This window comes from Aotus nancymaae, unplaced genomic scaffold, assembly GCF_030222135.1.
Source record: "Aotus nancymaae isolate 86718 unplaced genomic scaffold, 86718_ANA_hifiasm-v0.15.2.pri h1tg000001l, whole genome shotgun sequence".
NCBI classification, from domain to species: Eukaryota; Metazoa; Chordata; class Mammalia; order Primates; family Aotidae; genus Aotus; species Aotus nancymaae.
In genome coordinates, this window is record NW_026988412.1 from 977,494 (window position 1) to 1,261,829 (window position 284,336).

Consider the following 284,336-nt stretch of genomic DNA (forward strand, 5'->3'; position numbering starts at 1 on the left):
TTTTTTGAGACACTCTTGCTGTGTCACCCAGGCTGGAGTGCAATGGCGCAATCTTGGCTCACTGCACCCTCTGCCTCCTGGGTTTAAGCAATTCTCTGCCTCAGCCTCCTGAGTAGCTGGGATTGCAGGTGCCTGCCACCACACCCAGCTAATTTTGTGTTTTTAGTAGAGACTGGGTTTCACCATCTTGGCCAGACTGGTCTTGAACTCCTGACCTCATGATCCACCTGCCTCAGCCTCCCAGAGTGCTGGGATTACAGGTGTGAGCCACTGCGCCCAGCCGGCTCCTTTCTTTCCTGTTGAGCACTCAGGTCATGGTGGATGACATGCTCCCAGCCAGTCTTCCTTGGACCAGGCCTTGAACATGGGCACAGGACTGGGGATAGAACTCCAGATCTAATGTGGAGTGAATGGGGAAGAGCTAAGATTCTTCCAGGAGACGCTGTCAGGCAACAGGCAAACGGTTCAGACTTCTCTATCTTAGGGCCTGTTCCCCTTTGCAGACCTTCACCAAACACTGGCTCTGCACCAGGAGTGTGTGGGGCCCTGGCACGCAGCAGCCCCAGCCCTGTTCTGGAGCTTATAAGCAGTCTAGGTTTGCGTTCTCCACAGCAGACTCTGAGACAGGGATTTGAGTGAAGTAAGTAATGTGGGAAGAACCCAGGGAGTCCTGGTAGGGGAGTGGGCAAGGACACAGAACAGCTGTGACAGTGCTGGGATTTCCCGAGGCTGAATCGCACCAGGACCGCGGGCGTCTATTCAGGGTGATTTCTCCTTGGGATTTTCTCAATTGCACCAGGACCGTGGGTGACTGTTCAGGGCGATTTCTCTTTGGGATTTTCCTATCACAGGATCACTGCACTACTTGGCAAGGATGCCAGGTATCCATCAATGCCTGTCATCTGTCAAGAGTGGCTGCTGGAAGCATTGCCCTCTGCCCGCAGGACTTCAGCCCTAAATGGTGCATTCCTGGGTTTGGGGCATCCTCTGGTTGAGTGATAGACGCTAGAGGAAGGAAGCTGTGGTGTGTGTGGGAACTGTCTAGAGAGGCCACAGGTGACCCGGCGAGCAGCCGGCCAGCACTGTCAGGTACAGCATCTGGGAAGGTGGACAGGTAAAGCAGTAAACCAGCAGGTGAGTGAACGGTTGCAATTGTGACAGGTGCCTTGGAAGGAGCTGAGCACAGAGGGAGGAGCAAAAGACTTCCTGCCAATAGGGTCATGGCTGGTGCCTGCGTCCTCAGAGTAGGTAGGCCCCCAGCAAGCAGAGGCAGGAACCCACAGTCATGCTGCCCTGGGAGAGTGGTTCTGACCTTTGCCTAGAGCCTCGGTGCTACCTGTGAGCTGGGATGGTGATCACATTCACTTCTAATTGAGCTGGTTAAAAACACATTATCATTGGCCAGGTAGGTTTCTCAATTGCCAAGAGATGACCTCGTGCTTGTTTAACTGGAAATGAAGCTCAGCAGCAGCTCCTGGGCTGCCCTTCAGTGGTCCCTTGCATGCCCAGGTGTGCCCTTCCAGTTGGCGTGGCCTGTGTCACCTCCTTACCCTCTTGAGATCCACACCTGCTTTTGTCTGCCATAGGGGAGAGGAGGAGAGGCAGATCCTTCTGCGCCCTCTGCTCATGACCTTTTCTGCTGTGGGTTTGGGGGATGGTCTTAGCTCGGGGGCTAGACGCTGTGTCCTCTCCTGAGCTTAACTTGGCCCTGGGTTCCTTTGTCTTACAGATGGAACTTAATAAGGAGAAGCTAAGGAAGAGAATGGAATAGAGGAGAGAAAGTGAAGAGGCTGGAAAAGGAGGAAGAGAAAGTGTTCTTTGTAATTAAAATACTACCTGGGTTCTTACCCAGGATTTCCCTATTATCTTAGGACCTAAAGGGAAAAGACCGGCCGTGGGGCATGTGAGCCTCTGGGAAATCTGCCTCAAGGTCATAACACCATCCACCAACAGCAGCTGGAGCAGCACAAGAGTCAGACCTCTCCAGGCCCCAAGCGCTACAACATGAAGAACAGACCAAGGTTAAGCCACAGACCAGGCTGTGACGGATGGCTGAGCACTGCTTGGCCCTGGCCCTGCAGGTGCGATGCCGTGGGTCCTGTGTCCCACCTTGAATCTATGTACTGCCCTGGAATCTGGTGGCTTGTGGCTGCTTAGACTGGTCAGCAGGGCCAGTGCACACTAGCGCCCAGGGTACACTGCCCAGGGCCTATGCTTCTAATGCCCTTAAATATATTTTAAAGTCAGAAGAAAACATGAATACAGTAAAAAAGAACATACAATAATGAATCTAGACTGGATTATATTCACCTTTCTACCAACATAGGCACAAAATATCACTTTTTTCTTTCTTTCTTTTTTTTTTTTTAAAGGGGCTTTCCAGCAAAACCCGGAAAGCCTGCTAGACAAATTCTAAAAGAGCTGTAACACTAAAATATCACTTTTAATACTTCTATGGAAGAAGGGGCCCATGAAAGAAAAGTGCCGAGGTTTCCCCAAAGTCATGCTATGGCTCTGCTGATTGAGCGTGATGGAAGCAATGCTCTGACTTCTGTGGCAGGCCCACAAAGGCCATGCAGCCTCCGTCTGGTTCTTGTGGGATGCTCTCAACTCCCCTGAGAGCCCACGATACCTGTCAGCCTGGGCCATGTGAATGAGCCTCCTTGAGCGCCCAGCCCGGTTGAGCCCTCAGACAACTGCAGCCCCAGACAGCAACTGTGGGAGGGCTCTAAGTGAGAACGGCTAGCTGAGCTCTCCCCACATTTCTGAGCCACAAAACTGTGACCAAAATAAAATGGTTTATTTTAAGTAGCTAAGTTTTGGAATAATGTGTTAATTTAAAATAGTAACCAGAACCTCCAGCCAAGAAAGGGAACTCGGGGGCTGGTGTTCTCATGGGAGTGATGAGAGGATGGACAGCCCTGATCCCAGCACCCTGGGTCGGTTTTATAGCATATACTGGATTGCTGACTCTCAAGAGCCCACTTGTTCACTGACGAACCGGGCATGTGATACCGTAGCTTCTTCAGTCACTAGCAGGAAGGAGTTAGGAATTAGCATTGCCAGCATGGCCAGGGGAAGCCACTGAGGAATTTGCAGCAGGGAGCAATAGGCTGTGCTCAGGTAAGGATCACCGTGGCTGTGACAAAGATGGCAGTGGTGGGGAATGGGGAGGGGCATGAAGGAGGCAGGAAGAGACTCCAGAGCCCTGGCCGTACCACCCTAGACAGGATTCTTGGATGCAAACCACAGAAATGTCATCCAGTCAATTTACACAGAAAATAACCTTGCTGAATAGCTTCGTTTCTCCCCCATATGCCCCCTCCCCAGACTGATAGACGGCTGGAGAGGAAGGGCAGGGATGTGCAACCCAGGCCCCTGAGAACAAGACCAAATCACAACACAGCACAGCGGTGAGCGTGCCACAGCATGCAGGGCAGCCACGGGACACCCACCATTGCTGCTGCAGAAAACCCTGCCTCTCCCTTTGTCCCTGGGTCAAGGTCACAGAACGGCCAAGGAATGGGACAAGGAAGCCTTTACCGGTTGTTTTTTGTAGAAGCCACTTCTTTAGGGTGCTCCAAAACTCATTTGTATACTTAGTAGCCCTAGACTAAAAACTAAGTTCCACTCTAGCAAGTGAGCAATTTGTCTGAGTCGCACTGTGGCAATGGGTAATGTCATGGTCTGTTTGGGCTGCTGTAACGGAATACCACGGACTGCGTAATTCATAAACAGTAGACGTTTATTTAGCTGGTGGGAAGTTCAAGGTCAAGGGACCACATCAGGTGAGGGCCTTGCTGCCGCATCACATGGTGGAAGGTGCCACATGGTGAGAGAGGAAGAGAGAGCAGAAGAGGGTGCGGGAAGGGGCCGAACTCATGCACCCACTCCCATGGTCACTAACCCACTCTCAAGATCATTAACCCATTCCCACAGTCACTAACCCACTCCCACAACAACAGTATTGATCCACTCCTCAGGGCAGAGCCCTCCTGGCCTAATCACATCCTAAAGCCTCTACCTCTCAACTCTGTAGGATTCGAGATTAAGTTGCAATGCATGAACTTCTGGGCACGCAGTCAAATCAGAGCAGGTAAAGGACAGAAGACCCCTCTTGAGAGGATTTGAAGGGGGATGCAAGGCAGCAAGTGGCCCAGAATCAGAGTTAGGCCGTGAGCTCGCACCGCTTGTATTCAAATCCTGTTTTTGCCACTGGACAGTGAGTGACCTTGGGCAATTTCTGCAATTATTTGATCAGTTGAAATCTTCATTTCCTCATCTGGGTAGAGGATGATAATCTCTATGGGTAGATATTATCTACCCATAGAGCTGTGGTCAGGATGAAATGTGGCCATTGTGATAAGGTGTTTATAATAATAGTTGCCCACAATAAGAAGCCAAGAGAGGTCGGCCATTGTCATCACTTTCAGTCGTGGGAGGTGAGCCTGTGAGGACAGTGAGGGACTGAGGATGGCACTCAGGATTCTGTGTGGGCCCCGAGGTGGAGGAAGAGGAGAACTGGGGAGGTGCAGGCTGCAGGAGAGGCTGCTGAGTTCAGCTCTGGGTGTGCTGCATTTCAGCGCCCTAGGAGACTGGGACAGATGAGCAGGAGTCCATTGAGATAGCAGCCTGGGCTTCGGGAGTGGGACACAGACTGGAGAAGGTTCCAAAAGCCTAGGCAGGGAGATGGAGATTGCCACCTGAGGAGAAAGAAGGGCTCTGTAGCCTCAAAGCCGAGTATTCCAGGAGCACCTGGAGGAAAGTGAGATGGAGACAGGAAGTGTCTGAGCGCAGGTCCCTAGAAGCAGAGCCAGGGACAGGGTCTGGGCGCCTGAGAGATAGTGAGACAAGATCTCAGGAATGAGAAGCTGAGAGGGGAGGGGAACAAGCTGAGCAAGGAGCTGACTTGGTCTGATCCATGAGGGGAGAGGGGCTTGGAGCAGAAATGCCTCTGCAGAGCTGTCCTTCGAAACAAGAGGCGAGGCCTCCTATCATTCCTCTGTCAGTGGATGGCACAGTGTGTGTGTCTGGAGGGCGGGGGCTCTGGATTAAGGGGCCCTTGTCAGCCCAGGGCACTTCTTCCTATTCGAGGTTCCTATACTCACAGCAGCTGGGAGAAGGTGCGACAGTTCCGGAGAGGGGGTCTGGGTAGGCACAACAGCATTTAGATAGGAGGCAATATGGAATGCAATTATCAGCAAGTGACTAAAACTCCACCTGCTCGGATCTCTGGGAAGCAGAGTAGAAGGTGCCTGTAAGAGTCACTGCGCAGAAGTGTGTGTGGAGAGGAGGGGGGAGGGTGCTTACACTGCAACTCCCCTCAGTGTTTGACCTATTTTTCCACATGTTAATTCTTGGCACCTTTGGCTAGTGGGCAGAGTGAGCTCTGAAGGTCAGTAAAAGTCCCCAGGTAAAGATGTGCGGGGGCGGGCACCGGAGGCTGGGCAGGTGTGCAGGCGGAGGGGTCAGGCCGGAGGTGGGCAGGAAGAAACAGCTTCTGCTACAACTTTTAACTGAAGACACAAAAGCATCGGAGATGGAGCCGCCAGAGGTGGGAAGAAAATCAGAGGAACGGAGCCGTGGGACTCATTTTCGCAGACGCACTGGGAGATCCCTTTCACCCTCTCCGGGCATCCCAGCCCATTGTATCTGAGCACTTGATCCCGCCAGCCTGGGCAGCTGCGGCTCTGAGAAGCCCAGAAGGGGTGTTTGCTGAGCCTCCCCCAGCCGGTCCAACCTCCTCAGCTTGGCGCGATCAAGGCACATTCGCGGTCGGCGACAGAGGGGCTGGAGACCTTCCCTAGAAAATAATGAGCGGAGAAACCTTTACTGATTAGTTAAATCCCGCGTAATCCTGGCTGATGAAGACAGATTCGGAACCCTTAACGGATTTAGGGACCCAAAACTATTCCTGGGGACGGCCCGGGGCGGGGCTGCGCCTCTGGCCATAGATTTATGGGTGATATCTGGGAGGGGAAAGCTAGAAGGAGCCCATTCTCCCCGCCGCCAGGGCGCGGAGGCGTCCCTTAAACGCGACGCGTAGATTTGGCAACTGCGAGGGCACCCCAGGGACAGGCGGAGTGTGGGTGGATCAGGGGCCAGTTCTTTGTTTCTTGCAGACCTCTCCTAAACTGCAAGAAGTGCTTCTCTGGTCTTGGCCGACGCTGAGCGATTCCCGCAACGTAGGGCGCGCAAGTGGATCTCAGAGCCCCGACAGCAGCGCGGAGTGGAGGCGGGGACACAGATTAGCGCTGCGTCGGATTGGGGCATTTCTCTTCTCAGGAGGGTGAAATGAAAGCGTCCTTCTGCGCTGCGCTCCCGCCACCGCCGCGCTGCTAAACACAAGGTGCCCCAGGACCCAACTCATCCACTGCTGGGATCTTGCAGGCCCCTCCCTGGCATTGGGGTCCAGAGATGCGTTAGGAACGTCTCAGTCCAGGAATTGCAAGACCCCTTAGAAGTTCGCCTCTTCTCCATCTCTGAGTCCCCTTGGAGCCCCAACACGGGCTCCTTTGATTGGGTCTCTTGCTCGGTTTCGCTCTCCCCAAGTCTTTCTCTGTGTCCGATGTGACTGGGTTAATAAGTCTCAGTTGCTCTCACCTGCAAAATAAGTTTAAGACGATCCTTCCCGAGGGTTTGGAAATGGGGATGTTCTTGGCACTGCGCCGCGGTCACCGTAGGGAGTGGTCGAGGCTGGGTTCCTGCCGCCTGGCCTTTTGGTGTCTTTGGATAGCTGGCTACCTACTCGGGTTCTGTCACTCCGGTGATCGCGAACCTTCCAGACAGACCTAGGGGAGGGAGACCCCAAGCCCTGGCCCAGGTGAGGCCACTCGGTCTCCACCTGGTGCTGCAGGCGCGGCACCCGAGTCCGCCCGTGACTCTTAGGCTTTCCACTCGCGGGCAACCCTGGTCGGGCCACCTTAGAATCTACTGCCTTGCCTTCCTGACCTGTCGCGAGCTACAAACTGTGTGAAATCGTAGGTATCTCCCTTAATTGCGACCCCAAATTCGGATTTACAAACGACTACGCAGCCGCACTAAGAGCCAGAGCACTTCTTTCGGACCCCGTACACCCAACGCCTTCTTTAAACCCAGAGATAGGGGGAATAGTGCTCGGGGAGCCGAAAACAATTCTGGCATCTAAAGAGTCCCCCGCTTCCCGCCCCCGAGCTGGAGCAATTCAAAAGACAATTGTCGCAAAGGAAAGTTATTGTTTTGCTAATCCCGGGAACAGCTTGCAAGGAAAGATTTGGATCTTCCTTTAGTAATGGAAAGTTAATGCGTAGCCTCCTGTAATTATCCTTATCGGAAGCCCTTTGTTTAATCTGCATGTTTAGCGGAGGCCCCACTCGAACGCGCAGAGAGCGGGAGACCCACTTTTCAGGGCCCGGACTCGGGCTCCAGCCCGGCAGGAGCGTAGGCAGCCACGCCGGGTTCCCCTGGGGCTCAGGAATTCGTTCCTCCGTCGCTGAGGGACCTCGGACTGTAGGGCCCTCAGAGAGTGGGATTTAAGAGATATGCTTCCGGGGCTCTGGGATTGGGAAGGGTTCACTCAGCCATCCCAGCGATGAGGGTTGGTTGGGTTCAAAGAGCGAACCAGGAGTGGCTTACCCACGTGCTTTTTGGTCAACTTTAGCGAATACGAAAATTTCACTGATTATTCAAAGAATCAGGGTTTCTTTGAATAATCGGGAAACCGCCCAATAATTTGTAAGCCCCGATGAAAAGATGTGCTTCCCAGTAGACTTCCCAGTAAATTATTCCAATTTACCTCCCTCCACTCCTCCTCGATTTAGGATTGCTGAATAAAATACTGATACTCCTATCAAAAAAAAAAAAAGCCTTCTTGTTTATCCGAAATTCACATTTCGTCGAGCCTATTGTGTTTTGTTCGTTAAACCTGGTACCCTGCCCGTCTCGGCCCTGGGCAGTTCACTCCGCCCGGGGCAGTTCACTCCTGCCCCTTCTCTCTCTTTCCCCAGCTCGTGTCAGTCTGCGACCCCCTGCAGCTCAACCCGTGGAGTGCTGGGAACGAGCCTGGGGGTGGATTTGGATGGAGGAAGAATGACAGAAGATTAAATACATGATTTTCATTCCTTTCCCTTTGGGGATTTTCGGAGAAGACCGTCTTGCAGGAAGGCCTTCGTGGCACCGGCGGCGGAAGTGGAGGGTGGTAGCCATGGGGGTGTGGTTGGGAATGGGGTGCTAGGTCTTAATGGGCAGTTGGGTCGCATCAAAGAAGCTTCAGGGCACCTGGGAGTGGGACCTCCACCCAGAGTTTGGAAGAAAGGAGAAGGCCACGGCAGGACGTAGAACTTGAGGCTTTTCCAGGGACAGGGAGACAGCGGAGTCACTGTCCCTTCCCTTTTTCCCTCCCCTCCTTCCTAGAATTGGGGGTGGGGTGGGCTGGAGAGAAGAGAGGAGAAGGAGGTGACTGAGAGGACTGCAGCTGGGAGGGCGGTAACCGAGGGGAGGAGAACTGGTGGCGTCCCCAACTCGCGGGGTCCGGAACGCCCTCGCCCAGCTGATTGGAGCCCTTCAGGCCTCCCGCGCCCCACCGGCAGCCGAATCGTATAAAGCTTCCTCTAAGCTGAGCCCTCCGCAAACGGGATCCAGAGAGGCTCGCGCCTTTTTGCTAAGGAACCATGACTGGCCGGGATGCGCTTTCCGACGGCCGCACCAGGAGCAGAGCGTTGGTACCTGGCGGTTCTCCCCGGGGCTCGCGACCCCGGGGCTTCGCCATCACGGACCTGCTGGGCTTGGAGGCCGATCTGCCGGCGCCCGCCGGCCCGGGGCAGGGATCTGGCTGCGTGGGTCCGGCGGCCGCGCCGTGCCCTGGCCCAGGGCTCGACAGCTCCAGCCTGGCGCGTGGGGCCCTCCCGCTGGGGCTCGGCCTCCTCTGTGGCTTCGGCGCGCAGCCTCCGGCGGCTGCTCGAGCGCCCTGCCTGCTCCTAACTGACGTGCCGTTCCTGCCGCCCAGGGGCCCCGAGCCCGTTGCCCCGCAGGCCCCCAGTCGTCCGCCTGCGCTTGGGCGCCAGAAGCGCAGCGAGAGCGTCTCGACGTCCGGTAATCAGGCCCGCGATTCCCGCTCCTGCCCCGGCCCCCTAGGCTCCGAGCCCCACGGGGGTCACACACCATCGCCCCACTACGCCTCCGGCCCCAGCGGCCCAGATCTAAGGGAAACGGGGAGCCCAGAGCGAGGCCCGGTCGGGGGAGGAGCATTCGCGGAGCTGCGCCCCCTGCCCCTTGCTGCATCCCAAATCCCTGCCTCTCATCCGGGATCCTGTTCCCTCAACAATGCCGGACCGCCACCACCTGGTGCCAGGTGGAACCCTTTTATAAGACCCTGAGGTCTTGGCACCCCACAACCATCTCCAGAAGGCCTTTTTTACCCTCGGCGCCAGGCGCCAGTCTCGGCCTCTGGCAGCGGCGTGGGTCGGGAAGGCCTGGGGCCTGTGTTGTTCACCGCAGCACCGAACCTGGTACCAGGTGGAAACGCGGGCGGAACTGATCGAATGATTGACGGCTCCTTGAAGAGCACCGGGCCTCGAGCCCAGGAACTGTCCGTCCCTCAGGGTGCTGAAAAGAGAGTCTCGGTTACCTTGCTCCTCTGCCGGCACCGCGGGCAGGCGAAAGAAGCAACCTTGGGGATTCATTACGCCTAGAGTTATGTAGTTAGCCTACAGATGTGTTCTCTGCCTACCAATTTCCTCAAAGAAATCCAGGCGGGTGGGGGAAAGAGAAGGAAGCAATGAAATTCTGTAAAGGACAAGGGCTAAGAAATCGAGTGGGTTGGGGTGTGGGAGAGAAAAGAAAGAATTACGAAAGAAAGGGTGGACTAGCGAAGGTACGTGGTAGAACCTAGAGCTGAGCATCCAGGCAGCCAAGGAAAAAAGAGTACATTGGGTCTTCTGATATTAAAAGGAAGCATATCAGATAAAAAGGCAGGCTGCACTCTAAAAGGACTTAATTTCATGAGCCTCTACGTAAGACAAAATGAAACTTCCTATCAGTGTCACTAAAAATGCAAAAACTGTCTTCATGGGATGAGTTCATTCTTCTATGATCACTGACAAAATGAAAGGCAGCTAAATCCTATTCTGTGGGCACTTATGAAGATCTAGAGCAGAGCTGTCCAAGCGAAATGTGATGTGATTACATGTTTGATGAAAATTTCTCACAGTCACATTAAAAGTGAAATGAATCTAAATACTGCATTTTAACCCAACAATATTCGTAAATATTATCATTTTACACATAATCAACACAAAAAATTGTACCTTTTAGGAGCACTAAGTCTTCTAACTCCATTGACTGATTTATGTCTACAGCAGGTCTTGATCTGATTGGCCACATTTCGTGTGCTCAATAACCTTATGTGTCTCATGACTATCAGGTTGGACAGCCCAATACAGAATGTTTTAATCTAAGTCAGGTTTCTGGTGGACTAATTGATGTAGGATGTAATTGATGTAATAAAACTATTATTATTTAGTTATTTTTGCCTTTACTCATTTAAAAAATCTTTTGAGGAAATTATGCTTTCTTGCAATGAATCTCACAATAGTTTGGTCCTCTAACTTTCTTTTCCATCTAGACTTTTTGATATAATGAGTATAAAAAGGTAAAACAGAGCAGAGTGGTCCTCAAATTTTCAAGGGCAACTACAAATCATCTGAGCACACTTGTCAAGAAGGAGCCTCCTAGACCCCATCTCCAGAGATTCTGATTTGGTGCATCAGGGCAGGGGTGCAGTTCTGACAAGGGTTCTGATGTCACAAGCCCTGGACTTCCTTTGGGAAATGTTGGTGTAGAGGTTAAGATGACAAGGCTGCGTTTGGACGCAGTGTGGGCATAGAAAGTGTAATCAGTGGCCGAGTAGCTTTGGCTTCAGATGATCTGGGATTTGAATCCCAGCTTCACCATTTACTACCTGTGTGCTCTTGGGCAAATTACTTAACCATTCTGTGCCTCAGTTTTCTCATCTGTAAAAATAGAATGGTAATAATAGCAGCAATTTTTGTGTTTTAGTATTTTATTAAGAATACTTGAGATAATGCATGGACTATGTTAAGCACAGAGCGTGGGATCTAGTAGGTGCTAAAAATGCTAGCTCCTATTGTTAACTACTCAAATACCTGACAGGTTCATAACTTCAGTCCTTACATTAAAATCCAGGAAATAAAGGGGAGAATATGATCACCTTTAAACTCCTCTTTTCCTTTTTGTGCTAGCAGATGAGGACAGCACATCTGAAGACAGGAATGACCTAAAGGCGTCCCCCACCCTGGGCAAGAGGAAGAAGCGGAGGCACAGGTACAGGGCCAGACAGTCCTCTCTGCCTGCCTTTCCTTGGGACACAGCCCAAAGTTTCTGGCACCTGCATCTGAGAATTTATGGCCCTGCATGATGGCAGGCCCAATGGCCTCCTGGTTGGCAGTGGGAAGGGCACGGAAGCCATTTGGGAAGATAATTCTGCAGTCTCAGGAGACTGGGAAAATGCTACAGTCTTGGTAGTATTTTTTTCGGTAGCATTTTAAAGACAATTTTGTGGGTCTGTCAAATAGATTTTGTCAGAATGAATGGATGGAATTCATTAAGAAAGAGCTAAAGGACTGTTTTTGTTTGAATCAAACTTCTGGACTACATCAGCTAATCATTCAGAGGTGGGGTGTCCTGTTATCATGAGGTGGCTTCTGAGGTGTGGACAGCGGGGGAGGCAGGCACGGTGGTCCTTAAGGCCAGGGAGGCTGCTTTCCCCAGGGGACTCCTGCCTACGTGTGTGTTTTGGGGTCCTTGCAGGACAGTTTTCACTGCTCACCAGCTGGAAGAGCTGGAGAAGGCATTCAGCGAGGCCCACTACCCTGATGTGTATGCCCGAGAAATGCTGGCTGTGAAAACCGAGCTCCCTGAAGACCGGATACAGGTGTCGGGGTCCCTTTTCTCCTTTTCAAAGACACATAGAGAATGTGTCATTCCCACACTCAGCCAGCCAATCAGTAGTCCCTTATCTACAGCTTCCTTTGCACAGAAACTGAGGGTCCCTTAGCTGAAGGCACCACAAGAGCATGTCCCTGTGACCCTCATGTCTTTTTTCCTTTTATTATTATTAATGTCAAATTATTCTTTAAAATCACGCAATAATGTGTGTTGCAACTAGAAACTATATAAAGATATGCCAATGGGTGGGGGGTGGGGGGAAGACTACCTCTCTATCTCAAACCCTGAAAGAAATCAACATAAATGCCTGAGGATACCTTTCCGCACTTCCGCGCTTTGTGGAGTATATTATCTGCCCCTGCATATGTACGCGCATACACATGTCTACGTGCATATATACACGCTCACATGCATAGGTAGAAGTTTGCTTTTGTTTTTGTCAGAAGATATGTCACTAACTCTTTTTTTAACAGCCACACCGTATTTCATAATAGTCTTTTACTAACATAGTGTTTTTAATGAGAAATATCACCAGCATTCCAATAGCCTAAGCTTGGAAGGAGCCATTGCCCTGGTGAACTCTTTCCAATCAGTGAGAAAAAGCAGAAACACTATAGTTGACCTCTTCACACTCCCTGGGAAAAGGGAGTTTGATTCTTTCGTTTTTTCATTCCTGACTCTATGGAAACTTCAGTGGATGTGGTCACGCGTGTCCCTACCGCGCTGAATGTCAGTGAGTCGGGATCGCACGTGGGCGCCGCTGGGGGCTCCCGGGTGCGCTCCCTGGGGGCGGCTGGTTGGCCCTCAGGAGCTATTTCCTTCAGAATTAGCATGGGATCGTGCTCGAGAGAGGAGCTCCGAGCCCAGGGACGCCGCCTGCGCTCCTCCAGGCGCCCCTCTTCACTGTCTCTTCTGTGTGCCCTCTGCTTTTCCTCCTGCCTCCAACCAGGTCTGGTTTCAAAACCGCAGGGCCAAATGGCGCAAGCGGGAGAAGCGCTGGGGCGGCAGCAGTGTGATGGCCGAGTACGGGCTGTACGGGGCCATGGTACGCCACTGCATCCCGCTGCCCGACTCCGTGCTCAACTCTGCCGAGGGTGGCCTGCTGGGCTCCTGCGCACCCTGGCTCTTGGGTAAGAAAGGGCCCCCCGGGAGCGTGTGGTTCCGGGTGTGGGGGGAGGTAGGGTGATCCCCGGGGGTTCCCACCGAGGCAACCATTTCCAAAGCAAGGCAAGTCAATTTACTGAGATTCAGGCCCAGAACCTTACTTTTTATTTTTAATTAATAACAAAGCTTGCAGTATCTGGACGGTTGCCTCATTTTTCACAGAGACTGTCTAGGCTCTGTGAAAAAGTCTCACCGGGCTACGTATGCTAAATATGTATTTGGGATTTAAGGGTGAAATGACATCATTGCATTATGTGAAATATGTTTCCAAAGTCTTGAATGCTGTTAGACTTTTTAGACCATACAATTTAGGGCACTTGGTAATAGGAAATAGGGCGGTGCCGAGCAGCGACCCGGGAGACAGTGAGCCCCTCCATCTGAGTCAGGAGGGCTGGCTGTGGGCTTGGTTCTGCCATGAACAACCTGCTGTGTGGCTTTTATGTCCCTTAGAGGTTTGGTGCTTAAACAGTCTCGCTGCTGAGGTCCAGACTTCGGGGTTGGGCACTCTCAGGAGGCTCCACCCTTGTTGCTCTGTTTGCTGTTGCCAGAAACTAACAGGCAGGGATGACAGATTGTGGGAATAAGTCACAGATGAATACCTCCGTGAGGATTAGTTAAGAGGATCGTGGTGGCGTTTTAGGTTTGGATAGAGGAAGGTTTTTGCTCAGCGAACAGTTTTTGAATAGCTACCAAGCAGCCCTATCCTGGGCACTGGAGATCCCAGTCATAAATATATCTTGACTTTGCTCTCAAGGATTGAAACACTAGAGGGGGCACTGTGGGCAGCTACCCAAGCCGGCTCATCTGAAATCGCACAAGCAGGTTGGGGAGGGCACATACTGGCATCCGCAGGACTGCAGGCTTGGAGGAAGTGGACCCAATGCCAATCACCATGTCATCCAAAGCACCTTTGCTGGATGTGACCCGGGGGGGGGACATCTGCTTTCAACCCCTACGGTGGGAGTTGCCTACCTGCCTCTCCTGTAGGCCCCAGAGACAGGCACTGGCAAGGATAATTCTAATGGGATTTAGAGAAGAACAACAATAAGAAAATTTACGTCATTGGTGAATTTAAATTTTTATTTTTTCCTTTTTTGTTGAAAGGGATGCATAAAAAATCCATGGGGATGATAAGGAAGCCAGGAAGTGAAGATAAATTGGCAGGACTCTGGGGCTCTGACCATCTCAAAGAAGGTTCTAGCCAGAGTCAGGCAGGACCACAGAGAGGCTCGGATAAAGTGAGCCCTGAGAATGCCTTGGAAGATGTGGCGATGGACCTCTCCAGCTCTGCCCGGCAGGAGACCAAGAAAGTGCACCCAGGGGCTGGTGCTCAAGGAGAATCCAACTCCACGGAGCCAGAGGGGTCCCAGCCAGGGAAGGTGGGAGCCATATGAGACCAACAGGTTTCACCGTCAAAGGCTGAAAATGTGCATATTCCTCACTGGCATTTTCCAAAAGACAAAAACGGTCCAAGATATATACTCTCAATTTGATTTACTTCTTATAATGTCAAGATAAAATGCAATGCCGCTTGCTTTAAGAGGACAGATGAGTGACCTAAGGAAAATTCTATTTCATTCTAGAATGGAAAGTTTCTTAATGGCACTTGAACCGGTTAACTTGGTACAGAACTTTTGATTCTCTTTTGTAACTTGAGCAGGGAGGAACTGAAGTTTAAAAAGCATTTCACTGCCGGGCGTCATTTGAGATGTGTGTTTCAATGTACTGTGTAGATGAATAGGTTAGGTCTTATCTCCTCATTCTCAATTAGGAAATATAAAATTCTTTAACCTCCAGAAAAATCTGATATTATTGTAGTGAAGACTCTATGCAGACACATGAATGAATTATATTGTCTTTACCTTGAACTTGGCCTTGGGCATTTCAATTTTCATGTTAGGCAGCAATTTTGTGTTTTCTTGAGTGTCACTTGATAGGCTATGCATCTTGGGACTCAAAGAAAGTCATACTCTAGGCGTTTCTGCATTTCCTTCAGAAATAGCATGAGATCATGTTTAAACAATTGTTGGATATCTGGAAACAGTGTTTTAAGTCAGACCAGGCTTTTGGTCTTTTAAAATTTATGATTGAAAGCACTTTAGTGACTTGGGTTTTGTGAATGTTTCCTTTCCTACACTTCCTTTGCCATTTATTTATTATTTAAAAATAAACGTTTCGTGGTGTGTTTGCTTCTCAAGGCACTCCCTCTATTACGCATGTGCACATCTCCACTATTTCTGATTTCAGCTGGGCTCTCCCCTCGCCCCTTCCCAATCTGGGGGTGTGTGGCCTCTATTATCCACGTGCACATCTACACTATCTCTGATCCTGGCCAGGCTCTCCCCTCGCCCCTTCCCAATCTGGGGGTGTGTGGCCTCTATTATCCACGTGCACATCTACACTATCTCTGATCCTGGCCAGGCTCTCCCCTCGCCCCTTCCCAATCTGGGGGTGTGTGGCCTCTATTATCCACGTGCACATCTACACTATCTCTGATCCTGGCCAGGCTCTCCCCTCGCCCCTTCCCAATCTGGGGGTGTGTGGCCTCTATTATACACGTGCACATCTACACTATCTCTGATCCTGGCCAGGCTCTCCCCTCACCCCTTCCCAATCTGGGCGCATGTGGTGCATTTTATTCATTCTTCAGGCTGCAGCTCTTATCATGTGTTGCTTTGTCAACTCCTCTAGGGCAGCAGCTGTGTCTGATTCACTCTTTGGAGTTCAGAATCCAGAGAGATACCTTTTAGTTGACGGGAAAATATGGCGCTTCATGAAGAAGACAGGGCAGTGCAAGGAAAGTGTGGAACTGCTACTTGTGAGGGCTTTCTCTGGAAACTGGCACGGTGATCTGTCAGGCTAGGCTTGATGCTCCCATCTCTGCTGGTGAGAAAACAGAAGCTGTCTCCCTTTGGCCTATGCTAGCACCATACTCTTGTGAAAATTAAACATCACCAATTCCTTCCTGTAGCAACAGAAAATGATGAGCCCTATGCCCTCGTATTCATTCTGGCTAATAGAGATCATAACAGGCCCGAGACTGCACCAATAATGAAGAGGTGGTATGCACTCTAGAAGCCCTGTCTTTCCTGTGTAGAGACAGCAGCCCTGGCTCTGGGCTCTGTGGCCACACTGGTTCTGCCTCCCAGAGGTTCTCAATACATTTCCTCATGTTCACTCCTCAGTTGTTGCATCCATCCCGCTTCCTTAGCTTATCCAGGATTGAGCTTGGCAGAGAGAACCAGTAAGCTCTGCAACTTATAAACAGCACATCCCTAAGGGCAATACAAGCAGCCACTAAAACTGCAACAGTAAGGAGTATTTATTAATGTGGAATCATGCTCACAAAATGCTGCCGAGTAAAAAAATCCCTAAATAAAAGAAAAAAGATAGAATTAGAAATAAACACACTTGTAAAGCAGAATGAAAATGAAATAATAACCTTAACAACTGGTTTTGCATATAAAATATAGAAGTAGTGGACAAATCTCTGTGTAATATTACAAAGAGAAAGGAGAAATAGGAAGTGGCACAAGAGAAAGGGGCTAGAAGCACTGAAGTAAAAATGGAAGGATGCTTTCTTAACACAAGGAACTCTCTTCAATGCAGCAGATTAATATTTTATAATGTGTACATACATATGTGGGTATATGTACATATGTGATATGAGAGCATCATCTTTGAGGTGGCATTGCCACCTCTAGCCACCTGACCTTAGATGAATGACACCACCTCTCTGATCTCTCAGTTTTTCAACTGTAAAATGGGGATAACAGCAGAATACTCATTTTTCTGAGATTGAATGAGATGACATGAGTAATGTATTTGGCTCAGTTTCTGGTGTAACCGAGGAAGGAGCAAATTAAATATTAGCTATTATTACTGTAATTATTCGCATTTCTATTAATATCAAAAACCAAATGAGAAAGTTTGACAATATGGGACGAACAAAGTAAATCACGGAATAATAGCTTGCTGGAATGGTCTGCACCAATAACTCGAGAAGAACTCTAGGAACACAGCAAGCCCGGTGTATCATTGGGCTGCTCTCTCCCTGGCCGTGCAAGGACCGGGAGCTCAACTGGCCACACCCCACAGAGGACAACCACTGTCCTGTGTGACTGGAGGCTGGAGATGAGAACTCTGAGCTGCTGCAGACCATCATCAGGAACCCAGGTGATTTCTGTCCTTCTGCCTGCCATCCTTAGACTTTTCTTCTCAAGCTTGTCCCTGCAAGGTCACTGGAGGCTCCCGAAGTCCAGACATTGCAGTGGAGACGACTTATGGCCACACTTCATCGAGGAGTAAAGCCCCACCTGCAAGCAGCCTCCCTCTCACTCCTCGTTGGCCAGCACTGCATGTCACGCTCAGGCCTAAGCCAATCATCACCAACCAGGTGGGCAGAATTCCTTGTTTGGTTTAGTCCAATCAAAATTCACCCTGGTGCTGAGGATGTGGCCAGCCTCCCCTACACTCTTTTTTCCCGTTAACTCATGTAATTGGGCCCCTTTCAGCAAAAAAGAAAGGGGTGTGACTGCTGACCAGCCAACAACAGGTCATCCCTGCGGAGGAGGTAAAGTAGCGTGTGTGATACTGAAAGAGAAAACAACAAACGTGCATAAAGAAGACAAAAGACAAAAATTCTTTAAAATAGTCATGATATTTTTCAGATAATGGACAAATGGATACTTTCAATTTCTAAAATATGTTCTAAGTTTTGTAAAATTAGTATGTAAAAATAAAATATTAATATTATTAAAATATTAACACTGCTTTCCCAATATAGGGTTAAATTCACATGAAACAAAATGCTTTAAAAAATATCATGTGGGCTGGGCGCGGTGGCTAACGCCTATAATCCCAGCACTTTGGGGGTGCTGAGGTGGGCTGATCACTTGAGGTTGGGAGTTTGAGACCAGCCTGACCAACACAGAGAACCCCGTTCCAGTTAAGGAAAGCAAATCGGCCTCGAGGCAAAGAATTTTAAACCTACGCAACATTGAGTTTGAAGAAAAAAAAAATCCTTTGGTGTGACAAAGCACATTCCCTCCACGTATGTGACTTCTGCTCCACTCACACCAGAATCTATCAAAGGCAGCTGGAGGCCAGTTCTTGTCTCTCCAGTAAGATTGCTAGGTTTCAATTCCTCAAAATATCAAGCCAACAAGGGTTTATTACATCAAATGTTTGTATCGTTTCAATTTTTTACACCTATTTGTTATTAAGGGCTCATCTGTGAGATGTCACAGAAAAACAAAGACGTGAATGATATAAACCACTGCTCCAAAATGAACCCTATCCATTCTCAATCCCCACCGTGAACCTTTGTGAAAAGGGATAACTGCCAACAAGTTTAACCTTGAAGCTGATTACTCAAACACAGTCAAAACCTGTACTGAGTTCAGATCAGGCAAGGCGTTCACAAGCAAGTTATTGACTTGTGTGTGTTCAGATCTAAAGCCCTGCATGGGCTCTGTCAGGTCCTTGTCACCTGCACCAGACTTCTTGGGCGCCTGGTTATATTCAATGTGAAGTAAAAAATATCCCAAGTCTTACACCAAAACAGGGGCTCTGATTTAGAAGTATACTTTTGGGCTGGGCGCGGTGGCTCACGCCTGTAATCCCAGCACTTTGGGAGGCCGAGGAGGGTGGATCATGAGGTCAAGAGATCGAGACCATCCTGGTCAACATGGTGAAACCCTGTCTCTACTAAAAATACAAAAATTAGCTGGGCATGGTGGCGCATGCCTGTAGTCCCAGCTACTCAGGAGGCTGAGGCAGGAGAATTGCTTGAACGCAGGAGGCGGAGGTTGCGGTGAGCCAAGATCGCACCATTGCATTCCAGCCTGGGTAACAAGAGCGAAACTCCGTCTCAAAAAAATAAAAAAATAAAATAATAATAATAATAATAAGGTTGTTGTTAGCATAAGTGCACAGTGCCTGGCATATAACACTTTCAGCTTTCTTTTTACATAAGACATTCTGGAAAAAAAAGAAAAAGAAAAAGTAAGAAAATCAAGTTTGAAACACAGTAACACTTATATTTGGCAAGAAAGTAACCAAAATCTAAAAAGCATAAACTATGTGTCCAAATGTAAAAGGCATTAAAAACAAAGGATAAGGTGGGAAAAGCCATACTGAACAAGAAGATACAGTATGTCTAACATTTTGGAATTGTAATTTAAACCCTAAGGGCAAAAGCTGAAAATTATGCTCGGGTTGCTAGTAAGTGCACCCTTCCCTGTGTCTCCCAAATAAAATCAGTTCATTGTTTAATTGCACCCCAAGCAAGTTCTTTCAGCACAAAGTAACTACTACACACACACAAAACGCTTGTTAATGTAATAATTTCCCTGGCTCATCCAACGTGCAATGCATATGACTTTAAAGACTATGCCGTGAGGCAAGTGTACATGAAATGAGGAAACAACTCTCCGAGTTTCAGAACGTGCTCTTAATTTATAGGACACTCAGGTCATATTTACTTCTTGGTAAGATGTTTCATTGTCATTTGATTATCAGTCTACCTCACAATGCACATTATCAGATGCCAATTTGAGGGACTAGACATAAAACTTTAGTGGGACTAGAGATAAGTCATTAGAGTGAATCGGTAACCAACAGAATGGGAAAAAATTTTTGCAGTTTACCCTTCTGACAAAGGGCTGATATCCAGAATTTACCACGAACTAAAGCAGATTTACAAGAAAAACAAACAAGCCCATGGGTCGGCGAAGGATATGAACGGACATTTCACAAAAGAAGACATACATGAGGCCAACAAACATATGAAAAAATGCTCATCATCACTGGTCATTAGAGAAATGCAAATCAAAACTACATTGAGATACCATCTCACGCCAGTTAGAATGGCGATCATTAAAAAATCTGGAGACAACAGATGCTGGAGAGGATGTGGAGAAATAGGAACACTTTTACACTGTTGGTGGGAGTGTAAATTAGTTCAACCATTGTGGAAGACAGTGTGGCGATTCCTCAAGGACCTAGAAATAGCAATTCCATTTGACCCAGCAATCCCATTACTGGGTATATATCCAAAGGATTATAAATCGTTCTACTATAAGGACACATGCACACGAATGTTCATAGCAGCACAGTTTACAATAGCAAAGACCTGGAACCAACCCAAATGCCCATCAATGATAGACTGGACAGGAAAAATGTGGCACATATACACCGTGGAATATTATGCAGCCATCAAAAACGATGAGTTCGCGTCCTTTGTAGGGACATGAATGAACCTGGAAACCATCATTCTCAGCAAACTGACACAAGAACAGAAAATCAAACACCACATGTTCTCACTCATAGGCGGGTGTTGAACAATGAGAACACATGGACACGGGGAGGGGAGCATCACACACTGGGGTCTGTTGGGGGGAAATAGGGGAGGGACGGGGGGGTGGGGAGTTGGGGAGAGATATCAAGGGGAGAAAGGCCAGATATAGGTGAAGGGGAGGAAGACAGCAAATCACACTGCCACGTGTGCACCTATGCCACAATCTTGCATGTTCTTCATATGTACCCCAAAACCTAAAATGCAATAAAAAAATAGATTAATGGCAACAACAACAACAATAAAAACTTTAGTACTGTATTTCTTAATGTGTGAATAAGGTAATTACAAGTAAGTCTGCTTTACATTCTGTTGAAGACCTCTTTACAGCCTAGCACCTAACAGTAGCCAGCAGGCTCCAAGAATGCTCATCAGGAGAAATGATGGCACAACATTTAAAAACGGAGCCAGTTGCTTCAGCTTAAGTCATTCAGAGCCAAACCTCTGTAGAATGACCAATATCAAATCTTTATTTGATATTGGTAACCGTATAAATGTGATCCAAATGTGTCCACCACTAGTTCTTCAAAAAGCAACATGCTATAAATAAGCAAACTACATCTGCTCACTGATGTGTATGGACTCCCTAGATGTCTCATTGGGCTTAGAGACCACTCATAGTAATAATTTTTAGTGTAAACTGTAGCAGGATATGAAGCTATTTTAGCTTTTGCACATACACGTTGCACTTCTGGCTGATAATGGAAAAAAGTTTGCAGCATTACACGGTTAAGCTAGGTTGCATCCATCCCCTTAAATGGCATCAATATGCGTGTTGTCATCCTTGCTGTCGGACGTTACGGTTTCAACTTTCGGCACACTTGCAGTCTTCGAATACACCACCTCCATGTTCTCATCTTCATCTTCTCCACCACCAGAGGATTCTTCCTCTGCCTCCTTTAACCATTTCATAAATGGTTCTGCTTTGACATGAGTCTCTTTGGAGACATATTTCTTAGAGGTCTTTTCCAACCAGCTGATCCAACCTCTTCTTCTTCTTCTTCTTTTTTTGAGACGGAGTTTTGCTCTTGTTACCCAGGCTGGAGTGCAATGGCGCGATCTCGGCTCACCGCAACCTCCGCGTCCTGGGTTCAAGCAATTCTCCTGCCTCAGCCTCCTGAGTAGCTGGGATTACAGGCACGCGCCACCGTGCCCAGCTAATTTTTTGTATTTTTAGTAGAGATGGGGTTTCACCATGTTGACCAGGATGGTCTCGATCTCTTGACCTCGTGATCCACCCACCTCGGCCTCCCAAAGTGCTGGGATTACAGGCGTGAGCCACCACGCCTGGCTCTGACCTCTTCTTCTAAAAGGTCTGCATCGTACATCTCTCTCAAGATACATGGAATCTTGGAGATATGCTGAGCTTGATGCGTTGCTACTGCACACCCCAAACCATGAAGAAGGTACCGTTGAGCTTTTTTGTTGTGACAAAATCGTAGGAAATGGCGCCTGTATTTCTTAATCTGTTCTCTAATCTTCTCATTAAAAAGAACTTCAGTCAGAACAAGAGGGCCCGTGGCTTTCACATCCAGTCTTTCTGCTTCAGCAACAATTTCTTTGTCAGATGAATCAATAATACCCTCTTCTTTCTTCTTCTTAGCAAATCAAAGATGATATTGACTCGGCCTCAGCTGTTCTCGCCAAAGCATCACTGAGAGTCAGAGCTTCTGCATGGTCACTGATTTCATCCATTGGATGCCTTTGAGCTTTCTCAGTTGTATCTTCTCCCTGGGCATCATCCTCCTCTGCTTCCACCGTATGTGGAAGAGGACTAATTCCATTTGGTGGTGCTGGTGGTGGCGTCTCCTTGCTGGATATGGAGCCATTTTCCTTGTCTTTGCCCTTACTTTTTTTCTTCTCCTTTTCTTTCTTTCCTGCACGACTGTCACTATTCTCGGGCGGGGTTTTGAGAATGAATGTGCAGAGTTGATGATGTGTGTCAAGCATGCCTGGATAGGAACAGGCTTTACAAGAATTACCCATTGTTTCCTTCTTTGGATTGACACGCATATCTGTTTCAGGATTCTCACATTCAGGACAGGGAACAAATTTTTTAATGAATCCATCCAACACGTCTTATTCGCCTCATGAGATCAATTGACAATGTAACGGTCATTCTTGGCATCAAACTGGGTCTGTGCTCCCAGATCACAACCAAAATATTTGGTGGGATATGTTGGAGGCCGCTTAAGCACCTTTGCTGCATCAACCATGTTAACTATAACTGTCTTGATTCCATTTCCTTTGCGCTCAACCTTGGCAATCAGACGGGGCATCTTGTAGCGATAGAACTGGTCTGACACGCTGCGGTTGACATTGACAGATATTTTGGCTTATTAGTGGCTTTATCAATAAGGTGAAGAGATCTTTGATTGCAACTTTTTGGTATCTTCTGTCTGGAGAAGAAGGGATAAGATAAAGACTGCAAGAGGGCCGGGCGCCGTGGCTCAAGCCTGTAATCCCAGCACTTTGGGAGGCCGAGGCGGGTGGATCACGAGGTCAAGAGATCGAAACCATCCTGGTCAATATGGTGAAACCCCGTCTCTACTAAAAATACAAAAAATTAGCTGGGCATGGTGGCGCGCGCCTGTAATCCCAGCTACTCAGGAGGCTGAGGCAGGAGAATTGCCTGAACCCAGGAGGTGGAGGTTGCGGTGAGCCGAGATCGCACCATTGCACTCCAGCCTGGGTAACAAGAGCAAAACTCAGTCTCAAAAAAAAAAAAAAAAAAAAAAAAGACTGCAAGAGTTCTCGGTCTCTGACATGAAAAAAATGTTCACCACTGAGGCTGTAAGCTTCTTGCTTGTATGCTATGTTTCCCCAATACAGGTACCAATAGCTCGTTTTTGTCAAATAAAGACATAAACCCAATGCTGCTCGCCCGGGACTGGGATAAAGTGAGGCGGATACAAACCTGAGTCAGTTCGAGGAGATGGAGGTGGAGCGCAGTGAGGAGCGGCAGGGCCAGGTGTCACCTCCAAGTAGCTGGGAGGGGCTGTCCCAGTGACATCTGCGGTCCACACCTGGTGACCTCTGGAATGTTCTCCCCTGACTCAGGTTTTTCTTTTAACATTGCCCTGGGGCTTCTGTTACTTAGTGTTGTGGACGCCTTAGGTACCCTTGCCTGGTACTCCCACCTGTGGACCCTGAAGGACTTCCTGGAAGAAGTCCATAGCAGGCAAGGCAGCCTGGGACCAGTCAGGGGAGTCCTTGTGATAAATGCTCCTCTTCTGCCTCTGTGATGGAGACCTCTGAAGTCATTCTATGCAGCAACGTGAAGATCCCAGTGGCACCCAGCCTGGTTGCCCTTGGCATGACAGACTGGAGAAGGGACGCTTGCTGGGCATTCTGTCCATCCTCTCTCCCATCCTCAGTCCTGCATCCTCTCCCATGTTGAGCCACCTGCCCACGAGCCCACAAGACTAGGAGGGAGCGGGAAGGATGCCAGGGACAAACCCCAGCCATGACTGAATGCATCATAGAATCTTAAAGAACTAATATGACCTACAATTCCGTCTGCACCCACAAACTGGTTTTACTGAGTTCAATTTTGTAAACAAAGTTTGAATCCAGTGAAATAGCCACTTTTGTGAATCTAGATGATATACACTCACTGCTCCAATTAAAAAAATGATTTTGGGCTTTTGTATACATGGCCTGAAAATACTATGAGGGTCAAATTTTCAGTTTCCCCTTGTATTTCCATCAACTTTTGCACATATTTTTGGAGTTGTATTATTAGGTGTCTGCAAGTTAAGAACTTCTAGATCTTCCTGGTGAACATTTATCATACATAGTTTCCCCTTTTAACTCTTCTTTTGCATTTTGTCTTACTGTGCATTTTGTCTGATATTCATTTGATATTTATTTGGTAAATATTTTCTATACTTGTACTACCAATATTTTTAAATATGTTTTAGGTTTGGATTTGTCTCTTGAGGAGTATATAGTTGAGATTTTGAAAATCCGTTCCAAAAATCTTTGTTTTTAACTGGAGGATTTACTCCATTTACATCAATTATAATTGTTGACATTTAATTTTTATTTTAATGAATTTATTTTTTGTGTGCATTTGCAAATGTTTTTGTTATATGTAAATGTTTTGTACTGCAAAAGAAGTAGCACTTGAATATAAATTTTCTCAGCAAGGCAATTTTACTTTCTGCAGAAAGGGTGTTACTTGTCAGCAATCTTGCCAGGGGAGCGCACTGAACAAAAGAAAGGCATGATTATTTATTCCTTATGCACTGGGTCCTTACTGCTGTGTCCTATCTCCATTGCTTGGATCTGGACCTCACAGTCTAAGCTAAACCTGATTGGCCAACAGCTTAAAACTTTCTTAAATAGGTAAAAGCAATGAAGAACAATGGAAAAGAGGAAGTTGCTTGCTAAAGGACTTAGAAAAGTAATAACATTTTCAAATAAGGAAGAGGCATGGGCTGTGACCTGGGATATGCCTGAGAATGTCCAGAGCAAATATCTCGGTTAAAGTACAAGGACACAGAATGTACTCATTCCTTTATGGCTAACAACTACATAGGATAGGGCTTATCAAAGAGTTATTAGCAAGAAGCAAGAAGGCTTTGGAAGAAGTTAGTCTTTAAAAGAAACTATTATTTGTAACATTTATTGTTTATTTTTTAACAAGAAGGGAAACTTTGAAGAGGAACTTTCTACGTTCCACAGTTTTCTACCCTTTCTTTTAAATCTATTTCTCCTTTTTTCATCTTTCAAACTGCTCAGTGTTCTTACCCCATTTCTCCCTCTACTAGATTAGAAGGTTTATATTCTGCTTCTATGTGTGGTTAATCTAGAAAATTTGACATACATATTGATGTAAACATAAAACGATCCTGAACATTCAAGGAATTTTTTTTTTTTTTGAGATGGAGTTTCGCTCGTTACCCAGGCTGGAGTGCAATGGCGCGATCTCGGCTCACCACAACCTCTGCCTCCTGGGTTCAGGCAATTCTCCTGCCTCAGCCTCCTGAGTAGCTGGGATTACAGGCACATGCCACCATGCCCAGCTAATTTTTGTATTTTTAGTAGAGGCGGGGCTTCACCATATTGACCAGGATGGTCTCGATCTCTTGACCTCGTGATCCACCCACCTCGGTCTCCCAAAGTGCTGGGATTACAGGCGTGAGCCACCGCGCCCAGCCATTTAAGGAATTATAGGATGCTACTTTTGATTTCTTAATCACTTTCTACACTCTTGTTCAGGATTTTTCTTTTATCTTGTATCTTTTTCCCATGATGCAGGTGTTATTGCTACACTTTCATATCACCAATGCTTCTTAGATTTACCCACAAGCGAAACACTTTCCTTTCTCACTGTCCTTCCATTGCAGGCACACCACCCTTATTACCCTCATTTGGGGCATAATTTTTCTTCTTCTGGAAGTAATCCTGAAGTAACAGGGTGAAAAGCCTATTAGTTTTTGTTTGTCTGAAAATGTATTTTGTACTTGTTCTTAAAAGATGATATCTTGAAAGATAACTACATTATTCAAAGTTGACAATTACTTTCCTGAAATACTTTAAAGATTTTACTCAACTGCCAGTTGTCAGTCTAAACACCATTCCTGTGTAGGTAATCTGTCTTCACTCTCTGACTTTTTAAAGACTTGCTGCTTATCTTTGGTTTGTGACAGTTTCACAATCATGTGTACGGGTGCTGCTTTCATTTTTATTTAGCTTGATTGGAATTTGTGTACTTCCTGAGCCCAAGTATTGTGTTTCATTAATTATAGAAGTGTTGCAGCTTTTAATTTATTGAATATTTCCTCTACCTATTCTCTCCTTCTAAAACTCTAAATGTGTGTGTCTGTGTGTGTGCATGCATGTATGTATGTGGTGTGTGTGGTGTGTGTGTGCACATGTGTGTGGTGTGTGTGGACACATATGGTGTGTATGTGAGCAGGTGGGTGTATGTGCACACGTGTCTGCACATGTGTGTGCTTATGAGTGTGCAAGTGTGTGTGGTGTATGTGCATGTGTGTGATGTGTGTCAGCATGCACGTGTGTGGTGTATTTGGTGTGTGTGTGTGCATGCATGTGTGGTGTGTGCACATGAGTATGTGTGACTGTGAGTGTGGTATGTGTGGGGGCCTGTGTATGGGTGTGTGCATATGTGGTGTGTGTGGCATGTGCATGTGCTCTGTGTGGTGTGTGTGCCATTGATGTGCTTGTGTGGGATCTGTGGTGTGCGTATATGCATGTGTGGTATATGTGTGGGCACATGTGCATATATGCAATACCTGTGGTGGGTGTGAAGTGTGTGTGGTATGTGTAATGTGTTTGTGGTGTGTGTGTGCAGATGCGTGTGTCATATTTGTGCACATGTGTGTGTTGTGTAGTGTATGTGGTGTGTGGTGTGTGCATGGGTGTGTGGTGTGTGGTGTGGGTGTGTGGTGTGTGCATGTGTGTGGTGTCTATGTGTGTGCAAGTGTGTGTGTGATGTGCGTGTGGTGTGTGTGTGGTATGTGTGTGGTGTGTGTTTGGTGTGTGTGTGTGTGGTGCATGTTTTTGTGGTGTGTGTCTGTATGGTGTGTATGCATCTGTGGTCTGTGGTGTATGTGTGGTGCGTGTGTCTGTGTGTGATGTGTGTGTGGTGTGTGTGTGATGTGTGTTTGGTGTGTGCGTGTGTGGTGTGTGTTTTTGTGGTGTGTGTCTGTATGGTGTGTATGCATCTGTGGTCTGTGGTGTATGTGTGGTACGTGTGTCTGTGTGTGTTGTGTGTGTGTTGTGTGTGTGTGTCTGTGTCTGTGTGTGTGTGGTGTGTGTCTCTGTGTGTGTGTGTTTGTGTGTGTGTGTGGTGTGTCCATGTGTGTGTGGTGTGTGTATGTGTGTCTTTCCCATGCCCCATGTCTTGCATCAAACTTTCTAAATTTTCTTTCTTTTTTACTCTATGCTGTAATTTCTGTTTAATGGGAAAATTTAATTAATTCAGTTATTACTGATATGATGTATGGACATATCTCTTGACCTTATTTTACATTTCCCAACTTGGCATCCTTGCTTATTCCTTCCCCACTCCACACTTTCCTGTTTTGTTTTTTAAAAATTGACCAACTTTTGTTCCATTTCTTTCACCAATGGTTTGGAAATCACATACTCTTTTTACTTTTCTAAGAATCACACATAAAATGTAAGCATACCTAAGAAACATGTTTCTATCACTATCTAGAGTTAGCCGGATTTATATCATTTCTCCATCCAGACAAAAACTTTTGCATGGCTTTACTTCACTTCTACTGCTCCCTGGTCCGCAGCCAAAAAACCTGACTGTTTCCCCAGAGCACCTTCCCAATGCTCCCAGCTGCCCTCTAAGCCACTGTCCCAGTCTGGCTGCCATTCTCAGAAGCTATGGACTGGAAATCTACCAAAATGTCAATGCCTGCTTGCATGTAAGTTCAGGATAAAGTTAATTCTAGTTGAACTAATATGAAAAGAAAACCACAGAGGGTGTTCCTCACTATATCCCTCAGCTACAGTTTCTGCCTTGAATTCCAACCCATGGCTGGCTACCTGCCAGAGCCACCTCCTCAGAATTTCTATTTCACCAAGGGATTCATGTTTTCCCAATTTATTATTATTATTTTTGAGACGGAGTCTTGCTCTGTTGCCAGGCTGGAGTGCGGTGGCACAATCTCGGCTCACTGCAACCTCTGCCTCTGGGGTTCAAGCGATTCTCCTGCCTCAGCCTCCTGAGTAGCTGGGACTACAGGCCATGCCCAGCTAATTTTTGTATTTTAAGTAGAGATGGAGTTTCACCATGTTAGCCAGGATGGTCTTGATCTCTTGACCTCATGATCCACCTGCCTTGGCCTCCCAAAGTGCTGGGATTACAGGCGTGAACCACCAGGCCCGGCCTATCTATTTATCAGTATACTTACCGCACCCAGCCTGCCATCTTGACGGAGTATGAATAGATTTCTCATGTCCTCACTCAGAGTTCCCTGAGTTCAGGACTATCACACTGCCCTGGCCATAGTTAGTCTGTGTTGATTGATTTACTAAGGAGACAAAGGCCTCATTATTAGGGAAATGCTCCTGGGCTTCCTTTGATGGGGATATGATCTTAAGGAATGCGTTGAATTCTTCTGGTTGGCTTCTCTTATAGAAGACTTGACTAATTGCTTAGACGGGCTGAAAAGCAGCATCAGTTGCAGCACCAGGGGGCAGTGTTGGCCAGCTCTACGATTTCTCAGTATTCAGCCCCGTAAGAAATTTGACTAATGCTGTTAGTTCCTCATCGATAGATACCCATCCTCTTGGGTTCCCCGCTGGTGTTTTCAAGGATGAGTCCATGTTTAATCTCTCTTCAGGACCCACAGAAACTGGTCTCAGAGAAAGCCATGTCCAGCCCTGGTGATCAGCACCTTTGCAGACTAATTCCTCTCCTGTCTGTGGCTGCCTGTGGTCTCTGCTCAAACCTGTGCCTGGATCATAAACCCTCACACTTGAGTTTGAGCTGAGAGGCTGGGAAGCCCAAGAAGTTCCTGAGGCCACAGGCAGAGACGCGATGGCAGTTTCGGCGGCTTTTGCCTTCTCAGGACAGAGCAAAGGGGCCCACAGCTCAGATTTACTCAAAGGCTGTTCCCTGGCTTCCCTCTCTCTCTTGTAGCCTCTTGTCATGCAGGAGCCAAGAGACCAGGTGATTGTTGCAAAACAAGCACCTGAACAACATCTGCGGTGCGTTGGGCTCCAAGACCCTCAGGGGACTGGGTGGGCCACCAGTGGGCACTGGGACCCCTGGCCCTGCGTGTGCGGGGGGACTGATTCAGGCTTCTGCTGGATGATGAAACCACAGGGCAAAGCCATAAGGGCAGGTGGCCCCTGGTCTTTCAGGTGCAGTGGGAACCCTGCTGCTGCCGATGTCTCTGCCTGGGTGTGGGAGTCTGTTTCTCCGAGCACAGTGTTGAACTTGGGCACTCCATCCTTTTTGTCCCCTCCTCCTCTGAGCTCCATACTCTAGTTGTCACTCAAATTCAAACTGAAGCAAACATCGAGTTCTAGCTGAGGGTACCTTTCCTAGTTTCACCTCTAAATTTTTAGTTTTATGCAAGTCAAAGTCCAAACCTTCCCAGCCAGAGCTCAGAAGCTACTGGACTGCCATTCTCAGAAGGTACTGGACTGGAAATCTACCAAAATGTCAATGCCTGCTTGCACTTAAGTCCAGGATAAAGTTAATTCTAGCTGAGCTCACACGAAAAGGAAATCACAAAGGGTGTTCCTGACTATATCCCCCAGACATGAGCTTGGGTGGCTCTGTCTCTGCTCCAGCCCTAAAGTAGTATGAGAAACAGCGGCTGTCCCTTGCCCAGAGTGACAGCTCCCCTTGATGGGGTGAGGAGGTTGTGAGCGAAAGAAGGCACTGAGCCGAAGGAAGGAGGGCAGGAGATCTCCAGAGAGTCCAGTGGTCCTTAGGTAAATCTGTGGAGGGCCCCACACTGGCAGAGGCTGTCATTCTGGGAAGGGAGAAGAACCTCTGGCTACTGAGTTTGGCATGTCCTTACTGGGACTCATACACCTCTTGGAATTTTAGAGCTCAAGGATTCAGACTTTGGATCACATTGGTTCATTTTCCAGATGGGAAAACTGAGGCCTAGAGACGTGAGGGCCTTGCCACATGGCAGGTGGGAGGCAGAACTGAGGGGTCTGGCCTCAGAAGCCAGGAGGGGTTCTAGGCCTCTCTCCTGGCTCCCTGTCCAGTGCTGTCTGTACACTCGGGGGCTCCACGAAGGAGGAAGCCACTTTTGATCCACACAGGAGGCAAGATGGTGGCCACAGCTCAGAGTTCTCAGAGCTTCACCCTGGGAGTGACCCCAAGGTGTCCCTGTGATCTCAGAGACTTACAGCTCTTAAGTACCTCCAGGCAACTGCAGCAGCTGGAAGTGTGATTCTACACCACCTAGTTGGTTCCGAAATGTTTGGTTCTGAAATGATCACTTCTTACCTAACCAGAAGGAACTGGGTAGTATTTATTTTAAAATGGATTACTTCTATGAACTTTTTTCATTGCAATAGTAGATCTTAGAAATGAAGGTAGTGGGAAGAAGGAGCCATCACCGTGCACTCTCCGCAGGGGGGCTGCCGGTGCCAGGCCCAGCCTGTCACAAGTATCAGTGAAAAGAAGTGTGTGTGTGGGGTCACAGAGACGAATGAAGAGAACAGGAAGAGGGAGTGATGGAGGAAAGAAGTGGAAGGGAGGACTTTACCGGCTCTTTGGAGACCACTGAGTGCACAGAGAATGGTGGGGATCCGTTATCAGCCAAGACTGTTTCTTGAGCCTCTGAGCACTGCAACTTTGGCGTAACGGGTGTGGCAGGAGCTATGAAGGCAAGTGGCGAAGGCAGTGTGGGTGGGCTCCATCCCTAAAGCTGTCACAAGCAGCGTAGCTGCCGTCTCTTCTGTCACACAGCTCCCTCCTTCCCCTGACAGGGAAGATAGACACAGAGTTAATAAGTAAGAGACATGGGAAAAATAAAGTCAGGGGTTGGGACTAGGGAATGAGGGTGGAGGTATGACTTTATGTAGGTGACAGGGAAGGCCTCTTGGGTGAAGGGATGTTTGAAGACACCTGAGGGAGGCGACGGGGAGTCTCTGTGGACATCTGAGAGGAGCATTCCAGCCAGAAGGGACAGCATGTGTTGGTTCCGAGGTGGGAGCGCATCTTGTGGTGGGAAGGACAGGAGCAGGCCCGTGTGCTGGAGCCCCAGTGAGTGAGGGAGAGTAGAGAAAGAGGGGTCGCTGGATCAGGGAGGGCAGTGCTTCTCTAACTCGGATGTGCACCCAGCTCACCTCGGGCTTAAGATGCAGATTCTGAGGCAGCAGGTCTGAGACGGAGCCTGGAATTCTGCATTTCTGCAAAGTCCCCAAGTGATGCTCCTGGCCCATGGACCACAGGTTGAGTAGTGAGGCTGTGGCCTGTGGGCCAGGGAAGGATGCCGCCTTTGCTTTGAGGAGTCAGGAGCCTTTGGATTGTTCTAAGTTGCAGAGCAAGTTCCTCTCACTTCTGTTTTGAAGGAATTGCACTGGCTGCTGGTTAGGCTGTCAGGGACAAGGGTGAAAGCAACTTGGAGCCTACTGAATAATCCTAAAAAGAGATGGGTGTGGTTGGGATGGTGGCGGGAGGGGATGGTGATGGGGGAAGAGGTCAGTGCTGCAGGTGTTCTGAAGGTGAGCCGCAGGATTTGCTGACAGGCTGTATGCGGAGTGTGAGGGTGAGGAATCTAGATGACGAGGCTATAAGCCCACACAACAGGAAAATGCCATTTCCATTCACTGACATGGAAGATCCATGTTGGGGGAAGAATCCCAGGACCTGGTGTATTTCAGATGTGAATAAGACATTTGAATACAGGACTGAGATTAGGAGGAAAGGTCCAGCGGGGAGGTGCCAACGTGAAAGTCAGAGACTAGAGAGTTGTCTGTGTTTCCTAGTGGGCAGGGGAGAAAGGCAGATTTGAGGGCTGAGCTCCTGGGAACTTCAACACTTGGAGGGCAGAGAGAGGAAAGGCACCCAGTACAGGCACCGAGAGGCAGAGGTCAGTGAGTGGAAGAACCATGCGTTTTCCAGCCTCAGTTGTTGTATCAGTTACCTACTGCTGAGTTACAAACATTCACAACTCAGTGGCTTAAAACAGCAGTGTTTTCCTTCTCACAAGTCTGCGAGTGGACTGGGAGGTTCCTTTGCATCCGGGAGTTATCTGGGGTCACTCATGAGGCTGCCTTGGCTAGGGCGGAAGCCTCCGCAGTGGCCTCATTCCTGTCTGGGAGTTGGTCCTGGCTGTGTGTGGGGTGGCTTCGTCCTCTCCCTGGGTCCTTTCCTCTGGAGTTGGTCCTGGCTGTGCGTGGGGCGGCTTCGCCCTCTCCCTGGGTCCTTTCCTCTGCAGTTGGTCCTGGCTGTGCGTGGGGCGGCTTCGCCCTCTCCCTGGGTCCTTTCCTCTGGAGTTGGTCCTGGCTGTGCATGGGGCGGCTTCGCCCTCTCCCTGGGTCCTTTCCTCTGCAGTTGGTCCTGGCTGCGCGTGGGGCGGCTTCGCCCTCTCCCTGGGTCCTTTCCTCTGGAAGGCCAGCCCCGCTTCCTCACAGCTTGCAGCCAGGTTCTATGAGAGGACAAACTGGGGCTGCAGGGACTCTCAGGGCCTCAACATGAAGCTGTCAGAGCATCCCTCCCACCAGGTCGTGCTGGCCAAAGCAATACGGCTGGCAAGTGTCCTCCTCTGGACAGAGCAGTACGCCATCACGTGCACGCGTGGGAAGGAAGAGTTGGTGCCCGTCTTGGGGACTCCCTGCCAGAATTAGGAGCCTTCTCAATTTACAATTTTATTGACCCGTGCCTCTCAGTGCCCTGTACTGGGTGATTTTAATATTCTATCAAAATGGGAACTTAGGCCAATGAGCTCCCCACTGGGGGTACTGGGTGCCAGTCTTGCTCTTCCCTTAGCCAACCGCATGCTCTTTAGTAAGTCCTTGTTTGGGCTCAGTTTCCTCATTTGTTCCACCTGGAGTTTGACAGTCAGTGGGAGTGGACAGCGTTAGATAACTTTTAAATTAAGTAGACTAGCCGGGTGCCGTGGCACACGCCTGTAGTCCCAGCTACTCTGGAGGCTGGGTCAGGAGGACTGCTTGCGTCCAGGAGTTCCAGGCTGTAGTGAGCTGTGTTGGGAACCGCTGCACTCCAGCCTGGGCTACAGACCCGATCTCTAAAAAAGTATCATAAATAAACAAAGGAGAAAATGCAGGTCAAGTGCTAGCACTGTGCAGGGCGTGTGTTACGCTAGTACGTGTCACCGATTCTCCAGCCCTTGATACACTCCTGTCTTCCCTGGCAGACAAGCAGCATTCTGCCGGCAGGGGCTGGTGGCTGGCCCACGCAGAGGCTCCTCCGACCGACCGCAGGCTCCTCCTCTCTGCAAGCCCTGCAGCTCAAGGAAAAGAACCTCTCCCAACACAAAGAGCTCAACGAACCAGTTTTCCAAAACCTCTCTTTCGCTGTGTTTACCCCTTTGTTATGTATTTACTCCTTGGGTGTCGACATATTTAAGAACTGCTGCATTTCCTTCAGTCCTTCCTGGCTCCACAGCTGCAAAAACATCACCCCACTGCTGAGTTTGCTCTGGGGCCACGCAAGGGCAGACTTTTGACAGACATTGTCTAATGAGTTCCTTACTGCAGCTCCCCCCATGCCGTCCCCGCACCCCAGGGAGGCATTACTTCCGTTGTACCCAAAAGGAAAATGAGGCACCGAGAAGTTAGGGAACTTGTTCAAGGTCACAGAGGTAGAAATGCCAGAGTCTGAACTCAGGCCACGGATGCTGGAGCAACTGGAGAAAGGCCTCGTCGCACCTTATCACCAGCCCATGGGACCCCAGACCACGGACTCAGGCCTGCGCATCCTCCTGGCTTCTGGGCTTCCCGCCAGCCCCCTTCTTGTGCCGCTGAGAGGCCGGGGAGGGGTTCACTCTCAGGGGCGCACAAAGGCATGAAAACCTTGGCTTCAGCCTCTGAGATGCGGAACTGACCGACCCATTGTCTTGGGACCCACCAGTGCGCTTGGCTGCGCCAGCCCCTTTACGTCGGCGCCAGCCCCTTTACGTCGGTGCCGGCTCCCTCCCGGCTCCTTCCGCTCCCAGAGGGTCCCCGCGCCCCTCTGCACCTGCGCCCAGAGCCTGCGTCCTGGTCCGCACGTGCCTCTGGCAGCTTCGCGAAGCTGTCGGGGCTTGCGGGAGAGCGCGCAAACTGAAACCAAAACAGGCCGACGCTAGGAGCGTCCGGGTGGGATCGCAGACCCGCGGGAGCGCGGCGGCTGGGCCAGGGCCTGGGACCCCGCCCCGCCCTGCCCCGCGCTTCCCTGCACTCCTTCCCCACGTTGCTCCCCTCCTCCTTAGCGGCCCCCCTTCTCCTGGGCCGGAGAAGAAGGGGTGGGACCGGGGTTGGCTCCGGGAAGGGGCCCGGGAGGAGTGGGTGGTGGCCGAAGGGCGGAGCAGGGGCGGGGCCGGCAGAGACTCCAAGGGGCGCCCCAGGCTTGAGGCACCCACTCTGGGCGCACAGAGAACTCGGGAAGTCGGGCTAGATGGCGGTGCATAGCTTGGGCCGCGGCGTCGGTCGGCTGCTGGGTAGCCTGCGAGGGCGCTTGGGGCAGCCAGTGCGGCCTCCGTGCGGGGTGAGCCTGCCGCGCAGGGCGGCCTCGGGACCCCCGGGCAGCGCCCCCGCCGCCGCCGCCGCAGCGCAGCCAGGCTCGTACCAGGCGCTGAGCGCGCTGGCAGCTCAGGAGCCGGCCGCCTTCTGGGGGCCGCTGGCGAGGGACACGCTCGTGTGGGACACCCCCTACCACACCGTCTGGGACTGCGACTTCAGGAGTGGCAAGATCGGCTGGTTCCTGGGAGGCCAGTTAAATGTGTCTGGTGAGTGGGCTTCGGGGGACCCAGGACGCCCCCAACTCTTACGTCCCGAGGGGACTCGGAGCCTCTCGCCAGCGGCAGCTGTCCCCCGGCGGCGACGATCGAAGCCCTTCAGGGGCCCCTCCTCCGGTATTCAGCCCGCTCTAAGCCGTGCCTCCACGTCACCCCGTCCCTCATCCCATCGGGCCCCGATCCACGTGCCCAGCTCAAGCCGGCGCCCGCGGGAACCCGGTGTCCGCATGGGACTCCCGGGCTGCTGGCCTTGCCCCGGGCGGCTCCTTGCTCTGCCGTCTCCAGAGTTGCGTTACCGAGTGCACAGCGCCGTGGAGCAAGAGCCGGCGGGGAGCCGCGGGCTACACTCCAGCGCCCCGGAGTCGGGACTTTCCCGTTCCTGTACGAGGTGGAGGGAAAAACTAAGCCGCGGCGGTTGTCACTGCGAGCTGCGGTGCCCGGGGATCCGTCTGGGGACAAGCCCTGCCCACGTAAACAAACGGAACTGTGGCGGGCGACCTGGGGAGGAGGAAACCCTGCGTAGCAGCTGGAACCAATTATGTCCTCGCTGCGGGTCTGGGGCCTGTGGGCGGGGAGGAAGTAACAGCGGCCTCCCGGTTCTCGTTCTTGGCCTCAGAGAACCGCACCCCAGCGACCCAGGGCTTGCTTTGGACCCGTGGGGCCTGCGGTCCTGGGAAAATGGCCCCAGCAGCCGCTGGTGGTGGGTTGTCTGGAACTTGCAGAGCAGAGGCCACTACTGCTCTGCTAAGATTTGGGGCTGGAAGGAGTACACTGCACCCTCTCCCCCACCTAAGGCGCTGACTGAGCAGCCAGGGGAAGGCCCGGAACTGCAGGCAGGGCTGGCTATGCAGGGTGGGTGCCAAGTGCAGGGCGGCCCCAGGTGCAGGGCAAGCCTGGGTGTGGGGCCTGCGGGGAGGGGCTGGCAGCCACATTTGATCAAAGGCCTGAAGGGTGGGGGTAACCAGCTTGCTGGATTTGGAAGTGTTTAAGAAAGGACCTGAGGGTCTTTACGGCAGGGCCACCTCCCACCCAGGGCCGCGTTTTCCAGGTGGCGGCTCTCCAACCTTTCCTTCAGTTGTCTGTGTTGCTCTGCTCCACTAGGCCTCGGTCTCCGCATTGTGAGCATGGGGGCAGTGATGCTCAGAGGCTAGGCTGAGTGCTGCAAGGGATTAACTTCAGAACGAGCCATACGATTATAGTAGTGCCTTGCAGTTATTTTTCAAAGAAATTGAAAGGAACTTTGGACCCCCCCCCATACTGTATATTACTTTGCTGGTTAAATTAAAATGAGTCACTTACCAGATAAGTGTTTTCTTTAATACTGAGTCAGCAGCAAGTGCTCTTGAACCTAGTGGGGAAAAAAAACACCAAACCCTTTGGTTTGCAGAGTTGCTGCAGTGTGCCCTTGAAGGGGACCCGAGCAGCTGGCCCAAGGACACAAGTGGAAAGTGACCCGCTCTGGACTTGTGAGGCCAAGGTCATGGGGAGCAACCACAGTAGGCTTGTGCACAGTTGCAGGCTCACTCAGATAAGACAGTGGGGCAGACCTCCTGGGGCCAACAGCAAGGACCTTCTGAAGCTCGCTCGGTCAGGATCAGGGTGTGGTCAGCAAGCATTCTTCTGCCTCCTTTCCTTCACTTATTTCTTCTGATAATATGGCATTTATGGCTACCTTCGCCAGATATTGAGCTTCAGAAAACTTGAAAAACGGCTTTTCAGCAGCTATCTCCCCGGAATGTACGTGCCCACCTGTTCATGGGTCAGCGATATCTCTTTCCTTTGCCGGTGTCTGCAAACCATAGAGGGGACAGTATGAGAAAGGGCTAGGTCAGGCCACGACTCCCCTGGGAGCCCCCGGAGAGTTGGGTGGGTGAGAACGCTTTGGCCTGGTCTGTCTGCTGTGTGTGATAAAGTCAGATGGCTTCTTCCAAAGGAATGCCACTCTTGAAGTCTTCTTCACCCCTTCAAAAATACCGGTGGTTCTCATCACATGGTCCTCAGACCAGCAGCATCAGCAATACCTGAGAACTTTTGAGAAACACAAATTCTGGGGCCCATCCTGGACATCTGGAATCAGAAACCCTGGAGTGGCACCCGATACCTGTGTTTAACAAGCCCTCCAGTGCTCCAGAGGACATCCGGGCTTGGGAACCACTGGCTTCCAGGCACTCGCTCCAGAGGACACTCAGGCTTGAGAACCACTGGCCTGTACGCCTCAAACCAGGACAGATGATGGCGCTTCTAAAACAGAATTGGGATTAGTGTCCTGGCCATGGCCTTATTAAACAAACAACGGGCTATGGATGGCACAACACAGTTTCGTGTCTTCAGGTGTCTTTAGAATCACGACTCGGGTTGATTTCTTGCTTTCCCTCTACTGCACTTTGCGTGTTTCGTCATCTGTAAAACAATGGCAGTGTGTAACGGAATTCTGTCTGGTTTTCAGATGTCCAGGACGGGCCCCAGAATTTGTGTTTCTCAAAAGTTCTCAGGTAATGGTGATGCTGCCAGTCTGAGGGCCACGCGTTGAGAACCACAGGTATTCTTGAAGCCAACCGTGGCTGCTCCCCATGACCTTGGCCTCACAAGTCCAGAGCAGGTCACTTTATACCTGTGTCCTTGGGCCAGCTGCTCGAGTCCCCTTCAAGGGCACACTGCAGCAACTCTGCAGACCAAAGGGTTTGGTGTTTTTTTTCCCCTCTAGGTTCAAGAGCACTTGCTGCTGACTCAATATTACAGAGAACACTTACCTAGTAAGTGACTTGTTTTAGTTAAACCAGCAAAGTAATATACAGTATGGGGACTGGGGGAGTCCAAAGTTCCTTTCAATTTCTTTGAAAAATAACTGCAAGACACTACCTATAATTGTGTGGCTATTTCTGAAGTTAATAAACTTGGGGTTACTACTGATGTACATCAAACCACCCCCAGGCTTAGTGGCACAAGATAACAACCATTTTATTCCTTGATGAGTCTGTGGGTCAGGACTTTGGACAGGGCCTGATGGGGCTGTCTTGTGTCAAAGGACAAAATTATGACAAATTTAGTTTAAAGATCTTAATTGACTTTATTTGTGATTATAGAATTGGGCAACACCCTATTCCATAAAACGGAACGAGCATTTGATGAGCTGAGCAGAGGAGGATGGTTTTATAGACAGAAAGGGCTGAAGAATGCAGACATGGAGAACGAAAAGTAGAATGGTCATTTCAAAGCTACTTTCGCTGTAAAGCTAAAAGCGGAAGGAGCTCCCTTAACATGCTAGCTTATTTGGAGATTTAGCTACCTCTTACTCTCCTTATTTCTTAGAAGGCCAGATACACAAGTTAGTTTCCATTTGGTGACATGGCACTTTAACAAGAGTGACTCCATTTTTGTGTGATCTATTGGGCCTGGTGCAGCTCAGTCCAAATCAGTGGCCTTCTACACATTTTATTTAACAGTTGCCTCTGCTCCCCAATGTCTGAGGTTGGAGTCATCTGCCTGTTTCTCACTCCTAAGTCTGGGGCCTGGTTTGTGACAATTTGCAGGCTGGCTTCAGCCAGAATTGTGGCCCAAAGCACCTCCTGGAGCTTCTCACAGTGTGGTGGCTGGGCCCAGGCAATGTCCTGCAACCACAGGTCCAAGAGATCAGCACAGATGTTATCAGGCGTCTTCTGACCTGGGGAAGGGGACCTGACTGTTTGCACCTGTTTCGTTATCCATGGGAGTATCAGCACACCCATCCCAGGGCTGTTAGAATGAAATGAGAAAAAGCTTGTAAGGCACTCAGCACTCTCTTAACACATTATACATCCCCCATCACTGGGCATTTGTTATTTATTAATGAAGCATGTGGGGAGGCTGTGACCTTGTTCTTGGCCTTCAGCAATGCTGCTGGGAGAGCTGAGCTTGCATCTAATTGGCCTGGGATAGATGGGGAATAGACTTCAGAGGGCATGCAGGTGGCTGAGGTGGCTTTCAAAACACCGCAGTATCCTGCTCATCCCACAGGTCTGATAGCCAGGCCGGTTTATGGTATCTGAGGCCCACCAGGCAGGGTAGGCAGAGTCTCTGCACCCTTCAGTGACTTGCTTCTGTTGTGTAAAACTGCCTTGCAGAAGGTTCTTTGGAGAACCAGGTTCCAAAAGGGATTCTTTCCCAACTGTGAATTTGGCTCTGTCCTTTGTAGGGCTCAACAGCTGTTTTTGCCCTGTGGCATATCAACTCAAGATGTCAGGAAGTTTTAAATGCAGAACCAGAGGGTAATGACATGTGTTGCTTTCAAAACGCACAATTAAGCTCTATTTTTTAAACCCTCAATTTTAAGTGATGTTTTTCAGTGTGTGTACTCTTAAGCAAGAGTGCAGAAAAGCCTCTTTGTAACCAAGCATTGAGCACTGGGAGATTTTTTGGATGCTTTTTGGAGCTAAATTGCAGGATTAGAAGCCCCTTTGCTGTAGTCCTGTCCTCTTGGTAGCATGCCTCCAGTAGTTCAGAAGGCGGGACCCTGACGTTGGCAAGACGCCACACGCCTGTGCTTCATTTCCCTCCCAGTGATTCCAGTGATTAAAGTAACTTTCCTGAGGTTTTTCAGGGAACTCTACATGAAAATGGAACCCCTAATCTTAGGAGGAGGATCCTCCCCAGGAACCCAAGTCCTTCCTAGCTGTCAGGGGCATGACTTACTTTAAATAACAGATGCTTTGGGAAAATTGTCCAAAACAATTTTTGTGACTGACGTAATATCTCAAAGCATGCCAGGGAAGATTGCTATTAAAAGAAAGTCCATTGTGTGCCAGGCGCTGTGGCTCACGCCTGTAATTCCAGTACTTTAGGAGGCTGAGGTGGGCGGATTGCTTAAGCCCAGGAGTTTGAGACCAGCCTGGGCAACACAGTGAGACCCGCATCTCTTAAAAACAAAAACAAAAATTAGCTGGGCGTGGTGGTGCACACCTGTAGTCCTAGTTACTTGGAAGGCTGAGGTGGGAGGAGTTCTTGAGCCCAGGAGGTGGAGGTTGCAGTGAGCTGAGATCACGCCACTGCACTCCAGCCTGGGCAATGTAGTGAGACCCTGTCCAAAAAAAAAAAAAAAAGGAAAAAAGAGAAAACCCATCGTGAATCCTTTTGTGAATAGTAACATAGTAACTCCCTATTCAAATTGAATTTCCATATGCTGGGTTCACTTTCAGTTGGGGGGTGTGCACGTAAGGGATGTATTTAAACAACTAACAAGAGTTCTTGAAAATTCCTACGTGTGTGTCAGGTTTATAATGCCAACACTCTTATAGTGCCATTTACAACGAAACACCAAACCCCTGCCCCGGCCACAGGCATTGGCTGACTGCCTGCAATTGTGTTAGGCCCTGGGACGGGGCCCTGGGCGTCTGTGAGTGGGATGGAGCGCCCTGGCTGGCTGGCCCTCTGCTCTGCACAGCGTCTCATCCTCACGGCACCAACGTGAAGTGGTCCCATTGTACAGATGTGGAAATAAAGGCTCCAATTCATGTATCACAATGAATAATCCAGAAAATGCTCAATACCACGGAGCCCACATTCTAACGAGGACATGAACCGTAAGTCAGTAAATGAATAAGTCCACACTGGGGTGGGAAGGGAGTTGTGATGTAATTCCCAAGTCCGATCCCCATGATAAAGGAATCTTAGGGACACAGTCCCTGCCCTTGGGGAGTGGCATTGTGTACTGTAATGGGGACCGCTGGGCAACGTGGGGCAGTGTGAGATGGTGTGGGTCACTGAGAGGGCAAGGACAGGTCATCATGTGCTGGGAAACTTGGGAACGGCTGAAAATAGGAGGTGGAGTTTCAGCTACACCTTAAATTGCCATAGATCCTTGCCCAACTCTTCTTGGAAACGCTGAGAAATGGAATTTTCTTGTCCCACTGCCCAGTTTTTTCATTTCTTCCTCCCTCCTTTTCCCTCTTCCTTCCTATTTTCTGTCCTTCCTCACCTTCCTGCCCCGTCCTCCCCCTCCCCTCCTCCTTTTCATTCCCAAAACTGAAGCACTAACAGGAAGCATAACTATATGCTAAGAATCATGTGCACAGGGGGTGTTAGGGCCACTGTCCCCCCGGGCCCCACGCAGAGCTTTCCAGGTGCTCGTGCAATCTGAGCACCAGCTGTGGTGGCCAGAACAAAGTCTGGTGGGGGGAGCGTTGTTCTGTTTGCCTTACTGGGGGACACCGTGACTCTATCTGACCCACAACCAGAAACAATCACATGGCTCCTAATCTTTCCAGCCCCACCCAGACCAGGGATCATTGTACCCACTCCATGGATTAGGAAATGGGCTTGCATTAAATGATATGTGCATTGTCTGTGGTTGGTAAGTGGTTGGACCGGGGCTGGACTTTAGACCCTCAGTTTTAGTGGTGACTCCAGGCTGCCAGCCAGTGGCTTATGAGGCTGGCAAATGTATATAATCGCCCCAGTCCCAAAAGGAAAAAGAAAACCCTTGGAAATCTGGCATCTGCATAGAAAGTGGATGTGCATGTAAGTCCATGTGCACGCATGGTCAGAGTCGGCTCCCAGGACCAGCAGCGGCTGCAACACAAGGATCTTATTAGAAACACAGATGCCCAGAGCAGGGGCGGGGCACACCGGCTGCAGCTAACACATGCTCTGGGGACTTCTGATGCCACTCAAGGTTGAGAAGCGCTGATTTGGGCCGAAAAAAGAATGTCTTCTACTTGAGGGATGTAGTCACAAAGACAAGAAGAGGGGTCTGCTTCCTCCCTTGGGCATGGGGGTCCACCTGGTGCCAGTTATACCCCAGTATGCCCCTCTAGCTCGAGGCTGCAAGTGATCCATTCCTCAACTCTGTGCTCTGGACTAGGCTACCCAAACCCAGACCTGAGCAGGACACTTGGCCCTCGCCCAAGGGAGCGCAGCAGGCAGCAAGCCTCTGGCAGGGTTGGGGGATGTGCAGGTTCCGGGGCAGCAAGGTGCTCGGGAGAGTTAGTGCCTTGGGCTGTGACCCGCAGCGTGGCTGTGAGGAGAGCACAGCGCCCCAGGCAGGGAGGAGCCAGAGCAAAGGCCCCAGGGCAGGGGAGCTCACCAGATGTGGCCTGGCCAGCAGGGAGAGGCAGGTCACTGGGACCTTGGAGGCCACTTTTTGAGCACCTTCTGCCTGTGGGGAGGGCACCTGGGGGACACTGTACTTGGGGTTCCATTCTGATCTGCTGGGCTCAGGCCACTTGTCAGCCCTGGGAAGACAGGGACACGAGGCTGATCTCATGGGCCACCTAGCCGCACCTGGGTGCTGTCTATCTGGGGCTGACCTGCCCCTCTCCACCTTCTTCAGCTCTGCCTTCCTGCTTGGTATAAAACAGTGCAGGATGTCCTGCTGGGCTGGGAGGCTCTGCAGGCCTGTTTAAAGTTGGGCAGTCACTCTCTCTGAGAAGAGTGTCCTTGTGCCCTGGTTGCTGTGGGAGCAGGTGAGGCGATGAGATGAATGCCAGGGTGAAGTGTCCAGCGTGGTTCTATCTCTTCCTGCTTCATCCTGGCTGGGGCCTTGGGCAGGTCACTTGGCCACGGGGAAACATTTGCTCATCTACACCTGGGCAGGCCACTCTTCCGGGGGCGTTGAGGATCAAATTCGGAGTGGATCAAGCGTATCGGGCAGAGCCTCCCAGGTGTGAGCTTGGGTTCACATCTCCTGGGGCTTCTTATGAGGCTGGTTGGGACTCAGCAGGTCTGGGTAGGGCTGAAGGTTTGCATTTGTGACCAGCTCCCAGGGGGATTGCAGCCAGTGTTGCTCCTTAGCTAGGCATTCCTAGGCTTGTCATTGCTGTCCAGAGTTGCTGGAGGTGACAGGCAGGCAGCGGGGCATAGGACCCTCTGTGGAGGGACAGGCTTCTGCCGATTGTTCAGAAGCCAGAAGTTCATGGCTTTCATGTGACAGCTCTTGACTTTTAAATATTGGACTGGATTTGCACACACACACACACACCCCTGCACACACACACCCGCACACCCTAGTCAGGGTGGGCAGCACATCTGTACGCTGGACTCAGCTTAGGGGCCAAGTTGGCTAATATCTGCTGCACCCGCGATGAATTTTCTCCCCGGCAGCTGCGTTGTTTTTCCATCTCCTTTAGGGTTTACCTGTTCTCTCGTCTGCCTGAACTGGCCTCACCAGTCTCAAGTGTTCTGACTCCCCCGTCTGTAAGACCAAGCCTGGATCGTACCCCTCTTCCCCCACTACTGGCAAAGCTCGCCTTCTTCCCACTTGTGGCATAGAGCAGTTCTTCACTGCCTGGTGTAGACCTGGACTGTTATTATTGGGTGACTTTGGAGGGTAGGGTGATGGGACAGACTGTGGAGCCAACCCGCCTGCGTTGAATCCAGCTCTGTCCCGTGTGACCTTGAGCAGGCAGCTTAACTTCTCGGCCCTTGGTGTTCCCATCCGCAGTGGGAGATACCGGTGGTGGGGGCATGGTCCTAGTGGAAACCCTTGCAGTAATTACTGTTTCAGTCCCAGGCTGTTCTTAACTTCCTAGGGTTTGCCTTCCCGGGGTGAATTCAGCTCCATTGCTCTGTTTGGGCGAGTGTTATGAGCCTGCCACCGCCGACCTTGTGTGCTTGGTCACTTTTGCATGTTTCTTAGGTTTTCATCTGTCTCCTGCACCCACAGGAGGGGCTGCGAATCTGCCCTGGCGTTTCCCTTGGTGCTCAGCGTGGTGCCTTGATCAGAACTGGCGCCCCGGACTGGTTGAGTGAAACCATCTCAGGGTTATATGCCCCTTCTCTTTGCTCCTAAGACAGTTCCCAACACCCAGAAAAACATTATGGGGTTAATGCTGCACCTGCATGACTACAGTGAACAGAGGTTAGCGTGGCCACACACACACACACACACACACACACACACACACACACACACAGATGTCAGGTTCCTTGTGTAAATTTGGGTCTGCCACTGAGCCTCTTATTTCTTCTCGTTTTTATTTTCTTCTATTTTTTGGGCTTTTCTTCTCTACTATTTCTCTATTAATAGTAGTTCAAAGAACTTTCCTGTGTCTGCTACCAGTATTAGTAATTTTTTCCAGACATCTGTCTTCATTTATTACATTTTCTGAGGCACAATTTACAAACAAGATACAGGGGTGACCCTGAGAGATCAGGGGGGCAGGTGCAGCTGCCCCCAGAGCCACTCATGGGGCTCGAGTCTCTGCATACCTGGGGACCCACTGATGGGCCAGTGAGTGAGGAGAGCTGGCTTGAGGGTTGCTGGAGGGACTCACCTCTGGAATCAAATGAGTAGTGACCAGCCTGCCAGCAGAGGAGGCCCCTGCTGCTAATCCTCAGGCTCAGGGTATGGCGCAGAGCTGACCTGTTTCTGCCTGCGGGTCATGTGATGGAACCTTGAGTAATGGAGAGGGAGGGGAGCAGAGCCTTCTGGAAAACCAGGAGGACATTTCCCCATCATGAGCCACTTCTTGGAACAGAGCTGGTTTACTGGGTGAACACGTGGGGGAGTTGGGTCCTTGTCCCTTCTTATGCCTCTAACCCTGGGGGCAGGTCAGCACTGGGCACTTGGGAGCTGCAGGAGCCATGCCCTGAAACAGAAACAACCTGTTTGCACTGAGTGTTCTCTGCAGCAGCTCAGACTGCAGTGCCTGGCCCTGGCTGCACTTCAGAACCAACCAGGGAGCTTTGTAAGCCCAAGGCCCATTGGGTAGGGTCTCTGGGGATGATACAGGAGATGCCAATAATGCAGCCAGGGTTGGGTCCACTGGTGCGAAGCGACCACTTCAGAATATTTGCAGGACCTTGTACCTCTGAGATCATGTTTGTTTACCCTTCTCCTTGCAAAGAGGTAGAAACGTCATCACTGATGAGGACAGTCCTTGTCAGTGTGAGCAGAGACAGCCATAGCAAACTAGACCCCTTCCAACCCCCGACCCTGGCCGAATTCTCACTCCAAAAGCACCACGTGTAACATCTGCAAACCCTCTTTTTGTACAGTCAACTGCTTGGATCAGCATGTTCAGAAGTCCCCCGAGAGCGTTGCTTTGATCTGGGAGCGCGACGAGCCTGGGACTGAAGTGAGGATCACCTACAGGTACTGTGAGCCCTCGTGGCCTCCACGCCTGGTGGCAACCTGGGCCTTCCCCTCTGTTTGGGGACAACTTACCAAACGCCCATGCTGGGCCCATTGACAGAGCAGGGTTACTCGGCTTGGATGGAGGCCTGGCCTTTTTGTTCACTTTGGCAGATTAGGGTCTTTAGATTCTCACTGAAGGAATGGGGTCTTCTGAAACCAGCATCACGAATGTTCAAGGCGCGAGGGAGGTGCCCGGCCTGGGCCTGCGTGCTGAGTCTGGCTGCCGGAGAGGGGCTGTCTGAGTCTCAGGGAGTGCATTTTGGCTTTGGAAATGCTCTCTTATCCAGGAAAAGTAAACGTGAACACAAGCAGGATGAAACACAGTAAAAGCCGGTCCAGCCTGCCTGGCCACACTCTCAGCGCCTTCGGAGGGTGGGACAACAAATAAAATCGTCTTTGGAAGAGCTTTTTGTTTTAAGCTGATCTTCTTAGTCTTTGATTCCTTAAGCAGCTTCTAGGTGCCAAGCGTGCGTCTGAAGATGCTGTGTGCATTGGGGCGTTTGTACCGGCCTTCCCCAGTCCGCTTCCTGTCGGGGCTGCTGTGTCGGTTAGCACCTTGATTGTCCATGCAAGCCCCCTTTGCCTGAGGCTCACCTTACCCTTATAGAGATGCCTCAGGCCCACTGTGCCCCTAAACTCTGAGTTCCTAGGTCCCCATTGCACACAATCATCGAGCGTGATTACTCTCCTGGAGGCGGCTCCAGGCTCCTCATGTCCAATCACTCAGCAAGTCTTCACTGGGTGCCTTCATGTCAGTATGGGCTGGGGTATGTTGCAGTAACAAACAATCCCCAAGCACACGGCAGAGCATGGCTGGGTGGCCACTGTGAGCTGAATAGTCAGGAAGGCCTCTTGGAGGAGGTGACGTTTCAGCTGAGGCCCTGAGGACCAAGATGAACAGCCCTGAGGAGACAGGGGCAGATCTGGGGCAGGGGTCCCGAAGCAGTGAGGAGGTTCATGTGGCTGGGAAACAGGAGTGAGGGGACGTGGAGGAGGAACATTCCGACAGGCAGGTCTGCGCTGGGCGGCCTGAGAGCAGTGGTCACTGCCCTGCCACTCGGGTGACTTGGGGGCATTCCTGTTTGTTCATTGAACTCCAATTTTATCACAGACCAAATTCACCAAACTTGCTAAAACTGTGCTCACGTTGACTTTTGGATGCAGATGAGTGACGCCAGTGGATCTGCTGCAGCTCCTGGTGGGCCTGTCCTGCTTGTCCCTCCCCCAGACCCCCAGGAGCCCTCAGGCCCATCACAGCCTCCACCAGCCTTGGCCACGGCTCCTTTGCCGACCCGACTCCCCCACTGGCCAGACTCACAGCCTATACAGCATCCATTTCTTATGTCTAGTCCCTGGTTGCAGACGTGGTGTGGCCCACAGACCAGCAGTATTCGGCTGCCTGGGAGCCTCAGGCCCCGCTGGACAACTGAGCGGGCCCCCAGGTGGCCCCTTGGCACTGGAGTGCAGGGGGCTCTGAAAACCCAGGCTGCTGCAGCCGCTCCTCACCACGGTGGGCCCGGCTCCATTCACCTGCGAACAAACCTCCTTCTGAGAAGGAACTTGAGGCTGCTGCTCGGGGAGTTGCTCTTCAGTAAAAGATGAAAACCCTCTCTTAGCGGGTGGGGTGGAAGGAGCCAACTGGACACCAAGAGGTCCAGCAGGGAGGGCCCAGCCATAGCACTCCCCCAAGCGCCAGTCATCCCCCAAGCGCCAAGGCACTCCCCAAGCGTCTCCATCAGTCTCTCAGGGGTGCCTGGACCCTGGGGCAGGTGGGCTGTGCACGACGCCCCCTTGGCTGGACGCTGCCTGTGGGCATGCTGAGTGCCTGCTAAACAGCGGTTCAGTCCGTGAGCAGGGCTGGAGGCCTGTGGAGATGTGTGGTTAAACATAAACCATGTGAGAATTCTCAGGACTGCAGCCAGCCTGTGGAAGTAAGAGCAGCGTCAGGTTCATGGCACTGAAATGGCCCTGGCAAAATACTTATTATTCCGTCTATAAAAATAAACAGGGCCAGTCGTGGTGGCTCACGCCTTAATCCCAGCACTTTGGGACACCGTGACGGGCGGATCACTTGAGGTCAGGAGTTCAAGACCAACCTGGCCCACATGGTGAAACCCCATCTCTACTAAAAATACAAAAATTAGCCGAGTGTGCTGATGTGTGCCTGTAGTCCCAGCTACTTGGGAAGCTGAGGCAGGAGAATCACCTTAACCTGGAGGTGGAGATTGCAGTGAGCCGGGATTGCGCCACTGCACTCCATCCTGGGCGAAAGAGGCAGACTCCATCTCAAAAATAAAAATAAAAATAAACAGATGTCATCCAAAATGTTTTTGCAGACCTCAGCCAGGTTTAGTACCAGGTGACTGTTTCTATTTACTGTTTGAGTGAAAAGTGTTACCTGTAATTGCAGCTTGAGGGATGTGAGTTCCTTGTCCTGGTCATATAAGGTTTCTGATGTGAGGTTTTCTTCTTCCCTTCTCTGAGGAAAGTTCCCAGACATTGGTGTTGGTTGTCCTGCTGGCAGACACGTCACTGCCACTGAACACAATGCTTTCCTGCCCACGGGCCTCATGCGGTGGCCTCCAAGGTGTCCAGGACGGTCGCAGTCCTCCTTGGCTGGAAGCTCAATGTTCAGACTTGCAGTCTGTGACCTTTAAAGAAACCCTGTGGGACTGGTAGAGGTTGGGACGCTGGTAGCAATGCAGGAAGCTTGCAGGTGGCCGGGAAGTCTGTGTGTTACAATCCCAGCTGACCTGGCGAGGGAAACCTCGCAACTCTCACCCCCACTATGACCTTAGGCACAGGTGACGCTGGGTCAGCACAGGCGGATGCAGCGCTGGGAAACCTCCCGACTCTCACCCCCACCATTACCTTACGCACAGGTGACGCTGGGTCAGCACAGGCAGAGGCAGCCCTGGGAAACCTCCCGACTCTCACCCCACCGTTACCTAACGCACAGGTGACGCTGGGTCAGCACAGGCGGATGCAGCCCTGGGACGGGTGCCCATGGCCTTTGCCCTGCAAGTGGAGCATTTGCAGTCCCAGCTTCCCCAGGTCCTCGGGGATACAGGGTCAGCAGAAAGAGGCATGTTCTAGTTCTAGTTCAGTACCCTCCTGCTGCTGGCCGGTGACGCTGTGCAGCTCCAGAGTCTCCCAGGGTGCTGCTTTCCCATCTGTACACCCCGGGTAATTATCGCAACGTAGATGACTGCAATGTCAGCCCAGGGAGATGACAGCCTGGACGCAGTAGCAAGTAAGAATAGCCGTGATGATGACGTAGCTGCTATTTGAGTACTCACTAGGTTCCAGAGCTGTTTTCAGCGTCATAACTGGGCAGTGAGGTTGGGCCTCGTGCTGCCGGCCGGCTGCAGGGCTCGGGAAGGAGGAGCCCCTCTCCTGCCAAGGTTTTGCCACGCTTGCTGATAAGTGAGGTGCTCACTTCCCACCGGGAGGCGAAGGGCTCAGCCTGGGACGTGTGCTCCCATCTCCCAGGGCAGTCTGCCACCCGGGGCCAGAGTCCCAGCTCCATTCCCAGCCTTCCTCTGCCTGGAACCAGCTGAGGCAGTCCTTCTCCCATGGAGAAGCGGCAGGCCGCAAGCCCAGAGCAGAACAGTGCCTGCCAGAGGCTGTGGGGCTAGTGGCCCTGAGGCTGCGGGGCCAGACAGCACTCTGGGCAGGCAGTGGCTCCTTCTGGCTATCTACCTGTGCTTCTCCAGCAGGTGCCCATTTTATTTTATTTTAATTTGTTTGTTTTTGAGACAGGGCCTTAAAAACATCACCCAGGCTGGAGTGTCGTGGTGCTGTCACAACTCACTGTAGCTTCAACCTCCTGGGCTCAAGTGATTCTCCTGCCTCAGTCTCCCCAGTAACTGGGACTATAGGTGTGTGCCACCAAGCCTGGCTACATTTTTTATTTTTTGTAGAGATGGGGTCTCGCTATGCTGCCCAGGTTGGTCTGGAACTCCTGGGCTGGAGTGATCTGCCCACCTTGGCCTCCCAAGTGCTGGGATTGCAGGTGTGAGCCACTGCGCCCGGCCAGTGAAGATTGTCCTTCACACTGTAGTTCACGTGGGCAGGTTCTAGAAACCGTGGGGGGTGGCCCTGTGGAGAAATGTAAGTTCCTCTCTTTTGGAGAGGCGGTGGTGGCCCAGGTTGGTGAATGAGGCTTTGAGACTGCCTAGCTGGTGTGCTTCTCCCTGCCTGGAGCCTGGGGCAGGAATTTCCAGGCTGGGGTTGGACCCTAGGTGCAGGAAGCAGCCTGAGGCCCTGTGCAGGTCCAGATCTTCTCAGCCAGTAGGTGTGCCCACACACAGGAGAGACCAGGCTGTGGGTGCCAGGCTGTGGGTGCTTGGGGAGGCTCTGAATGAGTGAACCTCTTCCCTGAGGGTCTCTGCAGCGGGGGTAGGGGGCTGGGGGCGGGGGACTTGAACTAGAGCTTAAATGAGAGCATCTTAAGCCAGAGGACCAGGTTTTAGCTCTGGCTTATTCTATGGCCTTAGACCTATCCTTCTGGGCCTTCGCGTCCTCATTTGTAAAAGGAGGGATTTGACAACCCCAGGGTTCCAGCGCTGGTAGGCGTGCATGAAACACAGAGGAGCAGAGCTGGGGCCCGAGTATGTGTGGAAGCACAGGCATCACTCACTGGTCCGGGAGCTGTTCCCCTGTGGAAACTCTCGCTGGTGGGGGTGATTTCTGCGGCTGTTCCATCCTCGACTTTTCATTGGGTGGGGTTGTGTACTGTGAGAAACCCTGATCAGAGGAGCAGAGGGGATGTCAATGTCAGGCCTCCTCCACCCCACCTGCCTCAGAGTCCCTGGGGCTGAGAGAAGCCTTTCTCCCTGGGATGGGAATGGGGCTTTACTGCGAATCTGTGTAGCCTGGCACCTGATGCAGAGGCTCGCACGGCTGTGCAGGACCAGGCCTGGTTGTTCCCCCTAGGGAGAGGGAGCGGCCACACACTTCAGCTGTGATGGGGCGGGGACTGAGCCTGGGGCCACCTCTCTGAGAGGCTTGTTTCTGTCCTTGCCCTGGATGTCTTTGAACACAGCCATTAGGGAGGTCACAGAAGTAGCTGGTCCCTGGGGGAACCAGGCAGCAGGAAGTTCTGTCACAACCCTCCTCACAGCTGGAGAAAGCTTTGGGGAGGGTTGAGTTTTGAGAGGCAGAGGAAGGGGAAGTGTGAGAACGTGGCAGGGGAGGGGCCAGGGGCCGGGACCGGTGGTGGTGGGAGGCTGTGCCCTGCCCACTCTGACCCTGGCTGTGGACCTAGAGACCGTCACTCCACCTCTCTCACCCTTGGTTTTCTCATTTGCAAAATGCGGTCACGCTTTTCCTCCACTGGTCTGCTGGGCGTTGGGAGGGACATGTGATGAAAGCCAGAGGCGTGTCCGGAGGATGAGGGTCCGTTTCAGCTGCAGGTCAGGGCCACGAGAAGGAAGGCCAGGTTTCAGATTTGACGGAGGCAGGACATGGGTGGCCCCGTGGCTGCTGGGGCTGGGAGCGGGTGGGTGGTGATTTCAGGGGCGCGATGGTACTCAGGGGAACTTTGCCTGGGAGGACGTGTGCATCCGCTGAAATGTGTCCCCTCCTAGTATCCCTAGTGGGTGACCCTTGCCCTTTGCTCTTCTGCTCACCCCCAAGTTAATTACCCTAGTGAGCATATTCCCTTATCAATACATCAGGGCAGCTGGGGGAGGATCCTAACTCATGGAAGGCTGTGGGGGAACAGCCCTGCTGACCCAGGCGTGACACACTGATTGTCTCGGAGGGCAAGGTTGGTGTGGCCTGTGGGGCTTCCAGGGTGGGGTGAGCCACGTAGTCCTGACCTAGCTGCCCCACCTGAGAGGAGGGCGCCTGGGCAGCCTCTAAGTCACACAGGCTGGGACGCTTGATCTGGAATCTGCATGCTAGAGCCAGAATCTGATACGAACCCGTGTTACTTAGGAAGGGCTGGTTTTAAAGCAGCATCCACCTTTCCTCCAGCCCCAGGCTGCGGCTGCTGCTGCTGGAGTGTTTGGGATCTTCTCATATAGGTTGCCTGCTCTCCGTCGAATTCTCCTGGGCGCTGAGGTCCTGGCACTTCTTCAGATTGCAGCACAGTGACCCACACTAAGGGAGCTTATCTTTATGTCCACAGAGACCTCTTTGATGGGGACAGGACCTTTCTGAGAATGATCTGGGACACAGTACACCGAGGTTTAACTCAAGGGGCACACACTTGAGCAAACGCCTGCCATGGGGCTGCATCCCAGCTTTTGTGACCCCCTGCTGCCATGCAGGGGTTTGGGGATGGCCCAGTTCCGGGAGGGGAGGAACAGCTGGCTAAGGGGAGGGGTGGGAGCTAGCGGGTGATGGTGAGGAGGTGTGAGGGGCGTGGGCTGGTGGGGGCACCACCTCCCTAGGGGGAGGGCCACGCCTGGAGATGGGTCTTTAAGGACCAGGACATGGCTTTGTGGCTCCTGTTTTTCATTTTCCCTCCTGCTTCTGCAGGCACTAGGTGGGGGGGGGGGGGGGCGCGGGTAGGTAAGTGACTCAGACCTTTGCTGTGGGCTGCACTGTGGGGTCCCTCCGCCCTGCCATGTCCAGTCCCCACCAGCACAGTGTGGGCGGCACGGAGGCCAGTGGGTGAAACCTTCTCACCTGCCCAGAACTGCAGCTCAGCTCAGCTCACCCCATTCCTTCTCCATGGGGGAGCTGCATCTTCATTCCCAAGTTCCTACCCTTGACACATCCCCTCTGCCTCCTCCCCCGCTAGGCAGACACAGAGTGAAGGTTTCACCATGGATTAGATGTGGGGTCCAGTGCATGGAATGGAAACCAAAGCCCATTCAGTAGTGAGTGTGCCCCTGCGGCAGGGTGCCCAGTGCAGCCCCGGGTGGGGGATGGCAGTGGGGTGAGGATGGATCAGACCGTGTAGCTGGCCCAGGAACCCCCGATTCCTGGTAACAGGCCTGCATGCAATGCCTGGGATGGATGGGTAGCAGCCCTCCATCCTCCTCAAGTCACTTGGTGTCTCCTCGGTGTCCGGTCTGGCCTTGCTGCCCTTACCCTGCCTCCGTGGGTCTGCCCTTGGTCAGAAGCTGACACCAAAGATCTCAGTTCATATTGATATTTGCCTGGGACCCTGACTTTTAAAGCTGAGGACTCTGCTACCCCCAGAGCTTTAGGAATTTGGGAGTTCACACAGCTGGAAAAGTCCCGCAGCTCTGGCTCTGGTGGATGTATTGAGGAGTCTCTGGTCCCATCAGAAGTGAGGTTCAGGTGTGAATGGGACCCCTGGGCTCTGCAGTTGAGGCTTCTGGCCCTCCACAAACTTCTAAATAAACATCATCCTGGTGTGCCCAGGCTCAACTCTACTGCGTGCAGACAGGATGCCCTGTTGCTGGCCAGGGCCATGTCTTGCAGACATCTGGGGCCCCAGAGGACCAGCAGACACTCATCGGGCACTGATACCAGTTGGGGAGGAAGGAGCTCATGGTGCCAGAGGACTCCAGGACCCTTTGTTCATGGTTCAGGGGCCGAGAGTCAGCTGCCCAAGGCTGTGGAGTTACCGGTGGCAGACAGGGGGTGATGGCACGGTGCTGGTGGCCTCTCAAAATTTGGGCCTTCCCATCGTTCTTTCTCCTGCCCCTCCCCATGGCTGTCTTTACTTCATCTGAATGTGGTGACAGTAGGGGGTTGGGATGGGTGGGGTCTTGATAATTTCCCATCAACAAATCCAGTCCAGTTCCCCTAAGAAGCCTGGAGAGAGGTTTCAGGACCACAGGCAGATATGGCAGATGTGTCTATGCCCTGTTGGGGCCAGCACAGTTCCACTCTCCTTGCTGGTTCTGCACGGACAAAGCCTTTAAGGGAACAGCCTCGACCAAGGGAGGGAGGCCACGTGGACGGGGAATTCAGAAGTGGTCACGCAGGATATTCTTAGACATGAACATCTTCAGGAATTCCTCGTGTCTCCAAACACGCCGGGGAAATCGCCAGTCAGCTTTAGTGGCTTCGTCACTCTGCTTGGAGTATAAAGCAGTGATCTCCAGCTGCAGGCCATACCTCAGACTCCCCTGGGAAGGGTTGCTAGTGAAACAGCACTCAGGCCCTGCTTGGTCTGTTCCGAGTTTCTGGGAAGGCCCTGGGAATCTGTATTTGAAAATGCATCCCCGGGAATGCCCTGTAATGACTTGTCAGAAATCTGTCAGGATTCAGTTGCAGAAAAGGGAAGTCACCGCTGTTCTTTTAAGCGGAAAGGGAGTTTAGGCAGGGTGCTCCCAAATCCCTGGGAGGTGGGAGGAGCAGCCTCTGGGTGGACCCTCAGCCCTGACCTCTGGCACAATCAGAAGGGCCTCCAGAGACCTCACTGGCACTGCCGAGTTTCCAAATACACAGCTGCAGCTTCGGTCCAGGGCTCAGGATACCACCATTGCTGCTGGTTCACAGTGAGTGGGACTGCCCCAGGAAATCCAGCATCCTCCAGACGCTCTGCACAGCAGCAGAGCAGCAGCACGCCTCCCATGCGCAGCTGTCTGATGCAAGCTGATTCATAGGCAGAATCTCGGGGGCAAGGGTGTTTCCTGTGGAGGATGCCAGGCTGGCATGGATGCGGAGGGAGAAGACACTGTGGTGAGTACAGGCAGTGCCTGGCCAGCGGGTGGGTTGTGGAGCCTGACTGGGCTGATGCCTAGACTCTACCACCCACCGTTAGGGCAGAGGACCCTACCTGAGCCTTCTCAGATCCCAGGCTGCTCGAATGGAGCCTGGCACTCCTTCATCTTCATACAGGTGACCAAACCCTCAAAGTCATTCCAGTGTGCAAAGGCCACCATAGCTGTTCAAGGTCTGCTGTAACTAACAGGCTCTGGTCTTCACCCTGGTGTATTCATTTCACCCACGGTGGCTTGTATCATGTGGATTCCCTGTGGGCCAGCCTGTTTTCAACAAGAATAGTCTTCTGTCTTCACATTAGAAACCCATTAGCTTTTTGGACTTGACAACTACATTGTGGGACAGTTTTCCAGGCTCACATTTAGTATAGTTTCTGGCATGTTTTCCCCAGTGAATAGGGCCACTTTTGTGGAAGGGCACCCCTCCCGAAGGGGTGTGCAGCCTGGTGTGGATTCCAGTGTCCCTGGGGTAGTGCCTTTGACCAGGGATGAGCTGCAAGGCCATGTGCGGTGTCCCAGGGACAAGGATGCCATGGGAGTGTGTGGGTGTGCTCTCAGGATTGGCACTGTACCCGGCTTGCAGTGCCATCTGTGGAAGCCCAGCCCCAAGCTTATGCAGACCCTCCATGCCATCTCAAACCCAGGGTCAGCGGAAACTGTGACCTGGAGGTCACATGGGGTGGACTAAAAAAGATGCACGCCCTTGCTCCTCCCCTTCCTTCCAAATTAACAGTTTAAGTTTTTATTAGCAATTACTTACCATTAAATGAATAATAATAATAATAATTATTATTTTTTTGAGATGGAGTTTCTCTCGTTACCCAGACTGGAGTGCAATGGCGCGATCTCGGCTCACTGCAACCTCCGCCTCCTGGGTTCAGGCAATTCTCCTACCTCAGCCTCCTGAGTAGCTGGGATTACAGGCACGCGCCACCATGCCCAGCTAATTTTTTGTATTTTTTTAGTAGAGACGAGGTTTCACCACGTTGACCAGGATGGTCTCGATCTCTTGACCTCGTGATCCAACCGCCTCAGCCTCCCAAAGTGCTGGGATTACAGGCGTGAGCCACTGCGCCCGGCCCTAAATGAATAATTATTAAATAAAAGGATGGAAATAATAAAGTATTAGCAATAATTGTTAATAATACAATTTCCCCTTTAGTTAATTTTCAAATAATTGAAAATTAGTTCAAGTGAACTTTAAGGGCGGCCTGGGGTGGGGGATCTGGGCAGCTTCTGGGATGTGGCTGTAAGGAGAGAGGAGGCGGCTGCCCCGGGGCTGGGTGGTTTGCGTTTTGGGGCTGCAGGCTCCCAGGCTGGGGCTGGTGTTGAACGTTCTCCGTGGAGCAGTTGTGTGTGCATGTCTTCCCAATGTCTTGTCCAGTCAGTCCTATCAGGAGCCGAAAATCAGTGGTAGAAATATTTGCACCGTGATCACTGGCAAATGTTATAAGTCAAGGTTTCTTTTGCTGAGAAACTGGTTGTTACCCAGCACAGCACTGGGCAGCAGGAGCCTCCTGTTCTTTGTAGGAGTTCAGTGCTTCTCTAGGCTGCTGCCAAGAGGCAGGAAAAGTCGTGGGGCCTGAGGCGGGTGTGCCTAGCGGCTGTGCTCTCTGGATTTCCACCTGTGCGGCTGTGTCTGCTAACTTCCCCTCCAGGGCTTACTCTCCTCCAGGTGTTAATCTGGAAGGTTCTGTGGACTCCCAGGAAAGCCTGAGACATACGAGGACCCCCAACCCGTGTCCAGGCTCTGGAACATTCTATATGAGGTTGGCTGCCCTGTGTTGTGCTGTCTTTGTGGCAGCTGAATGGGCTCTGGTAGAGCCATCCAGAGAGACGGAACAGAGGGCATGTGGGGCGTGGAAACCTGGAGCAGGACCTAAAAAATCTCCTGTGGTTTTTTTTTAACCACAGGGGAAAGTGAATGTTTACAGAATGTTAAAACCTACATCCCTTTCCAAATTCCACCAGGGAAAGAACTCGCTTCTGTGGCTTTCTCCCGGGAGGTAAACAAGCCTGTTCAGCAGCGGGTGAATGTTCAGCCGGGCACCAGCTGTTCTCCGGGCTGGCTTCCAGAGCTCGAGTCCCCCAGTGTGCTCTTGTCTTGGGCTGCCAGCCTGCAGGAGCCTCCAGAGTTCTTCAGCGATTGACACCTGTTTCCCGCAGTCATGTGAGCTGGGCTTTGTGTCTGGAAGGGAAGGAACTTCCTTTCTAGAGACAAGATTCATGCCAAAGGCCAAGTGCTGAGGTCCAAGGGAAAACCAGGCGTTAACAGGAATGAGGACAGAGCTTCTCTGGAGTCTGGCCTGGTACTTTTCATCTCACAAGGTTTTCTTAGAAGCTGACTGCATGCTGGGCTCTGGTCAGAGGAGGAGAGAAAAACTAAGGATGTGGGATTTGACCTGGCTGTGCCTGGGAGGCATGCCCTGGGGCAGGTGGCCAAACACTGAATGATGAAGGAAAACACCATCCCACACCCACACACCCACCCTCGGCCCTGTCCTCCATTCTGGTGACAAGAAAGGCTCTATTGAACCTCCACGAGTGTGGAGGCTTTTGGCACTCCTACTGCTAACTTTCCCTTTTGAACAGAGAATCAGCCTCAGGTTCAGAGCCTTTGGTTCATTCTTAGAATTCTAACTCAAGAAAAATGTTACATAAATAATGATAGCACTGGCAGATGGCCGATCCTTTGAAGTCTGGGAGCCTGTGCAGTAGGAAGGGAGTGGCTCTGCTGCTGAGGAACTGGCTGACGGCAAGGCCAGTGAAGCCTGGCCTGGGTTTCAATCCTGTCCTGACTTGTTCAGCTGAATAGCCTTGAGAAAGTGGCTCAGCTTCTCTGTGCCTCAATTTCCTGAGTGGGAAATTGAAGAAGGGAACGGGAGCTCGGAGCCCACCGGCTGCTGTGAGAGTCAAGTGGGTTCTCTGTGGGAAGCACTGGGAGCAGCCCTGGGAACAGGACATTTGCTTGATAGCTGTTCTGTCCTTGTTCCTTGGGATGGGGCGTGAAGCAGGGGTGGGGTGAGGGTGGGTGGGAGGATGGGCTTGGGGAGGAAACATGCTGGATGCTGAGGAGCTAGAAGGCTACGGACCTGGAGGGGAGGTTCCCTGTGTTTGCAGTGGGAGGCAAGCATGGCTGGAGGAGCTGGAGGAGCCAGCAGAGGCAGCGGCGACAGGACGACACGGTGGGTGGCGTTGGGCTGTGCAGAGCACGTGGGGTGGACTCGCCTTTCCTCTGGCCTTTTGGAAACACAGGCCTCGGGCTGAGTGCCTGGAACCCCCAGGCTGGCAGCAACCCCAACTGTAGGAGGCTTTGCATCCTTCTCAGATCCAATCCTGCCCTCAGCACCTGCTCTGGGGACATGCAGCAGGCGGACCGTGCAGGTGAGGGCTTCATGCAAGGCATTTGCACAGCTGAGGCACATGTGCCCTGAGCCAGCGACACGGAGACTGAAGCCTGCATAAGGCAAACTAGCATTTTGCATCTGCCCTCCTGAGAAGGAGGCACCTGATGAGCTCACCTTTCTTAAGGGTCTATCAGTGTTCAACAATGCTCTTTTTCCCATGTCTTGTCATATTTTCTGCAGTCACTATGGCCGCTGTTTTTACAGGTCACCTTCAAAGGTGCCTGCAACTTCATATTTGGTTGTCCACGACCACCTTGGTAGTGGGTCCTATTATTAGGCCATTTCACAGATGAGACAATTCAGGCCCCAGTGGTGTGGGGGGCTGCGCTGGGAACCCTGCCCTCTGATCAGCCATTGTTTGGCTTCCATTGAGACTCTCCTGACTGACAAACTTGCAGGCAGGTTCAGTACTTGCCACAGAGTCTAGCAAAACCTCAGGGAAGAGACTTTCATTTTCCATAAGGAATCTAAAACACATACAGCTATAGTGATCTCGCTACTGGCTGAGCTGCCATCATTACTGGTTACTCAGCTCGTGTCTTCTGGGGCCCCTCGCTGTGCCTGGGCCCGCCTTGGTGAGCAGCAGCTCTGGGACTATTCATGTCCAAGTGCGGCTGCCAGTTTATGTTTTCACTGCAGCTTCTCTTTGCTGAATGTCACGGTCACAACATCAGATGATGACATGAGAAGTTTCATACTTGGTTTATGGGCCCTGCTAACTGACTTCCTGGGCTTCTGTTCTCTCAGTGGTAGTAAGGAGTAGAGTGAGCAAATCTTAACCACCATTGAATGAGAGTTGCTGGCTACAGTCACATCAGGGCCAGAGGAGGCTGCCAGGAGGGAAGGAATCTGTTCCCCAGGCCTGGGTCTGTGAGACCCGAGTTGGCTGTCCACGCCCTGCGTGGCCCTCCACGCTCCTCCTGTGTGAGAAGGGGTCTGCCTCACCAGGCTTCCCTTCTCTAAGGCTGATGCTTTCTTCTCTTACCACCTTTATCTTTCTGACACAGCGTGCTGAAGAAAATACCAAATTCTAGAGACAGTATAGGAATGTCCTTTCAAGTTTTGCCTCTAGACCATGGAGTTGACCTCCCCCAGTCCCCTGACTGTGCCCGGGAAATGCTTTGTGTCTGTCAAAGGCCTGCACTTACTGTAAGGCCGGTTGCCTCGCCGGGAGCTCGGACACACCCCGCCCCCCACTGGAAGCCCAGATAAAAAGCCCCGCCAGGACCTACCCCATAGCATTTTGTCCCATTCGGGCCCCACTCCCCGCCTACCATTTTGTCCCATCCGGGCCCCACTCACCTTGGGCACAACCAATCGAACGCCTCCACTCCCTATAAAACCCCACGTCTGAGAGGAGTCTGTGCGACTTCTCCGGCCCCTCCTGTCGGACCGCAGAACCTAACCTGGGAGCCTGAATAAGCCCTTCGCATTGGATCTTCTTGTGCTGGCCTCAGTTTCTTTCTTTTAAACTGGGCGAGAACAAACCTTACACTTACCAACACAATCACCTCAGTTTACTTCCCTTATTGGCAGAAGAAAATAAAAAGTTATCTAGGCTGGTTTCTCAGAGAGGTGTCCTTCCCGTTTGCTTCTCAGAGCATTTGCTCAACAAATATTTCTTGAGCACCTTATGTGAGCTAGGTAGATGCTAGGAAGAAGGCAATAAGCAAAACCCAGATTTCTACCCAAGCGGCCCCTGTACTTGATGGATAACAAAGAAGTCTATTAGCTAATGTTTATTTCATGAATACTGAGTGCCAGAATCATTGTAAGTAATAAACAATCATGCATTCTCAATTTGTTTGTTTGTTTGTTTTTTTGGAGACAGAGTCTTGCTCTGTCACCCAGGTTGGAGTACAGTGGTGGGATCTCGGCTCACTGCAAACTCCACCTCCTGGATTCAAGTGATTCTCCTGCCTCAACCTCCCAAGTAGCTGGGAATCAGATGTGCAGCACCGCACTCCGCTAATTTTGGTATTTTCAGTAGATACAGGATTTTGCTATGGTTGGCCAGGCTGGTCTTGAACTCCTGACCTCCAGTGATCTGCCCCCCTCAGCCTCCCAAAGTGCTGGGCTTAAAGGTGTGAGCCACTATGCCCAGCCTTAATTTGTTTCTTAAACACAACAGCACACACGGGACTGACTTACCCTGGGCCCTCATCAGGAAATGTCTAGGAGGAAAAGATACTTTGAATGTGAATCATGACAAAACTGGGCTCTGATTGAAAGATAGATAAATAAATAAATAAGTGTATTTCTTCCTCTCTTTTCTTTGAACTCTGTTACCAGCTGTTTCCTGTTTTGGACTAATTTTAAATTCGGAGGGTGGGAGTGGGGGCAGGGTGCATTTGTACCTAGTTCAGGCAGTTACCATGTTGGTTACAATTACTTGCAGTTAGATTGTATCTTTAGCGTTGGATAAAAGTTATTTCCAGTTGATGTTAAGAGTTGACTGTAAGGCTGGTTATGTCCCTGGGAGCTCGTGCACACCCCCATACCCCTCCCGCTTCCCCCGCTGCCTCCCCCCCGCTGGGTCCAAGACGCCCCTAAAACATCCCTTCGGGGATGTGGCCGGAAAAGCATCAGACTAGTCTCCCATCTGGGGGGCACCCACCCTTTGTCCGTCAGTCTCATATGTGGTACTGTCCTTGTTGTAACCTTTAATTTTGCCATGTGGCAGATAGTCTTAACCCCTTTTTTTTTCTCCTTATCTTCATTGCATATGTGGTGCTGTGTTTATTGTACCCTCTAATTTACCCATGTGGCAGATAGCCCTAGCTCTGTCTCTTTTTGTTTTCTTCCTGATAATAATCATTGTAACCATGCAGGCTTTCTGGTATCTTCATTCCTGACCCACGCTCTGTTCCTCTTGCACCACCGCCCAGGTGCTCCCAGCCAAAGAAACCTCCTCTTCACCCTTAGCCCCTCCACCCTCCTTCTCTTCCTTTTCTGACCCCAATGCGTCTGAGGAACTCTCCTCTCCACTGGCCCAACCCAATAATCCTCTGCCTTATGATAGACCTCAACCCCCTTCAGCTCCTCCAGCGTTGGATAAAAGTTATTTCCAGTTGATGTTAAGAGTTGACAATAATCTTCTTCCTTCCCTAAGGCCAGTCAGCATTGTCTTAGTGTTGGGCACCAGGCCAGGAACATGAGGCTAAGTGTGTGTTTTGGTGCACATCATCTGCATTCGTCCACACCAAAAGCTTGACCCAGAAGAGTCTACATTACAGACAGACTTAAATATCCTGCTCAGTACCTGAACAACAAGTGTTACATTTCTTCTTGGACTTAAAAGTAAAACTCGAACTCATTTTAGTGACTCAGAAAGCAGCATGTCCCCATGCTTTGGAAACCCACTGGTGCTACATACGAGGATCCTCTGCAGGCGGTGAGGAAGCCACTGTTTCCTGCAACTGTAGCCTAAGGCACCGTCACTGAGTGGCTGCATTATCTCTCTGATACAGAAACAGTAACATTTCGGTTTGTGGAAGTCTGAGAAATCATGAATATTCAAAAACATGCTTTCAGTTTCTGAGAACTTGGGGGATGGCAGGATCACTTACTTGGACAACATTTATTTTTCAGTGATTTGAAGACCTGAGTTTGCTATTTTCCAATGATATACATCTGGAGGATACTGCTAATGAAAACTGAGAGTTTAAACTTAAAAATCAAGGCTTCAAAATTCGGCCGGGTGTGGTGGCTCATGCCTGTAATTCTAGCACTTTGGGAGGCCCAGGCGGGTGGATCACTTGAGGTCAGGCATTCAGGACCAGCCTGGCCAACACGGTGAAACCTGTTTCTACTAAAAATACAAAAATTAGCCAGGCATGGTAGTTCGTGCCCATAATCCCAGCTACTCAGAAGGCTGAGGCAGGAGAATTCCTTGAACCCGGGAGGCAGAAGTTGCAGAAAGCCGAGATCATGCCACTGCACTCTAGCCTGGGTGACAGAGCAAGACTCCATCTCAAAAAAAAAAAAAAAAAAAAAAAAGAAAAAAAAAAGGTCAGCTGGAGAGATGCGGAGAAATTGAGATGGAATTAGATTGGGATAAATGGAAAGTCTGCTTTAAAAAAATACAAAACATTTCCATGACCATAATATGAGAAAGCCCCAGTTAAAGGGCATCTGTTACGTGTACTAGGAGTTAGGAGGTTGCAGGTTAGTGACCTCATGTTAAATTTGAGCCACCTGTCAGGTATTTTAAAAATCCATATGGTTGGCTGGGTGCAGTGGCTCACACCTGTAATCCCAGCACTTTGGGAGGCCGGGGCAGGCGGATTACCTGAGGTCAGGAGTTCGAGACTAGCCTGACCAACATGGAGAAACCCTGTTTCTACCAAAAATACAAAATTAGCCAGATGTGATAGCACATGCCTATAATCCCAGCTACTTGGGAGGCTGAGGTAGGAGAATTACTTGAACCTGGGAGGCAGAGGTTTCGGTGAGCCGAGATCTCGCCATTGCACTCTAGCCTGGGCAACAAGAGCAAATCTCTGTCTCAAAAAAAAAAAAATCCATATGGTCTTAATTAACATGATTAAATATAGAATTGAGGTCAAGGGTCTGGGTATCCACATTCGGCTTTCGGCAGGCACCACGAGAATGTGGGGGTCCATATGATAGTGTGGGGTGTCTACCAAGACACCCCCAAAACTTTGGTAGTTTGAGTGTGGTCATGGAGGGCTGGACCAGAGAACCTGGGGGAGGAAAGCTTCAAAGAAGATGAGGGGTGGGGAGTATTCAGGAATTTGAAGGGCTGTCATTGACAAATTAGATTTATTCTGGGCAGACTTAAAAGACTAAGGGTAGGACTAAAGGGTGGCATTTGAAGAGTTGTAAATCTTGGTCCAATTTTTGGTAGACTGTTTCCCTATTAAAGTGACAGAGAGGTGGCCCCATGAGGTGAGCTCTGGCAGTGTGATGTTTAAGCAGAGGCTGGACTGCTGTGGGGCGGAACGTGGCTGCCAGATTTCAGAACCCCAGGGAGGCTGCACCACATGACATCCGAGGATCTTTTCCACTTAAAGGTTTATTTATGACTTTGGCAGAGAAAAGAGGAAGGGACAGAGCTCTGAGATTTACCTGGATCCAATCCTTTATCAGAAGCCTCTCCTCTAGCATCAGCAGCAAAAGTGTGGGACTCACCAGACCCAGCTGCAGCTCTTGGGCCCATGTTGAGGCCCTTCAGTCCTCCACAGAACCCTGGTCTCTAGACCCTCCCTGGAGGCTATCGTTTAGCTGTCCAGCTCCAATGACTGGGTGACTTCTGCCCCTAAGGGGAAGAAGTCACCACTTTTCTTTTTGCCTCAGTCCTCCTCCCAATAGCCAATCTACCCAGAAAGTTCTTCCTGCTGCCCTTCTCTGCCACCCGCAGCGGTTGTACCACCAAGTTGAGCTGCTCAGTGCCCTGCATACCTTCACATTGTAAGGTCTGTTCTCGCCGAGGATAAAACGAAGAAACTGAGGCCAGCATGAAAATAATCTAATGCAAGGGAATTTATTCAGGCTCCCGGGTGAGGTACCACGGTCCCACAGGACGGGCCAGAGAAGTCGCGTGGACTCCTCTCAGGCACGGGGTTTTATAGGGAGTGGAGGCGTTTGATTGGCTGTGCCCAAGGTGAGTGAGACAAAATGGCAGGGAGTGGGGCCCAGATAGGACAAAATGGTAGGCAGGGAGTGGGGCCTGGATGGGACAAAATGCTATCAGGTAGGTCCTGACGGGGCTTTTTTTCCCGGGCTCCGGTGGGTGAGGGGGTGGGGGAGTGGGGGGGGAGGTGTGTCCGAGCTCCCGGCAAGGGAAGGAGGCGTGTTCGAGCTCCCGGCGACACAACCAGCCTTACACACATGTGCCATCATTTCCACATTGTAGCTGCGCTCCTGGAGGACACTTTCCCTGTCAATTCCTTTCCCCAATGCAAACACCTCACTCACCCCCAAGGTGCCTAGAATAGGATTTTTCGCATCTTAGGAATTCACTGAAGTGAGTCAGCTGATTTTTGTCATTTTAGAAAATGATTTCAAACAAAGATTTCTGAGTTTCCATCTGATGGGAAAGACAATACCTACTGAATGTGTGGCAGAGTTCCAAGTCATTCTTGCTTCTAATGAATACTTGTGACAGCTGTACAAGGGTGGAGGGTGCTTGCTGTTTCTCAGATGGTCACGTGGCAGCTCAGAAAGGTAAGCTCCCATGCCTAGGCAGCTACTACAGAAATCTACCCTAGGCCTTTCTGTAGGGACAGTCCAACGTCCTTTCTTGGCTTCAGATTGCTGCCCTCCATCTACACAACAGGGACTGAATTTCATCATCATTGACTGGTGAGCATACATTCAAGCATTCATCTCTCCTAGTAGTGAGGCTTAAGCTCTCAGAACTATGAAAACGGAGTCTGGCCGAAGATGTTGAGTGACCTTTGAGCCGGTCGCAGGCAACCCCAGCCTCCTCCCTGGAGTAGCAGAAGTGTTTCTGAGCCCTAGATTCTGTAGAGCTTGGTGTTGGGGGTTTTCCGGGAGAGTGTTCTGTCTTTTATCATAAACCTTGGCAAGCGGTGGCGGGCGGGGCACCACTGAATGGCGTCTTTGTCCTCCTCCTGAAAGCCTGAAGGAGAAAGATGCAATGCTACAGAACAGGCCGCTGGAGCCAGGCTGGGCGGGCGTGCTGGGTGCGGGGAGAACGGCGGGCTGGCCTTGCCATCTGGTTCTCATGTGGTCCCCTCTGTAGACGGCCTTGGGAAGAAACAAAGGCCTCCTTGAGGCCCCTGCCTGAGCTGCGGACCGCTCATTTTCATTCCGCTGCTGGTTTCCCGGAATGTTGAGCTTCACTGTTCCTGGGAGCCCTTTCCTTGACTACCCTTTGAACGGAGGGAAAGCTGTGCGAACACGCTGCCCGGGGCCTTGCGAGCCCGAGGAAGATCTGTTCTCTGGGACGCTGCAGAGGGCAGGGTCGCCGGCTGGTGGCCTGCCCCGCCCGGAGAGAAGCGGCCTTGGCTTCCCCTCATTCTTCCTTCTGTGTTAGCTCTTTTTGATGCAAATAATTAATTAAAATCAGTACATGAAGAGTGGGAAAGTGGTTAATGCCACTGCCAGGTCCAGATTCACAGGGATGAGGCGCCCGAAGGAAAATCCACCTTGGGATCGCTTCTGCTTCCTCCACTTTCCGCTGCGCGGCCGGCGAGTGGGCGGCTCTCGAGTGCTCCCAGTTTCAGTATGGTTGACTCTGATTGCACCGGGTTGGCTCAGGTGTCAGTGCCGAGCCAATCCGCTTGCCCAGGGAGATGCCGTGCCCTGATTGGCGGGTGAATCTGGTGATAGCACCTAGAGAGGCCAGAGAGGAAGTGCACCCACGCCATGTAGACGCGGGCCACGTGGCGGAGGACATGGGGGCCGCAGGGATGCCCCTCACCCATCTTGTGTCCAGCACTTTCCCTTCCCCTCGTCCATGGTCCCCTAGCTTGGGGTGAAAGTCTGGCTGCTTGCTCTACTCGCCCGTGCTGTCTCGGGGCTGCAGGGAGATGTGGCTGTCCTGCGTGCGGCCTTCCCTCCCTGTGGAGTCACTGTGGCTTTACAGAGCTGGGGTCCACCCTGTCTGGGCCTGGGGCCCTGCCCACTGAGAACGTTGCTTGGTGCCCCTGGCCTGTGTTGATTCAGAAATCTGGGATCTGTCGTTTCTCGATTAAATGTCTTATGATATCCTTCTTTCTTTTGGAGAGCAACGTTTTCAGAAGTTTTGGAACCATAATCATCTATGCTTCAGACACTTGTGGTCCCTGAGAAACTGCTGCTGAAAAAGGGGATCCCCATCCAGATCCCAAGGGAGGGTTCTTGGATCTTGCCAGGAAGGAATCCAAGGCGAGTGGAAAGTGCAGCGAGAAGAGATAGTTTATTGAAAGCTACTCAGTTACATAGTAGGGCATCCTCAGCAAGAACAGGAATGGCTTTGTTTTTTGTTTTACTTATATAGAGGTCTTATCTATATAAAAGCTAAGCTATGGTTCCCTGCGGGTAGGCTGACAAGGTGACAACATTTATTACTTTGTTGATTGAAAGAAAGTTATCCTTGGCATTTTAGTGTGTAAGTACATCAAAGCATGCCTATAATCATCTTTGTTGGCTGGTACAGTGGCTCACACCTGTAGTCCCAGCACTTTGGGGTGTCGACGCGGGCGGATCATGAGGTCAGGAGTGCAGGACCAGCCTGGCTAATACGGTGAAACCCCGTCTCTACTAAACATACAAAAATTAGCTGGGGGTGGTGGGCGCCTGTAGTCCCAACTACTCAGGAGGCTGAGGCAGGAGAATCGCTTGAACCCGGGTGGCGGAGGTTGCAGTGAGCTGAGATTGCACCACTGCACTCCAGCCTGGGTGACTGAGCGAGACTCTGTATAAAAAAAAAAAAAAAAGGCGTATGCGATACATTATATAATATTGGGACATCTGGACATTCTGTTGTTGCAAGGGTTTGTCTTTGCAGGTATTAAGCTGCTTCCTCATCTGCAAACATCTTACAGCCGTGGCTCGTGACTGGCAAGGAATGTGCCTTGCTAGCTTTAAGATGGAATTAATTCTAAATGGTGTCACTGTGGCTCCCCTATGCTCCTGTTTGCTCTAAGTAGACTTAAGGAGAGCCTTATCACCCTAGCAATGTGGCAGTGAATCTCTGCCAATAGCGATCTACAAGTGTTAAAACTTTGCTTTTTCTGGAAAAATGCTTTCTATGCAGTAAATATTCATGTGCTTGTCATCCTGGCACTGGGCTGGGTGTATACAACATACAATTTGCAGTGTTGTTCCACCCAAACTGTTCTGCGTTTTGGCCCTCCTCCATCTCTGATAGCTTTCTCTTCCCTGTGCTGCAGGGAACTGCTGGAGACCACATGCCGCCTGGCCAACACACTGAAGAGGTATGGAGTCCACCGTGGGGACCGTGTTGCCATCTACATGCCGGTGTCCCCCTTGGCTGTGGCAGCAATGCTGGCCTGTGCCAGGATCGGAGCTGTCCACACAGTCGTCTTTGCTGGCTTCAGTGCTGAGTCCTTAGCTGGGAGGATCAAAGATGGTGAGGAGGTGGGCCTCGGGAGGGAGGAACCCTGGAATTCCTTGATCCTTGTTCCTGGGGGCCTGGTCATCAGTGTGGAGACCATCAAAGTGCAGACGTTAATAAAATGTCACACAGACAAATGACAGATGCTACTAGGGAGAGGCACATGGCTGAAGGAGAATTTGTTCTGTGGGCTGAGATCTGAGTGCACTGAATTTAGTCAGGTTTAAAGGGAGAGTTCCAGGTGGAGGGAATGGCAGAGGCACAGGCTGTGTGGGGGAGGAGTGCAGCATGAGGGCCTAGTGGAGGCAGGTGCCGTGCAGCGGAAGGGAAATGTGGAGGGTGAGATGAGGCTGGAGATGCATGGGGAAGGTCCCGCAGGTCAACAGCTGGAAGCCTTCTATCCTGAGGAGCGAAGGGGTGGACCATCTGGAGTCAGATGAAGGGGGTGTGGCTTCTGATCTCTGGACAGTGAAGGCTCTTAGCCCACACAGGTCACTCTAGACAGGGCCTGGCCACACGGGACACCTTCGGGCTTGGCCTCTGGTTGTCCAGATTTCTCCGTCTCTGCCTCTCCATGTTTCTCTGCCACCCTGATTGCTGCAGGTGGTATGATGGCTGCTCTCCTGGGGTTCACTCCTTGGCAGACGGGAGAGAAAGGTGAAAGTTTGGTTGGGAAATTATCTTTATGGTGCTGACTCAAGGAGGAAGAGTTGAGCTTCAAAATAATTTCTCTCTGGTCTCCTTATCCTCAGAGCTGGGCAAAGGCCTAGCGCTTCTTTACGGCACACAAGGGCTGGAGAGCAGGCAGCCCCTCACGTTTTTCGCTGAGTCTTTTACTCGAGATTGGACTGAGTCTGTCACACTCCTAGGCCTGGGATGTCCTGTGTGACTCAGAGCTATGAGGATCAAAGCGGAGAGGAGACTGATCAGAAATGTCTGTGTTGTCTCTGTTAGCCAAGTGCAAGGTGGTTATCACCTTCAACCAAGGACTCCGGGGTGGGCGTGTGGTGGAGCTGAAGAAAATAGTGGACCAGGCTGTGAAGCACTGCCCCACCGTGCAGCATGTCCTGGTGGCTCACAGGACAGACAGCAAGGTCCACATGGGGGATCTGGACGTCCCGCTGGAGCAGGTGGGTTACCTCGCTTTGCACGGTGTGAGGAGGAGAGTCATTATCAAGTTAGCTGGCTCTGAGGCTTCTCGGCTTGTGGTTCTCAATCTGGGTTCCCTAGAGGTGTCCAGGGTTCCTCTGTGGTATTTGATGAGCTCGAGTACTAACTGAGAAGATAGCATTCCAACACCACAAGCGTGTTGAAACACTTGCTGTAACACAAATGATTGCACCACCCTTTTGTGTCCTTTCCACATTTGGAATTGAACTTGGGCAGGTCAAAGCAGGTGAACTCTGGATCCCATGTGCCAAGTCCTGCCACGGAGGGGAAGCGCTGCTCTCAGGGAGGCTGAGTGCCCTCAGCGGGCTGTTTCTTTCTTCTTCCTTGCAGGAAATGGCCAAGGAGGACCCTGTGTGCGCCCCAGAGAGCATGGGCAGCGAGGACATGCTCTTCATGCTGTATACCTCGGGGAGCACCGGGATGCCCAAGGGCATTGTCCATACGCAGGCGGGCTACCTGCTCTATGCTGCCCTGACCCACAAGGTACAGGCCCCTGCAGGGTGGTTCTGGGCCCTCGGCAGGGCTCTGGGCAGGGGCAGGGCTGAAGACCTCCTGCTGTAGAGTGAGGCCCGTAGGGATGAGAAGGCAGTGCTTCTTCCTGGCCTGTTGTCCCCCCGCCCCACAGCTCCTCAGGGCCCTGGCTGCTGCAGGCCCCCACTTCCCTGTCTGGAAACTCCCGGAGAATCTGACCATGTAACTGCAGCAGCAGCACACTGGGGGCCGCTCACCCAAAGATTTTTAAAAGTTTTTTTTAGAACAGGTACAGAAAACCACCCAAATTAAATGTGTGGCTTAATGAATTATTATGAGGCAAGTGCCACTTTGATCAAGACGTGGAAGGTTGCCGGTTTCTCAGCAGCCCCTTCGAGGCCCATCTGGCCACAGCCCATTCCTCGATGTCCTGATGTGTCTCATGCCCCTGCCCTATGTTTTTCTTCTGATAGTTTTGTGACCCAAATGTGCGTTCTTGGGGCTCACTGCAATCTCTGCCTCCTGGGTGCAAGTGACTCTCCTGTCTCAGCTTCCTGAGTAGCTGGGATTACAGGCATGCGCCACCACACCCAGCTAATATTTTTGTATTTTTAGTAGAGCCGGGGTTTTGGCATGTTGGCCAGGCTGGTTTCGAACTCCTGACCTCAAGTGATCTGCCCGCCTTGGCCTCTCAAAGTGCTGGGATTACAGGTGTGAGCCACCACACCTGGCCTAAAATATTGTTGATATGTCTTTTAAATCTTTTTAAGCAGAGGCTCCCCCATTTCCTTACACTTGGCCATTGTCACGTCCGGCCATTTTTCTCTGGTGTCCTTTGGTCTGGGGCGTGCCCATTGTCCCTCTACCCTCTGTGTTTCCTGCACACGGGAGGTTGGATCCTCAGATGGCATCAGGCTCTGGTCGGCTGCTGTGGAAGAATGAAGGGGTTTCAGAGGTCTGTCCTCTCATGCTTCTCAAAGCTGATGGTGCTTGATGCCATTCTCGGCCTTTTTGGCTTTTATTTTTTGCAATTTTTAAGGGATTAAAAAAATTGTGGCATAAGGTAATGCAGAAAGGCGTCCGTGTATTAAACATACGACTAGACGGCTCTGCAGTGCCCCGGCCTGTCCTGCTGCTGGAGGCCATTTGAGGAGCCAGCCGCCTCTCACAGTTACGGACTGCAACGCACGCACGGCTGTTTCCTAGTGACGTGGCGAACATGGTGGGACGGGGGGACAAGCTCCTGATGTTCCCTTCCTGTCTCTGCAGCTTGTGTTCGACCACCAGCCAGGCGACATCTTTGGCTGTGTGGCCGACATCGGCTGGATTACAGGACACAGCTACGTGGTGTATGGGCCTCTCTGCAATGGTGCCACCAGCGTCCTTTTTGAGAGCACCCCAGTTTACCCCAATGCTGGTAAGGATGGTGAACCCTGTTTGACACCCCCTCCTGGTGTCAGGGGAGGGAGACGAGGCTCGAGGCTTACAGAGAGGTTCATGGAAGGGCGATGCCCGGGCTCTGGTAAGGGTATGGCTCTCGCGGTCCTGCTGTCGAGATGCCTGGTGGGGCCAGGAACTGGGTCTTCAGGAAGAGCCGATGGGCAGCAGCAGGAAGTGTGACTCGGTACCGGAGGACATCTCCAGGCCCCCGCTCCAGCACTCCTGCCCTCTGCCTTGCACTGCCGGCCTCGGCCATCACTTTGGCATCTGTCTCACCTCTAGGCCACCTGCCCAGATCCAGCCCTTTCTCGAAGCCAGGGCCAGCTGCCCACCTCTTCTGTTTCCCCAGCCCTGCCCCCTGAACCTTCAGGGCCGTCCCTCAGACCATGTTATGCTTGGCCTAGAACCATCTCCATTAAATTGAGATGACTTTGAGGACAAGGTGATGTCTGGCTCCCTTGGGCATCGTCCTCCCACACACCACAGCATCTCCAAATAATTTGCTTTAATGTAAGCAGATCATGGTGGCTCTGCCCAGAGGCTGCAGCGTGAGCCTTCCATGGTGCTGACAACTGTGTGCGTCATCACCTCCCCGTGCTCCATTCCTGCCTCTGGGGGCTGGGTGTGCTCAAAGAAGAAGTTACAGGGGCAAGTCCAGGGACTAAGAGCCATGGCCCAGGTGCCATCTCAGGCCACCACTTCAGCCCCTGGAAGCTCAATGCCCCATGTGGAGGGAATCGTGTGGTGGTGGGTTTACAGGAATTGGGTGCGCATGCCACGCACGTGGGCCTGCTCCCTGGGACACACGAAGTGGCAGCTGTGCTGTCACCGGGAGAAGCACCAGTCTAGGGCCCATGTAAGTGTGACAGAGTGAAAGCTCTGTGTTAATGCTCCAGAGGTTATTAAATCCATGTAGTATTACCTTGAACTGGGCCATCCCCCTCAGCCAGGTGAAGACTGTTCCCGAATGTGCTGCCCGTGGGTCTGGGGAGTGCTGGGAGGAGAGCCCCATCCCATGGGGCGTCTTTCCGTCTTTCACTGGGGGGGGGATGTCCCTTTTTATGGACATATGCATGTCTGCACATGCCCAGCACTCAGGAAGTCTTGGCTGATCTCTAAGTTTAAAGTAGATTGTGTTTGGTGGACTCTCCTGCTGACACTGAACTTGCACCTTTCCGTAGGTCGGTACTGGGAGACAGTAGAGAGATTAAAGATCAATCAGTTTTATGGCGCCCCAACGGCTATCCGGCTGTTGCTGAAATACGGTGATGCCTGGGTGAAGAAGTACGATCGCTCCTCCCTGCGGTCCCTGGGGTCAGGTGAGTGACCTGCCCTGCGGCAGGGGAGGGTGTGCTTGCCCTAGACCCTCAGAGCCAGTACGGTTCAGCAGGACGTCAGTCATGAAGCTGCCCGGCTTTGTGTGTGTGAAATTCATGCAACGCCAGACCGGTTCTGGTAGAAAGCCCCTGTTGCCACCGTAAGCCCCTCCCCAGAGCTGGTAGCAGTTACTTCCGGAGAACAACATTCCAGACATTTTCTGTGCCATTGTTTCTGTACTCAATTTCTGTAGCTTAATCTTCATGAGGAATACTTACCCACTCAATAAGTTAAGGGCCAAGTCATTTCTTTAGTGGGTGTATGGGGTTTAATTGTATAACAGCTGGGTGTGGTGGCACAGGCTGAGGCGGGAGGATTGCTTGAGCCCAGGAGTTTGAGGCTGCACTGAGCTGTGACTGCACCACTGCACTCCAGCCTGGTGACAGAGTGAGACTCAGTCTTTGAAATAATGATAATAATAGTAATAGTATAACTACAGTTTGCTAAACACTGCCAACACTGCCCCGTCGTTGGACCCTTTGATTGTCTCCAAGTCCGTGGAGTGGATACCGTCCCGCACTTCTGCCCTGCTGTTACTGTAGACATTTCCAGGCAGAGAGTTCAAAACTTAGGCTTACTGGTAATGTTGATGGATATTGCCAAGTCATGTGGAAATAGTTTGGAAAGGTGACAGTAGTGCGGTTTCTACAGTACTGGGGGTGTTGTCCTTCAGGCTGGTGCTGGAAGGGACTGGTGCTGGTGACTTGCTGTTCTCTCTCCTGTCCCTGCCCCGTTTCATGTCTGCCTTGACATGTGTTGTCACGTGTGATCAGCCACCTGCTTGGTGTCTTTTCACTGAGGAAGCATGCAGGGCGGTGACCATGGAAGAGTGTCCCATTCTGCCACGTGCATCGGGAAGGGAGCGCAGTGAGCGTGTGCTTCTGCTACTGCTGGGTGACCACGAGGCATGGAGGCATCTGGCCGCAGGCTAAGAGGCACTGCAGCTGGGGCTGTTCCCTGCAGAGCTCACCACTTGGTCCCAAATGTGAGATGGGGATGAGACCTACCTGCAGGGTGGTGAGGATGCCACAGAGGGTCAGATGTGAGCCTTACTGTAATGTTTAGCATAGAGATAATTAATGGGGAGAGCTCCCGATGAATAGCAGGCATCCAATGACTCCTCCTCCTCTTTTCCCTTATTTTCCCCTTAGCAGTAAAAACCTTCTGTTTCTAGAGCTTTCTAGATTAAAAAGCAGAAGGGGTTTGAATACTATTAATAAGAGCAAATATGTATTAAATGCCTTTATTTTCACATCAGTCCTGTGAGCAGAGTGCAGATGTTGCTTCACGTTAGAGAGGGGGAAGAGGAGGCACAGAGAGGTCAGAGAACCTGCCGGAGATCACTCAGCCTGTGTTGAACCCAGCACCTGGTTCTAGAGTCAGTAAAACTCAATCTGCCCCCCGCCCCACCTGATTTTTGGGCTCTGTGCACCCACCCTGTCCCCCCAACAGGTTCCTAGGGTCCTGGCTCACTCTGCTTCCCTTCCTGTACTGTCCTCTCCACCTCTCAGAAAGAGTGTTGGGCTCCTTTCTAGATGGTGTATCTTAGTTTGCTTTGTGCTACTGTAACAGAATACCCTGAGACTGGGTGATTTATAATGAACAGAAATCTATTGGCTCCCATTTCTGGAGGCTGCAAAGTCCGCTTCAAGGTGCTGGCATCTGGTGAGGGCCCTCTTGCTGCATCATCCTATGGTGCATCAAGGTGCTGGCATCCGGTGAGGGCCCTCTTGCTGCATCATCCTATGGTGGAAGGCCAAAGAGAGGGTGAGAGAGAGCAAGAGGAGGTTGAACTCACCCTTTTATAATGGCACCAATCCCGCTCATGAGGGTAGAACCCTCTTGGCATAGTCACCTCATAAAGGTTCCACCTCATAATACTGTTACGATGGCAGTTACGTTTCAACATGAGATTTCGAGGGGACAAACATTCAGACCATAGCAAGTGGTGAGTTTGGATGGTCTATCTTGGCATGCTGGAGCTGGGCTTGAGAGGCCCGTGTGATTCTGACTGCCCTCCACAGCTCAGGGGACCTGAGCTCCGCCCCTGTGCTCTGGGCCATGCAGTGCTTGGGGACTGAGAACAAGCAGTGGGTGGCCAGGGCCATAGAAACTGCCAGATCCTCTAGGTGTTGGCAGCAGGGCCACCTGAGTGGGCCCTAGGCGTCAGGTGGGGACGGGGCTTCAGGTGGGGACAGGACATCAGGTGGGGACAGGGCTGAAGGACAAGATTTGGTTTTCCAGATACACTTATGGGATTTGTCTGCTGAAGGAAGAGTCACAGAGTCCAATGCCAAGGAGTACCACTCTGAGTGCATTTCGAGAAAGTGTGCGCTCTGGCAGCTGCATTAGAGTGGGATGTGTATCCCAGCAGCCTCTGCCTCACCCAGGGGTCCCCAGAGACCTGGAACACCCCTGAGCTAGGGGGCCAGCCCCCAGCAGAGGCTCAGTTGTGTTTTGTGTATTTAGCTGGTCTATAGGCCCATTCATATTCCTGTTACATAACCGGTTGCAGCTGCAGCGCTGTGGGAGGCCAGGTGCTAGTCACACACCTCACTGTTCTGTTCTCGGTATGCAATGCTGGCAGGTGGCGTGGAGTCCTGTGATGTCTGGCACCTGGGGTTCCCAGCACCTGGGAGCATGCTGGGGGTCGGTGTGCTTCACCCCTTGGCCAGGGCCAGTGCTGTGCTGGCATGCCTGCTGTTGAAATTCCACAGCCCAGACCCTTCCCGGGCAGCCGGAATCAGCTCTCATGACATTTAGTCCATTGAGTCGTCAGAATCCCACTCACTCAAGACACTCCCCTAGATTTGTATTTCTCAAAGCTTTTTTAAACTTTCAATTTCATAAGTAATATATGGATACGCTCTTGTGAAAAGAAGAAATTGGAGCATGTAATTAAAACCGATATCCTTAGGCGTTGGGTGTGGTGGCACATGCCTGTGATCCCAGCCACTTGGGAGGCTGAGGTGGGAGGATCCTTGAGCCCAGGAGGTCAAGGCTACAGTGAGCCGTGATCGTGCCACTGCGCTCCAGCCTGGGCAACAGAGCGAGATCCTTGTCTCTTTAAAGAAGAAAGGAAAAAAAAGCTGAGGTCTTCCTTGACCTCTGCTCCAGGGGACCTTGTTGCTCCTGTGCCTTCGGCCCCGTATCCTCAGTTAAGTTCCTGTACTGGATGCAGCTCTGTTAAATGATGTTTTCTTTAACATGAAAGTTACCACACTGTGCTATTATGCTGTAACGTTTCTCTGAAGACTGTAGAATCTGCATGGTTCCACATGGATCTGCCCTGCTATGGGGATTGCTCTGGCTCATGTGGTCACATCCCTCTGGCTGGGCGCAGACTGTCACAGTCTCCCAGTGTGTCCACAAGTGCTGTGGGGCATCTCTCTGCCCTTGTGGATGTTCTGAGTGCAGGTGTGACACGCAAGACACCCAGCCGCCCATGTGATCAGCACTGATCATGCAGCACGGCTGCAGGGCCACTGCTGGGACAGGCCTTGGGTTTTGGGTGGTCCTGGCAACCACCAGCATGAGAGTATTTCAACGTTTTAGTGACAGCACATCTAGGCTGGCGAGTTCTGGCTGAGTGCCGGTCTGGTGTGGAAATGTCATAACGTAGACACAGAGTCCTAGGGCGTACGCATATCATTTTCCTTTCTATTGAGGTATAATGTATACACAAGGGTACAGATATTAAGTGTTTAACTTAAGAGATGTTTACATGTATACATGCTACAGAAATTCACAGTCCCCAGAAGCCCCCTTATGCCTTCTCCCAGTCACAGGAGTTACCTAAGCCATGACCACGGTGTGGCCTGCGTCACCACGGATGGATCTGGCTGCACTTGAACCTCAGCTGGGTGGGATCACACAGCACATCCCTCCTTGCTCAGCACTGTGCCTCAGACTCGTCCATACCTCAGTGGGTCGTGGTGGTTTGCCATCTTCGTTGCAGTGTGGCATTCCTCTGCAGGAGCGTGCCAAGCTGCATTTACCCACCTGCTCCCGAGGGACGTGTGTGGTTTCTGGCATGAACAGGACTGCTGAGGATGCCCTTTACACTTCTGGTGGCATCTGCAGTCATTTCTGTAGGGTGGAAGTCAGGGATCATGTTTTGAGGTAAAATGATAAACATGTGCTTAGCTATAGTAGATTCTGCCCCAAGCAGTTGCACACAATAGTCGTATTGGATGTATGGAGTTTTAAATGTTAAGAGAAACATCCAGATTGCTCCCCAAAATTGCTGTACCAAACCACACTCCTATTTGTATCTGCGGAATCCTGTTTTCCCCACATTCTTGCCGGCTTTTTGATTTTCAAGCATCTCATGGTAAAAACACCTCACTGTCATGTGCGTTTCTTTGATGATCAATATGATCAATATGATGTGTCTCACTGCATTTTCAGGTCTCCTTGTATGGTCTTAAACAAGAATTACAGAGCTGTTTTCTCCTCAAAAATCTCTTCCTTTGGCTGGGCGCAGCGGCTCACACCTGTAATTCCAGCACTTTGGGAGACCAAGGCGGGCAGATCACCTGAGGTCAGGAGCTCGAGACCAGCCTGGCCAACATGGTGAAATCCCCACTCTACTAAAAATACAAAAATTAGCCAGGTGTGGTGGCGCGTGCCTGTAATCCAGCTACTTGGGAGGCTGAGACAGGAGAGTCACTTGAACCCCGGAGGCGGAAGTTGCAGTGAGCCGAGATCGCGCCATTCCACAGAGCAAGACCATCTCAACAAACAAACAAACAAACAAACAAACAAAAAACCACTTCCTTTTGGCTTCAGGTTTATTTGCAGCCTGTTAACATCTTCTTTCCTGTGTGGTTTCAGTGGGAGAGCCCATCAACTATGAGGCCTGGGAGTGGCTGCACAGGGTGGTGGGGGACAGCAGGTGCACGCTGGTGGACACTTGGTGGCAGACAGGTGAGGAGGCCTGGAGAACAGGTTCTGAGTCTGTAGGGTTGGGTGTGAGGCTGGGAATGGGGTCTGAGCTCTCAACGCCAGGTGCGATGGAAGATGCATCAACGCCTGAGGCCACGGAAACCCTGGGGCCTGGAGTGAGGGAACCAGAGGTTACCAGGCTGCTGTTTCCCAGCTATGGGACCTGTGGTCACAACTTCTCTGAGCCTCGGTTTCCTCCTTTGTGAGGTGGGGGCGCCCCCCACAGGCCCGGGTGAGGATGAGCTGAGGTGACATAGCCGAGGCGTGCTGCCCAAGGCCTGGTGCGTACCTGGAGCTCAGGGGCCGCGTCCCTTCCCAGCGCCCCTTTCTAAACATGGGAACATCTGATGAGACAGGCCCTGTCTTCTAAGGGAGCATGAGTCTAAATTTAAATTTTAGTGGGAAAAGGAATTTTTCTGTGACATTTTGTTTGGATTTATCCCCACTTCTCTTGGGCATCTGACTTATTAGGATGCTTGTGGTGAGAGATCACCACAGATGTAATGAATGTAACTGAGGCTCATCCTCAAAGAAGCCAGAAAATGAGACATTCCCATGGGACAGTCCCAACCAATCAGGAAAACCTGGGACAGAGATTCTCTAGCTAAGTCTCTGGGACATTTCCCTGGTACAGGCTGGTAGAGACAAGTGCCAGAGAAAGCTGGTGAGGGCAGGATTTGCGGGCACCTTTTTTTGTTGTTGGGCCCGTGTCAAATGGGCACTGGCCCAGAAGCAATTCATTTTCCACATCTTCATGTGTAAGTGGGTGGGCTCTGCCCTTCCCCACTTCAAGCAAGGGCCTGACATGGCGAGGGGGCCTGCAGCTGGCTGTGGGACGCCAGAGCTCCTGGGGCTGAGGCCACTCTGGGGCCCCCTCTTATATCCGCAGTGGAGGGCACCAGACCCACATCTGGTTTGCCTCAAAAATCCTTGTGCCCCTGAGGTGTTTCCTTGCCCACAACAGGGACAGTCCCACCCACCCCCGACTCGGGATACACACGTCCCTGGATTCTGGGGACGATCACGCATTTCTTCCTTGTCCTCCCTGCAGAAACCGGTGGTATCTGCATTGCACCACGGCCCTCAGAAGAAGGGGCGGAAATCCTTCCTGGCATGGCGATGAGGCCTTTCTTTGGCATCATCCCCGTCCTTATGGATGAGAAGGTGTGTATGGGCCTCCCCCGCATGGGAGCCATGTGCTCGCCGGCCCTTGGTCCCCGCCTGCCCAGCCCAGCTCCCTCCCGTGTGCCCAGGTCTGTACCTAGCGGGAGGCTGCTGACCTTGCAGTGTGCACTGCAGCTGGTAGCGTGCACTGGGTAGCAGCCACATGGGCGGTTTGGGGCCCTCCTCAGGGAAAGGGGAGGGCTATGGACAGCTCCCTTGAGGGCAGGGCTTGTCATTTTCCGGCATGCTTCTCACCCAGAGCCTGCCTTTCTCTCACACGCATGTCCCGGGTCTGCAGGGCAGCGCCATAGAGGGCAGCAACGTCTCCGGGGCCCTGTGCATCTCCCAGGCCTGGCCGGGCATGGCCAGGACCATCTATGGCGACCACCAGCGGTTTGTGGACGCCTACTTCAAGGCCTACCCAGGTGAGTGGGCCGTCGGGGACCCTCTCATGCCTTTTCAGCTGACTGCTGGAATCTTAGCTCCGAACACATTTTTAATGGGATTTGAGTGCAGCGTAGCATGGTGGCCAGGAAGAGGCGCTCCCAAGGCCTGAGGTTGACTCCAGCCCCTTCTCCCTTTGCTGCATCTCCCTGGCTTTCCTTATCTTGACAGTGGGAGTGAGTCTCCACTCCGGGATGTCCTTGGGGCTACTTAGGTGTGAGTGTGCTGTCCTGCAGTGCAGCCAGTCCCGTGGAGAGATCTTGTTAGCTGCTGGGAAGGGAGAGTGGAGAAGCACCTTGGAAGACTGTCACCAAGGCTGGGAGTTTTCTTCCAGTTCATTTTTATTTTTTCCCAGTTTCCTTTTTTGTCCTTGGTTTGGAAACTTACATGAACGCTCTCTCCTCCGTCTTGTTGGAACCAGTGATTTTCAGTCTCAAGCTTGTAAATGAGACTCAAATGATTTGGAGAAGCGTCCTGGATGTGCTGCTTGTCTACCTTCTGCTCCCCAAAGTCTCCATGTCTTGGAGCTGCCTGCCCGTGCCCTAGAGCATACAGAAGCATTGGAGTTGCAAGGAGGGCCGGTGGGTGGGACTTCGGCTGCGTGCTGGGCTGCAGAGCTTTGTGCTTAGTGAGGTGAGGATGTGGGTTCCGGATCAGGGTTCCTGGTGCTGAATTTCCCTGCTGTGGTGCAGGTTATTACTTCACTGGAGATGGGGCTTACCGAACCGAGGGTGGCTATTACCAGATCACAGGGCGGATGGACGACGTCATCAACATCAGTGGCCACCGGCTGGGGACCGCAGAGATCGAGGATGCCATGGTGAGCGCAGGCTGGGCCTCCCCGCTTGCTCCTGCACCTCCATGATGCCCCTGTGGGCCTCTGAGTTGGGGTGGGAGTCCCTGGCCCGAGTCACCTCTAGCACCAGGGGCCACCACATTTTGCCTTTTTGTTCTCTGTTGTACACAGGCCGACCACCCTGCAGTGCCAGAAAGTGCTGTCATTGGCTACCCCCACGACATCAAAGGAGAAGGTGAGTGTCCTGGAGAAGAGCTCCTTCCTGGTTCTTGACCCCATGCCCATTACAGCACCTCTGTACGGGGAGCAGGCTCTGGAGAGCGGGGTGAGAGGGGATACTGTGGGCCAAGCTGTTGGTGGTCTTCTCTCTCAAGTGGAAACCGTAGGGGAGGAGGCTGAGCAGCATTCGTGTCAGGTCAGGTTTCTGAAATGCCCTGGCTCTGCTGTCCTTTCAGGACACGCATCCACGGTGGCTGTGACCCATTTGGCCTTGGCTAAGCTTGGGGAGTTTCTGCCTCTGTCCATGGTGTATCTGGTTGGGACACCGTCCAGCCCTGTTACAGAGAGTTTATGGGAAAACGTCCAGTCTCATGTGTCCTCACGGGCTCGGTCAGAGTACTCGAGCCGGCTCTGCAGCCGCCACGTGTGTGCCTGAAGTGCGCAGGCTGTGTGCTGCGCTGGGACTCGTTTTGGACGAATCTGACCTGTGGTTCCCACTGCACAGTGACGTGCCGGGGAATGCAGAATGAGGGACTAGAATGGTCTTCTTTACCAAGGCCACACTTTGTTTTGAGTCCACCAGCTTCTAGGTGGCTGGGCCCGGGACGGGGCGGGAGTACCTAGGTGTTGTCACTGCCTGTCCTGGCGTGACCTGGACACACACTGATCCCATGCCAGGGCACTGCTGGGCAGACCGGCCTCCCCTGCCTTGTCCAGTGGCCTGCGTCAGGCTTGCCCTCGCACTGTCACAGTGTGTCCCACATGTCACCTGCCTCCCTGTACTTCTGTGTGCCACTGTTCCATTATTTACTTAAATGCTTTCTTTAAATTTACCCATTACAAAATTGAGAATTTATATCAGTGCTTTACAAACAGCATTTTCAGTTGCCATGGAAAGGGCCCCACCAGCTCTCTCTCACATCCCAGCTGATAAGGCTGGATCAGGTCACAGGGTGGATGGACGACACCCTTATCAGCCTTCAGCTGGTAAGGCTGGGATGTGAGAAAGAGCTGGTGGGGCCCTTGCCCGGCGACCTGTCCAGATGTGATCAGGAGGGTCAGCGAGGATGGAGACAAGGGCAGTTCCTCAGCTGGGACTGGGGTAACTTAGAGCCCCCCTGAGGGTACCTCGCTCTGGTAGGAGTCTGGACCCCTCCTCTGGGGAATCCTGCATTTCACGTCTCTTGGCTGGGATTCCGCAGGGCACTGGTATATTCTGGAATGTGGAAGCCCCATCTGTGTCCGAGTCTCATGGCTGAGCCAGCACTGCCTGGGGCCACTGAAATGGGCCTGTGACCGCAGGCATGGTCCACCGTGTCTGGGGCTCAGCAGCCCCTGGATTGAACCCCATAAAGCAAGTGACCTTTAGACAAACGTTTGGGCATCACAGTCATTGTCTGTCATAGGGCAGCCTAGCCTTAGGTCGGTTGGGGTGGTGTTGGGGTGTGGTCTGCTGTGGATGCTGCTGCCCGGGGCACATACTGTGTGTATGGAGCTGTTGCAAGTCTCACGTTGCCAGGCCTCGTAGTGTCTGCCAGATGTGTGAGGAGAATTTGTGTATCACGCATATGATGGTGTGCGTTTTCCTGATTGCCAATGAATTTGATCATCCATTCTGTGATTATGAAGAGCTGATGAGCAGCTCCTGGTTCGCAGTAAAGCTGCCTGTATTGTCGTGTATTCGTCCCCACTCTCTGGTTTTGCACCAACGCTGAGAAAGGGCAGCCCTGGAGCTTGTCCAGGATACAGACCCAGCAAGCTTCTGGTGCCGCTGGCCGGGCTCTTGTCTCTCTTGTCTCCGGTGTCCTCAGCCTTGCCTGCCTCTGCCTGGCTCTTAACTGGCTCCTCTACCCATGTGGGGGGTTTCCTCCCTCCAGCTCCGTCCTCAGAACTCAACAGTCCAGGACCATTTCTGATCCCATCTCAACGGCCAAGATGAGAGAAATGGTGTTCTTAACCTCAAAGATCTCACAAGTTAGTGGGGTGACAACGGGGGGCCTGACAGCTGTTCCCACACAACAAGTGCCATAAACTAGACTCATGGGTGGAGTCAGGAAAGGCTTCACAGAGCAGGAGGTGGCTGAATTGGGCCTTAAGGGATGAATAGGAGTTTGCCACATGGATCTGGGAAGGCCTTTCTGGCAAAGGCTGTAGGTCTTTACAGATCGTAGCTTGTTCAGATAACCATCCACTCATGCACTTAACAACCATGTGTTGAACACGCGCTGTGTTCCAGACATGGCTCTAGATGCTGGGGACACAGCAGTGAGGGAGAGGGTTTCTGCCCCCATAGAGCTAGCATGCTGGAGGGGTCAGGAGTAGAGGGGAGAGACAGACAAAGAGCAAGAAAGATGGTCACTGAGGAGACGAGACAGCCAGGTGCTACTTGTCAGGGGAAGACGGGTGAAGGTGGCATGGGGCTGGGATGAGCAGTAGGAGAGCCGCACATGTATAGAAGCTTCGTGGGAGAGACAGAACACCTTACAGGCCAGCGGGGATGGGCAGGCCGTCAGGGATGGTGCCAGGACGAGCAACTCCACTCAAATTAGATCCCTTGTCACAGTGTGGGCCCTTCCTGGACGTGCCAGAGTACTGAAAAACCAAACCTAGGATTTATACTGAAATGTGGGCTGGCCAGTGCTGCCCAGCAGAACTCTCAGCCGCTCCACGTCTGTGCTGTTCAGGGCGGCAGCCTCTGGCCGCGCATGGTGCTGAATAGCGCTTGAAGTGTGGCTCATGCAGCCGAGGAGCTGCTGTTTTCATTGAACTGAAATAGCCACCCTGGCCCATGGCACCATGTTGCACACATGCCCCCAGTGGCTGGTGGTGCCCACTCGCTGTACATCTGTGCACCTTCTCATGGAAGTCCCCGGTCAGCCCACATTAGAGGTTATTTCACAGATGAGGACACAGAGAGGAGATCCCATGTCCCAGATCACACACAGCCAGTCAGCACCAGAGCTGAGATGCCAAGCTCTCAGCCACACGTGAGCACTCACCTGGAACATTTGTGGAGCTGTTAGAATCACTGCCACTTTTTGTGAAACTGAAGTGCATCTTTGGGTTTGCAACTAAAGATGTTGCAAACGATGTCACTAACATGTGACAGCTGCTATGATGTCACTAACATGTGATTCAAAAGCCCTTTGGATTTCTGGCAGTCCGTGCACAGCACTCTGCCTTAGGAGTTGGCTTGTGGTCTAGTATTTAATACATCACCAAACTTGGCTTTATTTTCAGCTGCCTTTGCCTTCATTGTGTTGAAAGACAGTGCGGGTGACTCAGATATGGTGGTGCAGGAGATCAAGTCCATGGTGGCCACTAAGATCGCCAAATATGCTGTGCCTGAGGAGATCCTGGTGAGTGGGCCTCCCACGCAGGTGGGGCTGTGCTGCTGTGTGTCCCACAACTGTCAAGTGACAACGGTCTTTTAGGAGCATATTACTTTATTCCAATTAGCATCAAAATGGACACTAGCTATTTGGTTTTCCTGGGTGGTGGGGAGGATGGTGGGTCACTGTGTTGTCATAGAGGGAAGAGACAGGGCAGGAGGTCGCCCGGGCAGGCTTCCACGCTCAGCCAGCTCACCTGTCCAGGAGGTCGCCCAGGCAGGCTTTGACTCTCGTATGTTGGCATGTGCAGGCTAGTCACAGAAACGGGGCTGCTGGTGAAGAACCTTAGGGCTTTTCATTAGAGACATGGGACAGCCCCAGGGTTCTCCAGCCCCAGTGTGGTTTCTGATCACTTTTTCTGGTGCCAGAAAACTGGCACCAGACCTCTACCTGAGGGGGTCAGAATCGGGGGGGGATTGGGCTGCCTCTTCAGCCTTTGGCTTTTAATTCCCTCCTTTATGAACATTGCCTGCAGTGACTCCGGGCTTGGTGGCCCTTGGAGGCAGCAGGGTGCAGCTCCATTTGGTATTACGAGAGTTGACACTTTTGGCCCAGTGACCAGAGTTTCAGGAGACCTGGACTTGCCCTAAGTGAACTGAACTATTTCAAAAGACAAGGTCACTGTCGAAGGTCCCAAACACAGCTCTTAAGGTATTGCCATTTGCAGTGAATGGGCCGTAGTTGTTTGAAAATGCTCCACGTTAGCTTTTCAAACATCAAGACAAAACTTTTCTCTTAAGTAGTTCTCACGTCTTATGTAAGACAAAACCTGCTAAGTCCCAGGCCAGGGAATGGAGATGAGGCGCTTGGACCTGTTGCCACCTGGGTGCCTGCATGTGGCACAGTGGCAGGGCAGACAGGCGGCAGTGTGGGGTGAACCTGGCCCGGGTGGACCTTGCCTGGTGGAGGGTGTTGGGATGGGTGGGTTTCAGCTTAGGTCCACATAGGAGGAGGGTAAAGCCGAGACCTTGGGCCTCTCCATTCTGTGGGGTGGAGCCTTAGACATCCCTTGTGGATCCCTGGGAGGGCATCCCCCCTGAGAAGAGCCCTTCTGATCTCAGTGCAGTCCACACTGGCACGGAGGCTGGGCACCATCCATGCTCTAACACTGTGCCCATTCCTTGCCAGGTGGTGAGACGTCTTCCAAAAACCAGGTCTGGAAAGGTCATGCGGCGACTCCTGAGGAAGATCGTCACTGGTGAGGTCCATGACCTGGGGGACACTAGCACCCTGGAGGATCCCAGCATCATCATGGAGATCCTGCGTGCCTACCAGAAGTGCAAGGACAAGCAGGCTGCCACCAAGTGAGCTGGCGCCTTGTGGGGCTCTTGGGATGCGGCGAGCTCCCGAGCCCTGGCTTGTCCTGCCCAGAAGGTACCCCTGAGGTTGGTGTCTTCCTAAGTCCCACAAGCAGTCCCCACCCCACACATGACCCACACCACCCTCATGTGAAGCTGGGCTAAGATTCCTTTCTCCCGTCTGTTGGAAGTCCCAGGAGTGTCACCCATGGAGAGGCTGTTGACTTGGCTAGGGCTGGCTCTGCCAACCTGAGTTTGGTTTCCTGGAATGAAAAGGTGTTGCCATCTCCATTCCCCTGCCCTCTTTGAGTCAGCACAGGAAGGTGCGGCCCTGGAATAGCACGCCTGCTCAGATAACACAGAGCTAGGAGCAACCGCGTTTTCTCCAGATGCTTCTAGATACAAAGGGCAGAAATTTTATTTTTATACTTTTACGTTGTGGAAGAACAGCGTGCAGCACTCACGTGTAGTGTGTGAATTTACTTGAACATGTTATTTTTAACATGTAGTTATGAAAATCTCCTTTTTGCCTCTACTGGTGGGGAAACGTGAGGATCGGAGGCTGCACTTTTAATTATTGTTAGTGTATTTGGAACTTTGAATTGCAGATGTTTGTACCTCTATCTAAACAGCTCCCTGAGAACTTCCAAGCCTCCAGTTTCCTTGTCTGGTGACTGTTTCTCCTGTGCTTGGTTGTGTATAATGGAGCGAACTCCTAAGCGATGGGGTGAATGTGCCCACCTTAGTTCTAAAGCTGCTCCAGTCATGTTCTGTTTCTCAACGCTGTAATCCAGAAAGATTTTTGTGTCCCCAGATTCCTCCTGGTAGGAGAGGCAACACGCTCCAAATAGGTGGGCTGTTCAGGGAAGCTACTGAAAACTCAGGTGACTTGTTAGAGCGCCAATTTGGTTAGAGCCAGGTCCTGGCAAATGCTACCTGACCTTCACTCTGTGGTTGGGGCAGAACCACTGAAGTCCAATGATGAGACTTGGAGGTCTGGATCCAGCCTCTCTCTGTCTTAATGTGCCTTAGGTGCTGCCAACATTAGCAAGATAATGGAAATCACGAGGCTAGCGGGTGCTTACCTCCCAGCGAGGCATGCAGGGGCTGGTGCTTGGCAGGGGAAGGAGGCCCAGTGAGCCGGGGCTCTCAGGGCAGGGAGAGTTTGTCCTCTTTGCCCCACGGTCTACCCCTCAGGGCCTGTGGCAGTGCTGGTGTTTGGGGATGTCTGGGCTACTGATACCCAGTTACCCAGTTGGCCATGGCTGTGCTGGTCTCTTGGGTGAGTGCGCCCATGATGCCCAGGAGGTGGCATTGGCTGCGGCACACACAGATCCTGAGTGGTGGTCTTTTGTTACAGGCTTAGCAACAAAGAGCTGTGCCCTGGGTGTGGGGGTCTGTAGTTGTGGGTATGGCTGTGCGTTTGTGAAATGGCTTAGCTTTCCACGTTGCTGAGAGGAACCTGGACATGGTCCCATGCCTTTGAATGATCTGTAGGGGATGGAGTTCAAATAAAGCTTTATTTTGTTCATTTTCTGTTTGTGGTTTTTTTTTTTTTTTGGTCCAATAATGCTACTCTTTTTTTAAAAAAAATCTTTCCTGAATGTAATCCTACAGACAAAATTGGAAGGGGCCTTTTCTCCTGGGGGTTTCACATTGCAGCCCTGACTGCTCCTCGGTGAGCTCACCTGCCTTGCCGAGGATGGCTGACTGTGCGGATGCATCAGCCACATGTGGCCATTTAGCTGTAACCTAAACAGAATAGAAATTCAGTTCCCAGGCTGCAGTAGCCACATTTCAAGTGCCCACAGGCCACGCGCAGCAGGTCAAATAGGAGCACTGCCACCATCACTTGGAGGTCCGCAGATGGCACTGGGCTAGAGCACAGGCGAGAGCGAGGGGGCAGACTGGCTCTGGGCGGCATGCATGAGGAGCACGGCCTGGTCCCTGGGTCATTCCTGTGCTAGGGTGGGCCAGTCCTTCAGCAGGACGCACTGAATCGGTGCCACAGAGGCAGAATCTCAGTGGCCTGGGTCTGCTCCTGCAAGGCCTGGGCCAGCTGCTGCCTCCAGAGTAGGAGCTGGGAAGGGCTGTCCTCAGGGGCTGCATCCTCCTGCACCCCTGACTCGGATGGGCACAGGGATGTGGATAGGGAGTCTGGGGGCCCAGGTGCCCATCTGAGGTGGACTCTGAATGCATGAAGGGCAGCCCTCTGCATGGGGGTAGTGAGGTGAGATCGGCCCCCTCAGCAGGAGGGTGTGTGGCCACGTGCTTCCCAGGGCCAGCACACTGTGAGTGGGCCACATGGAGCATCCCAACAAGCCAGACTGTCCTGCCCTGCCTCTCCTGGGAGGGCCATCCTCATTTCTCTTGGGAACCATCCTCTCCAGCTGCAAGGGTGGATTTGTGATGGTCCTTCCCAGCATCATAGTCCCCAGCCTAAAGGACAGGTACAGGCCTGGCCAGAGGGCGCTGTTGCAGACTCTGAGGAACATGACACCTTTGGGAAAGGGACTGCTGCCCTCCACCTGCTGGGCAAGACAGGAGGTGGTCACTGCAGGGAGGCCTGGTCTGAGAGCAGAATGGCACAGAAGAAGCGGAGCCCGGGGGAACCCGCCGAGGCCCAGTCCCACCACCCAGCCCCGTGCGGTCCCTGGACTGCACTTCTCCTTGTCAGCTTTCTATCATAACTGAAATGTCCTGACAGAGACCCCACAGTGCCACCGAGAGAAGAGCAGTGGCCGCAGGGGTGAGGCGTCTGAGAGCTGAGAGCGGGACACAGGAACCCCCAGACTGGGGCTCAAAGATGGCCACAGGCCAGCCTGACACATGACGTGTGTAGTGACCACAGTCATGAAGGCAAATGATGTCCAGATACAGAAAGCAGCCGTGTCAGTACCTTCTAAGAGTGATTTCCACTTAAAGCAGCTACAACAAAAGTTGTTGTGCTCAAAGGAAAACGATTAATTAAGGGAAATGTGTCTCTTAAACTTTAAATTTAAACATGAAATCATGGCTAGCGTTCATGAGCTGACCGCACACGTCTGTCTGAAGGCAGATCATGTGCTGCCATTGGGCATGTGCGCACCCCACCCGCCCACAGCTGCCAGCCTACGGTGCTGAAAAGGCACCGTGAATCCCCTGCCCCCATTTCCTCTGCCCAGCTGAAGGATGGAGACGCAGCTGTGGAACGTGGTGAGGCTGGCTCGAGGTGTGGGAGTGCGTACAGAGCGCATTCACACGCACCCCACCCCACCCACAACACCCAATGCCAGGGAACAATGGCAGAGACCCACATTTGTGGAGCACTGCACACAAGAAAGGCCCTGTGGCAGGTTCCAGATTCCATGACCCCGTCGTACCCCGACGTTGCCTTCTGACACAGACACTATTCTTCCCACTTGGCAGGACAGGTGGGGAGTGGCAGAGCTGGGACTTGGACGGAGCTTGTCCGACTCCAGGGCCTGCACTCTTGACCTCCCTGCTCGGCCAGATGTGCTGCCCCTTCCTGGGACAGCTTTGGAGGAATACTGGCAGCGCTTTATTTTTTTTAAGGTATCTTCCTGCTGAACTTCGTGTAGCTCTACTAATTGGTATTTTGAATAGGGGAAAGAAGACGCCTAAATCCAGGCCAGGAAGAAGCTTTCCTGCAGATCGTGATTTTTTTTCAAGGGGCGTGTGCCAGTGTGTGGTTTAGTGACCTCTACTCTGAGTTACATAACTTTCCCTTTTTTCATTGTTGGGGAATTTGCTATATAACAGGATTAAACCAAATAAGCATATCATTTCTGGGGCCGTGAATACTGATTGTTTTTTTCCCATGGTGTCAAACAGGTAGAAACAAATTTTGCATGGTCTGAATGTTTGCACCCCTTCACTCCTCAAATTCGTATGTTGAAATCCTAACCCAAAAGGAGACAGTGTTAGGAGATGAGGCCTTTGGGAGGTGATTAGGCCATGAGAGTGGAGCTGTTATAAATGGAGCTAGTGCCCTTATAAATGACAGAAGAGAGCTTGCTTCCTCTTTCTCTGCTCTCCTCCTCCAGGTGAGGACAGTGAAGATGGTCATCTGCACACCAGCAAGCGGGCCCTCCCCAGACACCCATCTGCACACCAGCAAGCGGGCCCTCCCCAGACACCCATCTGCACACCAGCAAGAGGGCCCTCCCCAGACACCCGTCTGCACAGCAGCAAGAGGGCCCTCCCCAGACACCCGTCTGCACACCAGCAAGAGGGCCCTCCCCAGACACCCATCTGCACAGCAGCAAGAGGGCCCTCCCCAGACACTCATCTGTCAACCCCTTGATCTTGTACTTCCCGGCCTCCATAGAAACAGATTTCTGTGGTTTAAGCCACCCAGCCTATGATATTTAGTTATAGCAGCAAATGAATACAAACGAATACAACTTTCCTACTTTATATTGTACAAAGAGTGTGACAAAGAAAGAAAGGGATTCCGGACCGTGCTGCATGATGCCCTACCAGCAGAGTTCCCAGGGCAAGCTGCCTCCCTCAAACTGCAAATCTGGGAAGAAAAGCAACGACACTGTGAAAAACCACCGGCCAGCCACTTGCCTACTTTGATGCTGACTTGTGGTTACTCTGTAGGGAGCTCACCAATGTTCCCTTGGTTGCTACAAAAATAATTAACAAACAGAGCTGCTCCAGGGCTTCTGGGCAAGGCTTCCTCCTTCTCTAGCTTCTAGGATTCCTGTTCTGTGTTTACTTGGCATCGCTGCAATACCCTTCTGCTATTCCACAAAGAAATTTCTGCAGAGCAAACAGACTGGCTATCCAACCTACTCCCAGCTATCCCGTGGGAGGGCCAGGTCCGCAGAGGCATCTGCCCTTTTGGGAGTGCAGTTCCGGCTTTTCTACTTGACACTGTGACTTCTTTTCATCATGGATTGTTTAGAAAAATATAGATTTCTAAAATTTCTATGTTTTTTCTTTTGAGATGGAGTCTCGCTCTGTTACCCAGTCTCGAATGTAGTGGCATGATCTTGGCTCACTGCAACATCCACCTCCCGGGTTCAAGCGATTCTCCTCCCTCAGCCTCCTGAGTAGCTGGGACTACAGGTGCATGCCACCACATCTGGCTAATTTTTGTATTTTTAGTAGAGACGAGGTTTCACCTCGCTGGCCAGGGTAGCCTTGAACTCCTGACCTCAGGTGATCTACCTGCCTCAGGTGTTGAGATTACAGGCATGAGCCACCACACCTGGCCTATTTCTAAAATTTCTAAACATTTAGTTTTTGTTACTTTCTAGTTTTTGTTATTGGTGTTTAGCTTATTTGCACTGTGGTCAGAGAGCATGTTCTCCTATGACTTCAAGTGCTCTGAAGTTTGGCAGAGCTCCAGCCCAGGTGAGGGGAGGGGTGTTTCCTCAGCGTCTCACCTGCATCCTTGCAGCAGCCTCCCAGCCCAGCGCTGCGTCTCAGGTGTCTCCTGCAGGCGGGCAGTCGCTCGGCCCCCAGTGCCAAGTGGTGGTGGCAGTTATTCTTCAAGGTCCCCAGTCTTAGAGACACTGGCCTCAGATTCCCCAAACTGGAATGCTGTATGTACTTCTTTATTTTCTATTTGCCTTTAAAGTGCTAGTCTATTTCAAATTTAGCTTCTAACAGTATTTTAAAACTCCCGGTGCACAAGCCATATCCCAGACCAGTGACACCAGAATTTCTGGGGCGGGACGCAGGTATCTTTCCAGATGATTCCAACATGCAGCCAAAGTTGAGAGCCACTGTCTTAAAGTTCAGCCCCTCTGGGGTGACACAATCAAGCACAGCCACAATGCATGAGGCCCAGTTGAAGCCTTTGCCTCTGCTGCCCAGCATAGGCAGCTCTTCCCCCCTTCCATGGAATGCCTCTGAGTCCAGTCACTGCCATTGTGAAGGTGCCCACATTTTCATTTTGGAGCCCAACACTGCCATGGCCTCCTGGCACAGGGACTTGAAGGAAGGAAACCGGAGAAGCAGGATCTGAGCCGTGGGAAGGGAAGGAGAAGGTGCTCATCTCCTTAGGTTCGCCTCTCCGGTGTGTGCATGTAAGCAGAGTGGAGCAAGAAACTGGGCCCCTGAGAAAACACAAATGCTTAAAGTCAGTTACTGAGTTCAAGAGATGCTCCTCCTGTGAGTTCTTAAGTGACTTGTGTTCCAGATTAGCTTCCCTATAAAGACTTGGGAGCTCTGTGGCACTTACTGAAGTGAGTGAGGGTCTGCAGTCAGATACTGATAAACAAGGCGAGTAACACCAATCCCAATCCCCAGTGCCTACAGCAGTGCCCGGCACATGCCAGTGCCCAGTGATATCTGTAGAATGAAGAGTGAACAGGTGTCACACTGACCTAGATGATGAGTGGGAAGAGCTTTGGTCTGCCTGATGGAGAAAGGCAGGGGACGGAGGTGCCCCTCAGGCTCTGGAGTTCTCCTGTGGCGGGAGGGGAATGAACTGCCCTGAAGGCATAGGGCAGACCTATGAAGAAGGCAAGCCCTATGTGGCACCCGAAAGCCCTCTTGTCTGCTGCTCTGGCTCACAAGCATCAGAGTGAGGAAATCAGGGTATCCTCACCCACCTTGCTCTCTGGAGGGCAGAAAGGGAAGAAACAGAGAAGATAGGCCCAGTTTACCTTTGTCTGGGTAGGGAGAAGGGGCATGCTTTTGCTCAGCTGTCCAGCTAGCTCTTCTCCCTCTATTAAGGCCATGGGAGAGTGAAGTCATCCCTAACAACTTGCTCCCTATCAGCCATACTAGAGGAATGCCATCACTCCCCACACTTTCCACTTGTGGGTGCCTGAGTTTGCACTTGGTTCTGTTCTGGTGGCTGTTGCTAATAGCTAAACTGAGGCCCCCACCTGTGCCAGTCTTCATTCCAGATACAAGAAACGTTGTTGGTTGGTGTCTCTGGAACTGGACCACAGGGAGCCATCCCTGGCCAGAGAGGTGACAAGCCAGAAGGCAAGAAGCCTAGCCTAAACAAACCCAGAAGTAGAAGACAGGAGAGAGCTGGGTGTCCCATACCTTAGGACATTACCAGTAAGCACCTGAGTTTGGAAACCTGTTGTGATAACTAACATTTCCAACTTCTTTTGAAACAGCGTGGAACTTTTCTGGTAAGAGCCACCAGTTGAGTAATCTGGGGTTTTCTAATCTCTCTGTTACTGTAGATCAACCTTCTGCCACAGAGCCTTCTGGATGAACAAACACATTGGGCAATTTCTTTCCTAAAGAAGGATGTTACCTCGCCCAAACCACACATCTCTTCATTACTGAGAACCAGAGAAACATTGAACTCTTACAAATATGCGTAAGTTTTTTCAACCGACAGAAAAAATGCAGAACAGTCATCATCAAAATGGAAATGATTACAGTTGACCCTTGAACAAAGTGGAGGTTGGGGGTGCCAACCCCTAGTGTGGCTGAAAATCCACATATAACATTTGACTCCCCCAAAACTTAATTACGAATAGCCTACTGTTGGCTGGAAGCCTTACTGATAGCTGTGAATAGCGGATTAACTCATATATTGTATGTCCTATGTATTCTATACTGTATTCTTACAGTAAACTAGGCTAGAGAAAAAAACGCCATTAAAAATCATAAGGAAGAGAAAGTATCTTTACTACTCATGAAGGGGAAGCGGATCACCATGAGGGTCTTCATCTTCATTGTCTTCACGTTGAGTAGGCTGGGAGGAGGAGGGGCGGGGGATTGTTGCTGTCTCGGGGTGGCAGCGGCAGAAGAGGCGGAGGAGGTGGAAGGGGAGGCCGGTGTAACTTTTATTGAAAAAACATTCTCCAATGAGTGCACCTGCGTAGTTCAAACCCGTGTTGTTCAAGGGTCAAGTGTAGTTACTTTCAAGAGATAGTTTCTGGATGTAATAAAACATGATTAATGAGTGCTCTGTGCCAATCCTGAAATGTCTGTGTTAAGATTCCAAAGGGTATGAAGGGGTTGGCGGTTCACTTTTCAGCAACAGACAAATACGGATGACCACGCCCGTGGTGGAGGTAACTGCTGAACGTCTTTCCTTTGAGCACTTTTCCTGCCAAGACTAGGTCGATCTTAAGAATCCTCTTCATGGGCAATTAGGGCAATTTTCCCGGCCAGCCTCTTTTCAGTGCTCAGGGAGGCTGCTGTGTTGTTCCCACTGAATGGTCAATGGGCCACGGGGTCCTGTCCTCTAACATGGATCATCAACCTCACCAAAGTTGCGAACCTCAGATTCTCACTCCAGGAATCTAGACTTGGAGAAGGAGACCATAGTTAGTTGGTGTGGGATACTTGAAATGGGAGAGCCAGGGAGAGCTGGGCTTAGGCGATGCTTTTTTTTTTTGAGACGGAGTCTTGCTCTATCACCAGGCTGGAGTGCAGTGGCGCAATCTTGGCTCACTGCAACCTCCGCCTCCTGGGTTCAAGCGATTCTTCCACCTCAGCCTCCTGAGTAGCTGGGACCACAGGCACGTGCCACCATGCCCAGCTATTTTTTGTATTTTTAGTAGAGACGAGGTTTCACCATGTTGGCCAGTATGGTCTCGATCTCTTGACCTTGTGATCCGCCCGCCTCGGCCTCCCAAAGTGCTGGGATTATAGGCATGAGCCACCGCGCCTGGCCAGGCGATGCTCTTTTACTATGCACATATCCAGGCAGGCAATGCTAGCCTGTTGGCCCTGAGGGGCAGTGCAAACTGCTCCTCAATGCATAAAGGACTGTTCCTCTCATGTGACAGGCAGCTCAGAGGTAGGTAGGTGCTGGCAGAGGTAAACAGCTCAAAGGCACCATTAAGGACCTAGGCTCTTCTGTCTTGACTGTGTTTTTTAGACATCAAGGTGTCTTCCTCTGGTGTTAAGATGCTACTGCTCCATGCTTAGCTCTTGGGTTCCAGGCAGGAGAAGAAGGGGCAGCATTAGTCCCATTTGTTCCTTTTATCAGAAATGCAAAAACTTTCCTAAAGGTCAAAAGAATCCCCAGATTTCTGTTTTTATCTTCTGCCAAAAGACTGCCTGTGGCCGCCTTAGCTTTAAGAGCTGGATGAGAATGTTTCCAGCTCTCCAGGGGAGGCGGCAAAAGAGAAGGGGCCAGCCCAGCAGGGTGTGCCTTGTGAGCACGGAGGGGTGCAGAGACAGGACAGTGTGAGGCACCAGGAGGCGGAGGGTGACTCTGCCCCTGTGTTCCCAGGTCTTTGTTCCAGTCCCTGTGAGGCCTGGCGGTACTTTCTGAGCCTCAGATCCATAAGGTAGACCTTTCCAATGTATCCCTCCCTTATCCTATGCTGGCTTTGGCGGGTGTCTGTTTCTGGTAGTTGTATGATCTCTAAGGTGCTTTCCCTGCCATGAGCAAACTAATCTACCCTACCTAACTTTACTATCTCCGCTGTCCCACCTGAATTAAAACTAGAACTTCCCACCACGGCAGAATAACTTCCCTTGCAGCCCTTTTCCGAGTCAGTGGTGCCCTGTGCACTCTCCTGGACTTGTGGGCAAGAAGGGGCTCACCTACTTCCTGCCCTGCTTTGCCCTCTTCAGACTATTCTTTCTTTTTTAAAAAATTTATTTTTCTTTTTTGTGGGTACATACAGGTGTATGTATTTGTGGCTATTCTTCCTTATCACTCAGTAACCCTAATGTCTATCCCTGAACATCACCCTCTTGTTTAACAATCCCTGGGTGCCCCATTCTTCCCTCTTAGCCTCTTTCTTGTCCTTCTCTATCCATCCAACTCACTCATTATAATCTTACTTATCTAAGTCCTGGTGCAAGGCCCCTTCCTCCAAGAAGCCATTTCCGGTCACTCCCGTCTGATGGCACTTGTTCCTCCTCACAGCCCCCGGCATGCTGCAGCTCTTCTGGGGCAGTGCTTGATAGTGGTCATTGTTAAGCTTCCTCTCTCGCTTCCCAGGTGATAACGCCTGTGCAGGCTGGCTCCCTGTATTTCACCCTTGTTTTGTCACCGCACTTGGCACTTGGCAGGCTTTCAGGAAATCTCTGCGGAAGGAGTGGAAACAGCATGGGACTGGGAAAAAGCACTGGACTAGAAGTAGGGTTTGCTTCTGGTTTGAGCTGCGAGGCACAATGTGGGTTGGCATGCATCACACGGCTGCCAGCATCACATGCCTCTTCTTCCATGCTGGCAGAGCCTGCTTTTGTTGAGATAAACACCCTCCACACGGGTCAGTGTTATGATGGAAGCAAGCCCAGTTCCCAGAGCCGGGGGTGAGTTCTGGTTGGTCTAACCCAATGCTTCTCAACCAAGGGCTGTTTTGTTCCCTAGGGGATATTTGTCCGTCTGACATTTTTTTTATGATCATGACTAGGTGGGATGCTACTGCCATCTAGTGGGGAAGGCCAGGGATGCTGCTGAAACACCGGGGCACAGGAGAGGGCCCCCTTCCACTTCCCAACAAAGAATTATCTAGCGCAAAATGTCAGTGGTGTCAAGAAACCTGATCAAACTAATCATAGTGGTTCCATTCTTCTGCCAATAACTGGTTTCAGCACGATGAGAAATGAAGTCGGTCTGGTTGGTAGCTGGGTTTGAAGGTGGAGTTAGAGACCTGAGAACTGAAACAAATACAACAAGCAAAGCGGGCTTCACTGTGAGTCAAAAACAGAGAAACTGTACTGAGCCCGTGCTGTGCAGCACACATGATCTAGTTCAGACCTCTGTAACACCAGTTACCTACATGCTTCATAATAAGACGTATGTGCTTCACGATAAGCCCAAGAGGTGACCTTCCAGTAACTCCGAATGGACTTACACGTCCCAGAGATAAAGTCACTGGTTCCTCCGGTAGCTCCCCTTTTTAAGGAATTCTGACCTATCCCCACAAGACTATCTATGGGCTAACTCCAGTCCCCAAGCCCCACAAGGACTCTCTCATGACTCCCCCATTTTGTGGAGCCCCACAGATCCTCTGGTGCCTTTCTTTGCTGCAGCAAGTTCAGTAAACCCAACTTACTGCCATTATTTTTCTTATGAATGTGTCCCTGGCTGCTTGCTGTGCGTGGGCATTAAGACTGGGCATGGAACACAATGCAGTGGGCTCACTGTTACAGATGGGGCATGTTTAAAGTGCCTTGAAGACAAAGAGGAAGAAGTTCTGCTTGGGAAACTGGGAGAAGAATTTTCAGCAAGGATACTTGAAGTGGCTCCTGAATGATAAAAATAATTAGCCAAGTGTTGGTGAAGCAGAGTGTATCTCAGGAAGAAGAAACCTCAAAGACAAAGGCAGCCCGGCCTGAGATTAGACACGGTAAACAATCCTGAGTGTCTGAAATGGGGGGGTGCGAGGCAAGACGGATAGTCCAGACAGGCAGGAAGGCGTCAGACCATACAGCACGTTGTTAACACTATCCTGGATTTAACAGCTCTACTATACTCAATGACACATACTGAAGTAAAATGTTGCCGAGGCCTGAATTATTACCTGGAATCTCTGCAGAACTGGATTTGCATAGCTCTCCACTTTCCTCAAGCTGGTTCTTCAGCTCTTTGAATGAATGAGTAAAAAACATTCACATGGAATTCTAGCGCCACCTGTCACGGAAAAAGGCAATGGCACGTTTCTATCAGGAAAGCCTCCAAGAAATTATTTCTTAACACTGCATTCTGAACGTAGCTTTTCCAGAGAGGATTCCTCGTGCCACTGGTAACAGGCTTTGATTTCTTCTGCCTGGTAACCCTCCCTGTCAATTCCTCCAGATTCGATTCCTCTTTCAATCCCTTTGCCTGTCAAATGCTCTCACAAGATCCAGTTCTTCCCCTTTGAAGCAATCACTACGTTTGATAATTTTACACGTCTATTTTATGATAATGATGATCTGGTTAAAGTCATCCTTCCCACTAGTTTAACTTCCACAAGGAGAGGCCTTGTCTGTGGTTCGCCCACTATCACCTCCCAGCACCTGTGAACATTTCTGGTTCACTACAATACTGTTGAAAGAAAGATGCCTCTTGATGCTTTCTCAGACTTTGTTAGTGATAATTTCTACTTCTACCTTGCCTTTACTTAAGGATAATCCTGTTTTTATTTTTAAAAATTATTTATTTTATTTTAACTTTTTAAAAGCCTACAGCACCCAGAATTCGCAGGCAGTCTCCCATCCAAGTACCAACCAGGCCCGACCCTGCTTAGCTTCCAAGATCAGACATGTTCAGGGTGGTATGGCAGTAGACAGGGGTAACGTTTAATATACTTTATCAAATGTCTGTTGTAACAGTCACAAAAAGATTTAATACTCAACAACAGGCCTTAACCAGAGGGAAACATTTTCTAGCCCAAGTTTTCCCCTTAACCGGGTCAGTCGGGGAAGGATGTAATTTTTTTTTTTTTTTTGAGGTGGAGTTTGGCTCTTGTTACCCAGGCTGGAGTGCAATGGCACGATCTCGGCTCACCGCAACCTCCGCCTCCTGGGTTCAGGCAATTCTCCTGCCTCAGCCTCCTGAGTAGCTGGGATTACAGGCACGCGCCACCGTGTCCAGCTAATTTTTTATATTTTTAGTAGAGACGGGGTTTCACCATGTTGACCAGGATGGTCTCGATCTCTTGACCTCGTGATCCACCCGCCTCGACCTCCCAAAGTGCTGGGATTACAGGCGTGAGCCACCGCGCCCGACCTCAGGCAGGGGATGACTTCGTTCCAAGGGTGTGAACGCGTTATTTTTGACGCTGCCTGTAAGAACGGTGTCCCTGACATTTAATAAACAGCGCCATCCTCTCAACGACAAAAGCGGCCAACATCTCGGGCCAGCAATTCCTAAGTGCGTCATGAGTATTCCCGTCCTCAGAAACGTGAGACGAAGGCGGCATGCGCAGGGGCTGGGCCGGGCGAGCCCGAGGTTGAATCACTCGTGTTCCGGCCCCCGGAGTCCGAGACACGCGGAGACCTCGGCAGCCCCAGGTGCTGGTTCTAAACAGGTTCCGAGCCGCGCCCCCAGGAGGTCACTATTCGCCGCCAAGAGCGCGGGAAACCGCCCGCCCATGAGGCCGGAAGGGGCGGGGACAGAGCTGCGGATTGGCCCCTGGGCGCAACCTCATTTCCGCGCGCCGGGGAGGGCGGGCCTGGCGCCTGAGCCGGCGCCGCTCAGTGCAGGTTGGCGGTGGGGGAGTTCGGGCGCCGGTACCATGAGCGAGGCGGACGGGCTGCGACAGCGCCGGCCCCTGCGGCCGCAGGTCGTCACGGACGATGATGGCCAGGCCCCGGAGGCTAAGGACGGCAGGTAGGCCGGACTCCCAGACCGGACGCTGAGCTGGGCCGCGAGGAGCGGAGGGCGACCCTGCTGGACAGCGGCGACGGCAGTAACAGTAACCTGGGGGGATGCGGTGCCGAGCGCGTTGTCAGTTACCTCTCGTTTAATCTCCAAGGAAAACTTGTTTTTCCGAGGAGGAAACGGGCTCCGACAAGCTGTATGCACCTGCCAGGTCCTTCAGGTTCGGGTGCACCCTGTGCCGGGTCTTCGCGTTGTCCTTGGCTCTCCGGGTCCGTTCCTGCGCCTTCCTTCCCCTCACTCTCGCCCCACCCTGCAGAGCGGTTGCTTCCTCGCCTTTCCTTCGCTCCCGTCCCGCCGTCCTTCCTTTGGCTCATCAGATCTCCCGGGAGGCAGCCACCTGGCCAGGGCCCTGCGTCTTCCTGCTCCCCCACTCGCACTTTCCTAAGGGGAGGAGGTCCCACGAGATCTGGGGTGATCTGGCGAAGAGATGGCTTCTACACTTGCTCTTTTGCACCTATGCCCGTCACGCTGCGTGACGAGACCTCACCGCGGTTCTTGGAAAGAGGAGAACAGAAGTGACATCGTAGGCATTTTTTTTTTTTTTGGTGAGAATTCACCCTTGCAGGTTTTTCCTGATAGGAATGGAGAAACATAGGAAACTGTAGTTGTTGACATCTAAGAAATGCCAGGTTTTGCCTTTTGGCTCCTCTCCCATCTTCCAGAATGTAAAAATGCTACATTTTGTTAGCTAAAAACTGAATCATGATCCATAAACCTAGATTTCAATATAAGGTACTTAAAATTCAATTTTCAATTTTGTGTCCTGAATTTTGTAACTTTGAAGTTTTAGGGAAGACTCAAGAGGTCCCGCAGACCAAGCTCGAAGTTGTGAAACTGATTGACTTATATTTGATAGAAATATCGGAAATATTTGTTCATCAGTAGTGTTCCAAGAGGTGGTGTGGTACATATGAATGAGAGGTGGTTTTTGCCTCTGTATACTGAGTTTATTGACTGATGATAAGAGGCACACATTTGAAGGAGAGCGATGGCAGGGAGGAGCATTTAGGCTCTAGAGAGGCAATTTAGAGAGAAGACTTTGCGGTGACAGTTGACTCCTTGGGCCAGTGGAAAGATCAGGAAGATGCTCCCATATATCCTGACCAACCATTCTGGGTTGCCCTGGACTGGGGTTTCCAAGGATGTGGAACTTTCAGTGCTAAACCTGGGCAAACGGAGAATCTGGTCACCCTGCTTATTGTGAATAAATCATCTGTTGATGAAGCCATTTAGAGTGGACATGCAAGAACTGGCAACCGTTTCCTACAGAAGTCTTAAAAACAAGGCATTTTTACCTGAGAAATGAAAGAGCAGTGGCCCGAGTTTGTCATTAGGTGCAGGGTGTTGAAAACCAGGGCATACAGCCCTCAACTCGCAAGTCGACTTGCTCACACTTCTGCCCCAGGGCAGAGAGGCAGATTTAATTGTGGTTTTTTTTTTTCATGTTCTGTGTGGGGATTTCTTCCTTAATGACTAAGTAAATATGATTCTGAAGTCATTTTTTACTGCCTGATCTTTTCCAATGTGCCTTTTATATTTGCATTTAGTTACTTTCTTGACTTCCCCGTCCATGAACATTGTTTCCATTTCCCTGTGTTTGTTCTTGTTTTTTAATCCCTTTTCTGTAGATCTGTAATGATCTCTTTCAAAGTGAGGTCTTGTTACCACCCTTCCTTTCTGCATTTATTATTGTAATATGGTAGCTGTTTTTCTTATTTTTCTTCTGCAGTTCTCTTCTTTTTCATTTCTTTTGTGGTCATTTCTATTAGTTCATGTAATAGTATTCTTGATTATCTTAAAAGTCGAGGGTTCAACATAAGCCAGGAAAGCCTGTGTATAGTGGGTGAAGTAAAGGAATCTAAATTAGGAAGTAAAAACATGAAACTGACTGTTAGGATAAACTTTAGCACTTTAGGTGTGCTAAATAGAATAAAGGAAACCTTGAAAGGAATATCACTAAATTGATGGAACTAAGACATAGATTTTAGCAGTGCAGAGGACCCCTAGCAATACGTTGGCTGGTCTCCCAACTTTTGGCATGAAAGTGGTGTTTGCTTTGTTTTGCTGATGAGATCATTGAGGTCTATGTGAGCAAGGTAGTTTATATGAAGTTACAGAGAATAGAGTTAAAAGAGAAATGAAAATGAATGGTGAAGGATAGAACTGGTAGCTGGACAATGAGAAGCGTATTTTTAAAATTATGCTTTGGAAATGAGATTTTATGCCAAAGCTCTTGAATTTCTGTATTCAGGTCCAGTGGAGAATTTGGTTGGTAAATTCTTGTATTCCTTGTGGAACACAGATGAGGTAAGCACTTTAACATCAGTGCAAGCTTATAGTTACTATTTGACATTGATTTCCCCAAATGCTTTAGAAACTTAACTGTACACTGTGGAACTATTCCTTTCCTTTTGGAACATAGTTCTATCTAGGAAGAGAACTGTTTAATGTCCATATATGACTGTTTAGGGGTGCAGAATGAATATATTGAGGATTTAATATATTTTACTACATTAAATTCCATATAATTCTGCTTTTTCAATAAATTTCTGAAGGATTTTAGTCTAATTAAAAGTCTCTACTAGGTCCATTTTCCTTTTTCCTCTTGGAGACTAAAGAGTAAGGCAGGCAGTGTGGAGAAATGGATGAGGCGTCCAGGAATTCATGAGGAGTCTGGCAGCGGGACTGTTTGTCTCAGTTCTGCCCCAGGTGTGTATTTTCAGGTGGCTTTTAAAACTTGTTTCTTCATTTCTTAATTTTTTCAATGACAAAATGATGAATCTAGGAGCCCCAGTTTAAAGGATTGTGAAAATGAACAAATTCAAGAATCTGTCAGTAAAAAAGATGGGTTGATGCAGTTTGACTTTCTCGAGTTCCAGGAATCACCTTGACACCTGAGGCTGCAGGTCCCCTATGAATTTGGGGCTAACAGGTTTTCCACAACAATCACAGGTGAATTTTTATCTCTTGGAGTCTGCTTGTTGGGACTTCAGTTCAGGACCCAAGGCCCTGATGTCCTTTGTGCAGAGTCAGAGCCTACCCTTCAAACTCCGCCAAATCGGCTGGTGACTCTACAGAAGATTTTGCAAATTGTGGGCTGGCCAACAGCAATTGTCAAATCCTGTTGCATCACTGTGGTTGTGCTCTTGCCTTTAGAGAGTGTAGGCAATTTCAGGGTGCAGATGTCCTCATGGAGACCGGCATCCCTTTCAAGAGAGTGGAGCAAACAAATTGATTTCTCAGACTGCATCTGGGAACTAAGTTGCCAACCTTCCTGGATGTGTCAGCACAGGATGGGAACCTGCAGTGCTTTGTCAGTGAAAATGGATAGGGATCGATATAGTGTCCTTTATTTAAGTTAAAATAAAGAGGGTAAGAGGGAGGCAGGCACCGAGAAAAGACAGAAGAATTGTAGTTGACTACGAGTTTGCAGGCAGCAACACTGCCAAAAAGTTAGTGAACCTTGGGCTAAAATAAGTGTGGTGCCCAGAGCAGGGGTCCAGGAGCTGTGGTTGCTTCATTTATATAACAAGCTAACTCCATTTCAAGTACTCAGGAACCACACATGGCTAGTGGCTATTGTATTTCTATCATTGCAGAAAGTTCTATTGGACAGTGCTACTCAAGGAGTTTTGTTTAAATTTAAGCTAGTATTTCTAATATGTGACTACAGAACTTTCCAGTGGAGGCTGGATCAGCTGGGGTTGGGGAGGTGTTGGTAAACTTTGACTGGGAAGGGAGCTGGATAGAGTTAGTGGTGTCCAGCTGCACATCAGGAATAACAGATGAAAAAGAGTTTGCAGGCCAACCCTGCACCTACCAAACCAGAATCTCTGGGTCTTGTTTAAGGTAGCTCAGGTCATCTTGACGTAGCCCATCCAGGAGTTGGCAGCCTTTGGGAACAGTAGACTGAGTGGCCTTTAAGAGAGTGTTACTGCTAGATCCCTGGCACTGGGACACAAATCTTTGTCCCTGGACTTTTGGCCTCCTTTCTGGCTGTAAGCACCATGGCTTTCATTCCTGGCTGGACTTTTTGTTTTATAAATAATTGAGCCTTTAACCATTGTGTGAAAGGGCAACCAGATATTTATACGGGGTGTCACCAGCTCTGAATCAGATTACCACATCAAGATTTTAAGAATGTAAGCTGCAGTGTGGTAAAGGAGAGGTCACAATGTTGGAATCCAGGGATCCCATCAGCTTCCTTTGCAGACAGGAACGTCCCTGTTGGACTCAGTACCTGAGTGCAGTGAGGGCAGCGCTCAGGGCCGGCAGCCACATCTTCACCATCCATCTTTCAGTGTGCTTGTCTCTCTTTGGGATTCACACTGTCAAAAACGTTTCTGTCATTTCCTTGTAACCAGCTCTGCTTTATTGTACAAGTACTTCATTTCTATTGTGTTGGAAGACTACGTCACTTAAAGAAAATCACCTGGGTTGAAGAGTATCCTAGCTACTGGAGTGGCAGTTTACATGGTGGAGTTACTGATTTTGTCTTTTTTTTTTTAAACATCTTTATTGAGATGTAATTTGCATACCATAAAATTAACGTACTTAAAATGTCCAAATCAGTGATTTTTAGTATAATCATCCGTTTTGCAATAATTACCACAATCTAAGTGTAGAACATTTTTGTCACTGTCAACTTTTTTTTTCAGTTGAGGTAAAATTCGCATAACAGATAATTAACCACTTTAAAGTACACAGTTCAGTGATATTTAGTGTATTTACAATGTTGAGCAACCACCAGCTCTCTCTGGTTTCAAAACTGTTTGATCAAGGTGTTTACCTTTTACCTATTAAGTAATCACTCCCATTTACCCCTCCCACACAAATGTTCTTCAGCAGATGAGTAGGGCAGGACATGGTCGCTCATGCCTGTAATCCTAGCACTTCGGGAGGCTGAGGCAGGAAGACTGCTTGAGGCCGGGAGTTCAAGACCAGCCTGGATAATGTAGCAAGACATTGTCTCTACAAAAAGTAAAACAATTTGCCAGACATGGTGGTACACACCTGTAGTCCTAGCTACTTGGGAGGCTGAGACAGGAGGATCACTTGAGCCCAGGAGTTTGAGATTACAGTGAGATATGATCATGCCACTGTACTCCAGCCTGGTGGACAGACTGAGACTGTGTCTTTATATTTAAAAAACAAAAAAACAGATGAATGGGCAGCAAGTTGTGGTATATACATATATAATCAACTGGTAACAGGAACTATGTATGGATACGTACTGCAGCTTAGGTGGGCCTAGAAAACACACTGAGTGAAAGAAGCTAGTCATGAGGGGTCATATATTGTGCGACTGCTTATATGAAATGCTTAGAATAGGCAAATCAACATGAGCTTTCACAGAGTTTTCACACTTTGGCTCTGAAGGGCTCTGGGTCTGGGCATCCTCCATTCCTTCCTCTTGCCCTTGGCAGGCAGTGCTCCTAATAGTGACCGCAGGCATACAGCCACATCTGGCTCTCAGTTGCGCTTTTCCAGCTCTTGTTGGCTGTGGGAAAGCCACTTGAGCCTTTCCCTGCCCACTTCCCTCATTTGTGAAGGAGAGAGATACCTAGTTGCGTCTGGTTGCCCACATCAAGCACATTTTATGGCATACTCTTATTTTCACTGTGTTTGCCATTCCTCTTTTCCTGGCCTTACTCCTTTCCCTGCTGTAGACCTCTCAGGTTGCACGAGCCTGCCTTTGTGTCAGGTCGTAGTTGGTCTGTGCTTTGTAGATGTTTTCATGCCTGTAGTTCTCATACCGTTGGCTGGTGTAAGTCAGTCCCATTAGAAGAAGATTATTTGGTCCTGGGGTTTGGAGACAGGACTGGGAGGGAGAGGTTGACCTGACTTTCCCCTGCATTCTCACCTGCCGTCTTCTAGGAGCCTGGGCTCTCGTGGCCTCTCCCTCGGTTGGGTATGTGGCATTTTATTTGGGTTTGTAGGGCCTGGACCACCACCTTTTCCACCTAATAAAAGGGGTAAGGACTGGCAATGTGGCATTTTACCTGGTCTCAGGTACGCGGTGAGCTGTGAACCCCTTATGAGTGAAGAAGAGGAAGTTAGGGACAAATTCATTTTTGGAAGCTTATTAGAAGAAAAATAGACATAAAATTCTCAGCAGCAAAAGGAAATGCCAAAGGAAGAAGGCAATGGTTAGCACTGCCCCTGGGGTTGTCCTGCTCTGGAGGAGAAAGCAGCGGTAGAAACCGGGCCTCGCCTTCAACACTCTGCTTGGGAATGTCCTTAGCTGGGTCCAGTGTCAGTGTTTAGAAGTTCTGCTTTCCACATAACTGCAGGATGCGATTCAGCCAAGGTTTCTGCCACTGTGTTACAGGATCCACTTTCCTCCAGTTTCCAAGCCCACGTTCCTGACAAACTTCCATACCCTCCCTAGCACTGCCAACAGTGTTCGCACCCAGTTAGGTTTCTCCAAGGTGATGTTTTTTTTCCTGCTTTGCTCCTCTCTTCCTTCTGAGCCCTCATGAGCAGAGTCTCTTAACATTCACAGTTTTACGACTGTGTTCAAGGGAATCTAGGCTTTCTCTGTGCTGCTCCTCAGAATTCTTCCATCCTTCACCCACAGCTCGATTCCAAAGCTGCTTCCACATTTTTAGATATTTGTAACAGGAGCACCCCACTTCCAGGTGCTGGAAACTAGTTTAACTAGAAAACTGTTGATTTTTATGGTTGCCATTAACAAATCACCACACAATGAGTGTCCTGAACAACACAAGTCTATCATATGCTATTTCTCTAGGTCAGAAGTCCTGGGCGGGTCTCACTGTGCTAAAGGTCAGGGTGTCAGTAGAGCTGTGTTTCTGGAGGCTCTGGGAGACTCGGTTTCCTGCCCACTCAGGTTGGTGGCAGAACCCAGCTGCTCTGCAGAGGTGCTGTCCAAAATGCGAGGGACACTTTGTGAAAGCTGCTTCCTCTTCTTCCCCTTGGTTTTTCCTTTGTCTTTATTTCCACCTACCCCAGTAGAAATAGAGGGATTTATTTTCTTTTCTGCATTATTTGTTTGTTAAAATCATGCACGTTCAGGAGGTTACGCTGCCTAACACCCCATTTCACACTGGGGGAAACTAGGTTTTGGAGTGGAGAAACTGGCCTGGAGTTGCCTGGCTGGTTGTTGGGAAAGAGGACTTGGCCTCCACGTTTCTACACCATACCCGGAACAGAGTTTAACATGTCTCAATGGCAGAAGGCCACACTTCTGTCAAAAATCAAACCCTGCCCCCTGAAATCAAGTCTGTTTTGTTAAGTGTGAGTCTTTATTTTTTCTTTGTCAACACTTTAATTTTTTTGATGGAAGAAAATAATTTTACCTTAGGAACTCATGATTTTATTCGTTTTAAGTTAGTATTTATATCAAGCATTTAGTAAATTTGAATTCAATTTATGTAAACAAATAATGATCCTATGATGTTTACTTAGTAGCAAGAGGCCAAATGTTTTTACTTGTTTACTGGATGAGAAATACTGTATGTGAAGATGGTTCTGGTCATTTGTCCAAATACTTCACCCAGGATTCCCAGGGAAGCTTTCAGATCTTCCCAAGGGTTTAGTAGTGATGACTTGGAATGCTAATTTTTTAGAGCCTGTGTGGATAACTGTCAGTATCTGTCAAACTTGTATTAGATTGAAGAGCTGGGAAGTCCTTTTGAATTCCTAAAAATAGGCTGGGAAAAATGACTGGGGAATTGGATCCTAAGGAAGTTGTTCTGCTTCCATTTCCTTCATGAATTTAGCACTCTCTTCTATCCGTGAGAATCTTAGGGCTGTGCAGTACTGAGTGTTGCTGCTTTGAATCCATGCACCAGGAAATTGTGGCTTTCGAGAATTACCCACCTTTTCTATGAATGAGTATGCACCATTTACATCATTAGAAGCCTTTTTTGCCATTACATTTTGTGCTCCTCAGTTCTTTGAGTTTGCCTTCTTTAAAACCCTGCTAGAGGATTCAAGATCTGGAAAGTAACTGATCCAAGGTAACCTACACAGGGGAAGCTGAAAGATTAAAAAAAAGAACAACAACAAAGGCGTGTTTGCCAATCCTAGCAAACAGTGCTAAAGTTTAATCACAGGCTAGAGGTCGGCCACCTTGCAGTGGGTAAACTAAATGAGCGTCCCTGCTCCTGCTGGGAGGGCTTTCGGACCAGCCAACCTTGTCACCGTCTGAGACTCAGCTGATTGCCTTTGTATCTTTTATTTCTGGCAGCTCCTTTAGCGGCAGAGTTTTCCGAGTGACCTTCTTGATGCTGGCTGTTTCTCTCACCGTTCCCCTGCTTGGAGCCATGATGCTGCTGGAATCTCCTATAGATCCACAGCCTGTCAGGTAGGCCGCCCTGCAGTCCTCAGGAGGGGTTGCTTGACAAAACGTAATAGGCTAAAATAATTTCCAAGGAAAGGAGGGTGCTGAAATCAGTCTGTTCCGAAAGGTAAGTTTGAGAAACAGTTTTGTGATTTCTTTAGTACCTGGGTTTTTATGCTGAATTAGATGTTACTCAGGAAATATGCCTGGTATTTCCCTGTCATTGTTAAAAACTGCATAAACCAAAAATAAAATTTCAAAATTAGAGAAGCTTAATAATCATTAGACACAGTCAACTGTAATTCATTTCAAGTAGCAAAAACACACACAAATGGAGCTTAAGTTACTCATTACAATTTTATAAGTAACTGATTTTCTAGAAAACCTATAATCAGTGTTATTTTTTTCCTAAGTTACCTTTCAGCAGTAGAGATCTATCAGTAATGCAGTCCATTATAACTTGAAAAAAGTAGCGTATATGTAGGGGCCCCTGAAATAGATTCGTGTTTGTAATTATAGTGGTACAGAGCCAGGCTCTTATCGATGTGATGATCTATGACTTCCATGTTGACCTAGTTGCAGGAGGGTTGTACAGTCTGGTTCAGTAATTTCCTGGTTCCCCTTGCAACTGCTGATGGGGTGAAGCCATCTGAAGCTTATTTTAAATGAATTAGTCCATGTAAGGCTTTAAAAACTTGAGACAAGAATCATATCTAGTTAAAGAGTGAATATAACATACTAACTAAATAATGTAAAGTTTTATCCATAAAAATTAAGGCTTTATATTGGATCTGATTCACTAAGAATATAGAGGACACGGTTCTGACCTTAGATTGACATGTGTAGCTGAGTCAATTTTTGTTGTTGGATTTAGGATAGTGAAGGCACAGGGTGCTGTAAACAGACAATTTGCTCATGTAAGATTGAGACTGGGTGAAGGGCTGGGAACTCTAGTCAGCCCCAAGAGTGTCAGCTGTGTAATTCCTGTTGTACCAGTGGGTCCTCAAACACGTTTTTCTGCCTGAGCCAGGCCTGAGGACATCCTGTCTCCGAAGCGGGGTTGGGGGGAGGTGTTGTGTGTTTCTAACCTTTCTCAATGGAGCAGGACGGCTCATTCTACCTAAAGATAAACTGATCTGGGCCTTCTTGGATAGTCCAGTTGGCTAAGGTAGGGGAGGGAACTATGTCCACAGTCAGGGATTAGAAGCTTGGGTTGTGGGGCAGGCCTTGGAAAGGGAGGCTGAGATTGAGCTTTGAGTTGGAGGGAGAGAGTGGAGCCTCAGTGAGTAAAGACCTTTGATCTCAGGAAAGATGAGTTTATGTGCAGAAAGAGTGGTGAAGAAATGCACTAGGAAGAGGGGTATGTAGCCCTGGCCGGACACTGAAGGCAGGCAGGGCCCACTGGGGATTGAAAGTTGTTTGTACAAAGTAAGTTCTGTTTGTGGAGTAAAAGATCCTGATGAGGAGGGAAAGGAAGAGAAGCGGTGGGACTGTCACAGCCAACAGGGGCCTCTTTCCTGGGCTCAGCTTTAGGGATGGCAGTGGGACTGTCACAGCCAACAGGCCTCTCTCCTGGGCTCAGCTTTAGGGATGGCAGTGGGACTGTCACAGCCAACAGGCCTCTCTCCTGGGCTCAGCTTTAGGGATGGCAGTGGGACCGTCACAGCCAACAGGGGCCTCTCTCCTGGGCTCAGCTTTAGGGATGGCAGTGGGACTGTCACAGCCAACAGGGGCCTCTCTCCTGGGCTCAGCTTTAGGGATGGCAGTGGGACTGTCACAGCCAACAGGGGCCTCTCTCCTGGGCTCAGCTTTAGGAATGGCAGTGGAACCGTCACAGCCGACAGGGGCCTTTCTCCTGGGCTCAGCTTTAGGGATGGCAGTGGAACCGTCACAGCCAACAGGCCTTGCTCCTGGGCTCAGCTTTAGGAATGGCAGTGGAACCGTCACAGCCGACAGGGGCCTCTCTCCTGGGCTCAGCTTTAGGAATGGCAGTGGAACCATTACAGCCAACAGGGGCCTCTCTCCTGGGCTCAGCTTTAGGAATGGCACACTCAGAATGGGAAGATAGATCCAAAATGCAGAGCAGAAGCAGAAGCCTGGTGTGTGACAGAGCTTGGTGTGTCTCACGCAAGTACATGTGGCTGTGACACAGGCTGTGCCCCATGCATGCCATCTCAGCAGGTGCTCACTCAGCTTCGGCCTCTCAGTCCATAGTCACTCTGTGGAAGGACATGGTTTCTCTGCAGAAGGGAGCAAAAATTTTATTTTTCATAAAAGGATATGGATGTTTCTAGTCACTGAGGAAAAATTAAAGTCAAATTTATGGTTAAAAAAATTAGAGCAGCATTTTGGAGGATGGATTTGGTTGCTATAATTTTAAAGACCAACAGGAAGGGTAATTCTACTGGCAGTTGAAAGTTGTGGTACTGTTAGAAGTACACATTTTACTACCAAGTGGAACTGTCAGACTGAGAGATATTAAAAAATAGCAACCTTTATGAGTGGTGTGGGACATCAACAGAAAATAGAAGCACTGTATAGAACTCAGGCGGGGCCCACATGAGACCTGCAGGGGAGGGAGAGAGCAGTGCCCTGCACCCTAGCTTCCTGTGTTAGAGACAGAGATGTGGGGACATCAGAGACCTGGTTCTCAGAAGTGCTTAGGAAAATCTTTGTGCGGTCTCTGGGCCACAGTGGGTCACATCTCTGCAGCTGAGAATCACTGCATCAGTGCAGGCGTCCTTCACCTGTGTCAGCCATCTGTGATCATACTGACACCCTGTTACTTTGTTCACATCTCCCCAGGTTGTCACAGGGATCTTGAAAGCCACTCTTTACATGCTATGGGAATCAAGATGTCACATATGGTGTGTCTGTGACAGCCCTCTGATCTTCCCAAAAGGAAGGGAAAGTGGTTTTGCAGGGCAGGTTTTTGGCAAAGCCCTGCAGCCTTCCTGGTGACTTTGTCCTCAAGTACTGAAACCAGCTTTGTAATAGTCTAGACTGGAAGAGCCACCACTCTTCTCTTAGTCCCCGCCACACTCCTGGTCTGGCTGTTATCTGATTTTTTGGAGATTTCTAAGTGTAGTCTAAGCTCTCACAGGAGTGGTTCAGCACCCTGGGTAGTCTCCCAAACACATGTCCATTAGCCAAGTGGCCATTCCTGCCCTGTCTGCTGGCCTGATCCTCTTGACCATCGTGACCCCATGCTACCCAGTGTGTAGAAGTGACTGAGGCTGGGCAGAAACTGGTAACTCTGCTTTTGTCATCGTAGCATGGCACCACTTGCCCCAGGTGTGGTTTCCCTTTCCTTCCTCTTTTGCTGTGAAGAGAGCTTTAAAGAAGCCCTTTTTGCTGTTGTCATAAATTTTTCCCCAGCCCTTAGCTCCTTCCTATTCTTGAACTCCCTGCTTTGCTGGAGGCAGGGGCAGGGGATAATTGGAAGATATTCCTCCCCACTTTGCTTCTCTTCAACAGTGCTCCTTGGGAGCCTTCTATGTGCCATGTTCCATGCCAGGTGCTGGGAATGCAGTAGAGAAAAACACAGAAAGAAATCCCTGATCTCACGGAGTATATGCTGTAGTGGGGACAGACAGACCGTAAACATAAAAGAAGCAAATTACACAGTGCCTGAGAAGCTGGTATGTGCTAGGAGGAGCATGGAGCAGGGCAGGGGCCTGCGTTCAGGGGAGGTATTGGATATTCAGTTGGGTGGTCAGAGTGGGCCTCCTGGGGAGGGGAGGGTTGGTGTTCCAGGTGGAGCAAAGAGCTGGTGAGAAGGCACTGGTTAGGGAGGTGCTGGTGTAGTCAGGACCCCGCAGGGAGGGGCTGCTGTGGGGTATGCAGAAGGCACAAGAAGGGGAGGAGGGAAGAAGGTGCTGTGGCCAGACTCTGGTGCTCAGAGGCTTCCAGAACTTGGCTCTGGTGAGAGAGGCCATGGTGGGGCTCTGAGGAGAGGAAGGTCATGATCTGACCTGCTTGCTGGGTTGAGAGTAGGCTACAGGGGTCAAGGGAGGAAGCAGGTGCGATAGGATGGTGGCCCTGGCCAGGGTGGTAAGGAGGACATGGGGAGAAGGGGTTTAATGGTGTCTGTTCAAAGGAGCCTCAGCAGAACTTGATGGTTGGATTGGGAGGTGTGACATACTGGCATGTGGATGGGAAGGACAAGTAGAGGCAGGAGTTCCTGGAGCCGTGTCTGTGAGAAAGGCTCCAGGGCTCAGCTCAAGCCCCTGCTTCAGGGAGAGCCTGGTGGGCCCTGAGACTGTCGGTGGGAGGTGTGGAGTGCCCTGTGCTGGACCATGGGGTGGTGGCTGCAGTCCCAGGAAGGTCTCCCCTTGCTCCTTCCATCTTCTCTGTGAAGCACGAGGCTGGGCCATCAGGTGTGAAACGTGGGCACCGCTTGCCACCACATTAGGTGGACTCTGGTGGCTGTAGGGCTGTGTGAGTCACAGGGGTGAGGAGGTCCAGCTGCCCTGAGGCATTGGATGGGGTAGGGAGCTGGGGAGGCTGGAGGGTGGGTGGGCTCAGGCCCCAGGATGCTCTCAGGAGACAGGACTGATGAAGGCCTTGCATTAGCACATTTATGTTGTCATATATTTTTTGTACTGTGACATTTTATGACATCCTGAAACATTTTTTTCTTAACCCTTGTATTTATGGCAACTGGGGATGTTATTAGAAAGTGCTATCTTTATCAAAGAACTGAGACTAGGTCTTCTGTATACATTTTTTTTCACGTGTATTTATAGACAAATCTCTGGAATTGCATTATTTTGCAGCTTCAAAGAACCTCCCCTTTTGCTTGGTGTTCTACATCCAAATACGAAGTTGCAACAGGCAGAAAGGCTGTTTGAAAATCAGCTTATTGGACCGGAGTCCATAGCACATATTGGGGGTAAGTCTGAGCTGGGGCACCTTCCAGGCTGTCTGTTGTCTGAGGGGACAGGTTCTGTGGGAGCAGCCGCAGTGGCACACTGCCCCTGGACTGGGACCCTGCGCACCCTTCTTTTTTTTTTTTTCTTGAGATGGGGTCTTGCTCTGTCACCAGGCTGGAATGCAGTGGCACAATCTCAGCTCACTGCAACATCTGTTCCCTGGGTTCAAGCATTTCTTCCGCCTCAGCCTCCCGAGTAGCTGGGACCACAGGCACGTGCCACCACGCCCAGCTAATTTTTGTATTTTTAGTAGAGATGGGGTTTCACCATGTTGGTCAGGATGGCCTCGATCTCTTGACCTCGTGATCTGCCTGCCTCGGCCTTCCAAAGTGCTGGGATTACAGGTGTGAGCCACTGCGCCTGGCCCCTGTACACCCTTCTTAGCTGTGGCCATGGGGTTTGGTCCCAGACATCACGTGGGAGGGCCCTATGGGAGTGGCTCTTCCTGCTGGTCTCATCTGTCTGGATTACATGCCATTTTGGCACTGGGTGATTCTGAGTTCATCTCTTTGGAGCACTTTCTTGTGCTTAAATTGTTTTGAAAGGAAAAAGGCCAAATACAGATATTGATGTTGAGTTCGTTTATCAAAGTTAAATAGGTGTTTGACAGCACAGCATTTCTTAGTTCAGTTTGCTTTGTATAGATTTCACTGTGAAATGGAGACAAGTGGTTCTCATATTTCCACTGTTTTGTCTGTTTGAAAGCTCACTTTGATGGGTACCCTTAAGGGTAACCATCTGCATCACACTTGCCCACGCCTTAGAACTAGAATTAGGTTTGGTTCTAATATTTGCATCTCTAGCAACCTTGAATAAGGCATTTTCTGTTTGTTAAAATGAGAATTAAGCTTAGTATTGGAAAGGCACCGATAGTCACAGATAGTTTACAAACTTAATCTGGTGTGGACCTGCTGAGCAGCTTCTTTGGAAGTGCTGCTTGTTATTCTGAAACACACTGTTCTCCAGGCAGTGGCTTTGGATGTACGCACACAGGGTGCTTCCGTTGTGCTCCCAAGGCTGGTCACTGGCCTCTCTTCTAGTGGCATTTGACCAGCTTCTCTTGCCCGGCCCCTTCTATTTGTCACAGGCCCCAAGGGCTGGCCCATTTCTGCAGTTGTTGGTTTGTTTTCTTGGCTGTCAAAGTCAAAATTGTTTCAAGAAGAGTAAATGTCATGATAGAACTTAAAAAGACATTAGCATTGATTTGTAAATTTTATAAGTTTTAGCTTTTTTTGGTGAAAAATAAAATATTGCTGCTTAACACTGAAACTTAACAGCAGTTGAAGTGCAAACCAATGATTTTACTTCTCAAAGAGAACACTTTCCTGTCTTTTTCCTTTTCACTGGGATATCTGGGTTATGTTGGATAGTTTGGGTCTTTGCCCTCTCCTTATGAACTTTAGGATTAATTTGTCTGTATCTACAAAATAACTTGCTGGGATTTTGATTGGCATTGCATTGAATCTATAAATTAAGGTTGGGAAAAACTGACATCTTGACAATGTTGATTATTCCTGTTCATGAACATGGAATATCTCTCCATTTATTTAGTTACTTTCTTTCATCAGAATTTCGTAGTTTTCCTCATATAGACCTGTGCATATTATATTTATTCCTAAGTATGCCATTCTTTTGGATGCTAATGTACATAAATTGTGTCTTTAATTCCAAACTCCATTTGTTCATTGTTAGTATAAAAGAAGGTGAGTCAGTATCTTGCAGTATCCTGCAACCTTGCTGTAATTGCATATTAGTTCCGGGAGGGGTTTTTTTTGTTGTTGATTCTTTCAGATTTTCTTCCTAGACAGTTATGTCACTTGCACACAAAGATGATTTTATTTCTTTCTTCTCAGTTTGCATACCTTTTGTTTCCTTTTCATGTCTTGCATTAGCTAGGTCTTCCATTATGATGCTGAAAAGGAATGGTGATAAGGGACATCTTTGCCTTGTTCTTGATCTTAGCAGGAAGGCTTCTAGTTTGTCACCGATAAGTAAGATGTTTGATGTAGATTTTTTAAATAGATGTTCGTGATTAAGTTAAGAAAGTTTCCCTCTCTTCCCAGCTTGCTGAGAGTTTTTAATCATGAATGAGTGTTGGACGTTACTAGATGCTGTTGATATGATCATGTGATTATTCTTGTTTAGATTGTAGAAGTCTCTAACTGTGGTAGTGGGTTCTGTTTCTCCTTGCAGTTTCATCAGTTTTTGCCTCACATATTGGTGCTCTATTGTGAAGCATGTACACATTAAGGATTCTTATGTCTTTTTGAGGAATTGACCCGTTTGTCATTGTGTGATGCTCCTCTTTATCCCTGATAACTTTCCTTGGTCTTAAGTCTTTTCTGTGTGAATTTAATACAGCTACCCTGGCTTGCTTTTGGTTAGTGTTAACATGACAGACTTTCTTCATCCCTTCACTTTTAATCTATGTGTCTTTATATTTAAAGTGGGTTTCTTGTATACAATATAGAGTTGGGTCTTGTTTTTTGAATCATTCTAGCAACGTCTGTCTTTCAGTTGGTGTATTTAAACCATTTATGTTTAAAGTGATTAGTGATATATTGGATTAATATCTACCGTATTTGTTACTGTTTTCTATTTTTGCCCTTATTCTTTGTTTCTATTTTTGCATTCTCCTCTTTTTCTATCGTTTGTAGTTTTAAACTGAGTATTTTATATGATTCCATTTTCTCTCCTTTCTTAGCATATCACTTATACTTCTTTTTTTTACTTTTTGTAGTGTTACCCTTGAGTTTGCAATATGCATTGGAAAACTATGAAATATTTTAAGAATTTGTATATCATCAGTGCCCAAGGGGCATGCTAGTCTTTTCTGTATTCTAATTTTAGTATATGTGCTGCTGAAGTAAGCACTTAATGTGCTGTAATTTTCTCCTAGAGGATTTCTGGCAGTTCTTCCCCTTTAGTCGGATACAATCAATGTCAGCAGCAGACATTGATCTGAGGTGAATATGAACTCATGCCCCTAAGTGCTAAGTGTCAGCTTGAGTGCTTCAGGACTGGAGAAAATCCTCACGGTTCTCATCACTGACTGGTATCTGCTGTACCCTTGCTCTTGAGTCAGGTTTCCTAGGGCCCTGGGAACTGCTTCCCTAGGGCCCCACAGTTTTATTGCTGTAAGTTTGAAGAATTTTTTGCTTTCCCAGAAATTGCATCTCCTTCATCTTCAGAATTGCCACTTCCTTTTGGGGGGCAGGGGGAACACATAAACAGGCCCTCTTGTAGGAGAAGGTGGCATAGTCACGGTTCTTAAGCTAACATTGCTCTTCCTCCTTTTTGTGTTTTTAAACAGATGTGATGTTTACTGGGACAGCAGATGGCCAGGTCGTAAAACTTGAAAATGGCGAAATAGAGACTATTGCCCGGTTTGGTTCAGGCCCATGCAGTAAGTTGGTGGTAATCCCCTGACATGTATCTCTTCCAGTCTTTCAGAAAGATGTCGGATTGCTCTGTGGAACTGCTTTTCCCTAGAATGCTTGTGGGGGAGAAAGAAACTCTGACCATCTAGCAGAAGGAACGTGACGTCACCATGAGCTCTTCATTTGCCTGGTAGACCCTGAGCCTCATGGTGCCTGATGGTCACCTGTAGTCCCCATTTTGCAGCTGGGCCGTGGCCGTGGCCCCTGCTTGGTACTGTGTGGGCCTCACCCCTCACCATTTTACCGGGGTCCCTGTTTATCTTTGCGGTAGTTCAGAGGCCAATAGGTGTTGTCAGCGTGCTGCTGTAGAAAAGCAGGTGACCTTGTCATTACTTGGATGTGTAACTGTTATTCTGCCTTGGTCACAGCAATTTCAGCCCTGTCATTCAAAGTGAGAATACCCTTAAGTCACTCAGATTTTGGAGAAGTAGAGTAGAAGACTCACTGTTTAAAACTGATAGTCTATAGACTTAATAGTGCCATTTTTTAATAGTTGGAATGTTTTTATCAAAATGATGCATTTTAATAAACACAACACAAAGGTACAAAGAAGAAAATAAAGATCACCTGCATCTTTTCAGATGTAATTGTTTTGAACATTTTAGTGAATGTCTTTTCAGACATCTTTCTGTTCATGGACATCCACACCCACACACAGTTTTATATGATGGAATTACACTCTACATCTGTTCTTTAACCTGCCTTTTTTTGTGCCATATTGTCAGTAAGCACCCTACAGTGAGCATCTCACAGTGAACACCCTGCAATAAGCATTTGCAGTGAGCACCCATGGTGAGCACCTACAATAGCACCTGGAATGAGCACCCATGATGAGCACCCCACGGTGAACATCCTGCAATAAACACCTGTAGTGAGCACCCCGCAGTGAACATCCTGCAATAAACACCTGTAGTGAGCACCCCGCAGTGAACACCCTGCAATAACCACTTGCAGTGAGCACCCTGCAGTGAACCCCCTGCAATAAGCACCTGCAGTGGGCACCCTGCAGTGAACACCCTGCAATAAGAACCTGCAGTGGGCACCCTGCAGTGAACATGCTGCAATAAACACCTGCAGTGAGCACCCCACAGTGAACACCCTGCAATAAGCACCTGCAGTGAGCACCCTGCAGTGAACATCCTGCAATAAACACCTGTAGTGAGCATCCCGCAGTGAACACCCTACAATAACCACCTGCAGTGAGCACCCTGCAGTGAACCCCCTGCAATAAGCACCTGCAGTGGACACCCTGCAGTGAACCCCCTGCAATAAGCACCTGCAGTGGGCACCTTGCAGTGAACATGCTGCAATAAACACCTGCAGTGAGCACCCCGCAGTGAACACCCTTCAATAAGCACCTGCAGTGAGCACCCTGCAGTGAACATCCTGCAATAAACACCTGTAGTGAGCATCCCGCAGTGAACACCCTGCAATAAGCACCTGCAGTGGGCACCCTGCAGTGAACATGCTGCAATGAACACCTGTAGTGAGCATCCCACAGTGAACACCCTGCAATAAGCACCTGCAGTGAGCACCCTGCAGTGAACATCCTGCAATAAACACCTGTAGTGAGCATCCCGCAGTGAACACCCTACAATAACCACCTGCAGTGAGCACCCTGCAGTGAACCCCCTGCAATAAGCACCTGCAGTGGGCACCCTGCAGTGAACCCCCTGCAATAAGCACCTGCAGTGGGCACCCTGCAGTGAACACCCTGCAATAAGCACCTTCAGTGAGCACCCTGCAGTGAACACCCTGCAGTAAGCATCTGCAGCGAGCACCCTATAATAAGCACCTGCAGTGAGCACCCTGCAGTGAACACCCTGCAATAAGCACCTGCAGTGAGCACCCCACAGTGAACACCCTGCAGTGAGCATCTGCAGCGAGCACCCTATAATAAGCACCTGCAGTGAGCACCCCGCAGTGAACACCATACAATAGACACCTGCAGTGAGCACTCTGCAGTGAACACCCTACAATAGACACCTGCAGTGAGCACCCTGCAGTGAACCCCCTGCAAAAAGCACCTGCAGTGAGCACCCCGCAGTGAACACCCTGCAATAAGCACCTACAGTGAGCACCCCTCAGTGAACACCCTGCAATAAGCACCTTCAGTGAGCACCCCGCAGTGAACACCCTGCAATAAGCACCTGCAGTGAGCACCCTGCAGTGAACACCCTGCAATAAGCACCTGCAGTGAGCACCCCTCAGTGAACACCCTGCAATAAGCACCTTCAGTGAGCACCCTGCAGTGAACACCCTGCAATAAGTATCTGCAATGAGCACCCCGCGGTGAACACCCTGCAATAAGCATCTGCAGTGAGCACCCCACGGTGAATACCCTGCAATAAACACCTGCAGTGAGCACCCTGCAGTGAACACCCTGCAATAAGCACCTGCAGTGAGTACCTGCAGGGCGGTTCTAGCTGTATGCCATGGTCTTGTTTTGTTCCATACAGCATGACATATGGGAAGGGATGGATGAGAAAACCGGATACTGTAGAGAGCACAGGTAGAATCTGGGACCAACTACCAATCCCTGTCTTTTTTTTTCTAGAAACCCGAGATGATGAGCCTGTATGTGGGAGACCCCTGGGTATCCGTGCAGGGCCCAATGGGACTCTCTTTGTGGCTGATGCATACAAGGGACTATTTGAAGTAAATCCCTGGAAACGTATGTGACAATATCTTATTTCCGTCTATGATGATTTTAGATCTTTTGAACAATATATGTGTGCATAGACTTAATAGGATTTGTTAACAACAGCCTACTAAAGACTGATATTTCTTATTTACTGAACTGTACTGAAAGCATTGCCTGGAAAAGTCAGCTAGTTTTAAACACCAGAAAACTCCCCACCCATGATTCCATTTGGTCCATGGAATTTCCTCCTACTATTTATATTTTAGCTACAGGGTCTCAAAAGGACTTATTTTGAGGAAATTAGACCTGTTTCTGTCTATATTTTTCTGTGTCTTTGCATCTTGTCTATTTGTTTTCTGCCTCCCTTTGTCTTCTCTGTGGCCCTCGCCTTTCTCCGCCTTTCCATTTTCTCCCGTTGTTCCTCCTCTTCTCTCTCCTGACTGCTCATGAGTCCCCTTGACCAAGCTGTAATATGTGCTATGTGTCTGAGGGGAGGTTCCTGCCAGGGAGGAGTCTGTCATCTTGTGCAGTGCGTGGGGACCTGAACGTAGGCCCTGCAGCCCAGTTGCTTGGGGACGCTCCACTCTGCTGGCCACCAGCTGTGACTGTGCAGGTCCCTTGGCTGCTCTGTGTCTAGCTTCCTCATCAAGTCGAGGTCACAGTAGCCCTGCCCGTGGGATTGTTGGGAAGGTTTAAAGGTGATCACACCTGGAGAGAGCTTAGCACTCAGTCCATGTTCTTTCTACTATTTTTCAAAACTTACTGCAACTTTTTATTTCAAAAAGCAGATGAGTAGAATATGTCTCATTTCTCTCAAATAGAATTAAAGCCTAACACTTGGAATGGATGTTATCAAGTTAGTTGGCTTTAGTAAAAGAAAGATTCCTCACTTTGGGAGGCCGAGGCGGGTGGATCACGAGGTCAAGAGATCGAGACCATCCTGGTCAACATGGTGAAACCCCGTCTCTACTAATACAAAAAATTAGCTGGGCACGGTGGCGCGTGCCTGTAATCCCAGCTACTCAGGAGGCTGAGGCAGGAGAATTGCCTGAACCCAGGAGGCGGAGATTGCAGTGAGCCGAGATCGCGCCATTGCGCTCCAGCCTGGGTATCAAGAGCGAAACTCCGTCTCAAAAAAAAAAAAAAAAAAAAAGAAAGATTCCTTATCCTTATAGCAAAGATTCTGCATTAAACGAAGTCAGTCTAAAAACAATCATTTAACACCTAATACTGTTTTTAGCATAAGAAGGAATGTATCTTCTGACATATGGGGAAGTTTATCTTTTTAAGTTAGGCTGGTTAATGTTTTGAAATTATTGAGGAGCAAGTTCCCAGTTCAAGCCAATTTTTTTCTTTTTTTTTTTTTTTTTTAAAACTTCAGGTGAAGTGAAACTGCTGCTATCCTCTGAGACTCCCATTGAGGGGAAGAAAATGTCCTTTGTGAATGATCTTACGGTCACTCAGGATGGGAGGAAGATTTATTTCACCGATTCTAGCAGCAAATGGCAAAGACGAGACTACCTGCTTCTGGTGATGGAGGGCACAGATGATGGGCGGTGAGGCCTTGCTCCAGGTCTCCCATTTGTTGAGTTCGCCAGCCAGGCCAGTTGCTTCAGCAGAGTTTGTTACTTCTAGGGAAGAAGGGAGTATTTCCAGCATCATATTTCAGCTTCTAGGGCAGGACCTTAGTGGCTTCTGGAGGCAGGTGATCGATGTCACAAAGTGGAACAAAGCAATTTTGTTTTCTCTGAGAAATTAAAACAGGCCAGTCTGTTTGAGGGTGTGAGTCTACACAGTTGGGAGAGACCCTGGAGGCGAGCCTGGGCTTTGGGTTGCCTTTCTGAGGGGGAACTCCTGTCCAGCTCCCAGGTCAGTGAGAGAACTGACCATGGGGTTCTCTGGAGGGGACACTGGATCTGCTCTGGATGGGGAAGGGCCCCCAGGGGCCAGCCTCGAATCAAGTTTGAGCAGGGGACCCAGGGCCTGTTGCTCTGGGATGAGGCGGAGTCACCTGCAGGCCCATGCCCTGAAGGCCCAGAGCAGGAGCCACGGACTTTCCCCCAAACCCTCTGCTTTTGGTGTTCTGCAGCCTGCTGGAATATGATACTGTGACCAGGGAAGTAAAAGTTTTATTGGACCAGCTGCGGTTCCCCAATGGAGTCCAGCTGTCTCCTGCGGAAGACTTTGTCCTGGTGGCAGAAACGACCATGGCGAGGATACGCAGGTGTGTGTGGCGTTAGCTGAGCTGTCAGTTGTCAGCCAGAGTGCATCATGACTGGGGTAGGGTGGGCATGGGAATGGGATCGACAGGAATCAGGCAGCAGCGCACCTTCTGCATGGCATGTTAATAAAAGAAAATTCAAGGGTGCACTTTCTTTCTCCTATTGTGAGTCGCAGTCTGGGAGAGTGTCTTAAGTTAAGGCCAACTGGCCAGCCTGGGCCTTATTCCTCTGCCAGCAGGGCCTTGGTCCTCCCCCGACCTGCTTCCCCTCTGTTCACGCTGGGCCCTGGGCACAAAGGTTCTTTCTCAGCAGCTGTGCCTTTGTTCATGATGGACATAGTTAGAGGACTTTTCCATATATATATTTGGACCAAGACCAATGTGGTGCTTGGCGAAAATGTTTTTCTTGAATTATGGGGCTACTGCTCACTGTCTGCTTGGGTGAATTTTTCAGAGTCTACGTTTCTGGCCTGATGAAGGGCGGGGCTGATCTGTTTGTGGAGAACATGCCTGGATTTCCAGACAACATCCGGCCCAGCAGCTCTGGGGGGTACTGGGTCGGCATGTCGACCATCCGCCCTAACCCTGGGTTTTCCATGCTGGATTTCTTATCTGAGAGACCCTGGATTAAAAGGATGATTTTTAAGGTAACTATAAAATGGTTATTTTAAGAAACAAAATGGAAATGAATCTAATCATATTTTTTGACCCTTATAGCTTAAAAATCTAGTTGTGCTTGTAGTATTTGGCTCTTTGAATGACTACTTAGAAACACATTTCATTCTTCATCCTGAAACGTAGGTGTAAACATTTAGACCTGTTGGTTCTTCTGGTTTCCCTGTTTCTGGGTGTTTTTATCACCACCCTCGCCATCGTGGCTTTGGGCATCCACCTGCCTGTCAGTCTTGCTCCTCCGTCTGCGATGGCTGTGCCAGACCTCTCCACTCTCCGCCCTCCTTGCTGCCTCCTCAGGGAAAGAGTCGGCAGGTGCCTTTCTCCCCTCCCCGCAGGTGTGACCTTGCCTGTAACCCAGTCACCATGGCCGCCGTCCTGCCTGTTCCCCGCTGCCTTCTGTCAGGCATTCTTCTCCATGGGGTTCTGCCCTTTCACCTCTTACCACACCCAGATCATTCCCTTTAAAAAAAAAAAAGGCACCCACTCCCACCAATGGCCAGCCACAGCCCCTTGAACATAATAGCCCCTTCAACACAATAGCCCCTTCAACACAGCTTTTAAATGTTGTACCTCCTGCCATTTTGGTGGCTTCCCTGAAGTACCCTGCATTATAACTCAGCACGTTTACACTGTGGAGGGGTCACTTGGCTGGTGTGAGCACTTGTGTAATACAGAGATCTGGTTTTCCAGCAAGCTCCATGTCACAGACTGAATAGGTATTTAAAATTGATACTGAATATTTGAACTGATATGGAAATACTAGGTTACAGTCCTGGTGCTAACAGGCAGCAGTTGGCGAGTTCTGGTGCTGGGCTGTGTGCCTGGACCCCTTCTGGGGGCTGCGTGCACATTCTCAGTTAGATTGGCCCATGGCCTTCAGTGATGTGAGTTGTGAGTTGCTGTGTGGGAAGACCTAATCTGTTCAGAAATCTGTCCTTCTCTTTGCCTTATTGGCTCCAGAGCCAGCATCTTTTCCTGCTGGGACCTGGGGGAGGCAGAATGGCAGCTGAGCCTGCACAAGGGTTTTGGAGGCTGCCAGACCAGCTGTGGGACCCTGGACCAGGGACTTGGTCTCTTTGCTTTGGGCACTCTGTGTGTAAAGTAGAAAGGATAATAGCACCTCATCAGGTGCTGGGAACATTTAATGAGAATATGCACATGGTCCCCTTAGCTTAGGGTAGTGTGTGTTCAATTTCTGTGTCAGTCGTCCAAGGATGCGATCATCACCTGGCGGTGGTGTGTCTCTTCCCCTGACTCGAACATGTGTACCATCAGAGCAGGTGTTTTTCTGTTTAGTTCATGCATAGTTCATTTGTCATCCTCCATACCTGCAACATTGCCTGGCACATGTAGGCGTGAGGAGGTTCCATTGATCAAGGGTACAGTTAGGGAGAGGGCTGTAAGTGTGAGGGTACACAGAATCTTCCCGCAGCTGGGTGAGGAGGCGCGAGAGGGAGGACCACACCCCCACGGACTTGGAAAGAGGGTCTGATTTTATTCAAAATGTAATCTAGGTCATTGAAGAGTTTTTTGTTTTGTTTTGTTTTTGAGATGGAGCCTCGCTTTGTCACCCAGACTGGAGTGTAGTAGTGTGATCTCGGCTTACTGCAACCTCTACCTCCAGGGCTCAAGCAATTCTCCTGCCTCAGCCTCCTGATTAGCTGGGACTACAGGCGTGCAGCACCACACTCAGCTAATTTTTGTATTTTTAGTAGAGATGGGGTTTCACCATGTTAGCCAGGGTGGTCTCGAACTCCTGACCTCAAGTGATCCACCCACCTCAGCCTCCCAAAGTGCTGGGATTACAGGCGTGAGCTAGCACGCCTGGCTTGATTTTTTTTTTTTTTTTAATTTTGAGATAGTATCAAAGCTGTGGAAACGTAGCAGGGAGGTACAAGGAATTTTTTCCCAGCACTGTTTTTGAGTCACCTGCTGGCCTGATGCCCTGTCACTTATTGCAGATGCCTGAGCGCATTTGGCACATTCTTCATTACATCAATCAAAACCAGGAGATGCCCACAGCTCCCCTGCAACTGTCCAGTCTGCAGGCCCCATTCAGATTTTGCCAGTTGTCCTAGTGTTGTCCTTTATAACAAAGGATTCAACCCAGGATCAGGAGTGATGTTTAGTTGTCAGCTCTGTTTAATCTCCTTCAGTCTGGGGGGTATTCAGCTCCTCAGTCTTTTTGAATTTTTGGCCTTGATCCTTTGGAAGTGTACAGGTCAGCGGTCTCTCAGAATGTCCCTCCAGTAGGGTTTGTCTGATATTTTTTCACTTTTAGATTCTGGTCTCGCATTGCCGGCAGCAGTGGCACGGCAGTGAAGCTGTGCTCATCTTGGTGTGACTGTTATGAGGGCACAACATCAGTTTCCTCTGCGATGGGTGGTGGCAACTTTGGCCACCAGATTCAGGCGGGGAATGCCAGGTGTCTCCACCTTGAAGTGACTCTTCCATGTCTAATTACTGAGTCACTTGTGGAGAGATGGTTTCTGTAAGTAATCATCAGTGCCATCTCATGGTTACCCATGTTCTTAATGGTGATTGTGTTACAGTCATCATTTATTTTGATGCTCAAATTACCCATCTGTGGCTAGGAGGGGTCCCTTCAGTGGGACTTCTGGGCCTTTGGGCCTGCTCTGTTGTCTTGGACTAGCTCCTCACTTTCTGGCACACAAGTCGTTCCATGCTCCTCTCATATTGTCCCTGCTCCAGCTCTGCAGTCGGCCATTTCTGTCAGGAGTCCTGGTTCCCTGTGGAGGAGATCTGGGTGCCAAGTGTATTCACTGCCTTGGGTGTTGCTGCTCCCGGGTTCCTAAGGGACAATGCTGGGAGTACAAGCACATGATGTGTACTCACACATGCCTGCATGCGGAGACATCACGTACCACTCACGCTTATGCCTGCATCTGTCATCTGTAAATTGAAAACCATGACAACTCCACAGGACTGATTCAAGTTTTCTCCCATTATTTCTCCCCCCGTTTGTACCTCTCTTCTCTAGCAGTGAGAAATCTGGATCCCATTGTCCTCCCTAGGTTTACCTGTTCAACCATTTCCCTGCATGTGATGAATCTGTGGCTGCTGTCCCCTCTCACATGGCCCCATCCAGGGCTGTAGCACCCCACGCTGGGCTGTCCCCTTCCTCCCTGACCATGTGCTGGAGGCTGCCTTTCCCCTCAAGGGCTCTGATCCCTGCACCGGGCTGTCCCTGGGTGTACATCTCCTCACCTGCATGGGCTCTCATAGCCTGATCTGGACCTCACTGTGGGGATACCTCCTCACCCCGTGTGGGCCCTGACAGCCCAGACCAGGTCACCCCACTGCAGGGACACCTTCTCACCCAAAGTGGAGTGGGCTGGTCTGGGCCACCATGGTCTGGGTACACATGTACCCTGCTCTGCCCCATGTGTGGTGTCTTGACGGAGTTGTTTAGGAGGGGAGTGATATAGTACAAAGATTGTTTTCAAAGATAACTGCAGCCCCTGTAAGGAGAACAGCTTGCAGCAGGGCTCAGGAGGCTGTCCCAGTGACTGCGGAGAGGCAGCGGGGCACGGCCCAGGCCAGGGACACACACAGCAGATGGCAAGACTGGTGGCTGGACTTGTAGGGCACAGAGAGACCGGGATCAAGAATGAGGACTGAGGTCCTGGCCTTGTCTCTGGAGCTGGGGAGGCTGTCGAATTTGAAGTGCTGTTAGAAAGTCCAGGCAGACATGGGTCCCAGACAGTGAGTGACTTAGCACTAGGGTTGGAAATAGAGGTGGAGATTTGAGAGCTTTCTGGGAAAGTGACTAGTTGTAATAGTGAGAGAGGATGAGGTCTCTTAGGGAGAAGAGAGAAGAGAGGAGAGAGGGAAGGATTCAGGGCTGAACAGCAGTTGTGGGTTGTGGGAAGCTGTGGGCATTTTTTGAGCTGTAATGCAGTTGATCTATTGCTATTGAACCTAGAGCCCAGTCAGCTTTTCTGTCTGCTTGAACATTCCAGTGACTGGGTGACATTATTTGTTGGACACTTATTTGGGTATTTTCCCTTGTATTAAAAGCTGGAAATCTGTCTGTTTATTTCCATTCCTTGGTCTTAGGCAGTGGAGTGCTTTGTCATAATTTCCGACCAGGTGTCCTTCTGCTCTGCCAGAAATCATGTCTCTCGCCATCTGGTTTCTCTGCTTAAAACTCTTCTACAGCCCTGTGTGGCCACAGAGTCCAGGTCTAAGTGCTTTTCCATCCATCCATGGAGGTGTTCCTCAGGATTTGCACGCCCCGCTTTGAGGAAAGCAGTGGGATTTCGCTTTCTGTTTTAGAAGCCATGTCGTGTGATGTGTGGACCTGCTCGTTTGTTTTGAACGTGAACCGTTATCAAATCTCCATCGTTGGCACCTTGCCTATTTGAAATGTTTTAAACCTAAACAGAAGACTTGTGTATTCCGGGGAAGCTGTGCTGGTTGTGATCTGATGGGTCAAGGTCATTCTGAGCCTTGGCTTCAGTGCTGTGACTGCCTCGGATGTGATGTGTGTCCCTCTGAGTTCAGCCAGGCCGTCTAGAGATGTGCTTGCGTTGCTGTCCTTGTGCTGGGGAGCCTCCCTGGCTGATCTTCACAGGGACAGCGGTGGGGTGGGGCCTGCTTTGGGGCCCCTGGGCTGGGAGTGGGAGCTGGGTTAGTCTTGGCACTGCCCTGTGGGGCTGCCCTGTCACAGGAAGGGGTCAGGCCGTTCCTGGATGGTGGGGGAGGTGCGGTTGATCTGCTCACAGCATTCTTAGCCAGCTGGTGAACTCTCCCTGCACTGTGCTTCCCTCTAGCTCTTCAGTCAGGAGACGGTGATGAAGTTTGTGCCGCGGTACAGCCTTGTCCTAGAACTCAGTGACAGCGGTGCCTTCCGAAGAAGCCTGCATGATCCTGACGGGCTGGTGGTCCCCTACATCAGCGAGGTGCATGAGCACGACGGGTACCTGTACCTGGGCTCCTTCAGGTCCCCCTTTCTCTGCAGACTTAGCCTCCAGTCTGTTTAGCCCACCTAGATAGCTGCCCCTGCCATGCGAGCCGGGAGGCTTCACACTCAGGCACCGGGCCTGGTCCAGAAGGAGCTGTGGACACAGTCGTGGTTGAAGTGTCCACATGCACCTGTCAGTCCCTGGGCCCTGCCAGGGGCACCTCCACCTGGGCCCGTCTTTCTGTTTAGAGGGAAGTGTAACATATCTGCCACAGGGAAGATAAATTCATGTAAAGCCATTTTCTCTTAAAGCTTTCTAAGTACAGTCATTGTCTAGGACTTGGGAAGCTTCTTGCACGTGGAACAGGGCTCAGGTGAGTGGAGCAGTGCCGCACTGCCCATGAGCTTGCTGCTGCGACCCTGTCCCGTGGCCTCAGTGTCCTTCTTTACTATCATATAATGTGCGATCATACCTTTGTTTGTTGGCAGGGGGGATGGAAGAGCAGAGGGAGCACGGCCCAAGGGTGTTGAGGCCAGCAGCGAGAGCCATGTAAGCCAAGAATGGAACCGTGTTCTCAAGGGTTGTGTGGGACGTGGGCTCTCCATAGTGCGTAGGAAAAGCATGTTGACTCTAGCAGCTCAGAGAGAACTTTGCTGGGTTTCTTTCTGTGAATTTCTCCACACTGCCCATGCTGACCATGCTGGAATTGGATGATTCTGCAATTTGGGACCTATTGCAGGGGTGCGTTCGGTAATGTCCTGTCTGTGACCTTTGATCTTGACCCCTAGACCCCAAAATGTGAACAGTGCATGTGTTAATGTCATCTTTGCTCATGTGTTATAAGCCCCAAGTTGCTATATATTTTCACAAGTATGTCTACACACTGGTCATGATTTTGATAATAAATATGATAAATCGACTTCTGCTGATTTATCTTTTTTGGTGTTATGGCATGGGAGTTTCTTCTCTAATTGAGTGAGTGAAATTTAATTCCATCAGGTGTTGATGTAAGAATTGCCTTGGTGAGGATGATGTTTTAAGGCCGAGCAGTCCATCCGACTAGCTCAGGAAGGGAAGCCACGGGACCTCTCTCAGGCAGCAGTCTTCAGGCAGGGAGCAGGTAGCCTTAGGCCACCTGCTCTCGACGTTGACTCCTTCTGGCGTAAGTTGATGTTACACTTCTCTCCTGTTTTCCAGCCTATGAAATGGGGCTGATATCTGTTCCTTTCTTTCCTGGGTATTTGTGAGAGTAACAAGAGATTGTGTCTCCAAAAATGTTTGGAATAACTTCATAGAGACAGTATTTTAGATAGCAGTAAAAGTCAGGAAACAGATAAATATGTAATGATATATGTAATGTAAATATGTAAAGATAAATATGTAATGGGACAAAAATTCAGAGAATTGATAGCGGTGGTAACATCGGGACCATCTGTATGCACTGGCTGGCCTTGGACTCCTGTGCCCTCCTCTCCCCTCAGCGCTGGCCAGGCTCCGTGTTGGGGGAAGAGAGTCGGGAATCTGATGGTTAATTGTGTGTCCCCACTTCTTGAGGCTGGCTCCTGGGGTGAGCACCAGTAGGACAGAGGCAGAGATCAGCTTCTCTCTAGTTGATGTGACCCACATTGTGTCAGATGAACAACTCAAAATTTTTAATGTGACTCTATATAGGAGAGAAAATTAGTGGTCAGCAGAAATACTTTTAGTGACAAATGATGTGCCTTACAGGTGAGGTATACAAAGAAAATAAGATAATACCTAATCATTCTATCATATAAACAGTTTAAATGTGTTGGGCTTATAGGTGGTCTTCTCTTTTTAAATTGAGAACAGAGAGCTTTGCTTTCAGTGCTTAATTTTCACAAATATAAAGAAGCTGGCAAACTGTTTTTCACAGTTTTCAGCAAAGGAGTCTTGATTTTGACTTAGCTGTTGATTTTCTGTCTCCAAGTGTCATTTCCTGTGTTTTATCTGGTAATTTGACATGATGAAGTGTGAAATGGAGTCTTCTTACTAGGTTTAAATATGTGATACGCTTTTGCTGTAACATAAAAGGAATTCTTTCTAACGTGAATTACTAACATGCTCTTAAAAGTAATCAGGTGATTCATTGTGTGCCTCTGTTGTCCATTCCTGAAACTCCATCAAGATTCAGCTATTATGTTTCATGGGACAGAGATCTCAGTTTGAGGTTTTTATCATCAGCTTACGCTTGCAGAGTGGTCTGTAGTTCTGAAAGTTGTTCACATATGCTGACTCTTAATGATTCCAGAAGGCTTGGCCTCATCGTGCCAATGGGAACTGAGGCCCTGAGGGGTTAGTTTAGTGACTGCCAGAGTCACAGCCAGCATAGCTAAGCCAGCCTCCCGGGGATGTGACTGGAGAAAGCTCGGGTGAAGCTGGGAGCAAGGGAGACAGCGCCTGGCTGGGCAGTGGCTGCTGAGCCTGTGGATCATGGCAGGGCACTGACTCTAACCTTGGCTTCACAGCAGAGTCCTTTGGGGTGCCCAGGTCTCGGGGTGGCCCAGCCTGGCACTTCTACCAGTTTACTTCCAATTCCTGGTGCCCTCCAGCCCTCGGTGGTCTCTCCCTCCTAGCACAGTCATCTTCAGTGGGGTGCCCTCTCTGGAGGGCTCTGGGGAGCGGTCTGCTGTTCTGCCACCACTCAGGCAGCGGGGCAAATCCCTGGGAGGCCTGAGTCTCAAGGAGGCACAGCTGTGGCCCTGCCGCTTCTGGTGTGGACAGATCACCTGTTCCGGGGCTTTGGCCTTCGGAGGGTTGTAGCTAGCAGCTCAGGCTGGCCAGGCCCCCAGGGGAAGTCACTTCAACTTGTCAGATGCCTTGGTAAGGGGGACCCCTGGCAAGGCTTGCCTCACCTCCCAGCTCTCCCCTAAAAAGGCCAGCATGGCTGCTGCTCGCTGTTCATCTTGATTCCCAGCTGTATTCATCACAATAGGCCAAGGCGCTCAGTGGCTAAGGGGGTCCCCACCCACGACTGCAGATTCTTCAGAACCAGAGCTGCACCCCTGCTCTCCTGGGGGCCTGTGGCCACGGGGGACCATCCCTTACTTTCATAACTCCCTCCTTTGACTCAGTCCCCTACACCCAGACCCAGAATCTAGGTTTGCAGCGTCAGAAACAGGAGTTAATTTTAGAAGCAAATGTGATCTATTTAATCTGTTAGGAGGTGCCACCATGCTCCCATCCCAACTGCCCTGCAGTGACCCAGCAGCACTTCATCTGCTCACTTGGGAGAGGCCTGAGCGGGTCTGTGAGGCCGGGTCATGAGGCGGGTGGGAGGGGACGCTCCCTGGTATTTGTCACAGCTGTTGGTCTTGCTGAAGAGGTGGGGGTCAGTGACAATGGAGAACAGGTACCTCGAAGTGCTGGAGCCAGGGCACAACCCAGACTTCAGAGTAGCAGCTCAGAGTCTGAAACAGAGAAGGGCACACCAAGGGTTCTGACTTGCCCACTGGGGAGCCCTTTGCCCGTGGAGGGGTTCCTCACGGAGGAGCTCTTCTCCTGCCCCTAGTTTTCATTTTGACAAATTTCAAACCTACAGAAAACTTGAAGAATGATTTAAGAAGATACGCTTTTTGCCTCTATATTTATAATTGCTAAATGTTGCCATGTTTCCCTTCTCTTGTTCCCTCTGCAGAGATATGCTGTATATCAAATATATATATAATTTCTGGATTGTTTGAAAGCTTTTCTTGCTCTAATCCTCTCTACTTGCCCCCCAGAACTCTCCTCTGGAGCTGTGTCTCCGCCTCCGGGAAGGGAGGATGTCGTCTGAGGAGCTCCTAGCACAGGCTCTACCTCCCGCTCTCCCGGATCCTTGGTCGTGTGGGAGTCCGGGAGGCCCGGCTTCCTCAGGGGTGAGGTTTGGAGTGGTGCCTTAGGGAAGTGGTGACAGGGTGTTTTTCACAGCCCTGGTAGTGAGTGGGCTGGGGAAGAGAGGGTACATCTGAGAAGGGCCCGCTGCTTTACCCGCTTCAAGGTGTGGTTGGTTTGGAAGTCACAATCGTCTAGACGTGGGTGCTGGTTTTTCTTGCAGGTAGTTCTGCCAATTTCCACCTCGAGCATGTATTTCAGGCCTTTCACTATCTGGAGGGAACAGAGGGACTGGGTTACTGGGCTTGGGGGAGGGAGGGCAGGAGGCCCTCCTTCACTGGAAGCAGGGCCTCAAGACAGTGGTGCAGGTGCCCACCGAGTAGAAGGGAAGTGGGCCGGCTTGGGGCAACGCTTCAGGCTTATGGCAGAGCCTGCATACCCCTCCCACTCTCCTCCCTGCTCTGTGCTGGGGTTTGTGTCCCTTCCTGGGACAGACGTCTCCTTTCTGCACAGAGCCCTGCACTCAGGAGGGACGTGACACTAGGTCTCCCGCATGCCCCTCTGAGCCTGCCCTGCAGCCCTCACTCCAGCCCCACGGTGGCAGTTTCACATGGCCTCTGTATCAGGCCTGGGGTGTGTGGGCTTCCCCTTCCTGGGATTGGGAGTTTTGAATTTCTAGACAACCCTTCTCCACTTGGACATGGCAGCTGCCTGCTTCATTCTCATTTGTGGTCTTAGAGGAGTGAAGAAAAATTCTTCAGGTTTTAGTCTCAGCCCCAGCCCCAGCCCCAGGGAAATTGTTTTGTCCCCCACATCGCCAAGCTAGAGAGGGACAACCTCCAAGCCTCCCCGCAGAGAACCCTGAGGACTCAGGCCCAGAGAATCCCACTGGCCTCCCCGGAGAAGGAGGGAGGGCCTGCATAACTCAGGGAAGATCCACTGCCCCTGAGGCCAGGTGGTGGAGTGAGGACCCTGGCTCCACACCACACTGCCCTCTGTAGCACGCTTCTCATGTGAAAACGTGCTGCTCTTCACAAGTTCACAACTGGCAAAAATAATTGGGTTATGAAAGTCACCCTGACCTCTGACCTGGTGTAACCCTCACAGGAACACTGTGAAGGGTCTTGGACAGGGCTGCTTCTGTTCCTTGCCCTCCAGACACCAGCGCACAGTGCTGAGTGTTACCCACAGCCTGCATCCCACATTAGCAAGCGGGTGTTCTCAGGACACAGACAAGGCCTGGCTGTGCCTTGGAGGGTCCCCTAGGGGCTTGGCACCCTTCCACCATAGGCATGAGTCAGGGAAAGATCAGTGGCTTGGGCAGAGCTCTGGGACTCTGGGACTCTGGGATGTGAGCGAGCACTCTGAGGTGGAAGTGGCAAGGACACCCCTAGGCTGCCATGCAAGTGAGTGGTAGGCCAGGTGGGACCATGGGCCCAGCGGGGGCAGCTCCCTGGACAGCAACTTCACTGGTTTCTCCCCATCAGCCTTGGCGCCGGCCTCCAGGAGCCCTGTTAGGGCCCCAGCGCCTCCTTACCCCATGCCTAGTGGGCTCTGGGCCAGTGGCCTGTAACCGCCCTGGAGCCGCATGCTTTGTGTAACCGTTGTGCTTGGCTCTGGGGGATGCTGGCCTCAGCGGCTGCTGTCCACTCCCACCCCGTGTGTACCTCCTTTCTGCCCAGAGTGCTGCACTCAGGAGGGACGTCACATTAGGTCTGCCCTGCTCTCCTAGGTGTCGCATTGTAGCAACTCGGCTTCCTAGGGGTGTCCTTCACATGCGACCAGAACCAAGACCCTCACCTGGACCAGGGCCCTTCTGATGCGGGACTCCTTGAACAAGAACATGTCGTTTGTGCAGTTGTTGAACTTCTCAACACTGTGTCTGGCTGCTTGGCGGACTCCTGGGTCATTGGTCTTTATTGCTTCGGGAAATCCTGGCTTCACACCTGACTTAAGGTCCTGGGAACAAATATCTGAAAGACAGAAACAACCAGACAAGAACACTGATGTTAGCAGGGCCTTCGGGCCAGGTGTCATGCCTCATGCCTCTATGGTGCTCAGTTCTCTGTCAACCTGTACCTCCTGGCCCCACCCACCCCTCATCTGCTCCCCCCTCACCTGCCCCACCCTCACCTGTCCCCTCTCACCTGCCCGTCACCAGTCCCTTCTCAACTGCCCCTGTCACCTGCCCCCTTCACCTGCCCTCCCCACCTGTCCCCTTCACCTGCCCTTCCCACCTGTCCCCATCACCTGCCCTCCTCACCTGTCCCCCTTCACCTGTTCCCAGTCACCTGTCCTTCCTCACTTGTCCTTCCTCACCTGCTCCCCTCACCTGCTCCCCTCACCTGCCCTCCTCACCTGTCCCCCTCACCTGTTCCCCTTCCTGTCCCCCTCCTGTCCCCCTCACCTGTCCCCCTTCACCTACCCCCTCACCTGTCCCAGTCACCTGTCCTTCCTCACTTGTCTTCCCTCACCTGCTCCCCTCACCTGCTCCCCTCACCTGCCCCTTTCACCTGTCCCCCCTCACCTGTCCCCTCACCTGCCCCCTTCACTTGTCCCCCCTCACCTGCCCCACCCTCACCTGTCCCCTCTTACCTGCCTCTGTGACCTGTGCCTTCTCAACTGCCCCATCACCTGCCCCCTTCACCTGCCCTCCTCACCAGTCCCCTTCACCTGCCCTCCTCACCAGTCCCCCTTCATCTGCCCCCTCACCTGTCCTTCCTCACTTGTCTTCCCTCACCTGCCTCCCTCACCTGCCCCCTTCACCTGTCCCCCCTCACCCGTCCCCCGTCACCTGTCCCCCCTTACCTGCTCCCCTCACCTGTCCCCTTATCTGCTCCCTCACCTGTCCCCCAGCTTCCCCCCTCACCTGCCTCCTCACCTTTCCCCTTATCTGCTCCCCTCACCTGTCCCCTTATCTGCTCCCTCACCTGCCCCCTTCACCTGTCCCCTCTCACCTGTCTCCCCTTACCTGCTCCCCTCTCACCTGTCCCCTTATCTGCTCCCTCACCTGCCCCCCAGCTTCCCCCCTCACCTGCCTCCTCACCTTTCCCCTTACCTGCTCACCTCCTGACACCGCTGCAGTGCATTTATTGCTCCATTTTCAGAGCTGAGGGCCAGGTGCCAGGGGGTGCAGTGAATCTGTACCTCACACATACCCCTTCAGAACCCAGGCTTATTTCCAATATATGTGTTAAAGAAAAGCGGAACGTGTCCCCCAGGTGAGACCCTCAGTACGGGATGTGGCCTTAGGACGGTGGGGAAAGTCAGCCCTAGCCTGGCCCTCTAGGCGGCGGATGGAGGTAGTGCTTCCCACCAGAAGGATGTGGCACCATCCTCATCTCAAGGCCTTCCACCTGCCTGGCTCTCAGGCTCGGGACCAGCCCACAGGAGGGCACCCCTCGGGCAGCCTGCAGCACCTGGTGCCCCTGTGCTCCTGACTTTCCGGGGACAGTCATGGCACTCCTGTGAGTGACAGGGCACTGTGTCCATAAGCTTTGCTGAGGTTGGGGAGGCCTGCCCTGCTGTGAGGGCTGCATTTGGATAAAAGATAGGGAAGCAGCATCAGGGGCTTCCCCCGTAGTCATGTCCCCTAGCATCTGTACCACAGCCGGGCAGAGCCAGGACCCCGACATCCCTCCTTAGCTCCCCACGCTCTTGCTCCAGCTCTTAGAGAAGCAGAGCACAGTGGGCCCCAGGATGCCCTTGGGCCCTAGCACATCTGGCTCGCTGAAGACCCTGGGCTATTCCTTGTTCACCCTTGCTTGCTAAGCCCCTTCTAGAGCCCCCATCCTGCCGACTGGGGACCCAAAGCTGATGTTTGCTGGATCTCACCTCCTCTGGATAAATGGGTGAGAGAACCTCAGAGTGGCTAGAAGCCAGGCGGGAGGGCAGGACCTGTCTATGGAAACAGATATATATGGAGATGGGGGTACTGGGGGTCGTGGGTGGCCTTGGACTTGGCCCCAAGACTTAGGAGACCTGGTGAGTGGGTAGGTGGGTGAGTGGGTGGGCAGAAGAGCTGGGGGTGAGGCTAGGTGTGGGCATTTGGTCATGTGGGCAGCAGACTTCAGATGTTATTATAAAGGAAGTGAGTATAAACAGGCCCCACAGCCTCCATACAGCGTGAATGAGGGCCTTTGCTGGTTAGAGACGTGGGTGATTTGAATTTGGGTTTTTCTGCATTTTTCAATTTTTCTATAATAGTCATGGACGACTTGTGTATTAAAATAATAAGTTAAAAATTTGGAGGAAGTTCTGCCTAAACCTGGGGGAGGGAGGGTGGGTGGAGGTGCTTTAGGCTTGCGGACTGCTTCTCTTTTGAGAAGAGTCCCAGATTCTCCTGACGTGCTAGTGTGCTGGATGCTCTAGAGCTGAGCTGTCCTGCAAGGCAGGCCTGGCCAGCACAACTGTTTTTGACATTATCTTGATGAGGTTAAATAGAACATTCAGCTCCTCAGTGGCCCGAGCTGCACTGTGGGTGCTGGCAAGCGGCATGTGGCCATGACTGTGGCTTGGTGGGTGCAGGTGAGAGCACAGTGTCCTTGCAGAGGGCCCTCTGGGACTCACTCCCTGGGGGACTCAGCTCAGCTTCTCTGGGCTGTGCCCTCCCGAGCACCTTAAGTGAGTGTGTGGCAGGCCTTAGGGTTCCACGTTCAGTCTTTAAGTGCGGAAGGTGGGCTTAGTGATAGGAAGTGGAGACCCGGCTATCAATTCAGCAGAGCCCAGAGCGTAGGTAGCATCATTGCCCAGAGCAGAAGTGGGGTGTCCCACTGGAGACAAGGTCCCCCCTCCCACAAGGACTCAGTACATGATCATGAGGCCCAACAGAGAGGAGCAAGAGATACCTTTGACCTTGAACTGGGGCTGGGAGGTAGATAGGGCTGTTGGGCTGGCTGGGCGGGGAACGGGACAGCAGGCAGAAGCCTGAGTGCCTGAGCCTGCAGGATGTGCATGCCTGCTATGGCCAGGATGGAAAGCTGGGCCCCAGGGCCTTCAGGGCAGGGTGATTGGGGGAGGGAAGGTGGGCAGCCTTCATAGCTGGGCACAGCAAGGAGGCCTTGCCAGGACGACAGTGTTTTGTTAGCTCAGAGCAAAGGCCCCGGAGGAGGCCATTCCTGCTGCTGCATGAGGTCTGCAGGAGGCCCTCCCTGGGTTCTGGATGCTTGTGGGTACACACTAGATGCTACCAAGGGTAGAGAGCCAGGACGACGGGACTTCTGGTCACCATGTGGCACCCTCAGGCTGGGTGGTGCAGTGCTGGGAGTGGGTGGAGAAGGCATGGGTCTGTGGAAGTTCTGTGGCCTTGGGGGTGTCGCCCCATCCTGGTAATAAGTCTCCATTATAAAGGGAGGCTGCTTGGCACATGGCTGTCCTGTGGTTGGTTCCGGGCCAGAAGGTGAGCTTCATGGCTGGACTTTGGATGACTGTGCCTGCCCTGTGCTTTAACAGCTCAGGGAGCCTGGCCTTCCATCTCAAGAAGGCATTACAGTGCTGGTACCCCACCCCATAGAGAATGCTGGTCACGTGCTGGTCCCCTGTGCTGGTCCTCTGTGTTGTTGGTACATAGCTGTGTCCTGTGCTGGCATGCCCTGGGACTGTCCTTCAGAGTAATCTGTGCCACACACATTCCCACTGAAACCTCTGCAGCCTTTGCTTAAGAAGACTAAGGCCTCTGAAGATGGAATAGAAACTGTTGTGTCCCTGAGCAGCCGAGGCTGGGCTTGGCGGCTAGGGGAGGCCCTGGAACCTGCATTTCCCCAGGCTCCCAGGTGACTCTGACACTGGTGCTGGCAGTGGGGGTTCCCTGGGGACCTGCAGTGTTACCGTCAGGCAGGAGGGGGCCCCAGTGCCGAAGGCAGCTCCTTCCGTGTTGACGACAGGAAGTCAAATGTGGTTTTTACTTACAACAAAAAACTGCTCTGGAAACCAGCTTGGTTTCTGCTCATCACTTGTCATCTGAACAGCAGAGAAAGAGACACGCGTGTGGAAGGGGTAGTGTGTTCAGTGTATTTTTGCCATCTGAAGTTAGTGTTTTTTTTCCTTCACATGACATTAATATGGCTGCCTGCCCATTTTTTTCTTTGTGAAAACTACATTTTATGACTTTTTCTGATTATAAACTTAACCTATTTTTGGTAGGAAATTTGAAAAATACAGAGGAGCGTAACAAAAAATAAAAATTATTGATATCTTAAAGCTAACCACTGTTAACTTTTTAAAATAAAATGTATTAAGTTTAATTTTACTTGAAATTAACAGAATTTTAAAAATGAAGTGAAACTCAGTTTATGCTGAACTTCAGATAAATTTCCCTTCCAAGCTTGTGACGTTAGTTCCTAAAATATTCTGGTAAAGTTACAAAAAGGTCACAAAAGGTTATGAAAAATACTGAAATTGGTAAATTTTTATTTACATGTTTCCTGAAATGTAGGCTTCAAGTCAATAAACCTTTGACTGTCTTACAGTTGTCAAAACAGACATTAAAAGCTCAATTTTTCATTTAAAAATGTTTAAAAGTCAAACCTAGTTTTAGGATGATTTGTTAAGAGAAATTAACAAGGAAAGGTCCATCATTAAGAATTAACACCCTAAAGAGGCCAGTCATCTTCAGGGAAGAGAGCAAATGGCCCAGCAGGTGCTGAGCCAACCAGCTCTTTGAGAGCCTCCTCGGGTCAGAGAACTGTGGAGAGGACTGCCCAGGGAGGGGCTGTGGGTTTTGCCCCACGCAGCTGAAGGCGGGGAGTGGGAGAACGGGTGCTCTCCTCTTCTGCCTGCTCTGCCTGGAGGGCCCCACATTGCTGTTTCTTCTCACTCCTGCATGCCCATTCTGCAGGCCAGGAGACCAAGAGCTTGGCATGCAGGGTGAGGGGCTAAACCCAGATGTGACTAATTCGAAACACCACGGTCGCCTTTTTCTCATTCGAGAAGGACTGTTTGGCAGGTGCTAAGGGAGATGCAGTGAGGACTCTGAGACAGGCCCTGCCCACAGTGGAGAAGGGTCAGAGCCAGCCTGGGGCAAAGGACAGGACGCCAAGCTGAGGGTAAAATGGGTGAGCAGAGGGGCACGGGGGAGCAGCTGGAAGGTGGCTGAACTGACCGAGGGGAGACGTGGGCTGTGTGCTGGGAGGAGTTGAGGGGACCCCGCTGGAGACTGCTGCTGGGTTCGGAGGGTGATGGGTGACTCAGATAGTGGTGGTGACGGCCAGGGTGACATGAATGGAAAGAACCCATGGACCAGCAGGCTTGTGAGAAGAAACAAAAGTTGGCACATAAAATTCGTCTGCATAGAAATAATTCCTGGGGCATGCCGGGCCTGCTTGAGGGGAGTGGGGCTACCTGCCATGTGCGAGGCCTACACCAGAAGCCGGGACAGCCTGACTCCAGCCCACCACTGCTTCTAATGCAGGTGGAAGGGGAGGTGGGTCATGCCTGAGAGAGGTAGGGAACTTCCAGACGCAGAAGCTGGAGGAGGGGCAGGGGTGAGCAGGGCCTGATGATACCAGGTGCTGAGCAGGCCCCAGGACACATGGTCACAGGAAGGCGAATGAAACCATCCCCACAGGTTGACAAGAATTGCATGCCAGGTTCTGGACAGAAAGATACTCGTAATTAATCAGGCTGATTCAGGCTGCTTTCTGGCCCAAGATGTTTTTCAGACCCCAATTCCAGCAACCAGTTTGGAGATCCCCCCAACAGAGGAATGAGTTTAGCACAAAAGTACAGCTTTTTCCTCTCTCTGTGCCATGACTTCACCCTGCCCTTTCCAGCAGTCGATCTCCACACTTCGGCCACTCCAGAACTGTTAAAAATCTGGGCCCCAGGCTCCTTGGGGAGATGGGTCTGAGTTTCCTCCATCTCCTTGTCTGGTGATCCTGCCATCACCCTGCTTTTCTACTGCAGCCCAGTGTCTCCATACATCGACTGGCTGTGTGCGTGGGGCACATACCTGTTGGGGTACCTGAGGACCAGTGTGCACTGGGGTGCAGATGCGAAGCTGCCGGGCGGGGGGAGGTGGCGGGGCTTCTGCCCAAGGCAGCAGAGTGCTGCAGCTTCTGACAGCTGCTGGGCATGCCCTGGGCAGGGGACGTTCCTGTCCTCCGAGCACTGGCCCGATGGTAGAGCTGGCACTAAGCCATTCTGAGAAGAGAGAAAACATGAGCAGGAATTGCTGTGCTGGCACCAGGCAGACCTTTCCCACCTGCCCTTAGTAGGAAAAGCGGGGGGGGTACAGCAGGGGCTGGCATTGCCCACAGCCTCCCTCTTTCAGGAGTGTTCTAGGTATGGCTGGGAGGTTGGGAAGCCCCTGCTTGTGAAACTGTCCTTGAGATGGGGACCTGGGTACCAAGAGCCAGACGCAGATGGTCCCTGCTAGTGTCCCTCTCTGTGTCACCTGAGGGGGTGCCCTTTCTGTAGGCCAGTGCGGAGCTGGGTAGTAAGACCCTTTGAGAGGGGCCCCATCAGCCTCTGTCACCCAGAGCATAAGGTCTGCACAGCCGTCCCTGAGCACTGGGGTGTTGAGGGGTGCCAATCCAACTCAGGGGTGCTGGTGTCCACTCTGCCCACCTGGAGATCCTTCATCCCGAGCCCTCTCATGTGACATCATCAAAATTCAGCGAGCCTGGGTCCTTGGGACTGCATCTGCCCGCTTTGCTCTCGGGTCTCTGCATGATGGCTAATGGCAGAGCCCATCTTTTGAGGGCACACATGTGCCCCTGGCACAGACAGGACACTGAGCTCTCCCAGGATCAGTCCTGACTTTAACCCACTAGGACACACCCGGAGTTTCAATTCCAGCTCTGCCTCTCACTGGCTGTGTGATCTCAGGCAAGCTGCCTAGCCTCTCTGAGCCTCGTGTCCTCACCTGTAAAATGGAGATGCTGATGACAGTGAGAATATATGAGGCAACACAACAAAGCACTTATCAATAAATGATGTGCAATACTGTAATCCTTATCAAATATCTTATCAAAATGCACATGGCCACAGCAGGGGTCCCAGGGCAAATGAATGCCCCCCATTGGGAAAAACACACCTTGCCACGTAGAGGGTGGCTCAGCCTGCGACAGCTCCCAGTGCTCCCAGGAGGCAGGATGTCCCTGGGCTGCAGGTGGTCTCTCTGCTACTGGGAATTAAAGACCTTGCGCAGGGAAGCTGAGGTGGCTCCCTGACCCCAGGGCCCCTGCCCAGCCAGATGGGCTGTTGCAGCTAGAGTGGAGGGGCGGAGGGTGACATGGCAGCTCGTAGAGCTTCCCAGAAGAGATGCCTGTCAGGTTGAGAAAGAAGCAGCCCTTTTCAAAAGGGTGGCGGAAGCCAGTGTGGCAATTTCCTAGGTTCTGAAAGCCTCAGGCAGGAAAGTTGCCCTGAGGGGCTCAGCGCTGCGGTCTGTGCAGTTCAGCATGTGGGCGTGGACAGGCCAGATGCTCAGATGGCATCACCCTTGGGGTCCCTGTTGCTTTCCCCACCCCGGGGGAGGGAGGGTGAGGGCAGGATGCAGGCTTGTGACTGGGGCCCAGGTTTCCTATCCCTTTTTCGCCGCTAGTTTGGGGGCCTCCCAGCACCCTCCCTGCACAGCCTAAGACTGAAGGCTCTTGCTGGCAGCACTAGAAACGATCACAGTGCCTGGGCAGGGTGTTGGGGGCTGTCACCAGCACAGCAGCAGAAGGGCCTGTGCTGGACAGAGCAGCGGGCCAAGGCCGGCGGAGAGCACCCACGCCCCATATGCCCCCATGCCTGTGCCTTCCCCGAGCCACCTCTGTTCAGCTTTCCCAGGGCAGGAGACGTGTGCACTTATCTTCCCATTTCATGGATGGCGGGACTGAGGCTGAGGGCCCGCTCCATGTGTGTGAGCGTGGGCTCTGGAGCTTCTGTCTGGGGTTTGGTGGCCGACAGCAAGTCTGCTGGGAATGGAGGGGAAGGGCTTCTTGAAGCATCACACACCAGCGAGGGGCCGGCAACATGACCCAGGAAAGCGACGCTGCCAGGCACCCAGCACACGGCTCCCATGCCACCCTGCTAGTTCCTAGCCTGCTCCGTGAGATGAGCAGAGCTCTGAAACCTCTCAGCAGTCTGTAGGAATAATTAGATCCCAGGACACGCTGGGACAGTTGGCTCCATGTCCCTCCAGGAGAGCCTTTTCTGAGGTGTGAGAAGGAGCCACTTCTCTGGGGTGAACATCCTGCTCTTCTTCGCTTCCCCCTTGGACCTTGGAGACATGAAGGTTCAGGGCACAGGACAGCAGTGCATGGGCGGCGCTGCATCAGGGCAGGAGGAGAGGCCCCTGTGAGGCTGGGAAGCAGGTGGAGGGCCCCACGCATAAGCTAAGAAGGCTCCCGAGTTGGAGGCAGGGCCGGGTGTGCTGTCCCCAGCCTTCTGCTGGCCATGGATCAGCTCTATGTTCACTGAGCATCACCCAGAGCTGGTGGCGGCGGCGTGTCCCATCAGTGAGAGCAGAAGCTGCCCCACTGCCCCTCCCCCAACCTGCCCTGTCCCCTTGGCCACTCTGAGGAGGCACGGGAAGGGCTGGAGTCCCGAGGTGGGGCAGGATGCAGGATTGTGTCTGGGTCCCAGATTCCTAACTCTTTTTCTCCGCTAGACAGAGGGCCTCCTAATACCCTCTCTGTACAGCAGAAGACCGAAGGCCCTTGCTGGAAGCCCCAGAAACGATCACAGCACCGGGGCAGGGTGTTGGGGGCTGTCACCAGCACAGCGGCAGAAGGGCCTGCACTGCAGAAGTGTAGCATCCGCCCTAGGCCGGGCCTGGGAGCCCAACACAGTGTCCCCCAGCGTCACTGAGTCCTCAGCATCCTGATTCACCAGGAGGAGGTGTGACCCCTCCACAGATCCTTGGGGTGCTCTGGGGCCATCCCCTTGTCAGCAGTCCTGCTGCACACCGCCCACCTGGGCCCCTTTGGCCAGGCTCAGACCCCTTCCATCCCTGTCTGCTGGGTGGGGGTCGTGTGACTTGAGCCGCTCGCCTGAGCCCTCTGGTGCCAGCTTCCTGGTTGGTTAAATGAGGTGGGGGCCTCCCAGGTTCCTATCAGTATCCTGGTCTGATTCCTGTGCTGGGGAGGGCACAGTCCAGTTCCCTTTGGGCAAGGGCAGGCGGTCCCTGGCTGTGTGACTTGGGCAATTCACTTAGCCTGGCTGTGCATTAGTTTCCCGGTGCGCAGGCAGTAGCTTCCTCCCTGTCTTCCCCCCACACTCCCTGAGTGCTGCCCCTCAGGATGTGGATTGCAGGAAGGGCGAAAGAGTCTGATTGTTAGGGTCCCTGGAGCCAAGTCACAGGACAGCAGCCGGTAGGAAGGAAGGACGAACCATCAGATAGAAGCAGCCAACCGCAGGCATGGGGCTGCCTTGTCGCCTCCATCCCGCAGAGGGGCCGCAGGAGACCTGCCTTGCTGAGACCTTTCTCAGACCTCTGTGAAGAGCCAGAGAATGGAAGACGCTTCCCTTGCCCCCAGCCTTCTGGAGCAGACCCCACACCCTTCATCCCTGTAGCCTGCTGACCCCAGAGGTTGCTGCAGCTGCATGGAGCCCTCACCCCTCTCACCACTCCCAGTGACTCTCACCACCCCATGGTCTTGTGGGGGCTCCAAGCCAGGAAAGTGTCCTGGGGAAGACCCAAGGCGCCAGCGGCCAATCTCAGGGACAAAACCTTGGGGAGCGGCCAGGGGAGATTGCCACTTACCTGGGGAAGGGCCCCCGGTGGCACTCAAGAACAGGCAGCAGAAGACCAGTAGAGTTCCAGCCGCCTGCATGGCTGCCCGGGTGGGGGCAGTGCGGGGCAGTGGTGGGTGGCTGTGCCAATTCTTCTCAGGCAGTTGGGGGTAGTGGTTTGTACCCGTGCTGAGCCTTCTCCAGCAGCACGGGGCAGTGGGCTGTCCCAGCCCAGGGGCAGGTGCTGGGGCCACAGCGTGGAACCCCGCCCTGCAAACCACCCTGGGCAAGGGGCAGGGGCGGGGCTAGGGGGCTGCCTGCTTGGTGCTGGGGAGGGGGGTGGTTTGCTGCTGAATCATTTTGTCCAGAAGCTCTTCACCTTCAGTTCTATCAGCCACAAAGGCAACCGCTTCCTTTATAAAAGTTTCCAAGCAGCCGTCATTTGCTGAGGGAGGAGGAAGAGAAATGAGACCCGTGAGCAAATCCTGGTGCAATGTTCTACCCCTGAGCCACATACAAAAGAGATGTTGCATGGAAAAAATTAGCAGGAATTTTCAGAAGCAGAATCACTTGATTTTCTTCTCCAAACTGTACACCCCTTCTGCCCAAACTTCTGGTGTTCCGAGTGGCCTCGGACAGGAGGCTCTCTGTCCCTGCGGGGTGAGTGGGCATCTGGCCGTGGCTCCATGGGAAGGCGGGGTCCACACTGCAGCTTCCCAGGATGAACCTCCTGGCGACATGCTCCCCCTGCCTCCGGTGATTTCTGCACCTGGAAAACAGATGAGCAGGGTTTGCGGATGAAGCGATTGATCACTTTCAATCTTTGGCTCAAATTCTACAAAAGAGGCGAAAGAGCAGTATGCGACCCAGGATGAAAGAACGCAGAGGTTCTGGCTTCCTGGCCGTGTATTCATTTCCATGCTCAGCCCAGGGTTGGGGTGGGGCCCTGGAGCCGCATGGCCTGCATCAGAACCCTCGTTCTGCCTCCCAAAACCTGGGTGACCTTAGGCGAGGAACAGACTCTCCCAACCTCAGTTTCCCTGAGAGGTTGTGGTGAGGATTTGCGGACTTCCTCAGTGTAAATGCTCAGGGCTTGGAATAGAGCCAGCAGTCATGGCTTCAGCTTCAGGCGAGTTCCTGCACCCCCTTCTGAACTGGGCAGTGTAGGCAGTGGGAAGGAGAGGAAGACACCTGGGCCTTGAAGCTCACGATGGGAGGAGCTGCGTGCACGGCCATCGGAGTCAGAACCTTCATTTTAACGACATCCCAGGGAAGCTGTGCCCCAGGTGGGTCCTGCTGGGTCATACCAGATTTCAGGCAGGGAGATCTGGGTTTGCAGGACTGAACAAGCCACATAACCTCTCAGGGCCTCTCAGATCTTTGGCTACTTGGAGGTTTGTTGTGAGGACTGTTACCAGGAAAATGAATTTAGCACATGGTAGAAGGTGGCCTTCGGGAAAGGGCAGCTGCTGCGACTGTCCCCCATCACTCTGCCTGCCCTGCTCTGCTGGTCCTGAGATTCCAATCCTCTGGCTTTTGGCCACTGTGTCAGCAGGGCTGTGGATGGTGACTCTTCTGCAGGCCTCTGTGCCCTGATTTCATGTGTCCCATCTGGGATTCACTCCTGCAGAGGGAGAGGCAAGACCTCAGGGGCCTCAGCATTGGTGACTTTGCCCATGACCAAACACAGGCAGGGAGACAGGTTTGACCCTCCAGGGAGCCAGGAGGGCAAGTTGTTCTCACTGATCGCTGCTGCTGGTGGTGACATATGTTGTTCTCACTTTCAGATGCACTGGATGACGCTCAGCTGGATGTGGGACTTGGCCCGGTCCTTACAGCTTCTCTCGCCCTGGGCCCTTCCATCTGTGAACGTGGGTGATAGTCACTCACATTCTCTGGCCTTGCCATGCCCAGGCCTGCCAGGCCAGCAAAGGCACATGGTGGCTCTGGTTAAGTAATGAAATGCCACAATAGGGAGGGGCTGTTACAATAATATTGTCGTGGGTTCTGGGGAAAAGTGTGCATGTGTACATGGTATGCGTGTAGATGTGTGTAAATGTGTTTGTGTCTCTGTGTGTGTATGCATGTGTGTCCAGGAGTCTTTTTTTTTTTTTTGAGACGGAGTTTCGCTCTTGTTACGCAGGCTGGAGTGCAATGGCACGATCTCGGCTCACTGCAACCTCCGCCTCCTGGGTTCAGGCAATTCTCCTGCCTCAGCCTCCTGAGTAGCTGGGATTACAGGCACGCACCACCGTGCCCAGCTAATTTTTTGTATTTTTAGTAGAGACTGGGTTTCACCATGTTGACCAGGATGGTCTCGATCTCTTGACCTTGTGATCCACCCTCCTCGGCCTCCCAAAGTGCTGGGATTACAGGCATGAGCCACCGCGTCCGGCCAGGAGACTTTATCTAGTGTGAGTGTGTGTAAATATTTTCTGAATGTGTATGTGCTTATATGCATGTGCATAAGTCTGTACATATGTGCTGTGATGGTTGATTTTGTGTGTCAAATTGACTGAACCATAGGGTGGCCATATATTCAGTTAAACATTATTTCTGGTGTGTCTAGGGGGCATTTCTGGATGGGATCACCACTGGAATTGATGGACTCAATGACGCAGACTGCCCTCCCCAGTGTGGGTGGGCCTCATCTATCCATTAAAGGCCTAAATAGAACAAGAGGCTGAGTAAGAAAGAATTCTCTCTTTCTCCCTGTCTTTGAGCTGGGACATCAGTCTTCTCCTGCCTTTGGACTTGAACTGGAACTTGCACCATTGACTATTCTGATTTTTGGACTTGTAGAGGAACTTACACCATTGGCTCCCCTGGTTCTCAGGCCTTCAGACTTATACTGGATCTTATACAGCTATCCTAGGTCTGGACTTCTGAGCCTCCACAATTGTGTGAACCAATTCTTTACAATAAATGTATGTATGTTTTTATATGTCTCTATTTCTGTCTTTTTGTATCTTCTGTTGGTTCTGTTTCTCTGGAGAACCCTGATTAACACAGATTTTGGTATCAGGAGTGGGGTTGTAAAGGAACAGAATTTTAAGGATTAGTTTTCTGAATTTGTTCTGGAATTTCTGGAATTGGCTCTCTGATATAATTAGATTTAAAGACTGTTAGTGACTCTATTTCCAGTAGTAAAGAGAGCATTGATAGTCTGTGTGGGCCAGATCTGGTGTTATCTGGCAATAATGATACGAAAAATATCTTTATTGGATTTTGCTAATCAACCAGTTGTAAGAAACAAGTTCTGGGTGACCATTCATATGATACTTTCAAACATTTTTGTAAATCTAACAAATATAATGAGGTTGGCTGGTTGTTCCTAATGCCACCGGACAAAGTGCTGAAAGTAAAAGATGAACTCAGGGATTTGAATTCCCAGCTCAGGTGCGTTGCATAAAGTGACCTGAAAGCTGCTAGGTATGCCCTGAAGCCACATGGCCGAGATTACTGAAAATCAAACACAGAATCTTATCTTTCAATTGGCTGGATATAGGTTGTACTCCCAGCCTTGCTGAGGTTGACTGTTAAAGTGAGGGCATGGATTGGGAAAAAAATGAGATCCTATATGTTAGAATGGGGATTCTCCAGATTCTGATGAAGCTGGACACATGGAGCCCTTAAATTCTAATGGGTCTTCTTTGCCAGTAGAGAGGCCTTCCTATCTTCAGTGAAAAGTACATCCCGCTCTCTCAGGAGTTAATCTGCATTTCCTGAGGAAACTGATGGCCTCTCCTGAGACAGTTGTTATGGAAGGAAGACAATACTGATTCTTCTCAGGAGCCACCCACTTTGCTCCTAGGCCTGCACGTAGGCTCAAGTCCCATCAGGTCCCTAAAGGTGAGGTACAGGGTATGACCCATGAAGAGATGTGCTAAACTCAAAAGAGCTACTCAGGTTTTCTAAACTATGTTAATAGAAATCTAGGGGACAAGTGCGAAAATAGATATTGAGGGTTTTGTGTAATATAATGTTGGAAGAAACATCAAGTTGGGTCACGTTGAATTTATTGATACAGGCTCACTAAACAAAGATTCTGCATTTAATGTTGCAGCTCAGAGAGGTAGAAAGGGCTCTAGCCATTTGACTGTTGGTTGGCTGAAACATGGATCAAATGATGACCTGTAGAAAGCAAACTGAAAATGCCTGACCTGCTTTGGTTTAATGTAGAGAAAGGGATTGAAAGGCTTTGGGAGATTGGAGTGTTAGAGTGAATTTGTTAATTAAGGGCTACTTGCCCACACTGGGAGGGCCCAGAAGACTCCCCTTTTACAACTACTGTGTGAAATAGATTTGTGAGGGGAACCCCAGCATCTTTCAAGACCTCTGTGGTCACTCTTCTCTTTGGGCCAGAATGGCAGCCACTCAGTTGGGAAACCTAAATGCAATGGGATAATTGGATCCTGGGGTGGCATGACCAAGAGCAGCATTCTTGGCACCACCAAAGACAACGTGGGTTTGGTTATGCTGATGGACAGCAGGGTCTAGGCAGCAATCAAGTAGTCTGACTCTCACATACCTATGACATCAGCTAGTTGATCATGGTGTTCCTAGAAGCGAAATGGATAGGAAGCCCATTAAATTCTTCCTTGATCTGTATAAGCAGAGAAGTTCTAGGTCAAGTGAACAGAATTATAACCTGAATCATATAAACAGGGAATCACAATCTCTCAATCAGTTCAAAGACTTGAGCCAGTTTACAGACCCAGAATCCCTTGAATGAAGGGGAGGCCGCCTTCCTTTGAGAAGGAACCCTAGTACAGTCCCAAACATTTATATCATGGATACTTCTCCCAGCCTTCCCCAGAGGGACCTACTGCTTTTTACCAGGGTCACTGTGGTTTGGGGAAAAGGAAATCATCAGACCTTTCTGAGGCTACAGGATTCAGGCTCTGAACTGATACTAATTCCAGGAGATCTGATATGTCACTGTGGCCCTCCAGTCAGGGAAGGGGCTTATGGAGATTAGGGGATCAGTGGAGTTTTAGCTCAGGTCCATCTCACAGTGGATTCAGTGGCCCCAGAGCCCATGCTATGGCTATTTCCCCAGTTCTGGAATGCATAATTGGAGACATACTTAGCACCTGGGAGAATCCCCACATTGATTCCCAACCTGCACTATTGAGGGCTATTATGATGAGAAAGGCCATGTGGAAGCCACTAGTGCCTCCTCTAACGACCAATAGTAAACCGAAAGCCATACCACATTACTGGAGGAATGGCAGAGATTGGTGCTGCCATCAAGGACTTGAAGGGTGCAGAGGTGGCGATTTCCACTGCATCCCCATTCATCTTTCCTGCTGGCCTGTGCAGAAGACAGATGGATCTTGGAGAATGAGAGTTAAACATGGTCGTAACTGGGTGGTAACTACAGGCGCGGCCTCTGTACCAGATGTGGTTTCATTGCTTGAGCAAATCACATCTCCTGGTACCTGGTAGGCGGCTCTTGATCAGGCACATGTTCTTTTTTCCTCTGTCCCTGCTAATGAAGACTACCAGAGGCAGTTTGCTTTCAGCTGGGAAGGCCAGCAACCCATCTGCACTTGCCTGCCTCAGGGTATATCGGTACTGCAGCCCCCTGCCACACTTTCATTCTCAGGGATCCCGATTGCTGTTTCCTGCCGCAGGATGTCACACTGGTCCATTACATTGATGCCGTGATGCTGATTGGAGCCAGTGAGCATACAGGAAGGAGCAGCTACTCTAGACTTGCTGGTAAGACATTTGTGTGTCAGAGCTAGGAAATAAATCCAACAAAAAACTCAGGGGTCTTCTACCTTAGTGAAATTTCTAGGGCCCCAGTGGCCCTTCTGAGGTGAAGGATAAGTTGTTTCCTCTGGCCCCTCCTGCAACCAAAAAAGAAGCACAGTGCCTAGTGGGCCTCTTTGGATTTGGGAGGCAACGTATTCCTGACTTGAGCGGCTACTCCAGCCCAGGCACCAAGCAACTAAAAGAGCTGCTAGTTTTGAGTGCGGCCCAGAACAAGACAAGGCTCTGAAACAGGCCCCAGCTGCCGTGCAAGCTGCTCTGCCAGGCGGGCATGCGACCCAGCAGATCCAGCGCTGCGGGAGGTGTCAGTGGCACACGGGGATGCTGTGTGCAGCCTTTGGCAGGCCTCTCCACGTGAATCGCAGGGCGGGCCCTTCGGATGTTGGAGTGAAGTCCTGCCATCTTCCTCAGATGACTACTCTCACTTTGAGGAGCAGCTCTTGGCCTGCCACTGGCCTTTGTACAGACTGAACACTGAATTAACCACGGGCCACCAAGTCACCACGCGCCCTGAGCTGCCCATCATGAGCCAGGTGTTATCTGACCCGGCAAGCCGTAAACTCGGGCATTCACAGCTGCACTCCATCACCAAACGGACATGGTCTATACAAGATCAGGCCTCAGCAGGCTCTGAAGACACAAGTAAGTTACATGAAGAAGTGGCCCAGATGCCCAAGGTTCCCACTCCTGCTACGCTGCCTTCCCTCTTCTAGACACACCAGTGGCCTTGTGGGGAGTTCCCTACAATCAGGTGACAGAGGAAGAGAAGACTCTGGCCTGGTTTACAGATGGCTCTGCACGATAGGCAGCACCGCCTGAAAGTGGAGGCCGCAGCTCCACAGCCCCTTTCTGGGACATCCCTGAAGGACAGTGGTGAAGGGAAATCCTCCCAGTGGGTAGAACAGACACTGCACATGGCTGTGCACTTTGCTTGGAAGGAGAAAATGGCCAGATGTGTTATTATATATGTATTCATGGCTGTAGCTAATGGCTTGGCTGACGGTCGGACTTGGAAGGAGCATAATTGGAAAATGAGTGACAGGGAAGTTGGGGAAGAGGCATGTGGACACCTTCCTCTGAATGGGCAACAAAGTCTGATGACATCTGTGTCTTATGTGAGTGCTCATCAAAAGATGACCTCGACACAGGAAGAATTTAATCATCAACTGGATGGGATGACCCAGTCTACGGATGCTAGTCAGCCTCCTTCTCCAGGAACCCCTGCCATCACCAATGGGCTCCTGAACAAGGTGGCCATGGTGGCAGGGATGGAGGTTACACATGGGCTCAGCAGTGTGGACTTCCACTCACCAAGGCCAAGCAGGCTGAGTGCTCAATCTCAGGAGAGTCCTGACTAGAAACAAGTGACACAGTGCACTTGTGTCTGTGCCTCTCTGCGTCTCAGTGTGTGCAAGTGCATATCATCTGTGCGTTTGTGCGTTTATGTGTCTGTGTTCTGGGAGTCTGGCTGAAGGGCTCTGCATGTGTGTCTCTGTGCATGTGAGTGAACATGTGTGTGCAAGTGCACACATGCGGATGTGCACGTGTCTGTGTGTCTCTCTCTGTGTCCGTGTGTGGTTGTGTGTTAAGTGCACTATTTCTTTCTCATCCAAGGTACCGCTGAGCTGCTGCAGGGGTGATGGGCTCTGTGCCGAGTCTCCGTCCCTCATTTATCCATTCATCCATTCATTCACTCACCCATCCTTCAGCCCCTTGCTACTTAAACTGTGGCCCCTGGGCCAGCAGAACCAGCATCCCCTAGAACCTGATGGAAATGCAGATTCTCAGCACCAGCCCAGACCTGCTGGATTCGACTCCCTGAGGGTGGGGCCCAGGGTCTGTCATCACAAACCCTCCAGGAGACGTTCTGGCCTCTGAGGTTTGAGCAGCTTTGATTTAACTCATGTTGTTGCTCCTCTGTGCTCTCCTTGCTGTAACGCATGATGTCTTCTGGCCTCCATGGTGTGCCCAGCGCTGACCTTGGCCAGTCGTCTGACCTTGTCTAGAAAACGGCTTTGCCCATTCCTTGGTCATAAAGCAGGGCTCTTGTGTAAGCTCTGTGGTCCTGAGGGCTGTGAGTGAATGCGGGAGGGACAAGGGGCGGCCCAGAGACGTGGGCACAGCAAAGCCAAGACCGCAGGCATGTGCTTCTCCCCCGGGGATGTGCCACACAACTGATGCATCCCTCATGGCTGTGAAGCCCCTAGACTCTCTGGATCCAGGACTTCTAAGGCCAGCCCATGCTGCAGGGAGCCTCCTTGCTCTCACTCAGGTGGGCAGGAAGGACTGTCTGTGTAATTGGAGGGGTTCCAGCAGTCACAGGCTGTCTTCTGTTCTTCTCCCCTCTGTGTCTCCTGGGAGTCCTTCCCTGCCTGGCATTGGGGTGAAGAGGGCAGTGGAATGTGGGTGGCCTGGAACCCTGGGCAGCTGGCAGCTGGGTTTCCCCCACTGTCCTGTACCCCATCTCCCACAGCTCAGCACATAGTTCAACCATGTTGCATTTTACCAGGTAGGTCCCATCTCAGTACAGATGGCATTGCTGTGTGGATGCCCTGGACAGGCCCTGCCCTCAGGATCACTTGCCTTGTTACCATGACTGTGGATCAATTCTGCAATCTGTAAGGAGAATCTAATGACGTGTGCTGTTATTAGTATTAGTTTACTGCTGCAATGACCATGAACTCAGCAGCTCAAACAACACACTTCTCTATCTCACAGTTTCTGTGGGCTTGGAGTCTGGCCGGAGCAAGCTGGGTGCTCTGAGTTTCACCAAGCTGACTGGGGCTGGAGTGGGGCATGTTGGAAATAGATGCTTGGTGCTGCAAAGGAAACATTAGCACTGAGACAAAGGATTTTTCAGCAACGCAATTTTTAATTCCTGGACTGCAGGAAGGGTACTCTCACTAGCCTTCTTGCCACAAGAGTACAAAGAACAAAGGAAAATACACAAATTTATTTCTTACACATTTGGGGTCGTCCTTACTGCTGTGGCTGATCTCTGTTGGCTGGAGCCAGACCTCACAATCTAAACTAAATCCCAATTGGCTAACAACTTAAAATTTTTCTAAACAGGTAAAAGCAATGGAGAGCTGGGACATGCCTGTGAGCATGTCCAGCACAGATATCTCGCTTAAAGTACAAAGACATAAAATGTACTATGTGCCTGTGAGCATGTCTAACAGCTACATAGGATAGGGCTTAACAAAGTTGTTATTAGCACACTTATGATTTATTCTTTTTTTTCCTTTTTTTTTTTTTTTGAGATGGAGTTTCGCTCTTGTTACCCAGGCTGGAGTGCAATGGCGCGATCTCAGCTCACTGCAACCTCCGCCTCCTGGGTTCAGGCAATTCTTCTGCCTCAGCCTCCTGCTGATTTATTCTTTAATGGGAAAGAAAACTTTAAAAAGGAACTTTTTCTACTTCCCACAGGCAGTGTGTCTGGGGCTGCAATGTGGGGCTGGCTGGGACTACGGTCTCATCAGAGGCTCAACTGGGGAAGGGCTGCTTCCCAGCTCAAGAGTTTGCTGGCAGCTGTCGGTTCCTTGAGATTGTCAGTCTCAGCTCCCTGCTGGCTGTTGGCTGGAGGCCACCTTGAGCTCCCAGCCATGTGGGCCTTCCCGACAGGGCCGGTGGTTTCCTGAAAGCTGGCATGGGAGAGATTGCATCCTGGAAAAATGGGCTATAGTGTCACATACAATTATCATGGAGGTGACCTGGCATCACCTTTGCCATATTCCAGTGGCTGGAAATGAGGCACAGGTCTCACCCACACTGAAGGGGAGGGAACAGCACAGGGCTGGGACAGTGGAGCCACCACAGATTCTGTTGCCACACTTAACTAAAGTGTACTACAAACCCTTGCTTACTCTGCACTGACGTGGCCAACGAGGTGGCAGTGAGCACCCTGAAAGCAGTTTCTCCCTAAGGACCAAGGCTGTTGGAGAAATGGCTGATTCCAGGCCAGGGCAGGAAATGTACAAGATGAACCAGAAACGTCTCATCTTCCAGAGAGCAGGGGAACCCCCAGAGGCTGTCGGGGCTGTATCAAAGGCATGGGAGCCAAGCAGAAGAGGCTCCCACTGGCCCAGGGTAGGGACAGGTTGCCATCAATAAGAATAACTACAGGAGATTGAAGGACACAGATATTTTAAAAGCATCGAGAGCCATATGATGCAGATAATGATGACAGTGAGAATCATTAGAATTCCTCTGCAACCTCCAAGGGCTGAGGGGCCAGTGGGGCCCCTTCTCCCAGGCACTGATCCCTATGCCACATGCCCAGCCACGATGGCGTCCTTCCGGCCTTCAGAAAGCTCAGGAAGGAGGAGTGGTGCCCTGCCCTTCTCTGCACCGGGAACCCTGCCACTCTCCTCTACCCATGGAAAGCCATGTTCCCAGGAGGCCTCAGGGACAGCGTTTCCTGGGTGCCAGCTGTGGGATGCAGGGGCTCGCTGGACTTCCTCAAACTCTACAGCCTCCTTGTCTGTTACAAAACAGACCCAAGCAAAAGAAGAGATAAAGGAGAGACTTGACTCTTCATCTCTTAGGCTTTGTGTGAGGTAGAGATGAGCAGTGGGGCATGGCTCAGAGTGAGCTCCATGGCAGCCAGGTGGCTTTCTGTCATCCTTATAGCAGGAGTGGAGCTTCCAAACTGTCAGATGGCAAGTGTGTGTACCCACACGTTCCCTTGCACAAATACACACGAGGGACGTGGAGGTGATGCAAACCAAGCAGTCTCTTCATGCAGGACTTCTCAGAGCCTTTAGAAGGCAGGTATAGTATGCAGATGCCCACATTCATTTACAAGGGCAGATGGAGCTACCTCTGCCCAGAGCATCTCTGATGCCCTCTGAGGCCTGGGCTTGAGGGCCTTTGCATGGGACAGGTGGGGAGCCACAGAAACGAAGAACAGGTTAAGGCCCTGGAGAGAGTTGAGTCTGACCTGCCCTGCGGCTTTGAGGATGCATGGGAAGGAAGGCCTGATGTGATATATTCAAGACAGGACTCCTGTCAGGGCGTGTCCCACGCTGTTGACCCTGGATGAGGGTGCTGGAGGCTGAGGGCAGCCAGGCCTGTTGGGTGGGTGTGAGCCTGGTTGTCGGGGTCCCTGGGTTTGGCCCCAGCTCAGTTGCCTCTGTGACTGCAGGCAGCGCGCAGGCCTTCTGAGGCTCGGACTCTGCGCTGCATGAAGGGCCCAGCCAGGCTCTGTGGGGTGGGGGTTGGTGCCGCACGTGTGAAGCCAACCTCCGCCTCCATCTCAGCTGAAGACACATGGGGGTGAAATGGCCACTGCTGAGAGCCCTGTGAGGATACAGGAGACAGCGCCCCGGGGAACTTAGAGCAGTCCCCACACAGCACTCAAAAAGCAGCGGCTGTTATTGAGGGTGATTGTGAAAAGCCACGTTTCCTGACAGACATGGCAAAGCAGCCGGCTGGGTGACTAGCTGGGTGGCCGCCTGCGTTCTCGAAGTCAACTTACTGTACTGCCCCCCAGAGCCGCCCTCCCATCCCCCGAGCTGTGGGTAGACGCGGCAAAGGAACAAGTGCCTGAGTGGATGGAGATCCTCAGAGCTATTGATGTGTACTGACTGCCTCCTGTGCACGTTCGCACGTTGGTTCAATTCGTTCTGTCACTACCCTTTCAGGTGGGTGTGAGTGTCCCCACTTTATACGTGAGAAACCTGAGATTCACGGGAGTGAGGCTCATTTACTCCCTGCCCTTTCTGATGGCCCAGGCCATGGTCTGACCATCTGCATAGCTGTCTGCTTGCAAAGGTGCCTGCCCAGTGACTTGAGAACATTCTGGAGCTGGGAGCATAGGACACGCTGGAAGCTACCCCTTGTCTGGTGGGAAGGGCCTGCAGGTCTGACCTGTGACTCCCTGAGTGTCTGTTGTGTCTGCGGAGGCAGGGATGAGTGTGGAGGCCAGAACATGGCTGGGTGGGTTCTGAGCTGGGGTCCTTGCAAGCGATCATCTGAAGCAAGTGTGCTCAGTTCTGGGAAGGGAACCCTGTGTCCTTGCCGCTGGTGCTGACATCAGCATGGACCTCAGCACACAGCCCTCACCATGACCAGCTAAAGTGCTGCAGGGAGAGCAGGGTGTGGCCTTTGGAGCCCCTGCTGAGAGTGAGGTTGTGGTTGACCCAGAGCGCTGGGGCCGGGCTCCCAGGAGAGGCTGGGAGGGCTGGGCTCCCACAGGGAGGCATTTGTGCCATGTGGGTGTGGGTTGATGGGAATCGTGCAGTGCTCAAGGTGGGCTGTCCTGTCCCAGCTGCCCCGCTGTGCCACCCTGTGAGAAGGGCAGGGACCTGAGCTGACTTGTGGCCTCCGAAACCACAGCCTCTCCCAAGGGCACCAGGGGGCCGCAGGTAACGTAATATCATTAATTACAATGATAGACATGATGAGGGGAAGGTGTTTTCGGTACTACTGTGCGCCAGGCACTTCCTTAACTCTGTATGACTTTCTTCCCTTTTCTCTTTAACAAAATTTATTTTAATTGACAAATACATATTGAATACACATGGTGCATAGCATGAAGTTTTGCAGTATGTGTGCATGGTGGAACAGCCAATCAAGCCATTGAACATCTACACTACTGTACAACCTTATTTATGATGAGAACACTTAAGATCCACACAGCAATGTTCAAGGAGGTGTACAGTGTCACTAATTAGAGTCACCACGTTGTACAACGGATCTCCTGAACCAGCTGTGTCTTCACTGAATCCCATCATTTTACAGACAAGGAAACAGGAATGCAGAGAGTGAGAAGCTGCCAGAAGTTATGCAAGGCTCCGCCAGCGTGGCACTGGCTCCTAGGTTCCCAAGGCTATCCTCCTTGGGGAGCAAGGAGGGTCTCAGGCTCAGGATTGAGTGACACGTGAGCTCTGCCTGCAGGCACCAGCTTGCCAGTGGGGTTGGGGGGGCCTCTGACTGTGGCCTGCGTGTGCCAGGAGACACACAAGGTCACCGCTTATCCAAGACTGTCCACAAAGCGTGCAGGGCAGGAGTGAGGTGGCCTCAGAAGGGGTCTCGTGTGTGCATGAGAGAGATTTTTTCTGTGCAAAAACAATGTATGAAAGAAACACAAAATCCCTGGGGCAGATTTCCAGAGGAGAGGAGTAGTCAGGGGGCGGTGGCGTCAGCTGCCTTTCTGTTCTGTTTGTACTTGACTTCTAAGTCAGCAGTCTGGCTGCTGGGCTGGAAGATAAATTCAGTTTCTCCGGACTGTTGGGCGCGGAAGGAAGCGTCGGCCACAGGGTGGCGCTATGATCCCAGCCATCGGCACGGCCCGGCCTGAGCGCATTTCCAGGCTTCCCAAGGCGGCGCCGCCTCTTTCGCTGTGAGCCCTCAGCAGCGCCCCCTGCCGAGGGGACCTGCCCAGTCCCCAGCTTCCTCTGCAGAGGCGACGGGGCCTTAGCTTCCCTCAGCCCTTTTTGGGGAAATGCAGTTCTGGACATGAGACACAGCCTCTAAACCGCAAAGCCCTCTGCAATTTCAGTTCTCAGTCCGTGGGGAAAATCCTGCAGATAAATCTTCCAGGCTTGGCAGGTCCCTCATCCACCCACTGGGCCTCTGGCGTGGAGAATCTCCGTGTTTGGGGGTTGGAGCGTTCGTACTTAGCTGCACGGCTCACTGCAAAGCTTAGTCCTCGAGCCACCATCCATTCCATCATTCTCAGACCTTCTGAGGCCAGGGATGGGGACCACGGGGTGGGGCTGCCTGTGGCTACCAGGTCTGGGATGTTGGCTGGGGGATCCGAGGGTGGGGCCTGGCATCATGAAAGGCGCTTCCTTCACATGTTTGGAGTGGCACTGGCTACTGGCTGGACCTGAGTGGACTGGGGTGGGAATGGCTCCACGTGGCCTGCCCGTGGCCACCTGGGCTTTCTCACAGGCTCTGAGAATGAGTATTCCCTGGATCAGCAAGTGGACGTCATCATCTTTTATGACTTAGCCTCGAAAGTCACCTAGTGTCACATCTGCCAGAATCACAGGCCTGCCCAGATTCAAGAGATGGGAAACCAGGAAGACCCCGCCTCTTGGTGGGACAGTGTCAAGTCACATTGCCAGAAAGCAGGTGGGAGGGGATGTGTTGGTGTGGCACCTTTAGAATGTCATCTGCTCAAGGGGGTCCAGAGAGAGTTACGGTCTAAGCCTCCCAGCGGAGCTCTAGGTTCTTCGGGGAAATGCCATTTCCAGCCTCCCTAACCCTCCGCATTCCCGACTTGCTGGCCACTGGCAGCTAGAACCTCTGATATGGACCCAGCTGCAGAGCTCCTTCTCATCTGTTCAGCTGTAGTTCCTCTGCTGAAAAACAAGGCCAAGCAAAGCTGGAGAACCCAACTGGAATGGTTTTAAACAGTAAGGGGATTTCTGGAAACTCCTACCTGGAGAATCTAGCAGGAAGTGAGCTTCATGACCTGCACAGGGCCACCTGCTTCCGCAATGCTGGGTACAGCTGGGGCAGTGGAGACTCTCTTCCTGCAGTGCTGGGTGCAGGAGGGCCTGGCCCATTCCAGCTCATGCAGTGATTTTTCTTAGCCCACTTTAGTTCAGTTGGTTTAGAGGTGGGCAGGGATGGAAGGTGGCTCAGTCAGAGTCGTGTGAAGGACTTATGTTCTATCATTGTGGGAGAAAAGTGTCTGCCCCTTTCTGTCCCACTTTCCCTCCTTCAATGGATATGTATGAAGCTGTGTGTCGCTCCTAAGCTGCTGGCAGCCTTTTCGGTACACAGGGGCAGCCAGGCCGAGGAGAAGCTGGAGGGGAGAGAAATGTAGCAACTCAGTCATGACAAACCCCTGGATCGAGCCAATCCTGAAGCTCACTTCCTGCTAGATTTTTCCAGGTAAGAGTTCCCATAAATTCCCTTACTGTTTAAGATGATTCAAGTTGGGTTTTCCAGTTTTGCTTTCAGCATGGAGGGGCTGTAACTGGCACAGATGAGAAGCAGCTCTGTGGCTGGGTCAGTATCGGGGTGCAAGTTGCCAGTGGCCAGATCGTCAGAAATGGGGAGAGTTAGGCTGGAAATGATATTTACTGGAAGAACCGAGAGCCTTTCCCAGGTGATGGAAGCCAGGACTGAAGGGCAGAGCTGATGACAGGGCTGTGCATGGTCAGTTTTGAGCAGACGGACGTGGGGTTGGTCCTTGGAGGCAGGTAAACCTGCCTGGCTGTGCCCAGCACCATGATGTTCATGCAGGGATGACTTCCAGGTCTGCTGTGGCTTCCCTGCTACCTATGGTGGCCAGTGGAAAGGCTAGGTTTGAATTTCAGACAACACATAAATATTTAATATACATATGTCCTATATATTGTAGGGGATACACTTACACTAAAATTCACTCATGATCTGAAATTCAGGTTTAACTGGGCATCCTGTATCTTTATTTGTGAAATTTTGGTAACCTGGAGAACTTTATAGAAGGATGAAGTGGCCGGTTCTTTATGTGAGATTCTGCTGTGTGGAGTGGGGAAGCTCACAGCTCCGAGCACTGAGAGGTCATCCTGACCACCCTGGCCAGCCTCTGGGTTCAGGCTCGGCCACCAGCGTGGAGAGCACCTGGTATCTGCAGGACAGGTCTCCTGTCGCCTTCTGCACCTCAGGCCCCCGTGGTTTGCAGGCACAAAGAGCCCTCAGGGGCCCTGACGTCCTGCTCAGCAGTGTGAGGTCTGCATTCTGGCCTGAGCCAGCGGGCTCCTTGGAGACCAGGGCTGGCTGCTGGCCTTACGCGCCTCCTGCGAGTTTTGAAGGCTGCAGCGGCCACTCCCTTGGACTCCAGGTGGCAGTCGGGAGACAGCAGGTCTGACTGCAGAGCTCTCTGTGCCTGCCTGAGGGATGACTGAGGCCCAGGCTTTATCCCTGGTAGGTGGCAATGGCTGAGGGAGGCAGCTCTCTGACCCTCTGGCCTCTTCACCTCTTTCTGACCCAAGCTGGAACAGGATCCCCACTTTTGCGAGCTCACGTGATGAGATTTAGGCTCCACTTGGATGATCCAGGCTAATGTCCTGTCTCAAGGCACACAGCCACAGCTTCCAGGGTTAGTAGAGGACATCGCTGGGGACCGCAGGGCGTGTCAGGAAGGAGGAAGAAGCTGCCTCCTGTGCTGCCAGGGAGCTCAGGCCAGCCCCGTCCAGCCTTTTGTGTGTGTGTGTGTGTGTGGTGGGGTGGGGGTGGGGGACACAGTGTTTCCAGACCAAACCGAGTGTTGGGCTGCTATTTCTGGCAGCCCAGTAACAAGATGCAGATGAACTGGGGAGGAAGAGAGTTTTTATTTCTGTAACTGGGTACAGGGAGAAGGCCTGGAAAATATCACCAGACCAACTCAAAATTACCAAGTTTTCCAGAGCTTATACACCTTCTAAGCTCTCTGTCTGTATGTAAGTGTGCATTTATCTAAAGACATAAGTGATTAACTTCTAATCTGTAGCTGAGGTCTGAGCCCTGAAGACCTTCCTCTGGAGCCTCAGGACATTTACCTAATCTAGATGGGTCCTGGTGCTGGGTGATTACCCTTATCTTGTCTCCTGCTAAATCATGGAGGTTTGGGGAGTTCTTCAGACCCCCTTGTTTGTGGAGGATTGGGGAGTTTCTTCAGGTCCCCTGTAAAACTTGTTTAATCCAAAATAGCTTCAAGGCCCAGGAAAGGCCTGGGCAAAACTTAGTGGGCTTTTGTTACATTCCAGCCTTTGCATAAGGTCACTGGCTGTTTCGGCTTTAAGTATTTAAGCTAACCACTCAGTCAGTGCTGAAACAGTTGTTCCGGAGGCCTGCCTTGGTGGGACCTGGCCTGCCACAGTAAGGGGGCTGGTGAGGGCTCCGGGCACGCCTGCAACTCAGACCAGTTACAGCCGCGTAGCCTTCCCCCTCATCTCCCAGGAAGGACTTGTGCTAAGTCCCCAGAACAGAACCTGAGATACAGGTTGCAGCCCAGGCAGAGTCTCTGGGCAGGCACCCCAGTGAGAGACAAAATATACTAACGGTGACGGCCACAGCTCGCACAGCAGGAGAACCTGGACCCGCCGCCTGCAGCACCAGCCCGGGACCAGACCACTGCCGCCCACAGGCTTGGCCCGTAACTGCCAGCTTCCCTCATCCAATGAAGACTGAGGATCAGCCGGAGAAGAAAGCAGTCTGTTGGGGGGGAGTAGGGGCGACAGCGGGGGGTGGGGAGTTGGGGAGAGATAGCATGGGGAGAAATGCCACATATAGGTGAAGGGGAGGAAGGCAGCAAATCACACTGCCACGTATGCACCTATGCAACAATCTTGCATGTTTTTCACATGTACCCCAAAACCTAAAATGCAATTAAAAAAAAAAAGCAGACATGCTCCGCTAACCAGTCACAGGGACCACCGCACTTCTAGCAGCCCCTCCTGCTTGCCCAACAGCTACCCGACTGGGGCACCTCTGAAGCCCCCTCTTTCCTCTGTGAGGCTTTCCCGCCCCCACCTGCACGTGGGTCCCTGCCCGGCGGGACTGTCTTCCGCTGCTGCACACCTCGAGCCACTAGGTGCCTTTGTATGGTCTTTGTCTGTTTTTGTGCCAGAGCACGTGGCAGGAAGGTGGGCTGTGGCTGGGCAGGGTCATGAGCCATCTGAACAGGGAGGGCTGAGAGCAACTGTGGCCATGGACGTTGGGGCTCAGGCACCCTGAGGGCCTCACGTTGGCCATGGGAGGGGAGGCAGCTGCCGGGCCGAAGGCTGAGGGCAGCAGCCCTGGCCTGTGCCTCCTGCATGCAAGAGCGGGCAGAGACCGTGCTGGCAGTGGCCCTCGGGTCAGCGGGCTGGAGCCCAGAGAGGCACTGGGGTGTGGATGGGGTCCCTGTGGCTTTCTGGCTCTTTCTGTGCTGCTCGTCAGAATGGCCAGCAGACCTGGGAACATGCAGCCAGTATTCCTCAATGACCCGTCATTCTTCTCCACAAAAAACTGTGAAATATTTGAGGAAATTTATTCTGTGCCAAATATAAGGACCAAGGGCCTGTGACACAGCCCCAGGAGGTCCTGAGAACATGTGCCCAGGGTGATCGGACTGCAGCTTGGTTTTATGCATTTTAGTGAGACATAAGACATCAATCAATACATGGAAAGCGTAGACTGGTTCAGCCCAGAAAGGCGGGGCAACTCAGAGAGGAGGGGCTTCCAGGTCACAGGTGGATTCAAAGATTTTCTGATTGGCAGCTGGCTGAGTATTATCTAAAGACCTGGAATCAATAGGGAATGTCTGGGTTAGGATAGGGGATCATGGAGAGCAGGATTTATCAAGATGAAGCCTCCAGGTAGCAGCTTCAGAACTCTCATCAGACCTGAAAGGGTGCTAGGCTCTTAGTTAATTCTCTGCTGGATCAGGGAAGAGGCCTGGAAAGGAAAGGGATTCTCTACGGAACGTGGATTCTCCCCACAAGAGACAGCTTTGCAGGGACATTTCAAACATGTTAAAGAAAGATATTTTAGGGTAAAATACTTCGGTTTCTTTCAGGGCCTGCTATCTGTCATGTGAGGCTATACTAGAGTCAGGTTGGAATTCAGAGTCTCATTGGAGGTGTGTCCGGCCCCCACTTCCCATTATAGCCCGAATTAGATGTTCAGGTGTGTGTTGGAATGTCCTTGGCCAAGAGGAGGGGTCCATCAGTTGGTTGGGGGCCTTAGAACTTTATTTCTCGTTTCATTCCGTAGATCAGAGCGTGCAGCCTGGGAATTTTACAGGCTCCCTGGGTACCCAGGTGGAACCCTGTGCATGGCGCCTCCGTGGAGTTCACAGGCAGGCTGCCCCGCTGATGCTCCAGCCTGTTCTCACCCACTTTCCCTCCACGGCCTGCTCTTTCTTCCAGCGTGGGTGCTGATGTAAATTTATGGAGATGGCGTTTCTGCCTCAATCCCCTTCTGCTCTGACCACCCATTATGACGGCGTTAATTAAGCTCCCAGTGGATCTTCCCCACAGGCGTCTGTAGCTCCTGGGTGTCACTCATCTGCCCGATGCTGACATGGAACTGAGGATGAATCTATTTCACGCGTTCGCTCCATCATTAACTTCTGTAGCTCTTGTGTAAAACTTTCAGGTTGTAACTTCTGCGTTGGTCTTTCTTGAGCAAACCCCTCTCTGTCTGGATGAGTTTAGGGTTAATTTCCCCTCTTCCCTCGCCTTTGGCCTATCCTTGGTAATCTTGCTCAGTCTCCACGGGGCTCTGCCCTAGGTGTTTCTGGCTGGCTTGGATTTGCGGATCGTTTCGTGTGGTTGGCATTGGTGTCAGTTACCATCTGATATGGGAGGACCTCGAAGCAGGATTGGAAGGGATTTCACTCAGTTCTTCATTTGATTTCTTCCTGCAACATTTTATTATAAAGACTTTCAAATTTTCCAGGAAAGTTGGATGAATTGTTCAGTGAACACTCACATGCCCACACGCTAGATTTCACAGTGAACTCTTTCTGCATTTATCCTGTTTCTGTCCATCTATCCATCCGTGAATTTGATTATTGTTTTGGCACTTTTCAAAGTAAACTTCAGTACAGTGAATGTTAAATTCCCAGGACCCGCCTGCCCAATGCCTGCTTGATCTCTGTTCGAGAGATGGAGAGTCCAGTGCTGGGCCCATGCCCAGGGCATCTTGTGCTGGGGACTTTCCAGCCTCTCTCACCAGCTCCCAGGGAAGGCTGGTGCTGCCCACCCAGGGCCCCACCTCGAGAATCGCTGATCTAAGCTTACACAGTTTCCTGGGGTAACAATTGTCTTTCAAATAGCCAGAAGATCTGGAGTGGGAGCCAGAGTACTGGGCGTCCTGCCTGACAATGCCTGTCTTACTCTCTGGGGAGCCACACCAGCTCATTTGCAGGTGGCCCCAGGCACCCTGGCTGCTAGCTGGGAGCATTCAGTGCATGGCTCCCTCTGAGGTGGGGTCTTCTCAGGGGCTGACCAGGCCATCGAGTAGCCTCTGTGACTGTCTCCATTCCCGTGTGTCACTGGTTCTGCTGAGTGCCTGGGGCTTGGGTCCTGGCCAAGTCCACAGAGAACGGTGTCACCATGAGAACCGGAAGAACCCTGGCACCCAGCAACCCATCTTTGCCCAATTTATTTCCTCACTGCCCAATGCTAAAATGTTCTGTTAAAAGACAAATGTGTGCCTGGACCATACCTTTGCTTCTTTCTTCAGGATGGGGAATGCTGAATTTCACCCTCTGCTCTTGCAAATTAAGTCATTAAAGATAGAGTGAACTTGTGCTAATGGTAGATGCTTCTTGGTACTGATGAAGACGTCCAGGCAGGAACGAGTGTGGATTTCATTAATTTCTCCGTGCTTTGGGGTTTGGTTTGAACTCAAAGGCCTTCCTTGAGTGAACTCTTGTAAAAGCTTTAATTAACTCTTGCCGGTGTCAATATGTTTTATTACCTTCCACAGCCCACAGCCTCCCCTGGTGTCCAATTACTCGGATGCTCCTAGGCTGCCAGGATGGAGGCTGGCGCGGTGCTCTGCCGCAGGGTGGGTTAGGTTGCTCTATGTGTTCTGGCTAGAGGGCAGTTCCTCCCCATCAGCAATGATGATGGCCACTTTTCCATGGGGAGCACCCAAGGCCTCAGTCAGAACTTACTGCATCAGAAACAAAACGCTGAGCTTGGAAACCAGACCTTGGCCATCGAGGGCATGCATAGAAGGGCATGAAGACTCATGCTCGAGTCTAGACCATGGCTTGTAAGTGGCACGGTGGGGATCAGGGATGTTGCTCTACAGAAGTCAGGCGAGGGGCTTGTCCAAGGCCCCCGGTGGGCACAGCACTGCTGACCCCTGCAGCTTGCTGGGCTGCGGTGAGCAGCTGCGCAGCCTCCTGGGGAAGGAGCAGGAATGAAGCTTTTCCATTTTGTGCCTTGGAGCTGTCAAGGGGATTGGATGTCAGCAGTGTGTGGCTCCTCCAGAGGTCACCTGCCCACATTTCTGCATCCCTGCCCATGGGACCAGGAGGGCTGGGAGGCAGCCAGCCCCAACCAGGGAGGGACAGGGCAAGTGGGTCAGAGCCCCCAGTGGGATGGGTGAGACAGTGGCTGAGCTGTGGGCAGCAGTGAGCCCCTTTCCTGGCCTTGCCATCTACCGTCGTCCTGCTGCCTGGAGTGGTCCTCCCAGCAAACTGCCCACACCAAGCCCTTTTTCCCAGTCTGCTTTGTGGAAGCCCGAAAAAGACAAAGGTGTCAGAGGTGGGTAGTGTGGGGGAAGGCCAGAGCATGGAGAGGGGTCTGAGGAGGAGGACGTGGAGAAAATGAGAAGAAATAATGAGAAATTCATTTGAAATACACACTTGTATACATCATACCCCAAACTCAGGTCATAAACCCCAGCACTCTTGGGCCAGGAGGTCCCTGGCAGGTAGAACAGACACTTACCCGAGGCACAGGACTGAGATCCTTCATGGCTGAGGGGTTGAGTTCTGTTGGGTGGAGTCACCTCAGGCTGTCTTGACTTCCCTGTGACACCAAATCCAAATAAATCCAGTGTTGATCTTTGAGGCTAGTGTCTTAGTAGTCTGTTTTCAACTGGACACCTTAGACTGAGTAATTTATATAAAAAGAGAAGTTTATGTAACTAATGATTTTGGAGGCTACCACTCCAAGGAGCTGGAAGCAGCTGCTGGCATGAGCAGATGGCATCACGGGGCTGGAGGGATGCACTGAGAGCCAAATCAGTTTTTCTAACCCACTCCCTCAATAACCCATTAATCCATTAATCAATCAAGGAGTGGATTAATCTATTCCTGAGAGCAGGTTGCTTGCAACCCAGTGACCTCCCAAGTTCCCACCTCTCAGCACTGTTGCTTTGGGGACCAAGTTTTAACACATGAACTTTTTTTCTTTTAAGTTACTGAATTTGAAATTTTATTTAAATTCAGTGAATTTCTGTTTCAATTTCTTTTTTTTTTGAGACAGAGTTTCGCTCTTGTTACCCAGGCTGGAGTGCAATGGCGCGATCTCAGCTCACTGCAACCTCCGCCTCCTGGGTTCAGGCAATTCTCCTGCCTCAGCCTCCCAAGTAGCTGGGATTACAGGCACGCACCACCACGCCCAGCTAATTTTTTGTATTTTTTAGTAGAGACGGGGTTTCACCATGTTGACCAGGATGGTCTCGATCTCTTGACCTCATGATCCACCCACCTCGGCCTCCCAAAGTGCTGGGATTACAGGCGTGAGCCGCTGCGCCCAGCCCCTCAATTTCTTTTTTTATTGATTTCCAACTTTTATTTTAGGTTCAGGGGTACATGTGCAGGTTGGTTACATAGGTAAGCATGCATCATGGCGGTTTGCTGCACAGATCATCCCATCACCTAGGTCTTAAGCCCAGCATCCATTAGCTGTTCTTCCTGATGCTCTCCTCCTCCCACCTCCCACTTCTCCGACAGGCCCCAGGGTGTGTTGTTATCCCCTATGTGTCCATGTGTTCTAACTGGTCAGCTCCCATTTATAAGTGAGAACATGCAGTATTTGGTTTTCTGTTCCTGTGTTAGTTTGTGTTTGATAACGGCCTCCAACTCCATCCATGATCCTGCAAAGGACATGATCTCATCCCTTTTTATGGCTGCATAAAAAAAGTTCGTGGGGCATATGTACCACATTTTCTTTATCCAGTCTATCCTTGATGGGCATTTAGGTTGATTCCATGTCTTTGCTGTAAACAGTGCTGCAGTGAACATATGCATCATATGCATGCATGTATCTTTATAATAGAATGATTTGTATTCCTTTGGGTATATACCCAGTAATGGTATTACTGGGTCAAATGATATTTCTGCCTCTAGGTCTCTTAGGAATCTCCACACTGTCTTTCACAATGTTTGAACTAAGTTACACTTCCACCAACAGTATAAAAACATTCTTTTTCCTCCACAACCTCACTGGCATCTGTGGTTTTTTGACTTAATAATAGCTATTCTGACTGGTATGAGATGGTATCTCTTTGTGGTTTGCATTTGATTTGCATTTCTCTAATGATCGGTGATGTTGAGCTATTTATCATGTGTTTGTTGGCTGCATGTATGTCTTCTTTTGAGAAGCCAACACATGAATTTTGGGGGAACCCATTCAAACCACAGCAGCTGGTGTCTATATTTTGATTGAGGTAATATTTATGTACAGTGAAACATAAGATCTGAGGTTCCATGAGCTTTGATACATATATACACTTGGGTAACACACATCCCAATTGAATTAGTAAATCTGTCACACGGAAAGCTCCCTGGCACCTCCAGCAGTCAGTCCACCCTGCTTCCCAGACAACTGCTGTTCCAATTTCATCACCTAGGTCAGCCTTGCCTGTTCTTGAACTCTGTGTAAGTGAAATCATATAGTCACTCTCTTCTGTATCACACTCCATTTGTGTAATGTAAGATTTTTGAGTTTGAACATACTGTGTGTGTGTGTGAGCCATCCATTCATTTTTATTGAGCAGTAGTATTACATTTTATAAACAGACCACATTTTGTTTATCCGTTCACTTGTTGATGTATGTTATCTTTTATCTAGTGTTTGGCCATTATGAAGAATGCTGCCATATCTGCCATTGCACAATACACTGTGTGGACTTATATTTTCATTTCTCTTTGGGGGAATTGTTGAATCATTGGGTAGGTGTGTGTTTAGCTTTATAAGAAACTGCCAGACCGTTTTCTAAAGTGGCTGCACCATTTTGCATTCTCACCAGCAATGAATGAGTGAGTTCTTGTTGCTCCACTTCCTCACCAGCACTTGATGCTATCTGTTTTTAATTTTAGACTCCTTGGTGGATGTGAAACAGCATCTCATCGTGGTTATAATTTGCATTTCCCTGATAATAAATGATGCGGAACATACTTTCATGTACTTATTGGACACCAGTATATCTTATTTTGTAAAATATATTTTCATGTTTTTTACCCATTTTAAAATTGGACTTTTTGTCTTTTTATTGATTTGTATTTCTTTATATATGCTAGATATTGGCCCTTTATCAGATATACACATCATAAAAGTTTTCCTGAATCTGTGATTTATCTTTTTATTTTATAAATTTTGTCTTTTCATGAGCAGAATTTTGATGCATGCTTTCTACTTTCTTCAATTTCATCTACTTTTGATTGAGATGCAGTTAGACTTTTTTAGCATACTCACAAACCAATCAGTCCTCTAGGTGGGAGAGGGTCCCTGAGAGAATTCCACAGGAAGATGGAGCTGTCTGCTGTGAGTTTGCATGTGGGCCGGCCCAGCTGTGACCCACATGTGTGGCCAGCCCAGCTGCTGGGACAGCCACAGAGATGCCCAGCATCAGGGAAGGAAAGCGGACCCCCCCCACCCTCACCAACTCCAAGCTACCTGACTGCAGGTCCAGCCTCATTAGACCCTTGAAAGAACTCAAGATTATCCTTTATTTCCATGTGTGGGGTGGTCCAGCAGGCCTGTACAAGGGGTCCCTGCTCCATCCCATTGATAGGAGCCCAGACCTGCTGGAATGCACAGGTGATGTGTGTTATGGGCACTTGGAAGCAGAGGTTAGTAGGGCATGAGAAAGCTTATGTCCAGCAGCAAGTAACAGGCTCCTTGGAAGTGCCCTTTAGCCTGGGCCTGAAGGTGGGCAGTGTAAGCCTACAGGGGTGGAGAGGGCCCTCCAGGTGAGAGGTGGTGTGGGAGAGATTCTTGGAGGTGGAAATCCTGGGGGGTGCACAGAGCATGCATCTCCACTGCAGTGAGGCTGGCTGCCTGTGACAAGCTGCAGGGAGGTGGAGGACAGGATCTGATCTGTGTGTCTAGAGGTGCACGCATCAGCCAGAGCACGAGTTACAAGGCTCTGTTCAGAGGGGTTTTGGGAAATAGTCATCAACTGTGTTGACCTAAAAGGAAGAGGCTGAGGCACAAAATATAATTTAAAGAGTTTGCTTGAGCCAAAGTGAGGCCAGTTGCCTGAGACACACTTCCAAGTTGCCTTGGGAAGTACTCTTATAAGCAGGTTCTTAAAGAAAAAAGGGGAAAAGGAGTGGGCAGATATAAAGGTGTTTAACAGGAGTTCTCCATGGTTCACAGGAAGAGCTTTGGTAATGATAGTGACAGGAGGGAGTCATATGCCCAGGCAGATGCGGCGAGTCCTGGTGAAACCCCACCTCCAAGCTGAAGGCAGTTTAAAGCCTGACAGCCAAGCTACAGTTAAATCCTTGGACCGGATTGAGAACGTGTCTTCACGTTTGGTGCCCTTTCCTCTGATTGGTTCCCACCCTTCACCTATTTTACATATACCTTGCCCTTTCCTAATTGGTGTTCTACATTGTCATGCCCACCTTTGAACTGAGTAAGATATACTCCTGTGAACAAAATATGGAGCATATTTATTTCTCTCTGCCTGGTTTCTCTAGAATTTGGAAACTATTTGTGAGTATTCTTAAGTTATGGCAATGTAGTTACTGCATCTTTGCAATAAGAATCTGACTGCCATCTTCCAAAAACAGTGCCCCTTGTTGGCAGGAAGCAGTTAAGATCAGTCATCATCCCTATTCTAACAGCAGTTAGATGTACCTCTTCAGAGGGGTGAAATGATAGAGGCAGGAGACAGCCAAATGCCCAGGCAGATAAGGGCAGGTCCCAGTGAAACCCCACCTCCAAGCCAAAGCCTGAAAGTCAAGTTACAAGTTAAATCATTGGACCAGATTGAGAACTGGTTTGAGAGCAGTTTGACCTTCCTATTTGGCATGATATCATCTGATTGGTCCCCAGCCTTCATCTATTTTACATATACCTACCCTTCCTAATTGGTTTTCTACACTGTTATGCCCACCTTTAAGTGGTGTCCTCCCTTTAACCTTTTCTGCTTGCTCACAAACGAATCAGCATGCACTCCCCATTCTGAGTCCATAAGAGGCCCCGGGTCTCCTCTCTGCTGAAAGCTGTTTTCATCACTCAATAAAATTCTTCTCCACCATCCTTACCCTTCAATGTCCAGTGTATCCTCTTTCTTCTTCAGCATGATGCAAGAGCTTGGGAACCACTGAATGTAGGTACAAGCTATAACACAGGTGAGCTGGGGAATGCCAGCATGCCTGAGTGAGACCCGAGTGGGGCGTCACTAGTTGGGGGTCCCTGGCTTGTAAAGTGACTGAGAAGAAAAAAATCCTACATCAGTTAGAGTGTCTCCTGCTGTTGAGCTGCAGGATGGGAGTGATGGCATCAGTCCATGGTGTTTGATGGCTGCATGATGTCAGTCCAGAGCCCAGGTGACAGCTGCCTTCAGGAGGTGATGATTTAGCTTCAGGAGCGGGTGCAGTGTGACTGCTGTTTCATTCCAAAGCCGCTCTGGGCTTGATAATTTAAAGGGGCTTGCATTCCTCAGATAAAAAGATTTTTGTTTGTTTATTTGCTTTTCTTTCTCAACTGGTTATGTGAAGAAAAAGGTAGTGAGAGAGAGGACTTTATTGGTTTTCAGGCATAGATACTTCCACCCATGCCAATTTGATCTGCATTGTGAGGTCCCTGGGTGCAAGTGGAGGAGGACTGTGCATGTCCACACTCCCCAGCCTGAAATGTCCATAAAATTTCCAGTGTTTGCATGACTGCATTCGGTGGCCAGCCCATTTCATGGTTAGAGGGCCCTTCTTTCCTTGAATTGGAAACAAATTCGATGGCAGCACCCACAGCCTGGTTTTGGGAAGGCATTCCTGGCCAGTTAGTCAATGTCTCTCTTAAATGAGGAGCCCAGCACTGTCTTCCCACCCCACTGATGAGACTCCTTGGAAGCAGCCCTCCCTGGGGCCGTGTGGTCCTTAATTCAGTCCTGCAGTCTCCCTTCCCATAGGACACAGATGGCATGACAGATGGAGTACCATTGGTTGGTAGCTCTCGAGGGCTGGCCCAGGTCTTCGTGCCCTTCCAGCAAAAGGCTTGGTAGTATAATGGTTCCAAGTGTTGAAGTCAAATAAAATACGTGGAGACAAATCTCTAAATTTACTGTTTTATTTGGGATACAATAATAGCAGTTTGGGGCTGATATGCTTCGGATTTGTGTCCCTCCCCAAATCTCATGTCAAATTGGGATCCCTAATGTGGGAGGAGGGGCCTGGTGGGGGTGACTGGATCACGGAGTGGACTTCCCCTTGTTATGCTGGTGATAGTGAGTGAGTTCTCATGAGATCTGGTTGTTTAAAAGTGAGTAGCACCTCCTCCTGCTCTCTGTTCTTCCTGCTGCAGCTGCGTAGATGATGCCTGCTTCTCCTTCACCTTCTGCTATGATCATACATTTCTTGAGGCCTCCCCAGCCATGCTTCTTACACAGGTTATGGAGTGAGTGAATTCAACCTCTTTTCTTCATAAACTACCCAGTCTCAGGTAGTCCTGTATAGCAATTGAGAGCATACTATACAGGGACATTCTCACAGGTTGGGTGGTCTTCACCGTGTCCAAAGCACAAAAAGGAGGTTGCAGGTTTTACACAAAGGAGGAATTTACTGTTTTTCCAGATGTTCACTGTCATTTTTAAGGTTCCGGGAGCTGGCAGGCTCTGACTTGTAGTGACCTTGGTGGGTAAAATTAGTCTTAGAGCTGTAGCAGCTTGTTTTAGTAGCCACAGATAAAACTGGTTTCTGGCAACAGCAGGCAGTCTCAGCAGCCAGGCGTGCAGAGAATTACATTCCTGAGCGGTGTCTTGTGCCTGGAGTGGTTTTCTCCCCTGGCCTCTCAACTCTGTTTTGGTTGGGTGTGACAAGAATGACCTGATTCGCAGGATCGACTTCCACACAGGCCTCTCCCTTCTCAGCTGTGAGAACATACCTGCTTGCATCGTGTGTTTCTATGGATCCCGAGTGGGGTCATGACTAGCAGCGTTTATGGAGCATTAATGTGTGCAGGCCCCTCCTGAGCTTCCTAATCTCCCATCTATCCTCACACCACTTCTCTCCTATGAGGCACAATGTTAAACCTTCATTCTCTCAGTTTCATGGCTGAGGCACAAAATGGTCACATGACTTCCCAGGGTCAGCAGCCAGGAGTGGCAAGGCAGGATCTGAATCCCAGACGTCTGGGCCTACAGCCTGGGCCTATCTACTGTGCCACACTTTCTACAGCTGTTGATGTGGGCGGGGCCAAGTCACCTCTTCTTGGTCATGTCCACTGAAGGTTTATCTGCACCCCACGCTGACTGCCCCATCCCCGAGGTGGCTCTAGAGCCTGGACTGATTTGGGATGTGGGCAGAGGACAGGAGCAGGGCCCCATGCATCCGGACATCCCTGGACTTTGCACTTAGTGAGGAACAGAGAGTGGAAAAAATGGACCATTCTCAGCATTTCTTCTCATGAGAATGAGCATCTCATTCTCAGCATTTCATGCTGGGGGGCCCAGCGGAGTGGGCCTGCCTTCTCTCCCATGGCTTGGGGGGATGTTTTCAACACAGCTAGGGTGGGGAGACCCCTAACACCGCTGTGTCCAGCAGCTCCCTGGGGAGGGACTCAGGCCAGGGGAGGGAAAACGGGTTCGGAAGCCTCCAGGACACTGCCCTCTGAGGGCCCTCTGGCCTAGGCCAGCTCCCCCAGCCTCCACTGAGGACCCAGGCCTCGTCCTCTGCCTCCTGCTGTCCGTGAGGAGAAAGAGGCTTAGGGAGAAAGGCCAATGGGCTTTGGAGCCAGGGTGCAGTTTGCTTCACGGGGATGGAAATCATCCATGTAACAGCTCCCATTACAGGGAGCCCTACAGAGGGAGAGCCAAGTGCACCCTGAGCTTGGAGTGGCCTTCCAGGACCTTTACTATATCCTCAGGATCCTGGGGAACCTGAGGAGAGGGGGACAGTCTCCCTGCCCTTTGCTCTGCAGCCATGAGCACGCCTCGGCCCCACGGCCACGGCCACAGCCACAGCTAGTAGTTATGAAGACCTAAGAGCATCTGCTATGAGCAAGCTGCTTCCACGCATGACCTCGGTTCATCCTCACTGCAGCAACGGGTCCTAGTCCTGCTTTTCAAGCAGCTGCAGCTGGATTTGGGTTTGGTGAATAAGCCCAGGATTGTACTCACATTGCAGAGCTTCAGTGTGGCCCAGCGGCCCTGCGACCTCACGCTCCCATCCCCTAACTCAATACTGAAGACCCCACCTCAATTACTTTACAGCTAGAGAGAAACTTTGGCCTGTTTCTCAAACTTTGGCATGCATGTGAATTAGGTGCAGATCTCATTTAGAAAAAGTCTGGGCCCCACTCAGAGACTCCGATTCAGCTTAGCTAGGGCAGGGACCGGGAGTCTGCCTTCTTGACAGCTCTGCCTGTGCTGCCGCTGGAAGGGCTCAGGGGCCTGTGCAAGATCCACAGGGGGTTCGTGGGAGCCCAGGAGGATGCTCGGAATCCAGGCAGGCTGTGTGGGATCTGGGGCTCCACCTGCCGGCTCTCGGAAAGGCTGTGGCAGCCCCAAGTTGTCCTCTGCTGTTCTGTGCATTTGTTCCTGGAGTTCCAGCTGCTTCGGGTGCTGGCTGCGGACGCCACAGGGTGGAGCCATCGGCATCAGAAACTCCCGAAGGCCCCTCTTCCTCCACATGTCAATGCCTGGCTGGCATCTGCCCCACCCGGGGGCTCCTCAGGCCTGCAGGTGGTTAACTTTGTATTCTGCCCAGAGATTTTATCTAGTGGAAGGTCATTCTGAGAGTTTACTTGGCTGTCACCAGCAGCGGAACCCATACGGGGTCTTTGAATGTAGGGGCGCCGCCACACAGTGGAGGAAACGCTGTGATTTTCCATGTGGTGAGGTGCCATCCAGTTCCTGTGCCTCACTGGGCCCTCCCCCATTTCTCGCCCACCTCCACCTCCACTCCTTCCTACACGCCACGCCACCCCCATTTCCACTTCCACCTTGGCTGTGCATCCCCCGACATGGGGGCAGGGACCTGGCCAGGGTCCTCCAACCTGGACCTCACCCCGAGCACTCATCAGGTGGCTCCAGGCGAGGACCCCTCACTGGGATGCCCAAGTCTGGGGACTCTGCTTCTCATGTCACTCAGTCATAAAATGTGGCATTGTGGCCAAATGACTGCTTGGAGTGTTTTGCTCCCTAGATGTGCCAAGTCCTAACTGAGTCAGGACCCCAAGCTGGTACTGCCATCTACCCAGACCTTGTGGGATCTCCCGTGAACCGGCCGGAGTTTGGCCAGGTTGAGGCCACTGCCCTCCCCTCTAAAACCCTGCCAGGCCCGCAGCTCGTCAAGCCCACACTCAAGTCCCTGCTCAGTCCCTCCGTCTGGGGCCCCTGCTCTCCACCAGCCAGCCCGACTCCTCGCACAGATGCTGCTCAGGACCCAGGGAGGTGGAAGCATCCTGGAGATGGGCCCCTGTTGGCTCAATGAACCTCTCAGCACAGCCAGCCGGCGGGTGAGAGCCCAGTGAGGGTGGTGAAGTGAACCTGCACCTGTCCAAGAGGTCAGGAGATGGGCCCTGCAGCCTGAGACAGTGGAGGCTCCAGCTGTTGGAAAGAAAGATATTTCTTCAAGGAGAGGAGGTGACCCCAGTGTGTCCTCATTGACACTGCTGGACTGGGCACCTGTAGCCACTAGGGTTGGCCAAAGGCAAACCCCTGTGTCCAGCAGCTCCTCGGGGAAGGACTCAGGCCCAGGGAAGGGACTCAGGTGCAGGGAATGGGTGTTGGTTGCAGGCACTCCCAGAGACATGTGGCATTTGGAACTGTTAGGACGTTTCTGTCTGTTGCAGGGCATCCGTGGGGCTGGGGGTGTTGATGCAGCACAGAGTGGGTGGCTGAGGTCAGTCTATACCCTGGGCCTGCTGGAGTGGTCTACACTCATGGCCAGATTCCGAGCCACGAGGTTCCTGTTGTGAGAGGACAACAGAAGGGTGGCATCGGGGGTCCTGCTGGCCCCTGCCCTCACTGGAGCAGGTTCTGTGCACTCTCAGACCCATCTACCCTCACAAAACAGAATGGAGCAGTTAGTTTTATCTTTAACAAATCTGGAGAACCCCAAACGGCTTCAGTATACAGTCAGGGAGACAGCTCTGAGGTCTGGCAGGGAGGACTCCCTGCTGTGATCATCTGCCAGCCCACTGGGCAGCCCTCCTCATGCTGGGGGGCCCAGCGGAGTGGGCCTGCCTTCTCTCCCATGGCTTGGGGGGATGTTTTCAGCACAGCTAGGGTGGGGAGACCCCTAACAGCCCTGTGTCCAGCAGCTCCCTGGGGAGGGACTCAGGCCAGGGGAAGGAAAACGGGTTTGGAAGCCTCCAGGACACTGCCCTCTGAGGGCCCTCTGGCCTAGGCCAGCTCCCCCAGCCTCCACTGAGGACCCGGGCCTCGTCCTCTGCCTCCTGATGTCCGTGAGGAGAAAGAGGCTTAGGGAGAAAGGCCAATGGGCTTTGGAGCCAGCCATGTCTGGATTGGAATCCAGGACCCCTCATTTTCTAACAAGTCACATTGGGGTGACACTGGCAGCATTCGGAACCCCTCTGAGCCTCACTGTTCCCACTTGTAGACAAGAATTACAGAGTCGCTGATGGGGCCAGGAAAGGGAGACTTCGGCAAATAAGACAGCAGCAGGGTTTCGCCTCAGGAGCACGGGTTTCAGAGTCCAGCTGTGCACCAAGCCCAGCGTCTTCAAAGTAAGGAGTCCTAGAGTCCCAGGAGATTCACCCGCTCTGGATTTCCTGGACTGCCAGCTCTGTCTCTGCTTTCACACTCATCACATGCAATTGGGTTAAGAGTACACCTGACTCCCCTTAACACTGGGCAGATTTCACAATTGCACCCTTAGGCTCCCTAACACTGCAGTGGCCTCCCTTCTGCTAAACCACTGTAAAGTTCCAGACTGTCTCTGCCTAGGTCCTAACCCAACACCTTCTTTTTGAGATTTTTTTCCTCCCTGTTGATAACATTCAGGGCAGATTCTGGCTCCAGGGAAGAGAGACCATCCCCTCCACCAGGATTACAAACCTAACTGAGGTTCTTGTTCTTCAAAACTGATAGTGACTTGAAAATTATGAAATGTTTCAAAGGTACAGAAAAGCACCACGATTCTATCACTGTACACCTGACACTCAGATTTAGCCATTGTTCATGATTTATCCTCTTTGCTTCAGATTAACTTATTTTTTAAAGAAACAGACATTATTGGCACAGTTGAAAGCCATTTGCTGCATAACCCTAACCACAGTCCCCTCCCTGCTTCCCAAGTGGGCACAACTGTTTGGAAGCAGGTATTCCGCTTTTCTATCCACTTTTTAGTGTTATTATTGCATGTGTATGTGGCCGTAAGCAATGCACTTTTTGGAGAGTTCTCTAGGGCATTGCTGGGAAACAGAGTTTCTGGTTGCAGAAGATCAGCTCTTGGGGCCTTTCTAGCTGAGGCAGATGATTTTCTTCTTGGGTGTACCCAAGTTACTTTTCCTGTGAACAAGGAGTTCCCCTAGCTCCACGTTCTACTCCGGTCTTAGGATTTTCAGATTTAAAGTTTTCATTTTTGTATTTTTTTTTTAAGTAGAGACGGGGTTTCACTATGTTGGCCACGATGGTCTCAAACTCCGGACCTCGTGATCTGCCCCCCCTCGGCCTCCCAAAGTGCTGGGATTATAGGCATGAGCCACTATGCCCAGCCTAAAGTTTTCATTTTCTTTCCTAGTCTGGTTGCTGTGAAATTGTAATTCTTTATGGTTATATTTTGAATTCTCTTATTAGAAATGAAGTTAAGCACCTTTTCATCTGTTTACTGATTATTTGGGGTTTGTCTTCAGTGAAATGCAAATCTATGTGTTTTCCTAGTAGATTGTTTGTAATTTTTATATTTTAAAGGAGATCTGCAGATATTGTGGCTTCAAAATCTCTTTTAAAAAATGTATCTTGCTAATCTTCTCCTAGTGTGTGACTTATCCTTCCGATCTCTGTAGATTGGCATCTGTTGAACAGTTTCAAATAACAACAACGAATGTACCAGTATGGAAGCCCACGTCTTGTTGGATGAACCGAGTCCTGACGACATTTTCTGGTGTTGGCTCGTAAAGTCTTCACGATGCTACATGCGCATTTAGTCTCCATCCATCTGGAATCGGTTGTGTGTATGGCAGAGGTGGAGACCCATTTTCACTCTCTTCCTCTCACTGGTCTGAAGCTCTGCCTTTGCCTTGCACTAGGTTGCGTGCACTCGGGTCTGTTTCTGGACTCTGTATTCTGTTCTGCTGTTGCTCACTCTTTATCCCTGCATGAATTATTTGACTTTATATTGAGTTGTAGGGCAAGTCTCAAATAGGGCAGGTCTTCCCCTGGACTTTCCCTTCTCAGGTGGGTCTTGACTTTGCTAAGGCCTTTGACCCTCCACGTGCATTTTAGAACCAATGTGTCAGTTTCCAAAAATCTGGAGATTTTGATGGGCTTACATTAAATCAACTGATGGTTGTGGAGGACTAACGTTGTGAGATCAGGTCTTCCTATCCATAGCTTTTTTTTTTTTTTTTTTTTTGAGACGGAGTCTCGCTCTTGTTACCCAGGCTGGAGTGCAATGGCGCGATCGCGGCTCACCGCAACCTCCGCCTCCTGGGTTCAGGCAATTCTCCTGCCTCAGCCTCCTGAGTAGCTGGGATTACAGGCACGAGCCACCGTGCCCAGCTAATTTTTTTGTATTAGTAGAGACGGGGTTTCACAATGTTGACCAGGATGGTCTCGATCTCTCGACCTCGTGATCCACCCGCCTCGGCCTCCCAAAGTGCTGGGATTACAGGCTTGAGCCACTGCGCCCGGCCTCCATAGCTTTTTATTTAATCATTTTCCTATCCATACATATCTTAAAACATCATGTTGTAAATCTCAAATATACACAATAAAATATATTTCTAAAATATTTAGATCTTTAAAATGTCTCTCAATCACTTTTATGCTTCCCCCCTCATAAAGTCTCACGTATCTTTTGTAAGACTTATTTTTATGCACCTTTAAAAATTGGTTTAATTAAATGGTAAACAATTGTAACTGTTATTTTTCAAATTTTCTATGTTTTTCTGGTCTTTAAAAATACAGCTGAGTTTTGAATATGATCTCATTATCCAGGGATCTTGCTAAATTTGAATTCTAATTTGCCTGTCACTTCTTTTTCCTTGAGTTTTTTATGTAGTCAGTCAAATCAATTGTAAATGACACATTTGTTTCCTCCTTTCCAATTGTTACATGCTTAAAAAAGAATTTGACTTGCCTTCTTTTGCTGGCTAAGCACCTCCAGTTGATGTCGAATAGAAGTTGTGAGCATAGATGTCTTTGTTATGTTCTGATTTTAAAGGGACTGTTTTTAGACATTTTTGCATTGTGTATGAGGTTTGCTTGGGTCTTTTTGCTCAGCTTATTAGGTTGGGCAAGTTTCTTTCTATTCCTAATTTGCTAAGACTTAACAAATGTTTTTTATCAAAGATACTTTTTCAGTTTTTTTTTATTGTGAAGAAATATACATGACATAAGAAACATAAGATTTTCCATCTTAACCATTCTTTTTTTTTGGGGGGTGGGGGAACTGTCACTCTGCCACCCAGTATGGAGTACAGTGGGGCAATCTCTGCTCATTGCAACCCCTGCCTCCTGGGCTCAAGCGATTCTTGTGCCTCAGCCACCTGAGTAGCTGGGATTACAGGCACGTGCCACCATGCCAGGCTAATTTTTGTATTTTTAGTAGAGACAGGGTTTCACCATGTTGGCCGGGCTGGTCTCAAACTCCTGGCCTCAAGTGATCAGCCTGCTTCAGCCTCACAAAGTGCTGGCGTTGCAGGTGTTCACCACCATGCCTGGCCGTTACCATTTTTAGGTGTATGGTTCAGTGGTATTAGGTACATTCGTATCACTGTGCAACCATCACCGCCATCTGTCTCCAGATCTCTTTCATTTTGCAAAACAGAAGCTCTATGCCCATTAAACGCTAACTCCTCATTCTACCCCACCCCCTCCCCCAGCCGCTGGCAACACCATTCCAACTTCCTGCCTTTATGATTTGGACTAATATAAGTGCCTCATATAAGGGAATCCTATGGTATTTGCCTTTCTGGGATTGGCTTATTTCATTTAGCATAAGATCCTCAAGACTTGTTTATGCTGTGGCATGTGTCAGAAATTCTTTCCTTTGCAAAGGTGAGACTCCATACAGATTCTCTGTATGCACCAAATTTCACTTACTCTTACATCCATTGGTGGACACTTGGATTTCTTCCATGTTTTAGCTCTTGTGAATGGGTGTACAAATACTTTTTGAGAGTCTTCTTTCAGTTCTTTTGACTACATGATCTGAAGTAAAATTGCTCCATCATGTGGTAACTCTATGCTTAATTTTCTGAGGAGCCACCATATTGCTTTCTACAGTGGCTGCACCATGTTACATTCCCATCAACAGGGTACAAGATTTCGATTGCTCCATGTCCTCACCAACACATGTTATTTTCTGTTTTCTTTTGATAGTAGCCATCCTAATATATGTGAGGTGGTATCTCATTAGAGCTGAGATTTGTATTTCCCTGATAGTGGCCGTGAACATCTTTCCCTCTGCTTATTGGCCGTTTTTACATCTTCTTTAGATAGATGTCTATTAAAGTTATTTGCCCGTTTTTAAATTGGGTTGTTTTTTGTCATTGAGTTTTAGGAGTTCTCTATGCATTCTGGATAATAATGCCTTATCAGATAGATTTAATTTGCAAATTATTTCTCCCATTCCGTGGATTGCCTTCTTACTTTGTTGATAGTGTCTTTTAATGCACAAAATTTTAAAATTTTTAAAATTGAAGTCCAATTTGTTGATTTTTTTCTTTTGTTGCCTGTGCAATTCTTTGTAGATCCTGGATATTAGCCCCTTGTCAGATGAGTAGATTGCAAAAATTTTCTCCCATTCTGGTTGCTGGTTCACTCTATTGATAGTTTCTTTTGCTGTGCAGAAGTGCTGAAATTTAATGAGATCCCATTCATCTATTTTGGCTTTTGTTGCCATTGCTTTCGGTGTTTTAGTCATGAAGTCCTTGCCTATGCCTATGTCCTGAATGGTATTGCCTAGGTTTTCTTCTAGAGATTTTATGGTGTTAGGCCCCATGTTTAAATCTTTAATCAATCTGGAGTTGATTTTTGTATAAGGTGTAAAGAAAAGATCCAATTTCAGCTTTATTCACACGGCTAGTCTGTTTTCCCAGCACCATTTATTAAATAGGAAATCCTTTCCCCATTGTCAGGTTTGTCAAAGATCAGATGGTTGTAGTTGTGTGGCATTATTTCTGAGGTCTTTATTCTGTTCCATTGGTCTATATCTCTGTTTTGGTACCAGTACCATGCTGTTTTGATTACTGTAGCCTTGTAATATAGTTTGAAGTCGAGTAGCGTGGTGCCTCCAGCTTTGTTCTTTTTGCTTAGGATTGTCTTGGCTATATGAGCTCTTTTTTGGTTCTATATGAAGTTTAAGGTGATTTTTTACAATTTCGTGAAGCAAGTCATTGGTAGCTTGATGTGGATAGCGTTGAATCTATAAATTACTTTGGGTAGTATGGCCATTTTCATATTGATTCTTGATAACCGTGAGCATGGAATGTTTTTCCATCTGTTTGTGTCTTCTCTTATTTCCTTGAGCAGTGGTTTGTAGTTCTCCTTGAAGAGGTCCTTCACATCACTTGTTAGTTATATTCCTAGGTATTTTATTCTCTTTGTAGCAATTGTGATTGTGAATGGGAATTCACTCATGATTTGGCTCTCTGTTTGTCTATTATTGGTGTATAGAAATGCTTGCAATTTTTGCACAGTGATTTTGTATCCTGAGACTTTGCTGAAGTTGCTTATCAGCTTAAGGAGATTTAGGGCTGAGACGATGGGGTTTTCTAAATATACCATCATGTTATCTGCAAGCAGGGTCTTTTTAGGTTCTCTATATCTTTGTTGATATTTCCATTTGGTTCATAAATTGTTTTCTTAACTTCCTCCACATTTTCCTGTAGTTCTTTGAGCATCTTTAAGACAGTTGTTTTAAAGTATTTGTTCACTATATCTACCATCAGTTCTTTTTCAAGGACAGATTTTGCTGATTATTTTTCCTTTGAATGGGCCATAACTTCTTATTTTTTTGTACACCTTGTAATTTTTTTGTTGAAAACTGGAACTTTGAATATAATAATATGATAACTCTGAAAATCAGATATTTCCCCTTCCCTAGGACTTGCTGTTTTTTGTTATTCTTGTTCTTTTTGATTGTTATAAGGCATCTCTGTACCAAGGATCAACGTGAAGTTTAAACTCAAGAACTCAGGTCTTTTCTGAGTCTCTGCCTTTCCCCGGGTATGTACAGGACTGTCTGTTCCCCCACTTATATGTGGCTGCTTTTAAATGCCTTAGTCTTCAATGCCTAGTTCATAAGTGGGGAAGAAGAATAAAACAGCCCTTTAAATGCCTTGGAAGTCACTTTGGCCAAAGGAGAGGGGCTTACAACAATGTGGTGAGGGCTTGGGAGTGCCACAGTGGCCACTACCTGTGTCTGCATCTCTGTGATCAGGAGGAGCAATCAGAGCACTAATCTCAGATATTTGGAGGACGGGATCTTTTTGTCCACTCTGGCATCCATTAGTTGTGTGCTCCAGGAACATGTGCACAGCTGCCTGCCGCAGGGCTGGGGGCTGGCACTGGTAGCTCGTACTAAGGGTAGCTAAGAGCTAGAATTGACTGAAGTAATGTAAATGTAAATGTAATTGCAATTGAATGTCCAAAGTTAATGTAACTGCAATTGAATGTCCAAACCTTTCCTTTGAAGTTACAGGCCTTCAATAGACCCCAGAGTTCCAAAATAGCAACCTCAGAGAGATTCTGCCAGTGCAATTGTCATCTTGGCTGAGAGGCAGATTTCTGGTGCTTCCTATTCTATTCTGCTATCTTCCCAGAATGTTTGCTAAGAATTTTTAACCATGAGGTATTGATTTTTATCAAATGCCCCTTTTCTTGCATCTGTTGATAATCTTGGCTTTTTCTTTTATCCATTATGTGGTAAACTACATTCAACAATTTTAAACCAATGTTGCATTTCTGAGATGAACCCTATTTGCCATGCTATCACTTTTCTGTTTTTGTTCTTTGTTTTCTTTTCTTTTCTTTTTTTCTCAGACAGAGTCTCGTTCTGTCACCAGGCTGGAGTGCAGTGGTGTGATCTTGGTTCACTGCAACCTCTGCCTCCCAGGTTCAAACCATTCTCCTTCCTCAGCCTCCTAAGTAACTGAGATTATAGGCGTGTGCCACCACACCCAGCTAATTTTGCATTTTTAGTAGAGATAGGGTTTCACCATGTTGGCCAGGATGGTCTCAATCTCTGGACCTAGTTATCTACCCACTTTGGCCTCCCAAAGTGCTGGGATTGCAGGTGTGAGCCACTACGCCCAGCCGCCATGCTATCACTTGTTAAGTACTACATCAAATTCCTAAAATTTGTGTAGGATTTCACATTTATATTTTTGAGTTAGCTTGCATTTGGAGTCATGTAGGCTTGATATCAGTGTTTTACCATCCTTGTAATGCAAGTGCTTACATACGCTGGAGAAGTTGTGCAATTGTAGAGAACTTTCACCCAATATGTCACATGACTAGAAAGTGCCTGTAACACCGTCTGGGCCTGGAGCTTTTTATGTGAAAAGATTTTAACTTTTAATTCAATTTAATTTTAACTGTTATGAGAAAATTTGAGCCATCATTCTTAGGCAAGCTTTTCAAATGGACTGAAACATACATATGGAAAAATGTCCAGTTAATTAGTTACAGCTTCAGGAACCTCTACAGTGAGTCCACTCATATGATCATCATCCAGATCAGTCGCATTGTAGCCCCTCCTGTCTCTACCGATGTGTGGGTGTTTTATCAAACGCTTCTCTGAACTTACTGAAATGGTCATAGGTTTTCTCCTTTATTATGTTAATGTGGTGAAATACAAATGGTAGATTAACCTTGTATTTCTGGAATAAGCCCAACTTGAACATTCTATTACTCTTCAGATATACTGCTGAATTTGATTTGCTAATATTTTCTTTAATATATTTGCATTTATGCTCATGAGAAAGAATGACCTCTAATTTTCTATTCTCAAAGTGTCCTTTTCAGGTTTGGGAAGCAACGTTATGATGACCCAATGAAACAAGTTGCTGCATCTGTATTTTTGTTTCTTTCAATTGCAAGGAATCGAGCATCCAGACTTAATAGTGACTTAAAAAGTCAAAGAATTATTTCATGTTACAAGTAGAGAGGGAGCTGGTGCCAGCGCTGATTCAGTGGCTCATTGCTGTCATCCAGGGCCCAGGCTCTGCCCATCTTTTCTGTCTTCCACTCTGGGTGTGTTGGCCTTTTGTCTTTGGGCTTGCTGCCTCATGCTTGCAAAATGGCTGCCTCAGCTCCAGCTTCTGTTTCCCACACTATCTCCCCCTACTGTCATGTTCAGAGACAAGATCACAGGCAAGCAGCAAATAGATTGCTTGAGAAGAGAGGGGATGGTGGAAAGAGAGAGAGATAGAGAGATAGATAGATAGATAGATAGAGAGAGAGAGAGAAGAGAGATGCATCTTGGCTTCTTTCTTTTTATCACAGAGGAAAAATGTCTTCGTCAAAGTCCACAGAAGATTTTTCCTAATGTCTCATTGGCCAGTACTGGGTTGTATGTCCACATATGAACCAATCGCTTCAAAAGGAATTATGTTTCTGAGACCGGTTTGACCCAATTTATAATGCACCCTCATGCCCTTAGGGTTAGGTTGTAGTTGTGTGAACACTAGTGAGGTTTGCTGGCCAGAAAAAGGACAAATGCCTGTTGCTTAACTTTATTTGTCATACACACGTCTTAGAAATTTAATAGGCTGGTAACTGTAGCAAGCACTGGTCCACGTTTCAAGACCTGATTTATACCTGTGAACTGGGCTCCTAAAAATTCCCCAGTTTCCAGGAGTGAAGACAGGTGATGCTATTTAATTACGTTAGTAATATAGAAGTGTGTAAAAACAACTGACCAAGGACTGTGCCCCTAAGCTGAAGCAGGCTGAAAAACAAGACGTCCCATACCTCTTTTTTTTTTTTGAAAGAGAGTTTCACTCTTGTTGCCCAACCTGGAGTGCAATGGCACCATCTTGGCTCACCCCAACCTCCACCTCCTGTGTTCAAGCAATTCTCCTGCCTCAGCCTCCCAAGTAGCTGGGATTACAGGCATGTGCCACCATGCCTGGCTAATTTTGTATTTTTAGTAGAGATGGGGTTGCTCCATGTTGGTCAGGCTGGTCTCCATCACCTGACCTCAGGTGATCTGCCCATCTTGGCCTCCCAAAGTGCTGGGATTACAGGTGCGAGCCACCGTGCCTGGCCGATGTCCCATACCTCTTAGTCACGAGACTTGGAATGAGTTTACAGCTGCTGTTAAAACTTCAAAAGGGTTAGCTTTATTTTTCACACATTTGTGAACAAGGCTTATCTAGGAAGCTGGAGACCACAAATTACCACATTCCCATGAGGGCTGCCAACACAGAAAGCCCAATCACACTCCAGTCTCATGCACAGAGCTGACGACCACATCCCTTAAAGAAAGGCCTTGTGCCATTTCCAGAGCTTTTGTCTTTTCTCATCATGATGTTGGCTTTTAGTGGACACCAGGAAACTTAATGCACCGATCCCAAGAAACAGAAACAGAAGCAGAAAGCTTCAGTGGAAAACAACTATCTGGTTAAAGCTAATTTCAGGAGCTTTGGCTCTGTTCCAGGAATGGTGGCAAGAATAGAGCAGAGTGATCTGCCTGGGAGCCAGACAACCTGTGTTTAATTCCTAGCCTCATCACATGCAACTGAGATGATCTCAGGCACCCCTGCACCCCAACCTCCTCAGCAGGGTGGGGGCATGATGCCAGGACTGCTTACCTCGCAGGAAGAAATGACCACCGAGCCTGTCAACTCTTGCTGTGTAACCAAGGGCGCTGAGGTCCAGCCGCCGGGCGGGCTGGCTGGGAGTCGCTGATGGAGGCAGGGGCCTCTGCTCCCTCTGTCTCCAGTGCTCCAGCAGGTGGGCCTGGCAGTGTGCGCATGGTCCTGGCAGAAGCATGACAGGGCAAGTGGAAGCATGCAAGGCCTCCAGGGTTTTGCTTGGGGTTGGTGCACCATTACTTCTGCCCTCTTCTATTCTGTTGGCCAAACCTAGAGGCCAGGGGCAGGGAAATGCCTCCTGCCTCTTAAATGGGGCAGCCACGAAGTGCATGGCAAGGTCCTGGATGTGTAATCTTGCTACTAGAGTAAGGTGGTGCAGTGGATTGAATTAGTGTCCCGATGACCATAGTACCACTCAGCGGACCCTGCAAATAGTCGCATGGCTTGTTATGCAGTTGAGAAGAATGTCGGCAGATGTTGCCGAGCTTTAGCTCTGATTCAGGTGCTCTGTACCCCGGGCCCCCCGTGCTGCCTCCTCCTCACTTTATCTGGAGGTGTTTGAGCCCAGTGGCCATCACTGAGGAATCAGGGTGTGGGGCTCGGGGAGTGGAGGTGGCTTTGTCTTGGCACCTGGCTTTGCTGCTTCGACTCTGTGTGGCTTAGGGATTCTCAGTGTCATGAAGCCTCAGTTTCCTCAGGCATGGCCCAGGCAGCAGTGTCCGGCATGCAGAACCCATCTAGTTAATGATTGTTATTGCTGCAGTTTTGTGAGACCTGTCCTGGTAGCTCCAGGGCCCGCTGTGGACACGAGTCCTGCATGTGACAGTGACAATTTGTCATGTCAGACTCTAGTTGGTGAGGTCTGGGCCAGCCTGTCTTGTCCAGCACTGCACAGGACCTTCAGAGTGACCCCCAATTTCTGCTCCCCTGCAAGAACTCTCCTGATGAAGAGTCCACAATGGCTCTTCTCTATCCTATTCTCTCCAGTCTGAATTTCTCATCCGATCTGACGTCTGTGTATACCCAGTGCTACTAATGTCCAGAAGAAAATGTGCATATAAAGAAATGAGGCATTCTTCCTCTTTAAAGAATCAATAAATCAGATATAATGCCTTCAGTAGATTGATAACATAATGAAGCCGATAGTTTGCGTATGTACTTTGAATTATAATGCTTACCACTTTTGTGAGGTCTAACATAAAATAGAGCTGGTGAAGAGTGGGTTAGAGAACCTGAGACCAGCTGCCGCCTTCCCTAGTGTGTCCCACGTGAAGGCTTTGCAGCCCCAGGCAGGTGCAGGGCGGTCTCTGGGTCCCTAGGTCATTGCTGTGTGAACAAGTCTCCAGCCTGGTGCTCGGCTAAGTTCTCATAAATGGGGCTGTGGCCAGGAAAGGTGGAAACTGCCCATTTCTTTATCTGGCACAAAAGAATTGGAATTTTGGAGTTTCTGTTGTGTCTTGTGACTTACAGGCAGGTGTTAACAACCACAAAATGCTAACTGTCTCAGTGCCAAAGGCCAAGGGCATGAGCTTCTCCAGTGCCTCGTGCCAGGTGGTGGCTACCACTAAGCTTTTGTCTCTTTTTAAACAGTTTTATTGAGATATATTCATCTATCATACAGTTCACTCACTTAAAGTATACAGTTCAATGGCTTTTGGTGTATTATATTATTAATTAAAAAATTTGGTAAAATATACATAACACAAAATTTGTCATTTTAACCATTTTTTTTGTTGTTGTTGATGACCGTTGGGTTGTTTTCAATCTTTTTTTTTTTAATTGCATTTTAGGTTTTGGGGTATATGTGAAGAATATGCAAGATTGTTGCATAGGTGCATATGTGGCAGTGTGATTTGCTGCCTTCCTCCCCTTCACCTATATCTGGCATTTCTCCCCATGCTCTCTCTCCCCAACTCCCCACCCCCCACTGTCCCTCCCCTATTTCCCCCCAACAGACCCCAGTGTGTGATGCTCCCCTCCCTGTGTCCATGTGTTCTCATTGTTCAACACCCGCCTATGAGTGAGAACATGCGGTGTTTGATTTTCTGTTCTTGTGTCAGTTTGCTGTAAGTGTATAATTTGGTGGCATTAATTACCTTCACAGTGTTGTGATTACTGCTGTTCATTTCCAAAACTCTTTCACCACTCCAAATAGAAACTTTGCAGCCGTTAACCAGGAGCTCCCCATGCTGCTTCTCTCCAGCCACTGCTGACCACTATTCTACCTTCTGTCTCTCTGAATTTGCCTCTTCTAGGTACATCATGTGAGTGGAGTTACACATTATTTATCATTTTGTGTCTGGCTCATTCCATAACCCTTCTGAGGTTTATTCACATTGTAGGATGTATTGCATCTTCATTATTTTTTTTATGGCTGAATAACATTCCATCGTGTGTGTGTACCGTGTTCTGTTTATTCACTCATCAGTCGATGGACACTTGAGTTGTTTTCATCTTTTGGCTATTGTGAATAATGCTGCTATGAACGTGAGTATACAAGTAACTCTTTAAAACTTTGCTTTCAATTATTTTGACTGTATACCCAGATATGAAATTGTGTATGGTGATTCAATGTTTAAGTTTTTGAGGCTCCACCATGCCATTTTTCCCAGCAGCTGCATCATTTTCCATTCCCAGTAGCAATGCACAAGCATTCCAGTTTCCCCACATTCTCACTAATATTTTTTATTCTCTCTCTTTTTCTGCATTTTGGCCATCCTAATTGGTGTGAGGTAGTATCTCATTTTGGCTTTGATTTGCATTTCCCTAATGATTCATCATGTTGAGCACCTTTTCATGCACTTATTTAAAAATTTACAATTTTTTTTTGTAGAGCTGGGGGTCTCAGTGTATTGCCCGAGCTGGTCTCAAACTCCTGGCCTCAAGTGATCTGCCCACCTTGGCTTCCCACAATGCTGGGATTACAGGCATGAGCCACCACACCTGGCCTCATGCACTTAATGGCCATGTTTACGTCTTCTTTGAAGAAATATCTATCAAATCCTTTATGTATTCTGGATATTAATCCCCTATCAGATATGTGCTTTGCAAATATTTTGTCCCACTCCATGAGTTGCCCTTTTACTTTGTCGATAGTGTCCTTCGTTGCACAAAAGGTTTTAATTCTCAAGAAGTCCAAGTTGGGCATTTTTCTTTTGTCACTTGCACTTTTGTTGTCACGTACAGGAAATCATTGCTGAGTCCAACGTCATGAACCTTTTCCTGTTTTCCTCTATGAGCTACATGTTTAGGTCTTACGTTTAGGTCTCCGACCCACTTCACGTTAATTTTGTACATGGTGTGAGGTAGGGCACAACTTCATTCTTTTAGTGGCTACTATGTCAGGTTGTGGTTGCTGTTAACTTTGACAACTAGGAATGAGAAGACTCGGAAAGTCATATGATTTGGGGCTTAGTGAATATTTGTGAAGCTTTTCTATTCAAGGTAGGCTTGGCTGGGCATCTTTTGACTCCAGTTATGTGGGAGACATGTCATAAATGTTTCTAAGTTTTGGTCACTCACATGTTTTCAGTCTTAATTCACATTGCTCCCAATTATAGGGGGCATGGCTCTGGGAGAGGGGTGAGGTCCTGGACAACAACACACTTGTCTTTAAAAATGTGTTGTTGGCTTTGGGAGGCCGAGGCGGGTGGATCACGAGGTCAAGAGATCGAGACCATCCTGGTCAACATGGTGAAACCCCGTCTCTACTAAAAATACAAAAAATTAGCTGGGCATGGTGGCGCGTGCCTGTAATCCCAGCTACTCAGGAGGCTGAGGCAGGAGAATTGCCTGAACCCAGGAGGCAGAGGTTGCGGTGAGCTGAGATCGCGTCATTGCACTCCATCCTGGGTAACAAGAGCGAAACTCCATCTCAAAAAAAAAAAAAAAATGTGTTGTTGGTGGGGTGTAGTTGCTTATACCTGTAATCCCAGTGCTTTGTGAGGCTGAGGTGGGAGAATCACCTGAGGCCAGGAGTTCAAGAGCAGCCTAGGCAACAAAGTGAGATTCTGTCTCTACAAAAAAGTAGAAAAAAATATTAGCCAGGGGTAGTGGCACGCACCTGTAGTCCCAGCTACTCAGGAGGCTGAGGTAGGAGGATCACTTGAGCCTGGGAGGTTGAGGTTGCAGTGAGCCGAGATCATGCCACTGCACTCTAGCCTGGGTGACAGAGCAAGACCCTGTCTCAAAAAACAAATAACAAAACAACAAAAACCCAAACAAATGTATTGTTGATATTTGGATACAGAACAGAACAGCAGCAGCCAAGGGCTGGGGTGAGGGTGAGGCTGACCACAGAGGGACACCATGAGGGATTGTTTTGAGGTGATGAGACCTTTCTGAATCTTGATTGTGGTGGTAGTTGTGTGACTGCATATAGTCAAAACCCTTAGTACTATAACACGAAACAATGACTTGTACTGCCTACACGTTTCGGAAGTAACTAAAGCGTGAATAGTGTACTGTTGTCAGGCAGTATGAGTGGGGTCAGTGCTCCCTCTCTGGGCAGACCCTGGGTTCGAGTCCCAGCCCTCTTACTCCTTAGCTGTGCGCCGTGGTTCCCTTTTCTGGAAAAGGAATGAGAATTAAATAGAGTTGGAATGAGGATTAAATGGGTTCAGCTTTGAATCAGGCTGCCGTCAAAGGGATCCCTCCTCACAAGGATTTCCAGGCCCCAGGTGTGTGTGTCTGTGGGGATGGAGGAGGACGAGCTGAGGACGTGAGAAGCTCATGTTCCTGCAGCGTGCTCCTTCGTCGATTGACTTTATTTGCTCAGGTCACACCATGAGTGCTGGGGCCCCTTTTGGGTGGGGTGCTCTTTGTCTCCCACAGCATCAGTTGTGTTCTGGGCACGTCCCAGGCATGCCCTGGACATGGGGCAGCTGCAGGCTGGACCAGGCTGGCTGGTTCCTCCTGGGCTGGCGAAGCAGGAGGCCTGAGCTCTGAGGCCCTGGCTGGGTGGGCTGTTTCTGGCATAATCTGTTTTGCTGTCACAGGGATGGAGAGCCAAGTGATGGGGATGAGTCCTTGCCTGGACGGGGGAAGGCCTTGCTCTGCTTTTGATTGCTCCACGTTCAAGAGCTGTTCTGGGTGGGAAGGAACATGCTGTCTGTTGGGGTGTGATGGGACAGGCCAGTCTCCCTTCTTGACTTTCCTGCTTAAGGGACAGGAGGTGGGTCCCGGCTCCTGGGTGTGTCCTGCTGCTCTTTCCCAGCGATGCTTCTGAAATGTCCCCTCCCTGTGGTTGAGTCCAGGCCTCTCTGGGTCCTTCTGGGCAGACTTGCCTGCCTGCCTGTATTTTGGGATTGTAACTCCTGCCCTGTTTCATCGCCAACATGTTTCTATCTGCTTCTGCCTTCCAGAAATTGATTGGAATCTCATGCTGGCTTGCTGACTACCTGCTTCCAGTTCTTTTTGTGGCAAGAGGTTTATTCCCTTTAGAATTCATTTGCTGGCGTGGGAGGGAAGAGAGTCAAATGCATGCTGAGCCGCAGACTGGAGTGCCCTCCTCTTAGAAAGCAGCCACGCGTCGGGAAGCCGGCCAGTCATTTACCTTCCAGCACAAAGGATGCCAGTGGCCTGTCCCTGAAAAGACGTCTGAAGCACAGGTTGCTGGAAAAGGCCTGCCAGGTCTGAATGGGAGGCCTCCCCCTTGTGTGGGTGGCTTCCAGGAGGCTGAGGATGCTGAGGCCCAGGGCGAGCAGGAAGAAAGAACAGCAGAGGGTGTAGGGGTGGCACTTGGGGCAAGAGTGGTGGGCGAGGCCCCACGCTGACCTTGAATTGGAGACCCAGGCTTGCTTCATTCTCTGTGGGGCGTTCGGGGCGGGGCTGCATTGGGGAGTCTGGAGGATGCTCTGGGGCCTTGTGCCCAGAGAGCAGAGCATTCTCCTTTTTCCCTGCCAGCCCCCAAATGTATGCATAGACCAGTTTTATCAGGTAGAAAGCAAGAGATTTAGAGCTCTAACAGGCAGATATCAGACAGAAAGCTTTCACCTGAGCCCTTTATTTGAGAACACGAAAGAAAACAGTTCTCGTGCCACATTCCCACAGTCAGGGTTAGGGTCCTTCTCAAAGGCTGGGCAGACATTTGGGAACCCCCGCTCGTGAGGGCTTCCATGCTGTCCTGCTCTTCCCATGCCGTCCTGAACCGGAGTGAAGGCAAAGTCTCTCAGTGGCCGTGTGAACCCCGTCTGGGCAGTCCCTGGCTCAGGAATTGGGGGTGCTTAACTGTCCCCTACTTTCTGGCCTCCCCTGCGGAATCCCTCCTGGGGTGAGGGCACATGGCGTGGGGTGGAGAGTTGAGTGGTGGGAGCTGATCCAGTGTGCGGCGTGGGACAAGGCCCCGGACAGACGGCAGGGTCCGAGGTGGTGCCAGGGGCTGTGGGCATGGGTAGGCCATGGCTTTGTGTTCTTTCTTAGCTTCCTTTGGAAGTGAAATGACTGGCAGTGGTGCTGCTGTGGCATGGTTGCCTTTCTCATTTGAAGCCCTGAACAGTCTGGCGTCGTCCCCTCCAACAGAGACCTTCTGATGGAACGAGCACGCTGGAGTCACTGGGCAGATGGGGAGGTGGCCTCAGTACCCCTGGGGATGGGGATGCGCTCTCTTGGATAAGGCCTTCCTGCCATAACCGGACAGGGGCAGGGGTGCCAGGAAGAAGTAGGATCAGGACACCCAGCGATGGCTGTGGCCCCGGCAGTCCCTGACTCCCTGTGTGCTTCCCTCCTGCTCAGCTGCTCCACCCTGTGCTGCCTCCCTCAAGAGGACGCCCGAGAAGATGCGGCAGTCTGACACCGCGAGGAACACCCCCACGGAGGCTGGCCTCCTTCCCTGCAGCCCGTGGGGTCCATGTGCTCAGCCAGTGCAGCTGTCTGGTCCTTGAGCCTGGGGGCTGCGGCTCTCCCAGCGATCAGGTCACCATCTCCACGTGTCTGCTTTGCCTCGTTCAGGGGTGACATGCCTAACACGCGCCAGTGAGCACTGGCTTTGTTTCATCTGTCCTGTGTCAGTGGGGGCAGGGGGGACAGCGGCTCCACTCCCCTACTCCCTGGGCACAGCCCTCGCCCACAAGCACTGTCCTGGTGTTGCACAGATGCTGCAGCCCCTCCAGCCTGGGTGGTTTTACACATGGTCCCCAGCAAGGGAGCCGGGGTGCTCGGCCTCCCTTGGAAGCAGCTGCCAGGGAAGAAGACTGTGTGTGCTGAACACGGGCTCTGCTGAGCCTTGTCCCCATGCACCACCCCTCCTGCTATCTCCTAGTAGGCTCAGGCCCCGGGCACCCGCGCCACCTGGGTAGCCTGACCTTGGTGCCTGAGTGCCCTGGCTCCTACCCAGCTGCTCCCCAGCTCTAAAGAGTGAGAAGCAGGAGAGGAAACGGAGTCAGGATCCCCTGTCCCTTTTCACCAGGGTCAGGGCCAAGCTGGAGGGCAACCAGGCTGCAGCAGACGCCTCTTCCCCTCCTGGTCCCCATGATGAGGTCTGTTGGCCACCCTCCCCTTTGCCCCGGGGATGCCTCTGGTAGCCACTGTCACAATGGGGATAAAGCGATTATGTTTCCAGACTGTAGGGAGCCACCTGCAGGCTCAAGGACCCTGGCCCCATTGCCTCCTGGGCAAGTCAGGGAGAGGGATCTTAGCTTTGCTTCCCACTGAGTGTCCTGGCCCCAGACAGCCCGTGTCTAACAAGGGGCCACCTCCCTTTCCTTCCAACATGAGCTGCCTCTCCTGACCTCAGATGGCCTGATGTCCTGCTGGGGGAATGAGGGCTGTAGGTGAGTGACCAGGTGATGAATGTGTCGGTGGTCTCCAGGGCCACTGTGGGAGTGTGTGTGTATTGCAAGGTGGGGTGGGCTTCTCTGGGGCTCGGCCTGGTTCTGTTCTCTCTTCTCTAAGTATCCAAGAGAGCCCTTAGTCACAGGTGCTGATAGAGAGCCCCTCTGCTCCCCTGCTTCACCATGAGAGGACCCCTGAAGCTGCTGTGTGAAGGGCTCCTGGTGAAAGGCCTCCTGTTTATCACACTGATTCCAGTGCAGCAGATAAAACCCCAGCCCAGAATGGCCTGCCTTGCTCAGGGCTAGGCTTGTTCCCCTGAGAAATATCTCAGAGCCTCGCTGTGCCTCCCCCATCCCACCTCCCAGCTCCTCTCCTGTCCCCCTTTCTTCTGCCTCTGCGCATAGCAGGAGCCTCTGGAAGAGGGGCTTGGCACGGAAAGGCAGTGAGTGGGAGTTAGGAGCCACTGACACTCTCTGGTCTTTCCACCCTTGCTGCACACCCAGCTATGCTCCCTTCCCTCTGGCATCTCCTCATGGACACCGGGGTCATTAGGGGCAGCTGGGGAGCCTGGGCTCCAGGAGGGGCAGGAAGGAGGGTGGCAGCAGGAGGAACTGGCCTGGGGCATGCCCGTGGTTGTAGGATGTCCAGGCTTAGAAGGCAGCTCCTCACAGCACCCTGTGCCTGGGGCAGGAGGGGGGCTCCCTCCGGCAGAGGGGTGGTGCCTCGAGGGGATTTTTGATGCTGTCTGATGGGGTGAGAGGGCATAAGATCATAAGATCCTGGGCTGAGGACAAGTTGATGCTGACAGTGCTCCTCCTTGGGGGGTCCTGAGGGCGCCACAAACACAGGCTGGGCAGAGGCCAGTCCAGGCATGGCCTGCTTGATGCTGACAGTCTGCTGCTAAAATGAGACTTCCCCTCTGACAGCAGAGGGAAAAAATAATAATGCATTGCTTGTTGACCCAAACCTTTCATGCAAGTCCCCATAAAACACTATAAAGTGCTTATTTATGATTAAGATCCCTGAACAAGTCCCCAGATGTAACTGAAATGTGAGATTGTGCCTCCTGGTGAGGGAGAAGCTGTGGGGCTACAATGTCCCATGCTCATCACATCCCTGCGTGGTCACAGGCATGTGACTTCAGCACAGCTGCGGAAGGGTCACAAGCTGTCACTGCAGCAAACTTGGACCGTGCAGGGCAGTCACCACTATGGCTGCAGTACTGTCTCTGTGTGAAGGCCGTCCCCACACCGAGAGTCCCAGGATGGCCATTTTGTTGTGCTCACAGCTTCTGTGAGTCCAGGCTGGGGAGGGCACGGGGGATGGCACGGGGGATGGCTGGACTTTGCTCCACAGTGTTGGGGCCTCAGCTGGGAGAGCCCAAGTCTGGCAGCAGGGGCTCATGTCATCAGGCATCCCCCAGCACCCTCCTGGGGGGCTCTGTGTGCGGCGGCTCAGCATAGCGGGACTTCTGACATGGCCAAGGCTCCAGGAATGAGGACTGCAGAGAACAGGTGGAGCTGCCTCACCTTAGGACACGTCTCAAAGTCACATTGCGCTACCTCTGTCCATTGGTCAGTAGGTCTAAGAAGGAGGACCTTCTCAGTGGAGCAATGTCAGGGCCGATGTGGAGAACAGCTTGCAGGGTAGAGAAGTCATGTAGTTGTAAACATCATGCGTGATTCACACATCCTACTAATTGTACTTGGAAAGTGGCTTGAGACTTCTTTTTGCCCATGATTTTGTTAAACTTGTGTACTGAATTTTTGGAATGTAAAAATAAAAATTTCCCCTATAAATACGCTGAGGCCCACTAGGAGAGGTATGATACAAAAGATGGACAGAAACAAGTGTTGCTGTGGGGAAATCAGGGCCCTCAGACACTGCTGCTGGGAATGAGAGCAGTACAGCCACTTTGGAAAAGAGTTTGGCAGTTCCTCAAGAAGTTAAGCCTATCCAGAAAGTCCACTCCCACATATACATCTAAAAGAATTGAAAATGTGCATTCCAGATACATGAAAACTGAACAACCTGCTCCTGAGTGACTATTGGATAAATAACTAAATGAAGGCAGAAATAAAGATGTTTTTTGAAACCAATTAGAATGAAGACACAACATACCAGAATCTCTGGGACACATTTAAAGCAGTGTTTAGAGGGAAATTTATAGCACTAAATGCCCGCGAGAGAAAGCAGGAAAGATCTAAAATCAACACCCTAATGTCACAATTAAAAGAACTAGAGAAGCAAGAGCAAACAAATTCAAAAGCTAGCAGAAGACAATAAATGACTAAGATCAGAGCAGAACTGAAGGAGACAGAGACACACAAAAAAAACCCTTCAAAAAATAAATGAATCCAGGAGCTGGTTTTTTGAAAGGATCAACAAAATAGACCACTAGCCAGACTAATAAAAAAGAAAAGAGAGAAGATTCAAATAGATAAAATAAAAAATGACAAAGGGGATATCACCACCAATCCTAAAGAAACACAAACTACCATCAGAGAATACTATAAATACCTCTATGCAAATAAACTAGAAAATCTAGAAGAAATGGATACATTCCTAGACACTTTTACCCTCCCAAGAGTAAAGTAGGAAGGAGTCGAACCCCTGAATAGACCAATAACATGTTCTAAAATTGAGGTAATAATTAATAGCCAAAAAAAGCCCAGGACCAGATGGAATTCTACCAGAGGTACAAAGAGGAGCTGGTACCATTCCTTCTGAGACTATTCCAAACAAGAGAAAAAGAGGGAATCCTCCCTAACTCATTTTATGAGGCCAGCATCATCCTGATACCAAAACCTGGCAGAGACAAAAACAACAACAAAATTTGAGGTCAATATCCCTGATGAAAATTGATGTGAAAATCCTCAATGAAATACTGGCAAACCGAATCCAGCAGCACATCAAAACGCTTATCCACCATGATCAAGTCGGCTTCATCCCTGGGATGCAAAGCGGGTTCAACATATGCAAATCAATAAACATAATCCATCACATAAACAGAACCAAAGACAAAAACCACATGATTATCTCAATAGATGCAGAGAAGGCCTTTGACAAAATTCAACAGCCCTTTATGCTAAAAACTCTCAATAAGCCAGGTATCAATGGAACATATCTCAAAATAGTAAGAGCTATTTATGACAAACCCACAGCCAGTATCATACTGAATGGGCAAAACCTGGGAAGCATTCCCTTTGAAAACCAACACAAGACAAGGATGTCCTCTCTCACCACTTCTTTTCAACATAGTATTGGAAGTTCTGGCCAAGGCAATCAGGCAAGAGAAAGAAATAAAGGGTATTCAATTAGGAAAAGAGGAAATCAAATTGTCTCTATTTGCAGATGACATGATTGTATATTTAGAAGACCCCATCGTCTCAGCCCGAAATCTCCTTAAGCTGATAAGCAACTTCAGCAAAATCTCAGGATACAAAATCAATGTGCAAAAATCACAAGCATTCCTATATACCAATAACAGACAAACAGAGAGCCAAATCGTTAGTGAACTCTGATTCACAATTGCTACAAAGAGAATAAAATACCTAGAAATACAACTTACAAGGGATGTGAAGGACCTCTTCAAGGAGAACTACAAACCACTGCTCAAGGAAATGAGAGAGGACACAAACAAGTGGAAAAACATTCCATGCTCATGGTTAGGAAGAATCAATATCATGAAAATGGCCATACTGCCCAAAGTAATTTATAGATTCAATGCTATCCCCATCAAGCTACCATTGATTTTCTTCACAGAATTGGAAAAAAGTACCTTAAATTTTATATGGAACCAAAAAGAGCCCACATAGCCAAGACAATCCTAAGCAAAAAGAACAAAACTGGAGGCATCACACTACCTGACTTCAAATTATACTATAAGGCTACAGTAATCAAAACAGCAATGGTACTGGTACAAAAACAGAGATATAGACCAATGGAACAGAACAGAGACCTCAGAAATAATGTCACACAACTACAACCATCTGATTTTTGACAAACCTGACAAAAAACAAGCAATGGGGAAGGGATACTCTATTTAATAAATAGTGTTGGGAAAACTGGCTAGCCATATGCAGAAAGCTGAAACTGGATCACTTCCTTACACCTTATATAAAAATTAACTCAAGCTGGATTAAAGATTTATATGTAAGACCTAAAACCATAAAAACCCTAAAATAAAACCTAGGCAATACCATTCAGGACATAGGCATGGACAAAGACTTCATGACTAAAACACCAAAAACAATGACAACAAAAGCCAAAATAGACAGATGGGATTTAATTAAACTATAGAGCTTCTGCACAGCAAAAGAAACTATGAGTGAACAAGCAACCTACAGAATGGGAGAAAATTTTTGCAATCCACCCATCAGACAAAGGGCTAATATCCAGAACTGACAAAGAACTTAAACAAATTTACAAGAAAAAAACAACCCCATCAAAAAGTAGGCAAAGGGTATGAACAGACACTTCTCAAAAGGAGACGTTTATGCAGCCAACAAACATATGAAAAAAAAGCTCATTATCACTGGTCATTAGAGAAATGCAAACCAAAACCACAATGAGATATCATCTCATGCTAGTTAGAATGGTGATCATTAAAAAGTCAGGAGACAACAGATGCTGGAGAGGATGTGGAGAAATAGGAACACTTTTACACTGTTGGTGAGAGTGTAAATTAGTTCAGCCATTGTGGAAGACAGTGCAGTGACTCCTCAAGGATCTAGAAATAGAAATACCATTTGACCCAGCAATGCCATTACTAGGTATATACTCAAAGGGGTATAAATTGTTCTATTATAAAGACACATGCACACGTATGTTTATTGTGGGACTGTTCACAATAGTAAAGACTTGGAACCAACCCAAATACCCATCATTGATAGACTGGATAAAGAAAACGTGGCACATATACACCATGGAATACTATGCTGCCATAAAAAAGGATGAGTTCATGTCCTTTGCAGGGACATGGATGAAGCTGGAGACCATCATTCTCAGCAAACTGACACAAGAACAGAAAACTAAACACTGCATGTTCTCACTCATAAGTGGGGTTGAACACATGGACACCGGGAGGGGAACATCACACACTGGGACCTGTTGGGGGATGGGGGCTAAGGGCGGGATAGCATTAGGAGAAATACCTAATGTAGATGATGGGGTGATGGATGCAGCAAACCACCATGGCACGTGTATACCTATGTAACAAACGTGCATGTTCTGCATATGTACCCCAGAACTTAAACTATAATGCAAAAAAGAAAATCTGTGTTCACATGAAACCTTGCACATGAACATTTATAGAAGCATTGTTCATAATATCCAAGAGGTGGGGATAGCTCAGACTCAGATGTTCATCTGATGAATGGATCAACAGCATGTGGAATAGCCATAGGAGGAAATATCCAGCCATAAAATGGAACAAAGTACTGACTTATGCACCAACATGAATAATTCTTGATGCTAAGAAAAATAAGCCTAATGGAAAAGGCTTCATATTGTAGAATTCCTCTGATATGCAAATCCATAGATATAGACAGTGGATTGCTGGTCACCAGGACTGGGGACCGAGGAGTGGAGAGTGACTGCTAATAAGCGTGGGATTTCTTTGATGAAAATGTTCTAGAATTAGATAGTTGTACAACCTTGTAAATGTACTAAGACCCACTGAACTGTATACTTTGAAAGGGTGAATTTCACAGTATGTGAATTATGTATTAATAAAAATTATTTTAGAAAAAAGTCCAGACATAAATCATTCAGTGACAGATACGTTCTGAGAAATGTGTCCTTAGGTGATTCTGTCATTGCATGAACATCGGCGTGTACTCACATTAGCCCGATGGTAGCGCTGACCGTACATCTAGGATGTATGCTATGGCTGATTGCTCCTAGGCTGCAAACCTGTACAGCGTGTCTCTGTACTGACTACTGTGGGCCACTGTAATATAACGGTCAGTATTTGTGCATCTAGACATATCTGAATATAGAAAAAGTGCAGTAGAAATACGATATTATAATCTTATGGGACCACCATCCTATATGTGGTCTGTTGTTGACCAAAAGGTCATCATGCAGTGCATGATTGCATCTAAAAAATCAGCTGAGAGGTATGTTCTTTCTGTGAACTCTGAGTGTTGAATGTCAAGTGCCTTACTACTGGGAGAGGTTCTTCAGGGTATGGCTGTGATAAAGGGGTGCAGGCATCCCCGCTGTTTCCACATGCAGGGATCACTAGAGAAGGGTGAGTTGGAAATGTAGCTGGCACCGAAGCCCCAGCAGCCAGGCATCTACCTCAAACCCAATGTGAACCTTGGGACAGGTTTGCTCGGCCAAGCCTGGCAGGTGGGCGGGGAGAAGACGTGATGACCAGGAAGCAGGAGTGGAGCCTCAGAGTCATGTGAGGATGGCGAATTTGAAGGCGTGGGAGCCCTACCCACTAGTAACATGGGCCTCATGAGGGCCTGGCCCTGGCCAATCCCATCAGCACTTCCTCCTCTGTGTGGGTGCTTGGGGTGGATGGGCACAGGGGGAGCAGGGATTAAGCAGCATTGAGACTCAGGCATGGTCAGGCCAGTAGGAACCAAGCTGCTTTGGGACTCAGTCTGGCCACAGCCACCATCCCCTGGGAGAAGAGGGTGGACAAGACCTGGTGGGCTGTCAGGGTGTGGCCTGAAGTTTAGGACAGAGGTTATGCCCAAGGAGGGTTGGGATTCTGCTGGGGGACCAGGATGCAGCCACAGTGGGGGAGCAGGGGAAGGTGGGAGGGAGAAGGGGTGCTCCAAGTTTCGGGGCACGTTCTGCTGGAGTCAGTCACCTTGGGGTCACCAGTAAGCAAGCCTCTTGATATCTCTGCCTGGGGCCCCCCTGTCCTGTGACTCACTGTAACCAGTGAAGAAGGAGGGAGTGACAGGGAACTGTGCCAGTCCCAGGCCTAAGCTCAAGGAGGCCTAAGCTTCTGCATTTGCACTGGGGGAGCCTGAGCTGCCGCATAATGTGCTGAGCCCCGAGACTTGTGAAGAGAGTGAGGTGCAGCTGCCCCAGCCTCCCAGCTGAGTCTGGCCCTACTGGTCTTTCAACCCTACTGGCCTTTCAGCTCCATGCAACCATGTGCATGACTGCTGGCCAGGCCAGAAGGAGATATTCTCAGCTGAGCCCAGCCCTGCTTGCAGAATCCTAGCAAATAAAGTGACCATTATTTTAAGTGGCTGAGTTTTGGGGTAGCTGAAACTCCCACTCCAGGCCTATCCTTTGATCCCTTCCTGGTGAGCAGAGGTAGCAGATCCACCTCCTGCTCTGGACAGAACTGGTGTTGCAGGGAGAGAGACTTGATGCCGCAGAGGGAGAGGCTCCATGAGTGACGCTGGTGCAGGCAGGCTGGCAGGCAGGGTACCAGCAGGAGCAACCTGAGTTGGATGGTGTCTCTGTGCCTGAGGGGTCTTGGGCAGGCACTCCCAGGCAGTGCTAATCTGCCCATGGCCCAGGGAATGTCTTGGAGCTCAGCTGACCATGGGTCCATCTACAGAGTTGTCTAAAGTGTCCTTCACAGGCTACCAGACATAAAGCACATCTAGGTTATCTTGTCCTCGCCGAATGGGTGTCAAACTCAGCATCTGACACAAGTGGGCTCAAAACTAGCTATGTGGAGGAGTGCACAAGAGGGGAGCATTCCCCAGAGGCTTCCATGGTGGATCCCTTATAGCCCTCACCAGACCTTGAGCCATTCTCTGTAGCCAGACTGAAGGCATTGGGAGGCCAGGGATGGATCTGGAAGGGATGTGGTGCACACAGGAGGTACCCGGCAATGCTTGTGGCATGAAGAAGTGTGGAAGGTGGGGCGCCTCGAACTCTTCTGGATTCTTTTCCTGCAGGCAGGCGTGGCGTGCATGTGCACAGGACAGAGCTGATAAAGAATGAGCTTTGTCTCCTCCTGGCAGGCACAGAGAGTCCGATGTCTCTTATGTGTCAATAATTCTGTGCTATTTAAAATTTAGCTATTGTGACCAAAACACTTTTATAAATTCACCTGTCAGTATCTCTTTTCTCTTTCCATCTTCTCATCCCTTAAGAGTCAGAGGACCCTCAAGATAAATCAGCAGTGCCCTGGTGTGTGTGGAGAGGGGCCCTGGGGGTGTGGAGCCTGCTGGGCATTGCAGAGCTGGCAGTGCCTCTGTGTCATCGCTCCATGGACTCTGTTTTCCCCAGCTCCACTCCTCCCTTGTCACCATCCGCACCCCACCCCACACACTCCACTCTGATTGGTGAAACTCTGTGAAATGTGCAGGTCTGTCTGTGTGTTTTCAGCGAATGCAAGTGTACTCCCCATCTCCTATTTCTTACCTCTGCTCTCAGCCTGATGCTCTTCAGATACACCACGGTGTTTTCTGGGCTTCTGGTATTGCTTTGTGCAGCTGATAGTATTTTTTTTCTTTCTTTCTTTATTTTTTTGAGTTGGAGTCTCACTCTGTAGCCCAAGCTGGAGTGCAGTTGCGTGATCTTGGCTCACTGCAACCTTCGCCTCTGGGTCTCAAGCGATTCTCCTGCCTCAGCCTCCAAAGTAGCTGGGATTACAGGTGCCCACCACTGTACCCAGTTGATATTTTTGTATTTTTAGTAGAGACGGGGTTTCACCATATTGCCCTGGGTGGTCTCGAACTCCTGAGCTCAGGCGATCCACCTGCCTCGGCCTCCCAAAGTGCTGGGATTGTAGATTTGAGCCACTATGCCCAGCCAGCTGTTAGTCATTTAAGATATTCAGTTACTCCCTCCTTCTGATAGTGGCACATGGGTTGTCCTGAATGCTATCATGACACCTGAAGAACATCCCTGCACATTCTCTCAGGACACCTGGGAGGAGGATCAACAGGTCATCACAACCTTTTTCCCCAAGATTTATCACTAAGTATTTTGTAGTTTTTGATGTTTGTTATAGGTCATATTTTCCTGTTTCCTTACGTGCTTGATAATTTTTGATTGGCTGTCATAGATTATGAATTTTATCTTGTTGGTTGCTGGTCACTTTTGTATTTCTACAAATATTTTTGAGCTTTGTTTTGGGATGCAATGAAGTTATTTGGAAGCAGTTGGAACCATTTGGGTCTGACTTTTAAATATTGTTAGTGGAACAAGCAAGAGAGGCCTTTAGTTGAGGGCGGATATTCCCACGAATGGAACCAAATTCTTTGAGGACTCTCCCCAGTGTCTGGTGTGGCTGGTGGGAGATGGCACCACTTCTGGCCCTGAGTGGGAGTGACCACAGCTCCCTGTCTTCCTTTCCAGTGGTTTGTTCCCATGTCAGGCAGCTTCCTTGCAGTGTGTGCTGATCAGTTCCCATCTGATCCACCAGCTGTAAAGACAGGTCTAGGAGGCAAGGTGTGAGACCATCTGTCTACAGTTCTGTGAGTGAGCCACCATGGACGTGGGTTCTCCCGCCCAGTCAAGCCTTCCATGACCACAATCTCAGCTACAACTTCACCACCAGCCCCTCAGAGACCCCCAATCAGAAACTTGACACCCAATTGAGCCACTTCCAATCCCTGCCCTCAGACGCTGTGTGAGATATTACATGCTTGGAATGCTAAACCACTAGGTTTGAGGTAATCTGTTTTGTAGCAGGAGATAACCAGCACATATGTTAATGTGTGCCCACCTGTACACCTTTGCACACACACTCCCTCCATCTGTGCCTTCTACTCCTTTTTACCCCCATGTTTCTGCCCAACCCCTTTCAAGGCTCAGCTTCCCTACCAGATGCCCTTGATTCTTTTAGAGGGAGGAACTTTTCCTGTGGATGACCTTAGAGCCTTCTCTGTGCCTATGCTTTAAGGACACCTGTCTTCTACCTTGTTATCACCTTTTCTGTGTGATAGCTGCATCCTGTCCTGCTCTATGATTCCTGAGGACAGGAGCCAGGGACATGAACATCTGTGACTCCATAGCTGGTGGTCCCACTGTGGAGGTGTCACATGCCCTCACACACCACAGCAAAACTCTCTCCCACACCTGGCCCTGCAGAGCTCATCTGATGCCACACACATATACATGTCTAGGTTGCCCATATTATAAGTAGTGGAGACAATTTCCTACACCTGCAGGGCTGACTCTACTCATTCACCTGAGACTTGGGCCAGGAGGAGCCTTTCAGGATATGGGACTGCTGTGGTTTGAATGTGTTCTCCAAACTTCAGGTGTTGGAAACTTAGTCCCCAAATCCATGTTGATTGGAGGTAGGGTCTTTGGGAGGTGATTAGGGTTATATAAGGTCATCTGGGTGGGGCTCCCATGATGGGACCAGTGGCTTTATAAGAAGAGGAAGAGAGACCTGATGTGGCATGTTCTTGTCCTGTCTCCATGTGATGCCTTCTGCCATGTGATGCTGTAGCAGATAGACCCCCACAAGATGCCAGTGCCATATTCTTGGACTTCCCTGCCTCCAGAACTGTGTGCCTGAGACTGGGTAATTTATAAAGAAAAGAGGTTTAATTGACTCACAGTTTTGAATGGCTTGGGAGGCCTCAGGAAACTTACAATCATGGCAGAAGAGGAAGGAGATGCAAAGCCATGTCTCACATGGCGACAGCCAAGAGTGAGTGAACAAAGGAGGGAGCCCCTTATAAAACCATCAGATCTCTTCTCACAGCTCCACTAGGCCGTCCCCAGTGGGGACTCTTTGTGGGGGCTCCAACCCCACATTTCTCTTCCAAACTGCCCTAGCAGAGGCTCTCCATGAGGGCTCCACCCCTGCAGCAGACTTCTGCCTGAACATCTAGGCATTTACATACACCCTCTGAAACATAGATGGAGGCTCCCAAAGCTCAACTCTTGTCTTCTTTGCACCTGCAGGCCCAACATCATGTGGAAGTTGCCAAGGCTTGGGGCTTGCACCCTTTCAAGCCATGGGCCAGTGTGTACCTCGGCCCCTTTTAGCCATGGCTGGAGCTGGAGCAGCTGGGACTCAGGGCTCCATGTCCTGAGGCTGCACAGAGCAGCAGGGCCCTGGGCCCAGCCATAAAACCATTTTTTCCATCCTAGGCCTCCAGGTCTGTGATGGGAGGGGCTGCTGTGAATAACTCTGAAATGCCCTGGAGACATTTTCCTCACTGTCTTGGCTATTAACATTAGGGTCCTTATTGCTTATGCAAATTTCTGTGGCCAGGTTGAATTTCTCCCCAGAAAACGTGTGTGTGTGTGTGTGTGTGTGTGTGTGTGTGTGTTTCCACCACATGATCAGGCTTCAAATTTTCTAAACCTTTATGCTCTGCTTTCCTTTTAAGCATAAGCTCCAATTTCAAACCATCTTTGTGTGACTACATTTGACTAAATGCTTTTAGAATCAGCCAGGTCACACCTTGAATGCTTTGTTGCTTAGAAATGTTTTCCGCCATATACCCTAAATCATCTCTTTCGAGTTCAAAGTTCCACAGATCTCTAAGGTAGGGGCAAAATGCTGCCTGTCTTTTTACTAAAGCATTGAAAGAGTGACCTTTGCTCCAGTTCCCAATAAGTTTCTCATCTCCATCTGAGACCACCTCAGCCTGGACTTCACTGTCCATATCACTATCAACATTTTGGTCAAAACAAGTCTCTAGAAAGTTCCAAACTTTCCCACATCATTCTGTTTTCTTCTGAGCCCTCTAAACTGTTCCAACATCTGCCCATTACCCAGTTCTAAAGTTGCTTCCACATTTTCAGGTTATTCTTTATAGCAGTGCCCCACTTTTCATGCCAATTTTCTGTATTAGATCATTTTCACACTGCTATAAAGAATACCTGAGTCTGGGTAATTTATAAAGAAAAGAGGTTTAATTGACTTAAAGTTCTTCAGGGCTGGGAAGGTCTCAGGAAACTTACAATTATGGTGGAAGGCAAAGGGGAAGCAGGCACTTTCTTCACAAGATTGCGGTGGGGGGCGGGGAGAGAGAGAGAGAGAGAGAGAAAGTCCTACACTTTTAAACCATCAGATCTTGTGAGAACTCACTCACTATCACCGGAACAGCAGATTCCTCCCTCAACAAGTGGCGATTACAATTCGAGATGACATTTTGGTGGGGTCACTGGGCCAAACCGTATCAAGCAGAGACAGAGACATGGGGAAATGGAATTTCTTAAACATAAGAGTTGAGATTATAAAAATGCTTACAAGAGAAATTTGGCTGAAGAGATGTTATTCAGAAGTGTATTGCTTAATATCCAAACATGGGGATTTTCTAGTTATTTTTAAATGATCAATTTCTAGCTTCGTTCCATGGTGTATGTCCTATGTATAACTTTGGTCCTTTTAACTTTGTTGCCCATTGTGAATGCTCCAGGTGCTCTCGGAAGCAACGGGCACTCTGAAGTTGTTGGGATTCAGGTCAAGGTGGGTCATTGTGTTGTGTCTCCCAGATCTCTGCGGATTTTTTTCCTTCTTGTTCTGTCAGTTTTATAGAGAGAGGTTTGACTCTGCCACTACGGCTGTGGGCTTGTCTACTGCTCCTTTGTCCTCTGCCTGCTGAGTGGCCTGCATGCCCCCCTGGGGTCTCCGGCTCTGGGGCTTGTGCTGATTCTGCTCTGGCAAACCATGCTGCCCTCTCTAAGCGGCATCTCCTAGTGGGAACAGTATCATCCGCTTTGAAGTTCTGGACTCGGCTAAGTGAGAATCCACTTGCTAATCATTCAACACGATGTATGGTACACAGCAGGCTCTTGGAGGTGACGTCATCTGTGCCTGTTGTTGTGGTCTTTGACCAGCAGTTTCAGCATCACCTGGGATGCCAGCGTTTCAAGTTTATCTGCGGGGATTCTTTGTGGCTTGTGTTGAAAGTACCTCCAGGAAGGACATAAGTTTGCTTCTGTCAGGTGCCTGCAGACTGCGGATCTAGGGCTATCTTAACCTGGATTTTCAGTTTGTTCTTTTCCACCACAAAGGCAGTGGGACTTCCTGCTCCAGAGCACAGAGGTGTTGTCTTCTCAGCAGGGAGGTCCTTCTCTTTCAAAGCGTCCATGTCTCCCTTCAGTGTCAGAGCTGTGTCAGTTCCCCCTGCTGTAGGGCAGAGCCTCTGGCCTTGTTCTCTGGCAGGTTCTGGTGTTAGACAAGCTCCTTGCCCCCGCCCAGCCCCTTCTGCCTCAGGCGGACCCCAGGGCCCACGCTGCCCTGTGCGGGCTTTGCAACTGCTTTCTCCTTGCAAATCCTCCTCCTCACCCACTTTGGACATACGGTAAGCTCAGGCTTGCATTCTGGCCTTACAACTCAATAGCTGTATGACCTCGTGTTACCCTTCAAAAATTTCTCAGAATCTTGGTTTCTACGTCTGTAAAATGGCCACATATTAGTACCCTGTTGGCAGATATTTCTTCTCTCTTTCTCTGTTCTTTTTATTCATTTTCCTTCACTTTGAGTGTGATTAAATCAAACCAATAGAAACCTGAACCATGTGTTAAATTAGATGGAAACTGGACTTACAGTATCTTAACGGTTCCTTAGAAAATATCTCACCTTTAGACCTATTCTTCTGGCATCTTATTGCCTCTCTCATTTGCCAAGAAAATAGACAATGAAACAAAGGGCATTAACATAAAAATGTCTTTTGATAGCTGTTGTAATAAAGATTCAAGCAGAATTCAAGTAACTCTTGCTTTTGAGTCATGAGAGATAAGCAAATAGCACTGCACGAAATGACAAGCTACAAAAGTGTAGACCTTTGAAGGCGTTCTGGATGTTGGCATTTAAACACCGCTAGAATGCCTTCCTATCACTGGAACCTTCCCAAGACCTGGGCGTTATGTCCTTTGAATGTTCCTTAAAGGATAAAAATAGACTGATTGCCCGTATATTTTGAGTCCTGTACATGCAATGAGTGCTTTTGCTGTATTGCCAGATGCTCTGAAAGGGGATAAGATTTTGGTTAGTAGTCAATAAAATTCCCTTCCATTTTTCAATGTAATGGATCTGCAAACAATCACTGCTCCCTTCTCATTATTCAGCATGGCTTCCAGTGTCACCGGTTGCTTGGCAGTAGCAGGCTATGAAAGGTTCAGGGAAGTTGCTTTGCCTCTCTTCTTCTGGGTGTTGTTCCTTCTATCCCATTTCCTCCAAGGAATAATTTCCAACTGGAAACAGTGATATGATGACTTTCCTCTGGTTCTGAGGATTTCCTTTAGGAACTCATCTGCGGCTCACACGTCCATCTGGAAAGGCTCCCCTTTCCTTCCACAAGCTGGGGTCACAGCTCCCATAAGCAGCTCAAGAGGCAGCACCCTGCTGCGCCCCAAAGCTCCCTCTGCCTTGTGGGTCTTTTTAGAGATGCCTGTCATAGACATGTCTGCACACTGGTGGGCCCTGAGCTGGCTTTGGAAGGACAGCACCTGCTGATGTAAAAGCCACTAGGAGAAGATGCCTGATGGAGACTTAGCTAGTGCAGCAGGAGGGGATAATGTAGTATTCAAAGGAATGGAGGGTGGACCCCACTCCCCATCCATCCATCCATCCATCCATCCACTCACTCAAATCTCCCTCCCCGCAAACCTGCTTCTACCAAAAACTCCCTCTGATAGCTCCCTCCACCAAAACCTCCATCCCACCCAAACCTCCCTCCCTCCAACCACCCATTTATTTAGGCATTAACTAACTGACTTTTCTCTGGTAAGCATCTGAAGACTCTGAGCCTAGGGCTGGGGTTACGGGAACGAGACATGATCTCGCCCTCAAGTTGCTCAGTCTTCTGTCGGAGACTGACATGTAAGCAGAAATTCATATATAGTGTGATGAGTGCCAGCACTGGAGAACATTCCAGTGGGGAGGAGATTGCTTTTGGAGTGGGGAGCTCTTCACAGAATTGACATCTGCTAGGAGGGATGGGGACTTACCAAGGGGCTGGGATGGGCTGAAATGGGAGTACCTACTGACAGAGCCTACTGACAGCGTGGTAGAGATGAATGTACGGTAAGTCCACTCCGTGGACTGGGAGTGGCAGGCGGGTTGGGAGAGAGTGCAGGTGCTGGGTCGAAAGGGACCACGGAAGCCTTGCTGTGGGGTTTGGCTTTTACTCTTCAGGAGATGTGGAATGGGGAGAAGGGGTGTGATAACAATTGGAATTGCATTTTGAAAAATAATTCTGCTTGCTCTTTGGTGAATGGACTAGAGGAAGTGAAATGAAGAAAAGAGACAAATGGGAGGCTGCTGCTGTGGTCCAGGCAGCGGGTGCTGATGGCAGGAGATGCTGGTGGCCAGAGCCAGGGCGGAAAGTCACTGGTCAGCAGAGGATGCCCTCTGGGAAGTGGTATTGGCAGAGGGTGAGGAAGAGGAACAGGGACGGATTCCAGACAAGGCTTAGGCATCTAGGCTGGGGCTACCTGAGCTGTGGGAATTGGGCTGCAGGCTTGACAGCCATGGTCATGCTGTGAGTGTGGCAGGTGGACAGTGGGTGCCGTGTTCAGTTTTAGGGGTCTGTGGGATGCTCAGGCGGAGAAGCCTTGCAGGTAGTTGAAACATGTCTGGAACTCAGAGATGAACTGCAAGATGAAGACAGAGTGGATACTGGTGATGTGGAAGGTGATGGAGGCAGAGACAGGGAGGTGACTGGCGGCAGCCACAGAACTCCTTGGAGCCTCTGCAGATGCTCCAGCTCGTGCACTAACAGTTCTAATAGCCAAGTCAGCCTTGGTTCATATGGAGGCTTGTGAGGAGCTTAAAATCTTCTGCAGTTCCACAGGAACCACTGATAATTCGAGTCTCTTCTGTATAATTTCAGGATAATTGATGTTTGAGGTCAAATGCAAGAACTTACATCACATCAGGTGACTTTTGACCCAATACTAGCCTACCAAGATCTCTCTGACTTGCTGTCAATAGACGCATCTTCCTTCTCAGCCCTGTGCTCCTCCCGCATCCACCTGCACCCCTCCTGTGTGGTGGGTCTTGGTGGTGGCCTCTAGGCTGCTGATCAACGTTGACTAGAACAGGGCCTGGGGGTGGCTTCCCTCAGGGATGCAGGGACTGGGTGCTGGGGAGTTTCCTTTGGGGGTGGTCTGTACCCCTGTGAACCCACCTTTTGGTCTCTCGGGACCTCCCAGCGCTTCCTCTTGGGCAGCAGGATGCTGGCACTAGGGCCTTCTTGTTGCCCTGACAGCCCTGGTAAGCACACGGGCAGAGGTCCTGGGGTTGGTGCGCTTCCGACCGGCCTCCATGCACCCAATCTAACGTGTGAATTTGGTCCCTCTTCCTGTCATTTGATGGATTTGGAAGTTGGAAGGACAAGTTCCCGTCTCCTTCAGGAGAGAGCGCGGAGGAGCAGGAAAGCCTCCCTCTACGTGGGGAGATGTGGAAACCCAAATTGCAAGGTCGTCTCTTTGTTATTTGTGAAAGAATGGACAACAGTTGTATAAGTGGTTAGAAACCTTTAATTTCGCATTTCTTAAACATCACATTTTCAGAAAGCGGTGGGTCAATCATTAGAGGAATGGCGTACGTGACACGGGGCTGGGTTGGAGGGCATGCCGCCTGGCGTGGGAGCAGCGCGGTGTGTGCGCGTTGCGGCCTCGTGGGCTCGGGAGGAGCGGGCGGTGCACGGACCTGCGGGGTCATGACGGTGCCAGAGCTGACCTGGCACATCTTTCCACCTTCGCAGGAGGCAAGGCAACTTTCTGCTGACAAGAAATGTTTCCTGATGGAGGGTCAGCAGGTTGAAAAGCTGTAAATGGGACAAACCATGTATCCTCTGACCCCTGAGGCCCTGGGAAGGTAAGATGTGGAGGGCAGGCCACACGTGGATGGAAGAAAGTCCGAGGGGCCCCCTGGTCTGCGCCTTTGCCTTCTTCCCTGGGACCTCCGCACCTCTGCAGCGTCCCTCACCACATCCTCCTCTGTGCCCTGGAACATGGACAAGGGATTTAGCACCAAGGGCTGCAGGGGCTCTTTTGCCCCTTACGGTGGGGGTGCATCCTTTATCATCTGTCTGAAGGTGAGGGTTGGTGATAATCACAGCCCCCCACCCCCAACAAGCCTGAAGATGACACCCACTCACTCCCACTCCTCAGGGTGGGGCGGCACCTCCTCAGCTGCCATCTTCACAGCCCTGAGCATGGGGCGGTGGGCTCTTTAGGGACATCTCGCCCCAGGCAGCAGGCAAGGACGGATTCTGGAGAGGTCTTCACAGAGCTCAGGAGGCCATGGAGGGCGAGACTCATTCTGTAGGTGTTTAAAGACCAGATGTGGGAAGGGAGCAGATATGGAGAAGGTGGCCCAGAGAACCCAGGAACAGTGCTCCAGGGCTGCTCTGTCCTTTAAGCTCATTTTCTTTAATTTTTGATTAGTAAGCATAAAAATCTCAAGCATCTCCTCCTTCAGAGGCTGGGCTCTCCACTTTCATGTGTTACTGTAATCACCTGACAGGTGCTTCCTGCCACAGCACAAATCAAACCAGTTCACTGAGACCATGGTATTGAAGAAACGAAGAGCTTAAAGAATGCCAGGCCAGCCATATGGAAGGTGAAGGTTTTAGTCAAATCAGTCTCTTTGAAGGCTCAGAGGCTGGGGGTTTTCAGGGATGGTTTGATGGGCAGAGGGCTAGGGAATGAGTGCTGCTGATTGGCTGGGATGCAATCATAGGGGTGTGAAAAATGGTCCTCCTGGACTGAGTCTGCCTCTGGGTGGGAACCATGGGACTGATTGGGTCATGAGTCATGAGCCCACCTCTGGGTAGGGTCAGTCAGTTGCCAGAATGCAAAAATCTGAAAAATATCTCAAAAGACCAATCCCAAGTTCTATAGTAGTGATGTTATCTGCAGCAGCAATTGGGCAGGTTGCAAATCTTGTGACCTTCAGAACAATGGGCAGTATCAGTTGACTACACCTGTATCTTAATCCTTCTCATAACCCTAACTAACTGTGGACTTTCATTAGTTTTACAAAGGTGGTTTAGTTTTGGGAAGGACGATTATCATCCTTGCTTTAAGGTTAAACTGTAAACTAAATTCCTTCCAAAGTTAGCTTGGCCTCTGCCAAAGAATGACCAAGGACAGTTTGGAGTTAGAAGCAAGATGGAGTCATGTCAGGTTTTTCTCATTGTCAAAATTTTGCAACAGTAATTTCAATATGTCTAAAATTTTCATGATTTAAAAATAGCAGAGAGCAAGTCCTTTCAGTCAGTTGAGTAAAAATAATCATTTGCAAAAATGAGCAAATAAGTTAGCTACAGGGTAATTTCCCCCATTTTCACTTAGTGGTTTTGGCTTAGGTAACTCAGAGTAACCAATATGGCAAGACATTTAACCCTGGGGCATGGAAGTCTCTTAAAGACCTCCTGGTCTGCTCCTCCAGTTTTACAGATGAGGAAACTGAGACCCAGAGATGGGACGTGATTTGTCCAAAGGCACTGTGTCTTATTCAAGGGGCACAGTAACCAGACCAGCTTTCTGACTCCCTATCTTATGGCTTCCTAGCAAATAGGTGAAAGCTACCATGTCAGTTTTATAGAGTGCATGCACATATGGGTGCTTGTGGCACTGAGAGGCTGTGAGGAATTCCCACCTAGGCAGACCACCCGCTGGAGCTCTGTTGACTTCTGAAATCCTTTCATCACAGAGATCTGTTACTGGAGTAATCAACAGACATGTCTGTGTTGTATCTCTCATTGACAAGTTACCACAGAAGGATGCTGAAGGCTCTGTGACTTGGTCTTGCTACACACACCCAACAAGTGGTGCAAAGGGAGATGGGGGCATCAGTGCTGGGAAGTGGGGAGGGTTCTTGGCAGAAGCAGGGAGCATCCAACAAGCTGGAACCTGGGTCTTGACAAGGGGGCAAGTCAGTTCCCATGGTGTGGGTCACAGTGAAACTGACACAGGTGCCCCAAGGAGGGACCTCCAGTGCAGGCACTGAAGGCCTTGCCTGTAGAGAATTTTACAACAATAATAAAACTGTCTGACATCTCTCTTCTTGTTATTATGACTGTGCACTGGCAATACTAAACAATGTCAGTGATAAAATATTGCTTCCTGAAAAAAGACCTCTTTTGGTCTAAGCTCTAAACAATCACTTTGATTATTGCTGAGTTTCAATTATATATATATACATACATATATATGTTATATTATATGTTATATATGTATTGAGAACTAAAGAAATTCTAAGCTCTTCCAACTGACTGAATGGATCCTCTCTTGGCCAATGGAACCCCAGGGGAAACTTGGAAGCTGAATTCACAGTCAACAGTCATGATGGAATTCGAGATCAGACGTAAACTCACTGAACCCCTCTCTTATGAACAGCCTTTAGGTCTTCTTCTCTAAGAAGAAGGCCTTTCAAAAGACTACTAGCTGATCTTCCCAGGTACAGAGCAAAGACAAAGCATGTTATTGAGCTCATTGTTCCTTCACCCCTCCCCAAGACCTCAGCTTTCTCCATTCCCCTTTTCTTCAAATGTTCACCTTATCTTACGTAAAATGTAGATTTACTGGGCATTAACTCAAGTCTGACAAATATATAATTATCTCTCTCATTGCTGCACCCCTCCTTTTTAAGGAAAATGTATATATAAGAAACCCCCTAACAACTTATTTGGATAAAAAGCCACAGATGCTTCTGTGACTTGACTTTCTCCTGGGCACATCTGCCAACGAGCTCAAAAAGCCTCAATAATTTGACTTATGCCGCAATCACTCACTTTTGTTGTCAGTTTGTATATTATATGTAAGCTTTAAATCAGCAGACATTCCTACTTATTCTTTAAAAAATTATTTTCTACAGGACAATTAATTGGAGAACTCTCACCTATGGAGGCAGCCCCCAGCACACCTAGATTTAGCCATCTTGTTTCATTTTGAGGGTCTACTCACAGCCATGCAGAATTATTTGAGCTTGACTCAGGTGTGTCTTTGCAATGAATAGCTTCAAACCCTGTGGTCCTCCACATTCCTGTGTTTATACTGTTGGTTCTGTAATCATCCAATGGGTTCCTCCTGCCCACTGCACAGACAAAACCAATTCACTGAGGCCATGGTATTGCAGTAGAGGAAGAGTTTAATTAATGCAAGACCTCTGAGAGAGAGGACTGGAATCATCTCTGGAATCAGACTCCCTGAGAACTCAGAGGCTAGGGTTTTTATGGCTAACTTGCTAGGCAGGGGACTGGGAAATGAGTACTGCTGACTAGCTGTGGATTAATTAATAGAGATGTGGAAAACAGTCCTCATGCACTGAGTCTGCCTCTGGGTGGGGCCGCAGGACCAGCTGAGTCACGGGTCCAGATGGGATCAGTCAGTTGTCAGAATGCAAATATCTGAAAAACATCTCAAAAGGCCAATCTTAGGTTCTATGATAGTAATGTTACCTATAGGAGCAATTGGGGAAATCACAAATCTGTGACCTCTGGCCACATGACTCCTGAGCTGTAAGGGATTAGAGGAACTATGCTGACATTTTAGCAGAATTTAGGCCTCTCCTGTAATGCTAATATCATTGCCTTTTATTAGTTTTCAGTCCCTGAACAAGAAGGGGTTAGTTTGGGGAGGGATTTTATCCTTGCCTCCAAGTTAAACCATAAACCAAATTCCTCTCACGGTTAGCTAGGCTCATACCCAGGAATGAATGAAGACAGCCAGCCTGTGAGGCTAGAAGCAAGCTGGAGTTGGCCATGTTAGATTTCTGTCACTGTCATAATGTTTGCAGAGGTGGTTTCAATTCTAAATAAAACATGATTGCAAAGTATCTGTAAAGGCAATGAAGAGAACTTAAGTTACTTAATTCTGTCATTCTATGTGACCAGTTTTATTTTATGATTAAATTTTAAAACAGTGTATAGAGAATGACTTTTGAGGTTTTCATTTCCTTTTATTATTATTATTATTTTTTGTAAGAGCAAATTTTAGTTCTTATGTCAAGCTAAAAGGAGGAGACTGAAACACAAAACATAATTTCATGAGTCTACTTGAGCCAAGATGAGGACAGCTGCCTGAAACACTCAGACTCACATAACCGTGGCTCTGAGCTCCATTTGGCCTTTGTTACAAGCAGGTTTTTAAAGGCAAAAAAAGTAGTAGGGGATAGGGAGTGAGTGATACAAAGTTGTTTGTCAGGGATTCTCACTGGTTTACAGAAATAACATTGATTAGTGATTGAGCCATACATTGTTAAGCTGTAGGGTGTGGGTAATGGTGTCTGATGTGGCATTATATAGTTAATTTACAGCTATTTGTGTCAATAGGAAGCAGTTTTAGGAGATGATCACATAGTTTAAAGGGGGGCAGGATGTGATGGTTGTCTCATTTTAATCTCTTTTAAATTGTCAGCTCTAGCTAATAATTTAAAAGAACTTGCATTACTCAGACGAAAGTTCTTTTTTTTTTTTTTTGCGGGAAATACTTTGCTGAATTTGATCAATAACATTAGCAGAAATTTCTGCTTCCATTAAAATTGTTAATCATTTTAAATCTAAAGAGCAAACCAAGAAAACAATGATTATTACTGATTATCACATGACAGTTTACTTTTAAAGTCAAGTTGATTGAGGTATAATTTGCATAGATTAAAATTCACCCTTTTTAGATGCACAATTTGATGATTTTTCTTGGGTTAGCACCTAAGGTTGTATGGTAAATATATGTGAAACCGCATTTGCAAAATTATGACAGTGACAGAAATCTGACAGAGTGGACTCCATCTTGCTTCTAACTCCAAGCTGTCTTTGGTCATTCCTTGGCATAGGCCAAGCTAACTTTGGGAGGAATTTAGCTTATAGTTTAGCTAAAATTTTAATTTTAGTTTATAGTTTAATCTATATATGCAGTTTACAGTTTAAAGCAAGGATGGTAATAGCTCTTCCCCAAAACTAAGCTACCTTTGTAAAACTAGTAAGAGGCCACAAGGTTAGGATTTTGAGAGGGGCTGAATTCTGCTAAGACGCAGTGTAGTTAGCCAATACTAGACATTGTTACAGAAGTCACAAGATGTGCAACTTCTCCAGTTCTTCTGTAGATGACATTCTCATTGTAGAACCCAAGATTGGCCTTTTGAGACTTTTTTCCCCCAGACATCTGCATTTCTGGTGACTAGGTGATGGTACCCAGACCTGAGGCTTGTGACTTAACTGGTCCTGTGCCCAATCTCCAAAGAGGTGGTCTCAGTGCACAAGAACTGTTTTCACACAATTCTGTGATTTTATCCCCAGCCAGTCAGCAGCACATATTCCCTAGACGCCGGTCCACCAAATAATCCTTGAAAAACCATAACCTCTGAGCCTTCTAGGAGACTGATTGAATGAAAACTCGAGTTATCCTGTATGGCTGGCCTTGCATTAATTAAACTCTTTATTTTTTTCTTTTTAAATGCAAGGTAGGTTTATTCATATTGATAATTCAAATAGAGAACTCAGACGTTCCTGATAAGGTATCATTTTCAAGTACAATTCTTGTTACCAAGTTTGCATTTACATAATTTTTTCCCTCCCTAGATAAAACCACCTAATTTGCTGGAAACATGAACCAGTGGTTGAGCCAACCATTTAATTAACTTATAAAAGCTTTGTGGAACTTTAAAGAAACTATAATAGTAAATTGGTTCCCAAAACTTTCTTTTTTTAAATTATACTTTAAGTTCTGGGGTACATGTGCAGAACATATAGTTTTGTTATATAGGTATACATGGGCCATGGTGGTTTGCTGCATCCATCACCCCGTCATCTACATTAGATATTTCTCCTAATGCTATCCCTCCTCTATCCCCCCACACCCTAACGGTCTCAGTGTATGATGTTCCCCTCCTGTGTCCGTGTGTTCTTATTGTTCAACACCCACTTATGAGTGAGAACATGCAGTGTTTGGTTTTCTGTTCTTGTGTTAGTTTGCTAAATATACAATCATATCATCTGCAAATAGAGATAATTTGACTTCCTCTTTTCCTAATTGAATACCCTTTATTTCTTTCTCTTGCCTGATTGCTCTGGCCAGAACTTCCAATACTATGTTGAATAGAAGTGGTGAGAGAAAGCATCCTTGTCTTGTGCCAGTTTTCAAAGGGAATGCTTCCAGTTTTTGCTGGAATATATATATTGGCTGTGAATTTGTCATAAATAGCTCTTACTATTTTGAGATATGTTCCATTCATACCTAGTTTATTGAGAGTTTTTAGCATAAAGAGCTGTTGAATTTTGTTGAAGGCCTTCTCTGCATCTATTGAGATAATCATGTGGTTTTTGTCTTTGGTTCTGTTTATGTGATGGATTACATTTATAGAATTACATATATATATATATATATATATATATATATATATATATATATATGTAATGTGGGGTTCCTCTTTGTCATCCAGGCTGGAATGCTGTGGTCCAATCATAGCACACTGCAGCCTCAACCTTCTGGGCTTAAGCAACCCTCCTGCTTCAGCCACCTGAGTAGCTGAGACTAAAGTCATACACTCCCACCCATGGCTATTTTTTTTTAATTAAAAAAATTTTTTTTAGAGATGAGGTCTTGCTATGTTTCCTAGGCTGGTCTTGAACTTCTGTGCTCAAGGAATCCTCCTGCCTCAGCCTCCTAAAGTGTTGGGATTACAGGCGTGAGCCACTGCACCCAGCCCATTGTCAGTACTCTTAATTTTAATCATTTTAGTGTGAGGTGAGGGCTAATTTGCATTTTCCTCTTGCCTAGTGATGGGGAGCCTCTGACCACCTATAGCTTTCCTAAGTGAGGTGTCTGCTCAAATATTTTCCCATCTTTCTAAGTTAGGCTGTTTGTTTTCTTATTATTGAGTTTTGAGAGTTCTTTATATACATTCAGATACAATGCCTTTATCAGATATGCAGGCCTTTATCAGCAAATATTTTCTCTCAGTGTGTGGGTTTTGATTTTCTTAATAGTGTCTCCTCGAAAAACAAAAGGTTTTCATTTTTATCAAGTCCAGTTTATCATTTTCTTCTTTTATGAGTCATTTTTGGTATTCTAGCAATAACTTACTTTTCAACCCAAGGTCATAAAATTTTTTCCCTCATGTTTTCTTCTGGAAGCTTTGTAGTTTTAGCTTCTGCATTTAGTTTATGATTCATTTTAAGGTTAAGTTTTGCATATGATGGAAGGTGAGGGTTGAAGTTTTTTTATGCATGTGATTCTTCACTTGTTCCAGCACCATTTGAAGAGACTATGTTTTCCCTACTGCACTATCTTGGCAATTTTGTAAAAATCAATTAATCATATATGCATGTCTATTTCTGGAGAATTTTGTTCCACTGATATGTATGATGCCCTGTGCCAATACTATACTGTCTTTATTTTTGTGGATTTGTAGTTGCTTATTACTGGAAATAACTATCATATAAGAGGTGGGTTTAAAAACTGCTCTGCTCTGAATGTCAAGCACACCAAAGACATCACTAACTAGAAGAGATGAATAAGAAGCAGATGAGGCCGGGCGCAGTGGCTCACGCCTGTAATCCCAGCACTTTGGGAGGCCGAGGCAGGTGGATCACGAGGTCAAGAGATCGAGACCATCCTGGTCAACATGGTGAAACCCTGTCTCTACTAAAAATACAAAAAATTAGCTGGGTACGGTGGCGTGTGCCTGTAATCCCAGCTACTCAGGAGGCTGAGGCAGGAGAACTGCCTGAACACAGGAGGCAGAGGTTGCGGTGAACCGAGATTTCGCCACTGCACTCCAGCCTGGGTAACAAGAGCGAAACTCTGTCTCAAAAAAAAAAAAAAAAAAAAAAAAAAAGAAGCAGACGAGAAACTTCTGAGTGGGGAATCTATAGCCTGACTCCCCCTGCAGCTCCCTGAGCAGAAACCAGGGGTACCCTAGCCTGGAGGAGAAGGACTGTGGTCCCCTGCACCATAGCAAGAAGCTCTGTTTGGAGCAGAGCCTGGTGCGGCCATGGGTTCGGTGCTGGGGAAGACCCTGGAGAGCTGTGTTCCCTGCAGGGTTTGAACCAAGGGGAAGTCATGCTCCATGTGCTTCTTCCTGCCATGAAATCAGTGGGAGATTAGAATTTTCCTGAGCTGCAAGGCAGGCTTTCCCCTGCACATATTCATAGAATGAGCCCTCCTGCTCTCAGCTTCTGGTGTTCATTTCCAAGAAACTGGCTTGAGGCAGTGGACAGTAGATCAGTAGTTCATCTTGTAAAAACCTGGTGTGATTAGCTTGGGGGCTATAGTGAGGAGGGAGATCCTTCTTGGCTGCTGATGCGCTTGACTCAAATGACATCCCAGAGGAACACCGTTCAGTTCTCTTCAAGCCATTTCTGAGTATCCAGAGCTTCCTTTATGGGAGAGCATGCTGGAGGATGGAGCATGGTCAGCGAATGGCACAGCTACAAGCTCAGTTGGCCAGAACAAAGGACCAGTGGGGCAAGGCTGTGGTTTCCACTCTGGGTGTAGACAGTCCTGCAGGAGAGCTGATGTTTTTCCTACTGAGCTTTGCTCTGCTGACTTGCAGGTGGTATTGTGGGCACCAGTGTCAGTACTGGGAAAATAATCCATGTATGTCCCATGGAGCAGGTTGGTACATGGAGCAAGCTGCAGCAGACCTGTAGAAGAGGGGCTTGACTGTTAAAAAAACAAAAAAAAGCCCCCAAAACCTAACAAACAGAAAGCAACAACCATCAACAAAAAAGACCACCCCACCAAAAAAAAAAAAAAAAAAATCAAAGGGTTGTCAGCCTCAAAGATCAAAGGTAGGTAAATCCACACAGATGAGGAAAAACCAGCACAAAAATGCAGAAAATTCCAAATGCCTGAATGCCTCTTCTCCACCAAATGATTGCAACACCTCTCCAGCAAGGGCACAGAACTGGATGGAGAATGAGATGGATTAATTGACAGAAGTAGGGTTTAGAAGGTGGGTAATAACAAACCCCACTGAGTTAAGGGAGTATGTTCTAATCCAATTCAAAGAAGCTAAGAATCTTGATAAAAGGTTACAGGAGCTGCTAAGTAGAATAACAAGTTTAGAGGGGAACATAAATCACCTGTGAAAAACACAGCATGAGAACTTTGTGAAACAGACACAAGTATCAGTAGTCGAATTGATCAAACAGAAGAAAGGATATCAGAGTTTGAAGACCTATGAAATAAGGCATGTAGACAAGATTAGAGCAAAAAGAATGAAAAGGGATAAACAAAACCTCTGAGATATATGGGACTATATAAAAAGACCAAACCTATGATTGATTGGAGTACCTAAAAATGACAGGGATAATGAAACCAAGTTAGAAAACACACTTCAGGATGTTATCCAGGAGAACTTCCCCAATCTAGCAAGACAGGCCGATATTCAAATTCAGGAAATACAGAGAACACCACTAAGACACTCCTCAAGAAGAGCAACCTCAAGACACATAATCGTCAGATTCTCCAAGGTTGAAACGAAGGAAAAAATGTTAAGGGCAGTCAGAGAGAAAGGTCAGGTCACCTACAAAGGGGAAGTCCATTAGGCTAATAGCAGATCTCTCAGCAGAAATGCCACAAGTAAGAAGAAAGGGGGGACCAATATTCAACATTCTTAAAGAAAAAAATTTTCAACCCAGAAATTTATATCCAGCCAAACTAAGCATCATAAGCGAAGGAGAAATAAAATCCTTTCCAGACAAGCAAATCCTAAGGGATTTCATCACCACCAGGCCTGCCTCGTAAAAGCTCCTGAAGGAAGCACTAAATATGGAAAGGAAAAACTGGTATCAGCCACTGCAAAAACACACCCAAATATAACAATGACACTATGAAGAAACTGCATCAACTAATGTGCAAAATAACCAGCTAGCATCATGATGAAAGGATGAAATTCACACATAACACTATTAGTCTTAAATGTAAATGGGCTAAAGCCCCAATTAAAAGACATAGATTGGCAATTGGATACAAATGCCATACAATTGTATACAATACAAGACCCATCAGTGTGCTGTATTCAGGAGACCCATCTTACCTGCAAAGACACACATAGGCTCAAAATAAAGGGATAGAGGAAAATTTACCAAGCAAATGGAAGAAAAAAGAAAAGCAGGGGTTGCAATCATAGTCCCTGATAAAACAGACTTTAAACCAGCAAAAATTGAAAATGACAAAGAAGGGCATTACATACTGGTAAAGAGATCAATTCAACAAGAAGACCTAATATCCTAAATATATATACACCCAATACAGGAGCACCCAGATTTGTAAAACAAGTTCTTAGAGACCTACAGAGACTTAGACTCCCACACAATAATAGTGGGAGACTTAAACACCCCACTGCCAATATTAGACAGTTCAATGACACAAAAAATTAACAAGGATATTCAGGACTTAAACTCAGCTCTGGATCAAGTGGACCTAGTAGACACCTACAGAACGTTCCACCCAAAATCAACACAGTATAAATTATTCTCAGTGCCATATGGCACTTATTCTAAAATTGACCACATCATTAAAAATAAAACATTCCTCAGTGTGTTTCTCATGACCACAGTGCAATCAAATTAGAACGCAGGATTAAGAAACTCACTCAAAATCACACAACTACATTAAACAACCTGTTCCTGAATGACTCCTGGGTAAATAATGTAATTAAGGCAGAAATCAACAAGTTCTTTGAAACCAATAAGAACAAAGAGACAATGCACCAGCATCTCTGGGGACACAGCTAAAGCAACGTTAAGAGGGGAATTTATAGCACTAAATGCCCACACCAGAAAGCTGAGAAGATCTCAAATCGACATCCTAACATCTCAATTAAAAGAACTAGAGAAGCAAGAGCAAAAAAATTTAAAAGCTAGCAGAAGACAAGAAATAACTGAGATCAGAGCAGAACTGAAGGAGATAGAGACACGAAAAACCCTTCAAAAAATCAATTAACACAGGAGCTGGTTTTTTGAAAAAAAAACAAACAAACAAACAAACAAACAAAAAACAAAAAACAGATAGACCACTAGCTAGACTAATGAAGAAAAAAGAGAAGAATCATATAGACACAATACAAAATGATAAAGAGGATGTCACCACTGACCCCACAGAAATACAAACTACCATCAGAGAATACTAAAAATACCTCCATGCAAATAAACTAGAAAATCTAGAAGAAATGGATGAATTCCTGGACACATACACCCTTCCAAGACTAAACCATGAAAAAGTGGAATCCTTGAATAGACCAATAATAAGTTCTGAAATTGAGGCAATAATTAATAGCCTACCAACAGAAAAAAGCCCAGGACTAGATGGATTAACAGCCGAATTATACTAGCAGTACAAAGAGGAGCTGGTATCATTTCTTCTTAAATGATTCCAAACAACTGAAAAGGAGGGACTTCTCCCTAACTCATTTTATGAAGCCAGCATCATCCTAATACCAAAACCTGACAGAGACACACAAAAAAAATAAAACTTCAGGCCAATATCCCTGATAAACATTGATGTGAAAAATCCTCAATAAAATACTGGCACAACAAATCCAGCAGGATATCAAATTGCTTATCCATCACAACCAAGTCAGCTTCATCCCTGGGATGCAAGGCTGGTTGAACATACACAAATCAATAAATGTAATCCATCACATAACCAGAACCAATGACAAAAACCACATAATTATCTCAATAGATGCAGAAAAGGCCTTTGATAAAATTCAGCATCACTTCATGTTAAAACCTCTCAATAAACTAGGTATAAATAATAAGAGCTATTTATGACAAACCCATAGCCAATAGCATATGGAATGGGCAAAAGCTGTTAGCATTCCCTTTGAAAACTGGTACAAGAGAAGGATGCCTTCTGTCACCACTTCTGTTTAACATAGTATTGGAAGTTCTGGATAGAGCAGTCAAGCAAGACAAGAAATAAAGGGTATTCAAATAGGAAGAGAGGAATTCAAATTGTGTCTGTTTGGAGATGACATGATTCTGTATTTAGGAAACCTTGTCGTCTCAGCCCCAAAACTCTTTAAGCTGATAAGCAACTTCAGCAAAGTCTCAGGATATGAAATCAATGTGCAAACATCACAAGCATTCCTCCTATACACCAACAATCGACAAACAGAGAGCCAAATCATGAATGAACTCCCATTCACAATTGATACAAAGAGAATAAAATACCTAGGAATACAACTAACAAGAGATATGAAGGACCTCTTCAAGGAGTACTATAAACCACTGCTCAAGCAAATAAGAGAAGACACAGACAAATGGAAAAGCATTCCATCCTCATCAATAGGAAGAATCAATATCTTGAAAATGGTCATATTGCCCAACATAATTTATAGATTCAGTGCTATTCTCATCAGACTACCACTTACATTCTTCACAGAATTAGAAAAAAATATGTTAAATTTCATATGGAACCAAAAAAGAGCCCATATAACCAAGACAATCCTAAGCAAAAAGAACAAAGCTGGAGGCATCACACTACCTGACTTCAAACTATACTACAAGGCTACAGTAACCAAAACAGCATGGTACTGGTACCAAAACAGACATATATACCAATGGAGAAGAACAAAGACCTCAGACATAATACCTCACATCTACACCATCTGATCTTTGACAAACCTGACAAAAACAAGCAATAGGGAAAGGATTCCCTGTTTAATAAATGATGCTGGGAAAATTGGCTAGCCATATGCAGAAAACTGAAACTGGATCTCTTCCTTACACTTTATAGAAAAATTAAGATAGATTAAAGATATAAATTTTAAATCCCAAACCATAAAAACCCTAGAATAAAACCTCAGCAGTACCATTTAGGACATAGGCATGGGCAAATACTTCGTGACAAAACGCCAAAAGCAGTTGCAGCAAAAGCCAAAAGAGACAAACGGTGTCTAATTAAACTAAAGAGCTCTGCACAGCAAAAGAAACTATCATCAGAGTGAACAGGCAACCTACAGAATGGGAGAAAATCCAGTCTGCCATTAATGGCCATTTGTGTTGGTTCCATGTCTTTGCTATTTTTTTTTTTTTTTTTTTTTTTTTTTTGAGACGGAGTCTCGCTCTTGTTACCCAGGCTGGAGTGCAATGGCGCGATCTCGGCTCACCGCAACCTCCGCCTCCTGGGTTCAGGCAATTCTCCTGCCTCAGCCTCCTGAGTAGCTGGGATTACAGGCACGCGCCACCGTGCCCAGCTAATTTTTTTGTATTAATAGAGACGGGGTTTCACAATGTTGACCAGGATGGTCTCGATCTCTCGACCTCGTGATCCACCTGCCTCGGCCTCCCTAAGTGCTGGGATTACAGGCTTGAGCCACCGCGCCCGGCCGTCTTTGCTATTTTAAATAGTGCTGCAATAAACATACATGTGCATGTGTCTTTATAGTAGAATGATTTATATTCCTTTGGGTATATACCCAGTAATGGGATAGCTGGGTCAAATGGTATTTCTGGTTCTAGTTCCTTGAGGAATCGCCACATTGTCTTCCACAATGGTTGATCTAATTTACACTCCCACCAACAGTGTAAAAACATTCCTATTTCTCCATAGTTTCATCAGCATGTATTGTTTCTTGACTTTTTAATAATAACCATTCTGACTGGTGTGAGACGGTATCTCATTGTGGTTTTGATTTGCATTTCTCTGATGATCAGTGATATTGAGCTTTTTTTATATGTTGGCTGCATAAATGTCTTCTTCTGAGTGTCTGTTCATATCCTTTGCCCATTTTTTTGATGGGGTTTATTTTTTTCTTGTAAATTTATTTCACTTCCTTGTAGATTCTGGGTATTAGACCTTTGTCAGATGGATAGACGGCAAAATTTTTCTCCCATTCTGTAGGGAGGGGCCAACATGGGCTGATGCAGCTTCAGACAGTTCAGAAATTCCCCCCACGTGAGGGGAGTTGCACCTGGGACAGGCATGGACATCCTCTTCCTTCGCCTGTTTGGTGGTACACTGCTGACTGTGGGGATCAGCCTTTCTGTCCACATAACAGCAGAAACTGTCTTGTCATCTTATGAGCTTCCAGAAAATTCCCTTGCCTTTTGTCCAAAAAGAGAGGTTTCCTGAGTTCTTTCAGGCTCCGACCTTAAACCCTTGAGGAGTGGAGAGTCTACTGGGAACAAAGGACCCTCCCTGGGATTCTGAGTAGTTAAGAAGCCACTGGGCTCAGAGCAGTGCAGCTCAGGGTGGGGCCGGTGCTTTCCACAAAGCCCCTCCAAACTCCAGGCGTTGAAACTTTGTGTCCTGTGGGACAGAACTGAGACTATGTGAGGCCTTTAAATGGTGATGATTAAGTCGTGAGGGCTCCTCCCTGGTGAAGGCTTCAGCCCAGCGTTCAGCTCTCATCCTTCACCTCTATCCTGTGAGGATGCGGTGCTCATCCCCTCTAGGGCCCATGCCTGTCCCAGGTGCACCTCCCCTCACGTGGGGGGAGTTTCTGAAATGTCTGAAGCTGCATCAGCCCACGCTGGCCCTCTGTGGTTGATACACACAGAGGAGTCCCTCCCAGGCAGATGCTGAGGGGAGGACTCATGGGCAAGGATTTATTTAGGCAGGGACATTGGCCAGGGTCATCGATGTCCCCAGACCCCACAGCCCACTGGCGGCTGGGCCACAGATTGACAGCTGGTTCAGTGGCCTCTTTCTGCAATGTGGCATTTGTGGGCTGCGGTCAGTGTTTCTGGCTGCAGCCAGAAGGGATGGAGGAGGAAGCAGGGGGTGGCCAGGCAGGGTGGGCTCCGGAGTGGAACTTACACCAATGACCATTGGCCATTAAGACAGGACACTGGGTTTCACGTTCCTGAGCTGGTCAGTCAGTCATTAGCCTTGAGTGCCCAGGGTAGTGATGGGGGCCATGGCCTCCCAGGCTCTTCTGTGGAAGTATGGGTAAAGGGGCTCTGACAGCCGGAGTCATCTTTGAAGACATTTGTGGGTAGGAGCTGCTGGGAGCTAAGTGTGCAGTGGCTCTGGACTGGTCAGGAGGACCTGAGGAAATTGGGCAGATGAGCAGACACCAACAGGGCCTCTGTGGGGGTGCCAAGGCTGCTCAGACAGCTGGAGCTGTCAGCTCACAGGCTGCAGTGGCCACAGATGCTACGGTGCACACAGAGGCCACTAAACCAGCTCTTGATCCGTGGCCCAGTTGCCAGTGGGGTCTGGGGATGTTGATGTCCCTGGCTAGTGAGGGTCATACTGCATGCTGTGATGTGCTCTTTGAAGACAGTGACCCAATTAATTCCATGACAGTCTTCCAGTGTGGTTATGTTGCTTCCAATTTACTGATGAAAAAAGTGAGACTCAGCAAAGTTCATGAGCCCCAAATTGCCCAAATTGTTGGCAAGTGTGGGAGTGTGGATTTGAACTAAAACTATGTGACCCCAAAGCCCATGAATGTGGACTTAGGGAAAATACAGCTCAGCTATGAAGTGTTTAATTGCGGACTGGGGTCCAGAGGGTGGTGGGAAGCAGGGGCTGAGGACAGCCTTCTAGGCCCCAGTCCCAGGTTGGCCAAGGCTCCTACCATGCTGGAAATGCCCAGAGGTCTTTGGTTGAAATGCCGTCTTGATTACATCTCTGGCCCAGGCTTGGCCCAGGACTTCCCATTCATTCTTGAGCCGTATGAGAGTGAATTGTTTTCCCAGCACTGCCAAGAGCTATAGGGCTGTAAACCAGAGGCCTTGAGTCCTGGCTGGCATCTGTCTTGCCTCCGCTGGCTGTGGGGCCTTGGGTGAGGCCTCCCCTTTTCCGAGCTTCAGTTTTCCAGCTGTCCTCCCAGGTTCCTTCTGGCTCCGATGTTTGCCAGTTGTGAGCTGGGGGCTCTCAGAGCTTCCTATCCCCTGCTTTTTCCCACACCACCTTGCTGGGTCCCAGCTGTCTGGTCATGGAAACAGAGTAAGGGGAAGACCTATGGCGTGGTTTCCCTTGGGAGACACTAGGCATCTTTTTTCTTTCTTTTTTTTTGTAAGTAAACCCTACTCATTTATTCAAAATTAGCCAATATCAGTAATAACTCTGTTAATTTACAGAATACAGTTACATATACACACGGTCTTTTCATTTATAAATTTAAAAATATTTACAGTATGCAAGGTATTACATCAGGCATAGCAGAAAACTTAAGTTTGGAAAAAATGTGTTACTTGTCAAGTACAGCAGCATCAAGTTGAGGAAGTAAAATATGTCATAACATAGAATGTAAGTTAGCAGTAAAGGTTTATGATTATTTGGAAGAGAATGAAGAGAAGGGATCCTAGGAGGGGTTGCCATGATCTCTTTTCTAACGGTCATCTTTCCTCCTCATTTGTCAATGGACACAAGTTAATGCCCAGTCACAAGAATGGTTCCCAAGGTTGAGTTGATTAATGTTTATGTATGTATATATATTATATATATTATTATATATATATAAAAAATATACATATATTATATAATTTATATATAATTTATATATATTTATAAAAATATGTATTTATATATAAATAATATAAGTATAAATTATATATATTTATATATATAAATATATTTAAATATATAAATATATATAAATTATATAATAATATATATTTATATATAATATATATAAAATTATATATAAAAAATTTATATATATAAATTATATAAATTATATAATATATGTAAATAGATATATTTATATATAATTATTAATATATTTATATATAATACATAAATAATATATATTTATATATAATATATAAATACATATAAATATATAAATATATATTATTATATTATAGCATATATAATATATATAATATATAATATATAATATATTATATATTAATATTATATAATATTAGCAATATATATTATATAATCTATATAATAGATAATATATATAGATTATATAATATATATTATATAGATTATATAATATATATTGCTAATATATATTTATATATAATATAAATTACTAATATATATAATATATATTACTAATTATATATATAATATATATTACTATAATAGTAATATATATGTATAATATATATTACTAATATTATATATTTATATATAATATAAAATTTTATATACATATAATTTTAACTTTTCGATTCTGGTGGCATGTGTGCAGGTTTGTTACTGGGAATAGTACATGATACTGAGATTTGGGGTATGATTGATTCTGTCACCCAGGTACTGAGCATAGTAACCAAAAGTTAGTTTTCCAGTTATTGCTCCCCTAGTTCCCTCCCTGCTCTATCAGTCCCCGGTGTGTGTTGTTGCCATCTTTACACCCATGGGCACCCAATGTTTAGCTCCCATTTATAAGTAAGAATGTGCAGTATTTGTTTTCTGTTCCTGCACTAATTCACTTGGGATAATGGCCTCCAGCTGGGTCCCTGTTGCTGTAAAGGACATCATTTTGTTCTTTTTTATGGCTGCGTAGTATTCCATGGTGTATATGTATCACATTTTCTTTATTCAATCCTTCGTTGGTCGCCTGAGTAGATTCCATGTCTTTGCTATTGTGAGTAGTGCTGGGATGAACATGAGCGTACATGTGTCTTTTTGGTAGAATGATTTATTTTCTTTTGGCTATACACTCAGTAATGGGATTGCTGAGTCCAATGGTAATTCTGTTTCATGCTATTTGAGAAATCTCCAAACTGCTCTTCACAGGGGCTGAACCAATTTACATTCCCACCAACAGCATACAAGCACTCCCTTTTCCCCACAGCTTCACCAGCATCTTTTGTTTTTTGACTTTTTAATGATAGCCATTCTGACTGGTGTGAGATGGTATCTCACTGTGGTTTTAATTTATTAATTCTCGTATTTTGATTCTTGGAGAAAATAAACAGGCACAAAGATTTAGGTGGATGGAACTTTAATATTAATAAAAACAGGGATTCTCCGCCCTCCCACTAAGCCAACCCAAACTGACAAACACACTAGCTGTTAAACAAAACCAGCAGGACGATTTCTCCAGCGGAGGCTCATTTTTGCTTTTCCCCCCTCTAGACTCATGCAAGATCATAACAATGCACAGGGCTCCGTGTGCTCCAGGAAGTGGTGGGGCCAGGTGGCATTAGATGAATGGCATCACTGCTGAGTGGGCAAGTGGCTTGCCGTGGGCTCCTGTGGCTGTACCGTACGTGATTTCAAAAGGGGAAAAACCAACCATTGTCTCTGTGGTCCCAGGAACAAGGGCTGAGTGCCTGCCAAGCAGGGTCTAATTATTAACCTTTGATTCTGCGCCTACGTTTCAGGTCATCTTGTTCAAACAAGGGCAGTGAGAGACACATTTCCAAAGTAAAAGAGGAATGTGTCTGGGGGTGACAGAATGACAGATGGGAGGGTAGGGATGGAGTCAGACATGCCCAGCATTTACGTGGCAGAAAGAAACCACTGGGAAGATCATCTTGCTCAGGCATTTCCTGCATGTTCTTTGGGTCCTAATATTTCACAGAAGTGCCGAAGAAGAGACCAAAGATGATGGGCTGGGGTGGGTCTGGGGAGAGTTGGCACTGGGCCCCAGGCACTTCCTGACTAGAGCATTCACTGTAGACAGTTTACATAGGAAACATTCCTGTTCATGATTTCTGTGTCCATTACAATAGATAAGCTATGTTGACATTTGTATGTGCTGGGTTTGACTGAAGAAAAATTTCTATTAAATACCTTAGAGTGCGACTGAGCTCACTGAATCCTCTCACTTCACAGCTGAGGAACAGGGGCAAAATGAGGCCCAGTCAGCTCACTGAGGGGTCTCCAGGGAGAGGAAAACCCAGGCCTCACCAACCCTAGTCCAGGCTGTTCTCTACTAAACCAATTATTTGACTGAAACATGGTCAGTTCCCTTGAAGTGGGATGCCAAGCAGGATGACCTGCAAGGGTGGCATGAGTGGGTGCTGAGCCTGGTCCCCTTGGGCCCTGGGGCTTAGCCAGGTTACGTGGTACAAGGGTGGGTCTCTCAAGACTGACTCTTTCTGACTACAGAGTTTTGTCTTTTTCCTAAACTTCCCCTAAACCAAAATCTGCTTTATCTCTCTGTTTTTGAACTTTTAGCCTTTGTTTATCCCCAACCCTTGAAATACCCGCTCTGCCTTTTCCACGTGATCCTAAAGCTGGCATCATTATCATCAGTGCATTCACACAGCACATTATGGTTTGCAAATGACTTTTACAGGATGGCCCCATTTGACGTTAAAAGTGGCTCCATGGCCGGGCGCGGTGGCTCACTCCCGTAATCCCAGCACTTTGGGAGGCCAAGGCAGGTGGATCACGAGGTCGAGATTGAGACCATCCTGGTCAACATGGTGAAACCCCGTCTCTACTAAAATTACAAAAAATTAGCTGGGCATGGTGGTGCGTGCCTGTAATCCCAGCTACTCAGGAGGCTGAGGCAGGAGAATTGCCTGAACCCAGGAGGCGGAGGTTGCGGTGAGCTGAGATCGCGCCATTGCACTCCAGCCTGGGTAACAAGAGCGAAACTCCGTCTTGGAAAAAAAGAAAAAAAAAAAAGTAACTCCATGAAAAAGACTATTATTTCCATAATGAAATGGCATGGAAGCTGAAGTGTCTTGTTCAACTCTACCCGTATGTAGCAGAGGTGGGATGCGCATTTGAAATGTCTGACCCTGAGTTCCATATTGGTTCCACAGCAGACAGAGGCCTCACTGCAGTAGAAATGGAGCTTCTCTTGGTTCGTTATTCAGAAAATATCTATTGAGCATCTGCCCTGTGCTGGGAGCTGCTCCAGGCATTGGGGATACAGCAGAGAACCAGACAGAGTCCCTGACTTCCAGGATCTAAGCATTTGGGGGTTGGTATTCAAAACTCCCAAGAGAATGGCACATTACGTTACAGGCTGAGTGATTCTGGATGGTTAAATCATCTGTGAGTCCCGGCATAACATTGTCCCCATGAACGTTCTCCAATAAGAGCACGAGTTTGCATGTAAACTCATTTCCGGGATCTGAGGAGCTCTGTGAAAACTTACACACTGCTCAGATCAGGAATATGGTGGATGTGCTTGTTAGACATTTTCGTTGTGGGAGATGGCATCCTAATTGAGGCCAGTGAAATAAAACACAGGTTTTATTATAAGAATCCTGGAATGCATTACAGAACGCAAGTGTGGGAATGTGGCTAGGCTTCAACCAAATGAGTCGAAACTGGAACCAGAGATGGAAAGCCCATTGGCTCTCTTTCCGTCTCTGTGTCTTCTTCTATTTTAATGTTGGCTCTGTTCTTCAGTCTCACTGAAGCCAGTTTTCTCCGTGTGGCAGGATGCTGCACTGAATGCTACACGTGTTACCTCTTGTGGCTTCAGTCTCCCAAACAACCCGACGATGCCTGGGACAGGGCTGTTGACCCGCTGTGGGCCTGTGTACACATGCACACACCGTAGCTGGGGGGGGTGGTTAGTGGTACAGGGAAGGTTACAGGGGAAGCCAGTGTGAGGAACACACATCTAGATAGCCATCTTGTAAGGCCATCCAGGGTTCTCCACCTTGGCTACTGGATGTCCTCAGAATCACAGAGAAGAATTTGTCAAAGAGGCATTCGAAAACCTCCAGTGGCCAAAGGTCCCAGGTAGGGCCCATCTCCCTGACCAGGGCTCAGGCAGACGGCTGGTGGGCAATGGGGCAGTGGCTGTGGTTGAAAAGATGGGGCATTATCCGGGGCAGTGCCCTTGTGCAGAGCCAGGCTTCTTCAGGAAGACAACCGGAGTCCATGTGGTGTGAATCGCCTTCCACCTCCTTCTGGAATCCAGGAGAGGAGATGATCTAGGGGGTTCCCAGCACAGAGATGTCTCCCTCGGCTGTGTTTGTGTGTTTCCTGGGATGCTGCACAGAGAGATACTTCCTCGCCATTGGAGAGGCTGCCAACATTGATGTTTTTCCTTCGTGATATTTTTGGGACTGTTGTGAAAAAATAAAATGCCATTTTTTTTTCGACGATTCTAAGATGTACACATTTAAAAAAACGCAACTTCTCCAAGATTGGAATACATTGCAGAGTTGACGGCATGTCACAGCTCTCCTGCCAGAGAGTTTCTGTTGTCCTCAGTACATAAAATAGTGGTCTTATATCAATGGTGTCTTAAACTCAATGAAGTGTGATCGTTGTAGAGGCAAATTTCCTTGAAAACAATGACAGCAAGTAATGGTAGAATGTACCAGCCTGCCAACCTTAGATCATGAGATTCAGAAAACATGATTAAGTGTGGAGTTCATCTGAGCAGGAAGTTTGAGGTTAGCCACCTGGGAAACACAGACTCCAAAGGAACGGGCTCAGTGCTCCACAAGTTGGGAGTTAGGGCTTCACTTACATAGACAGAGACAGAGAAGTTTAGGGGATTCCAGCATCTTCCATGCAAGGCCTGTGCATATGCTGTAGTGATTTGATCGGTGGCAGCTTGCTACGTTCTAAGGAATATTGCTTTAACATTCCATGAGCAGCATTGACCATCTGAGGGGCTCTTAGCTCTGATGCCACAAGGCCTTACCAAATCACTTACAGAAAGCAGGAGCCACGGCTGCGTGCTGCGTGGCTCAGGCCACAAAGCTACATTACTGTCAGGGATCAGAATAATCGAAAGTTCTAGCATATTTAGGTTTTAATTATTTAATTTCACAAACCTTATGGATAAACAAAGGAAAGTCTCACTTTCTTGGCAGCAACGGTGGGTTTTATGGCTGAGCCAAATGGGCTTCTGAGCTGAAGGAGAATCCGCCGGAAGAGGGGAATGCACACTTGTCTCTGGAAACCTAACATGGAGAAATAAATGAGCCCTGAATAGCAGATGGGCTACGTGTGAAGAGGAGTTCCTTTCTGTTGTTTTACTAAATGCTGGAATCAGCTTTAAATCAGTTTTAAAAAGCCACTGTGTAGTTCCATTTTAAAGCGGCTCCTGAAGGAAAGGCCTGTCTGCATTGTCTGGGATGTGATGAGGAACTTCTGCCTAACAATAGAAGGTGGAATCATTGATCCTCAGTCAGTGACTTGGGTGCAAAGTAACTAAACATGTTAATTCAAATTGGCTTAAATGGGAAAAAAATTTGTTATCCCACATGAAAAGAAGCCAGTAGTCCAGATTCCAGAAGTCCTCATTAAATGTTGACTTTCCTCTTGCTTTTCCCAGTTAGTCTTAATTAAACTATCTTAATTTTTCTTAAGGCAAAACAAAAGAAAAGCCACTCTGTCTTTTGTCTGGAAGGAAGTGATTACCAATGTCTTTGCCCTGGGGCTTGACTGTGCTGCCAAGGAAGTCTCTCTGACCTGCACTTGAGTGGTGGGCTCTCGGCCCCAAGCAGACCCTCCCTGGGCTGCAGCCCTCAATGTCCATGCATGGCAACCACCAGAGAAAGAGAAGGAATTCTCGTTCCCGGTTGATAGGGCTTGGATCTCTGTCCCCACCCAAATCTCCTGTCACATTGTCATTCCCAGTGCTGAGGTGGGCCTGGTGGGAGGTGACTGGATCACGTGGGAAGATTTCCCTCTCTATGCTGCTCTCGTACGGTGAGTGAGCGCTTGCGAGATCTGGTTGTTTAAAGCGTGTAGCACCCCGCCACTCCCCACTGCTCTGGCCATGTAAGACATGCTTGCTTCCCTTTTGCCTTGTGACATGATTGAAAGTTTCCTGAGGACTCCCAGAAGCCTCCTGTGCAGCCTGCAGAACCATGAGCCAATTAAACCTCTTTATAAATTACCCAGTCTCAGGTATTTCTTTATAGAAATGTGAGAACAGATTAATACACCAGCGTTAACATTTCAGGAGGAAGAGGCCATTCCCAGACTCTTAGCAGACTTCTCTTCTGTCTCATCAGTTAGAAACAGCCTAAATTGAGGGGAATGGGATCACAAGATCCATGGGGTCCATCAGAAGTTACCTCTGCAGCTGAGGATGAAGTGGGGACCCAGATAAAATCATGGCTCTATTATCAAGGAAAAAGGTTCCTTGCTGCATGGACTTTTCAAGGTCACTTGCAGAGCTAAGGGATTCTGAGTATCATGTGCTTGTTGCAGTTTGCAGTACTGAAGTTGGCATGTGGTGTGTGGGTGGTTGGCATATAAGTTTGTGGTGTGTAGGCACGTGGTTTTAGGCAGGTGGTTTTATGCACATGGAGGGTGGACACATGGTGTGTAGGCACATGGTGGGTAGGCACGTGGAGGGTAGGCACATGGAGGGTAAGCATGTGGCACATAGGCACGTGGAGGGTGGGTATGTGGTGGCGAGGCATGTGGAGGGTGGGTATGTGGAGGGTAAGCATGTGGAGGGTGGGTATGTGGAGGGTAAGCATGTGGAGGGTGGGTATGTGGAGGGTAGGCACATGGAAGGTAGGCACGTGGAGGGTGAGTACATGGCACATAGGCATGTGGAGGGTGGATATGTGGTGGTGGGAAGGAATGTGGAGGGTGGGTATGTGGTGGTAAGCATGTGGTGGGTAGGCGTGTGGAGGGTGGGTACGTGGTGGGTATGCATGTGGTGGGTAGGCATGTGGAGGGTGGGTATGTGGTAGGTAGGCTCGTGGAGGGTGGGTATGTAGTGGGTAGGTGTGTGGAAGATGAGTATGTGGAGGGCAGGCACATGGAGGGTAGGCACGTGGAGGGCAGGCACATGGTGGGTAGGCATGTGGAGGGCAGGCACATGGTGGGTAGGCATGTGGAGGGCAGGCACATGGGTAGGCACATGGAGGTCAGGCACATGGTGGGTAGGCACGTGGAGGGGAGGCACATGGTGGGTAGGCACGTGGAGGGGAGGCATGTGGTAGGTAGGCACGTGGTGGGTAGGCATATGGAGGGCAGGCATGTGGTGGGTAGGCACGTGGAGGGCAGGCAAATGGTGGGTAGGCACGTGGAGGGTAGACACATGTACAGGCACGTGGTGAGTAGGTATGTGGTATGCAGACGTGGAGGGTAGACATGTGGCATATAGGCAGGTGGCGTGTACTATGCTGGAGAAGACATGCCCCTGTTCTAACCCCTTAGTCATTTGAGCCCAACTGGACAGAAACAAAGGGCCAACCACAGAGAAAGCCACCTGTTAGGGAAAGGATAAATGTAATCATTTATCATCCTGGGAAATTGATCAGGGGACACTTTATCCTATGTTAAGACAACTTAGAACAGATTAATTGGAGGGGAAAGAAAAGCAGGAAGAGACTCAGCAGCTCAGTGGACATTTCTGGAGAATAATGCTGGAGACCATGTGTCTGCTGAGCCAGGAGACGTCGTGATCTCGCTCAGGGAGCTCAGGGAGCAAGCAGACGTCCCGGGTGGAGGGGCCTGGATGTGGCCAGGATTCCCCTGCTCCCTGCCCAGCCTAGAGGTGATGATGGTTTCAGCCACGCAAAATCACTAATATTATCCCATCCCATCTTTGACTTACAAAAGTGGCAGTTTTACATAGTTCAACCTAACATTTAATGAAGAAATGGAGAGAGAGGAGCAGCTCCAGTGGAAATGAATCCTAAATATTTCAAAATGCTTTGTGTTACCAGGAATCCGGCCAGGAGGAATACTGCTCCCAAAATAGGGCTTCCTACCCTCATCTCCTGCCCTCCCTCCTCCTTTTTCTACCTCCATTCAACCCTGCCAGCCTCTCTTGTGTCTCACTGGATCATGGTGAAGGGCCAGGTCCTGGAGCCAGCAGTGGGGATGGCGGCCTCTGGATTCCTCACCTCCTTGGCCATCAGGGAGGCAGATGTCCACAGCGGGCCCGCTCTGTGTGTCTTTCTGGGCTGTTCCTGGAGGGAGGAGCGACCGGCTTATGCCAACCCCTCCAGCCCTTACAGAAGCTTGGCCTTCACTGAATTCCCTGTATCGGACCCTTCCTGCTCAAAAGAACTGGTGAGGTTTCTGATACTGATCAGGTGCATCTGATCCTGACTGATAAGCAAGACTAGAAGGGTGAATGAATTTTCCATCTTCTTTCCTTAAGACAAGCTTCACCAGTCATAGATTTCTGAAGTGCTACAAAAACACAAGTGGAGTGACAAGCTACCTTAGAAGAGTCTCCTGGGAACACATCTAAGACTAGAACCACCGTGAGGAGTCTCATAGGCTAACATTTTCATCTAGATGAGAATGTAACTGCCGGTAAACTTTAGTGAAATCACAAAAAGAAGAAAATGTTATGCATTCTCTACAGAACAGATGTGTTTGCTGGAAAAATGCTAAAGGACACACAAATATATCTGGTGCATTTTTGTATGTATAAAATGCTGGTACAAATATCCATTTTGTAATTCAAATGTATACCAAAAGGTCACCTCATGATTTCACAGAGACTCATCACAATCACCTTAATTAAGCAGCTGAAATAAAATGTGACAGTATCCTATAACCCAGGTATTCACCATTTCAGGAATATTTATTGAATGTATTTATATACACAATATTGCTTCAAAAGTGAGAAGCCTGCTTTTCTGTAGGGCTTTGCTGGGCAGTCATCACTCACATTTAAGTGGTAGGAATTACATTGAATATTTACATGAGTTTTCTCATCTAATCTTGTCAACAGCCCCATGGTGAGGAAAGTGGCACACAGAGAGGTTCAGTAACTTGCCCAAGGACACACAGTTTGCAAGGGGAATAGCTGGGACTGGCTTGCCCAGTGCCTCCAAGGGTGCTGGGTGCCATCTTTTCTAATCCGCCTGCCTGTTGTAAGGTCCCCAGGCCTGCAGATTTGGATTCTTTTACACTTCCGCCTCCCTAATTTATCTCTGGCTGCTCTTCTCTCAGGTTGGGAATCTCACAGTCCAAAATGCTTTTTGGACCATTACTCTTTTATTTTCCTTGAATTTTAGAAATCAGCAGGGTAAAACTGATTTTATTTTCTTAACCATCTCCAGCGTTGCAGACCCAACACACCATGACACAGTTCAGTGCCATGCTGGGTCTTCAGGTGAACTCAGAGCACCTTTCCCATCCATCAAGGTCCCAGTGAAACTGAACCATGTCGCTATCTGCAATGGTGACTTTAGAATCTGGGACAGCAGCTGCCAAGTGTCCTGGTCGTATTAGGGGAACATCTTCCTGGAAGATTGGAGTCCAGGGTCATGGCCTGAGGGCGATAGGAGCAACTGGCCTAAGGTTTCCTTTACACATTCTCAAATGGACATGTACATGGAACAGAAGTAGCAGACTCTATGCATTTTTTTTTTTTTTTGAGACAGAGTTTTGCTCTTGTTGCCCAGACTGGAGTGCAATAGTATGATCTTGGCTCACTGCAACCTCCACCTCCCAGGTTCAAACGATTCTCCTGCTTCAGCCTCCTGAGTAGCTGGAATTACAGGCATGCACCACCACACCCAGCTAATTTTGTATTTTTAATAGAGATGGGGTTTCTCCATGTTGGTCATGCTGGTCTTGAACTCCCAACCTCAGCTGGTCTGCCCGCCTCAGCCTCCCAAAATGCTAGGATTACAGGCAAAAGCCCTGTGCCTGGCTGACTCTATGTATTTTTACAGCTTAGATCACTGCATTCAGAAGAAATGTGGTAGGGCTGACAAATGGTAGGGATTTTGAACCATTATCTGCTTCCTGCGTGCTGACCGGCTGAAGGCCAGGCTTTGACCCAGTCACATGGACACTGCGTGCTCAGCCCTTCCACCCTCTGTGGTCACCCGCCACCATTAGGAAAAACCTTGGCTCATTCTTTCTGAGCTCACTTACCTTTTGTCTGCAGGATAACTGGGTTCTTTGCAGAGCAGGACATTTTCCTTGAGTGAATAATGAAGAAATATCCCTGACAGTAGGCCACAGTGAACTGGGCCACACATGTGTCTCCCATGAGGCCTGGAGCATCTCCAGGTGAATCGTGTCTCCCTGGAGCATGGCAGCCTCCAGGAACATAGGAGCTCTTCGGTCATTTCTCCCTCGTTTGCTTAGGTGGGTTTATTGTTTTTCATCACTACTTCCTTAACTTAGAATCGGACTTATTTGGCAATGGTTTGAGAATATCCTCCCACCGTCTCTCCTGCTTGGTGATGAATTCATGTTCCACCCTCCTCTAGCTGAGGCCAGCACTCCCTCCAGGCCCCTCACAGCAGCCCATCTCTGCCCACTGGTGATGCTGACCATAGTGTTCGGCCACGATTCTTCTCCTTTCCTCTAGTGTCCAGACAGTGAGCTCCAGCGTACTCAAGAGGTATTTGCTGAAGTGAATTGAATGATTTCATTCAAGCCTCTAAACCACCCAGCAAGTAGGTGGATCCCTAGCTAAGGAGGAGAAGCTGAGACTCAGTGATGTTCAGTGCCCGCACGTAAGCATCACGACATCGGGGATGGAGCCGGATGTGCATCCGCAGGCTCCCAAATCTTAGGTGCTGGGCAGCCTTCTCATTGTTCTGTGGCTCATTTGACCACATTGCACCTGTCTTTTGAGACTGGGCCATGAGCTTTTAGGAGAACCTGTTCCAACACCATTCTCACTGATTTGAAGGAGAGTTTCCAGCATACCCTGAGGATGTGGATGGCAAAGGGCAAATGGGCAGCCTGTTTTCAAGGCCATCGTTGGAGCCGTCAAAATGTCAGCCTCATGTTCATGGGAGAGGGGTCATCCCTGGATGCCTCCCTAAGCCTCAGGCCTTGGACCAGGCTTCTCTCCTTCTGTGGTCCCCACAGCATTGGGAGGGTGCCTGGTTACCATGACAACCTCTTCCCACATGGCAGTCCCAAGCCACAGTCCCACAGGGGTGCATTCCAGTGACCAAGCCCACAGCAGCCTGTCTGCTCTCCATAAATAAGGGAGGCTGGGAAGTGTAGGACTTGAGATTTTGTGTCAGAGGGCAAGATGGGCACCAGGAGCAGCAGTACAGATAGGCATCAGGTGTGAATGACGGGGAATTGCAAGCGAGCGATGACAGACATCCTCTGTGCTACAAGTCCCTCTTCCTCACCTCTTTTGTCTTCATCTAAACAAAGATGAGGATTTTGGGGGCTCTACTCGCAATTGGCGTTCAGATGGTCTCTGGTGCACTGTCCCTGAACACTGGGCAGGATGGGAGAAGGGAAGATGCTGTCCAGCTTTCGGGAACATCTTGGCTTCCCAGGTGCCGACGTGCAGGAAGCGGATGCCGCAGCTCCAGGGCTCCAGGCTGCTGCGGGGAAGGTGGGAGGACCCAGGAAGAGCTCACGGAAAACCTCCCTGCTCATTGTAGGCGGTGGTTCCAGAGAGGGGTGTGCTGGAAAGTCACAATTGTGCCGTGGTGTAGAGATTCGCTTCCGTAGATCAGGTCCGTTTTCAGCAGTCCCACATTTCTGTCAGTTCAAGCCACCGTAACAGAATACAGAAGACTGTGTGGCTTAAACAACAGAAATTTATTTCTCACAGTTTTAGACCCTGAGATGTCCAAGATCAAGGTGCCAGCAAGGTAGGTTTTATGCTGAGGGCTCTTCTCTTGTTATCAAACTGAACTGGGGTCGTGGCCAAACACGGACATTGGGATTGTGGCGAGAGAAAGTGAGGCATTCATTGCAGGGCGCCAAGCAAGGAGAATCAGGCAGTTCATGCTTCAGACCCGGCCTCCCTCAGGCTTACAGGTAAGGGTTTTGAAAGGAGGGGACGTAGAGGTGATGGCTAAAGTCATAAATCAAGACATGAGGGCTGTATTTTGGTTTGACCCAAAGAGGCAGGACATCTCCAAGAGTCAGAGGTAGATTAAAAACATTTCTGATTTGCGATTGGTTAAACAGACAAAGCTTTGTCTGGAAATTTGAGATCAGCAGAAAAGAATGTGGAGTCTGTCCCATGGGCCCAGGCTGCTTAGGAAGAAATTTAGAACAAAAAATGGAGATCAAGTTTCAGTCCGCAGTCCCCTGAGTCTGAAGTCTAAGCACCAGCAGATCTGTTTGGTGGGAGGCTGGGTTTCTGAAACACAGCTCAGGGACATTTGTTAAGATGCCATCTTAGTTTCTCTGGGGAGCAAGACATCTCCTGCCTTCCCTGGTCACTGTTTTAAGCTCTTGTTACCTTCTTGCTTATCAAGTTGCTCATTTACTTCTCAGGGCTAGCTGGGGGCCTGGAATTTCCCTTGAAGGAACTCAAGATTTTCCTTTATTTCAATATTTGGGGGCCTGGCAGGTCCCTAAGAGGGGTCCATGCTGCATCTCACTCTGGTTTGTTGTTTGCTCACATGACCTGTGCATGAACTTGGTGGGGGTGGAGGGGAGAGAGAGAGAGGCAAGCTCTCTGGTGTTTCTCCTTATGAGGGCACTAATCCCACCATGAAGGTCCCACCCTCATGACCTCATCTAACCCTCATTACCTCTCAAGTCCCGTCTCCAATACCATCACATTAGGGTCTAGGCTTCAACATGTGAATTTTGGTGGGACACAAACATTCCATCCACAGCAGTCACGATGCTGATACGGATACATTTTCTACATCCTCTGGGTCTAGATTGCCTGAGTTCAAGCCTGCCTCTGCTCCTTACAGACAATGGGGTCTGAGACAAGTCCCTTGATCTCTCTAGATCTCAGTTTTCCTATCTGTAAAATGGGCATGATAAAAAAAAAAATCCCTACCTTGGAATAAATAGTGCCAAATGAGGATCTGTTAACTGTAATATCTACTGTAATATCTACTTCCACAGTCTTTCACAGGTTATAAAGTTCCCTAAGACCTTACAAGCCAAGCTAATATTGTCCCCTCTCCTTTCCTCAGGGAAACAAGAAGTCTGGCTCTGATAACCCTTCACAAGCCAGAAGTCAGGGAGAGGCATCTCTGAGCTGTCGTCTTGCAATGAAAAGCCTTGTCTGGAAAAAGCACGCCCATAGAACTTGCATAGGCTCGACACGGTTTACTGGCAGTTACGCACATCCGTGCCGTGTGCCTGTGTGCATGCGTGCACCCCCATACACTGTACACAGAACACCCCGGTGTAACCATCTGGGGGCCTTGCACCACTCATCAGGATTCTGCCCCTCATCCGACGGGCAGGGTTAAGGTTTTCGTGTGGTCTAATCCCTCCCTACTCTTCTCCCCTTCCTGCTTCTGTGCTGTCTTTGACCCGTGATGTCCACTTGTGTGTCTGGCACCGGTTTGTGGTGCTGAGGCTGTGGGTCTGAGATGCTAACAGGTTGGGCGTCTCCTGTGTGCAGCGCTCAAAGTGGAATTTCCAAGAACTGCACTCCTCTTCCTTCTAATTTTATTTTTTGCATAACTCCGTGCCTCATGGGAGCTGCAGGGAATATGGTTCCCTGGGTGACCTGCTGCAAATAAGCAGGACAGAGGCTGGCTGGGAGACTTGGTTCCTGCGAGTGTCCCCTGCCCCTGCCCTGGGCCCGCACACAGGCTAAGTATTAAGGATGGTGTGGTTTCAGGAAGGGTATGTTAATTCCCTGGGGTTGCTGCAACAGATTACCACAAGTTTAGTGGCTTAAAACAACACATTTATTTTAGTACGATTCTGGAGATGAAGTCCAAAATCAGCCTCAGTGGGCTGAAGGTACCGGCAGGGCTGGTCCTTCTTGGAGGCTCTGCAGAGAAGCTGTGTCCTGACTGGTCCCTACCCCTGTGGCTCCTGCACGTCCAGGCTCCCCATCTGTCCCTGTCCCTGTGGCTCCTGCACGTCCAGGCTCCCCATCTGTCCCTGTCCCTGTGGCTCCTGCACGCCTGGGCTCCCCGCCTGTCCCTGTCCCTGTGGCTCCTGCACGTCCAGGCTCCCCATCTGTCCCTGTCCCTGTGGCTCCTGCACGCCCGGGCTCCCTGCGTGTCCCTGCCCCTGTGGCTCCTGCACGCCTGGGCTCCCCGCCTGTCCCTGTCCCTGTGGCTCCTGTACGCCCAGGCTCCCCGCCTGTCCCAGCCCCTGTGGCTCAAGCATGCCTGGGCTCCCTGCCTGTCCCTGTCCCTGTGGCTCCTGCAGGCCTGGGCTTCTAGCCCCTTCCTCCATCTTTGCTGCATCAGTGTGGTCCCCGCCCCCTGCATCCTCTGTGGTCAGGCTGCTGCTTCTGTCTCTGCCTCTCGTAAGGACCCTTGTGGTGACCTTGGGCCCACCTGGCTCATGTCCCCATATCAGAATCCTGAACCTAACATTATCTGCAAGGACCTCTTTGTCATGTAAGGCAGTGTACTCACAGGTTCTGGAGATTAGGACGTGGACATCTTGGGGGGCCACTGTTGTGTCTGCCACCAACTGGCAGACTGTGTCTCTTCCCATGTTCAATGTGTGCAGACGCTGCCTGTGTGCCAGCACTGGGCCAGGGCTCCCTGTGGGGCTTTCTATTTCATCCTTACAGCAACTCCACGAGGTTGGGGCACTCCAGCCTTGAGGTTGGGGGTCACTGATCAAGGAGCTGAGGTTTAGGCAGGTCAGCTCCCTGAGGCCACATAGGTTCCAAGGGGTGAAGCCAGGACTCAGAGGCGCAGCGTGGTCTGTTTAACTGTCAGTTCCTGACTGTGCTCCAGCCCCTCCTCCCAGCCACCCTACAACACATTCTGCTGGAGGTTAGCTGTGCCAGGCTGCTGCCCTGCTCCTCCCTCTGGGATCCTGTGTCACCTGGGCCCCATGCCTACTCCTCAGGCGTGCGTTAGTCATCTGTGCCGTGTGACAAATGGCCACAGACACAGCAGCTCAAAGCAGCACCTCCTCGCTAAGTCAGTGGCTTCAGTGCGCTTCTGTGATCTCACAGAAGTCTGTGGCTTCAGTGGGCTTCTCTGATCTCACAGAATTCCGTGGCTTCAGTGGGCTTCTCTGATCTCACAGAAGTCCGTGGCTTCAGTGGGTTTCTGTGATCTCACAGAAGTCTGTGGCTTCAGTGGGCTTCTCTGATCTCACAAGGTGGTAGTCAAGGTGTCGGCTGGGCTGGGTTCTTCTTCGGTGCTAGGGAAGAATCTCCTCCCAGGCACACTTAGGTGCTGGGCAGGACTCAGTTCTTGGTGACTCGGGTCCCTGTGTTAGCCAGGGGCTGCTCTTAGACTGGGGACCCCTGTGTTTCTCACCATGGGTCCCTGCTGTCTTTAAAAGCAATGGTGACACGTTAACACGGTAAGGTGTGGAATCTGGCTGACTTCACTTCTTCCACCAGTTGGAGAAACTTCTCTGCTTTTCAAGGGTTCATGTGGCTAGGTCAGGTGCAGCGGGATAATCTCTCATTTGTCATATAACCTAACAGGGTCACAGGCCCTCCACTTCGTATCTCCCGCCAGGGGAAACTCACGGGTTGGTGGTCGCACGGGAATTCTGCCCACTTGGGCAGTCTGTGCCCTCTAATTCATCTAATTCATCCCATTTCAGTTCCTAGTGCTGGGCTCCGTCGCTCTACACCATGTGAAACCTGGCTGTGGCGGCCAGAGGGAGATTGCTATGGAGAGAGAAGAGCACGTTTCCTGTGCTGGACAGGGGAGGAGTGCCAAGAGCAGTGAGACCCAGAAAGGCTGTGGAGTTCAGAGCTGGCTTAAAAGGATGATCTGAAAACTTTAGTGAATTCTCCTAGAAGATTTCTGTGGAATCTGTGTCTCATGATTCTTTCCTTAGTATACCTAAGTCTGCATTTTACCAGTTCCTCAAAATATTTTGTTGGTCCCCTGTAGGGAAAATTTTCTAGCTGTGTGACTGTGTGTGGGCAAACTAACTGCTTGGTTCAGTTTCCCCACTGGTAAAATATGAATGGTCACTGTGTCTACCTCATAAGGTTGTTAAAGGGTTAAATCGAGCAAATGCAGGCTCATGCTTAGAACACAGAAGCACGTGGCAAGTGAGTGAAACCAAATAAAAGCAAATGTCTACAGAACATAGTGCCGGCAGTGACACCCAGGCCCTCCCCGCTCTTCTCCCCTTCCTGGTTCTGGTGCGTTGACCTGCGGTGTCCACTTGTGTGTCTGGTACTGGTTTGCGGTCCTGAGGCTGTGGGTCTGAGATGCTAACAAAGGTGTCAGTGATGGTGTCGCTGAAACTACGTTGCTCAAAACCGGATATTGCTGTTGCCTCACCACCGAGAGTTTTCTATGACCATGATTAGTGATGGCTCAGTTTGCTTTGGAAAGTTTCTGGACTAACCATTTTTTGGCTGTATTAGAATGTGGAGAAATGATAAACCTGGGTGTTTACTGAAATCATAATTGTCATGTGTGGGTGAATGTGTGTTTATTAGGTGTGTGTATGTGTGCATATATAAGTGTATAGCTGTGCCTATGTGTGTATGCCTGTGTATATGTGTATGCATGTATATATTTGTGTGTTCATGTATAAGATAGTTTATGTGCATATGTGTATATGTTAATGTGTATGTGTGTGCATATATAGCTTCGTGTATATGTGTGTACATTTGCGTAGACGTGTATGTGATGTATGTGCATGCATTATATGTGTGTGTCTATGTGTGTCTGTGTGTGTGTAAACCTGGTCCCTTACGTAAGTTCTTCTATCCCACTTCTCTTCAGAGTTGGATCGTCTTGCTAAGGGCCTTGGTTAGTCTTATACATTTTTATGAAACTCTGTCCACTCAATCTTGCTCATTTGATTAGATTATTTGATTTTTGACTATAGAGAGAGAATATCTACCCACCAGGTTCTGATCTGAGATAAGAACCCTGAATCATCAGTTGTTCGCCCTGAGTGAGAGGAAGGGCATTTGTGCAGGGTGTTTGGAGGGCGCACAGAACCTCCATTCTTTGGGGTATGTTGGGCTGAGTCTCTGAAATTTGGAATCTGTCTCACTTTACAGACACCTGCGAATCTGTGCTCACTGAATTGTGCTTGGTGCTGATGATGGGTCCTGATTGCCTGTAGGGTTAGTGAGGGAAAAGCCATGAGACCCCCCAGGTCTGCATTTGCAGAGGGTTTTCTACCATGATAATCAGTGCCCCTTATGTGAGGTTCTCAAGGCCAACTGCTTTCTAGCTCTGTGATTTGGGAAAAAATTTTGCTTTTTTTAAGGAGCTGGATTATTCTACGTTTGACAGTTAATTTTCTTTTTTCTTTTTTAAAATTTTTCTGAGACAGTCCTACTCTGTTGCCCAGCTGGAGCGCATCGTTGCAATCTCAGCTCACTGCAACCTCCACCTTTGCATAGTTAATTTTCTCACTGTTTTTGTTTTTGCTTTTTCCATTAGGAGCTCAGAGTAAAAATTTATGTTTCAGGTTTAGAAACTGGGTGAGACATGAGAGTTGGGCCTTCAGCCTTACCCTTAGACTGGATTTTCTAATTGATCTGGATCTTCCATGAGCTTGCATTTTAATCTTTTATTAACATTGCCCCATGTGTGTGCTAGTCAGGTCTATCAAGCCTTCATGGGAACAGGTCAACAGCAAAGGATGAACATTTAAAAACTCTGTGAGTTTTGCTTATAGGCCAGTGGAGGGCAGGGAAGGCACAGAGGCGAGGCTGTGGGCCCACAGCTGGAGAAATGGGGGGTCATAGTGCGGGCTCAGGAGCTGGGTACCTGCACCCAGGCACTCAGTGCGCACAGAGGCTGGGGGTCCCCATCTGGAGAGATGGTGGATTATAGTCTGGGTTCAGGAGCTGGGCACCCACACCCAGGCACTCAGTGCACACAGATGCTGAAATTAACAGTGACTGCTCAGGTCTGGGCAAGGAGCTCGTGCTGGCACTTTGGGTCCTGCCTTTTCACAGCTCCACACGTGCACTGGCTGAGTCACTGGGCACCTCGCCTTACCTCTTTGAGAGTCAGTCTTCTCTGCAAAATGGAACTAGTAATAGAGTTAGCTTCATGGAGGATTGTGTGTTTTAAATGAGATCAGTTTTTAGGTGTGGGCCTGGCACCACTATTATTTCTAGTAGTAGTAAAATCAGAAGGCCTGGAAATTGTGTGCAAATGGAGGGTGGGGAACACTGGAACGGAGCTTGACTTTTGAGCTTACGGTGAGTATTCTTTACTCGCCAGGTGTGGGAGGCAGAATTCTAATTCTAATCTTCGAGATTTCCCACTCTAATCCCCAAGACTTTGAAGATTGGATTCACTGATGCAGGTGTAATTAGGGTTACTGCTATGGTCTGAATGCGTCCCCCAAAATTCATATGTCGAAACTTAATCACCCAAGTGAGAGTATTGAGAGGTGGGGGCATGAAGTCAGGAGGCGGGGGCCCCTGAATGGGATTAGCATCCTTATGAAAGAGGCTGAAGGGAGCACCATAGGCTCGTCCCCCCTTTGTCTTCTGCCATGTGAGTACACGGCGTTCATTCCCCCTGAAGGACACAGCAGCAGGTGTCATCTTGGAAGCAGACACCGGGCCCTCCTCAGACACTGAACCTGCTGGCACCTTGACCTTGGACTTTCCAAACTCCAGAACTGTGAGAAATGAGTTTCTCTTCTTTATGAATCCCTGGTCTCAGGCATTGTGTTGCAGCAGCACAAGTGGACAGAGTCAGTTCCTAATTCTTTGACTTTAAAATAGCAGATTACCCAGCTGGGCCGAGCTTCACCACACACCCGTTACAGCAGAGGATATTCCTGAGCTGGTGGTGGAAGTGGAAGTTGGAGGGAGCCATGGGTGACAGAGCGTTTGCCACCAGTGAGCTGCTCTGTTCCTGACGGTGATGTGGAGGGGGTCATGGGTCAGGACCTGAAAGCAGCCTTCTGGGGCTGAGAATAGTCCTTGACTGATAGATGCGAGGAAACAGGGACTTCAGTCCTGGAACCACAAGGAACTGAATTTTGCCACAACCTTGATGAGGCCGGAAGCTGATCTTCCCTGGAGCCTCCACCTAGAGTACAGCGGGGCTGATGCCGGTTCCAGCTTGTGACAGCAAAGGCAGAGAGCCCAGCCAAGCCCGCCGGGACTTCCGAGCTGCAGAGCTGCATGGTGGCAAATGGGAGTTGTTTAAAGCTGTTAAATGTGTGGCATTACACAGCTAGCTACAGATGGCTAATATATTGGGTCACTACCACACGGTACTGTCCACCTTCCAGGCACCACCAAAAGGGTTGCTGGGCAGGGGGGATGCACCGCACAGTGGCTCCCTGTCGGCCTCTGGAAGCCTGTTGGTGGCTGCCCCCTGCCTGTGGGCAGAGGACACAGCGCATGTCCCTTGCTGCTCCAGTGATGCAGTGACTGGCAGCTCTTGGACCAGGGGCTCCAGGTCACAGATGTCACCCAGTGGAAAAGACATGCCTGTGCTTGAAAGAGCATCTGGTGGCTTGTGGGACCCACCGGGAGAAGGACGGCTCCTCAGACGCCTTCTGACTGATCGGCCACTTCTCCCTGGAGGACAGGATGTTACCCAGAAGGCTACACAAAGGCAGCCAGCTCCAGGGACAGAAGGTCCTTGTGATCGCTCTTTAATTCAGCTTTCACTTTGATTGGTGAAATGTGTGAGGCTTAAACCCAAGACTGCAAACCTAATAGGAATTCTGTTCGCTTCATGAGTCAAGATAATTGTGCTTTGAAAAATGTTTTCAACATAACATTAATTTCGACCTTTACGTAAAGACTGACATAAGTGTGTTTTTAAAATGGATATTCATGCATGATGCAGTTTTCATTATCAGCTTATCAGATTTCCTGAGTTGCTGCAGCAGTGACAGTTTAGGTGTTTAAAATAAGCAATCACTTATTTTTATGCTCTTGCAGGGACAAGTTATGGTGATTGAATGGATTTTCCTTTTTCTTTTTTTTTTCTATACAGGAGCCTCAAGAACAAAGGCCACCGGAGAGGCAGTTCCCTGGCGTGGGATCCTCTGCCCAGGACTCAACCTGGTTGAGGTTGGCTGAAAACAGAGCAAGAGAGGTCCTTGCCCATCTCAGGTCCTCTCTATGCCCTCTTCCTGGTGGGATCCATGAAAGGGACTGGCAGCACATTTCTATTTCCTAGGATTTAAGATCCTTTGTGTGAAATATTTAAAAAACCAGGTTGTGGTTTATCCATTAATTCTGGATGGATCCCACTGGATTCCTGACACGTCGTGGGACATTTTTCCTCCCTTGGCAAGCAGGCTGTGGGGCCACTTACCCCACCCCACCCAAGGCATGCTGACAAAGGAGCCCTAGCCAGATGCTCCCACTGCAGAATTTGTAAAAAAGGATTAACCAAATAGAGTTTTATAAAATTGAGGTAGAATTCATATAACATAACACTATTTTCACAATTTTGAAGTGTAGGAAACTGGCTTTTAGTTCATCCAAAATGCTGTGTGACCATCACCATCTAACTTCAGAACGTTTTCATCACCCAGGAAAGAATCTCTGCCCAATTAGCAGTGACATCCCAGTCCCGCCTCCCCTGCCACCTGGCAGTCAGGAATCTGCTTTTTGTCTCTGTGGATTTGCCCGTTCTGGGCATTTCATAGAACTACATCAAACAGTGAGTGCCTTTTGTGTCCGGCTTCTTTCACCGAGCACAGTGTTTTCAGGTCCATTGCGTGTCAGCATCAGGGATCACAGTTTCCTTCCCTTTCAGGGTTCTGCAGCGTTCTGCTGTACGGATGGACCACATTTGGCTCATCCATGTGTCCACCGGTGGCTGCTTTCTGGGCATTGTGGCTAACAGTGATGTGAGCATTTGCGTATGTTTTTCTTTGACTCCCTGCAGAATTTTGATGTGGACTGATTCTTGGGTCTCACTTGACCCGGCCTCCTCTGGTGAGTGCCTGCCAAGATTGTAATTCACTGATTGGCTATCCTGGGATTTGTTTTCCTCAGATGAGACTGTTGTTTTTTGTTAAATATAATGGATTACCTAAAGGTGTCTTGAAGGGGCATGATACTGCAATATGTGCCTTCCACCTCCTGGAGTCTTCCTGAGTTTCGTCTTGGTCAAGTTGTCTTCCATGTGCAGGTGGGGTCTCTCTCACTCCACCATGTTTTTCAAAGGATCCTCTGATGCTATTTCTAGATTTTCCTGCTACTCTCTCTATTTCCCAAAGACCCAATCCTGTCCTCAGACTTATCAAAGCTTTGAGACCGGAGTTATTTGAGGGATGAGATCAACTCCATTAACGCCTCAGAAATTAAAGATGCCGGGCCCATTTCCTGAGAATACTCTGTTTTAGTAATCACGGCTTTGTGCCATGTTGTGCTGTATCAATCTGATCTTTTGCGTGAATGGCATTCGCTTTCAGTAAGATTGGTCTAGGGCTGAGGTGATTGTGAGCTGCATTGCTGGAAGAATGGGGATTGGAGGAAGATGGTGATCCCTCGCCCCACCCCAGCTGTGGGTGCATCATCTCCCGGCCACTGCCCCCAGGTCAGTGTAAGCTCTCTCCCCGAGAAGGGCAATCAGGACTATGAAGAGACAGGAGCTATGGCACTGGAACTTCAGCAAGAAGCTCTGTGAACGATGCTGAGGAAGCGCATTGCTCTCGTGCAGAGCAGAGTTGGTCCGGATTACAGCTGGGACCTCCCGTTTGCTTACAGGGTGGAAGCCCAGGCAGATACCCCCAATCACTCACAACGGCCTGCTGTTCAGGGCTCCTTGCTTTGTTCCCTGTGCCACGCCCTGCATGATGCCAGGACCGTGGTGCCCGTGGGTTACCAATCTGCAAACACGAGAGACACAGCTCAACAAAACCTCCTCTCCACATCCGTGGAATGCACAGGGCCGCTGAGTGCGACCCAGAGAACCACAGTGTGTGTGTCTCAAGGTCTCTGGGGGCATGAGGCAGCTGGGTGGGTTTTTGGGTACCGCTGGCTGCCCTCTTTACATGGCTATTTTTCTGGCCCTTTCTCTTTAAAATGTTGACCAACATGAATTGTTGAGTTTAGATGCATAAAATGTATATATAATGGAATCCGTCAGCTTTTCAAAAGGCAGCATAGAGTCTCTGAACCTCCAGTGGGGTTCCCCCTTCCCTGTGGGGTGTTTGCAGTTCCAGAGAGCCATGGGGCTTGACTCTTGCTTCTTTTGGCAGCTCGAGGCCTTTGATCCCAACTTCTTGCTTGTCTTATTCAGCAGAGTCTCATGCATGGTTACTTTTAACTCTCAACATGCTTCCTTGCTCATCTATTTGTTCCTTCAACTGAGCTTCAGGAGATCCTAGAATCAAGATTGTGCCATGATCAGTGAGCAACCAAATAACCTTTGCAGATCTCTGTCTCTCTAAATACACACACACACACACACACACGCCTGCACACACAAACACATTCATATGTCTGTGTGTATGTATACACAGATTGAGTATCCCTTATCTGAAGTGCTTGGGACCAGGAGTGCCTGAGATTTCCAGTGTTTTCAGATTTGGGAATATGTGCATACATGTAATGAGCTGTCTTGGGGGGTGAGACCCACTCACGTTTAAACACAGAACTCACTATGTTTCAGATACACCTTAAAACGTAGGCTGAAGGTAATTTTCTATAATATTTTAAATAATTTTGTGCATGAAACAAAGTTTTGACTGCAACCTATCACATGAGGTCAGGTGTGGAATTTTCAGTGCCACGTTGATATTTAGGAAATTTTGAATTTTGGAGCATCTTAGATTTTAAATAGGCACAGGCAAGGACTTCATGACTAAAATACCAAAAGCAATGGCAACAAAAGCCATAATAGACAACTGGGATCTAATTAAACTCCAGAGCTTCTGCACAGCAAAAGAAACAATCATTAGAGTGAACTGGCAACCAACAGAATGGGAAAAATATTTTGCAATCTACCCATCTGACACAGGGCTAATATCCAGAATCTACAAAGAACTAAAGAAGATTTACAAGAAAAAAAACAAACCCATTCAAAAGTGGGTGAAATATATGAACAGACATTTTTCAAAAGAAGACATTTATGAGGCCAAGAAACATATGAAAAAATGCTCATCATCACTGGTCGTTAGAGAAATGCAAATCAAAACCACATTGAGATGCCATCTCATGCCAGTTAGAATGGTGATCATTAAAAAAATCTGGAGACAACAGATGCTGGAGAGGATGTGGAGAAATAGGAACACTTTTACACTGTTGGTGGGAGTGTAAATTAGTTTAACCATTGTGGAAGACAGTGTGGTGATTCCTCAAGGATCTAGAAATAGCAATTCCATTTGACCCAGCAATCCCATTACTGTGTATATACCCAAAGTATTATAAATCATTCTATTATAAAGACACATACACACGTATGTTCATTGCAGCACTGTTTACAATAGCAAAGACCTGGAACCAACCCAAGTGCCCCTCAGTGATAGACTGGACAAAGAAAATGTGGCACATATACACCACAGAATACTATGCAGCCATAAAAGACTATGAGTTTGTGTCCTTTGTAGAGACATGGATGGATCTAGAAACCATCATTCTTAGCAAACTGACGCAAGAACAGAAAACGAAACACCGCATGTTCTCACTCATAGGTGGGTGATGAACAATGAGAACACTTGGGCACAGGGAAGGGAACAACACTCACTGGGCTAGGTGGGGGAGTGGAGGGGAGGGGAGGGGAGGGACAGCGAGGGGGCGGGGAGGATGGGGAGGGATAACACAGGGAGAAATACCTGATGTAGGCGACGGGGCGGGGGAGGGCAGTGATGGAGACAGCAAACCACCATGGTATGCATGTACCTATGCACAATCCTGCAGGATGCAGGATGTGCACAGGTACCCCAGAGCCCAGACTACAAAAAAAAGAGGTGCTCCACCTGTTTATATAGTGTGAAAACAAATTTCATTTGCTTTCAACCCCCTCTGAAGATGTTAGAAAGGAGGAGAGGGAAGAGGAAAGCAGAGAGGGTCGCCCTTCAGAGGCCAGCCTGTAGCCTGGGCTCCGTGCACCTCTGCCTGCTAATGGGATCCACCTCAGGTCAAGAAAGTGCTGGCTCACACTTTCTTCAAGATTTTAGAGATAGAAGCATCCCAATGCATGTCCTGGAAAGCCTTTAAAATTCAAAGAAACCAAGCAAAACTCTGGCTAATTAAATGTTTCCTGCTTACCGTGGTTAGCATTATTAATGAGATATGTTAACTGTATTACTCAGTAGTGTGGAAGCTCCCCTTTCTGAGAGGATTTCTCCATGTGTCATCAGTGTCTAAAGTGCATTGGCTTCCTGTTCATAGGGCTTTTACGTGGGGGTGATGGCACAGCAGAAAACATCCCCAGGGCGAGAAGGGGATGGTGAGGTCCACATTGCCGTTCAGACCCCCGGTCACCTGCCTTTGAGACAGCCACATCCCTGAGCCTTACCTTTCAAATGAGGGTGGGTCAGTTTCTAATGTTCCCGTTTTGACATCTCAGACCCAGGGACTGGGGCTAGAGCACAGGTCCTCTGTCTGAAGTCACTGTAGTGCTTCGGAGGCATCAACAGTCTCACTGTGTATTTTGCACATCCTTGGTTTTCAGTTATTATGGCTACAAAACAAGCCACTCCAAACTTAGTACAACAACAGCTGTTTTGCTGTGCTTATGGATTCTGTGGGTAAGGAATCTGGAAGGAGCCCAGGGTGCGGTGCGTCAGTTGGGAAGATTTGAGTCAGTAGTAGGTTCACTCACTTCCATGTCTGTAGCACACAAGGCCTCTGTGTGGCTGGGCTTCCTGGCAGCATGGTGTCCTAAGCCGCCTTCCATGGGGGTTTGCTCAGGGCTCCCAGCACAAGGGTTTCAGCCAACAGGGTGGGTTCCACAGCCCCACATTGAATCATCTGTACCTGGCGAGGTCCTGACCTCCTTTCCACCAGGACCCTTCTCTGGTCCTCAAGGTCCTTTACTGTTTTTGCCCTTGGTTACGGGCTGCTGTGTATCTGTCCTGGAGTGCTGTGGTAAGGAGTGTGGTCTCGGGCGCAGACTGAAACATGCTGCTGTGTAGGGTAGGAACCTCGGCTGCTGCCCTAGGTTCATGTGAAGCACTTCAGAGCTGAGCCTGGTTCGAGGTGAGTCCTCCATAAAGGGCCTTTATTTCCCAGACTGCACTGCAGGTTCCTTCAGGGCAGCTCTGTCCTGGTCATCTCCGCCCGGAATTTCCTGCAGGACTTGGCAAGTACAGAGCTCCCTGTGCTTGGTGCATTCTGCCCTGGGTCTGTCTCCTGTTCTGTAAGTCTCGCAAATTCACCCTCTCAGAGCAGCTGTCCCTGCCTGTCCCCGCAGCAGCTGTGGTGGCCCCCACTCATCTTGTTTCCTTTTGTTCGTGGCACTAGCTCTAATGAAAATGTCTCATTCCTTGTTTGTTTCTGTTATACCAGGATGTGAGTCCCACCGGAGCCAGATCTCGGCCTGTCTCATTCCCTGCTGTATATTCAGTGCTTCACAGAGCCTGGGTCAAAAATGAATGGAGAGGAGGAAGGGAGGGGAAAAAGGTCGACTTCAGGAAGATTTCAGAAGCACATTGCTGAGAATAGCAGGGTCGTGTACCAGGGTGGGATTCACTTCCTTTTTACACACTTAAAAATTCTCAAAGACATCATTCAGCTTTACTGAGTTTAGGTGAAATCTATTTGTAATCAAAATAAAATGATATCTCAATGACAACTTAATTTTGAGTAAAAACATTTTCTGGGGGGCGGGGCGCTCTAAACAGAAAGAAGCACAGAGCACACTTCACCTTCCGGCCACCTCAATTCCTGGGCTCTGCCCTGAGTCCGACGTCCTCCCTGATGGGACTCACGGCTCTCGATGGAGCCACCTGGAGCCCAGTCACTTTGTGGGTTATTCCTGGGTCACCTCCACCTCCGTCCCTAAGTTACAGGGCTGTGATGATCCACACCAAGCCCCTATTCTTGCTGCTCCACTGGTGTGATTTTCTTGGGACCAAAACGGGGAGAGGACAGAATCTTTTCTGTTTCGAGAAAGCACGGCTTTGGACGTTCACTGGTTTTCCCCTCTGCCTCCATGGGTTGAGGGCAACCGTCTCAGCAGTTTACAGGGGTTCTGAATCAATTCCCGGGACCTAGAAATTATTGGATTTATTTAAGCAGAAACATCTTGTGTTTAGTTTGGTGATGGCATGCTCCACTTGGTGTGGTCATTCTTGGCTCTCTTGTTTCGTGCCCACTTTGGAGTCTGATTCTGTGCAAGAACTGAAATGCTCACAGGGCTCAGTGCATCCTCTGAACCCAAGGGCCTGTAAAAAGGGAACAGCAACGTGGGATCCTGGGTGGGGACAGCGTGAGAGGGGCAGGGTGCAGGTTGACGGCGGGTGTGAGTTCAGCACGGTGCACACTGCACTGCATGGGGGCACTGTGTGCTCCCCAGCTGAGTGCAGTGATGCCACAGAGTGTGAAGTCACAGGTCTCAGCCCTCAGTGGGGGGTGGAGGTGCTTGGGTTTTAGAAACCCAGGAGCAGGCAGCTCGGGGCCAGCAGATTCACCCCTCTGCACCTGGGGAGCTTTTGGCTGTCTGCTGGGTGGGGGAATGGTGGGGGAGGTTTTGACTGTCTGCCGGTGGGTTCACGTGTTTCCCTGTCATTCTTTCATGGCCCCGCCCTCCCTGACTGTGCCGTCAGTGGTCAGTATGCCTCCATGCCCTCTGTGGTTGAACATCAGTCATGATCGTAGGATTTTAATCTTACTGAGCACCTCAATTTTTACTTGGAGAAGGTGGGGTTTACATGATGAAATATGACTCATGCACACACTCACTGCCTGAATTAGGGGCTCCTGGGCTTGGCTGCTAGTTGGAGTCACCTGGGATCTTCAGGAAACTCCAAGACAGGCTCTCCCTTCGTCCCAGAGGTGGAGCTGAACGGACCTGGGGTGTGGCCTGGGCGCTGGGGCTCAGGAGCTGCCAGAGGCTGAGAGGAGCCAGCAGGGCGCCTGAGGGGTTCCCGGGTGGTTCCGCAGAAGCCGATGCCTGGGCTCTGGAGATGGGAGTGGACAGCAGGTTGGAGTGCAAGCCCCTGTCACAGACCTGGCTGCTCAGGGCGGCATGACCTTTTGGAAGAGTATGTGGGCAAGAAACTGGAATATTTATCTTGAAAGATGCCAACGTGGTGTTTGTTTAAATGTAACTATGCATAGATTAGGCTGTTTGGACGTGTTTAATTACGGCACGTGATGGTATCACTTTACCAATCATTTTTATTAAATGTCCTCAAACCTAGTTTGAGGCTTTAAGGTCAAGTTAGAACTGTTTTATCAGTCAGCACCTGGGAGACTTGGGAAGGACTGTCACTGCAGGACCAGCCCCAGCTGCCCCTATCATGCGGCTCACAGGATGTCAAGTGATGTCGCAGAGGTAGCAGAGCCAAGCTGCAGTCACGTCACCTGAGCACGCACAAAGGAGGAAACCATAGTCTTAAGTAACACTTGGAACCAACGTGTCCTCCCCGAGGGACCGAGAAGTCTGGGCATCACCAGAATCTGAACACTTGGAACCCTTTCAGAAACAAGCAGTCTGTTATCGACGAAGACCCAGTGCTGAAGTTCACCATTCTGCACCTTACCATAAATAACCACCTTTAAAGATGTCCCATCAAAACCCGCCCAGCCTGTGTGTCTGTATACCAACCCGCCCTCCCCAATGCATAAAAGTCTCACCTGACCCATTGCTGGGGATTTGGATTTGAGTCCTGCCTCCTGTCTCCTTGCTGGTTGGCCTTGCAGTAAAGCCTTTCCTTTTCTCAAAAGCCAGTGGTATAATATTGGCTTCCATGTGTAATGAGCTCATTGCATGACTTAGAGGATGTGTGAGCACACAGCGGGATGGTGTGAGGCCAGGGAGTGGGTCCCAGATCTACTCAGAGGACAGTGAGCACACAGCGGGATGGTGTGGGGCCTCCAGATCCGCTCAGAGGACAGTGAGCACACAGCGGGATGGTGTGGGGCCAGGGAGGGGGATCGCAGATCCAGGGACTGGCACGTTCCTTTAATGCAGGGTCATCATGGGCAGCTGGGGGTGATGGAAGAAAAGCTTTGAAAACCACCAAGTCAGTGTAGCATCGGGGACCTGCTATGCCTCAGCTGTCAGGGATCGTCTGACATGACCCCACCCTGGCCCTGGGTCGAGATCACTTTCCTTGCAATGTCCTGTGCCGTGCTCTGTTTTGACACTTTTCTGTGTGCTGAGGAGTGAGCCCAAATGTCCATTATTATTTAGCAGATGCTCCAGGCTGCCCATATTCTGCCTCTGCCTCCAGGCCTGTGTCGTGGATGCAGCTCAGTTCCCGTGGATTCTCCATTGCCCCTTTCAATGCCCGCAGTGTCATGTCCACCTGCTGGAGGAGGGGACCGAGGGGACGAGGCCCAGGGGGGTGATAAGTCCATGCTCCTGCTTTTCAGGAGGCATGGCTGGAGTGCTGGCAATGTGGCTTCCCTGCTGCTCCATGTCACCGTGTCCCTCCCCCCGAGGTTGCACACGTGGGCAGAACAGGCTGGCGACCACATGGCGCTCAGCATGAGGCCACACAGGTTCCGATGACCTTCAGTCAGTCTCAATCCATTTCTCCTTGGGCACCTCCCTGGGCAGAGGGAACGGAAGCATTGAAATCATAGACACTTTTATCCACTTTAATTTGGAGGGAACTTGTTTTCCCTTGGAGGGACTGGATAACTTCCCACCCTGGGGAGAGTGTGGGTGATGACTGCGCTGAAGAACATGTGATGGTCCTGGAAATAAAACAAGAGCTGGGGAAGGCTCTGTGGGGTCTGTGGGACTCCAGGGGCTGAGGAAAAGTGGCCATCCTTGAAACTGGAAAGGGGTCCGGTGAGCACGAGAGCTTCTCAGGGGATCTGGGACTTTCATCCCGACAGCAGAGGCAGGAGGAGCAGGGAAGGTGCCCGCCTGCTTTGCTGGGTTCCTCTGGTGTGGGAGGTAGGCTTTCTTCAGATAGGAGCCTCTGCTGAGCAGGGCCAGGGAGTGAGGCTGTCAGCAGGGAACATGGGATGGCTGAGGTGCAGGTAGAGCTTAGGGAAGTGGAACTTTGGCCTGCAGGGACATTGCATTTCCTTGCTTTTCATAAATCACCCTCATCCGGCTTTACACTCGGCAGCCCCGGACTGTGGGAAATCCTACTTCTGGTTTGTAAGGGGAGTTCTGATTCCCAGCCTCTTCCTCCGCACCCCACCAGGGTTATTTCAAGGACTCAGGCAAGGTTGAGGCACAGAGGAGCCCTCTGGCCACAGGTGGTCCCCACTGGGTTGGGCCACCTGGTGTCCCTTTGTGCTATGCTTTGGGGAGACCAAGAATTGCATGGAATCACCTCCCAGGACAAGCGACCCAGGAGCCTCCTTTGGGGCCAGAAGAGCCAGAGGCCTCTCAGCTTTGAGGTCTGCAGCCGCCCAGCTCCTTCAGGCCCAGTGGATGGTCCATTTAGCCCGAAGGAAGCCCTCATGCTCTGCACCTGCCTCAACTTTCTGCCTCTGCCCTGTTCTCTTGGCTTGGGATTTTGGGAAACATGAACCAAGAGGTGTCCATGGTGATGCTGGCTCTCTGCCCCACCATGTGACGCCCTGGAGGCACCAGGAGCACCACCTGCCTGAGTGGAGGAAGGAGAGGAGAGGAGGGCCCAGGGGAGGGCATCACCAGGCATCAGCTGGGAGCACGTGGAGGCCCGAAGTAAGGCTATTTGTATCCTGCTCACTGAGAAGCGTTTTGGGAACGTGGTGTGGTCTAAGTAGGAGTTAAACTATCACTGGGCAGAGACAGGCAAGACTCTGCGTCTTGGGTGGGTTGAACTGGGGCCGAGTCCAGCAGGGTGTCTGCCGGTCTCAGTGCACATGGCCGGGGCCCAGGCTCCCCTCTGCCAGAGTGAAGGTGGCGGGGGTGATTTGGAGAACCTGGTCACTTTTGGACAAGTTAATCTGGACACAAGGAGGCAATAATCTTCCTGTGCGTGAGGTGCTCAGCAGCCAGCCTGGACTCCACTAGGAGGGGGGGGTGGGCCCTAGGCTCGAGCCCCCACGCCTCTTCTTCCTCCCTCCAAGGGCTGAACATCCAAACTCTATGCCTCTTGCTGTCAGTCCCTCCCTGGTTCTTACCAGCAACCCCCGGTCTGTTCTCAGTCCTTATCATGTTACCTCTGGAGGACTGATTTTAAACGTTAAGAAAGGGTCACAGAACGAGTGTCTCGAGTTTCCGGGAAACAGTGACCAGAAGCTCCCAGGGATGCCGGCGCGCCTCAGCCTGAGTTTGCATTACTGACCAGCACACCATCCATTTTTGAAAAATAGCCCCATTAATGAGTGGGAGGCATACTGCTCTTCGGTGTATGGGTCATTCTTGCAGCACTTACTGATCTGCAATCTCCCTGCAATCATTCACAGCCCACAGGGCACAGCCACCGTGGCCCCACCCACCAGGGCAGCTGCACAGGCTGCAAAGAGACAGGGACAGACCTCGTGGCCTCTCGCGTCCAGGCAAGCTGTTTCCCAAGTCCCAAACAACTCTTACAGCTGAGTGTGTGCGCGTATTCCAAGTACACACAGCAAGGAGAGAAGAGGAAATTAAAACACTCTCACCCGTTCAATCTTCACCTTTCTGATCGAGTGTAGCTCTATTTTCCACGAGGAATCTGAAAAAAAAAACATATGTCAAGCTGGTGAGAGATGTAGGGAGGCTCTTCTGTTTGTGTTTATCTTGATGATGAAATTCATTCGAGCTTATTGAGCACTATTTGCAGATGTCCCCTGGAAGGGTGTGAGTGCCGCGGTGACTCCTCCGCAGCTGCAGTGATGGACACAGGGCCACGAGAAGTCTGGAGGCTTCCGCCAGCGCTGGGGTTCCCAGGACAGCAGGGGACAGGCTCTTCTGGAAGCCTGGCTAGCCCTGTGTGGCTGGGGACTCTTCTGCTGGGCAGAGAAGACAGCCTATTTTAACAAAGAAGAGAAGGAATTTTTCATTTCTGCTTTGTTTTTATGGATCAAAGAGATAAAAGTGTAGTGTATGGCATCAGAATACCAGCACCCACTGACCTCTTTGAAATCAGATCTTCAGGGACCCACCTTTGTCTCTGTCTCTGACACACACACACACACACACACACACACACCCACACACACAGCTCCTGTGAACATTACTGCCTTCATCATGGTTTCTCATTCTTGGTTAAAAATTCCTGTCCCCCAGTCCCTTGCTCCTCTAAAAGGAGGTTCTTGGATTCATTCCACACCTTTTGAGTCCATGGGCAAACCTAGAATTTGGATTTTCAGTGAGTAAGCGGGTAGTTCTGATGTAGACAGGCCACATTTGACAGTGATGTCTGGACGCACAGTTTAGAGATATTTCCGACGGTTGAAGTCCATGACTGGTCACATTTTCACGCCGCATCCACCGACAGCAGCTGATTACTCAAGGAACAAATGTAAATCTTGTCTTACGACTATGTGGTTTGGCTATGCTGAAAGACAGGCATGTCCCACTTTAAGCAAAACCCAAATACCAAAACCTAAGCCTACCAAACTCTTATAAACTTTGTAAAACAAAACTCACCGCAGCAGAGAGGGGAGTGGATGAAGCTTCGCTAAGAGCTGCTGTTCCTTTGGAAAGCGGAGATCGGGCTGGCTGGGCGGCACTCATCGTGATGCTCTCTGCCTGGTAGCGGAGGGTGGAGGCTTGATTTCAGCCCCAGACAAAAGTCACTGTGACCCAGTCAGGACATTGGGGTGGCATGGGAGCTGCTGGGTTAGAGGGCAGGGACCTCTCCCAAATAGCTCTGGCTTATGTATCCCTCCCGACCATCCTCTAATGAGCCTTCTTGAGAAATCGGCCTGGGGGCAAAAGTTAGAGAGCTCCACCCATCTCCCCAGCCTTGTGCCCTGGGGGTTCTAGGAAGGAGATGGTCTGAGCACCCCAGCCTGGGGTATGGGGCAGGCAGCCTCAGGAGGGTGGAATATGGGGCAGGCAGTGTCAGGAGGCAGTGTCAGGAGGGTGGGTGTGGGGCAGACAGTGTCAGGAGGGTGGGTATGGGGCAGACATGTCAGGAGGGTGGGTGTGGGGCAGACAGTGTCAGGAGGGTGGGTATGGGGCAGACATGTCAGGAGGGTGGGTGTGGGGCAGACATGTCAGGAGGGTGGGTGTGGGGCAGACAGTGTCAGGAGGGTGAGTGTGGGGCAGGCAGTGTCAGGAGGGTGGGTATGGGGCAGACATGTCAGGAGGGTGGGTGTGGGGCAGGCAGTGTCAGGAGGGTGGGTGTGGGGCAGACAGTGTCAGGAGGGTGGGTGTGGGGCAGGCAGTGTCAGGAGGGTGGGTATAGGGCAGACATGTCAGGAGGGTGGGTGTGGGGCAGACAGTGTCAGGAAGGTGGGTGTGGGGCAGGCAGTGTCAGGAGGGTGGGGCATGGGGCAGACAGTGTCAGGAGGGAGGATGTGGGGCAGGCAGTGTCAGGAGGGTGGGACATGGGGCAGGCAGTGTCAGGAGGGTGGGTATGGGGCAGGCAGTGTCAGGAGGGTGGGACACGGGGCAGACAGTGTCAGGAGGGAGGGTGTGGGGCAGGCAGTGTCAGGAGGGTGGGGTATGGGGTAGGCAGTGTCAGGAGGGTGGGTATGGGGCAGGCAGTGTCAGGAGGCAGTGTCAGGACGGTTGGTACAGGGCACGCAGTGTTAGGAGGGTGGGTACGGGGCAGGCAGTGTCAGGAGGGTGGGATGGGGCAGGCAGTGTCAGGAGGGTGGGTACGGGGCAGGCAGTGTCAGGAGGGTGGGGCATGGGGCAGGCAGTGTCACGAGGGTGGGGCATGGGGTAGGCAGTGTCAAGAGGGTGGGTGTGGGGTAGGCAGTGTCAGGAGGGTGGGTACGGGGCAGGCAGTGTCAGGAGAGTGGGACATGGGGCAGGCAGTGTCAGGAGGGTGGGTACGGGGCAGGCAGTGTCAGGAGGGTGGGTACGGGGCAGGCAGTGTCAGGAGGGTGGGATGGGGGCAGGCAGTGTCAGGAAGGTGGGATGGGGGCAGGCAGTGTCAGGAGGGTGGGTACGGGGCAGGCAGTGTCAGGAGGGTGGGTACGGGGCAGGCAGTGTCAGGAGGGTGGGTACGGGGCAGGCAGTGTCAGGAGGGTGGGTACGGGGCAGGCAGTGTCAGGAGGGTGGGTACGGGGCAGGCAGTGTCAGGAGGGTGGGTATGGGGCAGGCAGTGTCAGGAGGGTGGGTACGGGGCAGGCAGTGTCAGGAGGGTGGGTACGGGGCAGGCAGTGTCAGGAGGGTGGGTATGGGGCAGGCAGTGTCAGGAGGGTGGGGTATGGGGCAGACATGTCAGGAGGGTGGGGCATGGGGCAGGCAGTGTCACGAGGGTGGGGCATGGGGTAGGCAGTGTCAAGAGGGTAGGTGTGGGGTAGGCAATGTCAGGAGGGTGGGTACGGGGCAGGCAGTGTCAGGAGGGTGGGTATGGGGCAGGCAGTGTCAGGAGGGTGGGACATGGGGCAGGCAGTGTCAGGAGGGTGGCTGTGGGGCAGGCAGTGTCAGGAGGGTGGGTGTGGGGCAGGCAGTGTCAGGAGGCAGTGTCAAGAGGGTGGGGCATGGGGCAGGCAGTGTCAGGAGGGTGGGTGTGGGGCAGGCAGTGTCAGGAGGGTGGGTGTGGGGCAGGCAGTGTCAGGAGGCAGTGTCAGGAGGGTGGGGCATGGGGCAGGCAGTGTCAGGAGGGTGGGTATGGGGCAGTCAGTGTCAGGAGGGTGGGGCATGGGGCAGGCAGTGTCAGGAGGGTGGGGCATGGGGCAAGCAGTGTCAGGATGGTGGGGCATGGGGCAGGCAGTGTCAGGAGGGTGGGTATGGGGCAGGCAGTGTCAGGCAGGTGCAGAGATGTGGAGACCCCCTTCCCCAACTCCACTTCCACCCACTCCTTCCCCTAGTTGGCTTAACCAACCCACCAGGTCCAGAGTTGAAGCCATGTGGGCTGGGTGGGGCTGCTCCCCAAAGCACGTGACCCTGCCTGCCCAAGCAGAGTGACTGTCCACACTACCAGTGGCAGATTCCACCATAGCCCAAACCAGAGTCCCTGAGACTCTTGTTGTAATATTGAGGAAGAGGCTCCTCTAGTCTCAAGTCACAGCATGGCCCTGGGATCACATTCACCCACCTGTGGAGTCTGCCTAGATTCAGCCTCCAGAAAGCCTCAGTGCAGTGGAGTGGGAGTGAGACAGCTTCCTGAAGCTGGGCCTGGAGAGCCCTCAGCCTGCACCTCCTGGTCCGTTTTCTGTGTTCAGGCAAGTGCAGCTGGTGCTTGTCCCCAGCTCCCGCAGGGGAGCCCGCAGTATGACAAGACCAAGGCATGCCTTCAGCAGGTGCCCGCACTGTGCCTGGAACTCGGCAGGCTCGGCTGGTGGCAGCTGCCACAGTGGTCCTAGGAGAGGCGGGGGCGTCTCTACGTTCCCACTCTAGGGAAAGCTGTCTTTCTCTCCATGGGCAACACATTTTATTTTAATTTTTAATTTTGAAACAATCTCAAACTTAAAAAGAAAACTACAAAAACAGTATGGAGAACTTTCCCCAGAATCATTTAAAATTAAATTGCTGACAATGCTTTGTCACTGCCTTAGTGTGTGACTCATGCAATCCCAAACGAAAAGCACTCTCCTCTGGGAGCGCAACACAGCTCTCAAAAGTGAGGAATTAACATACACACTTTATTTATTTTTTCTTTTTTTCTCCTTTTTAAAAATTTCAACTTTTACTTTAGATTAGGGGGTACACGTGCAGTTTGCTCCATGGGTGTATCGTGTGGTGCTGGAGTTGGGATGCAAATGATCTTGTCACCCAGTCATTGAACATGGTACCCAAAGGCCAGTTTTTCAGCACTTTAATCAGCCGGTCCTTAGCCCCCTTGAGCATTACCAGTCATCTCAGTCACATCCTTCATAGCCAGGGTCCCGGTTCAGAGTCCCACGCTGCATTCACGCCTCCCTCCACCTGGAGCCGCCCTCTGGCCTTTCCCAGCCTTCGTAGCTTGTTGCTTCTGGAGCCCACCGATCAGTCACCTTCTGCATCTCTTCACACCAGGGCCAGCTGAGGCAGCTTGGGCCGAGATCACAGGAGTGAGGCGGGGTTCGCTCAGCATCCTCGCAGGTGGCTGACCTCGCCCCACAGCTCCATGGAGGGCTGTTGACACTGAAGGTCATGGGTGCATCGGCGGGGAGGAATTCGTATTTTAGCATCTCCAGTGAGACGTGCTCCCAGGGGGTCTAGTTCTGGGAATGAGGTGGGGATGAGAATCGCACTGGAGAGGCCTGAGGGTCGTGATACTGCTTGGCACGTCCTCTTAGGATGCCAGCACCTACTGCAGTGGAGCCCTGGGCATGTTCTCCCCCTGTGCTGGCCTCCATTCCTCTGCTGTGAGATGGGAACAGCCCTGCCCATCTACCCATGCTGCAGGCCGCTGTTCCTGGGAGGGTTTGGGTATCAGAGAGCCCTGCACCTGAGGCTGAGCTGGAAGTGTAAGGTCTTTTAGGCTGACTGATGACCCAATGGACACCATGTTAACCTCTGTGAACTGCAGGGACATTCCAGATGACCTCTTTTCATGGTCTTCCAGTTACTTTGGATTTTCGGAAAATCCAAAGTAACTGGAAGACCATGAAAAGAGGAAGAAATGATCAACCCTTGTGTGCCTGCTTAACTTTAAGACATTCTCTCTCTCTCTTTTTTTTTTGAGACAGAATTTCACTCTTGTTGCCTAGGCTGGAGTGCAATGGTGCGATCTCGGCTCACTGGAACCTCTGCCTCCCAGATTCAAGCGATTCTCCGTCTCAGCCTCCTGAGTAGCTGGGATTACAGGCATGTGCCACCACGCCCAGCTAGTTTTGTATTTTTAGTAGTAGAGATGGAGTTTCTCCATATTGGTCAGGCTGGTCTGGAACTGCCCACCTCAGGTGATCCACCCGCCTCGGCCTCCCAGAGTGCTGGGATTATAGGCATGAACAACCGCGCCTGGCAAACTTTAAGACATTATCTATTGTTTCCAACCTCGGGACTCCACACCCTACGAAATCCTCCTAGCTTACAAAAAAATGCCCTAAAGCAACTTCTGTAACTTTCCAGTGCCTACCCCAAACCTATAAAACCAATTCCTGTCACATCGCCCTTTGCTGATGCCCTTTTTGGCCTCAGCCTGCCCACACCTGGGTGAATAAATGGCCATGTTGCTCACACAATGCCTGTTTGGGTTTCTCTACATTCAGAGCTCTCCTTTTAACATTTGGTGCCGAAACCCGGGATGGGGGAACTCCTACTGAGGGAGGAGACCCTTAATCACCCTTAAGCATCTAACACTATCACCCCGTTGACTTCCACACTGTATTTCAATAGGAGAAGTAAAGGCTGGCAGACCAGGCACCACCTTAACAGGCCTCCTATAGATCACAGGCATGATGTGGAGGAATCTTTCTGGAGGGCATTGTTTTTCCTTAAACAGAATCAAAACATCCCCTAAGTCACCATGCCCCACACCCAAGACTCTTTCACATGTAAATTATAGAGTTGTAAGCCCAAGATCCTTTCCCATGTAATTTCTAAAGCTGTAAACCCAAGATCCTTTCACCCGTAATATCTGGAGTTGTAAGCCTTTGTAAAGGCAGAGATTTCCTTTGTTAGGTGAGCTTGGCTGTTAGGCAGCTATGCCGCCTTGCTCCCAGCTGAATAAATCACCCTTTCCTTCCCAGTTCAGTGTTCGAGAAGTTTGTTTCCCAGCCTTTTCCTGCTTCACTGTGAGAGACCAACCCCCCTGTCCCTGCTCTCCTTGCACTCCCTCCATGAAGAGACCTGCCTTTGACTTAGGCTCATCAGGCACATCCGCTCACCACCCTCAGATCAGGGGAGTGGTTGGCCTCAACTCTCACCTTTAGCCTCTCGTTACCTGTCAGCCTCTTTCTCCTTCCATTTCATTTTTCTCTCCCTTTCACCAGAGACAAGAAAGACAGGACTTCCTGTGAGGTTCATGACTGGAAAAAATTCTACGTAGGTCATGGGCCCGGGAAGACAGTTTTCCCTCAGTGACTGATCATTGTGGAGGCGTCTGCTCTGGTCACTCACTCGCACTCACAGGTGATGGATCAATGCGACGGGGACGCCCCCTTTGACCGATTCATCCCTGCTCAGACCAAGGTTTAGTCTGGGACTCCTGCTAAACTGCGTGGTTGTGCGTTCACTTTCTTTGTCTCCACTGCTCTTAAACTATGGGCAATCTCCCGCCCTCCATTCCTTCCTCCTTTCCTACACTCTGAAAAACCTCAGGCCGCTCCAGCTATCACCTGACCTAAAACCTAAGTGTCTTATTTTCTTCTGCAATATTGCTTAGCCAAAATATAAATTGGACAGTGGCTCTAATTGGCCAGAAAATGGTACCTTTGATTCTTCTATCCTGCAGGATCTAGACAACTTATGTCATAAAATGGGCAGATGGTCTGAAATTCCCTACGTTCAGGCATTGTTTTTACACACCAGTCCCTCCCTAATCTCTGCTCCTTCTCTCCCTTCCATTTGCCCCTCCTGCCTCTGCTGGTGACTCAGAGTCCTTCTTGTTCATCGATTTTTCTGACCTTTCTTCTCCCTGCCTGTCTGAACCAGGCCCTAATCCAGGACCTAACCCCGTCCCCCAGAGCCTTCCTCCTCTTCCTCTGCCCGAAACCCACCTCCTTATGCCCCTCCTGTCACCTCGCATCTTCTCCAGCTTACAGTTTAGTCCTGCGACTGACTCCTCTATCCCTGAACAATTCCCCCTTCGACAGGTGGCTGCAGTGGAAGGCATAGTTAGGGTATTCGTTCTTTTCTCTTTATCCGACCGTTCCCAAATTGGCCAATAGTTAGGCTCCTTTTCATCAGATCCTACTAAATACATAACTTCTGATACTTAATTCAGTCCTGTAATCTCACCTGGAATGACTTAAATGTCATCCTCACCTCTACTCTCACCCCTGATAAAATGCTTAGTATGCATTTTATCACCCAATCAGCCTCTGACATTAAAAAAGCTACAGAAATTAGAATCTGACCCCCAAGCCCCACAACAGAAACTAATCAACTTCGCCTTTAAGGTGTTTGATAACCGAAAAGAGGCTGCCGAGTGGCAGTGCATCTCAGAACCACAGATGCTTGCCTCTGCGGTAAGACAAACCCCAGCCACACCCCGGCTCACAAAGACTTTAAAGCACGCAGACTGCAGCGTCCAGCCCCACTCCCAGACCTTGCTTCAAGTGTCAGAAACCTGGCCACTGGGCCAAGGAATGCCGGCAGCCTGGGATTCCTCCTAAGCCCTGCCCCGTCTGTGCAGGCCCCCACAGAAAGTCAGACTGTCTGACTCATGTCGTTGCTCCCAGAGCTCTTGGAGCCCCAACCCAAGGCTCCAGGACCGAATCCTGCCCAGATCTCCTCGGCTTGGTGGCTTAAGACTGACAATGCCTGAACATCTCGGAGGCCCCCAGACCATCACGGACGCCAGACTGCGGGTAACTCTTACGGTAGAGGGTAAGTCCATCCTCATGCTGCCTTCTTTTCAAGGGCCTGTCTCCGTGACCTCCATAACTGTTGCAGGAATTGATGGCAAGGCCTCCAGGCCTCTCAAAACTCCCCAAGTCTGGTGTCAGTTAGGCCAGCACTGCTTTCCAAATTCTTTCCTAATCATCCCCACTTGTCCAGTTCCTCTGTTAGGCCAAGATATCCCAGCAAAATTGTCTGCCTCCTTCACTATTCCTGGGCTACAGCCCACCTCATTGCCGCCCTCCTCCCCAAACCTGTTCCTCCTTCAATAGCTCCCCTTATGTCCCCCTACCTTAACCTGGGGTGCAGGACACCACCTCCCCATCTGTTGCTACAAGTCACTCACCCCTCATCATCCCCTTGAACCCTAACCACCCTTATCCCACTCAGGCCAGTACCCCATCCCACGACAGGCTTTAAAAGACCTAAAGCTTGTTATCATCCATCTACTGCAACATGGCCTTTTAATTCCTACAAACTCTTTACAATTCCCCTATCCTACCTGTCCAAACACCAGACAAATTCTACAGACTAGTCCAAGACCTCCCCTCATCAGTCAGATTGCACCTCCCATCCACCTGGTTGTACCTATCCACCCGGTTGTACCCATCCACCTGGTGGTACCTCCCATCCACCCGGTTGTACCCATCCACCTGGTTGTACCTCCCATTCGCCTGGTTGTACCCATCCACCCAGTTGTACCCATCCACCCGGCTGTACCCATCCACCTGGTTGTACCCATCCACCCGGCTGTACCCATCCACCCGGTTGTACCCATCCACCCAGTGGTACCTCCCATCCACCCGGTTGTACCCATCCACCCGGTTGTACCCATCCACCTGATGGTACCTCCCATCCACCCGGTGGTACCTCCCATCCACCTGGTTGTACCCATCCACCCGGTTGTACCTCCCATCCACCTGGTGGTACCTCCCATCCACCCGGTGATACCAACCCTATACCGTCCTATCTTCCATACTCCCTTCCACAACTCACTATTCTGTTTTTAACCTCAAAAACGCCTTTTTCTAAAGCCCACATTTCTTCCCCATTCATCACCTATCTTGGTATAATCCTTCATCAGCATGCACGTCCTCTCCCTGCCAATGGTATCCAGTGAATTTCCCAAACACCAACCCCATCCACTAAACAACAGCTTCTCCCCTTCATGGAAGACCATGAAAGGAGGAAGAATTGATCAACCCCTGTGCACCCACTTAACTTTAAGACATTCTCTATTGTTTCCAACCTCGGGACTCCACACCCCATGACCCCCTCCCAGCTTGCAAAAAACCACCCTACGGTAACTTCTGTAACTTTCCACTGCCCACCACAAACCTATAAAGCCAGCTCCTATCCCACTGCCCTTTGCTGACACCCTTTACGGCCTCGGCCTGCCCGCACCCGGGTGAATAAATAGCTATGTTGCTCACACAAAGCCTGTGTGTGGGGGTCTCTTCATTCAGAGCAGGTGTTTTAACAGGAAGCATGGTGCTAGTTTACCCTGATTTTTCATGTTTCTGCTGACCTTGGTCCCCGCACCAGGTAAAAGCCCTTCTGTACCCCATCCTAAAGGGTCCGGAGTTCTGAATAGTTCCTGTGACATCGCGAACATGGTCCCTGACACCTCAATTTTTCCCTGACGTTCCTGCCTCCTTTATGCTGTGCCCAGATCCTGGCTTTGCCCCTAGGGGCCTGTTGCCCTGCAGCCCAGCAGGTCAGCGGTAGGGCTGCTTCCTCCTGGCCCCACGTGGTGTGTGCAGGCCTGGCTTGTCTAATTTGCCAGCGCTCTGCTTCTCACTGCTCCCCTCCCATTTTCCTCTGGGCTCTCATCGGCCAGCCTGTCACAGGCACGTAAACCCAGGTTTTCAGTGTCCATGTGGACCACCTGGCGCTCACATTCCCTCAACCCTAGTGACCCTCAACCCCACCCTGCTCCAGATCCCTGACCTAGGCCTCCTGAGGGGCTTGCCTTACACCTTGCCCTGAAGCCCCCACACAATCACACAGACCTGCAGCCCCCACGTGATCTCACAGCCCACAGCCCCCACGCGATCTCACAGCCCACAACCCCACACGATCTCACAGCCCACGGCCCCCGTGCGATCTCACAGCCCGCAACCCCACTTGTTCTCTACAGCCTGTGGCCCCCATGCAATTGTACAGCCCACAACCCCACGTGATCTCACAGTCCACAACCCCACGCGATCTCACAGCCCACAACCCCACATGATCTCACAGCCCACAACCCCACGTGATCTCACAGCCCACAACCCCACTTGTTCTCTACAGCCTGTGGCCCCCATGCAATTGTACAGCCCACAACCCCACGTGATCTCACAGCCCACAACCCCACGCAATCTCAGCCCATGGCCCCCATGCAGTCTCACAGTCCGCAATCCCACACGATCTCACAGCTCAACCCCACACAATCTCACAGCCCACAACCCCACACGATCTCACAGCCCACAACCTCACGTGATCTCACAGCCCGAGGCCCCCATGCGAGCTCATAGCCCACAACCCCATGCGGTCTCACAGCCCGCAACCCCACGCGATCTCACAGCCCAACCCCACACGATCCCAAAGCCCACAACCCCACTCGATCTGACAGCCCACAATCCCACAGGATCTCATAGCCCATGGCCCCCACACGATCTCACAGCCCATAACCCCATGCGATCTCACGCCCACAACCCCACACTATCTCACAGCCCATGACTCCCACACAGTCTGACAGCCCACAACCCCACGTAATCTCACAGCTCACAGCCCCACACGATCTCATAGCCCGTGGCTCCCACACGATCTCAACCCACAACCCCACGTGATCTCACAGCCCACGGCCTCTATGCGATCTCACAGCCTGCAACACCTGCAGTCTCACAGCCTGCGGCCCCCACATGATCTCACAGCCTGTAGCCCCTGCAATCTCACAGCCTGCAGTCCCCACGTGATCTCACAGCCTGTAGCCCCTGCAATGTCACAGCCCACAGCCCCCACAACCAGCACACTGCCCACTGAGACCAGCCAGCCTCAGACTTGTTCATGGTCTCTAAACTCACTGGAATACTGTTTTAAGGAACACAGAGTGGCCATGTCCTGTTCAAACTGTGAGTCTGTGAGAAGGATAAGTGTTTTTGTTTTAAGCTGCTAAGGTTTAGGAGGTTTATTACACATCAGAAGTAACCACAAGGGCTAGCCTGCCTTCAACTCATGGCAAAACTTGCATTTTAAAACAAGAGTGTACTTGCATTATTTTTTGGAAATAGTGTACAATTTGCTGCAATAAAGTCCTTCCCCTGGAGGCCGGGTGCAGTGGCTCACACCTGTAATCCCAGAATTTTGGGAGGCCGAGGTCGGCAGATCACTTAAGGTCAGAAGTTCGAGACCAGCTTGGCGAACATGGTGAAACCACGTCTCTACAAAAAATAAAAAAATTATCTGGATGTTGTGGCATGTGCCTGTAGTCCTAGTTACTTGGCAGGCTGAGGCACAAGAATCACTTGAACCTGGGAGGCGGAGGTTGCAGTGAGCTAAGATCACACCACTGCACTCCAGCCTGGGTGACAGAATGAGAATCTGTCTCAAAAAAAAAAAAAAAAAAAAGTTATTCCCCTGGAAACAGAACGTTAATGGCAGGAAGAGGCCAGATGGAGTAAGGTCAGCCTGCAGGTGACAGCGCGCCATGGCCAGCAGGCTGGCACTCAGCAGCAGCAGGACTGGGAGTGTGCACTGCTCTCTGTGTTAAGTTGTGCAAGGCTGAGGTGGTGTGGGATGGAGTAACTTCAAGCAACAGATCTCCCAGCCCGCCCCCGGCCCCTGCTCTCAGCTGCCTGGCACCTCTGCCAGCCGATTCCTCAGCTACGCCTCCTGGACTTCTACACTCCAAGCACGCCAGCTTCCTGGATGCCCGCCCCACTCCCAAACATGTCCCATCCTCTCTGTCTTTGCACCATTGCTTCTGCCCCACACAGGAGCCGTGTCTCGAGAGATGCCCCCTCCTCCGGGAAACCCCGAAGCTCCCAAGCCACTTGGCTGCCTTTTTTTCTGAGCCGGAGAAGCCCCCAGTGTCCCCTTCCCAACTCACTGGGATCCCCAGCTGGACTCAGAGCTTCCTAATGCCTGGGGGAGGGCCGTGGGGCCTGGGCGTTGTTGGCTGGCCACAAGAATGGTGTTAGTTGATTGAGGCAATGGGTGTGGCCTTTCAGATGGCTCTGCCTGTGTGGGAGGGCCCAGGGCTGCCCCTGCTGGGGCTCCAAGGAGCTGCTGCTTCTGGGAAGGGAGGGGGTTGCTCTCTGCACTGTGCTGTCCTGACAGCAGCGCTGCCATCTCTTTCTGGGGTCATCACCTCTCCTGCGACTCCTTCCCTGCTTCCCATGGAGGACGCATGGAGTCATGTGCGCTAGGAAGAAGCCGACGATGAAAACCTTCTTTTTGCTGAGTGTCTGCATAAGCACCAAGATGAATCTGCTGCCTTTTGTCCCTATCTTCCTGAGAGTTTGTAGTAAGTTGGGCTCTGACAGGCCCCTTTTATTTCCACAAAGCTTGGTTGGAGAAATGATGTCCGTTGATTAATCTTCACATCAATTTCAAGCTGGTGCTGTGAGATTGCCCCTGCAGAGGTGAGGCCACCTGCAGCGGGAATTACCCACATTGAAACAAGACGCAAGACGTCGAAGGTTTATCGTGACTGATGTTTCTAAGGAGGTTGGGACTTTTTTCATATTTGAAATCTTTACTAAAGCCACAGGTTTGCCAGGAAAAATGACACAGGGCAGTGCCTGTGCTGTGAGATGTTTACGGGTTCCTTCTCTTTGAGGACTCAGACTTTCCCAGACAAGACGATTAGGTAGCACACACACATATGTTCCTGTACGTGCATGTAGCAATATGCACACTCGCACTCACAGACACGCGCATTCATTTGCGCCTGCACACACAGAACACCTTGAGTATCTCACCCGTCAGCACATCTTTGAGCGATACTGTGGCAGGTTAAGTTCCCCAGAAGTGGAATCTGAGGTGGAGATCGCCGTGCAGGCGTTTCCTAAGCAGGGCTCTCAGGATGTGGGGAGCCGTGTGTGGAGCTGCCACAGGGGCCTGGTGATGGAGCTCTGGAGCGGCAGTGACTCCTGGGAGTTGCCCTGAGTTGGGTTTGAAGGGTCACATGGAGTGAAGGGGTGAGGGCCTGCCTGCTGGTGCCACTGATGCCAACATGTGTGGATGGAGGGAAGAATCTCTCACTGATCTCAGATACTCCTGTTATGGGCCACGTGGTTCTAAGGGCTTTGGAGGTAAATGCATTAGGGGCTGGAGGGGGCTGGGGTCTGTCTTCAGACTCAGGTTTGTGTATCCGCATGGGCTGGCCCCGCTCCTCTCCCACCTTGTGGCCCTGACCTTGCCAATCAAAGCCTGAGAGTGGACAGGAACGCAGATCAGCTCCTGACCTCTCCCAGGGCTATTTGTGTTGTGAGCCTCATTTCTGATTGTGGGATTAACACCTCTGCACCATGGCAAAGGTCCTACAGAAAAGGAGAGGAGAGCTTTCCCGGCTGTGGAGGGCTTTTCCAAAGCCCCAGGCTCAGATGACACGGTCTTCTCAGGACAGTCCTCTCTCGTGCCCACTGCCCTGGCGCTGTGGCTAGTGGCGGTGTTTCCACTCTTGAAAGCGTCCTGGTCTGAACCATAACGACGGAGCGTTCACTGAGATCCCTGGGTGACAGGTACTGGGAGGTGGAAGTGATCCTGTGGTCTTCACAGTGGGTTCCTCAGCTGCAGGAGCAGTGCACACGGCTGGTGCTCCACAAACATAGAACGCGCGGCCTCCTCCCTCAGCCCCGTTTTACGGATGAGCACAGTAAGGAGAGGAATCCCGACCCAGGCTTTGGTGTGCTGTTCTCCAGCTCCTCCTGCTTGCTGGGGCTTCAGGGGGTGCTGTGACAGAGACGGGGCTGCTCCGCCTGTGCTGGGCTCCACGTGCAGGTCTAGCAGGTGTGCCAGGCCACGGCATCTGTCAGGTCTCCTGCCAGCAGTGCTGCCAGGGGCCAGTGGGGGCCCAGAGACACCGAGCTTCCTGTCTTGATGCTGCTGTGGTTACAGGCCCACACTCATCACAGGCAAAGACTTGGGCCTCTCCACGCTGAACGCGTGAGTCATCTGAACGCAGCTCGGAAATGGGGTCTTTCTTCACTGGATGTGTGCTCACAGTCTCCTCGAGATGCAGGAGAAGGTGTCAGCGGAACTGCGTCTTTCAGAAAACATGCACGAACCAGCACTTTACCACCTTGGGAAGAGGAAAGGCCTCCCCGTATCCCTGCTCCACTGGGTCTCAAGGGCTCTGAGCCTGTGGACTTAGGGTGGATTGAATTCCCTGATATCAGGCTTGTTGGAAATACATGCTCAGTGCTGCAAAGAAATATTAGCACTGAGACAAAGGATATTTCAGCAATGCATTACTTCCTGGACTGCAGGAAGGGTACTCTCACTAGCCATCTTGCCACAGGAGTACAATGAACAAAGAAAACAGACGTACTTATCCCTTACGCATTTGGGGTCATCCTTACTGCTGTGTCTGATGTCCTTTGGCTGGAGCCAGACCTCCCAAACTAAAGATTGGCTAACAACTTAAAACTTTTCTAAACAGGCAAAAGCAATGGAGAGCTGGGACATGCCTGTGAGCACGTCCAGCACAGATATCTTGGTTAAAGTACAAGGACATAGAATGTACTACGTGCCTGTAAGCATGGCATGTCTGACAGCTACATAGGACAGGGCTTAACAAAGTGTTATTAGCACACTAATTCTTTAGCAAGAAAGAAAACCTTAAAGAGAAACGTTTTTACTTCCCCTGTGGCTCAAAACCAAAACCTTAAGCCAAGAGCCTGCATTCCAGAGACAAGCGTTCTTATGAACAATGGAAAGGTCAGTGAACCATGTTTGTTCTGACTAGTGCACTGAAGTGATGAAGGAAGATGCATTTCTGTCCCCGTGTCACATAAAAAGCAATTTCCGGCCGGGTGCGGTGGCTCATGTCTGTAATCTCAGCACTCTGGGAGGCCAAAGTGGGTGGATCACCTGAGAGATGGTGAAACCCTGTCTCTAGTAAAAACACAAAAAAGTTAGCCGGGCGTGGTGGCAGGCTCCTGTCATCCCAGCTACTCGGGAGGTTGAAGCAGGAGAATTGCTGGAACCCAGGAGGCAGAGGTTGCAGTGAGCTGAAATTTTGCTGCCACTCCAGCCTGAAGAATTAAACTCTGTCTCAAAAAAAAAGCCATTTCCTGTTCCAGATGCATGTGTGGGATGGCAGAGTGGGGCTGAGAGGCACCTGTGCAGATGCCCAGGGCCCTTGGGATTCGGAGCTCACAGGAAGCCCTGAGAAGGATGGACACGGCCTCTGCTCAGCAGAATCTCTGCTTGGCTGTGTCCTTCGGCAGGTTCAGGGGACTGGATCTTTCCTGTTGGGACCCCTGGAGTCCATGTGGACACCATGCAATGCCTGCCTCCCTGCCACGGCTATGAAATACAGCTGGGGTTGGCCCTGGGAACAGATAGCTGTACCTCCAGCCCCGGTGCCAGGTGAACCCGAGAGATGGCCAAGCCTCACGCCCCTGTGTCACAGGACAGTGGCCTCTGCAGGCCAGTGGCTCTCACTGGTGTTGCTGGAGGCCTCCTGCAGGGAGAGCAGGCAGAGAATTCCAGGCTCTTCCTTGTAGCAACCTGGGATGCCTTTTCCCAGTTTCTGTAGCGGATGCCTGTGCAGAGTTCACGAGAAGAAAGGCTTCCATTGGAAAGCCACTTGCCAATGCTAAGAAAGCACTTGGGCATCTCAGCATTCCCATGGTCACACTCCCTGTCCAATGGCCTTGTGTAGCAGGGGAGAGATAAACACCTCTGTTGTGCAGTGTTTGGCTGGCCGATCTTACGGCCTCAGGATTCCCTTCTGGCTGAAGGGCCAGGCCTCCTTGCTGTGGCCATGGGACCGTTTGTCGCTCAGTTGAAGGCCAGGACAGAAAGAAGATATTCATTCTTCAGGGCCAGGCTTTATTCCTCTACTTCCCCTCTACCCCAACATTTTTTTTAAATAAAAATATCAAACACACAAGAAGCTGGAAAGGAGGGTAAGCGTGCCAGGGCTGGACCGTTCCTTCGAGCCCTCCACGTCCTCCCTGCTCCTCCACAGGACTGGGTGAGCTCAGAACAGAAGCATTGTTTTGTTACCTGGAGGGACTGCTGTGACTTCCTTCTCTCCCTCTCCCCTCTTCAGACTGGGGACCAGAGGACAGTGTGGGCCCAGCTCCCAGTGTCCCTCACGCTGTTGGACACCAAGGCTGGGTGGGGCCAGGTGGGAGTGAGCAGACCGGAGGTGGTGGGGGCAGTAGAGGCTGTTACTGACGTCCCTGGCCTGTGGCCTGGGGTGCTGTCCATCTTGGGATCATTTGACAGAGAGTTGTCCACTCAGTGTGTGGCATTTTAAGGGGATGAGGGCCAGGAGCATGGCTCAGGGCCCCAGGTCTCTGGCTCCTCAAGTGTCGGGGTCCCATTCTCCCAATCTGTCCCTCAGCCCCACCCTCCCCACACTGGGCTCCACCTGCTTTGACCCCAGATAAGTGTGGCAAGGTCTCAGCCCCGGTAGGGAGGTGTCTGGTGATAGCCCCTCAGTTCAGGTCAGATGGCTGAGGCATGGAGGCCTAAGACCCAGCCCATGAGCTCCCTTGGGGGTCAGAAGGGTCAACATCAGCTGGTTCATATGCACAGAGACTCGTGTAGGGTTGGGACGAGTATGGAAGAGGGTGTGTTGGATATGCGGAGTTGAATATATTTATGTTAATACAAATAACTCCTTCCTCTGTAGTGTTTATTCTCGGGTTTTCCTGCTGAGCCGAAACGGGTCTTGATGGTGGTGAAAGGGCTCAGGGAGTACTTCACAGGGGCAGGTGCTTCCCCATTCCCTGGCCCTGCAGCAGCACTGTGTGAGGTGTAGGGATACAGCAGGGGACAGGGTAGGGACCTGCTTAGCCGGGAAGGGTGACGTGATGCACAGGCAGGGGCTCTCTCCTGTAGAGGGAGGTTTCAGGGCTGTCAATGAGGCCTTGGTGGTTAGGGAAGGTGCTGGGGGCAGGGGCACAGTGCTGCTGAGTGTCAGGTGGCTAACTGGTCCCCTGGGCACCATCTCCAAGGCCCTCTGGCCTTCCCTGTCCTCTGTGGCCACCGTGTCCTGCAGGAACCCTGATGTGTGGCAGGCACAGGTGGAGGGCAGGAGAGAACTTGCTGCTAAAGCCTCATTAAGTTCCGAGGTGGCAGCAGGCACTAGGAGTGCAGGGCGGCAGGGCGACCGCTCATTTTCTGAGTAGACAGCAGCAGTCAGTTTTTATGACACTGTGATTTCAAAAGTCTGGGGTCAAAGTAATAAGGAGAACCAGGCTGGAGAGGCTTCAGAGTCTGACCCACCTGCTCACTTTTCTTCCTGTGTCTAAAACCAACCCTGCCAAGCAGGAAAAACCTTGACCCAACAAGAAACAGGACTAGAGACCCCTAGTCGGTGTGGAGGCACAGGAGTGATTCGTCTGGGGCACATTCTGGGAGTTAACATAGAAAGGAGCCAGGAGGACTTCATCCTCACGTGATGCTGATGGTACCAAGGGCAGAAGGAGCTGTTCAGCCAGGTCCCTGGAGTGAGCTCTCTTGTCGCTTCATCTAAATATAGAAAGGGTGGGAGAGAGATCCAAGATGGCTGATCACTAGCAGCTCGTGATTGTAGCTCCCAGTGAAAGTGCAGAGAACGAGAGGATGCCACACTCTCAGACGAATTTTTGTTGCTCACAGACCAGGAGATTCCCAGTGGAGGAGCCCCACGGGTTGCCAGGGCGACTCTTGTGGCCAGCACAGTGGTTTTGCTGGTGCCTTGGCATGGCAGTTCTTGGTGCAGAAAAGCACCATCAATCTTAACACTGCTGTTTTGGCCGGCGCAGTGGATTGCTCAGATTTCGGCGCTGGGAATCAACAAGTTGGATGTTCACTCAGAGACCTAATTTGAAAGTCGGTAATCACAAAGACGACAGGTGGATAAATTTACAATGACAGGAAGAAACCAGTGTAAAAAGGCTGAGAATACCCAAAATCAGAATGCCTCTCCTTCTATAGGGGATCACAGTTCCTCATCAGCAACAGAACAAGGCCTGATGGAGAACGAGTGTGTTCCATTAACAGAAGTAGGCTTCAGAAGGTGGACGATAAGAAACTTCTGTGAATTAAAAGAACTTGTTCTAACCCAATGCAAATAAACTAAGAACTTTGAAAAAACGTTTGACGAAATGCTAACGAGAATAGACAATTTAGAGAGGAATATAGGTGAATTAATGGAGCTGAAAAACACAACACGAGAACTTCGTGAAGTAAGCACAAGTTTAAACAGTCGAATTGATCAAGCAGAAGAAAGGATATCAGAGGTCAAAGACCAACTTAATGAAATAAAACAAGAAGTCAAGATTAGAGAAAAAAGGATAAAAAGGAATGAGCAAAGTCTCCAAGAAATATGGGACTATGTGAAAAGACCTAATCTACGTTTGATAGGTGTACCTGAATGTGACGAAGAGAATGAATCCAAGTTGGAAAATACTCTTCAGGAGATTATTCAGGAAAACTTTCCCAACCTAGTAAGGCAGGACAATATTCAACTCCAGGTAATACAGAGAACACCACAAAGATATTCCTCAAGAAGATCAACCCCAAGGCACATAATCGTCAGATTCATTAGGATTGAAATGAAGGAGAAAATACTAAGAGCAGCTAGAGAGAAAAGTCAGGTTACCCACAAAAGGAAACCTATCAGACTTACAGCAGATCTCTCAACAGAAACCCTACAAGCCAGAATAGAGTGGGGGCCAATATTCAACATCCTTAAAGAAAAGAACTTTCAACCCAGAATTTCATATCCAGCCAAACTAAGCTTCACAAGCGAAGGAAAAATAAAATCTTTTGCGAACAAGCAAGTACTTAGAGATTTCACCACCACCAGGCCTGCTTTACAAGAGCTTCTGAAAGAAGCACTACACATATAAAGGAACAACCAGTATAAGCCTTTCCAAAAATATATCAAAAAGTAAACAGCATTAACATAATGAAGAACTTACATCAACTAATGGGCAAAACAGCCAGCTAGCACGAAATGGCAGTATTAAACTCATATATATTATTAACTGGATAAAAAGCCAAAACCCATCGGTATGCTGTATCCAGACCCATCTCACATGCAACGATACACAAAGACTCAAAACAAAGGGATGGAGGAAGATTTACCAACCAAACGGAGAGCAAACATAAATAAATAAATAAATAAAAAGCAGGAGTTGCAATTCTCACCTCTGATAAAATAGACTTTAAAGCAACAAAGATCAAAAGAGGCAAAGAAGGACATTACATAATGGTAAAAGGATCAATGCAACAAGAAGAGCTAACCATCCTAAATATACACGCACCCAATACAGGAGCACCCAGATACATAAGACAAGTTCTTAATGACTTATAAAGAGACTTAGACTCCCACACAATAATAGTGGGAGACTGTAACATCACATTGTCAATATTAGACTGATCAACGAGATAGAAAATTAACAAGGATATCCAGGACTTGAACTCAGACCCGGAACAAGTAAACTTAATAAACATTTATAGAACTCTCCACTTCAAATACACAAAACACACATTCTTATCAGTACCACATCACACCTATTCCAAAAGTGACTACACAATTGGAAGTAAATCACTCCTCAGTAATGGCATAGCATTTCATAGGTATAAGTGAAATATTGGTTGGCTGCTTGTTATTTCTTCCCTTATTCCTTCCTGTCTCCATTGTTAAGCACAATTATTGGCATAAAAGAGGTTTTCAATACCCATTTCTAGACTGCATTCTAGCCTGGGCAATAAAGCAATACTCCCGCTCTCTCTCCCTCTTTCTCTTCCTTTTTCTTCCTTTTCTTCATTTTTTTTTATTTATCTCTTTCTTTCTTCCTTTTTTTTTCTTCTTAAAAAAAAAGAAAGAAAAGAAAAGAAAAAAGAAAGCATGGTGGGGAGAATGCAGAGGATTCACACTGTCCCTTCGGGGCTGATTTGGGGAGGTTTTCCTTGGAAATTTCACTGATGGAGATAGCGGGGCAGTCCACATCAGCTATTTTCCACTCCAGGTTTTCTATGTATCTTACACCTGCAAAGTGAACTATGTCACACAGCATGGGGTGCCAAAATAGTCTCCAGTCAGGACCTTCCTGCGGGCCTCTGGACAAACAGGCAGTAAACAGGAGGGTGACAGATTTTACACACGCGACCCTGCCTGGCTCTGGGTGGTGGTGTCGGAGCGGGGGCTGCCCGTGTGTGGGGAGATGCCTTCTGGAGCAACAAGACCCAGACACCAGGCTCTGCAGGCTGGGTAGGGAGCCGGTCTTTCAATTAGAGCTGCTAATTACTCTGCTACTGCTGCTGACTTGCTTTGCACGAGGCTTGCTAATGAAGTGAACTTTGCAGTCTCCTGTGTAATTATCAAGGCTCTTTGACCCAAATATTGACATACGCCAGGGGCACCCATGCAAGCCACAGGCGTTGTGCGAACAGGTTCTCAGGGCACTTCACAAATATATAATTGGTAGTGGAGGGCGTTAAGTAGTCTTATGGGCTTTATTAAGTTGGCAGTGGCTAATGAGGGTCAGGCCAGTTCTTCACTGAGAAGATGCTGACAGCAGCTCACAGTTGGAGAATGGGCACTTTGGGGACTTTTATGACTCCAGGCAGGATGCCGGCCAATACTGACCTGTCAAAAAGGGCCGTGAGAGGTCTGTGGAGTCACGTGTGAAGGTAATTGCATATGTTTTATGACGATGAGGTCTGAGGGTGCTTGCACTGCTAATTCCTGGGCCCTACCCTCAACACGGGTTCAGGGCCCAGGGAGTTGCTTCCTTAACACATATGGGAAATGTGGCCGGCTCTGGCCAAGTGGCATGCCTGTGGAAAGTGGCAGCTGGCAGGATGGAGGGGAGCTGGCGTTCATCAGAAGTTTGCATGGCAAATTGCTAGGGCAACACCATTGGTCCACTGTCATGGGTCTGCAGGGTGGGGGGTGGGGCTGACTTCGATCTGCTTCTGCTCCCAAGCAGGTGTGGGTGGAGGACTGAACAGGAGGTGTGCAGCTGCTGCCTGGTGGGCAAGCCGGGGTCCCCTGGGTCTCAGAGAGCCAAGACGGAGTGCAGCCCCCACCCTCCAAGGCTGACAAAGGGCTTCTTGTTTCCTCACTTGAGTCCATAGCTCTGAACTGGCCCCTTCCTTACCATATAGAGTTGGCTTATAGAAGACTTGAACCTGGGCACAATAAGACCCTCAGGTACTGATCCTAGGCTCAGGGGAGACCCCAGAAGCTCCACCAGGAGAGGCTGATGTGGGCGGCTGGCAAGGGGGTGATCTAGAAACGGGAGACAGAGCACAACACAGTGAGAGAAAGGCCCAGGTTTCCACTGTGAGATGTTGATGCCTGCCCCTCATCCACTCTTATCTTCCCATATTTTCTGTGTCCCCTACAGCTGGGTGTGGCCATACTACTTAATTCTGGCCAATGAGAAGTAAAGAGAAATGTTTTATTGCACTTCCAGAAAACTGCCTCCTTATTGATGCCTGGAATGTAGATGTGATGGCTGGAGATTAAGCAGCCATTCTGGCCCAATATGTGGGCCAGCAACACAGGCACGTCCCGATACTTTGGACTCAGCGGCCAAGGGACACCTATCTTTGTTCCTCTTTTATGCAAGAGATGCATGTCAACCTTGTTTAAGCCACTGCTATTTGTGCCACTTGAACCGAAATCTAGTCACTGTAAATTGATAACTGCCATCAGGGAAATCCAAGACTGGGCAGCAAGGATCTGGGGCTGACATCAGGCACTGGAGGAGAATGTTCTCGCTCTGGGAAATTCCGAGCTGCATAAAGAGGCAAGACTGTGGTCGGGAACAGGTAACAAGGCAGAGGCTCCTCCAAAGGCACCAGGAAAAGTCCACCTCTGGAGTGGGCTGCATGGTGAGAGTGGGCTCGGTGGCAGTGTGGGGTGCTAAGCACAGTGCGGCTTGCTCTCTGTTGCCGTGTCTCCCTGCCTGGGGTCAGCGTGGGTCCCACGCTGGCCAAGGTGGAGGCACACAGCTCCCCTTGGTGCATGAGAGGGCTACAGAGGCAGGAGGGAAGCCATGTCCACCTTTCCTTGTTTTCCTTTTCCAGGATTTTCATACTGTCTCAGCAGTTGGTTAATTCTGGCCCATGCCCCAAATAACAGTGGTGCTGAGTCAGGGAATAACAGTGGTGCTGAGTCAGGGACTAATAGTGGTGCTGAGTCAGGGAATAACAAGTGTTCCTGGCACACTTGAGGAGCGGAACTCAGTGGGTCAGCTCTCCGGTGGGCTGGGCTATTTCACAGCAGGCGAGAGCACCCACATGGCACTGGGCTTTTCAATTAAACTCACATCCACAAAAAGTCCTGGGATGGGTGGCCCCCCGGCCAGGTGGCGGAACAGTAGTGGGAACAGTGACAGTAGCCACGGTGCGATGGTGTAAGTCCCCAGCAGCCGGTGCCTGCTTTTTGCACAGCGACCCTTATCTCATTTGATTGGTTCTCCTTCTTGGTGCTGTGATGAAGATGGTGTATGGAAAATTGCTCATAGCTGCAGAGCTGGGATTCAAACCCAGGCTGGTCCCACTCCAGTCTGTGATCCTTTCTGGAGCTGTCTTGTGTTGGGGTCTCCTTTAGCTCTGCTGCTGGCTCACCCTGGGACCCCTGCGTCACCAAGGACCCCTGCGTTTCACAGTTCCCTGTAAAGGGAGGGGTGGACTAGATACATTATGAAAGTCCCAAACTTTGGGGCTGGAAGATGAAGCTCTGCACCTGCCCAACACCCACCTTCACTGCACACTTTGTGGAGCACTTAGGAGAAGCCCTCATCTCAGGCTGTGTGTCAGAGATTGCCAGTTCTAGTTATCTATTGCTGTGACATAAAATCCCCCAAACTTAGGGCTGAAAAGCAGCCTGTGCTCATCGTGTTGTGGGCATGGATGCTGTGGGCCAGGGGTGGCTTTGTCTTTGCTCCATGATTCTGGGTTCTCAGTTCAGAAGACCAAGTGAGGGTGGAGTCATTCACGACTGAGGGCTCTTCGAGGGGAGAGAGGTGCTTCCCTCCCATGCACTTGGCTCTCGGTCTGTGCTCAGCTTGCGGGCTGGGCCTTGAAGCCAGGGCGGTGATGGTCTTTAAGAGGGAGTGTCCCACAAGTGGGTGTCCCAGGATCCAGGTGGAAGCTGTATGGCCTCTTCTGATCCAGCCTCAGAAGTCACCTAGCATCACTTCTGCCATGCTGTGCCAGTTGAAGCAGCCACAGACCTCTAGATCGAAGCAGAAGGAGGCAGACCCCGTCTCACGCAGGAGGGAGCATCACGGAAGCTGGGATCCCTGTGTTGGAGCTGCCACAGTGCTGTAGTGAGGCTGCATCCCACACCACACTCCTCCCGCGGGCTTCGTGATGGGCTACAAGAACAGTGATATGAACCAGCATGTTTGATCGCATGGGCCACCACGGTGCCTTCAACATGGTGCTGGGCAGTGTGCGCACAGACCTGGATTTGGCCTTGGGTATCTAGAGTTTGTCAACCTTGAGCTATTAGCAGCCCCTGGAGGGCTCATCCACATAGACTTCCGAATCCCACCTCCAGAGTTCCTGATTCAGCGAGTCTGGGTTGGAGCACAGGAATTTGCATTTCTGAGGAGTTTCTAGGAGATGCTGACGTGCTGGTCCAGGGATCCCACTTTGAGAATTAGGGCATTCCAGGGACCATCCTATGCCAACTGGGCCTCTGGACTTTGGAGGCTCTGTGGTGATTAGAAGGGGGGCTCCTTGCATTTTTACTGTGCTGCATCAGTTAAAACCCAAACAAAAACAAAACAAAACAAAACGCCCAACCATACCCCAGATATACGCATTTTGTAAGTTAAACATGTGTCTAATTGTTAATCACATATTAAATCTTAGTGAAGCCTAATAGATGTGTTTCCAGCTTAAAATAGTATAAACAGAAGTTCTACCATGTTCTTCCCACATCCTGAAGGATGATCTCGGGGTTTGCAGAGTGGCTCAGCCTAGCCTGGAGTCCCCGGGGTGGGGGGCAGATAATGGTGAGAACGTTCAGCTTCAGGGTTCCTTACTGCTCAGAAATGGCATGTGTTCTCATAATCCATGAATATTTAATGGACCTTGAGTCCACGCAAGGCAATGGATCAGGCACCATAAAATACCCAAGGAAGTGAAACATGAATCTTCGGACTTAGCTGCTACCGTGAAAGCTGATTGTACAGATTGGGTCATTCTTGTCACATCCAACTAAAACAAAGTCAAGGAGCCAGAGAGAAAAAACACTCAGGTCACTTAACATTGCTCTGAAAATGTTAATTCCCAGCAAGCCTGGCTGCTGAAACTGCCTGTGGTGACCCGAAGTCAGTTTTACCTAATGGTTACTGAAAGGCCCTGCTGCAACGCTAAGACTAATTTTACCCTCCGTTACTCACCAATCAGAGCTCCGCAACTCCCCAAAGCTTTACTAGTGCCAATAAACTTTCTCAAAGATCAGTACATGACATTTCTCCTTTTTATAAAACCTCCAGTCTCCTCTTTATTCTTTGTACATGCCAAATACCAGCCGGTCTGTGCGCGTGCCCTAAATTGCAATTCTTCCTTCCCAAATAAAACATTAAATTTAAAAATCTATCTCTACACTTGTATTTGAATTTGACACTACTATTAAGACTATATATTTCCTGTCTTGTTCTCAGAAGGTTTAAGACAACAGAATCAAGGAGTTACGGAGTGAGAAGATCAGTACCTGGTGACCTGGTTCCCCGAATCGCTCAGATGCCAGTTCAGCATTACAAGCTGCATGACTTACTCCACTCAAACCAACGTAGGCATAAAAAGGCATATTATGACTCTTGCAACTGAGAGGCTCAGGGCTGGATCTACAGGTGGCAACATTTAGAGGTGCAAAGACATCAGGGTCCCCTGCACCCTCACTGCCCTCAGTCTCCCCCCTCTGGGTCTGGTCGCACCTTCACCTGCCACTGTCCTGATGGAAAGAGGCTTTCCTCATTTGCCATGTAGCTGCCCTGTGGAAGGTGACTGGCCCTGCGTGGGAGCAGAGCCACCTCTGAACCAAACACTCTGCGGTGGTGGTGGGTCACCAGGGTCCTGGCCTGGGTCACCTGCCCATTCGTGAGCATGTGGTTGTCATTGAAAGCCTCTCGGCAGAGTGAGGGACATGGCTGACAGGGCCACCATGGGCTCATGGCAGCCGTATGTTTGCATAAAAGAAAGGAGTCTATACTATTTGGTAATTAAATTTTATTTAATAATTACTGCAATAAAATATATATTAAAAAAAGACTGTAATCCCAGCACTTTGGGAGGCCGAGGCGGGTGGATTACGAGGTCAAGAGATCGAGACCATCCTGGTCAACATGGTGAAACCCCGTCTCTACTAAAATTACAAAAAGTTAGCTGGGCACGGTGGTGCGAGCCTGTAATCCCAGCTACTCAGGAGGCTGAGGCAGGAGAATTGGTTGAACCCAGGAGGCAGAGGTTGCAGTGAGCCGAGATCGCGCCATTTCACTCCAGCCTGGGTAACAAGAGTGAAACTCCATCTCAAAAAAAAAAAAAAAGAAAAAAAGATAAAAAAGAATCAGGTAAAAAATAATTATTGGCATTATGTATCACAGTGCAAAGCCAGTCCTGATTATGCAACAAATGGCTTAATTTTCCAGATGATTTTTTGTGCTTTGGCAAAATTTTAGTAAGTGCGACCCATAAGAGAGGGTTCCACAGTTAGATACAGTTAGGAAATGCTCTCGGCTCCATTCTCCTTCCTGGAGACTCAAATGAATATTCCTGAATTCAAGGCCCAGAGAACTGCAGCGTTTTCCAGAAAACCACCTGTCTTCTTTCAGTGCAGGAATGGCCTTCTCCCTGTGTGTTTTCTTTGTACCGCCTTATGCTTCTTCTGTCACTTTCCCCCAGAATTTGCCTGCCTAGTGGCTGGGGCAGGAGGAGGACAGGACTCTCAGGGGACGCTCTCTGGCAATTACTTTCCAGATGGACGCGAGAGTTTCCCTTTCTTAGAATCCCGAGTGGTTATCAAACTGACCATCTGTGGTTGGAGGGCGGTCTCTGTTCCCTGGCTCTGAGATGAGCTGGAGAGTTGTTTCCAGGTCTCGGTCTCTGAGTAATTTAGGCCAACAGCCTAGAGTGTGAGCTCTATTTGTTGTGGAAGAGCAAAGTTATGCCTGGCCTTAAATATGGACTGTATAATTAATTTTCCTTAGCGCTCTCAGGGACCAGCTAATCACACATCTCTTTTGACCTCTCAACTTCAAAGCATGCGCCTCCCTCTTGCCCCTCCTCCCCTCCTTTATTTTTTTCTTATTCCTTCACATCAGGTCAAGTGCAGGCTTTAGAGAAAGGTGGCTGTTTCCTCTTTTCATAAATATGAGGCCAACCTAGGTCATTTGCTTTTCAAATTCCTTTATGTGGATCAAAAGAGTCCATGAAAATTCTGTCAGGATAACAACAAGGGAAAAAAAAACCAGCTTTGAATCGACTCTTTAAAAAACTTTCTAACCGGGAGATGGAGTGGAAAGGGAGCCACCTTGACCTCTGGGTCCCCTTGGCTGTGACCTTCTCTCTCTATGACACTGGGCCAGGGCTTGGTGAAGGGGCGGCCTCCAGTCAATAGCCCCTCAGGAAGGCTATTGTCTCTGCGAGGTGGTTCAGGGGTAAGATGTGCGCTCCGGATCTCGCAGCAGGAAAGCGCTGTGAGTTCTGCACGGACCTCAGTGCTGGTCGGCTGAGCCTGCTGGACACGGAGAGGCAGCTTCAGATGGACTATGGCTTCCCTTTCGGGGTCCTTCCTCAGTGCAGCTCAGAGCAGGGCAATGTGGCACCTGCACGGGGGGCTCGGGCAGGACGGTTCTCAGAGGGGTTCTGGGGCTCATGATGATCCAGTTTCCTCTGCCTGGGACTTCGGGATCTGAGCTCCCTGCAGGGCTCTGGCAGGACGGTTCTCAGAGGGGTTCTAGGGGCTTGTGATGATCCAGTGTCATTCTGCCTGGGACTTGGGGATCTGACGGCCCCCTCGCAAGCACCTCAAATTCCCACTAAGCCTCCACTGCTTCCTGCACGAGTGGAGCCGCACTCCTGGGCTCCATGTCTGGGTCTGCCCCTCGGGCACTGTGGGCCGTGGGCCAAGGGTTGACTCTTTAGCTTTCTGTGAAATGCGTATTTTGAGGGTAAAGTGAGGAAAATATATATAAAGTGCTGCGGTAGGGTGCACAGTCTGGGTGTGGGAGGCTCAGAAAATGGTACCTGCTGGGAGGACACTGCTTCCTCTGCCTCCCGTCCTCTCCTTCACTCCTCCCCTCACTTCTCCCCCACCCCTCAGTGCTCCACCTCCAGTCTTGGCTTAACCAGAAGAAAGGCTCTACATCTTCCGCGGAGCTCTGTCAGCCTCCCTGGCAGGCCTCTGGGTCCTGCTGAGCACAGCAGAACCTCTGACTTCCCACCGGACTCTGACTCCCTCTCCCTCGCCCAAGCTCAGCCTCCCTGCGGGGGAATGCAGCCTGAGCCAGTGCTGTCGGCAGTGCTCTCCTGGGCTTCGCCTTGTCTCTGGAGGAAACAGCCAGCCATCCTCTGGCATCCAAGTCACTGCCTTGATCTCTTGGAGGGCGGGCCCTGGGACTGCTTGTGAGGGGTGCAGGCGAGGCATATCATGATGTGGAGATGGGTGACTGTGGAAGACTGAGACACCACAGAATTTCTGGGGCTGAGGCTCCTGGAGGGTGGGGGCAGGGGTCTCCTGCCTGAAGGGGTTAGGGTGTGACATTGGAGGAGAGGGCTTGGGGACTGGAAGGAAGTCACTGAATTTGGACGAGTGTTTCCCAAAGTACGGCCCATAGGCTATGCAATGCACTCACTTGTGGGCTTGTTTAAATGCAGATTCCTGGGCGTCACACAGACCTCCAGATGATGTTGCTGGCCTGCAAACCTGTGTTTTTAATGCGCAGGCTCTCCCTCCATGCCCTGCCTGGCTGTGCCTGGAATTCTTATGCTGCAGAGGAAGGACATGAAGCAGAGGGAGGGTGGAGACCTCCAGGGACTCAGAGGGTTGTCAGCAGACCCCCATGGCTATGCTGTTTTCTGCACAGCTGGATCGGTCACAGGCATGGGATGACTTAAACTCTGGGCAGGAGCTGGGCTAGGGGTCTCATGTCTGGGGAATTGTTAGCCAGGGGTTCATGGATTCCTGAGGGGCTGGGTGTAAAACTCAGATGACCCTGTACTTGGAAGGAAAACAGATTTCATCTTTATTTCTACCAGCTTCAAACTCAGATTTTGCATTAGTTTTGATTCTGAATTGGGTTCCACCATGGTGACTTTTCCCATGGAGATTGCAGAGGTTTTTATTATGGATGGTGGTTGCAGGCATCTTGGGACTTTGAAATTTTAGTAATTCTTAGATCCTCCAGTGAACTTGCTGTTTAAGATGTTAATAAAGAAGCACATATATTAACACATCACACATGTATTTAAAAACATTTTGAGTGGCTGGGTGCAGTGGCTCATGCCTATAATCCCAGGACTTTGGGAGGGTGAGGCAGGTGGATCCCTTGACGTCAAAAGTTTGAGACCAGCCTGGTCAACATGGTGATACCCCGTCTCTACAAAAATTACAAAAGTTAGGCTGGTGTGCTGGTGCATGCCTGTAGTCCAAGCTACTCTTGAGCCTAAGGCAGGAGAATCGCTTGAACCTGGGAGGTGGAGGTTGTAGTGAGCCGAGATCATGCCACTGTACTCCAGCCTGGTCTCAAAACAAAAACAAAAAAAAGCATCTTGATAACTTGCAAAGATTTTCTCCCATTCTGTAGGTTACCTGTTTGCTCCATTATTTCTTTTGCTGTACAAAAGGTTTAATTCGGTCCCATTTATGTGTTTTCGTTATATTTGCATTTGCTTTTGGGGTCTCAGTCGTGAATTCTTTCAATCCCACTACTGGGTATCTACCCAAAGGGGAAGAAGTCTTAAAACAAAGACACCCACACAAGGATACTGATTGCAGCACAATTCACAATTGCAAAGATACGGAACCAACCTAAGTGTCCACTGACCAGTGAGTGGATAGAGAAAGTGTGGGATGTATGTACCATGGAATACTACTGGGCCATTGAAAAGAACGAAATAATGTCTTTTGTAGCAACTTGGATGGAGCTGGAGGCCATTATTCTAAGTAGAGTAACTCAGGAATGGATAACCAAATACTGCATGTTCTCACTTGTAAGTGGGAGCTAAGCTGTGGGTATGCAAAGCACACAGAGTGGTATAATGAACACTCTGTGTCATTAGAAGAAGGGGGAGGTTGGGAGGGAGATGAGGAATGAAAAACTACATATTGGGTACATTGTACACTACTCAGGTGATGGGTGCACTAAAATCTGACTTCACCACTATATAATTCATCCATGTAGCCAAAACCCACCTGTACCCCCAAAGCTATTAAAATTAAAAAAAGTCTCAAACAGTTTTGATAACTGTTTCAGTATAGTTGGTTGACACTGCAAGGCGATGTGTATCGGGCAATGTGTTAGGAGCATCCATCTGAGAAGGGCTTGGTAGGCTTTCACCTGAGCCACAGAGGAGTCCCTGGTACAAAAAGGCAAAGGCTCCTCCTGGCCATGAGTGGAACTAGCTGTCCATCAGGCATCACTCCCTTCAGAGCCCGGGATCCCATAGCCTCTGTGCTGCATGTAACTGGCACCACATGACATGGTGTCCTGGTGAATACTCTGGGTTTAGGGGTCAGGCTGACCTGCGCTCAAGTCCAGGCATGAGGTACAGAAACTTCTCAAGCCTGTTACTGCAACTCTGAAATAAGGCAACACAAGTATCCACCACCCAGGGCCACTGAAGCAGGATCCTGGAGCCTGGCGCACACACACTTAACCCTAGAAATAGCATCTGCTTCCTTTCGACAAGTGAGACAGACGTGGAGGGAGGGAATCCTCCTGCACTGGAGAAAGAGACACAGGAAGGGCCCTAAAGGTGAGGCCTGTGTCAAGGAGGGGAAGAGAGGGTGGAGTGGGGGAAATGCAGGGAGGAATGTGTGGGTCACACGTGCAAAGAAGGACTCTGGATGTCATGGGGTGTGGTCTTGCTGCTGTGGGGGCTGCTGCTCTCCCAGGGTAAGTCGGCGCCTAGATACAGCCTACCAAGCAAGGGCTTTATCAAGAGCCATCATGGCCTCCATCCTTGGTCCGGCGATGATGTCCCTGAGAGGCCCGGCTGGTGGCCTGGGGCAGCACTCCCTGCTCTGGGGCTCCTGTGGAGACACTAGAGGGGGTCAGCCTTGACTTGGTCATCACAGCAGAAGGATGAATAGGCTTTCACAGCTGGCAGCAGCACCTCACTCCAGGGGATTTTGATATTCAGTTACAGCTTGAGCCACAGAGACTTCACAGCCAGTGCCAGGGGACCCTCCATTCTAACACAACGTGTTCCCCAGAAGCAGGCCTTGGTGCAAGGCTTTGGGGAAACAGTTTATGTAGAAGATGTTCCCAGGAAGCACAGGATGGGATGAGAGGCTGGGCGGAGACAGCCCATAGAAGGTGAGGTTCCTACAGGGAACTCTCGGGAAAGGCGTGGAGCATGCGGCAGTCGCTGGGTCCTGGGCAAACCGCTATCAGGCCCTTATGCCCCAAGTGCTCTCTGAGCAGCTCTGTGGGGTCAGCTGGGCCTGGAGAGGACCTGCTTCTAGTAGAGATGCGAGAGAACGGGGGGCCAGGGGCTGTCCAGAGAGTGAGCTGTGAGCCCACAGCAAAGGCAGATGGTGGGGCCAACCCACCAGAAAGGGAGTGTTTCAGGCTGCATTTGCCCAGGGCAGACCCCAAGACAGGCTTTGGGATGAAGCGTTGGTCTGGGAGGAGTCTCAGGAAATGGCTGGAGAAGAGGGCAGTGAGGGAGGAAGGGGTGGCAATGGCGAGTGAGGGTGGGAGTCAGCCACTTAGCTCTGTGGCCAACTGGGACTGAATCTTGCTGGGACCTCCAGGGGACAGGGAGGCTCTGGGGGAGGCACGAGGGAGCCCTACTCCCGTTTGCCCTGGGTCAGCCCACTCCCAGGATGTTTGTGGCTGCGTGGTCTGTGGGCAGAGCAGGTCCCAGGTTCCAGAGAAAGCCCCTAGGCAGAGAAAGGAGGTGCTGGCAGCTCGGTGCCCACCAGCATCTGGTCTGTGGGCCAGCCCCATCAGGCCCATGGCTCACTCTGCCTCCTCTGCTTCTGTGGTTCTTCTCCCTGGAGGGCAGGGGAGTGTGCCATCCTGCTCCTGTCTCTTGCTAGCCCTGCGGAGTGGGCAGCCACGTCGCCTCTGACAACTGCTCCCCTCACTGGGCTACTGAGGGGACACAAGACAGAACCCGAGGCATTGGAGCTCTGCAGGTGCCAATCTTGGGTCATTACTGTCTCCTCTGGGCTGGAACTGAACAGTTGGTTGTCCTGCAGTCAATCTCTGGACCCTCCATGAGTGAGGAACAGCAAGGAGTGACTGCAGAAGCTGCCTGCACCTCTGCCTTTAAAATGAGAAGGGAAGAGATTTCCTAGAAGTGCGTCTGTGCAATCAGCTGCCTCTGGCCGACAGCAGGTGGAGGCCACGTTCGGAAGGAGGAAGGTATGTCAGAGACCGTCCCCTCCACTGATCCCCGTGCCCCTGGGTGGGTGGGTGCCTCGAGGCTGGCTTTTGAAGTCCCATGGGGACTCCATGTGGGATGGTTCATTAGGCATTCTGGTGATTCTGGTCATGAGTAAGATGCTAACCTTCTCTAGGACACAGCCCTGAGATGAGGGAGTGGCTGTGGCAGAACAGGGGGCTCAGTCTCAGGCTCCAGCCTTCCCCACTTCCCCAGCAGTCACTGCCAGAGCCATTTCTTGTGCCTGGACCGGGGTGGCTGGAGGAGTCTGCTCAGTAACGCCCTGCCTGCCACTGGCACCATCGCGTCTGAGCACTTGCCCCTCAGTCTTTAGATCTCCTTTTCCCTTGAAGTTGTCCCATGTCTTGACCCTCTCTGTGTCCACATCTGTCCTTCTCTCTCCTCAGCCACTTGGAATTTCCATCTGTTTTTCTTATATGAAGCTGTTAGGTCAGTGTACAAGGAGCACAGATGACCACGCAGCCGCCTCGACATCCAATTCAGTGAAACTGTTGCTGGGTCCCTTGGTGGAACATTCTTCCCTGGGGAGCTAAGACCTCCAAAACAGCTGAGCTTAAAGCCGTGTCAATGGGAAGCAAAAAAAAAAAAATTTGTTTTTGCTGCAGAGAGTAACAGGTGAGAGAAGCCACCATCATATGATTCTGCAGGCCACATCTGTGGGAATTAGAACCCCACTCCTGATACAAAATACTGGATCCATCAAGGCTAGTCAGGGAACTGGAACTCAAACACACCATTAGAATAAAAGCTCTAATAAGGAAGTGGTCAAGCAGATGTTGACACCGGGAAGAGCGTGTAGTGCCCAGCTGGGCATCTCAGGCAGTGTGGCAGGAGATACTGTTGTGAGACCCCCAGCATATCCAGTCACCGTGCTGATTTCACTGACTTAAGGCACAACTAGAGAGTCGGGGTGTCACCTGAGCATCTGCTCTCTTGTTAGATTAGCTGGGAGTGGTCTTCCACTTGAGTCCAACTGAATCCTAGTGTTAACAGCAGCTGTTTATGAAGCACTCACTCTGTGCCCAGTATTATATTCCTGCATTTCCATCAACAGCCTTAAAGAGCAGGCACTACTGCCCTGAGCTGATGTGACGGGAAGCGAGGCAGGAGAAGCAGAGCTGGTCTGTGGAGCACTGGAGCAGGAGGTGTGGGCGGCTTTCAGAGGGCCTGGCGAGGTAGGTGTATGTGGTGGGCACATGCCAAGGTGGCTCATGACCTCCTCCTGGTTGTCACGTCTGTGTGTGGTCTGCTTCCTTGAAAGTGGATGGGACCTGTGCCTTGCTTCTAACTAGAATACACAAAAGTGATGGCACGTCACTCCTGTGATAATGTTACATTATTTATTTAAGAC

At 49.8% G+C, this 284,336-nt stretch overlaps 4 protein-coding genes, 2 non-coding genes and 1 pseudogene across 8 annotated transcripts; 3 read left to right on the plus strand and 4 right to left on the minus strand.

Moving 5' to 3' along the window:
- Positions 1-2,370: 2,370 nt before the first annotated feature.
- LOC135276392 (U7 small nuclear RNA) lies at positions 2,371-2,432 on the minus strand. Its single transcript, XR_010343935.1, has one exon. It is a non-coding gene; the product is annotated as a U7 small nuclear RNA (small nuclear RNA).
- A 6,172-nt stretch (positions 2,433-8,604) lies between these two features.
- Positions 8,605-14,575, plus strand: VSX1 (visual system homeobox 1). Its single transcript, XM_012468659.2, has 5 exons — positions 8,605-9,069; positions 11,241-11,319; positions 11,806-11,929; positions 12,893-13,073; positions 14,212-14,575. Exons 1-5 carry the CDS (start codon positions 8,649-8,651, stop codon positions 14,499-14,501), a joined length of 1,095 nt encoding a protein of 364 aa, XP_012324082.2. The 5' UTR covers positions 8,605-8,648; the 3' UTR covers positions 14,502-14,575.
- Positions 14,576-21,168: 6,593 nt separating this feature from the next.
- LOC110567259 (eukaryotic translation initiation factor 5-like) lies at positions 21,169-23,640 on the minus strand (annotated as a pseudogene).
- A 10,870-nt stretch (positions 23,641-34,510) lies between these two features.
- ACSS1 (acyl-CoA synthetase short chain family member 1) lies at positions 34,511-84,354 on the plus strand. 2 transcript variants are annotated; one of them, XM_012468648.2, is made up of 14 exons: positions 34,511-34,878; positions 44,857-44,953; positions 65,921-66,120; positions 67,060-67,235; positions 67,606-67,758; positions 69,016-69,163; positions 70,368-70,505; positions 75,400-75,492; positions 76,562-76,674; positions 76,973-77,099; positions 77,811-77,938; positions 78,086-78,149; positions 81,374-81,492; positions 82,654-84,354. In XM_012468648.2, exons 1-14 carry the CDS (start codon positions 34,548-34,550, stop codon positions 82,831-82,833), a joined length of 2,067 nt encoding a protein of 688 aa, XP_012324071.2. In that variant the 5' UTR covers positions 34,511-34,547; the 3' UTR covers positions 82,834-84,354. The 2 variants fall into 2 exon arrangements, with proteins under 2 accessions (XP_012324071.2, XP_021521921.2); XM_021666246.2 differs by lacking the exons at positions 34,511-34,878; positions 44,857-44,953 and adding an exon at positions 64,153-64,235.
- An 11,579-nt stretch (positions 84,355-95,933) lies between these two features.
- Positions 95,934-124,159, plus strand: APMAP (adipocyte plasma membrane associated protein). The gene is made up of 9 exons (XM_064374344.1): positions 95,934-96,039; positions 104,306-104,422; positions 109,177-109,292; positions 112,646-112,738; positions 115,330-115,446; positions 116,798-116,972; positions 117,506-117,640; positions 118,092-118,284; positions 123,109-124,159. Exons 1-9 carry the CDS (start codon positions 95,945-95,947, stop codon positions 123,316-123,318), a joined length of 1,251 nt encoding a protein of 416 aa, XP_064230414.1. The 5' UTR covers positions 95,934-95,944; the 3' UTR covers positions 123,319-124,159.
- LOC135276387 (U6 spliceosomal RNA) lies at positions 112,103-112,206 on the minus strand. Its single transcript, XR_010343924.1, has one exon. It is a non-coding gene; the product is annotated as a U6 spliceosomal RNA (small nuclear RNA).
- A 2,203-nt stretch (positions 124,160-126,362) lies between the features above and the next one.
- CST7 (cystatin F) lies at positions 126,363-138,932 on the minus strand. 2 transcript variants are annotated; one of them, XM_012468649.2, is made up of 5 exons: positions 138,764-138,842; positions 135,023-135,213; positions 128,875-129,047; positions 127,231-127,347; positions 126,363-126,671 (listed from the first exon to the last, which is right to left on the minus strand). In XM_012468649.2, the coding sequence occupies exons 2-5, from the start codon at positions 135,144-135,146 to the stop codon at positions 126,594-126,596; spliced, it is 492 nt and encodes a 163-aa protein (XP_012324072.1). In that variant the 5' UTR covers positions 135,147-135,213; positions 138,764-138,842; the 3' UTR covers positions 126,363-126,593. The 2 variants fall into 2 exon arrangements, with proteins under 2 accessions (XP_012324072.1, XP_012324073.1); XM_012468650.3 differs by lacking the exon at positions 135,023-135,213 and having other exon boundaries at positions 126,364-126,671; positions 138,764-138,932.
- Between the last annotated feature and the right edge of the window lie 145,404 nt (positions 138,933-284,336).

What these genes read in the sequence shown, in the direction of transcription:
- CST7 (XM_012468649.2), bottom strand. Translation starts at nt 135,146, where the DNA reads ATGCCCAGCAGCTGTCAGAAGCTGCAGCACTCTGCTGCCTTGGGCAGA. An exon ending in GTCCTCAGGTACCCCAACAG is followed by an intron (nt 129,048 to 135,022) that starts GTATGTGCCCCA and finishes TCTGTCTTTCAG; the next exon opens with ATATTTGTTCCCAGGACCTT. An exon ending in CCAACCACACCTTGAAGCGG is followed by an intron (nt 126,672 to 127,230) that starts GTAAAGCAGCGG and finishes TCTCTGTTTCAG; the next exon opens with ACTCTGAGCTGCTACTCTGA.
- ACSS1 (XM_012468648.2), top strand. Translation starts at nt 34,548, where the DNA reads ATGGCGGTGCATAGCTTGGGCCGCGGCGTCGGTCGGCTGCTGGGTAGC. An exon ending in ATGCTGCCCTGACCCACAAG is followed by an intron (nt 67,759 to 69,015) that starts GTACAGGCCCCT and finishes CTGTCTCTGCAG; the next exon opens with CTTGTGTTCGACCACCAGCC. An exon ending in GGACACTTGGTGGCAGACAG is followed by an intron (nt 75,493 to 76,561) that starts GTGAGGAGGCCT and finishes TCCTCCCTGCAG; the next exon opens with AAACCGGTGGTATCTGCATT.
- APMAP (XM_064374344.1), top strand. Translation starts at nt 95,945, where the DNA reads ATGAGCGAGGCGGACGGGCTGCGACAGCGCCGGCCCCTGCGGCCGCAG. An exon ending in GTTTGGTTCAGGCCCATGCA is followed by an intron (nt 112,739 to 115,329) that starts GTAAGTTGGTGG and finishes TTTTTTTTCTAG; the next exon opens with AAACCCGAGATGATGAGCCT. An exon ending in ACCATGGCGAGGATACGCAG is followed by an intron (nt 117,641 to 118,091) that starts GTGTGTGTGGCG and finishes TGAATTTTTCAG; the next exon opens with AGTCTACGTTTCTGGCCTGA.
- VSX1 (XM_012468659.2), top strand. Translation starts at nt 8,649, where the DNA reads ATGACTGGCCGGGATGCGCTTTCCGACGGCCGCACCAGGAGCAGAGCG. An exon ending in AGGAAGAAGCGGAGGCACAG is followed by an intron (nt 11,320 to 11,805) that starts GTACAGGGCCAG and finishes GGGTCCTTGCAG; the next exon opens with GACAGTTTTCACTGCTCACC. An exon ending in CTGCGCACCCTGGCTCTTGG is followed by an intron (nt 13,074 to 14,211) that starts GTAAGAAAGGGC and finishes TTTTGTTGAAAG; the next exon opens with GGATGCATAAAAAATCCATG.